At 41.3% G+C, this 248,940-nt stretch overlaps 2 protein-coding genes, 1 long non-coding RNA gene, 1 other non-coding gene and 1 pseudogene across 23 annotated transcripts; 2 read left to right on the top strand and 3 right to left on the bottom strand.

Moving 5' to 3' along the window:
* Window positions 1–30,801: 30,801 nt before the first annotated feature.
* On the bottom strand, window positions 30,802–32,831 carry Snrpc-ps2 (small nuclear ribonucleoprotein polypeptide C, pseudogene 2; annotated as a pseudogene).
* A 65,504-nt stretch (window positions 32,832–98,335) lies between these two features.
* Window positions 98,336–151,744, bottom strand: LOC102555751 (uncharacterized). 6 transcript variants are annotated; one of them, XR_005497840.2, is made up of 7 exons: window positions 151,297–151,721; window positions 135,849–135,919; window positions 134,194–134,272; window positions 133,663–133,798; window positions 133,436–133,532; window positions 133,067–133,327; window positions 98,336–132,864 (listed from the first exon to the last, which is right to left on the bottom strand). It is a non-coding gene; the product is annotated as an uncharacterized LOC102555751 (long non-coding RNA). The 6 variants fall into 6 exon arrangements; XR_005497841.2 differs by lacking the exons at window positions 98,336–132,864; window positions 151,297–151,721 and adding exons at window positions 139,377–139,944; window positions 140,235–141,969 and having other exon boundaries at window positions 133,058–133,327; XR_005497838.2 differs by lacking the exon at window positions 98,336–132,864 and having other exon boundaries at window positions 133,058–133,327; window positions 151,297–151,726.
* Trnap-agg35 (transfer RNA proline (anticodon AGG) 35) lies at window positions 116,084–116,165 on the top strand. The gene has a single exon. It is a non-coding gene; the product is annotated as a tRNA-Pro (tRNA).
* A 5,100-nt stretch (window positions 151,745–156,844) lies between the features above and the next one.
* LOC134483819 (GATOR2 complex protein MIOS-like) lies at window positions 156,845–237,464 on the bottom strand. 15 transcript variants are annotated; one of them, XR_010060873.1, is made up of 4 exons: window positions 237,198–237,464; window positions 236,970–237,094; window positions 187,656–187,733; window positions 156,845–158,176 (listed from the first exon to the last, which is right to left on the bottom strand). XR_010060873.1 is itself a non-coding variant. In XM_063279634.1 (4 exons), the coding sequence occupies exons 1-4, from the start codon at window positions 225,580–225,582 to the stop codon at window positions 158,148–158,150; spliced, it is 303 nt and encodes a 100-aa protein (XP_063135704.1). In that variant the 5' UTR covers window positions 225,583–225,678; the 3' UTR covers window positions 156,846–158,147. The 15 variants fall into 15 exon arrangements, 6 of the variants coding, with proteins under 6 accessions (XP_063135704.1, XP_063135706.1, XP_063135701.1 ...); XM_063279634.1 differs by lacking the exons at window positions 236,970–237,094; window positions 237,198–237,464 and adding exons at window positions 222,747–222,931; window positions 225,572–225,678 and having other exon boundaries at window positions 156,846–158,176; XM_063279636.1 differs by lacking the exons at window positions 156,845–158,176; window positions 236,970–237,094; window positions 237,198–237,464 and adding exons at window positions 174,368–175,030; window positions 222,747–222,931; window positions 225,572–225,678.
* On the top strand, window positions 223,725–224,969 carry LOC134483817 (large ribosomal subunit protein eL8-like). The gene has a single exon (XM_063279630.1). The coding sequence runs from the start codon at window positions 224,123–224,125 to the stop codon at window positions 224,921–224,923; it is 801 nt and encodes a 266-aa protein (XP_063135700.1). The 5' UTR covers window positions 223,725–224,122; the 3' UTR covers window positions 224,924–224,969.
* Window positions 237,465–248,940: the final 11,476 nt, after the last annotated feature.

The raw sequence follows: 248,940 nt of genomic DNA, 5'->3' as shown, positions 1-248,940 counted from the left end.
CTGTTGACATTTAGACATAAAATTGTTTCCTCTTTTCATTCTCTCTTTTTTCTCTCTGGTGGCAGCTTATTTAAGATGGCGTACCTGTTAAACTCATGGACTCAAGTGATTTCCCTGTCTCAGCCTCACTGTTTAGCTGGGACTATAGGTACATGTCACTACTATGCTCAGCCACTTGTCATATAAAACTTTTAAAAATTAAAAGTAAGGTATTATACTACACCTACATCTTTATAGGTGTCTAAAACATTTCAAGCTAATATCTTGCCTCATAAATCTTTATGACAAAGGTTGCTGTAAAAAAAAAAGAACTATTGTTATTCTCTAATGCCTATATGAAGTGCTAACTTCATATTCAGTAAAGATGAATGAATGAATGAATGATTCCCTTTATGACAGTCAGATATAGCTTTAGCAATATATGATATTGATTTACTCATTAGTATTTTTAAGCCCCTTGCAAACTTCACAAAATGAAGAAAACAGCCTTGGTCACCGCTCTCCACCACTTCAACTGTCTCTGAGATGGTGATGATGCAAGTTTCAAAGCCAGAATTCAGACCTAGACTGGACTGAATCCAAAAGCCCTCTGTCTCCTGTCATAGTACACTGCCTGTCAAACACACTGATCCTGAAGAAGAGGCTTCTGAAAGGACATCCCGCACACCATAAAGACTCACAGAAGACATGACGTCTTCTACATTCTACACTGAGTCTAGTCACTGCCCACCCCAGCGTGGCACTGCCCACCCCAACGTGGCAGGACAGCTGTTGCTGACCATCTGTGTGGCGCCTGCTTCACTGGTACCGTCAGGGCCATTGAAATGGCAGACACATTCACTGAGAGGAAAATCAGAATGGATTTTCTTTTCTTTTTCAAGAAAGCTTTTTACACTAATCCACTTAATCCCACGGCTGATCTACCATTGAACTCTGAAGCAAAGCATCTTTTATGGGGACTTTCCTACCTTAGAACAAAATTTAAATTAGCCAATGAGCTCTTTCTATTATCCCTTCTTCAGCCAAAAAAAGAATGTATGTGTGCACAGAGTGAAGGAGGGAGAGAGATACAGAGGGGCAGATGGGTATTACTTTACTGCAGAGGCAAAGTGTGTATTTCAAAGAAAACAAGGAAAAAACACAAAACTTGGATTATTTAGTAGCAATTAATTTAATTTTGAGTAGGATTTTTGGATACATGCCATGACGCATTTATTCAAAGCAAAACAATGCACAGCATAAAGGAAGACCGGGCTATGAGCTACAGTCTCTGTGACACTGAGGGCTCAATGGGGGTTTGTAGATGTAAACAAATGTAGCTCCTGGCAAGAAATCTTGATGCTAGAGGAGAAAGGGTGTATGGGAACTATATATTTCTTATTCAATTTTCCTATGTCTATTGGGGGAAAAAAAGGAGCTGTGGGTTTTTCCAAAGCAGAGGCAGCATGACAACACAAAAAAAATTTCTCTGTCTTCTGATAAAATAAAAGACGTTCCTTTAATTCAAGTGCAATAATTAGAATTGTGTGCTCGTGTGGGTGAAGTTTGAAGTTTATAGAGTTCAATAAAAAGAGACTCTAGTTTCACAGATGTCCTGAAGGACCTCAGAGGCTCCCAGTTCTGAGGTCAGTCCTGCGAGCTGCACTCTCATCTGGGGAAGAGTAGAAATGTGAACCCCCGGGATCACCTAGAATTATCACATTAGTTGCTCTTCAGTTGTTGTGCAAAAAAAAAAAAACCTGAAAAAAAGGCAGCTCAGGGTGCAGTCCACAGTGGTGGGAAAGTCCAGCCAGCAGGTAGGGGCAGCTGCCCACACCACATCCCATCAGCAGAGAGCCTAGAAGACTTGTGCACTGCTCATGGTCTTTGTTTTGTATGGGCCAATGTCTGAGGCCAAGAATAGTGTTGTCCACATGGGTGGATCTTCCCACCTCAATTAACTTCATCACAATGACCCACCACAAACAGTGCTAGAATCCCATGTTCTGTATGGTTCTATATCAAGCTAACAAGTGCAATTAACCAGTAAGCCAGAAATTCTTCAAACGGAGCCAAGTCATCTGAATTTTTTTCAGAAACCCTCAGGGTGGTTTCAGCACAGGTCAAGGTCTAAGATCACTGTTTCCAGTATAAAATTAGTGGGTGGTATAGCTGGGTCTTTCTTAACCTTAGGGGGAAGCTGCCTTGGGAGATTGGAAGAGTACATGCTTAACATGGAGAATCCAGAACATTTTTATCAATGCATGTTACTATTGAAAGCCAACCCTCTCATTTCACCAACGTGGATCCAAATTTCAGAAATCTCAGAGTTAAATCATCTGTAGAAACAATATTCACTTCCCAAGGTTGCTAAGCTAATACATGAGTCCACGTCCATAAAATGAGTTCACCCAGAGCCTGGCCTATAAATACTCAGTGAGCATTGACCATTATAATTATCATGTAGCTGGGATGTTCAAATAGTTTACAAATATAATTTATAAGGGATTTCTGGAGAAACTGAACTTTGAGTCTGCTAACTGCCCTTGGAGTCTTTATAGCAGAAAGTGTCCCTGTTGCATTATAGATCGCTTTCCATTCCAAGGACGGTCCCATACACAGATTCTTTTACTGACCAGTGCAATAAGCCATGAATAAAAATCCCTTCTCTGGAAGTGCATGGGGCAAGAGTGATGCTGATGTTGTACCAGACCCACTGCACAAGGTAAAGAGAACGATTGAGTGATGCTATAGTTGTTAGACAGACAGGACCTTACTGAGTAAGAGACGGATGACTGAAGCTAAGCCGAGAGAAACGTAAAGGCACACTGAAGAGATAAACTGAAGCTATATAGGCTGCATGCAGGATGTTTTCTACAGCTGAAGGAAGGTTTCAAAAGTGATGACGTAAGGTCAAGGGTGGCTGAATGACAGAATAAAAAAGTAAAATAATAAAAGGGTCTCCTAACATCCATACATTTTTAAAGGGAGAAAGTTAAGTAAGTTTCATTTGTGAAAAAAAAAAGTCTTATTCAGTTGATCAAAGCAACCATGCCAAACACTATGGACAGAATTGGATCTCAGAGAGTAAGCAATAATCCAACATAGAATAAGCATAGTGACCAGTGTACTTGCTTGAATGCTGTGTGTACATGTGTGTATCTGTGTGAATGCACACACATACACACATATGTGTGTTTATATATACACATACAAATTATGTATTATGTATGCATTATGGATGTGTTTTTGCATGTACATACATAAATATATACATATATGTGTTATGTGTGCATATATATATATGTATGTGTACATACATGCTGTGTGTGCCTTCAGTCTTTATCTGATAGCCAGCATAATTCCTACTAAATGGCCAGGAAAGAGAGTTAAGTCCTCCAGAAGATGCCAAGTCAATGAATATCTTAGCTTAATTGGCACCACCTCAAGTCTAACTTTAAATTACACCAGGGTTCTTAGAGCCATGCTCCCCAGGGGCAGTGGAAAACAGTAAAGCTCATTTGTAAATGACTGCTAGCCTACAAGGCATAAACAGAGCTGCCACTGAGTGCTCAGGAGCGTTTCAACTGGTGGCATCACAGTAACAACACAGAATCAATTTCCTAGCCATATAGTCTTATCAAATACAATAGGCATATAGATTAATGCCAGACAGAAACTATGGGAAACACTAGGGCCTTTGGTACAGATTTTTTTCTTCATTGAAAGAACCAACCAGAATCCTTTTTCTAACTATGAATCTGAAACAAGTCAAATATAATCAAATACTTGTTATCCAAGGGCACATACAAAATGTCAGATCAGAGTGTTATTGGGTGCCCTGTGGGTTCCCGTCTCTGATAAGCCTTACTTTCTATGAACTCCTGACCATCTGAATTCTATACCATTTCAAAATCAACAGAGTACCTAAAATGTATTAAGAACTCTGGTGTAATAGCTGCCACAGAAAACACAGATCTTGGAAAATCTCCTCCATGTTATTAAATTAAGATTATGCTCTTTGGACTAAAAATTTAAAGCCACAGTAGTTTTATCTTTCGTACTATTTCCCAGGGCAGAGTTACACATTAGTAAGCAGTTGGCTGCAGGCCTGACCCAGCCTTTCCATGCCTCCGGATGGCCTCCCTGCACTCAAGGAACTGCTGAGTCTTCTGGTGTGGCGGGGCTGATTAAAGACAGCACTGCAAACAGACTGCCATGAGTTATTTTTTCTGGAACAGAGTTAATTTTATGGACTGAGCTTGCTTCCTCTCTCAGTGGGATATGGCCCTTGGCAAACATTTAATATAAGCTGTGTGTACGTGGATCTAAGTGTCTGCTTGTGTTCAAAATAAGACGCTGAAATTATTTGCTGTCATTTCCTCCCCCCAAGCTTTTTTAAGAAGACGTCTTGCTGCCTAACAGGTAAGCAGAAACAGAGTAGAGGCTCTCCATACCGTTGTTGAACTTAGCCTTGGCAAATACCATCTGCTGTATGTCAAGGGTTGCTCTATAAAAACCTCGTGGAATACATGCTTGTGTCCACTAAGACATGATGGTTGGGTTTACTTTTCATAATGTTCTATTCTTGGGAGAAATTCCTGTCTGCCCTTGTTACAAGCAATGGTTTTTAATGTCTAATGAAAGGTTCTCTTCTCCTCCCCTCCCCTCCCTTCCCTCCCTTCCCCTCCCTCCCCTCCCCTCCTCTCTCTCTCTCTCTCTCTCTCTCTCTCTCTCTCTCTCTCTCTCTCTCTCTCTCCTGTAAGCTGTATAAGTGATCAAACACTTCCTCTTTCACACCGACGTACCAATTACTGCCAAATTCCCAGTCCCTTTGAAGCACCTTCATTAGCATCTGTGGATGGTTTGTATGTTCTCTTTTGTCCTTAGCTCTATGTAATACCCTACTTTAGCTTGCATATCATTTCCTCTCCTAACTACAATTTGTTATATCTTAGAAGAGATAAGAAAATATCCAGTTAAAAGATAATGGAGAGAAAACGATGAGGAGTCCTCAAAAGATGGCAGAAAGGGAAAAGAGAAGCAAGCAAGGAGGTGGACTAGGAGAGAGGGAGAGAGGAAGGGAGGAGCACAGGGAGGGAGAAAAGGAGGGAGGAAGGGGGAAGGAAGGAGGAGAAGGAAAAGCAGAGGCTTTATTCTATGTTAAGGAGCTAGACTAATAGTCTCAAAGAATTCAGTCAGAATTTTATAAAGAAAGAAACAGACCGTTGTGGACCAGAATTAATATAAAAATAACCTGAAAGTCAATAGACAGAGACTCTTCTCCAACTTTTTATTCATTATCTATTTATTGCTACACAATAAGGTCCACCTTGAAGTGCAGTGAGGTGTGAAATGAACCTTTCCCTTTTTGTTTTAGAAACATAGAAACATAACTAAAGCTTCAAACGGAAGAACGAAAGTTGACTCTTACAAAGTTGACCCAGTCTAAAAAGATCATCCTGTGGACACATCCCTACAAGACGTAGTCAAGGGTGTCCAAGCTCGTTCTTTGGCTAACAAGTCTAGTCACCAACACCGAGGTGAGGAAACAGACCATGCTGTGGGCATTTTCCATGACCACTAAGAGTAGGAATGGAAACGAGCTTGGCATTATTTTTCCTCTTCACCGTGCACTCCGTTTCTTATACACACACACACACACACACACACACACACACACACACAAACATACACATAGCATACACTCACAATGCACCACGCAACACACACCACACAGACAGTTCAGAGAGGGTAACAAGTTTGCACCACCACCCACTTGTGTGAAGGGATGGTGCTGTGGCCATCCTTGGAGGGGCCTCCAGAGGCCCCACTAACACACCAGGCCAAAGATGAACACTGGGATTCTGCCGCAAAGCGACAGCTGGATGCTGCAGGGTGAACTCCGGGGAAGTTTTGGTCCTTTTCCTGGGTGCGTAGGGAGAGGGGGTTGAAAATAGGAGAAGTCTAATTTTAAGCTTTAATTAAACTTCGCATAGTTTGAATACCCAGATGTAGCCACAGAAAACAACAGGATTTCTAGAGCCAGAATGGAAATCTTAGCAAATGTCTTTGTTTCATACCTAGCTTCTCGGCTCATTTTTCCCATAAATCATATACATTAGTTTGGAAATTTTGACTCAAAAATGGATGAGCACACATTCAAAACATTGCTTAAAACCAAACGAAACCAGCCCCAAAACCTTGTAAGGTATGTGCTTTTGTCCCAGAATGTGGGCATTTTTAATTGAATGGGAGTTTTAATTAAAACTAAATTGCTAAAGTCATGGCAGTAAAGCATTATTTTCCCTTCCTCAGATAAATAGCCGGTTTTCCTTCATGCCTTTCTCGTCTCCTTTTCCCAGATTCCCCTCATTTTTAATTTGCATTTCCCTAATTACTTTAATTGGAATAACTGGGGGAGGGGGGGAAGTGGGCAGATAAAAGCAGCATTTGTGAGTTTTGAAGAACGAGTTCAATTCTCGCCCTCTGTCATGTAGTGTAGGAATGTGCAGTCACACATTTCATGGGCAGTGAACTGGATTCTGAAGGTAACATGACACTACGTCTTGCTTGGAGGGAGACATGGGTCTTTAAGGACAGCAGGTTTGTACGGTGCGTGTACCCAGCAACTCTGACCGCCTCATCCTTAGTGGAGGCAGGAAGTCCCTTCTCACTGAGCTTCTTTCCCAGCCCGACCTCATTTGTTTTCTACAGGCAGCAGTGCCAAATGGTGTCCCATTTGGTTATCAAATTGCATACTCAGATATCCTAAATCATCTGCAAATTGCCTTCTTAACTGTACTCTAAATTGGACCTTAAATTTTTTTTTCTCCCCATAAAAATCAAGTTTTCAAAATGTATATAGCTTGTTTTCTTTCCCACTGACTGCTTTCAAAAACTCCAAACACGGGCTATTTCGGCTCACTGGAAACAGTGGCTGGAAGCGGAAAAACTGGGCCTCAGTCTCCAGTCCACGGGAACTCACTCCTTTTCAGAGCTGGTACCTTGGTGATCATATTTAATCTGAGTCCTACCCATTAATGGTTCAATTAGTCAAATGTATATAAAACCTAGAAGACAAAGTTAGATCAGTTGACCAGTAAATTAATTTTTATGGATTTCCACAGGCGAAGACTGTCAAACCTACAACTGTTTAGTGATTGTCTCTGAGGTATTTTTTGACTTTTCCACTTACATTTCATTCAAAATGGTCACCAAGTACAGAACCCTTTCTCCCCGTTCTATATTTCAGTTTTGAGATTATAATATAATTACATTTCTTTCTTTCCTTTCCTCTCCTCAAATCCTTCTGTATACCTATCCTAGTTGGGGGGGTTCTACTGCTGTGAAGAGACACCCCGACCACAGCAACACTTACAAAAGAGAGCATTTACTCAGGACTGGCCTACAGTCGTAGAGGCATTTGTCTATTATTGTCCTAGCAGGAAAACATGACAACATGCAAAAAGACAGTACTGGAGAAGGGGCTGAGAGTTTTACATGTTGATCCAGGTCCGGTAGAAACCGACTGCCACACGAGGTTCAGTTGAGCACAGGAGACCTCAAAGCCCACAGTGACACACTTCCTCCAACAAGGTTACACACATTCCAACAAGGCCACTTCTCGTGGGCCAACATTCAAATGCATGAGTCTATGGGGGACATTCCTAATTCAAACCACCATAATGCCTGTGATGTTTTGTATGTGCTTGGCTCAGGGAGTAGCACGGCCCTGTTGGAGTAGGTGTGGCATTGTTGGGTAGTTCTGTCACTGTGAGCATGGGCTAAAGCTCATCCTAGCTGCCCGGAAACCAGTCTTCCACAAGCAGCCTTCAAATGAAGATGTAGCACTCACAACTCTGCCTGTATCTTATCTGCCTACAGGCTGCCCTTGAGGTGGACAGACTGAACCTCTCAATCTGTAAGCCAGCCAATTAAAGGTTGTCCTTTAAAGACTTGCCCTGGTGTCTGCTCACAGTACTAAAACCCTAACTAAGATGATGCCCTCCCCCCTCTCTCCTTTACATTTATTGCCTCTTTTTAAAATAATTTTTATTGCATACACACATTTACATAATATATGTGATAATATATATGTAACAGCATATATATATATGAGATTTATTAAAACTACTTACAGTTTGTAGTTCAGCTAATCCAACAATGGCTAATTATTAACAGACAGTCCAAGAATTCAGTAGTTACTCAGGCCACAAGGCTGGATGCCTCAGCTTATCTTCAGTTCACCTCAGGATCCCAGAGAAATTACCTTTAATGCCAGTGAAGGAAAATATTTGCTACTGAGGCAGTAGCAAATGGGCACTGAACACAGAGCTTCTGCCTTCCATGTCCTTATACATGTTTCCAGCAGAAAGTGTGATGCAGATTAGACGTGGGTTGTCCAGGCTCAAAAGACTGGATTAAAGGTGTATTTACCTACCTCAAATATCCAGATTAGAAACAGATCTACCCACTTGAAATTGAGAGAAACTACCTCACTGGTGTGCCCCTTCATTTTTGAGTTTTAGTTAATTCCATATGTGGTCAAGTTGACAAAGAATAACTATCACATACATACGTATTTATATATTCCAAAATAGTGTGTGTGTGTGTGTGTGTGTGTGTGTGTGTGTGTGTGTGTGCAGTCCACATAATGTTACTCATATGTACATTTTTAAGGCTGAACATTTGGCACTGGATGACCAGTCACTGTGCTCTTTCCTAGAGAAGAGCATCTTTCCTACTCCCAGCTTTCTTCAGTCGCCTAGAGTTATTTGTGGATGGTTGAGACACCGTGCACTTTCCCCCTTCCAGTCTGTCGTGTCCATTGTTCCCATCCTTGTTCAGCTTACATTTGATCAGTGATGTTGGTGACATTTTACAAGTGTGGCTTCTGATGTTGCTAGGAGATATAATTTCACTGAAGGCTGCACACTTCTCTGGGTCTGACGATTTTTCTGGCCCTCTTCTGCAGTGTTCCTTGAGCCCTAGGTTTGGAAATGTTCTGTAAATGTCTCCATTTGGGAGTGGGCTCCACACGTCTGCATTTTGCTTGGTTATGGTTTCTCTGTTGCCAATGGAAGTTTCCCTGCTGAGGGAAAACGACAATTATCTGTGATTATAAGAACAAATGTTTATACATTGTCTTTAGCGAGTATGTTGGTTTAATATATTAGAGGTTGTAGATTCTCCTCCAATGACTTCACTAGCACCAAGTTTCCAGTTGATGAGTACCACCGAGGTCTGAGTGCCACCACCCTCAGAGAAGTGCCTTTTAATGACGTTTTCCCCCTTATTTGCCTGAACCTAAAATAAGTGTTTGCTGAGAAGCTATTACTTGGTACTCCTCAAGATACCACAGTTAGATAAGCACATTGGCCATGGTGAACTAAATGCCTCACTACATTGAGCGGCTGAGCTTGAAGCTGAAGTAGCGCCCACTCATGGGCTCTCCCGTTTGGTGGTCTTGCTAAAGCTATATATGATAAATGTTTTATTCCTAAAGATCAATCCAGGAGAAGCTGAAGGAAGTGGCATGGTGCGTTGATGAACTGCCCTCAGAAGATACAGGGGCTATTCATATTTTGCTGGTTTTGAGGAAAAGACATAGACCCTATCTTACTGCAGAAAGACAAAGAACCCAGGAACATGTGTCAAACTGTGACTCACTTGCTGTCATGAAACAATTCCTCTACCACTCAGCACATGAATTCTGACACAGTGAAGGAGTCTTCAGGAATAATGTCATTCTTTAAGACTCCAGAGTGAAGTATAGGTATTTATTTTATTTAGAAATATACAAGATTAAGTTATTTAATCTTGCTTAAAGCAAACTACTCTGGGTTATCAAAGGTGCTATCTAAAGATATTTTGAATATTTTCACCTAACTGGCATAAAAGCAAATTTTGAAGATTTTGGAGCTCAACATGTTCCACGGAGAGTGGAAGATTTCCATGAATAATTCAACTAATGAACTTGTGTCTAAGCTGCGCTGTAATTAGAATGCTGACACCACCCATTATACAAATCTCCCAAAAAGATTCTCATTCTATGAACTGCACAATAATGAACCCTTAAGCTCCTGAGGATGTAGGGTTATTTAAAGACATCTCCATCCTTTTTGCAACAGATAAAGTACTTGCATGTCATTTGATCTTGGGAGGTTAAGAGAAGAAACCAGCTAATCAAATCTTTGTCTCCATGTAGGGAAGACACCCAAGTTATTCTCAACAAGGTGGACATGATTTTTCCCTCACACCTGTGGGTTTTGCATCAGCAGATTCAACCATCGACTAAATGTGCTTGGAAACCAAAGACATCCATGTCTACTGAAAGTTCTCTTACAGTTATTTCCTAAATTATATTGTATAACAGCAATTTAAATAACTTATTTTGTTAGCTATTACAGATAACCTAAGATGTTCCAAAGTACACTGTCAGAGGAGGTGTTGAGGTTACCTGTAAAAACTATGCATTTTCTTAAGGAGACCTGAACTTCAACCATAGATGAGCTTCTGGGAACCAATCTCCCACAGATGCTCAGGGATGACTGAATAAAATGTTTTACTAGAGCTACTAATAGTTGGGTACTTCAGAACCTCTCTTCCATCCAGAATGAGCCTCACACCTCTCCTCCCGGCCCACTTATTCTTTGAGTAGCTCAAATAGTCCTATGCTGCAAACTTCTGGGTTTGCTCACCATCTGAATTCAAAATCCAACGGAAGAAAAAATGACACTTCTGCCTTCTTTCCATCTTTAAATACTAGATCCTACAAGACTCTCAATACACATTTGACTACACCATTCCTTGTCTTCATGAACACATTGTGTCTCGAGTCTAAGAAAATATATAAGCATGTGTTGCTCATTTAAAAGGATTTATTTAGCCCAGACCCTGTGAGAGAGAGACCCAACCGCCTGGTCAGATGGGCACTCCTGAGGCTGCAGAGCGGAAGAGACTACCAACACTGCTCACCCCTGCCCACATCCCTGGCCCAAGAGGAAACTGTATAAGGCCTCTGAGCTCCCGTGGGGGAGGGCCCAGGAGCGGCAGGACCCCTGCCTGAGACACCACCAGAACCTGAAGGAAACAGACCGTATAAACAGTTATCTGCACCCAAATCCCGTGGGAGGGAGAGCTAAACCTTCAGACAGGCAGACAAGCCTGGGAAACCAGAAGAGACTGCTCTCTGTACATACATCTCGGACGCCAGAGGAAAACACCAAAGGCCATCTGGAACCCTGGTGCACTGAAGCTCCCGGAAGGGGCGGCACAGATATTCCTGGTTGCTGCCGCTGCAGAGAGCCCCTGGGCAGCACCCCACGAGCGAACTTGAGCCTCGGGACCACAGCTAAGACCAACTTTTCTGCTGCAAGAAAGCTGCCTGGTGAACTCAAGACACAGGCCCACAGGAACAGCTGAAGACCTGTAGAGAGGAAAAACTACACGCCCGAAAGCAGAACACTCTGTCCCCATAACTGACTGAAAGAGAGGAAAACAGGTCTACAGCACTCCTGACACACAGGCTTATAGGACAGTCTAGCCACTGTCAGAAATAGCAGAACAAAGTAACACTACAGATAATCTGATGGCGAGAGGCAAGCACAGGAACCCAAGCAACAGAAACCAAGACTACTTGGCATCATCGGAGCCCAATTCTCCCACCAAAACAAACATGGAATATCCAAACACACCAGAAAAGCAAGATCTAGTTTCAAAATCATATTTGATCATGATGCTGGAGGACTTCAAGAAAGACGTGAAGAACTCCCTTAGGGAAACACAGGAAAACATTAATAAACAAGTAGAAGCCTAGAGAGAGGAATCGCAAAAATCCCTGAAAGAATTCCAGGAAAACACAATCAAACAGTTGAAGGAATTAAAAATGGAAATAGAAGCAATCAAGAAAGAACACATGGAAACAACCCTGGATATAGAAAACCAAAAGAAGAGACAAGGAGCTGTAGATACAAGCTTCACCAACAGAATACAAGAGATGGAAGAGAGAATTTCAGGAGCAGAAGATTCCATAGAAATCATTGACTCAACTGTCAAAGATAATGTAAAGCAGAAAAAGCAACTGGTCCAAAACATACAGGAAATCCAGGACTCAATGAGAAGATCAAACCTAAGGATAATAGGTATAGAAGAGAGTGAAGACTCCCAGCTCAAAGGACCAGTAAATATCTTCAACAAAATTATAGAAGAAAACTTCCCTAATCAAAAAAAAGAGATACCCATAGGCATACAAGAAGCCTACAGAACTCCAAATAGATTGGACCAGAAAAGAAACACCTCCCGTCACATAATAGTCAAAACACCAAACGCACAAAATAAAGAAAGAATATTAAAAGCAGTAAGGGAAAAAGGTCAAGTAACATATAAAGGCAGACCTATCAGAATCACACCAGACTTCTCGCCAGAAACTATGAAGGCCAGAAGATCCTGGACTGATGTCATACAGACCCTAAGAGAACACAAATGCCAGCCCAGGTTACTGTATCCTGCAAAACTCTCAATTAACATTGATGGAGAAACCAAGATATTCCATGACAAAACCAAATTTACACAATATCTTTCTACAAATCCAGCACTACAAAGGATAATAAATGGTAAAGCCCAACATAAGGAGGCAAGCTATAACCTAGAAGAAGCAAGAAACTAATGGTCTTGGCAACAAAACAAAGAGAATGAAAGCACACAAACATAACCTCACATCCAAATATGAATATAACGGGAAGCAATAATCACTATTCCTTAATATCTCTCAACATCAATGGCCTCAACTCCCCAATAAAAAGACATAGATTAACAAACTGGATACGCAACGAGGACCCTGCATTCTGCTCCCTACAGGAAACACACCTCAGAAACAAAGACAGACATTACCTCAGAGTGAAAGGCTGGAAAACAACTTTCCAAGCAAATGGTCAGAAGAAGCAAGCTGGAGTAGCCATTCTAATATCAAATAAAATCAATTTTCAATTAAAAGTCATCAAAAAAGATAAGGAAGGACACTTCATATTCATCAAAGGAAAAATCCACCAAGATGAAGTCTCAATCCTAAATATCTATGCCCCAAATACAAGGGCACCTACATATGTAAAAGAAACCTTACTAAAGCTCAAAACACACATTGCACCTCACACAATAATAGTGGGAGATTTCAACACCCCACTCTCATCAATGGACAGATCATGGAAACAGAAATTGAACAGAGATGTAGACAGACTAAGAGAAGTCATGAGCCAAATGGACTTAACGGATATTTATAGAACATTCTATCCTAAAGCAAAAGGATTTACCTTCTTCTCAGCTCCTCATGGAACTTTCTCCAAAATTGACCATATAATTGGTTAAAAAACGGGCCTCAACAGGTACAGAAAGATAGAAATAATCCCATGCGTGCTATCAGACCACCACGGCCTAAAACTGGTCTTCAATAACAATCAAGGAAGAATGCCCACATATAGGTGGAAATTGAACAATGCTCTACTCAATGATAACCTGGTCAAGGAAGAAACAAAGAAAGAAATTAAAAACTTTTTAGAATTTAATGAAAATGAAGGTACAACATACCCAAACTTATGGGACACAATGAAAGCTGTGCTAAGAGGAAAACTCATAGCGCTGAGTGCCTGCAGAAAGAAACAGGAAAGAGCGTATGTCAGCAGCTTGACAGCACACCTAAAAGCTCTAGAACAAAAAGAAGCAAATACACCCAGGAGGAGTAGAAGGCAGGAAATAATCAAACTCAGAGTGGAAATCAACCAAGTAGAAACAAAAAGGACCATAGAAAGAATCAACAGAACCAAAAGTTGGTTCTTTGAGAAAATCAACAAGATAGAAAAACCCTTAGCCAGACTAAGGAGAGGACACAGAGAGTGTGTCCAAATTAACAAAATCAGAAATGAAAAGGGAGACATAACAACAGATTCAGAGGAAATTCAAAAAATCATCAGATCTTTCTATAAAAACCTATATTCAACAAAACTTGAAAATCTTCAGGAAATGGACAATTTCCTAGACAGATACCAGGTACCGAAGTTAAATCAGGAACAGATAAACCAGTTAAACAACCCCATAACTCCTAAGGAAATAGAAGCAGTCATTAAAGGTCTCCCAACCAAAAAGAGCCCAGGTCCAGACGGGTTTAGTGCAGAATTCTACCAAACCTTCAGAGAAGACCTCATACCAATATTATCCAAACTATTCCACAAAATTGAAACAGATGGATCACTACCGAATACCTTCTACGAAGCCACAATTACTCTTATACCTAAACCACACAAAGACACAACAAAGAAAGAGAACTTCAGACCAATTTCCCTTATGAATATCGACGCAAAAATACTCAACAAAATTCTGGCAAACCGAATCCAAGAGCACATCAAAACAATCATCCACCATGACCAAGTAGGCTTCATCCCAGGCATGCAGGGATGATTTAATATACGGAAAACCATCAACGTGATCCATTATATAAACAAACTGAAAGAACAAAACCACATGATCATTTCATTAGATGCTGAGAAAGCATTTGACAAAATTCAACACCCCTTCATGATAAAAGTCCTGGAAAGAATAGGAATTCAAGGCCCATACCTGAACATAGTAAAAGCCATATACAGCAAACCAGTTGCTAACATTAAACTAAATGGAGAGAAACTTGAAGCAATCCCACTAAAATCAGGGACTAGACAAGGCTGCCCACTCTCTCCCTACTTATTCAATATAGTTCTTGAAGTTCTAGCCAGAGCAATCAGACAACAAAAGGAGATCAAGGGGATACAGATCGGAAAAGAAGAGGTCAAAATATCACTATTTGCAGATGACATGATAGTATATTTAAGTGATCCCAAAAGTTCCACCAGAGAACTACTAAAGCTGATAAACAACTTCAGCAAAGTGGCTGGGTATAAAATTAACTCAAATAAATCAGTAGCCTTCCTCTACACAAAAGAGAAACAAGCCAAAAAAGAAATTAGGGAAACGACACCCTTCATAATAGACCCAAATAATATAAAGTACCTCGGTGTGACTTTAACCAAGCAAGTAGAAGATCTGTACAATAAGAACTTCAAGACACTGAGGAAAGAAATTGAAGAAGACCTCAGAAGATGGAAAGATCTCCCATGCTCATGGATTGGCAGGATTAATATAGTAAAAATGGCCATTTTACCAAAACCAATCTACAGATTCAATTCAATCCCCATCAAAATACCAATCCAATTCTTCAAAGAGTTAGACAGAACAATTTGCAAATTCATCTGGAATAACAAAAAACCCAGGATAGCTAAAGCTATCCTCAACAATAAAAGGACTTCAGGGGGAATCACTCTCCCTGAACTCAAGCAGTATTACAGAGCAATAGTGATAAAAACTGCATGGTATTGGTACAGAGACAGACAGATATTCCAATGGAATAGAATTGAAGACCCAGAAATGAACCCACACACCTATGGTCACTTGATTTTTGACAAAGGAGCCAAAACCATCCAATGGAAAAAAGATAGCATTTTCAGCAAATGGTGCTGGTTCAACTGGAGGTCAACATGTAGAAGAATGCAGATCGATCCATGCTTATCACCCTGTACAAAGCTTAAGTCCAAGTGGATCAAGGACCTCCACATCAAACCAGACACACTCAAACTAATAGAAGAAAAACTAGGGAAGCATCTGGAACACATGGGCACTGGAAAAAATTTCCTAAACAAAACACCAATGGCTTTCGCTCTAAGATCAAGAATCGACAAATGGGATCTCATAAAACTGCAAAGCTTCTGTAAGGCAAAGGACACTGTGGTTAGGACAAAATGGCAACCAACAGATTGGGAAAAGATCTTTACCAATCCTACAACAGATAGAGGCCTTATATCCAAAATATACAAAGAACTCAAGAAGTTAGACCGCAGGGAGACAAATAACCCTATTAAAAATGGGGTTCAGAGCTAAACAAAGAATTCACAGCTGAGGAATGCCGAATGGCTGAGAAACACCTAAAGAAATGTTCAACATCTTTAGTCATAAGGGAAATGCAAATCAAAACAACCCTGAGATTTCACCTCACACCAGTGAGAATGGCTAAGATCAAAAACTCAGGGGACAACAGATGCTGGCGAGGATGTGGAGGAAGAGGAACACTCCTCCATTGTTGATGGGATTGCAGACTGGTAAAACCATTCTGGAAATCAGTCTGGAGGTTCCTCAGAAAGTTGGACATTGAACTGCCTGAGGATCCAGCTATACCTCTCTTGGGCATATACCCAAAAGATGCCCCAACATATAACAAAGACATATGCTCCACTATGTTCATAGAAGCCTTATTTATAATAGCCAGAAGCTGGAAAGAACCCAGATGCCCTTCAACAGAGGAATGGATACAGAAAATGTGGTACATCTACACAATGGAATATTACTCAGCTATCAAAAACAACGACTTTATGAAATTCGTAGGCAAATGGTTGGAACTGGAAAACATCATCCTGAGTGAGCATTCCAATCACAGAAAGACTTACATGGTATGCACTCATTGATAAGTGGCTATTAGCCCAAATGCTTGAATTACCCTAGATGCCTAGAACAAATGAAACTCAAGACGGATGATCAAAATGTGAATGCTTCACTCCTTCTTTAAAAGGGGAACAAGAATACCCTTGGCAGGGAAGAGAGAGGCAAAGTTTAAAACAGAGACTGAAGGAACACCCATTCAGAGTCTGCCCCACATGTGGCCCATACATATATAGCCACCCAATTAGACAAGATGGATGAATCAAAGAAGTGCAGACCGACAGGAGCCGGATGTAGATCGCTCCTGAGAGACACAGCCAGAATACAGCAAATACAGAGGCGAATGCCAGCAGCAAACCACTGAACTGAGAATAGGACCCCCGTTGAAGGAATCAGAGAAAGAACTGGAAGAGCTTGAAGGGGCTCGAGACCCCATATGTACAACAATGCCAAGCAACCAGAGCTTCCAGGGACTAAGCCACTACCCAAAGACTATACATGGAATGACCCTGGACTCTGACCTCATAGGTAGCAATGCATATCCTAGTAAGAGTACCAGTGGAAGGGGAAGCCCTGGGTCCTGCTAAGACTGAACCCCCAGTGAACTAGACTGGCGGGGGGAGGGCAGCAATGGGGGGAGGGTGGGGAGGGGAACACCCATAAGGAAGGGGAGGGGGGAGGGGGGATGTTTGCCCGGATACCGGGAAAGGGAATAACACTCGAAATGTATATAAGAAATACTCAAGTTAATAAAAAAAAAAAAGGATTTATTTACTTGGTATTTGGGGTATTTCTATGAATTACTATTGGAGTAAGCAAAACCAAAGGTTCTCCATGTCAAAAAATCTAATAAAACTCCAAGCCCTAACCTCATAAAATCTAATCTAGTTGCTCAAATATTCTTATTAAGAGCTTCTCATCTTGAAATAAATTTAGACCTTCAGACAAGCTACAGAAATGAACTTTTTTGGCATATTATTCACCCAGCTTCCACTAATGGTAACAGCTCACAAAACTACGTTTATCACAACACAAATTAACACTGGTACAGAACCAGAAATAGCATATGGCTCAAACTTTGCACTTCTCTAGTAATTCTAATTAATACTGAGGTTTGAAACACATTCATCGGTGGTCTGTGAGCATGAAGAATGATTCTCCTAGTTCTTCCTGCTAATACAGTGTCTCTAATCCTTTTGGTATATGTTATTAATAATGCTTAGTCCCATATTTCTATAAATGCCTCACTTCCAACAGAAGATACATCTCTCCCTGCCAAAGGTGAACGTGACCACATCTTGAAGTCTCGCCACTCACAACTGAGTCTAAGCGCAAACGTGTTACTGTTTATCTAGATTCCTTCACATCTACTAAAGTACATTTTATAGCAGCATGAACCTGAGTCCTGTAATCACCTCGAACATACTGTATCACTTCCCTTTTGGTAATTGCTAGCTTTCTACTCAGCTTAAGCCTTGGCTTATTTCTCTGTCACTGTCGCAATGATATTAATATCCTATTAATTTTTCACCAGGAATTTGGCATCGTTGTTCCTTTTATCTGGTCTTTATTGAACTGTATTTAACAGGTGTTCTATTCCCTCGCTACTTGTGGTACAGACAAAGACTAACATAGAATTGGCACAACCTTGATTCTTGATAATGGTGTAGAATCTTGGATACCCCAAATCTCCTGAAATAGACTGGAAATCATTACTTGATGTGGCTTGAATATGAAGTGTCCTCCGTGAGCTTGTGTGTTCGAATCCTTGGTCTCCAAATGCAGCATTGGTCTAAGAAGTTTTAGTGCATTAATGATGCTTTGTAAATTATACCCACCTCTGGTTTTCTGGTCAGCCACAGTCTGAGAAGCAGCAACCATGTTTTCATTGATGTAGACTATATGCCCCGGCCCCAACCATGCCCTCCCCTCCATGGTCTTCCTACCACACTTCCTCACCAAGGAAAAATGAAATCATAAACTAAAATAAACCCTTCCTTCCTTATGATGTAGCTTCTAACAGTTATTTTCTCACATTTAAAAAGAAAAGTAATTCAAAAGATTGGTATTCATGAAATGAAATTGTTGCCGGAATGGTAGAGTTTTAAGTCCAACTATATTTAATATAGGCAGCATGGCATTAATAGGAAAATGGGCAACTAAGTTAATGCAACAAGTAATATCCACATGCATATGGTCATTTCTTTTTTTAGTGAAGTTGCAAGGATGATTCTTTGGGAGAAAATGACAGCTTCAGGTTATCTTGGAACAAATAGATACCCATATGGAAAAAGATAAAGGTTGCCTCTTTCCCCTACAATTCAAAACAGATCACCCAGTCTAAACGTAAGAGCTTCTATCTAAAAACGGGGAAAAGTTTAAAGGCCTTGAGGTTTTTTCAAAAACAAAGACACAAAAAGTAATGATGATAAATTATTATATTTTACCAAAATTTATTCTCATTAAGACTCTATTAAGAAATCTCACTAGCTACAGAGAGAGAGAAACTACTTACAGGGCACTTATTTTACAAAAGATATCTATATAGAATTATATTTTTAAAAAACTTTTACTGTTCAAACAATAAAAAGACAAATGACTCAATTAAAAATTGAGTCGACTATTCCACAAATAATGAATAAGCACATAGAAATGTACTCAACATAATTAGTCATTAGACAAATGTAAGTAAAAACAGCAATGGAATATTATTCTGTATTTATTGGAAGTAGCAAATATGGGCCAGCAAGATGGCTCCAAGACATAAAAATGCAATTCTTATCCAAGCTTGACCACTGAAACCCAGATAACAACTGGCCACATTAGCACCTGTGTGAAAGCGCTCCTATAATATGATCCTCAGCAGAGACAGAAGACTCTTTCCAGACACTCACAGGCCAGTTACCCTGTAGTACACAGGGTAGAGTCAAACAGGAAAAGAAGCCCTACCTCAAACGAGGTGGGAGGTGAAGACCTACCCTGAGACACACATGTACTTCACACACAGATAGACTCACAAATATAAACGCAAATAAATATTTTTTCAAAGAAAGGACAAACATTAAAAAGATTCCTCTGAGGAGAGCAAAGTGACTCCATGGTTCAGAGCACTTGAACACGTGAGCATCAGATTTTAGATGCAGAGTACCCATTTAAAAATCTAGGCCTTTAGTTGTAGAAGCATACGCCTTTCATCCCAGCCACTTGGAAGGCAGAGAAAAGCAGATTTCAATGTGTTTGAGGCCACTCTGGTCTATACAGTGAGTTCCAGGGCCTTCTATTAGTATAGAACAAGACCCTATCTCCTAAATAAATAAATAAATAAATAAATAAATAAACAAACAAACAAACAAACAAAATCCTGACCTTATGTGACCCCTGTGACTAGAGAAATGATGGATCATATAGCTTGGGATTGCCACCACAGCACAGGGGAAAGCACTGAAGGATGCTGGGGGATGGCTAGTTTTTTTTTTTTTTTTGGTTTTTTTTTTTTATTAACTTGAGTATTTCTTATATACATTTCGAGTGTTATTCCCTTTCCCGGTATCCGGGCAAACATCCCCCCTCCCCCCTCCCCTTCCTTATGGGTGTTCCCCTCCCCACCCTCACTCTTTTTGCCACTCAATTCCTTTTTTCAGGGTATTTTGTCAGAGGAACTGCAAAGAAGAGAAAAAGCTATGGAGAATATCTGATATTCCCTTTTGTTCTCGGCAAATATGCTTGGGCAAGCGTGTGCACACACACACACACACACACACACATGCACACACACGTGTGCGCACAGACACACACAGACACACAAGACTACAAACTGTTGCCAAGGGTACACAGGAACTGGAATTCTTATTCAATGCGGATGAGAAGGTGAAAGGGTACAGCTACTTTACAAAATGTTTTATCAGATTCTTAAGCACGCTTTATAAATGATCTGCGCCTTCCACTCCTATACATTTACCAAAGAAGAATAAAAACATTCCAGACAAAGACCTGCACATGAATGCTTCCTATGCCTTTGTTTGTTATAGACAGGAATCTGGTGCCTACCAACAAATGCATTCCTCCACTGCAGGTTTTTAATAGAACAGATGCATTCCTTCGGGTTTTTTTTAAATAGAATACATTACTAAAAAATTCTTTTTAAGAGGTTGACACACATAATCTCTTTCTGTCTTAAGGAGCTAAACTGTATAGAGTGGGAATTGTATGAGTTGTATTTATTTATAGTTCTAACAGTAGCTGAAAAGTGGATAGATGAGGGATCCGTGGTAGATTGCTTGTTAAGCATAAGTGAAGCCTCAGGGTTCATCTCCAGCACTGGGAGGGAGGGAGGGAGGGAGGGAGAGAAGAAGGAAGAGGAGTAAGAAGAGGAGGAAGAGGAGGAAGAGGAGGAAGAGGAGGAGAAGACAAAGTGGAGGAGGAGGAGGAGGAGGAGAAGGAGAAGGAGGAGAAGGAGAAGAAGAAGAAGAAGAAGAAGAAGAAGAAGAAGAAGAAGAAGAAGAAGAAGAAGAAGAAGAAGAAGAAGAAGAAGAAGAAGAAGAAGAAGAAGAAGAAGAAGAAGAAGAAGAAGAAAAAGAAGAAGAAGAAGAAGAAGAAGAAGAAGAAGAAGAAGAAGAAGAAGAAGAAGAAGAAGAAGAAGATGATGATGATGATGATGATGATGATGGGTGGCTGCCTATGATGTCAGGCAAGCATGGAAAGAAAAAAACTAGAGAAGGGCACGAGAGGATATAGAGCTGTCCCCATTATTTTATTGTGATGATGTTTTCACAAGCACATACATCTTACTATTTTATTTCTTTGAAAAGACACCATGACCAAGGCAACTTATGAAAGAAAGCGTTTATTAGGGTTTGCTTACAATTTCAGAGAGTAAATCCACAACCATTACAGCAGGGGCGGCCCCAGAGCAGTGGCAGACAGTTTACATTTTTATCCACAAGTTGAAGTAGAGAGAACAAGTCAGAGTGTGGCATGGACTTTCAACCTCAAAGCCCACCCCAGTGGACACACCTCCTCTAATGGCTACACCTTGTAATCCTTCCCAAAACAGTTCCACCAACTAGAAACCAAGCATTCAAATATATTAGCCCATGGGGACCATTCTCCTGCTAAACACCACAATATCCATTTGTCAAAATGTTTATAGCCCAACATATTTTTAATTTCAGAAAAAAAAACAAAAACTAGAGCAAACACCCTTTATGCATCCATATTTAAAATGAACTATCTGGGCTGGCCAGTCAGCTCGTTGGACAATCTGAGTTCAAACCCCAGGACCCACATGATGAAATGATACAATGGGTCCCCAAAATTGTCCTGCCATCCCCACCTCCGTGCTGTGACATGCCTGTGCTTACACATAGAAGGAAAATAAATGGAATAGAGAAATTTAAATAAATAAATAATAACTGGATATTTGGATTTCTTTGCCCACATATTTAGGCTTAACCATTTTATAGCCGACACACCGAAGCTTTTATAAAGTGACACGATTTAGGAAGCGCTGCTCTGTTCAGATCTCTATACTAGAACCACAATGGGAGGCAGAAAAGAGAAACGTCACCTGAATTAATGTCCATAGAAGCCCAGAAATCATGCTGGAGCATACAAGATGGAAAAGCGCTTTCCTCACTTCCAGGAATGATCTAATTTTGATGGCTAATTGCTAAGTATCACCTTCGTAAGATAAAAAATAAACTGATGTTAAAAGCCTGCTGCCTCGGTCCCCAGCTCCGAAAAAAAGAAAAAAAAAAAAAAAAAAGAAGTCAGGAAAAGCCTGCTGCCGAGACATGCTTCAATGGGAATGCTAACAGCTAACACCGTGTAACCATAGCTGCGGTGCACGGAAGAAGCAAGGAAATGAAAACTTGAAGCTTTCTACAACAGCCTGCTTAAAGCGATGGATGGAAGGTTTGAGAAAAGGGTCAACACTCAGGGCAGGGAGGTAGGCTGTTCTCCAGACAACAGATGGGAAGCAAAGTCCACACTTCTGACCGTGGCTCTGGTGGGTGTTCTCTCTCAATACAGAGTCTTCACCTTCTTTTTGCTATTATTAAAGAATTTAATGAGGTCTTATTTTTAATACCCTTGTTTTATTATTCCTTCCTTGGAGAGAGAGAGAAAGAGAGACAGAGAGACACAGAGAGAGAGACAGAGACAGAGAGGCAGAGAGACAGAGACAAAGAGAGACAGAGAGACAGAGACAGAGATAGAGAGGCAGAGAGACAGAGACAGAGAGAGACAGAGACAGAGACAGAGAGAGACAGAGACAGAGACAGAGAGAGAGAGAGAAAGAGAGAGGTTTAAAGTTCTTTCTTATCAGCCATGCACATAGCTGTGTGGTTTTGTTTGAGTGTGTTGGTTTATTAACTGTAAGGACTTGTGGCTCCTTTTGATGTCCTTTTACTGTATGGCTGTTTACATTCTTTGCACCAACTACCAATTCTTAAAGGATGTGAGAAAATCAGTTCGCCCTGCTTGGCCTCAGCTGTTTGCTCCCGGCCTCTCATCAGCATGCAGCAGAATTCCTCTAGGAATTAGAAAAGATCCAGAAATTGTTGCTTTCAGCCAACTGTCCCTTCCTAACAGGAACTCACATCTGCCTGAATTCCATGGAAATACTTTGCGGTTACTAATAAATCTATCAGAGCCTGCTAAATACTTCAATGTCAGGGTATTTTAAAAACGCATACACCCAAGAGAGACATAGGAATGCTTCCAGATCCTGGTTGACCTTCAAGCCAATGTGAGAAAAGCTAAAGGAGAAAAAGACAAGATTTTTATGAAGAAAAATTTCATCATTGCTTGCTTATTAGAAATAGCAAAGGGGCAGTTTTGTTTCCGAATGTTTTATATTGATACTGAAACTTTTCTATAAAAGATGCCAGCCTCTTTATCCCAGGAATGATATCAAGTAGTTTAACTGGACATTATTTAATACTGGAAATACTGCAAATTAAAAAATAGAACACAATGTCTCCTAAATGTTTGTAACATTGGATCAGAAGTAGAATAAATAAAATCAAATTTTATTCTGTCTGTCATTAAACTATTTCGACTCACTATTTTTAATATCAAGAATTAACTAACAATTTAATTCAGAGACATAAATACAAAGAAATAAGTTTTAGATCATAAACAGATAATAACCAAGCCTTGATTTAAAAATTGGGCCCCTGTGGCAAGAAAGAGCTCAGTGAATACAGTGCTTTCACACAAAGGTCTATAGCTCAAATCCCCAGGACCCATGTAAATGCTAAACAATCATGGTGGCCACTTGTAATCCCAGCATCCAGGAGCCAAAGACAGGGGATTCCTGAAGCAAGCTATATAGCTAGGCTAGCTGGAATTAGAGAGACCCTGGTTCAAAAAGAGAGTCTGATTTAAAGTGGAGAGGGCTAGGGGAATACCCCTGATGTCAACTTGAGACCTCTAGACCTGCATACACATGCTCACACACACAAATGTGTACCAACACATAGGAGAGTACACATACCTGCACAGACAATCACTAGATACGCATGCACACACACAGAAAAACTTAGTCCTGTATTCTATGTTGATCATATTTATTAGAATACAAGCTAGAACAACCTTGTGTGCTTAGAATAAGAATGGCCCTATATATGAATACTTTGTCCCCAATTGGTGGAACTGTTTTGGGAAGGGAACTCTTTCTTCCTTGTCGGAGGAAGTATGCTGAAAGGGGTGGGTTTTGAGTTTCCAAAAGCCCACACCATTCCCAGTCTTTCTTTCTCTCTCTCTCTCTCTCTCTCTCTCTCTCTCTCTCTCTCTCTCTCTCTCTCTCTCTTGCTCCTGTTTGCAGATCAAGGTGTAAAATTCTCAGCTACTGCTCCAACTCCATGCATATCACCTTACATCTTGCCGTGATGATAATGCATTAAACTTCTCAAACTATCAGCAAACCCCCAATTAAATGTTTTTTTTTAATAAGAGTAGCCTTGATCATAGCATCTCTTCAGCAATAGAAAAATGACTAACAGAAACATCATAGCTCTAAGATGTGGTTTTGATTAAGTGAACCACAGAAAATGAAATAGGTATGGTTTATGAAGCAAGTCTGTTGACCAAAGGAAAATAGAAAGAATGTTTATGATCTGGATTGCAAATATAATAGACACAAGAATTGTGTGATTTGAAAAAAAAGGAGCATGACAGGGCAAGGAAGGAATTCACAGGGAGCATCCTATGTGGTAATATTGACAAGCAGGAGGAAGGTTCAACTATAGTGGTTAGCAAACTCAACCTGCATGGTCATGGTCATGATTAAAGTGTAATTTACATGACACAGGTGATTTATTATTTAAATAGAATTACTAAGGATAAAAGTGGCACAGTGAAAAACAAATGCATTAGAACAAGACGTAAACTAGCACTATCCCAGGGGAACCAAGATAATGACCCTATGAAGAATAGGGGCAGGGCGGATACGTTGGAAAAAAAGGCAGTAGTAAAAAGCTCTTTCAAAGCTGTTTAAATTTAGTGTGTTCTGTTATTGGAAGCTACTACAAAGTATTTCATTTCTTATGAAGTGAAACTGGTACCAGCTATATAAGCACAACTGATGAGGTTATGGTGGACTAAAGGCAAGATGCCTAAGGCTCTACACCTACATAGAGAAAAAGTGTCAGAGGCGAAGTGAAGACACACACAAGAGAAAGAATGGAAGACAAAATCCAGTCCAGTGGCTGTTCCTCCCGGTATACCTTGTGTTGATAGGACAAGTAGTAGAGAGAAGGGAGAGCATGAGAAAAGAAATCTGGGAGAATGTGGGAAAGGGAATGACGCTCAGGAAAAATAGGTGTGAGAAATGTACAAGTAAAAAGATAGAGAATGACAAGATGAAGAATCCAGAAAGTTAAGGGGAATTAGACGGAACTGTGAAGATGGCTAAAATCTTCCCATGGTGGACTGTGTAGCCAAGGTGGTCAGAGGTTAGAACTGTGTTTGAGACTAAGAAGGGGAGACTTAACTTGGCAGATGTCACCAGCATGTCTCAATAAGTAGAAAATGTTTAGTTCTAGAAATTCTGTGAGAACTAGTAAGAAGATATTAAAGGCATAGGTATGAAAAATGAGAGATGGAGGGGCATTCAGAAATACTGGAAAATTGAAAACATAATTGGAGAAGAGACATTGCATAAAAGTTTGGAGAAACATCTGTGAAAGTTCTCTTTTGTTCCCCCCTTTAATCCTTGCATTTAGTGTGCAGAACTCGTTCTTTTCACCCATTTAGGAACTTCTATCCTTGGCAAGTTTAAGCTTTCCTTGGTTTGTTGATTAGTAACTTCAAGGTCAATTTTTACTCAAAACTTCTGTTAACTGAGTTTCAGTGCAGCTAACTCTTATCAAGCTAGCTAAAATAATTTAAACTATTACTCCCTCTTTTAATAGATGTATTTCTTATTTTGACTTGGTTTGGGTTTCTGGAGTTGCACTTGTGAAATCTTAACAATATAGTCATACAAATAAAAACCTACAAAATGACAACACCGACTGGCATATCATCCCAATTCTCACAAGGCCCCACCTTAAATGAAGAATTATAATTAACAACCGCTAAAAAAAAAGCCCATCTCCTTAGACAAGTCCCCTGATAGGGCTTATCTCCTCTATACACATATACACATGAACAGTAACATATACACATGAACAATAAATTTATATAAATACGTACATCATATGTGTGTACACGCGCACAGACATATATATACATATATATATGTATGTATATATATAACAATTGAAAATGAGATCATGAAGTTTAGAGGGATTGGGAGAGACATGTGAAGATTTAGAATGGAGAGAATATATATGGAATGGAAATGATGTAAAAGCAGCCTTTATATATGAAATTCTAAAAAAAAAAAAAGTAAGATAAATGTCAAAAGCAATTCTTGTTGAGATAAAAAAGATGGGAGAAATGGGGGTGTCTCTTGGACAAGTTCTTCCAATATATTATAAAATGTAGAACCAGGCCAATGAATCTGTGAGCATTTCTTAACGACGAACTATTCTTGATTGATAACACATTACCATCTTGATACATAAAAGCCATTTAAAGAGAAAACATAAGTAAAACCTGCGATTACTGGAAGGACAACTTGGATATTGGGTTTACCCCTTGAGTTTTTTTCTGAGAGGTACCAGAGCCAGCTCTCTCTTTTCCTACCTAAGTTATAATAATCTCACTTACAGCTTGGCTTCTGCCCTACAAGGCGACATGCATCAGGGCCAAAATCATACCAGACCCAGGCAACTCTTATGCAATAAAAATAAAGATCACTATGTTCTATTTAGTAATGGCGTCTTGATGACACTGACCTTTTAAATAAGTTACGAACTATAAGGCTAAAACCTGATGTGCAGGTGAGACTATGAAGTCAATGATACATAAGTTGGTCTGAGAGCTAGGAGTTTTGACATGGTAGGCATGCTATTAGAAAATCTGGCCCCAAACTTGGTTTTACAGGTCAAATATAGTCATGTTCTCTTTGTTGGCTTCTGAGTGTGCACATAAATTTTAAAAAGTTTTTTTTTTGACACTGAGAGAAAGAGAATGAATGGTGAAGACTGGAATGGAAGATTGGACAGCAATGTCTACATGTAATTCACATGTACCGTGTTATGTTTGCCATCTAACCTATCACTTTATTTAAGAACCAAAGGGCCAGGAAGGTAGCTTAGTTGGTAAGGTGTTTAATATGCAAGCAAGAAGACCAGAGTTTGGTCCCTAGAACCCAAGTGAAAATATTAGATATGTTAGCCTGTGCTTGTGATCCCACTGTTGGACAGGCAGAGACAGGCAGATTCCTAAGGTTAATTGGCCAGCCTGCTTAGCCTTAATTTGTGAGCCCCAAGTTCTAGTGGAAGACCCTGTTTCAAGAAAACATAGTGAATGTCTCCTGAGGAACAGCATCAGAAGCTGACCTCTGGGTTTCACACACATAAACATGCGCGCACACACACACACACACACACACAAACACACACACACACACAATCAACATGCACACAGCTAAAACAAATAAAAATAAGGAGATAATGATTGATTACTTCAAGCCAATGAAGACATGGTCAGATCATTATTTGAATCACACAGAGTTTTCAGATTATCTGTCAACTTAACATGACTACTGCTAACATCCCGAATTTAGTCAGTGATTAGTAAGACAGTACTTATCCAGCACCCCTACCCCTGAGGCTTCTTATGGTTTTATTAGAACCTCCTAACACATCATGATGCTACACAGTCAGGAAACCTGTCATAAAATAGCTTAAGCCTCCAGCTTGCTAAGTCTGTACACATGTTCCCCAAGGCTTGGCTCCTCTTTGAAGTTAACAGACAAGAGTGCTTGATTAGATTGGCCTAAGCTTCTCTCCCATCGTCATCCCAGGTGGATTTCAAAGCCTTTTGTCAGATTTGTGCGGATGAGGTAGAGGAGTGAAGGGTACAGACAGAAGGGATCCGATTTGTGAAGATCCCTCCTTTCCGGAGGCAGGGTGCCCCTGCTATTAAAGCACCCAGCGCTCTAGCAGAAATCATAATGCCCTAACACCCTCTGCTTGCTGAAGGACTCCTTCACATGCTCAGTCCCTTTTAACTATGCAGGATCCTGCCTCTTTAGCAACGTAACAGATGATTAGAACCGTTCTGAGGACTCTTCTCCTAGTGAATAAGGATAAAAATTAAAAGAGTTCATGGAAGTTGAAAACAGTATGTTGAGTTCTGTTTGGCTGGACTTTTGGCTGCCTCTGCCAGACTTGGCTGAAGGTCTGCCATCTCTGTGCTATCCAAACTCTGAGATCCTGTCCTGAAGACGCTGAGTATTCTAGAAGCTCTGAGGGTCGTGGGAAGCAGTAGATTCCAGAATCAAATTGAATGGAAAGTCAAGTTGGACATCAGTTAAGAAACATGGCTTTCGTTCAAAATGAAGGTAATTATTCGAGCTTACCCATTTTTTCTTTCCGGTGGAAAAAATAACCCTTATTTGTTTCTGACATTTTTCCCTTGGTCTTTAGGGTGCACAGACCCTACCTAAAGTCTTCCTCTTAATCACTATCTCTCTGCCTGTGCCCTGTGCGAGCCCACATCTTAAGTGTTGATGAGTTTTCTGGCTTGTGTCTTACCACTAGAACACAGCTAAGAAGATGTGCTGTACACAGTTATGTGCCATGAAATTTTAAAGTCTTTTTTCTCAGAGATTCTTAGCTCTAGCGTATCTATAGTCATCTTTAGATAGACTAAAGGACAAACCACTGAGGGATGGCCCATAGCCAGCAAGAAGCTGAACCTCTCAGTCCGGCAATGCATGAGGAACCAAATCCTGTCATTTCCCACTGAAGTTTAGAATCAGACCCTTCCCTAGTCAAGCTTCTGATGAGTTCTAGTTAGCACCAATAGTGACCCTCTAAAATGTGCAAGAAGCCATGTTGGCTAAATTGAACTTCAGAACTTTACCCAAAGTGACTGTGAGCTACTATAATAAATGATACTCTTTTAAGCTGTTACCCAGCAACAGATAACTATTGGTAGATGTTTATCTAGCTATAATCCTCAATTGAACCTATGCTCCTCAGCCACTTAATTCTAAGACCAATTGACACTTGCTTGGAATGGACACTAATGAAACTGCAAAAACTCCTTCACATACTATAACAAAAGGTCCCACTAAATCATGGTAACTCTTAGCTGTCTTATAGGTTCGGAAAAGCATCTAGAAGAACAAGTCAGATCAGCAGTTAAAATGTTTGTAAAATGGACCTTGTCCTTTCAAATTGTGGACCAAGAAGATCACACACACACAATATACACTATTAACACAAATCCTTGTGACAGCCAGGAACTGGATGTTAGTTCACTACTGCTCTAGATGTTCCACACTTTGGTTGCAGGACCTAGAAGGATCAAATTGGAAGTAAGGTAGAAGCTTTGTCTTCTCTGGTTACCTTTCAGGGTTTTGAGTGGCACTATATAAACATCTAGGTAATAATTTTTGTCAATAATCCCGTTTGGCAATGGAGTGCATGCTATATACAAAATATTGGGCTGCAAATGCTCTTTAGTGTGATGCTGGTACAATTATATAGGTATGATCAGCCACTTTCCAATTGAATATAAAAGCTGTTCTACAGAAGAGAACCCATGTTTGGTACCCTACTAAGACATAAGCCTAGGGTAAGAGCAGCCATAGGTTTTCGTGGAGAAGCTATTGTTATTGTTTTGTTATTTAATGTGCTTGTCTATCAATTTTGCCCATGAACACTTGTATTTATACCAGTCTATTACTGCTACCAACTCTCTTGGTCCAGGAAACGTCTTTTTGCAGCAAGCTCTGTTACTGTGGAGACTTACAACTCATCAAACTACTAAGAATAAGTGGCTTTCGCAGACTGGTCTGATGTCCAACCATGAAAGGAAAAGTGTCTTATCATCCCTTCCAAAGCTCCGAGAGCATCACAGAGATAGAGAGAAGAGAACGGGAGAGGGGGTGATGTGTCGTCATTTCATACAGATTAAGGAGTAAAGGAAGAGGCTTAGGGGGCTCCCAAATCATAAGAAACTGACAAACTTAAGAGGATTGCTCAACTCCCAAGACTCCCATGCTCCCTGCTGGTAGTTACATAAGAAGTAAACAGTTATTGGAGGAGAGAAGGCTGTGGTGTAGCTGCCTGCTAGTTGCAGAAACACTGCAGATGCAGTTCTCACTCATGGTGGGGTGGGAAGATGTTCAGGGCCGCAGCTGCTGCTGAGTCACCCATGAGCCAGTAAATAATGCCACATCCATGCTCCCGTGAGTAGTGTAATAAACTCACCAGACCAGCAAGCAGACACGAATTAAATAACTTCTTTGACTTGACGCTGTCTAGTTTATATGAGGTGAATAAAAACGGTTTCTCCTAGAAAGGTCATGAAGCAAAAGCGAACTTGGGCCACACAGTGAGACTCTGTTGCAAAAACAGGAAGAAAAATAAAGGAGGTGAGGAAGGAAGGGAGAGAGGGAGGGAGGAAGGGAGGGAGGGAGGGAGGGAGGGAGGGAGGGAGGGAGGGAGGGAGGAAGGAAGGGGAAAGAGATAGGGGAGATGTGAGAGGGAGGTGCAAGAGGAAGAAAAGGGAAGAAAGGAAGTAGAAAATTACTTATTTTATTTTTTAATTTCATTGGTTGGTTTGTTTGCTCACTCGCCCCACCCCACCCCCCACCCCTTGGAAATAGGTACTTGCTTTCAAAATGGTTCTCACTAGAAAGCTTTTTAGAAGTCAAAGTAAACAAAATTTGTGGTTGGAAATAAACTTTAAAAAAAATAGTGATAATCGCTTATTTTAAAGGTTAACTAGATTTTAAATAACTCGTTCACAAATGCAAAAGATTCTTCAATATTCAATCCTTTAAAAGCTAAGCCTTATTAAATTGCTCATACTAAGGCATGCAATGAGGTGATTTGCAACTTCGGGGTGAGACTGGATGAAGCTGGAGTTTGCTTCCTCTGACCAGGCCTCTAAACTCCGTGACTGGTATGTGAGTGTAGGGCAGATAGTGTGGCCCATCCAGTGACAGTCTCACTCAGACAATGCACCGCAGTCCTGCTCTGAGATGCATAGACTATCCTTTAACAAAACGGAAGAGTAGGGGCTTTGTCTGTGTCTGTGGACTATGAAAATAGATATTGCTGGTTCCAAAGAGCAGTTGAAACCATACAGCCAAGTATGGAAAGACTCCAAGTCCACTATGAAAAGACTGCTACATAACCACTCATTCTCTTCCTCCTTAAGGGAAAATCAAATGAGCGTGACTCAGAGGAGTGTTGGCCATTCATTCCCAGCTGAGAAAGGAAAGGGTTTGCCAACCTTAGCAAATCAAGAGGAAAAAAAACCATAATAACCTATGTGTGCTTATGTGTGTGGTATATATCTTAAAGCTGATTATGATTAAAGCTGAAGTCCTCTTATTAAGACTCGATAAAATGAAGCATAAATATATATGTTGCTTTTTCCAACTAAAAATATCCTTTTCTTTGCTTGTTATGTGTATCAAAATGAGACTTTACAAGAAATTGAGTATGGTAAAAGTTAGTTTTTTTTTTAATTTTTTTTTATTTTTAACTAAAACAGCTCACAATTTTGTCTCCACCATTTATAACACAAGTGAAAACTGCACTTTTTAAATTTCATGTCCCCACTCCAAAACTATTCTCTCTGATCGGAAGTAGGGAAGCATCCCTTGCCCTGCAGCTAAAAAAATACTCAGACTCAGCACCAAGAACCCCTAGTAAAACAGAATAAGTAATACAAGACTGACAGAGAACCCTTCTGCTCTTGTCAGTCTGGCCCAGTGGAACTACCATAGACTGAACAGGAGGTCTCACCGTTGGAGGCCCAGGCATCATGGGCATGTGGTCTCCCATTGCTGACCTCTTTCCCGGAGCAGGTCTCATGGGCATCATCCCAGAAGGAGGACCCATCAATGACATCATGGGAAGGCTTCCCATGTGGGGTACAAGCATTACGTTAAAGCAAGGAGGAGTGGGAGCTGAGGAGAGCCAGAATCATGGCCCCTTTAAGAGGACCATGATTAAAGCTGAAGTCCTCTTTTCTTACTGAGACTCAAGTGTTGTTTTGTCAATCAGGCTTTGGGCCTGCTCTTCAGTCCGTTTCTGGTAGGAGTCTCTCACTTTGTGTTTCCTCTCACTGCAGCATTTCTGTCTTTCAGTTGGAGAATCAAGGGTAAGATACTTATCACAGTAGTCACAATAGAACTTAGGCATGTTGTTTCAGAGGCAGTCGGTTACCACGTTGTTACCATGCCTCTGGAGCAATCGAAGCTAAATGCTTAAAATCAAACGAGACTATGCAACCTGTATGGAAAGGAAAACATTTAAAACAGCTGTGAACTCAAAACGGTTGCATTGTTTTCCAGTCTCCTAGACTCCTAGAAGACTCCTCAAACTGCTGATGTCATGTCCTCAGTCACTCCTTTTGACCAGTAGTTAACCAGAGCAGTTTAAAAAGCTTCATCCCCCCGCCTCAGGAAGTTAAGATGATTTACCTATGGGAGTTCTTTCCTAAACATTTCACACTGGACACACGCTAGCTTCCATTACTTTGTCGGGCAAGAAATAAAGGGAAACCCCAACCTCTCCTGAATTACATGAAGAAGAACTCAGGTTGCTGAGAAGGAAATGGGAACCTTCCAAGTGCACCAAAGCCATCTTCCCAAGCATTGCCCTGGGGATCTGGGGCTCAGCCTTGGGTTCTTTGTTGACTGGCAAAGGACCCTGGGCAAAGTCCCTTGAGTGTTTGGTTTCCTCTTCCCAAGCTCTTCCTTAAAAAACAGGGGATTTTCACTTTCTCTATCGCCATAAGAATCTAAGTCAAGACTATTCGGGGGCAAGGACCAAAATGGATGTGAAGTGGGGAGATGCTGGGGTCAGGGGTGGGGGTGGTGAAGGGGGGTGTAAAAACAGTAACACACACACACACACACACACACACACACACACACACACCCTTCCCTCTCTTTAATGTCTCCATCTAACCAGTATATTCAACTCCGTGTTATCCAACTCCATGTTCTAGAGGAAATCGGCAAGCAAATGTTCTCTCTCTCTCTCTCTCTCTCTCTCTCTCTCTCTCTCTCTCTGTGTGTGTGTGTGTGTGTGTGTGTGTGTGTGTGTGTACATGTGCGTTGAATCTGTGTGTTTCCTGTGCCACTACTGATGATGACATCGAGTTATTCCTTCTGCGACCCCTGGCATTTTGCATTTTGTCAGTGTCAAAGCTACTCTTTACAATAATGGGTTAACAATCCCCCACCTCAGTATCAACAGAAAGATGCTTCTGGGTTTTGGGTTTTGATTTTTGATTTTTTTTTCCTTGTTCTGTTTTGCTTTGTTTTTATTGGCTCAGCATGCTGTCTAACTCCTGAATATCTCAGAGAACACCCAGGAGTCTTACCTTTATTACTAGGGAAGCAGAGAAAATTCCTATAGAGTGAATGGGCTAGAGTTGTGTTTACATCAACCAAAACACCAATGGGTTTTGAGATATCATAATAAAATGGCCAGTTTAGAGAATCTGAAGAGCCGAGTCCTAGAAAGAATGTGGTTTTTGGCTGTTAATAGAACTTGGGATACACTAATTCTCTGGCTTTTGGAGATAAGCCCAAACACATGTGGGCTGTCCATCATTCCTCTCTAAATCTTACTATGCAGAGGCAAATGTTTTCCAAAATTATTTCAGTATTTTTTGTCTGACTTTAGCTGAAATATGTTTATATACCACCTATTGATTTCCAAGTATGGAAATACTACATTTCCAGAGATAGAGTGATAGTTCATTGGTTAAAAGCACTGGTTGTTCTTCCAGAAAACCGGGATTTAATTCCCAGCACACGCGTGGTGGCTCACAACCGTCTGTAACACCAGTCCCAGGAAATCCAATTTGCTTTTCTCGCCTTCTCAGACAGTAGGGACACTGGAGCACAGACATACATGCAAGCAAACAAGCAGACACTATGTGTGTATCATTGAACCTTTGTGTGCCGTCCCTATTCGCTTCCCAATGCTGTAGTTTCTACTTACTTATAAATACTGATTTTCAGTATTTCATTGTTACTGTAGAGTCCGAATTCATGAATGCACAATAGGAATGTTTCCATTGCTGTAAAGCTTTCAACATTTCTTAAAGTTAATAAACAGAAAGTTTTCTTTTGCTTAAAATTCTAACTTTTCTTTGAAATTTCAGTATAATTCATATATGAGCCAAACCCCGTGGGAGAGAGACCTCACCGCCTGATCAGGTGGGCACTCCTGAGGCTGCAGAGCGGAGGAGACCACCAACACTGCCCACCCCTGCCCACATCCCTGGCCCAAGAGGCAACTGTATAAGGCCTCTGGGTTCCCGTAGGGGAGGGCCCGGGAGCCTCAGGACCCCTGCGCCTGAGACACCGCCGGAACCTGAAGGAAACAGACCGGATAAACGGTTCTCTGCACCCAAATCCCGTGGGAGGGAGAGCTGAACCTTCAGAGAGGCGGACACGCCTGGGAAACCAGAAGAGACTGCACTCTGTGCACATCCAGACGCCAGAGGAAAACACCAAACGCCATCTGGAACCCTGGTGCACGGAGGCTCCCGGAAAGAGCGGCGCAGATCTTCCCGGTTGCTGCCACAGCGGAGAGGACTTAGGCAGTACCCCACGAGCAAACTTGAGCCTTGGAAACGCAGGTAGGACCAACTTTTCCCCTGCAAGAAACCTGCCTGGTGAACTCAGGACACACAGAGGCAAAATTCCTCTAAGGCCGGGCACTTCCTGTGTTTACCGGAAGTCCCACACCGGCGGATCCCGGACCGCAGCAGCTCTCTGCTCCCAAACCCCGTGGGAGAGAGACCTCACCGCCTGATCAGGTGGGTACTCCTGAGGCTGCAGAGCGGAGGAGACCACCAACACTGCCCACCCCTGCCCACATCCCTGGCCCAAGAGGCAACTGTATAAGGCCTCTGGGTTCCCATAGGGGAGGGCCCGGGAGCGGCAGGACCCCTGCGCCTGAGACACTGCCGGAACCTGAAGGAAACAGACCGGATAAACAGTTCTCTGCACCCAAATCCCGTGGGAGGGAGAGCTGAACCTTCAGAGAGGCGAACACGCCTGGGAAACCAGAAGAGACTGCACTCTGTGCACATCCAGGCGCCAGAGGAAAACACCAAACGCCATCTGGAACCCTGGTGCACGGAGGCTCCTGGAAAGAGCGGCGCAGATCTTCCCGGTTGCTGCCACAGCGGAGAGGACTTAGGCAGTACCCCACGAGCAAACTTGAGCCTTGGAACCACAGGTAGGACCAATTTTTCCCCTGCAAGAAACCTGCCTGGTGAACTCAAGACACAGGCCCACAGGAACAGCTGAAGACCTGTAGACAGGAAAAACTACACGCCCGAAAGCAGAACACTCTGTCCCCATAACTGGCTGAAAGAAAACAGGAAAACAGGTCTACAGCACTCCTGACACACAGGTTATAGGACAGTCTAGCCACTGTCAGAAATAGCAGAACAAAGTAACACTAGAGATAATCTGATGGCGAGAGGCAAGCACAGGAAACCAAGCAAAAGAAACCAAGACTACATGGCATCATTGGAGCCCAATTCTCCCACCAAAGCAAACACGGAATATCCAAACACACCAGAAAAGCAAGACCTAGTTTCAAAATCATATTTGATCATGATGCTGGAGGACTTCAAGAAAGACACAAAGAACTCCCTTAGAGAACAAGTAGAAGCCTACAGAGAGGAATCGCAAAAATCCCTGAAAGAATTCCAGGAAAACACAATCAAACAGTTGAAGGAATTAAAAATGAAAATAGAAGCAATCAAGAAAGAACACATGGAAACAACGCTGGACATAGAAAATCAAAAGAAAAGACAAGGAGCTGTAGATACAAGCTTCACCAACAGAATTCAAGAGATGGAAGAGAGAATCTCGGGAGCAGAAGATTCCATAGAAATCATTGACTCAACTGTCAAAGATAATGTAAAGCGGAAAAAGCTACTGGTCCAAAACATACAGGAAATCCAGGACTCAATGAGAAGATCAAACCTAAGGATAATAGGTATAGAAGAGAGTGAAGACTCCCAGCTCAAAGGACCAGTAAATATCTTCAACAAAATCATAGAGGAAAACTTCCCTAACCTAAAAAAAGAGATACCCATAGGCATGCAAGAAGCCTACAGAACTCCAAATAGATTGGACCAGAAAAGAAATACCTCCCGTCACATAATTGTCAAAACACCAAACGCACAAAATAAAGAAAGAATATTAAAAGCAGTAAGGGAAAAAGGTCAAGTAACATATAAAGGCAGACCTATCAGAATCACACCAGACTTTTCGCCAGAAACTATGAGGGCCAGAAGATCCTGGACAGATGTCATACAGACCCTGGGAGAACACAAATGCCAGCCCAGGTTACTGTATCCTGCAAAGCTCTCAATTAACATAGATGGAGAAACCAAGATATTCCATGACAAAACCAAATTTACACAATATCTTTCTACAAGTCCAGCACTACAAAGGATAATAAAGGGTAAAGCCCAACATAAGGAGGTAAGCTATACCCTGGAAGCAGGAGGCTAGTCATCTTGGCAACAAAACAAAGAGAATGAAAGCACACAAACATAACCTCACTTCCAAATATGAATATAACGGGAAGCAATAATCACTATTCCTTAATATCTCTCAATATCAATGGTCTCAACTCCCCAATAAAAAGACATAGATTAACAAACTGGATACGCAACGAGGACCCTGCATTCTGCTGCCTACAGGAAACACACCTCAGAGACAAAGACAGACATTACCTCAGAGTGAAAGGCTGGAAAACAATTTTCCAAGCAAATGGTCAGAAGAAGCAAGCTGGAGTAGCCATTCTAATATCAAATAAAATCAATTTCCAACTAAAAGTCATCAAAAAAGATAAGGAAGGACACTTCATATTCATCAAAGGAAAAATCCACCAAGATGAAGTCTCAATACTAAATATCTCTGCCACAAATACAAGGGCACCTACATATGTAAAAGAAACCTTATTAAAGCTCAAAACACACATTGCACCTCACACAATAATAGTGGGAGATTTCAACACCCCACTCTCATCAATGGACAGATCATGGAAACAGAAATTAAACAGAGATGTAGACAGACTAAGAGAAGTCATGAGCCAAATGGACTTAACGGATATTTATAGAACATTCTATCCTAAAGCAAAAGGATATACCTTCTTCTCAGCTCCTCATGGTATTTTCTCCAAAATTGACCATATAATTGGTCAAAAAACGGGCCTCAACAGGTACAGAAAGATAGAAATAATCCCATGCGTGCTATCGGACCACCACGGCCTAAAACTGGTCTTCAATAACAATAAGGGAAGAATGCCCACATATACGTGGAAATTGAACAATGCTCTACTCAATGATAACCTGGTCAAGGAAGAAATAAAGAAAGAAATTAAAAACTTTTTAGAATTTAATGAAAATGAAGGTACAACATACCCAAACTTATGGGACACAATGAAAGCTGTGCTAAGAGGAAAACTCATAGCGCTGAGTGCCTGCAGAAAGAAACAGGAAAGAGCATATGTCAGCAGCTTGACAGCACACCTAAAAGCTCTAGAACAAAAAGAAGCAAATACACCCAGGAGGAGTAGAAGGCAGGAAATAATCAAACTCAGAGCTGAAATCAACCAAGTAGAAACAAAAAGGACCATAGAAAGAATCAACAGAACCAAAAGTTGGTTCTTTGAGAAAATCAACAAGATAGATAAACCCTTAGCCAGACTAACTAGAGGACACAGAGAGTGCGTCCAAATTAACAAAATCAGAAATGAAAAGGGAGACATAACTACAGATTCAGAGGAAATTCAAAAAATCATCAGATCTTACTATAAAAACCTATATTCAACAAAACTTGAAAATCTTCAGGAAATGGACAATTTCCTAGACAGATACCAGGTATCGAAGTTAAATCAGGAACAGATAAACCAGTTAAACAACCCCATAACTCCTAAGGAAATAGAAGCAGTCATTAAAGGTCTCCCAACCAAAAAGAGCCCAGGTCCAGACGGGTTTAGTGCAGAATTCTATCAAACCTTCATAGAAGACCTTATACCAATATTATCCAAACTATTCCACAAAATTGAAACAGATGGAGCCATACCGAATTCCTTCTATGAAGCCACAATTACTCTTATACCTAAACCACACAAAGACCCAACAAAGAAAGAGAACTTCAGACCAATTTCCCTTATGAATATCGACGCAAAAATACTCAATACAATTGTGGCAAACCGAATTCAAGAGCACATCAAAACAATCATCCACCATGATCAAGTAGGCTTCATCCCAGGCATGCAGGGATGGTTTAATATAAGGAAAACCATCAACGTGATCCATCATATAAACAAACTGAAAGAACAGAACCACATGATCATTTCATTAGATGCTGAGAAAGCATTTGACAAAATTCAACACCCCTTCATGATAAAAGTCCTGGAAAGAATAGGTATTCAAGGCCCATACCTAAACATAGTAAAAGCCATATACAGCAAACCAGTTGCTAACATTAAACTAAATGGAGAGAAACTTGAAGCAATCCCACTAAAATCAGGGACTAGACAAGGCTGCCCACTCTCTCCCTACTTATTCAGTATAGTTCTTTAAGTTCTAGCCAGAGCAATCAAACAACAAAAGGAGATCAAGGGGATACAGATCGGAAAAGAAGAGGTCAAAATATCACTATTTGCAGGCGACATGATAGCATATTTAAGTGATCCCAAAAGTTCCACCAGAGAACTACTAAAGCTGATAAACAACTTCAGCAAAGTGGCTGGGTATAAAATTAACTCAAATAAATCAGTTGCCTTCCTCTATACAAAAGAGAAACAAGCCGAGAAAGAAATTAGGGAAACGACACCCTTCATAATAGACCCAAATAATATAAAGTACCTCGGTGTGACTTTAACCAAGCAAGTAAAAGATCTGTACAATAAGAACTTCAAGACACTGAGGAAAGAAATTGAAGAAGACCTCAGAAGATGGAAAGATCTCCCATGCTCATGGATTGGCAGGATTAATATAGTAAAAATGGCCATTTTACCAAAAGCAATCTACAGATTCAATGCAATCCCCATCAAAATACCAATCCAATTCTTCAAAGAGTTAGACAGAACAATTTGCAAATTCATCTGGAATAACAAAAAACCCAGGATAGCTAAAGCTATCCACAACAATAAGAGGACTTCAGGGGGAATCACTATCCCTGAACTCAAGCAGTATTACAGAGCAATAGTGATAAAAACTGCATGGTATTGGTACAGAGACAGACAGATAGACCAATGGAATAGAATTGAAGACCCAGAAATGAACCCACACACCTATGGTCACTTGATTTTTGACAAAGGAGCCAAAACCATCCAATGGAAAAAAGATAGCATTTTCAGCAAATGGTGCTGGTTCAACTGGAGGGCAACATGTAGAAGAATGCAGATCGATCCATGCTTATCACCCTGTACAAAGCTTAAGTCCAAGTGGATCAAGGACCTCCACATCAAACCAGACACACTCAAACTAATAGAAGAAAAACTAGGGAAGCATCTGGAACACATGGGCACTGGAAAAAATTTCCTGAACAAAACACCAATGGCTTATGCTCTAAGATCAAGAATCGACAAATGGGATCTCATAAAACTGCAAAGCTTCTGTAAGGCAAAGGACACTGTGGTTAGGACAAAACGGCAACCAACAGATTGGGAAAAGATCTTTACCAATCCTATAACAGATAGAGGCCTTATATCCAAAATATACAAAGAACTCAAGAAGTTAGACCGCAGGGAAACAAATAACCCTATTAAAAAATGGGGTTCAGAGCTAAACAAAGAATTCACAGCTGAGGAATGCCGAATGGCTGAGAAACACCTAAAGAAATGTTCAACATCTTTAGTCATAAGGGAAATGCAAATCAAAACAACCCTGAGATTTCACCTCACACCAGTGAGAATGGCTAAGATCAAAAACTCAGGTGACAGCAGATGCTGGCGAGGATGTGGAGAAAGAGGAACACTCCTCCATTGTTGGTGGGATTGCAGACTGGTAAAACCATTCTGGAAATCAGTCTGGAGGTTCCTCAGAAAATTGGACATTGAACTGCCTGAGGATCCAGCCATACCTCTCTTGGGCATATACCCAAAAGATGCCTCAACATATAAAAGAGACACGTGCTCCACTATGTTCATCGCAGCCTTATTTATAATAGCCAGAAACTGGAAAGAACCCAGATGCCCTTCAACAGAGGAATGGATACAGAAAATGTGGTACATCTACACAATGGAATATTACTCAGCTATCAAAAACAACGAGTTTATGAAATTCGTAGGCAAATGGTTGGAACTGGAAAATATCATCCTGAGTGAGCTAACCCACTCACAGAAAGACATACATGGTATGCACTCATTGATAAGTGGCTATTAGCCCAAATGCTTGAATTACCCTAGATCCCTAGAACAAAGGAAACTCAAGACGGATGATCAAAATGTGAATGCTTCACTCCTTCTTTAAATGAGGAAAAAGAATACCCTTGGCAGGGAAGGGAGAGGCAAAGATTAAAACAGAGACTGAAGGAACACCCATTCAGAGCCTGCCCCACAGGTGGCCCATACATATACAGCCACCCAATTAGACAAGATGGATGAAGCAAAGAAGTGCAGACTGACAGGAGCCGGATGTAGATCGCTCCTGAGAGACACAGCCAGAATACAGCAAATACAGAGGCGAATGCCAGCAGCAAACCACTGAACTGAGAATAGGTCCCCCGTTGAAGGAATCAGAGAAAGAACTGGAAGAGCTTGAAGGTGCTCGAGACCCCAAAAGTACAACAATGTCAAGCAACCAGAGCTTCCAGGGACTAAGCCACTACCTAAAGACTATACATGGACTGACCCTGGACTCTGTCTCCATAGGTAGCAATGAATATCCTAGTAAGAGCACCAGTGGAAGGGGAAGCCCTGGGTCCTGCTAAGACTGAACCCCCAGTGAACTAGACTATGCGGGGAGGGTGGCAATGGGGGGAGGTTTGGGAGGGGAACACCCATAAGGAAGGGGAGGGGGGAGGGTGATGTTTGTCCGGAAACCGGGAAAGGGAATAACACTTGAAATGTATATAAGAAATACTCAAGTTAATAAAAAAAAAAATTCATATATGAAGTAGTTTGCTCTCTCTCGCTCATTCTCTCTCTCTCCCTCCTGTGTGTGTGTTTGTGTGTGTATGTTTTACAGGGAGATTGAACCGTGGACCACCATATGCATGTCCAGCAATTGTTTTGAGTGGTATCCATGGACTCACTACACTGCTGACCACCTGGCCAAATGCATCACTTAATTACAAACTTTATATTTTTTCTGTATCCTTCCTGGACACACACTCTCTCTCTCTCTCACTCTCTCTCTCTCTCTCTCTCTCTCTCTCTCTCTCTCTCTCTCACACACACACACACACACACACACACACACACAAAGAGCTTGCATACACACTCTAAGTATCTTTTCTTTCTGTCCTTTTGTGCTGTTATGTAAGTGTTGCAGGGAGAGGCCTCCCACCACATTCCTGATGACCTGCTCTTCTGTGTCTTCACACACTGTAAATTCCTTACTTTGAAAAAAAAAAAAGACCACCTCTCTGAATGGCTCTCCTTTCCATGACATGAACTTGTCAGGCATGTGTCTACTCTGACTTCCGTCTCCAGGTGCCTTATATCCAAGAAGGCACATGTGATTGGTTCTCTACAACAGGGATGTGAGAAGACCCGTTGCTGGGAGTAGCACGACACTCCTGAGATGTTAGCGCCGAGGAGGCTGAGGAGGGAGGACCAGGGAATCAAGGCCAGGCCAGGCTGAATATTAAAACCCTGAAAGAAGGGGTTGGGGATTTAGCGGTAGAGCGCTTGCCTAGCGAGCGCAAGGCCCTGGGTTCGGTCCCCAGCTCCAAAAAAAAAAAAAAAAAAAAACCCTGAAAGAAGGAAAGGAGAAGAGAGGAAAATCAATAGTCGACATCACACACCAGAGAAGCAGGTGGATGGTGGCCTCCTCTTTATGCCAACTGGATTTCCACACAGATCTACTTCAGAAGGCATGTATCGTACTTGCTGGAGTCTCTATCAGCCTGTGTCCTCTAATGACTCACAGTCCCAGATCCCTCCTCAGCCCTCTCTTGAATTGGGCAACTACATCAATAAGGAGTATAATTTCCAGGTGCCTTCAGCCACTGAAATAAGATTCCCGCCACTTTAATATGACTGATAATCCAAGTCAGAATGCCACAGTTAGAAATCTTCAAAATAAAAACACTGCCTTTGCCCTTTGCTTCTAATTACTATAAAAATTACCCCATTCCTCTTCACTTTTCTATTATTGTATTTTGTTTGCATGTTCATGCATAGTCTCTGGCTGACTGGCTGTCTCCTTTTGAGCTACTCTTTGCAGCCGAGGCAACTTGCAATAGCTTAGTAAGGGCGTGCACGTATGCCTTTGCTCTGGCTGGATAGCAAACCCTTGCCGTCCTCACTTTCAGGTGCTCTCTGTTTATCTCACCAATTCTTTGAAAAGACCTCCATGCCCTTTTCTTACTGTTTCCCGGAACTCTGGATGGGAACCGTTCTTGATTAATCACACCAATTCACGTGAGCCCATTACTTCCCTTGTCTTGGATTTCACCCTCTTGCCACAGAGTTCTATTCCAAACCTTATATTATTTTCTTGATCATATATTCAAAGTTGAAGTGTTATATCCAGGTCTCTAATTGCTAGTTTTCATCCGTCCCCACCTTTCACACACCTTTAATTGGAAAAAGTATTGTAGTTTATTTAAATTTTTCTTTTTGAATTCGTTACATTCCTACCTTGTAAAGCATAACCTGGGCAATATCCTCTCAGTGAGTCACTCTGCCTGTTTGCATGGCTCTATTTTCTGTTCCGTCTCTCTGTCCATCTCACAAACATCACAGGATGTAGGTATGAGTGGCTGTCATTTATAACTTATTCTCACGTCGTAAAAATATTTTTCTAAGATAGTTGTTCTCAACCTCCCTAATGTTGTGACCCGTTAATGGTTCATTATGTTGAACCCCAACCATAAAATGTTTTTTATTGTTACTTCGTACTTGTAATGTTATGACTGTAATGATTCATAACATAAATATCTGTATTTTCCAATGATCTTAGTCCACCCCTGTGTAAGGCTGAGAACAGCTGTTTTAAGCCATCATACCCAAGTATATCACAGACTGATTGAAGACTTGAAAGAATGATGTTTCACTGGATTTTGGAATGGATCTCCAAACTGTACTTATGATAAGCATGTTCTCCAGGGTGATTTCATTGTAAAGATTTATCAAGGGGAGGGCGGTAAAATTCTGACCAATAATAAGAACCATGGAATCTTAGCTATTAAGAGAAAGATATCATGTAGATTACATTTAAAATAGGAGGCAAAAGTAAGTGGCGGGTTTTTTTCTGGCCTGCTGTGTGCTGTCGAATGCTATCAAAAACAGTTTCTGTCCTTCTTACTCAAAAGTAACCTCTACTTTTGACTTACTGATTCCAAGCCTGATTTTTAAAATACTATTTCTCCGATGATAGAAACAGAATATGCTTACTGTAGACACATAGAAATGTGGAATTAGTCTTCCTGGTTGCTGCCGCTGCAGAGAGCCCGTGGGCAGCACCCCACGAGCGAACTTGAGCCTCGGGACCACAGGTAAGACCAACTTTTCTGCTGCAAGAAAGCTGCCTGGTGAGCTTGGGACACACAGAAGCAGAATTCCTCTAGGACCGGGCACGTTCTGTGTTTACCGGAAATCCCACACCCGCGGATCCCGGCCCGCAACAGCTCTCTGCTCCCAGACCCCGTGAGAGAGAGAGACCCAACCGCCTGGTCAGGTGGGCACTCCTGAGGCTGCAGAGCAGAAGAGACCAACAACACTGCTCACCCCTGCCCACATCCCTGGCCCAAGAGGAAACTGTATAAGGCCTCTGGGCTCCCGTGGGGAAGGGCCCAGGAGCGGCAGGAACCCTGCCTGAGACACCACCGGACCCTGAAGGAAACAGACCAGATAAACAGTTCTCTGCACCCAAATCCCGTGGGAGGGAGAGCTAAACCTTCAGAGAGGCAGACAAGCCTGGGAAACCAGAAGAGACTGCTCTCTGCACACACATCTCGGACGCCAGAGGAAAAAGCCAAACCATCTGGAACCCTGGTGCACTGAAGCTCCCGGAAGGGGCGGCACAGGTCTTCCTGGTTGCTGCCGCTGCAGAGAGCCCGTGGGCAGCACCCCACGAGCGAACTTGAGCCTCGGGACCACAGGTAAGACCAACTTTTCTGCTGCAAGAAAGCTGCCTGGTGAACTCAAGACACAGGGCCACAGGAACAGCTGAAGACCTGTAGAGAGGAAAAACTACACGCCCGAAAGCAGAACATTCTGTCCCCATAACTGACTGAAAGAGAGGAAAACAGGTCTACAGCACTCCTGACACACAGGCTTATAGGACAGTCTAGCCACTGTCAGAAATAGCAGAACAAAGTAACACTAGAGATAATCTGATGGCGATAGGCAAGCGCAGGAACTCAAGCAACAGAAACCAAGACTACATGGCACCATCGGAGCCCAATTCTCCCATCAAAACAAACATGGAATATCCAAACACACCAGAAAAGCAAGATCTAGTTCCAAAATCATTTTTGATCATGATGCTGGAGGACTTCAAGAAAGACGTGAAGAACTCCCTTAGAGAACAAGTAGAAGCCTACAGAGAGGAATCGAAAAAATGCCTGAAAGAATTCCAGGAAAACATAAATAAACAAGTAGAAGCCCATAGAGAGGAGACACAAAAATCCCTGAAAGAATTCCAGGAAAACATAAATAAACAAGTAGAAGCCCATAGAGAGGAGACACAAAAATCCCTGAAAGAATTCCAGGATAACACAATCAAACAGTTGAAGGAATTAAAAATGGAAATAGAAGCAATCAAGAAAGAACAAATGGAAACAACCCTGGATATAGAAAACCAAAAGAAGAGACAAGTAGCTGTAGATACAAGCTTCACCAACAGAATACAAGAGATGGAAGAGAGAATCTCAGGAGCAGAAGATTCCATAGAAATCATCAACTCAACTGTCAAAGATAATGTAAAGCAGAAAAAGCTACTGGTCCAAAACATACAGGAAATCCAGGACTCAATGAGAAGATCAAACCTAAGGATAATAGGTATAGAAGAGAGTGAAGACCCCAGCTCAAAGGACCAGTAAATATCTTCAACAAAATCATAGAAGAAAACTTCCCTAACCTAAAAAAAAGAGATACCCATAGACATACAAGAAGCCTACAGAACTCCAAATAGATTAGACCAGAAAAGAAACACCTCCCGTCACATAATTGTCAAAACACCAAACTCACAAAATAAAGAAAGAATATTAAAAGCAGTAAGGGAAAAAGGTCAAGTAACATATAAAGGCAGACCGATCAGAATCACACCAGACTTCTCGCCAGAAACTATGAAGGCCAGAAGATCCTGGACTGATGTCATACAGACCCTAAGAGAACACAAATGCCAGCCCAGGTTACTGTATCCAGCAAAACTCTCAATTAACATTGATGGAGAAACCAAGATATTCCATGACAAAACCAAATTTATACAATATCTTTCTACAAATCCAGCACTACAAAGGATAATAAATGGTGAAGCCCAACATAAGGAGGCAAGCTATACCCTAGAAGAAGCAAGAAACTAATCGTCTTGGCAACAAAACAAAGAGAATGAAAGCACACAAACATAACCTCACATCCAAATATGAATATAACGGGAAGCAATAATCACTATTCCTTAATATCTCTCAACATCAATGGCCTCAACTCCCCAATAAAAAGACATAGATTAACAAACTGGATACGCAACGAGGACCCTGCATTCTGCTGCCTACAGGAAACACACCTCAGAGACAAAGACAGACACTACCTCAGAGTGAAAGGCTGGAAAACAACTTTCCAAGCAAATGGTCAGAAGAAGCAAGCTGGAGTAGCCATTCTAATATCAAATAAAATCAATTTTCAACTAAAAGTCATCAAAAAAGATAAGGAAGGACACTTCATATTCATCAAAGGAAAAATCCACCAAGATGAAGTCTCAATCCTAAATATCTATGCCCCAAATACAAGGGCACCTACATATGTAAAAGAAACCTTACTAAAGCTCAAAACACACGTTGCACCTCACACAATAATAGTGGGAGATTTCAACAACCCACTCTCATCAATGGACAGATCATGGAAACAGAAATTAAACAGAGATGTAGACAGACTAAGAGAAGTCATGAGCCAAATGGACTTAACGGATATTTATAGAACATTCTATCCTAAAGCAAAAGGATATACCTTCTTCTCAGCTCCTCATGGTACTTTCTCCAAAATTGACCATATAATTGGTCAAAAAACGGGCCTCAACAGGTACAGAAAGATAGAAATAATCCCATGCGTGCTATCGGACCACCACGGCCTAAAACTGGTCTTCAATAACAATAAGGGAAGAATGCCCACATATACGTGGAAATTGAACAATGCTCTACTCAATGATAACCTGGTCAAGGAAGAAATAAAGAAAGAAATTAAAAACTTTTTAGAATTTAATGAAAATGAAGGTACAACATACCCAAACTTATGGGACACAATGAAAGCTGTGCTAAGAGGAAAACTCATAGCTCTGAGTGCCTGCAGAAAGAAACAGGAAAGAGCATATGTCAGCAGCTTGACAGCACACCTAAGAGCTCTAGAACAAAAAGAAGCAAATACACTCAGGAGGAGTAGAAGGCAGGAAATAATCAAACTCAGAGCTGAAATCAACCAAGTAGAAACAAAAAGGACCATAAAAAGAATCAACAGAACCAAAAGTTGGTTCTTTGAGAAAATCAACAAGATAGATAAACCCTTAGCCAGACTAACTAGAGGACACAGAGAGTGTGTCCAAATTAACAAAATCAGAAATGAAAAGGGAGACATAACTCCAGATTCAGAGGAAATTCAAAAAATCATCAGATCTTACTATAAAAACCTATATTCAACAAAACTTGAAAATCTTCAGGAAATGGACAATTTCCTAGACAGATACCAGGTATCGAAGTTAAATCAGGAACAGATAAACCAGTTAAACAACCCCATAACTCCTAAGGAAATAGAAGCAGTCATTAAAGGTCTCCCAACCAAAAAGAGCCCAGGTCCAGACGGGTTTAGTGCAGAATTCTATCAGACCTTCATAGAAGACCTCATACCAATATTATCCAAACTATTCCACAAAATTGAAACAGATGGAGCCCTACCGAATTCCTTCTATGAAGCCACAATTACTCTTATACCTAAACCACACAAAGACCCAACAAAGAAAGAGAACTTCAGACCAATTTCCCTTATGAATATCGACGCAAAAATACTCAATAAAATTCTGGCAAACCGAATCCAAGAGCACATCAAAACAATCATCCACCATGATCAAGTAGGCTTCATCCCAGGCATGCAGGGATGGTTTAATATACAGAAAACCATCAACGTGATTCATCATATAAACAAACTGAAAGAGGAAAACCACATGATCATTTCATTAGATGCTGAGAAAGCATTTGACAAAATTCAACACCCCTTCATGATAAAAGTCCTGGAAAGAATAGGAATTCAAGGCCCATACCTAAACATAGTAAAAGCCATATACAGCAAACCAGTTGCTAACATTAAACTAAATGGAGAGAAACTTGAAGCAATCCCACTAAAATCAGGGACTAGACAAGGCTGCCCACTCTCTCCCTACTTATTCAGTATAGTTCTTTAAGTTCTAGCCAGAGCAATCAGACAACAAAAGGAGATCAAGGGGATACAGATCGGAAAAGAAGAGGTCAAAATATCACTATTTGCAGGCGACATGATAGCATATTTAAGTGATCCCAAAAGTTCCACCAGAGAACTACTAAAGCTGATAAACAACTTCAGCAAAGTGGCTGGGTATAAAATTAACTCAAATAAATCAGTTGCCTTCCTCTATACAAAAGAGAAACAAGCCGAGAAAGAAATTAGGGAAACGACACCCTTCATAATAGACCCAAATAATATAAAGTACCTCGGTGTGACTTTAACCAAGCAAGTAAAAGATCTGTACAATAAGAACTTCAAGACACTGAGGAAAGAAATTGAAGAAGACCTCAGAAGATGGAAAGATCTCCCATGCTCATGGATTGGCAGGATTAATATAGTAAAAATGGCCATTTTACCAAAAGCAATCTACAGATTCAATGCAATCCCCATCAAAATACCAATCCAATTCTTCAAAGAGTTAGACAGAACAATTTGCAAATTCATCTGGAATAACAAAAAACCCAGGATAGCTAAAGCTATCCTCAACAATAAAAGGACTTCAGGGGGAATCACTATCCCTGAACTCAAGCAGTATTACAGAGCAATAGTGATAAAAACTGCATGGTATTGGTACAGAGACAGACAGATAGACCAATGGAACAGAATCGAAGACCCAGAAATGAACCCACACACCTATGGGCACTTGATTTTTGACAAAGGAGCCAAAACCATCAAATGGAAAAAAAGATAGCATTTTCAGCAAATGGTGCTGGTTCAACTGGAGGGCAACATGTAGAAGAATGCAGATCGATCCATTCTTATCACCCTGTACAAAGCTTAAGTCCAAGTGGATCAAGGACCTCCACATCAAACCAGACACACTCAAACTAATAGAAGAAAAACTAGGGAAGCATCTGGAACACATGGGCACTGGAAAAAATTTCCTGAACAAAACACCAATGGCTTATGCTCTAAGATCAAGAATCGACAAATGGGATCTCATAAAACTGCCAAGCTTCTATAAGGCAATGGACACTGTGGTTAGGACAAAATGGCAACCAACAGATTGGGAAAAGATCTTTACCAATCCTACAACAGATAGAGGCCTTATATCCAAAATATACAAAGAACTCAAGAAGTTAGACCGCAGGGAAACAAATAACCCTATTAAAAAATGGGGTTCAGAGCTAAACAAAGAATTCACAGCTGAGGAATGCCGAATGGCTGAGAAACACCTAAAGAAATGTTCAACATCTTTAGTCATAAGGGAAATGCAAATCAAAACAACCCTGAGATTTCACCTCACACCAGTGAGAATGGCTAAGATCAAAAACTCAGGTGACAGCAGATGCTGGCGAGGATGTGGAGAAAGAGGAACACTCCTCCATTGTTGGTGGGATTGCAGACTGGTAAAACCATTCTGGAAATCAGTTTGGAGGTTCCTCAGAAAATTGGACACTGAACTCCCTGAGGATCCAGCTATACCTCTCTTGGGCATATACCCAAAAGATGCCTCAACATATAAAAGAGACACGTGCTCCACTATGTTCATTGCAGCCTTATTTATAATAGCCAGAAACTGGAAAGAACCCAGATGCCCTTCAACAGAGGAATGGATACAGAAAATGTGGTACATCTACACAATGGAATATTACTCAGCTATCAAAAACAACGAGTTTATGAAATTCGTAGGCAAATGGTTGGAACTGGAAAATATCATCCTGAGTGAGCTAACCCACTCACAGAAAGACATACATGGTATGCACTCATTGATAAGTGGCTATTAGCCCAAATGCTTGAATTACCCTAGATCCCTAGAACAAAGGAAACTCAAGACGGATGATCAAAATGTGAATGCTTCACTCCTTCTTTAAATGAGGAAAAAGAATACCCTTGGCAGGGAAGGGAGAGGCAAAGATTAAAACAGAGACTGAAGGAACACCCATTCAGAGCCTGCCCCACATGTGGCCCATACATATACAGCCACCCTATTAGACAAGATGGATGAAGCAAAGAAGTGCAGACCGACAGGAGCCGGATGTAGATCGCTCCTGAGAGACACAGCCAGAATACAGCAAATACAGAGGCGAATGCCAGCAGCAAACCACTGAACTGAGAATAGGTCCCCCGTTGAAGGAATCAGAGAAAGAACTGGAAGAGCTTGAAGGTGCTCGAGACCCCAAAAGTACAACAATGTCAAGCAACCAGAGCTTCCAGGGACTAAGCCACTACCTAAAGACTATACATGGACTGACCCTGGACTCTGTCCCCATAGGTAGCAATGAATATCCTAGTAAGAGCACCAGTGGAAGGGGAAGCCCTGGGTCCTGCTAAGACTGAACCCCCAGTGAACTAGACTATGCGGGGAGGGTGGCAATGGGGGGAGGTTTGGGAGGGGAACACCCATAAGGAAGGGGAGGGGGGAGGGTGATGTTTGTCCGGAAACCGGGAAAGGGAATAACACTTGAAATGTATATAAGAAATACTCAAGTTAATAAAAAAAAAAAAAGAAATATATTCAAAGGCCCTTATATAATAATACCTAACACAGAGTAAGTTTATGCAAAATGAATTATGTACCTGTGTAAATTATCTAGCAATCATTTTAATTCAAAAGGAGTATCAGTGTTTTGAGGAGAGAAATTATTATATCAGTAAGAACATTTTTCAAATTTCAAATTAGGAGTAACTCGTTGAAGTTATACAATATGAAAATGCTAATTTTATGCATAGCATAGCAGGAAACATTATCAATAATGTTTCCTTGTTTATAGAACATGCATTTAATAGTTTCAACTGTTAATATTCATTAAACAATACATATTTGAAGATTAAAAAAAAAAGAAATACTCAAGTTAATAAAAAAAAAAAAGAAAGAAATGTGGAATTACAGAAAACCCCAAAGGAAGCAACAAAATTATTCGCAACTACCCTACTCAGGGAACCCCCTTCTTATTAGTTTGATTTATAGCCTTCTGACCCAGAGCCTGCAATAGACCTTTGAAAACTTAGAAGGCTATGAGAGCTGATTATTTTTATCAACAAATAGTACATATCTTTTATGCCATCAAAGCATTATTTTAAGGTAAAGTATCCAAGCGTATGAATGGATAGGATCTTCTTAATCTCCTGTTGCTCACCTTTAGCTGGTGCCAGTAATTTGCTGTCCTAACAGAGCTACAAAGATACCTAGCATATAAACCATTTGATACCTCACAGCTACTTCTCTGATGTGAAAGCCTTGGACCGGCCGCGAAGGGCATGGGTAACTTAATAGTTTCAAAACCTCCCCTATCATGTCATGCAAACTTCCAGCCAGAGCTGTCCAGTTTTACAGCACCAATAGCAATGTGCTAAAAAGCTTATTTGTCTGTAACTTTATTAAGACATTATTTTTTAAGGTTTTTTTTGTTTTTTTTTTTTTAATGAGTGTTCCACGTGAGCCACGATGTTCAGACATGAGGGATGCTTTGGTCTCTTCTTTCTTGGACAGAGTCTTGAGGATCTCCTCCTCCTTGGCCTGAAGTTGCTCCTCCCAGAACTTTCATGCATCCTTGATCTTAGACCTGCAAACCACAGCCTGTCAGCCAGGAACGTCTTACAGGCCTTTTCTGCCCTCAGTTTGTGGTTGTGCTCCATGAGAATCTGCTAGTTTTCGAATACATTTGGCCTTCAGATATAGGCTGTGATACCTACAGTAGTCTGTCTTCTTAGATTAAGAATATCTTCTGAGAAGTCATAGCGGGATTCATACCCTTCTCATCCAGATTACCTTCTCCGACATTCAGGCATTAGCAGTACCCTCTCCCTTCCCTATGCCGGATTACTACTCCTCAGCCAGAGTCTTTTCCATTATCATGCCCGGGAGTGGTCACTCACAAGCTCTGGGATGACCAGTCCATCTTTCATCAGCTTCCGTATCTGCTGACAGTTATTGGCATTGTCAATTTCATAAGTCTCGTAGAGATCCAATCAGACCTTCTTTCTATCACAGAAGAGGAGACTCTAGGCAAATCTCTCCTGAAACAGGAGCACACTCCTGGCTGTAGACTCATGAGCAGGAAAACTTCAGGGGTAAGGAAGCTTTGTTGCAGGGGCATCGTGATGGCAGACTCATAATTAAGAACCAGAGACATTGTCCCCTTCCCCAATCTCACTCCCCCCAAAGAAACAGTTCCGATAGGAAGCCATTGAAGAGAGTCCTTAAAATTTGTGATAAGAATGCAGAAGAGTAGCTCTTCATAACTCGTGGGCTTTTGAGATCTGGTCAGGGGTGTGGACAGACAAGGATAACCTGACTCTGTTATCTTTAAGGCGCTGGCCACTGGATGTTGGACCATGCCCCAGTGAGTACATGGGCAGCAAAAATTGGACATGGTGTATTTTTTCTTCTTTTTGTGGGGGAGAACACAGGGGTGGGAGGGTGGGCCTGGGAGGAGTGAGAAGAGAATATGATCAGGGTGTTTGGAAATCCCAAATAATCAATAAAAATATATTGGGGAAAAACACAGACTATATCATGTATACTTATTTAATCAGTTCACTTTTATCCAATCAATATTAAATAAGGAAGAGTTATGTAATAAAGCAATACACCGAAACCGGCGGATCCCTGCCCGCAGCAGCTCGCTGCTCCCAAACCCCATGGGAGAGAGACCTAACCGCCTGGACAGGTGGGCACTCCTGAGACTGCAGAGCGGGAGAGACCACCAACACTGCCCACCCCTGCCCACATCCCTGGCCCAAGAGGAAACTGTATACGGCCTCTGGGTTCCCTTGGATAAGGGCACAGCAGCAGCAGGTCCCCTGCATCTGAGATACCACTGGAACCTGAAGGGACCAACCAGATAAACAGTTCTCTGAACCCAAATCCCGTAGGAGGGAGAACTAAACCTTCAGAGAGGCAGACACACCTGGGAAACCAAAAGAAACTACATTCTGCACACATAACTGATTCCAGAGGAAAAACCAAACACCATCTAGAACCCTGGTGCACGGAAGCTCCCGGAAAGGGCAGCACAGATCTTCCTGGTTTCTGCGCCCACGGAGAGCTCATAAGCAACACTCCACGAGTAAACTTGAGCCTCGGGACCACAGGTAAGACTAACCTTCCTAATCCAAGAGACCTGCCTAGTGAACTCAGGACACAGGCCCACAGGAACAGCTGAAGACCTGTAGAGAGGAAAAACTACACGCCCAAAAGCAGAACACTCTGTTCTCATAACTGGCTGAAAGAAAACAGGAAAACAGGTCTACAGCATCCATGACACACAGGCTTATAGGACAGTCTAGCCACTGTCAGAAATAGAAGAACAAAGTAACACTAGAGATAATCTGATGGCGAGAGGCAAAAGTAGGAACCCAAGCAACAGAAACCAAGACTACATGGCATCATTGGAGCCCAATTCTCCCACGAAAGCAAACACGGAATATCCAAACACACCAGAAAAGCAAGATCTAGTTTCAAAATCATATTTGATCATGATGCTGGAGGACTTCAAGAAAGACGTGAAGAACTCCCTTAGACAAACACAGGAAAACATAAACAAGTAGAAGCCTACAGAGAGGAATCACAAAAATCCGTGAAAGAATTCTAGGAAAACACAATCAAACAGTGGAAGGTATTAAAAATGGAAATAGAAGCAATCAAGAAAGAACACATGGAAACAATCCTGGATATAGAAAACCAAAAGAAGAGACAAGGAGCCGTAGATACAAGCTTCACCAACAGAATACAAGAGATAGAAGAGAGAATCTCAGGAGCAGAAGATTCCATAGAAATCATCAACTCAACTGTCAAAGATAATGTAAAGCAGAAAAAGCTACTGGTCCAAAACATACAGGAAATCCAGGACTCAATGAGAAGATCAAACCTAAGGATAATAGGTATAGAAGAGAGTGAAGACTCCCAGCTCAAAGGACCAGTAAATATCTTCAACAAAATCATAGAGGAAAACTTCCCTAACCTAAAAAAAGAGATACCCATAGGCATACAAGAAGCCTACAGAACTCCAAATAGATTGGACCAGAAAAGAAACACCTCCCGTCACATAATAGTCAAAACACCAAACGCACAAAATAAAGAAAGAATATTAAAAGCAGTAAGGGAAAAAGGTCAAGTAACATATAAAGGCAGACCTATCAGAATCACACCAGACTTCTCGCCAAAAACTATGAAGGCCAGAAGATCCTGGACTGATGTCATACAGACCCTAAGAGAACACAAATGCCAGCCCAGGTTACTGTATCCTACAAAACTCTCAATTAACATAGATGGAGAAACCAAGATATTCCATGACAAAACCAAATTTACACAATATCTTTCTACAAATCCAGACCTACAAAGGATAATAAAGGGTAAAGCCCAACATAAGGAGGCAAGCTATACCCTAGAAGAAGCAAGAAACTAATCGTCTTGGCAACAAAACAAAGAGAATGAAAGCACACAAACATAACCTCACATCCAAATATGAATATAACGGGAAGCAATAATCACTATTCCTTAATATCTCTCAACATCAATGGCCTCAACTCCCCAATAAAAAGACATAGATTAACAAACTGGATACGCAACGAGGACCCTGCATTCTGCTGCCTACAGGAAACACACCTCAGAGACAAAGACAGACACTACCTCAGAGTGAAAGGCTGGAAAACAACTTTCCAAGCAAATGGTCGGAAGAAGCAAGCTGGAGTAGCCATTCTAATATAAAATAAAATCAATTTTCAATTAAAAGTCATCAAAAAAGATAAGGAAGGACACTTCATATTCATCAAAGGAAAAATCCACCAAGATGAACTCTCAATCCTAAATATCTATGCCCCAAATACAAGGGCACCTACATACGTAAAAGAAACCTTATTAAAGCTCAAAACACACATTGCACCTCACACAATAATAGTGGGAGATTTCAACACCCCACTCTCATCAATGGACAGATCATGGAAACAGAAATTGAACAGAGATGTAGACAGACTAAGAGAAGTCATGAGCCAAATGGACTTAACGGATATTTATAGAACATTCTATCCTAAAGCAAAAGGATATACCTTCTTCTCAGCTCCTCATGGTACTTTCTCCAAAATTGACCATATAATTGGTCAAAAAACGTGCCTCAACAGGTACAGAAAGATAGAAATAATCCCATGCGTGCTATCAGACCACCACGGCCTAAAACTGGTCTTCAATAACAATCAAGGAAGAATGCCCACATATACGTGGAAATTGAACAATGCTCTACTCAGTGATAACCTGGTCAAGGAAGAAACAAAGAAAGAAATTAAAAACTTTTTAGAATTTAATGAAAATGAAGGTACAACATACCCAAACTTATGGGACACAATGAAAGCTGTGCTAAGAGGAAAACTCATAGCTCTGAGTGCCTGCAGAAAGAAACAGGAAAGAGCATATGTCAGCAGCTTGACTGTACACCTAAAAGCTCTAGAACAAAAAGAAGCAAATACACCCAGGAGGAGTAGAAGGCAGGAAATAATCAAACTCAGAGCTGAAATCAACCAGGTCAAAAAGGACCATAGAAAGAATCAACAGAACCAAAAGTTGGTTCTTTGAGAAAATCAACAAGATAGATAAAACCTTAGCCAGACTAACGAGAGGACACAGAGAGTGTGTCCAAATTAACAAAATCAGAAATGAAAAGGGAGAAATAACTACAGATTCAGAGGAAATTCAAAAAATCATCAGATCTTACTATAAAAGCCTATTTCAACAAAACTTGAAAATCTGCAGGAAATGGACAATTTCCTAGACAGATACCAGGTACCGAAGTTAAATCAGGAACAGATAAACCAGTTAAACAACCCCATAACTCCTAAGGAAATAGAAGCAGTCATTAAAGGTCTCCCAACCAAAAAGAGCCCAGGTCCAGACGGGTTTAGTGCAGAATTCTATCAGACCTTCATAGAAGACCTCATACCAATATTATCCAAACTATTCCACAAAATTGAAACAGATGGAGCACTACCGAATTCCTTCTCTGAAGCCACAATTACTCTTATACCTAAACCACACAAAGACACAACAAAGAAAGAGAACTTCAGACCAATTTCCCTTATGAATATCGACGCAAAAATACTCAATAAAATTCTGGCAAACCGAATCCAAGAGCACATCTAAGCAATCATCCACCATGATCAAGTAGGCTTCATCCCAGGCATGCAGGGATGGTTTAACTTACGGAAAACCATCAACATGATCCATTATATAAACAAACTGAAAGAACAAAACCACATGATCATTTCATTAGATGCTGAGAAAGCATTTGACAAAATTCAACACCCCTTCATGATAAAAGTCCCGGAAATAATAGGAATTCAAGGCCCATACCTAAACATAGTAAAAGCCATATACAGCAAACCAGTTGCTAACATTAAACTAAATGGAGAGAAACTTGAAGCAATCCCACTAAAATCAGGGACTAGTCAAGGCTGCCCACTCTCTCCCTACTTATTCAATATAGTTCTTGAAGTTCTAGCCAGAGCAATCAGACAACAAAAGGAGGTCAAGGGGATACAGATTAGAAAATAAGAAGTCAAAATATCACTATTCACAGATGATATGATAGTATATATAAGTGATCCCAAAAGTTCCACCAGAGAACTACTAAAGCTGATAATCAACTTCAGCAAAGTGGCTGGGTATAAAATTAACTCAAATACATCAGTAGCCTTCCTCTACACAAAACAGAAACAAGCCGAGAAAGAAATTAGGGAAACGACACCCTTCATAATAGACCCAAATAATATAAAGTACCTCGGTGTGACTTTAACCAAGCAAGTAAAAGATATGTACAATAAGAACTTCAAGATTCTGAAGAAAGAAATTGAAGAAGACCTCAGAAGATGGAAAGATCTCCCATGCTCATGGATTGGCAGAATTAATATAGTAAAAATGGCCATTTTACCAAAAGCGATCTACAGATTCAATGCAATCCCCATCAAAATACCAATCCAATTCTTCAAAGAGTTAGACAGAACAATTTGCAAATTCATCTGGAATAACAAAAAAACCAGGATAGCTAAAACTATCCTCAACAATAAAAGGACTTCGGGGGAATCACTATCCCTGAACTCAAGCAGTATTACAGAGCAATAGTGATAAAAACTGCATGGTATTGGTACAGAGACAGACAGATAGACCAATGGAACAGAATCGAAGACCCAGAAATGAACCCACACACCTATGGGCACTTGATTTTTGACAAAGGAGCCAAAACCATCAAATGGAAAAAAAGATAGCATTTTCGGCAAATGGTGCTGGTTCAACTGGAGGGCAACATGTAGAAGAATGCAGATTGATCCAGGCTTATCACCCTGTACAAAGTTTAAGTCCAAGTGGATCAAGGACCTCCACATCATACCAGATACACTCAAACTAATAGAAGAAAAACTAGGGAAGCATCCCGAACACATGGGCACTGGAAAAAATTTCCTGAACAGAACACCAATGGCTTATGCTCTAAGATCAAGAATCGATAAATGGGATCTCATAAAACTGCAAAGCTACTGTAAGGCAAAGGACACTGTGGTTAAGACAAAATGGCAACCAACAGATTGGGAAAAGATCTTTACCAATCCTATAACAGACAGAGGCCTTATATCCAAAATATACAAAGAACTCAAGAAGTTAGACCACAGGGAGACAAATAACCCTATTAAAAAATGGGGTTCAGAACTAAACAAAGAATTCACAGCTGAGGAATGCTGAATGGCTGAGAAACACCTAAAGAAATGTTCAACATCTTTAGTCATAAGGGAAATGCAAATCAAAACAACCCTGAGATTTCACGTCAAACCAGTGAGAATGGCTAAGATCAAAAACTCAGGTGACAGCAAATGCTGGCGAGGATGCGGAGAAAGAGGAACACTCCTCCATTGTTGTAGATTGCAGACTGGTACAACCATTCTGGAAATCAGTCTGGAGGTTCCTCAGAAAATTGGACATTGAACTCCCTGAGGATCCAGCTATACCTCTCTTGGGCATATACCCAAAAGATTCCCAACATATAAAAAAGACACGTGCTCCACTATGTTCATTGCAGCCTTATTTATAATAGCCAGAAGCTGGAAAGAACCCTGATGCCCTTCAACAGAGGAATGGATACAGAAAATGTGGTACATCTACACAATGGAATATTACTCAGCTATCAAAAACAATGCCTTTGTGAAATTCATAGGCAAATGTTTGGAACTGAAAAATATCATCCTGAGTGAGGTAACCTAATCACAGAAAAAACACACATGGTATGCACTCATTGATAAGTGGCTATTAGCCCAAATGCTTGAATTACCCTAGATGCCTAGAACACATGAAACTCAAGACCGATGATCAAAATGTGAATGCTTCACTCCTTCTTTAAAAGGGGAACAAGAATACCCTTGGCAGGGAAGAGAGAGGCAAAGATTAAAACAGACACAGAAGGAACACCCATTCAGAGCCTGCCCCACATGTGGCCCATACATATACAGCCACCCAATTAGACAAGATGGACGAAGCAAAGAAGGCAGGCAGATAGGAGCCGGATATAGATCTCTCCTGAGAGACACAGACAGAATACACCAAATACAGAGGCGAATGCCAGCAGGAAACCACTGAACTGAGAACGGGACCCTCATTGAAGGAATCAGAGAAAGAACTGGAAAGCTTGAAGGGGCTCGAGACCCCATATGAACAACAATGCCAAGCAACCAGAGCTTCCAGTGACTAAGCCACTACCTAAAGACTATACATGGACTGACCCTGGACTCTGACCTCATAGGTAGCAATGAATATCCTAGTAAGAGCACCAGTGGAAGGGGAAGCCCTGGGTCCTGCTAAGACTGAACCCCCAGTGAACGTGATTGTTGGGGGGAGGGCGGCAATGGGGGTAGGACGGGGACGGGAACACCCATAAAGAAGGGGAGAGGGAGGGGCTGGGGGATGTTTGCCCGGAAACCGGGAAAGGGAATAACACTTGAAATGTAAATAAGAAATACTCAAGTTAATAAAAAAAAAAGCAATACACCATTAGAGTTTCAAAAGTATAGAATTCCTATAAGGACATGGTGGTTCACACTTATTATAATCCTAGGTCTGAGAGACTGAGGCAGAGAGGTCTGCCATGAACATAAGGCCAGCCTAAGCTAAATAGGGAGATTTTGTCTTTATATAAACAGACAGACTCCCAGTGTAGGGGAATGTGGGGGGGGGGGTGTGGGGAGGGGAAAAGCCTTATAGAAGAAGGGGACAGGAAGGGGATAGGGGTTCTTACGGATAGGAAACCAGGAAAGGGAATAACTTTTGAAATGTAAATAAAGAATATATCCAATAAATTTTGAAAAAGACTGAGATCATAAAATTCATGATTATTTTTGTCATTTTAAGGCAGCCCTATTACCATATTTTTTCAATAATGTCCTTATTGAGTAGAGTGAATTGGGCAGCTCCACTTAAATGTAACAGGCAAATAATGGAGACAAATGGAGCATGTTTTGGAAACATCACACGGTGGCTCTCCTTCTCTCCATTGCTTTAATTTGAGATATTTTTCGTGGATAGCGGCAGATATTTCTCGTTTCTCCATTTCCATTAACTTTTGTCAAATATGTAATTTCAAAAACATCCCCGGCTCGGCAGACGAGAAGAACAGTGGGAACCGACATGTGCGTGGACAAGCAGCACCAAACTGCCAGGGTTAAAAAGCGAATGCTCACTGAAGCACAGCTATGGCGGCTGTGACGTCACCGTGTTCTGTAAGAACTGAATTATTCCTCTCTGGATTCATGCAAGCCGCATCACCTCATTAATGTTCCTGCTCTCTAATTACCAGCAATGTTGAGCATGTTTCCTTAAGTGTTCTGATTGGTTGTTGTTTCTTAATTCCCAGCGTAGTATGCCTTTCATCTACATCGCAATGTGTGCAATTTAAAATTATAAATGCTATCTATGAATCGAGAGTATAAAAACTTGTCATAATTGATTTGAATAAAAATACTTAATTGAGCATAGTTAATGGCTGCATATGGTTTATGGTGTGTGTGTGCATCTGGTTGTTTTAGACCTACAAACGCTCTTAATTCTTATGTGTGCAATCAAACAGCCCAATGTTTCCTTGAAATTATTTGGTATATTACTTTAAAAGATTATTTGATTTGCCTTCCTTCTTTGCTCTTTTGTGAAGGATAGAGATAAGGTAGGCCTTTGTTTACATGTAAGTAAATCAGTCTACTTCTGCTATTCTGCTTGGTTTAAGTACGAGTCTATCTGTTTCTATTAAATGTTATAACCAATTAGTTGAACGAGTTTTCTTCTTTTTTGAAGGCCAGGCTGGCCTGACTTCTGGAGAATCTGCCAGTTAGCTCTACCTTTCTCATGTTCCTGTCAGCACGCAGCTGAAGAGCTCAGATCCCCCTCGGCACCCAGAGCATTTTGCTAGTTCCTTTTCCCACCTGAATTGACATGTAGTATGATTTATATACTATTTAGAGATACTTAAATTTTTAATCCAATTAAATCTTCATCAGAATTGCATTGGCATCAGTGATTAATTCAGGAAACTTTGCATATTTGAAACTGTTTATTCTAGCCACTTTTGTGCTGTTAAGTCATGCTCCATGAATTAGAACCTAGGATTGGTAGGATTGCTCAGTGGAGAGAGCACTTGCAGAGCAAGCATGGGAGCCTAAGTTTAAGGAGCCAGCAATGGAAGGTATCCCCTAACCTAAACATATGTGCATGTCACATATGTGTCGCCACACCCACACACACAATAGTAAAAAGTTAAAATGTAAAAAAAAAAGTGCGTTTATAATGCTCAGTAAAATTTTGTAGGTTTCCTCATAAGTTCCTGCATATTTTCTTTAATTTTTTATTGGATATGTTTTACTTACATTCCAGATGGGTACATTGGGTACATTGTGCCTTCATTTTCATTAAATTCTGAAATATTTTTAATTTCTTTTTTTCTTTCTTCCTTGACCAGGTTATCATTGAGTAAAACGCTGTTCAACTTCTACGTGTATATGGGCTATCTGTCATTTTTCTTGTTACTGAAAACCAGCCTTATTCCGTCATGTTCTAATAGGATGCATGGGATTATCTCAATCTCCTTATATCTGTTGAGACCTATTTTGTGACAAATTATATGGTCAATTTTGGAGAAGGTACCATGAGGTACAAAAAAGAAATTATATTTCTTTGTTTTAGGATGAAATGTTCTATAGATATCTGTTAAATCATTTGGCTCATAACTTCTGTTAGTTTCTTTATATTTGTTTAGTTCTGTCTCCATGACCTGTACATTGATGAGAGTGAGGTGTTGAAATCTCCTACTATTATTGTGTGAGATGCAGTGTATGCTTTGAACTTTAGTAAGATTTCTTTTATGAATGCAGGTGCCCTTGCTTTTGGAGCATAAATATTCAGGATTGAGAGTTCATCTTGGTGGATTTTTCCTTTGATGAATATGAACTGTCCTTCCTTTTTGATAACTTTTGGTTGAAAGTCGATTTTAATCAATATTACAATGGTTACTCCAGCTTGTTTCTTGGAACTGTTTGCTTGGAAAAATGTTTTCCAGTCTTTTACTGTGAGTTAGTGTCTGTCTTTGTCACTAAGGTGTGTTTCCTCTATGCAGCAAAATGCTGGGTCCTTTTCCTGTATCTAGTCTGTTAGTCTCTGTCTTTTTATTGCAAAATTGAGTCCATTGATATTAAGAGATGTTAAAGAATAGTGATTGTTGTTTCCTGTCATTTTTGTTGTTAGAGGTTGAATTATGTTTGTGTGGTTCTTTCTTTTTGGTTTTTTGCGAGGTTACTTTCTTGCTTTTTCTTGGGTGTAGTTTCCCTCCTTGTGTTGGAGTTTCCTTCTATTATCCTTTGTAGTGCTGGATTTGTAGAAAGATATTGTGTAAATTTGGTTTTGTCATGGAATATCTTGATTTCTCCATCTATGTTAATTGAGAGTTTTGCTGGATACAGTAACCTGGACTGGCATTTGTGTTCTCTTAGGGTCTGTATGACATCAGTCCAGGATCTTCTGGCTTTCATAGTCTCTGGTGAGAAGTCTGGTATAATTCTGATAGGTCTGCCTTTATATGTTACTTGACCTTTTTCTCTTACTGCTTTTAATGTTCTTTGTTTTGTGTATTGGTATTGTGACTATTATGTGATGGGAGGAATTTCTTTTCTGGTCCAATCTGTTTGGAATTCTGTTGGCTTCTTCTATGGGCATCTCTTTCTTTAGGTTAGAGAAGTTTTTCTATAATTTGTTGAAGATATTTAGTGGCCCTTTAAGTTAGGAATCTTTGCTCTCTTCCATACTTATTATCCTTAAATTTGACCTTTTCATTGTGTCCTGGATTTCCTGGATGTTTTGGGTTAGGAGCTTTTTGCATTTTACATTTTCTTTGATGGTTGTGTCAATGTTTTCTATGGTATCTTCTGCCCCTGAGGTTCTCTCTTATATCTCTTGTATTCTGTTGGTGATGCTTGTGTCTATGACTCCTGATCTCTTTCCTAGGTTTTCTATCTCCAGGGTTGTCTCCCTTTATGATTTCTTTATTGTTTCTATTTCCATGTTTAAATTCTGGATAGTTTTGTTCAATTCCTTCCCCTCCAGGTTGTGTTTTCCTGTAATTCTTTAAGAGATTTTTGTGTTTCCTCTTTAAGGGCTCTACCTGTGTTGTCCTGTATTTCTTTAAGGGATTTATTTATGTCCTTCTTAAAGTCCTCTATCCTCACCATGAGATGTGATTTTAAATCCAAATCTTGTTTTTTCTGATGTGTTGGGGTATCTAATATTTGCTTTGGTGGGAGAACTGGGCTCTGGTGATGTCAAATAGTCTTGGTTTCTGTTGCTTAGGTTCCTATGCTTGCCTCTCTCCATTAGGCTGTCTCTGGTGTTAGCTGGTCTTGTTGTCTTTGACAGTAGCTTGATCCTCCTGTAAGCCTATGTGTCAGCACTCCTGAAGACTGTCTTTCTCCCAGAGGGATCTTGGTACAGAGAGCTGTGAGACCAGGTCAGCTCCAGGTACAGGCAGAAACCAGAAGTGCATATTTTCCCTGACATATTTGTGATAGTATTATTGTGGCTTTCCTCCCAAACTTAAGTGAGCAGCTTTCCTTCTTTGCCCAGGGATATAAAAGTTTGTGAGGCATATTTCTGAGAGAGAAAAAACATCAAGAAGGCCCTGATAAACTGCAATAGTTGGCCACCCTATGTATGCCATACAAAAGACACAATGCCAATATTTGGATCTGTCTCATTTTAGCATGTTCAAATTGTTTCTCTAGCAGTCTGTTCTAAATGGACATCTCTCTTTTCTTTTCTTTTCTTTTTTTCTTTTTTTTTTTTTTGTTTTGTTTTGTTTTGTTTTGACCATGACATATAAAAAGAGAATTTGAAGCCGTGGGTAGTGTTTTCTGTCTTCACAGAGATTTAACTTTGCCTGAGCGTTGAAGCAAGAGTGTTGCATTCTCAAATGGCTGAGATGGCTCAAAGTTGGTGTGGTTTTCCCTGAGTGAACTAGTCTCTTTCTAGGAGGGTGTGAGTGAGGTTTTGGGAAACAGCCCAGTTGAAGATGAGAGTGTTTACCAGAGACACTCTTCTTCTGTTGCTTCCCTACTTTACTTTGAGCTGTTAGCACATCAAGACTGCCAAATGCTTCCTCCTCCCCTGCCTGCTCCAATGAGGACTTCTGAGAACTCTTTAGCTTTTTCCCTATCACAGTGTTTATAAGTGATGAGTAATTTAAAGCAGGAAAAGCTCGCTAGTGTAAAGCCTGCCTGTGGCGCCCTATTCTCTAAGAGCTGACCTGTGGTGCCTGCCCTATTCTCTAAGAGTCCTTGCCCCTCAGTAGCTCTCACACACCTTCACAGTGGACTGTTGCTGCTTCTGTTATCTAGGTCACTTAAGTTTTTCTCAGTGAACAAAGTTGGTTTGGAGAACATCACCTACATGGCCTTAAAGGGGGATTGCTCTTTTCTCTCGCTAATTAATTTCTGCTATTCTTCTTATTAGCTGCTTTCATCTACTTTCCTTTGGCTTGTTTTACAGACATTTCTTTTTGCCTTTTTGAGATGAATGTTTATGCCTTCATTCTTTCCTCACTCCAGACACTTTCTTGATGGAAGCTGATTTTGAGATTAGTGACTAATTTCTATGAGTAATAACTAACAATACCATAAGACCTAATGTAGCTCTACCCCCCCCCAAAAAAAACCTATTTGATAAGTAGTTGATGTTTTTGCTGTCTGATGTCTAGTATCCATGTTCTACCCTTAAGCAGTACTCAGATTTGATTCAAGTATCTGCTTGTCCTCCTCCAGCTAAACTACTTTGAGCAATTCTCGTTCTACTTCCCTCTCCAATTTTAGGCTTCAAAATGGTTTTGAATCAAATTATACCTTCTGTTCCTTCTGCTCCCGGAATTGGTTGAGGTCTACATATGTGATCTAATCAAAGTTAGTCTGAGTCATCTCCAGAATATTCCTTTGTATCCTAAGATAAGAATATTCCTTTTCTCCTCCACAGTAGAGACTGCAGCATTCTCTGGTTTTTCCTCATCTTCATTTTGCAACCATGAGAGAAGCCTGCCAGGGACTAGCATGGTACATGCCTGGAATTGGACGGAGCTGTAGGAGTCTGGGAGCAGTAGACCTGGAGCACTGATTATGCCACACTGGAAGCCACCCTCCAGCTGGCATTTCTCACTACTGAGCCAATAGATTTTATTATTTAAGCCACCTTGAATCTAATTGACATTTCTTTCACTCACAGCCAACTGCCTTCTAACTAATATGCTTGGGTATATTATACAAACATTTTGTAAGGATGATCGTTACAAAATAGTAAAACTAAAACAAAAATTAAAAAGCAAAGTAAAAATTGGATTTATGTTCACATCATATTCATTGGCCAATAAAATCAAAACACAAGCCACTCATTTTAAACATCAATAATCTTGTTTTTCTCCTTAGCACATTCCTAACGCCTAGTGTTTGAAATTTTTTAAAAGAAATGCTAAGTGCATGTTAAATAAGTTAATAGTTATGGTTATGTAGAACATTCTATCTAAAGCTATTGTCATGAACTTTCAAGTACTAGGAGTTAGCATTTTCTTGGTGTGTCAAACATCTCAACATCCATGTGTTCTCACTCAAATGAAATGATTTGGTCCTAAGATTACCAAGACTGAAAGGGTATATTATCAACAACTTATACATAAACTCCAAATGCTTCTAGCAATAAATGCTTGACATGTGTTTCAATTGAGTATCAATTTACTTGAATAGCAGCAACTTATAAAGAATATATAGCCAAGCTATGGGATGCCTCCAGTTCCACTATTTGTAAAATAAACGAATAACATTAAGTTACTTCTAACCAAAATACTACCATGAGTTTAGAATTCTTAAGCTATCCTCTATTCATTATGGTGATCAAAGCCATTCACATTTTCAGCCTATGTTCATGGTAGTCTTTGTGTATATTGGTTCTACTGGCTCTGTTTTGGTACTCAGACTGCAATAGCTTGATAGGCAAAGGTTTGCATGTCCAAAGACCAACAGCACTTCAGCAAGCACCGGAGCATAGCTGATTAAAGACAGCATGAGTCAACTCTCTTCTTTATTGAAGGGACAACACACACACACACACACACACACACACACACACACACACACACCTCTTCAGAAAGGAGTGGGGATAGGGAGCTTTGTGAACAATATGACTCTAACAGGATAGTATACCAAAAGAGGGCAAGGAATCACACTGAGGTGGTTTCCATAACATGAAGAGAGCTATGAAATGGGGAGAAAAAAAGGGAGATATGCTTGTACACTCAACTCAGCGTCAGGCATCACCAATATTCTTATATTTTGCTGATGGAGAAGAATTTGAATCTCTGCCAAACTGGTAATAGCAAATGCTTGGCTCTCCATGTGCTCCCCACCCCAACATCTGCCATTGGAGGAGAAGTAGCAGGCAGGAGAAGTCTGAAGGGACTCGAGTCCCACAGCCCTGGATGGTGGAGGAGTGACAAGAGTCCTCAGCACAACACAGGTGGCAGCCAAGTGGCAACTTGCATGCCAGATGGGAGAGTGTCACATGCTGCCCTCTGGCAAACACAAAGGCCATTGGAGGGATCTTAGAAGCCCTCTACTTCTCAAATAGACATATGGTGCCAAGAGGAAGATCCAGAAATTTACTCTAAAAAAAAATAGAGAACAAAACTGATATTTCTTATTTGGAAGGAAGCCACAAGCAAATGAGACTACCAGTTAGAATTTTCTGATAAACATAAAACTTCCGTGGTAATCTGCAGAATGAGAAAACTAACAAAATCAGTCCCATCAATAAAGGGCATTCTTCAAAGGAGGTACACCCAGCTTCCCTTTAACCACCCAATCCATTCTCTCCGCATTGAAGTGTTGTCTACCTTTGCTCTGTCTGCTCATCCCAGAGCTAAACTTTCTTCATGTTACCGACCGGTGGGGAGAACAATTCCTCTCCTCCAACATGCCCGTTGGCACGGAAATGGATTCCTTCAAATAGGAAATTGCTACTTTAAAAAAAATCACAGGACGCTTTGAACTCAAGAGAGCTGAGAAGATGTCGCTGTGAATTAGCTCAGCAGACTGACAGGATCTGGAATGAGTTCCTTCCACATTATTTGGATGTGAAGAAGGACGTAGGTCAGAAAATTATGACCCCTGCATATTTAGCCCAATATGCATCCTCATTCCAGGGAGCTAATTGTGGGCTATTGAAAATGAAAGTTTAAAGAGAAGAGCATGAAAAAGACATTCTCATAGCTTCTCCTCTGAAGAGCCCAGAAATAGCTTAGAAGTCGTCTCCAGGGGACCTTTGCAACAGCTTGTGGGCGGGTGGCTGTAATTAAGGGCAGCCAGATGAAATGTAATCTATTTAAACACTGCCACCATTTCTTTTTTTTCTTAAAATTATGATTTTCTTGAGTTTCTTGGCTTTAGAGACATATTTCGTTGCCCTCCTCATCGTCCTCAGATATCAAAAAACAAAACAAAACAAAACAAAACAAAACAAACAAAAAAGATGCAACCCAGATAGCAAAACATTTCTGTAAGTGCATAAAATCTTTCAAACTGGGAAAGCACGTAAAGTGACTAAAAGCATTATATCCTCAATTTCTGTATTTACTACCTGTGTATGAGAGCAGGAGATATGTGATCATTATAATAATAGGTTTGTGCTTTCCCCTACTGAATGGAAAAATGTACAATCGTGAATCTGAAAAGGGTTGGGAGTGTTTAGATGGGAGAAACATCTATGCTTCTTTAAGGAGCTCGAATGCTGGAAAATTTATTTAAACTTTTGTGAAAGTATACAGAATAAAGTAATAATTTTCAAGGACAGTCTGTCAATATATTTCCTAAAGGAAGGAATATGTACAAACGCTATTTTACCCTGTGGATTAACTGGTGCCAGTACTGAGCCATTAACTATTACCTTTTCTTTCTTTTCTGCCACATAATATCTTTGCAGAGTGAAGGCTCATAAATACACCTGGCTAACTAGCGCCCTAATTCTATGTATACACTTGGGTAGCAATGTGCTTTGAAATGGTTCCCATGGTGACCATTCAACTAATAAATTTAGGTTCAGAAAGTAAGTAGGTTTTTAAGCCATGGTGACCTTTTGCAGAACGTTCAATTCAAGGAGGTCAAGGAAAGTTTCAGTCTGACTCAGTCTTGCGCCAGATTGAGTCTTAAATGTCACACCCTAGGTGCCTCTGTCTGCTCACCCAAACACTAGGCCTCCCTCTCATAAACCTGAGTGGCTCATGAAATACTATGACAGAGCACTATTTTATAATTGGTGTGCATAGTTATTTTTATAAGTCTCATCAATACCAAATTAAGGCATTAACTCTACCTAAAATGTGCAGGTCAATTGCATTTAAACGATTTTCGTTTGTTCATTTGAGATACGGTCTCTCTATGTAACCTAGATTCTCTTTGGCTCACTAGTCAGGCCAGGCTGGCCTCAAACTCACAACTCACGGAGATCTGCCTGCCTCCAAAGTACTAGGATTGAACAGGTATGCCACTATGTCTGACTCGACTCAAAAGTATCAATTTTCAGGCTGTGGTGGCAAGCTCCTTTAACCTTAGCTTTCTAGAGGCAGAGGCAGATAGATCTCTGAGCTTAAGACCAGCCAGGTCAACATACAAGTTCCAGGACAGCCAAGGCTACATAGTTTCAAATAAAAAGTTTTTAAAGAAGTATACATTTCCAGCTTGAGCCACCACAGAGCAACGAGTTCAGTCTCTGAAAGAATGCCACAGAACTGTAAACAAGTCTGCCCTAACTTCCACACACTGCAGATAGAGCTTCCAGCTGATTAGAAAACTGCCTTGAATACTTGAAAATTCTGTGCTCCTGTCTGCCATCTTTATGGGGCCCCGAAGCTCGCCTGCCACTCTCCTAAACCCTACCTTCAGAGAATTTAGTGTCTGGATGAGACCAGACATGGCAGCTACTGAGAACTTGCTGATCCCATTGTGATGGTTTACCTCTTGGATTCCAGATGCCATTTGCAAATACCCCTGCCTGTGGGCCTTAGGTTTGTCAGCAATAACTGTGTTCCTACTCAGGCTAAAAGACAGGCTCCTCGGGGCTGGGGATTTAGCTCAGTGGTAGAGCGCTTACCTCGGTCCCCAGCTCCGAAAAAAGAACCAAAAAAAAAAAAAAAAAAAAAAAAAGACAGGCACCTCCTTCAGAGTGGAATTGGGTTAGCAGCTGAAAGAAATAATACAGTTTCCAACCTGAAAATCCCAGCCCAGCATCAGTAAACAGATTTACTCTCATTAGCCCATAATTAATACATACAAGGTCGGGTCTCTTTTTCTCCCATGTGGAACTTCATTGTGTTTGTTTGTTTTCTTCTGTTGTTATTTGTTTCTTTTTATTTATTTATTTATTTATTTAGTGCTGGAGATTCTGGAAGATAAGAGTTATCTATTAAATATAGCCCCTTGGCTGCTGCTGTTAATTCGTTTTAGCTATAGGATGCATTCTCCCAACAAAATATTATTTTATTAAAGCTGCCTTTTTGATCCCAGTAAATTTTAAATATCCACTGAACACATTTTGGAGAAATTTTTATTTTTTGGCGAAAAAGGAGATCACATAGTTACATTGGTATTTCTCATATAAAACTGATTTTTTTTAAAAATGCGCTGAGAATACATTTTGCTTTTTAAACGCGCAAACATCTCAGCAGCTGTTATGTGTTTAATTAAATGGGTTGCACATGTGTTTATAATGCACAGCACTGTGGTCTGAGAAAAGCATCCCTGGGGTGTATGGTCAGCCTTTTGCCTCTCTGAACTCTCCTCCGGAGGTCATGGGAAAGGGGGTACACGTTTGGGTTTCCTCTTCTCCAGGCCACATGTCCCCCGCCAACTACTAGTGGATAAACAAACCCATCTTGCAAAGGCGACACCACGGCTGACCTGAACCATTCTGAAGTGCCAGCCCAGCATGCAGGTCCGGTCCCACTTCCCCAGGGCAGCAGAAGCCTCACTGGGGATTTGCTTCTTGCTCTCTGCTTTCCTTGGGCGTCCAGATCCCAGATCCCAACACCCACTAGGTTGCAAGGAAGACACCGGTTCTTCCTCAATGAGCTGAAGTTCTCCAGATGGCAGCAAGCGCCCGCCATGCAAATTCCTGGCAGCAGGGAGCTGTCAAGTGGCCACTGCTGCTTATTGTTAGGGCCACTCCCCACCCCCCTCGCACACAGGCAGAAGAAAGACCATCTGTCGCCATGGGGCAGAGAGGGACTTTGCAAGTGGCACTCTGTGCAGTTTAGCAGCCCCGCGACAGCCTTGAGCTCAGCCATGTCCTAAGCCATGTCTAACTCACCCCGCCCTGTCTGGATCCCCTTGCAGCTCCAGGAAAGGAGATGCAATTTGCTAGTAGATTTCTTTTATATTTATGCAACACGGATAGAAAGGCCGGTTGTTTTCCTGTTTTAGTTCTGGGAAAGGAACTGACTTAACACAACATCTCCATCACTAGTGAGAAATGACAGCGGATAGCTCGCTGAAGAGGGCACCCGGAAGAGAAATGTTTAACCCGAAGTTCAAAGGACTCCGAGGTTATGAGTGTGATTTCCGTTTGCTTCCCCAGCTGGACCAAAAGCCCTATCTTCCAGCTAAGGGCAAGGCTCCCGTTAAACTCTGATTTTTCTAAACAGAGAACGAACCATTGCTCTAAAGACTCTAGGCATTAGAATGTCCCCAAATACCTTGTCCATATTGGAAGTCTGACCCTATTGCTGCAATTTTTTTCTTGTTGTCTGCTGTTTCTGGTCATATATATATATATATATATATATATATATATATATATATATATATATAAACATTGCTGTACCGTGGTTTCTACATTGTTGTAGCTTTCTTGGTAAGGGCAGGGGTTATCCACTGACATCACTTCAAATCACAGTGTTTCCTGTGTCTGTGTAAATCTCTTTTATATAAAAAAAATCAATAAATAAAACTAAGTCTCCATGGACCTAACTAATCTCACAATCCATGTAGTGGATTCCTCAATTCCTCAGTGTATATCTTTTTAAAAAATTCCTAGTATTCAATTGTTTGCTGTGTATAGCTTTTGATTTGCATTTGACAGTAAACTATACATGATATTTTCTCATTTTTTCCACCACCAGATGCCACCTTCCTCTGAAGAGCCTTTTCCTACGTGCTTTTCGTTCTGATTCTGAGAGAGTCTGTGGCTCTCCAGAACCTTGCCGTGACTAATGAGCATAGCATTTGGACAGTCCATCCTCGATTTCGTTTTTTGTTTTGGGGGTTTGGGATTGGTTGGTTGGTGGTCACGGTGGTGGTGGTGGTGGTGGTGGTGGTTGTCGTGGTGGTCGTGGTCGTGGTGGTAGTGGTGTTTTTTGACACAGGATTTCTCTGTGCAACAGCCCTGGCCTTGAACTCACAGAGATCCACCTGTCTTTGCCTCTCAGAGTGCTGGGATTAAAGGTGTGGGCCACCAATGCCTAGCAACTTTCTTTTTTCTTATTCCTCAATTTTCTCCAAATCCAAGCATGGTAGAAGATATATTTGATTTTTATTGAGAGCCTCTCAGAAGACTATGGCTTGAATGAACCCAGGTCTCATGGCATACACCCCTCTATAGATGAAAACATATAGTTGTCTCTAACCCTGGGATAAGAAGCAGCACTGAAGTATGTAAACAAGTGTAGACAGTTTGTAGCTGCTCTTTACTACCTTGTGCACTCTTCTTTTTCCCATCCTTTATTCCACCCACCCTCCATTCCCCCCCCCATCACTAGATAAGAGAAAAAGGGGATAGGGGTCAAGAGAGATAAAGACCCCTAAATCTAATTTCTTTCCTTCTTGTTTCTTCTTTGAGTATGATTACTAATAAGCGATAACCAAACCCCCTAAATGACCAACAATCACCCCTCAATCATCTCAGGGGCTGATTTATTACCCTCTGAAAAGTTCCCATAATTCCAAACATCACACCAGAAACTATCTGTAGTTGGCAAAACCATGCCTCCGGTAAAGCACATGCCCAATCATAGTCACCCGCTGCAACTCATATTCACACACCTGGGATTAGAATGAAAACATATTCTTATAACATTTTTCTTATGTTTTTTTAAAACATAAACTAAACTAAAACTGCAAAATTTTAAACTAAAACTGTAAAATTTTCACTATAATAAACAGGCCTTCCAACAACGGGAAACACTTCTCTGGGCACCTACCAGGAGTGGGGTTGTTGGAGCATAGCATTTTTCTGGGGTACATACTACATGGGGTAGTTGAATCATAGATTTTTCTCTGGGATGCATACAAGGAGAGGAGGTAATAGATTATCATATTTCTCTTGCTGTATACCAGGAGAAGGGTGATTGGATCATAGTTCCCTGATGTTTAATTTTACTAAATACTGCCAAATTACCACTCAAAGAGAGGTAATCAACCTGTATCCTGCAGTTTTGAGGATCTGATGCTCTAACTTTGAATGACTGTTGGGAAACATCTGTTCGTATTTGTATTCTTCATTTGCTTCTTACCCCTGTGCTTTTGTAAACTTCCATTTCTATATTCCCTTTGTGTTGTATTGGGTTCATAGATTTTCCGACTCATTTGCTTGATAGCACCATATTGATGGATTTGTCCAGCGTGTATCCACTGTAATTATCACCTGTTGGTTTTCACATTATAAAGGTTTTCCATTGTACATCCGCCTACTCATTGCTTGTGGAGTTCTTTGTTAAGTATAAAGTTGATATTTGGATATTGACAGCTAGATTAACTTTTCTTCTTCTCCTTTGTATTTTCAGGCACTGCTGGGGTCTCCCGAAATGAAATCTCAAAGACAAATTCGTCTATTTTCTTCCATAAAAGCTTTAGAGTTTTCCCTTTCAAACTTAAACCATTAGTCAATTGAAGACTGGGGTTGTTTTTCTTTTCCCCTTTAAATACAGTGTAAAGTGCCATGCCAAATTATTTTCTTTCATGTGTAAGCTAATTTTCCTCTCCCTTATGTTAAGAATGTTATCTCAAACATTTGTATTTTTCCCTTTGTCAAGTTTATCCTGTCCCATTGTCTACCTATCTATGTGTTTCCTGACCAGTGTTATTTTTTTAAGCAATATTTTTATAATACTTATTTTTACTTGGTCTTGACTCTTTTTTTTTCCTATTCACAGTCCTTTACCTTCGTATATCAATTATAGGACTAAGTTTTTAAGTTACTCTGGGTTATTTATGGGTTCTGTTTAGATCTTGACTGAAGCTGATAGAATTCAAAGATCAAGTTTTGGATGTTTAATGTGTGTAAGGTGAAGTTTGTTGTTCCTTTCAAATCCTTATTGTGCTAATAACATATTTTGTCTGTACATAAACAAAGGTCTTTTACCTTCATCGTATCAGTTGCAATTTCTTTTACTTATCTTAATGTGCTAGAAGGTGCCATATCCCCATATCTTGTGAATCGCCCTTGACTGTGACATCCTTACCTATAAAGTGTCCTTACCTAGAAGATGTCCAGAGCACTCTGTTAAGGACTCACCGGCACCTTCTTTAGCTTTTTATCCCATAGTTTTACCCTTTGCTGTGAATTAAAATAGACCAAATCATGTTTTAAACTGAAAAAGCATAAAATCTTTCATTTGCAAGTGGCCATTGCAATAAGATCTCAGAAAATAATGAAGCAAAATATGATTTCAAACAATTATTAATTTTTCAGAAGTTAATCCATCTTTTAGGTTTAGGTAGGGTCTCAGACAATACAAGATAGCCTCAAAGTAACTGTGTCTCCAAAGATGATCCTGAACTTTATATCCTCCTGCCTCTACCTCTCAAGGGTTGGACTAGAAATGTACTCCCATCCCTCATTTACACAGCATAGGGGACTGAAGCCAGCATTTTATGAATTCCAGGCACTCTATTTACTAAGCTAAGTACCCAACCTCAGCCATCTTTTTGATTGTCCGTTCCATCTATTGTTTTTATTTGCTAATCAAAAGATATCTCCTCCCCTCTGATGTTATCCTGAAAGACCTAGCAATCCTAACCTCAGGCACTTCCTTCCTTTTTTTCTTGTTTTAGTTTTTCAAGATAATGTTAATCTGTGTAGCCCTGGCTGCCCTATTCTGTAGGCCAGGCTGGCCTCGAACTCAGAGATCCGTCTGCCACCTCCTCACAAGGGATAGGATTAAAGGCATGTGCCACCACACCAAGCACCTCAGCCATTTTCTCACAAAGCAATTTCTTATCCTATAGTCTAGCTTCAGCACTAACCTTGACTATAATCTCCACGTTCCTGTATGTGGTGATTTGAATGAGCATAGTCCCTGCAGATGCTAATATTTAAGTGTTTGATGCCCAGTTGATAGAACTGTTTGGGAAGGATTAGACAGTGTGGCCCAGTTCAGAAAGTGAGTAAGCTTTGAGGTTTTAAAAGTCCAAACCCTTCCCCTTCTCTCTCTCTCTCTCTCTCTCTCTCTCTCTCTCTCTCTCTCTCTCTCTCCCTCCCTCCCTCCCTCCCTCCCTCTCCCTCCCTCCCTCTCTCTCTCTCTCTCTCTCTCTCTCTCTCTCTCTCTCTCTCTCTCTCTCTCTCTCTTATCTTTCTCTCTCTCTCCTGCCTACTGCCATGCTCCCTGCACCTTCTGAAACGATAAGTAAGCCCCCAATAAGCTCTTTCTTGAATTAGTTGCATTGGTTGTGGTGTCTCATCACAGCAGTAGAGAGGTAACTTAACTAAGACTATATATGTTCCTCTCGTGGTTTGCATACACAATGTTCCCTATAGACTCACATGATAAAACCGGTCCCGAGGTGGTGGCACTGTTCTGGGAGGCTGTGGGACCTTTAGAAGGAAGGCACTAAGTGAAGGAAATGAATTCCTGGACTTATCATTGAGAGATTTCAGTCTAGTCCAGTTTCCATTCTGCCTCCTGATCTGCCGAGGTGAGAGCAAGCAGCTGAGTCTTTCTCCACACAGTCACTCGCTAGTATGCCTTACCCCTACAATGGACCACATCACTTCAGATGCAAGCGAAATCAATCTTTCACCCCTTGTGTTGTTTCTTATTAGGTATTTAGTTATGGCAATGAGAAAAGTAACTAATTCAGTCACCTGACCTGCAGCTCTTCCCAGAGACTGTACCATTTTTATTTTTACATTCATTGATGTTTTGCGTACATGTGTGTCTATATAAGGGGCCATATCCTGTGAAGCTGGAGTTACAGACAGTTGTGAGCTACCATGTGGTTTCTAGGAATTGAACCTGCTGTCTCTGGAAGAGCAGCCAGTGTTCTTAACCACTGAGCCATCTTTCCAGACTGTATCAATTTTAAATATCCTTTTCCCAAGTCCCATTTTCATTGTTCATCTTTAGTTTTCTAATTGGATAAAAAAAATCCAAAATGAAAGTTTTTAGTTTGTATATTCCCTTATTGAGAGCCTCTTTATACAGCAAATATTTTTATTCAATTCTTTGACATAACTTCTTCTTCTTCGTAGAGTTCCTACTGTTTCCAAAGACTTTATAGGTCAGCCGTAGACTATTTACCTCACACGTGAAAGGCACGGAGATCAAAATCTGATACTACAATTAATTTGATTGGTTAAATTTTAAAAGCATAGCATAAAAGAACATATCATAAAGATATAATTTGATTAAAACTTAGGTCTCAAGGGGTTGGGGATTTAGCTCAGTGGTAGAGCGCTTGCCTAGCAAGCGCAAGGCCCTGGGTTCAGTCCCCAGCTCCGAAAAAAAAAAAAAAAAAAAAAAAAAAAAAAAACCTTAGGTCTCTAAATAAGTCAAATGGTTATGTTTTATATACTTACCTATATTCTACTACACAGACTGAGGTGTCTGATTGGATTTATTAATTTTAAGTTACATCCAATTTGTCTCCAAAGCAAAACACAATAAAAAGGAAGACTTTCTTTTCTTTGCCCAAAAATATTAGTATCAGACAGGAAATTCTCAAGAATCACAATGGCATGTCAATCTAGGAATGGCCATAGAGTTTAGGGTTAATTTGTTCTGGGAGCTAGGCTGTTTCCCATATAAAGTACTCAGAAACTTGCCCTTTAATTTGTTATGTAATATTTTATCAACAAGAAAACAAAATACTATGACTTTATGATGTCTATATTAGAAATTTAAAACTCATACCTAACAAAACGTCATTTGGTTTCATTTAGTTTAGCTGAAAACCGTAAATTTGAAAAATAAAATTACACAGACTGAAATTTTTCCCTTACATTAACTTTATCACTTTTTAAGAGATCTGTTCTTATGATTTTTTTTTTCTGTCTTCTCTCCAATCAGCTTACACAAGTCTTTGTCATACTCAGTTCTGCTTTGTCATACTCAGTTCTGCGACTGGTCTAGATCTGACCAAAGATCTTACATCCTCACAGAGAAATTGGCAGCATATGGGGAATGAACTCCTTATAAGGAAATCCTGTTCAGTGCTGAAAGCAGGCCCGGCTCTCTCACAAGAGCCATTGTTTTTAAAAAGTCTTGGCAATTAAACTTCCATTAACACCCTTGTAGTGTTTCTAAATGGAGATAGAACTTTTCGTTGTTCATGCTCACTAATTCTTTGTTCCCTACTCAATTGTGTAGATGGTTCTGTCTTTTTTCTTTTGAATAATGCTATCTATTTTATATTTCTATAGTTGAGCCTTCTATAATTTGGTCCTTGGTTTGCCTATTTTGTTAGCAACTTACCCTGTGGTTCCAGAATCTTTCCGGAGTGATTTTGAGATGGAAAGTCTATTTAATTGAATATATCATAAAGGACATAGGCCTTTGAAATAGGTAAATTATAATCCAAATTGTGTCACTTACCTCTGTGACAATGTTAGACCATTCACTTAATTCTTTGAAGCCACAGTCTCTACCACTTAAAAGTTTATTAAAAATCAGCAAGTATATGAAATACATCTGAGATACAAGTTTCCAAATGCAAAGTATAAACAAGTTACATGAAAGCATTACTCTTGAAAGAGAAATTTTAAGAAATTTTAAATTTGCCTAATACGCAAAATTAATTCGAAAGTTTGGAAACAACATTCGTACCAAAAAACCTATGCATTGTAACTGTCAAGTTCACAGGGTGCTTGTAAGCAGTGCACAGGCAGATTGGAGTTCAGAACTGGCTGTGGGAAACAATTCGTGGGATGGGTCCCCGAGGCACCATAACTGCCAGGCACTCCACTAAGCATTTTGCACAAAATCCATAAAACATTAATTTAGGGTAGATTCCTTGGCCTCTTTCTGTAAGGTCTGTGTTCCATTACAATGTCACGCTGTGAAAAGAGCTGACTTTTACTCCTGGCAGAAGGGGGCTTTTTGGTATTTCATCAAATCTGGGATATCATTCCTTGTAAAACACATCATTATTTTACATACCACTCAGAAAGATTCAAAGGCTACCAATTAAATTACGGCATTCTTTGCTATCTCTTAGAATTTTCTATTGCAAACATACTAAGGAAACCCATTCAGATTTACTTGGGGTCATATATCATACATATGCCTCTATAAAAGAAGAAAAACATAAACAAAATAAGTAGGTGAAGGCATTTGAAGAGCTTTTCCACATTTCCAGCTGAGGCATCCTAAATCATGGAGAAGAATCTTTGATGTGTATGTTTCCCCACAGCAACAGCATATGTGCCCTTGGGGGTGCTGACGATACAGAATTTCTCAGTGAGGGCAGCCCTGTGGATGGCGGCACTTTTCTCTAAGCCAGTGACACAACTTTGCAAGGTCTTGTGCATATGCACAAATGGGAACAGCCATACTGAACTGACACCTGACCAACAAAACCAGTTACAAAACACGTAACTTGGAAGTTCGAAAACTGGGAAGGCCTACACACTTGGAAATCACGTTCAGTGCACGGACTGTGTGACCCAGGCAGAATCTCTGATACTTCCTAAAAGGTGAAACTGTCATAGACTATGTTTTAGGTTATGCAATCCTTTTCTTCTGATGTTCCCTTTGTTTTATATTTGGTTGGTGGGGGAAGGGGGTGTCTCTAATGTTATTCTTTAGGGATCTGTGTCTCATTTATCACTTGCTTAAATTTCACAAAACAAAAATATCAGTGTCCAACAAGGGCCCCTACTCATATAAGAGGGTCTTGAAGTGGGAGAACTCCAGCAAATGTTAAGTACCAATTTAATTAAGAGCCTAAGTGAAGGGATTTCCTAGACCATATTGGCCTGTGTGTCCTCTGTGGGGAATTATCTTGACTGTCAATTGATGTAGGAAGGACCATACCACTGTGCATGGTACCTTGCTTAGGTAGGTTATCTTCAACTGTATAAGCTAGCCAGATAGCATGCAGCGTTCCTTGATTCCTGCTATACCTTTTGGGCAGCAAATGAGATCCTTGGTTGAAGGTAAGGCTGTGTGGAATAGCAAGCCAGCCTGCCTTCAAACCCTGCCCTGTGTTCCTGCCTTGGCTGCTCACAATGAGGGCCTGTGATGGAGGATTACAAAAGGTGCAACTGTGAGCTGAAAGAATTCCGCTCCCATAAACTCATTGTAGTTCAAGTAATTTGTCACAGCAACACGAGTGAAAATTGAACAAGCTTATTCTCTCAAGAAGGGGAAGATGGATTGAAGAAAGAATAAGAGGAGGAAGAGAAAAAGGAGGAAGGAGGAGAAGACGATGAAGGAGAAGCAGGAAGAGGAGACAAACTCTAGGGGCCATTGTGATGCCTCTGTGGATAAGGGATCTTGCTACCAAGCCTGAGGACCTGAGTTCGATACTCATAATCCACATGATGGAGTAAAAGCCAACTCCACAAATAAACCTTTAATGTCCACAAGCACACCATGAAACAAGTGCACCTACAATACACACATGTGCGTGTTTGCATACATACACATACAAAATACTTGGGTTTTCTTTTAGGTATTAAAGCTTTCTATTATTAATCATTGGCCTGAGGGTTCTTTATCTCTACCTGGGTTGAAATGATGAATAAACAAAGGGTAGTTCCCTTAATGTTAGCTTTCCAAGCTTGAAATACAAAGGTTCTATGGGCTGGACTACCAGACCAATGGGCTAATGTCACTGGGTTCTGAGAACCAGAGACTTATGGCCCCAGGCTCTGCAGACAGAACACCTATAGCTGTAGATGCTCAGGTCACAGGCTTATTAGTCTTGACTTGGTTCTTAGTGGCCTCATATGACTATTAGAGACCCGTGACTTGTAGCAAACAGAAGGTGGTGCATGGGGCTTCCAGGCTCTCTTCTATGTGGAGATTCTCAGCCTCTAATACTGGCTAGAGTTACAAGTCTTGAGCCTGGAGGTCTACTTACAAGTAGATCATGACTACATCATTCAGCTCTTTGGCCTTCTGCTACCTTCTCTATTTTTTCTACCATCTTTCTTTTTTTTTTTCCACACAGCGTAGATATATAGCTAGAAAGGGTGTGTGATATGTAAATATGGTGCGTCTAATTCATACTAATCACAACACAACTTCCTTTTTTTCAAAACCAATTATAGGCAAGTATAGATAGACACCACCATTCCATCGGCCAGTTACAAGCTTTTAGCTCAATAACTAAAGTTCTTCCTTCTTTAGACCTGATTAAGTTGATTTCTGCACAGTTGTGTTTCCAGGGTCCATTCTTCTCTGCAGACGAAGATATCTGAAGTTAGTACAAGCTTGTCTTGCTTGCAATCAAGGTCTCTAGCACTGGTAATGGCTATGACTGGAACAAGGTCTCCTGAAACAGGAATCATGTCTTCTTCAAAACCCCTGGTTAAAATGTCCCTTGTAGCTAGAGTACAGTTTTCTCTGGTAAGTCCCTTATTCAAAACTGACAGGTATGGGGGAAGGTCTGTCAAAAGGCACATTCGAAAGCTTCATTTATTTGTTGGTTCACAGAAAAATGCCAAAGGATGCTGTATGAAAAAAGATAACACAGGCTTAACTAACATATTCAACCATATTTACTCCATTACCCTAAGAGTAAGTAAGGAGTATTGATTCATCTTATATATGATGCCACTCTCTGGTTCCAATAGTTTAAAAATATTTGATAGCATCATTGCCAAATGATAACGGAGGACAAAGGTTTCATATTACCCTCAAGGCTCATTGGCTACAGCATCTCCAAGAATTAAACCGAGCTCTTGGAGCTGCTGTCAAGCCGCTAACTTGTCTTCACAGAAAGTCTTGTCTTTAGACTAAAAATAAATGTAAGATAAAAATTCATGGGAAGAATTAAAGGAATAGCAAGATAGTTTCCTAATCCTGAACAAGGTTTTATATAATCCATTTAATGGAGTTCAATGACTATGTGTGTGGTGGATGAATAAGCATTTTTATCAACTTTCAAAAGATGAATTTGGGATTTTTTCTATGAAAACAATATAGTAATAACCGCTTATATAAGAATAGCATTTTGCCCAAAATGCCTTCTGCCACATTCCAACTTCAGCATCCAAAGGTTATCTTATGAAAGGTGTTTATTTACATATTAATGACAAGCAAGTATTACCATCATGCTTAGTAGCATTTGAGTTCAAACTTGCGTTTTGATGTTCTACCTAACAAGCTTTCCTCCCGGCGTCATCTATACATAACCTCAGAGACTGCTATTTGTAGGAAGTTCTCTGAGCTTCACAACTCTTTGTTATTTCTTATATGAACACTTGCCTTTACTAAGAGCCAGAGATGGCGCAACCAGTGAGGTTTTTACTGAGCAAGCATGAAGGGCTGGGTGCACATCCCCAGCACTCCATAACAAAAGTCAGGAATGGCGGAATCCGCTTACAATCTCAGCACTAGGGGAGTGGACACACAAACGTTGCCGGTCTTATGGACAGCCAGTCTAGCTGAACCAGTGAGCCCACAGTCTGTTAAGAAACTCTGTCCGGAAAATAAAATGGACAACAATTGAGGAGGACAATGGATGTGAAACTCTAACCTCCATATGTACGCACAGGGTGCCCACAGCCACATACTGTGACACACGTACAGTGACACGCATGACCGTGCACACACAGAGATGTTTATGCTATTGTAAATTATGAGTTGCCTGCTCTATTTTTTCTAGTTGCAATTATTTGATGCTCTGTGTCCTGTTTCAATAAAGTGTGTTGAAAAGTAGAATGTTGTGACCCCCTTCTTCTCTCCGCTCCTCTAAGAAAACCTTTATCTCTGCTCCCACAGAACTATTTAGTCTTAGTCAAGAATTATTATTTGGGCTAACTCTCGTACTTGTGCTAATTTTTTAAATTTTTAATAGCAAATCACCAGTACTAAACTCTATCATATACTCTAGGCTCCAAATCCCCCCTTTTCTATTTCACAATTACTGATTAGATTTTATAGAATTACAACAATACATCCCTATAATTTCCATTCTTCTAGGGCTGCGGTTCTCCTGAGTTTTTTTTATGATGTTAGCTTGTAGAATCTGTTACTTTAACTCCCCTTAGATCCTAAGTCAATAGGAATTAAGGAAAGTGTCGTAAGGTACCTTGGATCCCTGCCTGCCAGCAGAGTATATCGGCAAGCAAAATCAGAGCTTGCTGAGGGGGTAAATAATTCTACTTATCCTTTTAGGAGTTTCCCGAATGTACATCTTCATTCGAGGCATTCCACAGAGTGCTTTCTTCAGATTCATGCACCCAGACATCTGAAATGGGCCCGCATGGCAAACCTGAAGATATCTAGATTGGTGGGCCTTGAAGTGTGTCTCCATTTGTGATGTAGTCTTAGAAGAGCATGAAGATGAGTCCCATCAGGAGCCTGGCACACCTTGCTGGTGGAAATGCAAGTCACTAAGATTCAAGAAAATGTCTATCATGCTACAGCATGATATAGGACAGTAATGGCGCCTGCAAAGTGTAGGACTGTGTTGTGGGGGGAAGGGAGTGTTGATTTGTTGTTCTTTGTTTGTCTCTCTTTTTAAGGTTCCTCACTTTGTCCCCCCTATTGCATTACAATCATCGGAGGGTTTTAAAACTTTCACCACTGCCTCCTGTCAAAACAAAGCCTATGCTTCTCATTTAAGTATTCTGTGTTTGCTGCATGGTCATAGGAGCTGTGAGATTAAATTATTCATTCCCAGAATTCAATTTCTCTGGATATTTGTGAAAAAACTTCATTGTAATAGATTTTTTTAAAAAAAAGATATTTGGCATAAAATACAAAATTATTGTTCAGGTTTTGAATGTCACTGGAGAATTCAAAGGCAATCAATGCTTAAATCACAGGTTTTGGTCATAACCTGAGGTCCTCAAGTGTGTGGGAAACTTAGTGGAATATCCTGAGAATACCTATTCAAAATAGTAACTGAGCCTAGCCTATATGCCATCTGAGTTTCCTTTCTTAAAACTGCAAAATATAGATGTATAACAGATAAAACATGCCAATGTTTAATAACCATACTAATAGTACACTGAAATATCATTTTGTAAGTATACTTTTTAGATACAAAGTCTCACTGTGTCACCCTTGCTGACCTCAGATTTACTATGTAGACTTGGCTGGCCTTGAACTCAAAATGGTCTATCTGCCTCTAACTCCCAAGTGCTGGGATTAAAGGCATTGCCATCATGCCTTTATATATGCATATATGTTTGTCCGCTTCTTATCTATTGTGAATTTGTGTCTACCATTCTGCTTGTTCTCTGTTTGCTTGCCATTTTAAATGCCGTGTTACATAGCACAAGCTGACAGATAGAAGTTTTGTCTATTATGCATATGTATTTTATAGTTTTAAGAAAGGTAATTCTAGTGCCATGAAGACTGGTCTCAGTTACGGTTTTGAATAGGTTTTGTCAGGATATTCCATCAGGCTGCATTCTCTTGAGTTTCTATAAATTGCTACCCCAATGAATCAAAGACTACAATGGACAAAAATTAATTCTCTTCCCAAAAATTAATTCAAGTTCTAAAAGTCCCATGTGTAGCTGGCTAAGTGGCCACCATTGGACTATATTTACCATAAGGTGTCTTGCAAGTAAGACTTCTCTCCTAGATCTGAGCATGCAGTGATAAGAACAACTCCCAGGTCTTACTTTGTGACATGGCCATCTATACTGAGCTTTTCCCCCTTTCCCTCTTGTACAAGAAAGTAGGTATGACGTAGCTCCCTTCTATCTTTGCAGGATAGAAAAGTACTCAAGGCATTGTTATTGTTCATAGTACCACTCGGTTACTTTGGACTGTTACATGCAAGTGAGCTTACACCAGTATAGCAATCTTGTCTGTACCTTTCCAAGTATTAATTGTTTGGATTGTCTATTTTATCTATTGATGTCAAATGTATTTGCTAGTTGTATAGTTTTTCAAAATACTGTCTAGTCCAGTGGAATACAGCCATAAAATAAAAGGAAACTTTTGCTTCCATGAAAACTAATACTCTGGAGCAATTTTACTAAAGGCAAGTCACAAAATAAGGAAAATACAGCAGCTAAGAATGGTATGGGGCAAGTGTCTTAGTTCTATTTCTATTTCTATTGCTATGAAGAGGCAGCATGGCCAAGGCAACTCTTATAAAGGCAAACATTTAATTGGGGCTGGCCTACAGTTTCAGAGGCCTAGTCATCATGGCAGAAAGCATGGCACCAGGCAGGTAGACTTGGTACTAGATGGATAACAAGAGTTATCCATCTGGATCTGAAGGCAGCCAGAAGGGGACTGGCTTCTAGGCAACCAGGAGGAGGCTCTCTCTTCCACACTGGGCTGAGCTCCAGCAGTAGGAGCCATTAAAGCCTGCCTACACAGTGATGTGTTTCCTCCAAGAAGGCCACACCTATTTCCACAAGACCACACCTCCTAATAGTGCCACTTACCATGGGTGAAGCATATTTAGACCACCACAGCAAACGAAAGATATATATTGAATTTAAAGAAAACATAGTCCTTTCTCTAAGTACCTATTTAAAGAAAAGACTGACTGGGAGGAGATGATAAGTGTAGTTAATGAAAATAGATTTAAATCCTTTTAGATAGTATAAGATGTGCATAGGACTCCTTTTTGGCAATGTCCTTACTGGATTTTTTAAAATTTTTTATTAGATATATTTCTTTCCTTACATTTCAAAGGTCATTCCCCTTCCCGGTTTCCTGTCCATAAGCCCCCATTTCCTCCCTTCCCCCCCATATTCCCCTGCACTGGGGGTCCAACCTTGGTAAGACCAAGAGTTTTCCCTTCCACTGGTGCCCCAACAAGGCTATTCTCTGCTACATATGCAGTTGGAGCCCAGGGGCAGTCCATGTATAGTCTTTCGGTGGATTTTTTTTTAATGATCCAAACTAATGCTGAGTCAATGACCACAGCCAAGAAGGCACCTAACTACAGCCTCCCCATCCATGAACTGATCAGAATGTCTAGAGGGACATAAAGAACAAAACGAAAGTAAAAATGAAAGGGATTATATCAAGTGAAGGTCAACCCCTCCTCCCAAAGGGCCATGTCATTCCACACAACCACTGCCTTCTGGAATGCTGACAAATTATATCGGATTTTCATTTTCTCTTCTCTTTTCTTCAATATAATTTTTATTCATTCATTATGAATGTCACATCTACACCCCACTCACACTGACTTCTCAGTCCTTCTGTGATCATCTATCCCACCCTTGTGACACACCCCTCCAACAGCAACAACAAACAAGTCCAATGTGTATTATTTCCTCACTGGGGCATGGTCAAACTCTAAGTGGACTGCCTCTTAAATAGAACTGAGCCCTTCCCCTCCCACACCGCTGCCAGAAGCCATCAATTATGGAGAGCTACACTTCAGAATCCATATCATACTTTTAAAGAGTTCTTGCCAATGGTTTCCTGCTTAGGTTGTTCTTTGGGGAGGCTGGTGAAAGTAGAGGTTTTCACAGAAGCATTCCATGTCTCTCGTTTTCAACTGTGTGTCTGCAGTGATATCACTGCTTCCTTGTTCTTTATAGTCAGCAGGAGCATGATGTATGGGCTTCCACATGCTTTCTGGTTACAGCACAGCCCTGGACATGTCTGCAGTAGGACCACGGAACAGAGCTAGATAAGGCCCTCAGAGGTAAATACCAACATGGCCTCATGTGGCAGCACAGACCACTCACATCAGCAGCATAGCCCTCAGATATCAATATGGCCTCAGGCAGCAGCACAAGCCACAGACATCTGGTTGACCTTCAGTGGTAACAGGGACCATGAACATCAACACAGACCCTGCCTACAGTAGGACCATGGACTCTGACATGGCCACGGAGGCATCACGGGCCTGGACATCACCATGGCCTCAGGTGGCAATGCAGGCCACTCAGATTTGTAGAGCCCCCATCCGTAAAAGTGGTAAATGGAAGGGAGGCATGAAATGTGTTGATTTTTAAGTGTCCACAACTGCTGCAGAGACTGACAACCGATCAACTGTTTTCTCTTTGGCTCCTAAGCAATCTACACTTCCCAAGCTTCTGTGCTTTGGGGGTCACATGACTGGTGTCCAGTTGATGTCAAGAAATGATTGATGTGTTCTACTTTGGGGACCAGAATACAAAAGCACTTGTAGACTTTCTGTTTGCACTGCCTTTGGCATTGATAACCATCTCTACTGGCACAAGTTGAAAAGACTTGTGTTACCTTCAACTTGAATACTCTTGGCACTCTACACTCTGGACTGGAACTCAGAACCATCAGTCTTCTCTGAGTGAGAGAAAAGTAAGCTACAGTTAAGTTTTTGTGCTTCCACTGGTGAGGCTAGTTTTTTTTTTTTTTTTTTTTTTTTGTTCTTTTTTTCGGAGCTGGGGACCGAACCCAGGGCCTTGCGCTTCCTAGGTAAGCGCTCTACCACTGAGCTAAATCCCCAACCCCGTGAGGCTAGTTTAATGGGTGGTAACAATACATTTACCAAATGTATTTACCAAATGATTGGTTTACGTCATCAACCAAAAAGAAATGATGCAGGATTTAGACCTCAGAGGCCCATTTTGAAATCTTCCATAAAGATTTTTGTTTTAAATTTACCTGTTGCAATTCAGAAAAATGGGATGTTTCTTCATTTTCTTTCATATCAAATCTCTTAGCTTGTGTTCTGAAGAGAAATATAAGCTAGTAGCTGTTTCTTTCATTACATTCTCCCCCACTCTATTTATATTTCTTCTTTTGTCTTCCCCTAGTCCTTAGCTTTTCTTTTTTGTGTTTTTTAACTGACTTTTCTTGCCTATATAAAGGGCCATGTGTATATGTCCATGTCCATATGTATATGATCATTAATAGAGTCATATTCCTGCTGATTTAATTTTCTTGAGTTCTTTGTCCTCATCAATTTTTTCATGATTTATACTAGACATAACTGTGATCTCCAATAGAAATTTTACTAAATGAATTCTAACAAGAAGATTTGCTGTCACAAGGATTCTGTCACAAGATGTTTGTACAGAGGCTAAAGGAGGAACAAGGTACCTGGTCTCTCTTCCCTTTTTCTCTCTCTTCTTTAACCCAGATTCCTCATAGTTTCATTTCCAGTGGTGGAGAGTTCTTCCTGTAACAAAGGACCAAAATGTGATGATAATCTTCAGTAGAATTCTCAACCTAAGTCTTTACAGAGCTCCAACTACCAGTGGAGGACCAAGTATCACAGCACTGTGAGCACTTTCCATGGACAGAAGCCTTGGCAAGAGCTCCCCTTGTCTGAGTCACTTGTACGAGCTACTAAACAACAGCACAGTGTCTGTGCAGCAACTGTTGTCCCATTTAGCAAACAAAGAAATGTATGATGTTCCTGGAGTTCTGGAAGTCCAAAAATGAATGATCGGAGTCAGGATTCTGAGGCCGACAGTTTGACTCCAGTCTAATTCTAGAGCCCTTTCTCAAAAGCATTGAATAAGAGAAGGGACTTTTCCAGTGCCCCACAGCTCCTGGGTGACAACCAAGGTTTTCTGAGTCATAATACAAGGCTCTCTCTCCATAGATCCAACGACGACTATCAACTTTTTCTTCTTCTCTCCCTCTTTCCAGGCCTTTCTTCCCTTTTTCCTTCTTTTTTAAAATTCTCGTGAAGTGATTCTTTGTTAGTTTTGTGTCTGGGCATTCATGAAGATATGCACGTGCCTCAGTTTATGCGCAGAGGTCAGAGAGAAGTCAGTTCTCTCCCTTGTTAAGGCAGAATCTCTCGTTTCTGCTCTCCAAGATCCAGGCTAGCTGGCTCCCTGAGCTTCCAGGAGACTCTCCTGTGTCCACTTCCCATCTTGCTAAGCTAGCAGCTGTTTTTTTCATTACATTCTCCCCCACTCTATTTATATTTCTTCTTTTATCTTCCCCTAGCCCTTAGCTTTTCATTTTAATGTTTTTAACTGACTTGATTACAGACATGCACCATAATATCTGCATTTCTACACAAAAGCCACGAATCAAATGCAGATCATTGCTTGCATGGTAAATATTTTACCCACTGAACCATCTCCCTGGCTCCCTTTTGTTTTTCACAATATCTCATAATGGAGCCCAGATTGGCCTGATTCCGTGATCCTCCTGCCTCAGCCCCCCATGTTAGGATTGGAGGTGTTTTTCAGGATACTTTGTTCATCTGGTGCCTAGTTTGGGGGGCAAAACATACCGTATGTGTCCAATTAGAATCATGTTGAGCCTCACTTACTGTGAATCCCAACCACTCTCCCTGTTGAATGTTTAAAGCAAAATGTTGACACTAAGTTTATCATTCTGATGGTTTAGCTATAATACAACTTCCATGTTGAATATCTCATGTTGAATAATCTACGCGTGTAACATCTAAGTATTTGACTGTGTTTGTCATTTTCATCAAGAAGTTTAACCATCATGTAGATAAGGTTACTTGTATTCATAGGCTTCCATTTATCTGAGTGCTTTATACAAACATTATAAATGGCAATTTTGTTGTTGTTGTTCTTGTCATTCTTAGGTTGGAGTAGTATGCTAAAATTCTTGAAACAGAGATCACTATCTCAAAACTCTCCCATGGAGAGCATGCCGTAGCTTAGTCTCTGGGAACTGTATAGAGGACTAGTCACCTTTGTTATGAAACATCCCTTACCTTATGAAGTTTATACCACGCCCCTGACTAATAGGTTACTGTAAGCACTAAAAAAGGATATGATGACATCGTAAGGTTATTAGACTTTTGAAGCATATGAAAGAACTATTTGAAACTGAAGTTAGGCTAGCTCATCCTTCCTCATAGTACCCCCCATACAGGTTATATGTATACATGAACTCAAGGAAGAATTGAGTCAATGATCTGGATAATTTTAAGCTATGGGTCACTTTTGCTAACAATAGTCCAATAATTTTGGTCCCTTTTGAGTAAACTAAAATTATTTAGGCAGCTGTACTGTAGTAAATATTATCTGGGGTATTTTTACCCCACCTTAGATCACCTAGTTCCCAAATAAAAAGACATAAACCTTTATATTTATGATAAGCCTTAAAAGCACTAGAGTTGGGCAGATATCAACCCTCTATGCTATTTTATCTACTACCCTGTCAATGACCCCCAGATATCACTTGCCACGATCCACCTCCAGTGCTCCTCCTCCAGGAGGCTGGCTCTCATGGCCGGTGCTCATGATTCTACTACCCCATGGCATCTTCATTCCTCTCTCCTCTCTCTCTCTCACATGGTTCCTACCTGAGACCCCAAACCCAGAAGACCCCATACGGTAGAGTCCTGCCTACCTCTCTCTGCCCAGCCTAGAACGTAGGGCATCTTTATTAACCAATTATGGATAACTTGGTAGATAAGGTTTATACAACAAAATACATAAGAATCTGCTAGTCTTGGAACAACCAGATCTTGGGGTATGGAATTTAGCATTTGAATAAAAGCAGCACCAGACCAACCTCCCACATAGCTGCTTCAGTATCCTTATTCATTTTCTACCTATATCAATAATCTACCATAAAAGGGAAACCCATAATTGGAATTTTGATTGGATACTTTGATATCTTACTCAGAGCATGAATTCTGGTGGCCTGGAGAAGTCAATTCAATGGAGAGACCATTCTAAAACACCAAGACCAAGCTCCATTCAGTTCCTGGTAAAAGCAAACAGATGAGTTGAATCCTAATAATTACAATGCTCTGGTTCTATACAATAGCACAAAGTTTAGCAAAAAATAAATAAATAAATAAATAAATAAATAAATAAATAAATAACAATAATTTAATGAGTGTCTACCATGCCAGGGCCTGTTACAGCATGTTAGCTATGATTATGTTAACTCAGCCTTTTTGAAAAAGCCTTCTATATGGCAGATAATATTCTACCTGTTTCACAGATAAATGAAGCAAAGGCAAGAATTTAAAAAAATAATATTTTTTCAATATAATATCATTAATACTTGAAGCAATGGGGAAAATTCTTTGCTATCAAGTCCAGTGTTCTGTCAACTTTAGAGATGTATAAAATAAAACATTTCTGATCAATGAACTGAAATCCAGCACTTTTTGGTAGTAGTTTAGTGTCTTAAAACTATTCTCAGGAATATAATTTCATAATATTAAATTTTCTGATGTTCTATTCCTCAATATTTTGTGAACAAATTACAAATTTTAATTATTTCAGAAAGTCAATGAATTCAACTCAATAAATCCAAACGGATGGAAAAAACAGTCTAATAAAATCATATTTGACAATCAATTTCCCCAATATATAATTGTTGCTGTTCCTGTCAGCTACTAAATCAAGGAAATAACAGTGTCATGAAGTTGTATGTAATGTTATCTACAAACCAAGTATTATGTTTTTTTTTTAATCAACTTGCTACAAATTAAAATCACCAAAGCAGGGAGCCTCAATTGACCAACTATCTGATTGTGTTGATTGATTGTGGAAAGACCCGTTCCTAGTGTAGGTAGTACCTTCTGGTAGCAGCCCAGGGAAAAAGGAGGAAGTTCATCTCTCACTTTTGAGAGCTTGGCCTTCCCTCTTGCCTCTGAGGGAAGATTTACACTGATTTTCACTGTTGCTACCACCGCTGGGTCCTTCATCACATCAGAAGTGGCATTTCCAGGTATTCATTATGGGCTGAAAACCAAAGACTCTCTCAGAAACTTTCAGGCTCCTGCACCAGACTAGGACTTCAGAGGCAGCCCACATTGTAGGCTGAGTAATTGTCTCACAGATACACAGTGAGACACAGACTATCTGACTACTGAGGCATTCAGCCTTAAGGACTAAGTATCCAGTTCTCACATTCTCAAACGTAGTTTAGCTGTTTGTATAGAAATTTCTGGGGTGTGTGTGTGTGTGTGTGTGTGTGTGTGTGTGTGTGTGTTCATCCCCTTCTTTCTTTTTCTCTAGAGAACCCTGACTAAAACAACAAACCTAGCTCCTGGGAGTTGAAGCAGAAAGATCATGAGTCTGAGGTACCTAGCAAGACTATATTACAAATGAAACAAACAAACAAAAAAACTCAAAAAACAAATAAACAAAAAACAAAACAACACAAAACAAAAGAACAGAAAAAGAAAGAGTGTGATCATGTAATAGAAAGAGTATAATTTCTAATTTATTCCTTGGATTAGTAAATGAATAAAGACTTGATCCTAACTTAGGAGTTTACAGTAGGCTCCTATTGTCTATTGTTTTGGATAAGTACTGGGAGCTTACTTTCTTTTCATTTATTGTACAGCCAACCATCTGTTCACAAGTTCACCTACACACAAGGAAGACATACAATTTTCTTGGTAGACATGCCTCTTGTCTTGTCTTCATTGACTGGCAAACCATTTGGACCTTCATAATACAGGAGACCTTTGCACTCTCTTCTCCTTGAAGAATATAAGCCCGGGTTTTTTTTTCTTACAAAGATTTTTCTATTCAAATAAAGATAATACTCATAGGTGATCAGTTGAAAAGATGTACAGTTCCTCTGATGCATACCCGTGACAAGGTTTATTTTGGATGAAGCCAGAGCACCTGAGGAGACCTCTTTGTACTGTCCTCTTTGAACCCTTGCAGGGTTTCTCTTCCTGGGTGGCACTTTTAGCTTGTTTTGACTGTGAAAAATCAACAATTCTCTCTGGTCGGTTCAAGTCTGGAAGAACAGAGTAACAGTGGAGCGGGGCTCCAGAGGCGGTCGCTATGGCTGTCAGTTCTTGTGGTTCACACTGTCCTACTCCTACCTTGCAGCAGGATCATACCCCCACCTCCCTAACTCACTCAACCCTCAACCCCCACCCCACACTTCCCCAATCTCCCACCTCTGCCTGCTGCTGTTGTTTTGGTGATTTTTTTTTTTTGAGACAGAATCTTGCATACAGCCCAGGCTAGCCCAAAAGTCATGATACACCTGCTTCAACTTCCCAGGGACTGAAGAGTACAAGCAAGTGCCACATCTGGCGGAGGAGAAATCATTCCATCCTTGGCTCTATGCATTCTTTTTCTTTTGTCCTGGGGACCTTTTGGCCATTGCAAGGTGACTTTTCCCTCTCTGGCCTTCAGGTTCTGCTCACACTTCCAAGTACTTGCCTCCTTCTGTGTACCTCTTGTATTTAAACATCCTAAAAAGCTCATCTGATAGTGTCCCCTAGACTTCAGGTATCTTTTCTAAGGCAAGTTTTTCAAATCAGATGGTGTTGCCCACCACTAGCCAGTCTGTAAACAGTGGTTACTCTTGAGACATTTGTCCCTCCTTTCCCCAAACCAATTAGTCGTGGCCTTTAATGTTGGCAACTGTATGTGAGGGTATGTGGTGGGTGTGCTTTCAACAGGGAGAGGACACCAAGCACAGCTGTTGGAGGCAAGCCAAGTATGACTGTTCCCTTTCCTTAGAGAAGGTCCCTGGTCAGGGATGAGGACTTGTCATCAGCTGTCTTAGTTTGCCATGGGAAAAAAATATATAAGGCATTTATTGAAGACTTGAGGTTGTATTTGTTTTAAGAATGTGTCGGTTGTGTCCCCATGTACCCGTTCACAGATCTGGGGAGGATGTGGGGAGGAGGGGGTGCTCAGGGCTTCTCTTGTTGTTTAAAACAAGTCAGGGAAGCTTTGCTCATCATAGGCTTCATGTTACTTTTGCTCTTGTGTACCCCCAAACTTTGGGGAAAATGCACTTGCAGAATGTTTGTCATCCAGCATCGTAATGAGGTCGGATGAAGTGTGCCTAAATTTGCCTATTCCCTACATTGATCATGATTTCTTTCCCTGTTTTGAATGGATTTTATCTAACCAGATCTCTTTCCTTCATGCTTGTTCATTCGTTCGTTTGTTTGTTTTGATCTCTCATCCCATGTGGTTTTTTAAACCTCAAGTCTTAATTTCAGAAGCAATCAGACACTAAAAAATGACTAAAGCTAAAATTCTTTACCAACACAATTATCCATATATTCTAAGCTACATTTCCATGAGGACCAGTCATATCATATACTGGCCAAGTCCTAGTCTACAAAAGCACTTCCAAAACTTTTGATGAATAGATAAATTATTCAATGTGATTGCCAAAATATCAGAAGAAGTCAAATTGTGCCCAGCAAATACCAAGCAAAATATGCATTTGAAAACAAGATCATTTTAGAGGACACTATTTATAATATAATATTGGTAAAAATGTTGTCAGATCTCAAATTGGGATTCCTGGTAGCCACACTATCTCTGTTCTTTCCACCCCGCCACAGTTATGAATAGCATGAAAGTGGGACTAAGTTCATAAAGCTTATGAGAAAAACAAAAACCACATGAATTACATTTTATAACCACTGAAAGGAAGGCAAAGCCAGTACTTTGAAAGCAAATTGGGCATTCTTTCTGTACTCATTGCAGCCTTGCTATTCATCATTGTAACCTGACATTGAATGAAGTTGTATTTTCATGTTAGTGTCTTTTGAAACATGCAATTCCATAAGCATTCCATTGTGATAATAAAAAAAAAGCCCTTGTGTCCATCCAAACAGAGAAAACACTGTATCACAGCTACTGGTGGCTGTTTATCACAGTTCTGGCAACTATTTAAAGGAGACAAAGAGGGAGAGAGACAGAGAGAGAGAGAGAGAGAGAGAGAGAGAGAGAGAGAGAGAGAGAGAGAAGAATTCAATATAATTCAATCAAAGACTGAGGAATACACATGAGAGAAAACAAGGCAGGATAGAAAATTGGTAAAGTCAGCATTATTACTGAATGTAATGCTTTATAGTAGTTGAGAAAGGGCTAGAAAGAGTGTGTTGTGCTGCCATGATACAACAGCTAATTCATATGTATAAACCACTGAAGTTCACATGAAGACTTAGCAGTGCTTAACACTACCAGACTCTGATGTGAGGAAGTCACCTCATGTTTCTGGAAGGAGAGCTAGGCAGCCAGGAATTCTTTTCATCGGTCAAGGAAGGCAAGGAATGGAATGCCACCAGTGTCCGCTGTGTCCTCTGACCTGCTCTTGTCTGTGTCCTGTACCGTTTCAACAGTCATCAGGGACAATAGTGTTCAAAGGATGCATGTGAGAGAGAGTGCAGCCGTTCCCACTGTGGTTTCTCTTAGTCGACCAGCTTTAAAAGCCTTCTTGTACTAAAAGATAAAAGCCCTTGACCTTTTAACTCAAAACTGAAATGTCTGATGCTGAGAACCGATAGTCTAGTGTATCCCCTGGATAGACTCCATTGCAGGTCCCAGTGGGAGCAGTGATTTGAAGCATCCTCTTGGTTTCAGGTTCTTATTCACCACCTTTTAAAGGGGAAGCATCGTTGAGGGTGAAATTTGGACTCATAAAACTCTGCATTAATTACATACCGACTCTGCACTGTAAAGACAAAGTTCTTTGAGGCCTGGCCATCAGATATCTTTCAGAGGAGAGGGTCTGGGCTGTTATTCTTACTAGCCCCTGAAAGAGCCCCATCCTCTCTCCTGCAGCCCCTTTTGTCCCCAGCCCTTCTTTTTGTCAATGGTTGCCATGGAATCAACCATTAACATATGAAAAGCCATACAGAACAGTTTTCCCTTTACCCCTTCATCCCCCACAACCAAATGCCTGTTGATAAAGCCTCAGTCCTTAATATTCATGTAAAGGAGGGTGGGGTGTGAGAACAGAAATAAAATTCTGAGTGAAAACACAAAGACCTGTTCGACTTGCATCCTCTGGGGGCAAAATGGTCCATTCTTTTTTAAAGAGATAGAAGTTTCTTAATTTCTGTCTTCTTACTGAGGCGTCGCCAGAGTGTGATAGCCATAGTCCCCCACTATAACTGAACTTGTTCACCAGAACATATTGAATTCCTTCATGAGTCAGAGGACAGACATGCGCACTTCTTAACATGCTATGGCAATAGCGTTTGCTTCATTGGGGAGCTAATATCAATAATCAATTCTCACCTTTAAAAATAATTTTTCAATTTATTTGAAAATTTGTCTTTGGTCTTGTCAACTCATAAAACAATCTTCCATCATAAAAAGAATAAAAGCTAGTTCCTTCTGGATCCATTTTTAGTGACCAGGGCCCAGAAACACAGCTTAAGATACCCCAAATTTCATGTTCTAATATGGAAGCCATTATATGAAGTTTTCTAGTTTTTCAGAACAATGAAAGTCATAAATCAGGGAAGGTTTAAAATACATTGGTGGGTATATCTGAGATGTGGTTACACCAAGATTGAGGAAGCTTATTTTATAGGCCAAAGATGTTATCTCCTAATGCTCTTATCTTTGGGTTTGGTAGAAGGTAGTGGATCTGCTAAATTAATAATTTCCAAAGGCTTTTATCTGGTAGTCACAGAATGTTGGTTCTGACACAGTGGCAGGCAAGGACAGCTGTTGAGGGGTGGGGATGAAGTTAACTGAAGATGAGGTAATTAGCCTCTGGACCTGTAACATTCAAATCTCTCCATAGTACTGATGTTCTAATCAGTTGATTGGTCTCTGCAGACACAACTTTCTAGGAGTTCTCCTTTGAAATCCAGAAGAGACTCAGAATTCTACATTGCAGAAAATTATTTCATTTATTATTCAGACTACAGTCCCTAAAACTGTATAGGCTAAAGTTATGTCTTGGTGTCAGGTAGGCTATTTTGATAAGATACACATTTCTGTCCTTGTATATGTTGTCAAATTAATACTATATTGTTTTCCAGCCTCCACACTGTACATCTTTGTAACTGACTCTACAAGGATGAACTCACTAAAAAGTTGAGGGCATGAGTGCTGGGAAGAGGGAGTTGTGCTTAAAGTTCTTGCCTGTAAGCGTGAAGACCTGAGTTTGACCCCAAGTGTCCATGTAGGAGTTTGTTTGGAAATTTGCTCTTTGTGGTGGTTTGTATATGCTTGGCCGATGGAGTTACTTTATTAGGAGGTATGGCAATGTTGGAGTAGATTTGGCTTTGTTTGGAAGATGGGTGTCACTGGGGGGGGATGGGGAGGTTTGAGGTCTTATGCTCGAGCTCTGACCAGTATGGAAAAGAGAGCCTGGTCCTGGTTACCTTCAAAACACAGTCTCCACATGGTTGCCTATGGACAAAGATGTAGAACTTTAAGCTCCTACAGCAACATGTCTGATGGCAGTCTACCATACTTCCTGCCAGGATGATAATGGACTGAGCCTCTGAAACTGTAAGCCAACCCCAACTAAATGTTTTGTGTTTTTTTGTTTGTTTGTTTTTTTGGGTTTTTTTTTTGTTTTTGTTTTTTCTTTTCTTTTAATAAGACTTGCCTTGGTCATGGTGTCTCTTCACAGCAATGGAAACTCTAAGACACCCGTATTATATTGCAGAGAATTGAGGTGGGACAGAATGATCCCTGGGAGTGGCCTAGCCCCAAGCTCAGTGAGGGATCCTGTGTAAAAAGATAAATGTGAACAGAGGACAAGGAAGATGACTAATGACTCTGACATCTGCTCTCTGAATCAATACACATGTATACCACAGACAGACAGACAGACAGACAGACACATACACACAGAAAAAAAGGTGATATTTATTAAAGTAACAAATATCTCATAAAGCAACATTATACTTCATATAGTACAGTCATATAGAATAGTCTGAAATTACCACCTACATAATATTCTGACCCAGAATATAGACAGTATTTTCTGACTTCTGAAAGTTTTATTTTCAACCTTGTCCATAGCTGCTCATGCTTATGCTTCTTTAATCTAGCAAGTGGGGCCTTATGGGAAGAGATTTATTAATAGTGGAAGCAAGCAAAGCTCTTAAGGTAGAAGATTTCCCATGTGGGGCCTACAGTAGTTATCTGTGTAAGTTCTTCCAAGGAGAGAAATTCTAGTGAACATCCTTCTGTCCAAGATTGACCACATTGATTTGGAAATACACAAGTATTCTACAGATGGAGTTCATCAGAACTCATCTAGTTGTTAATAGAAGCAACCAATTTAAACAAATGAGCAAGGAAACAAAGGGAGAGGAGAATTATTAACTCTTGGAATTGAGAGACATTGGAGACAATGGATTTAGGCTTTACTGAATTAGTAGGTCAATGGATACCCAGGACATACCATCTGTCTTCTTCCTCCTTTCTACTTCCCTGCCTGCCTTCATTGTCTATCCTGTTTCTCAGGATAGGGCCACCTTCTCCTCTAACAATGAAGACTCTCTTTGAGTATCTCAGGAAAGTACCTAAAGAAATTCCAGATGCACATGTACTCTGTTTAGTCACCCTCTGAAAGAAGTCACCATCTTCTTTTGGTTCCCCTGTTCTACCATCAAGAAAGGATAGTCACCAGCCTGGCTTGGCCAAATGCCCATTTTTAAGTTTATCTCTTCAGTCAGGGGTAGCTACTCAGGTTTTATTTTTATTCCCCACCTTCTTCTATGTCTCAAGGTTCAATGGTTATTACACAATGAGACAAGAAAACTGCCAAAGGTGTCTACAAAGAAGAGTTACCCATAGTGCATAGAGGCTTCTATTCTTCCATGCCTGAAGTTAAGCAAAGTTCATGTTAAACTAGCATTTCTAATAACCAACTTCCTTAATTATCTATACTAGTCAAGGTAATAGTGTTTATCAATTATCAGGAAAGAGTGTAATATTTAAATGTGCCTCATATGAAATTATATCTTGTTCTTATGCAACTTGTATCCTGGAGAAATTGGAACATGAAATGATGCTCAGACAGAGAAGAGGCCACTTGTATGGAAACCCAGAGTTTTAAAAATAAGCATCAATCAGTCAAGATATATTTATTTATTTCCCATGTGATCCAATTGTGCCTTTACGTCCTGGGAGGAGAGAGAGACACACAGAGAAACTAGATGACAGAGGCAACAGCCAATGATTACATAGCAGAGTCTGGGAATAGATGAGACATAGAATTGATTCTTGTCCACCCATACAGTCAGTAAGACATTGATAAAGCCATGCACCCCCGCCTCCCAAATAATGGAAGCCCTGAGCCTCAGGGATACCTTTCCCTTCCTACCCACTAACATCCCTAGATCCTGTGATAACCTGCACACCCCGTGGTATTATATGTAAGATGTTGGGTTCAGGCTTCAAAGGGATTGGCATAAGGCACCTTGAAATCCAAGGCTTGCTTTTGCTGTCATGTTAGCATTCAAGTTGAAACAGCTCAAGTGTTGCTGTGATTTTTTTAGACCATCAGGAATTCCCTGAAGCCTCTAGTTCTCATGCCTATGAGTTTCATCGGGGCATCAAGCATCTGGGCAGATTGAAGGGAGCTTATCTCCAGTTTGTGACACTCTGGAAACCCCCCAGTCACCACACAAAGGGAACGGAAAACACGAACATGAAAAAAATCTAAAACCTCCCCAGGATGAATCCATAAGCAATTTAATTTACACAAAAGGTCTGTGCAGCCACCGAGAGTTGTTGCAACTAGAACCATCATTGTGCCCTAAAGCACGTCTGTAGTCTTCTCAGCAATCACTTTCCTTTCAGGGTGTTTTGGCTAAGTAAACAAAACATAAGGAAGAGTGACCCACTGACAATCGAACACTGCTTCATTTACTTTTAAAGCACAGTGCTGGCTTCGAAACTCTGGCCTAAGGCCACTCAACGAGCCTCAAGACATCGCTGTTCTTTCCAGATTAAATTTCACTAATGCTGGTTATCATAAACTCATCCTTCTCTTGATAAATTAAAAGCATCGCTGCACAATGCTCTGTAATGTGTTAAGGAAAGTCTCCTTTATAACCAGATACCCTTCTATTTTTCTTCTTCAAACACCATTCTAGAGCCAAGGAGATGGCTCAGCAGGAAAGGTACCTGCCTCCAAGTCAGATGAGGTGAATTCAATCCCTGAGCCTTATATAGTGGAAGGAGAGAACTGACTCCCACCAGTTGTCCTTTGACCACCATATTTGTACTATAACATGCAAGCCCACACTCAAATACATTCTTGAAAATGTAACTTAAACTCTTACATTGACTTTTAGTGCATTTCTACCAGAAGCTATCTCTTTTTAAGACTATCCTACCTTGATCTAGCTGTAACTTTAAACTTTATCAATATTTGGGTGAAATCAGTAGATAATCCACAATCAATTGAGCATCTATTACTTGCTTAGCTACAATGAAAATATTGAAAATATTGAGGAAAAAGAAATGAAAAGTGGAAGAGAGATAATTTGTCTCTTGAAATATAGTCTTTCCAAAGGCACAATACTTCTATAGGTAAAATAGTTTTCAATCAGAGAAAGGACTGGAAGAGCTTGAAGGGGCTCGAGACCCCATATGAACAACAATGCCAAGCAACCAGAGCTTCCAGGGACTAAGCCACTACCCAAAGACTATACATGGACTGACCCTGGGCTCCAACATCATAGGTAGCAATGAATAGCCTAGTAAGAGCACCAGTGGAAGGGGAAGCCCTTGGTCCTGCCAAGACTGAACCCCCAGTGAACGTGATTGTTGGGGGGAGGGCAGTAATGGGGGGAGGATGGGGAGGGGAACACCAATATAGAGGGGGAAGGGGAGGGATTGGGGGCTGTTGGCCCGGAAACCAGGAAAGGGAATAACAATCGAAATGTAAATAAGAAATACTCAAGTTAATAAAGATAATAAAAAAATAAAACCATGATATTTGCAGGAAAAAATATTTTTCAAAAGCATACTAAAAGGTAGACTTGCTAACATGTGGCTCAGATAAAAGTTGAGCCTTCACTTTGAGTTATCATTATAGAAAATTCAGTGTGTATGATATAGTTAGGTTCTGGAGACACTAGAGAGATTAAAATCTCCTTACGTGGTTCAATATGCCACAGTCAATGAATAAAGCAGGCCCAGTAAGTCACAAGCGTAGATACTGAGGATGTGGCTCCAGGAGCACAGAACCAAGTTGCTACATCACATAAGAGTAAGGCTTCTCAGCCTCAGCACCACTTACAATTTAGATGGTGTGACTTATTTGATGCTGTGACTACCCTGTGCACTGAGGGGTATTTTTCTCTGCCTACCACATTCAGGTTAGCACCACCACCACCACCACACACACAAACTATGCAAATCCACAATTTCAACAGGTGTTACCCAACATTCCTGGGGACTCAACTGTGTCCCAGTGGAGAAACATTGCTTCAAAAGGTGCCAGAACAGTGTTAAAGGACAAACAGAGATGGTCACACTGCAGGTGTGGTTAGGGTTAAGGACTGAGGAGCAGGCGGGGTCGAATGGATGAGAATTAAAGGATGTGAGAGATGCACCAATCAAATCAGTTCCTTCTATGTTGCAGAAATGCAGAGGGCGATAGATAATAACCATTTATATTTCTGAGGAATGGGAGCATAGGGGAAAGACTCTAAGCATGTTGCAATCCACTGGGCTTGGTATAGTTTCCTAGGTAAGATGGGATGCCAGCCTGTAACCACTAGTATATCTGGAAACTATCCTCATGAGATCTTAGCAAAGAAGATCTGAAATCTCTAAGACCCCAACCACTATTATGATTTATTTCCTCATTCTAAATACACATTCCATTTGAAACTACATTTGTAGTCTTCATCACAAAGAGAATCTTCTATTTGTTCAACTCTACTTCCCAGAACCTAAGCCTTTTCTGCTGGGAAAAGATCCTCAATAAATCACTTTGCTATGTCAAGGTCACCCTTAACCTAGGCTTTGAATAGAAGCCTCTTCTGCTGAGAGAAGAAATTGTGTTCTAAGTGTGGGAGTTTTGTCTCTCAAACAACTCACTTGTAGATGTACCCAGAAACAGGCTTTGAAAAAATGGGTATGCCTTGGGATTGTCTGATTTCACATCGTTGAACTCCTAGAGGACACAGTCCACACATGAGATTTTAAGTTTCCCCTGTATTTACCAGGCCTGGAGTAAGTGCAATGAGTCAGTGATTTGAGTCTTAGATTTACACTCTTTCATGCAAGTCAACTGATAGGGTCTAACACAATGTTAGACTTAAGGGGTTTCTGGAAGTTATGCCGAGGTCAGTGGGTAGGTAGAGTAGATAAGCATCCAGGGGCTAGTGTTTGTTTGCATGGCATTTGTAAGGGGTTCTAAAAGCTAACCACTTTGACTTTCATCCTACATAGAGCCTAAAGGAGAAGCCAGTCAAGAGTCCTATCTCCCACTGTCACCATCTTACTGACTGCTCCAACCAACCACAGATGCTTTTGTTAGCTATAGTCCACTAGCACAGCCGCTCTCCGCCTATAAGACTTTCCTGGGTTACCTCAGCTTTGAATTCTACACACACACACACACATACACACACACACACACACACACACACACACACACACACACACCCCACTGGAAGAAGCCATTGTTCTCTGTTGTCCTGACTGAGACAGCATCATTGGTAGACTATCATGAGAGGATATATGTCTGGTTCCCAGGCTGTGTGTATATGTGCAGAGTTGGGAAGTGGTTGCCCAAGGGAAGGCACAAGGATTCCAAGTGGCTGTTCCTATTGTGCCTTCATCTGCAGGCACTGTGGCAAGTGTCCACGCTTTGTGTTCCTTACAAAGGATCCATATCCATCCAGAAATCTAGGCCAGGGAACCTTGTGGCCTTTCTCTGACAAGCCTCCATGGGCATTCTTGCATGATGCCATCTCTTTCTTACTGGGGGTCAAAAGGGATGAATTAGTCTCTGGCTCACTCCTAGATGGATTCTGGGTAATAAGGATTCTGTTTTTCATTTCTCAACCATTTGGGCACATCTTCCAAGACCTTACGAGACCCTTTTTCCTAGGTCAGTCCACCTATGATAGTACAAAGTGGACATATTTTCCCACCTCTAGTCATATGAGACCTAGGGATAGTGGTTACAGGAGCTGGGAGTGTGTTGTATAACAAAATGTCCCATGTGCATGTGTAGTCCCAAATATGGCAGGAGGGAGACAGGCTGTTAGAAGAGGCCACACCTAGAACCAAAGGCCAAGAAAGGAGAGGCCAGATCTCCCTAGACAACTCCCAGAATGGAACTCCAAAGCATCAGGAAATAATATATGACCCAGTCTGTAGACTACTGATAAAAATACATTTGTTGTGAAGGAAGGGCATTTCTCTTCATCTAAGGATTTTCAATGTTGCATCACAGCTCTTCGGTGTTCAAGCTTACAGCGTGTGGCCCCCCCATTTCACACCCTGCCTTGGGCCCCCATATGCATTCAGTGAGGGCCTCGAGCACATGCTTTTGCCTCATGTTCCTCTGGGATATTTTCTTACTTGAAATCAACAGCCATGGATGGTTTCCAAGACTTTTTGAATGCCCCGAGAATGTGCTCCAGTCAAAAATACTGTCTGCTTTTATTTTACAGGAAGGGTTGTTAACTCTGGCACCCCAGCCAGATTCCTCTAGGCTTCCATTGTGCCCTTGTCTTTCCCAGCCAGCTTCTAATGGGGTAATGAGTCTGTGCCCATGCAATAAGAGGGAGGGGCTGAGGGAAGTGTAATCAACCAAATCAGGAAGGGCAGAGCCTCAGGACAGAGGTTTCTGCTCCTTGTATTCATTTTTGCCGTGCTTGATTTCAGAGGGCATTTTTGGGTTTTTTTGCAACAAGAAATAAGAGGAATGGTCTCTGTTTTAATCTCGTGAACCATGGATTATGATAACGACCCTGGTCTCATGGGAACACTGTAAGCAGTATATCGGAGACCAGGGTCTGTTTTTAGCACACATATGAATGTGCATAAGAAATTGTGACTTCTCTCTGACTCATTAATCTTACAAGATTTATTGGGATTTTAGACAGGACACATGAGTGTGTTTTAGAAGATAAAGAGAAAAGTGGTGAGTGCTGGACAGTGAAAGCCCATGAAAGGACTGAATTCATACTTTATAAGTGTGGCAGCAGTGACAGAGTTACTTCATGATCCAGCCAGAATCAGACAATAAGAAACTTAAAGCCAAACAAGAGTTATTTCCAAGCAGTGAATTTCCCAGCAAATTAAACAGACACATTCACAAGAATGCTCTGGAATCTGGGCAAAAACCATGAGGACCACCAAAAAGGTCTCCAGAGTCACCAATGGCAGCTATTGTCCCAAGAATGCCAATGGAACTTACTTTCCCATAAGAGGAGACAAGCGACCCTAAGACCAGCTTACTATGGAATATCCTGAAGGTCCCTGCCCAATCAGGGGCCTCATCCAGAGCAGAGACAGCTGATGCAATCTCTGTCACATCACCGAGAGCAGGCAGGCAACATAGAAGGCCGGCTTGCATTATGAAATGGAAGGTTTGGGTTTCCTCAGCATAGAGAAGAAGGGTCATCCTTTCACTCTTGCAGCCTTTGCTGTGGGTTCACAGTACGTACTATGCTAATCACCTTCCCAGGTGTCCCTTTCAGAATGGGGAATTATAGACTCAGATTGGGCCAAAACCCCAGTGAGTGGGGCTTAGGAGTCTTTCTGTCCATCATTGTGTGGTGAGTAATGGACCAGGTGCCAAATGGGTCATCCCACACACAGACTCTCCTCAAGGCAATGCATTTCCTACAGATGCACCCCTACTTAACAGTTACTGATAAGAGAACAATGACAAATGTAGCATGGACCAGCTTACAGTGCCCTGGGATTGGGAAAGGGATTAAATAGCATACATTCTCTACCACATAGGCCTATCCAGAGTATCCTAATGGGGTACGCAAAGATGATGCTGTATTTACATCCAAATTTGGAATTACTAACCTACTGAATGGTTCTGCCATTTCCCCACCACCCAAAGAGTCCTGATCCAAGAGATACTTTACACACTGCAAAGAACAAGACAGAAAAGACTTTCCCTTTGCAGACCGGTTCTTCCACTTGCTAGCCATGTGGTCATGGCTAAGATATTTAATCACTATGCATCTCGGTTTCCTCATATATAGAATAGAGCTAATAATAGCCACACCACAGAACCACTATGCAGATGAAATTAAATAACTCCTGAGAGTTGTCCAGTATGAGAAAGCTTCCATGGATGGACAGAGAATGTACTGTTTGGAGGAGCCCACCCTTCCTTGCCCCATGCTAAGTCCCTGGCTCGGCAGGAATACCTGTGATGGATTCTGCTTCTGAGCCCTGTTACTGCTTCCTCCCCTCCCAGTGAAGTAGCCTAGTCGTTCCCATAGCAAATACTAATGTCAGGAGATAAGTTTAGAGAAAGTGACTTCAAAGAGCAGTCTGAGAAGCTCCTCCCCTCCCCCTTCCCACCGTCTCTCATGCCTGCCATACATGGTAAGAAACAGACTCAGGAAATACTGTTTGGGAAAAGAAGAGTACAGTTTATATGGGTAGTGACTGGCAATGAAAATGAAATATTTCAAAGGACATCAGAGGACATTTAATGACTCCTCCCCCCATTATCTCCTCTGAAGCTGAATGGCTGGATGTGGCCAAGGTTCTTCTCAGACCAGGGCCCTAGCTGACTGCAAGGCTACTCTGAACTCAGGACCTCTACTTTTAAATGCCACGCACTCTTCTCTGTTGAGTGTGTGGAGAACAGGAGCTGTACTCCAATCCTTTTCCATCTATGCTCATACCTCACCTAGAGTGTAGCCTAGATCTGTGATGCCACCTAATGCTTGTTATTATCACAGGGCCCAATTATCACTGTCATTATGCAATGGTGTTTTTAAATTTCTTGATGCTCTAATGACTGATAGCATACCTTGGCACACTGTTCAGCCTGACCTCATCCAGAACTTCTCAGACCCCACAAATGAAGTCTGTGAATAATGTGAATGGCATTTGGTGTGGCATGCACACCTCTTGCATAATGGAGGTAAGTGGACAGGGAGGGAGAGTGAAGGAAAGACCTTTGACAGAGAGTCAGGAGCATTGCAATGAGATATGGGTGGCACAGAATTGTGCCATCAGCCCCATTTCCTCACAGGAACATGAAAGTCTCCACTATTCTTTCTTTGATCTAGCTTGTGGATCTTCCAAAATGACTGGAGAGTGACTGAAGACAAACCTCATCCTTCTTTGCTGGTGTTGAGTATCATTTTGCAAGGAACAAAGGTTTGTTGCTGACAGGAAGATTGGTCAATGGATGCAACCTCCACAGGTGTCACTGAACAAAGCAAGACATCAGAGGAGTTGGAACAGAGTAGAGGGTAGACCAGAAGGCTCCTGTGCTTTTGCCCCAGGAAGAGGTTGCCATTATGCAGATGAAAGACCTGCTTTGTTATAGCTTTGTCTGGCATGCACAGACACCATCTAAATCCTTAATCCAGTTTCTGAGAGCAACTAGAGCATTCACCATCACTATTTAAAACAAACAGAAACTAAAACCAGCAAATGACTATTAATCCCTTCTGTCTTTGTGCATTATACTTGCCTAGGGAATAAAATAAGCATCCCAAGCAATGATTCACAGAAAACTACAGCAGCATTAGTCAAATATAAGACCAGAGGGAGAACTGGAGTCTAATACCACAATGTTCAGGCTTCTTCAAGACACCCCAACCACCCTGTCCTATACCTGTGATGACTCTAGCATAGCACTTGAACAAGTCTAATTATTTACAATATGGCCATATGGCCCACAAAGCCATACTAATCAAGGAGCTCACAATTTGGCATATGTCACTCTTCTATAAAGTCCACTCAAATGTCATGGGAATCAAGGTACTTCAAACCCAGTGCCCCTTTTGAGAGAGATGACTTCTTACTAGGACCAAACCAGTACAGCTGAATTCCACTGGAAATAGCAGTGGCCATCAACAGAAGATCACAATCCCAGACAATGAAAAGTGTTCCACACAGTACTCCTTTTAGTAGTACTTTCTGCAATTATCTACCATTTGCCAATTACAGAACCTATAACAAATGAAGGCTTTGGAATCTTGCAGAAGAAAGTAGCCAAGAAGAACAGGAAGGCATTTTTGTCAACAGAACATACTTAATGGGTACTGAAAGTGAATAGTTAGAAACTGGTTTATATGTAAAGTTTTATGGAGATGAATGTTGGATTAATGATTTTTTTTTAAACTGCCTGTTTGGAGGTTTATCAAATAATCTTTGTACCACCACCCCTTCCCTTTATATCTTAGCCATTGCTGGAGGAATTTATCTTAGAAAAAAATACATTTCTCTTCTAGGATAAATAACAAGGTCTACAAAACTTGTTCATGGGCCTAATGTAGTAGACTTACTGCCCTAGAGACAGCGAAACACATTTCCTTCAGAGATGTCTAGTTGAAAACAGCAAATAGAAGACCTGAACAGAGGCCAGTTTCCCCCAAAGTCTTAATTACTGAATCAGTATAATTATATGATCAATTAAATTGACTGTGGATCAGCTTAAGTGGTTCAAAAAATAACCTCATTGATTCTTTATTCTAAGTAGGATTACATATGAAGCAATATGGCCTTTTCTGAGTATTTAACACTTTTTAACACTCTTAACTTTTTCCACAATTGAACATCTTTAACACAAATACTATTTTGTACCTAAATATTAAGTTTTTAGTGACCCTCAAGCTTACTTTAAAATTTGTCCAAAGTCATTTCCATATTTGATACTTGGTATCCCCCTTAAAACTTCATTTTCTACTCCACATCCATTACCGCAATCACAGATCTTCTAACTGACCCCCTCTTCACCTCTTTGAACCCATCTCATGGTACTTTTGAGCCTGAGAACACACTAGCTCCTATTGCCAAAATACTAGACACATAGCTGCCTGGGGGTCTTTGTACTTGCCTTTCATGCCTAGAGAGATCTCATCCTGAGATTTGGTCTATCACATACCATCACATCATTCTGATTTCTGCTATTAAATGGCCTGAGACCACAAAGGTGTTTCTCTATTAAAAAAAAACAAAACATACTCTTTTACACCTCTAACTCTTCCCTATTTCCTTGCTTGCTTTCCTTCACGTAGCCATTGATCCATTGTATGTGTCCCATTCTGGATGACACACATTGGGCAACTATCTCTTGCTTTATGGGAATATTATGGGAAAATAGAGGAAAAGAAAAAGAAAAATGCCTTTTCCCCCAATGTATTTAAATCTTGCCAAAGAGAAAATATTTACATGTGTGGATTATTTCAAAGCAAGATGATATTTGATGTACTACAGTTCAGATGAGAGTAGAAGGTTCTAAACTTACAATGCACACTAAAAATGTCACCTACTAAGGGATGAACTGAGTTACAGTCTGAAGATGCTACTATGTCAAGTCTTTGTTCTCTATGTTGCCATATTCCCTACACTAGCAACAGGTAAACATTTATTCAGAGAATCATCATTAGTCAGTGTTTCCATGTGACAGATGAATTTTCTCCCCCCAAATGCTGATTGGTTTCCAGGATTCTTGTGAATGAATTGGTTTTGATGCCAGGTGACACACTGACTTCATGGCGTTCAGCAAGATTAATCTACAACAGATTCTCGCCCAGTCCAGATAGAGATTCTTCACTGTCTAGCCTCAGCATTCCCAGGCAGAGTTTCTGACCATAACACAGCCTTTGCCATTTTCCTCTGATTTAGTAATAGATTTTTTTTTTACTATAATATCTCTAAAAAGATCTTTTCCCAGGCTGGGTATGATGCCACATTCCAGCAGCCTCAGTACAGCATGTAAAAGGTAGGAAAGGAGGATCTGGAGCTCCAGGTATCTTCAGCTAGTTAGCAACATTAAAGCTTTCTTAGGCAAAATGGGAACATGGGACTCCAGCTCAGAAAACACAAGTGTTATCTGTCTCGGCATAAGTTGAAGTATTTCCAAGTCTTTCCAAGCAGTGATTTTCCCGGGAGTGTCTTGCATCGCAGTGTTCCCATGTGTCTTCAGGACAAAGTATGTACCCCAAGCAAGCTCGGAAACTCACATGAAGCTAACTCATTTTGTATTTGAACAAAAACAGTGTGGGCTTTGTACAGGACGCCTGGTCAAGATGTAGGACAGTTCCTATGCTGTCAAACATGATTAGCCATCCCAAAGGGGAGGTTCATTGCACAACTCTCCATAAAGTGAGGAGAGGAAAGCAGTAGCTAGTTATGGGAAATGGGAGAAAGGCTGTTCTCTTGGCTCTGGGGAGTGTCAGTGTTTGATACGGAAGATTACACTGGAACAAAGATTGCATTGCAGGCTTAGGCCATTTGTGCTCCACTTGTAGAACATTATTATAGAGCAGTGCTATTGTCTTGGTGGACAATGGAAGGTTTTATTTCAGCATTGTGTATAACAGAATGCCTGTATGGTCTCTTTCTTCTCTCTTCCAGATGCGGGGAGATATTCCGTATCAAGTTTCTAAAAGAAGAGGTGTGAGCGCAACCCTCCCCCCGCCTCTCAGGAACTCTCAAGGCCAGTAATTCCTGTTGTTTGCAATGCAAGAGACCACATTAAAGTACAGCGATCATGGACAACTCTACACAAACAAGAATGAATACTAGCATAGCTCTCAAAGACATGACTTCGGGGTCAGATGCATGACGAGCAAGCCTGATCCAGGTAATTTAAGACGGTAGACCATATTAAATCTAAATTCACCAAATATTCTGCTTTTAGATAAAATCCTTTACTTTTCTGTCCTTCTCCATGTTCTGATTCCACACCTACACATGAATACTAAGAAGTTCTATCCACACAGAGAGACACAAATATACAAGGCATGGCCGGTGCATTCACAATAATTGTTTTAATATAAGAACCAATTACCACATCATCCACTGTGACCTTTGTTTTGCAGCATTGCCACAATTCATAGTCACCTGAACTCTTGTGTTCTAGCCAGCATCTTGTCCTCTTCCGAGCATTGAATCAGGGATTATCCTTATCAAATAGAAAGTCCCTTACAATTAGAGTCAGAATTCACTCAACACAAAGTTAAGAATAAAGAAGACTTTTCTTAATTTGAAAAAAAAAAGACAAAAATATTCCAGGTAATCCATGACCACAATTTAATGTCACTGTCCTAAACATCCTAAACTATCTGTACCAGCTTTAGCAATTAAGGGCCATGCTAATCTTCCTTCCATGATAGCTTAGCCTTAATTATTTCCAATTAGCCTGTTTGTCACATTTTTGCCCTGATTAAACCACTTCACTGAGACAATGCTTGTGTGTGTGTGTGTGTGTGTGTGTGTGTTGGGGGAGGAAGTAGTATTGATTCGGCTACATGAGACTCTGCCTGAAGAACAATATATATTTTTTAAAAATCACATAAGATGTATTTTAAGAAGAAAACATATCTGAGAAAAGTAATATTTTTAAGAGCAAAGTAAAATGAATGTTATCTATTGTGGTAGTTATTTTTCTACTGCTATGGCAAAACTTCATAACCAAGGTGACTTACAAAAGAGTTTATTGGGGCTCACAATTTCAAAGGGTAAGTTCACAGCCATCATGGCACAGAGCACGGCAGCAGGCAGGTAGGCAAGCATGGCGCTGGAGATAGGAGCTCACATCTTGGTTCACAAACACAAGGCAGAGAGTGCTCTCTGGGAATAGCATGGGCCCTTGAAACCCTCAAAGCACACCTCCAATGACACACCTATTCCAACATCCTGTAACCCTTCCCTTTCACACTGGGAATGAAGCACTCAAATATCTGGACCTGTGGGGACATCCTCATTCACTTCACGACATCCATCAGTAAGATAACAATCTAGCATATGAGTAATACATGAAACAAGCCAACAAACACAACTTTTATAATTAGGTTTTCGTAAACTTGACACTAGCCTGGATCATCTAGGAAGAGGACACATCAAATGAGAAAATGTTTCCACCAGACTGGCCTATAGGCAAGACTGAGGGGTCATTTTCTTGCTTGATTTTTGATGTACAAAGTCCTGGCCCAATGAGGAAAGTGTCAGTACTAGAGTGGTTTTGTGTCACACAAGAAAGCACTCTGAGCAACTCGCAAGCAGCATCCTTCCATGGCCTCTCCTTCAGTTCTTGTTTCTAGGCTCCTGCCCTGGGTTTCTGCTGTGGCTTCCCTTCATGATAGACATGATCAGGACAAGTACACTGCATAAACTCTTTCCTCGCCAGGCTGCTGTTGGCCATGATGTTTTACACAGCAATAGAAACTGTATGGCAACTTTTTGACGGGAAGGGGAGACACAAACATACTCACATGAATCCTGTCTGCACAAATACTAAATATTCTTACCTGGGCCTCATGACGCAGGTCTGTCATCTCAACTATTTGGAGCCTGAGATTGAAATATCACAAGTTCAAGGCCTTTCTAGGCTACAAAGTGACTTCAAGACCACCCCAAGCAACTCTGTGAGACCCTGTCTCAAAAGGCTAAAGAGTAAAAAGATACCTAGGAATATAGCTCGGTGATAAAGAGCTCAAGGCCCTAGGGTTAATTTCTAACAGCAAGAAAAATGTAAAATTTCTCAGGCTACCTCAACACTTTTGCAGGTCAAGACGTGTGATTCTTTCCCGTCAGAGGATGTGTTGGTATTTCTGAAACCAGCTGGTCATTTGCATCACGAACTGCCTTGTAGTTCTAAGCCTCGGCACAATTATGATCAAATCACAAAGATGATTCAATCCACAAGACAGTGCATGTCTAGGTAATGAACTCCATTAAAGCTGTGCAGAAGTTCAGATCCGGAACTATGAAACCCTTCCCAGAGAGTATGTGTACACTAGTCACCGAGCATCTTGGCAGAGCAAACCACAAAAGTCAGTAAGTAAATGGTGATTTAAAAGTGGGAAGGAGACACTATCCCATTTATCAGAAGGGTCTTGGATAATCTGATAAAACAACATGGTCTCTATTTTTGAAATGAAGAGATATTTAGTTCTATTTTATAAATTTATTTTTATTTTATGAATTTAGTATTAGGGGATAATAAATTCTTTGGTTTTTTAATATCATGATCCATTCATTTTTCATCACACAATAAAAATTAATTATCATACAACTAGATTGCCATTGAACAACTCAATTAAGGAAGTGGCCTAACTGTGGCCTAAATGCATTGCCTTGTCTATCAAAAGGCCTAGCATTGAAAAGACTGGCCGTGTTTCTTGTCTTCCAAATAAGGAACGGTAGAATGTGGGTTTTCTTCCTTTTCTATTGATTTACATTTGTTCATTGACAAGTTCATACATGTCTACCATGCATTCTGGCACCTTTCACTACCACTTTTGCATCCCCCCTTTTCTTCTCAGGCAGGGTATTTTGTTTTTTTATGGTGATCTACTTTGACTAGGGCCATTGGTATGACCACCATTAGGAACCCTGTGTGATTTTTTAAGGGTGTGTCCCAGAAATTCAACCAAAAGTTCTTAACTTTATCATGCAATTCCTCTTATCTTTTAAAAAATTTAAAGAACTATTTAAAAAAAACAAAGGAAAGAAAAATAGAGAGACCAAAACCCTGAACTTTAAAGCTCCTGTTGATCATTTGTATGCTGGAGCCTGTATAGGATTGGAGAGCGTGATTGTGTTTCCTTGGGAAAGTAAACAGTAGAGCACGACCAACCTATTGATGTAGAGACAGAGGAAGACGAGGCTAGAGGGGAGCAGGGAACTGTGGAGAGCAGAGTACAGAAAATTACTCCGGAGAGAACAAGACAGCAATCTGAGCCTTTCTTCTTTCCCACTTTGGGTGGTGATATCCTCAAGTCACTCCTACAATCGATCAAATCTACCTTGATCATCCTTATGAATGCCATAGAGTTTCTGCCAGGAGGTGGTAGCTGCTGCTTCCAAAGCAGAGCCAACTCTCTGAGAAAACTGCACCACACACAGGAAACTGAACTGCAGATACCAAGGGAGACGGCTCATGATAAGGAAGTCGTGTGATTTATCACTGAAACGAAGACGCAAGAGGAACACTATGGATAACTCATCCAGGAAGACAGGAGACAAGGTGAGAGTGTATAGTTCTCCAGATGATGGTTTCATTTTTTGGTCATGAAAAACTTGATCTATTGTTTTGTTACATTTTCACACTCAACCGTTTTTGAGAAGGATGTCATCTTTATTTCATGTTCGATACATCTCAATGTTCATTGTTTTTTAAATACTGATGGATTGACCGCAAGATAGTACACATTTAGATAACCTAATAGACCATTCACTGACAGTGGGCCCTGGGATGAAAAATAGCAGGCACACAGCTGAAAAGAGAGCTAGAAGCTTCTCCAAAAGGAAGGCAGTCTTTTGACACAAGCTAGAGATTGGTTCTAGGTGACCGGGAGACACGGACACTGGGCTTAAGGCAGCAGTAGGAAGAAGAAAATCGTTTCAGTAGCTGGATTTAAGGAGGGGAGCGTTGCTGCTGTGCTATTGTTTTCCTTGTACACCTCCCTAAATTGCCTTGTGCTGCTTTTCCTAGACTGTTGCTGATTTTCCCATTCCCCTCCTTCAGAGTAGATGTACCTGGCCTATGTGGCATGCTCAAGGCTTACCTGGTACCCTGGCTGCTTTCAGTTGCTGTAATAAAACACCAAGACCAAAAGCAACTCAGGGATGAAAGGGTTTGTTTAGCTCACATGTACTTGATCATATTGATCATAGTCTGTCGCTGAGGGAACTTGGGGTGGGAACGGAAACAGGCTAAGGAGGAACATTGCTTGCTGCCTTACTCTTGATGGCTTGCCCAGCTCCTTACTCTTGTGCCTTACTCTTGTGGCACTGCCCACAGTGGGTAAGGTCCTCTCACAAATCAAGAAAATGTCCCTACAGAGTCCTGTAGACCAGTCTGACGAATGCATTTTCCTAAATGAGGCTTCTTCTTCCCAAGTAACCCTACCTTATCCGAGTTGACAAAAAAAAAAAAGGAAAAAAAAAAAAACCACCCTACCTAGCACACCTAAGTTACAAAGTGAACCCTGTTCCTAAGGTAAACAAACAAAACTCACATGTTAATCTATTACACCTGAGTAAATATTCTCTGGCCCAGGCCTAAGCTACAGTCTTGTTAATAAGCCCTGAGCCATTCTTTAGCCTGATGGGACTCCCTTTCCTGTGCACAAAACAGAAAAAGTGCAGGAGGTTCTAAGATTTACCTTCCTGAACTAACTCAACAAAAAAGGGATGCCAAGCTCTGTATACGGCGTTCAGTAGAAAGGCCTGCAAATGCCATCACTTCTGGGCTGTGTTTTTCATCAGACAAGCAGAGGTTACATTTTAATGTGATCACATGCACATACCAGGGCCTGATTTCCCTAAATTGCTCTCCCTAAATGGAATTCCTTTACCAAAGCACAGACCCACCCACCCCCCAAGAGGCACACTATCGTAGTACTCCAATGAAACTCAGTTCTACACACATTAACTCCAAGCCAAGGCTGTAATAAATCCACTTTAAACCCTTCCATTTACTTATTGTGAAATTATTGGATTCTCTATTTTCTGTTTTAAAAGATCAGAATACGTGTAGCCGTGGGAGATATCCCCTTATCTGTTCAACCTGTACATTCTCTTTTAGAGAATGACTACTTCATTTTGGTTGCATGTGTCTTTATCATGATGCCACTGGAGGAGGAAAACAAAACAGGCCTCATTTTGCTGATAGTGTAGAACTCGGAAAACGCTAACATTCGCTTGTTCTCATCTGTCTTCCCCAGCTCTTCCAACGCTGTCAAAGGGTGTCTGTTTTAGTTGGATTTTCAAGATGTGTGTTTTAAAAACTCCGAGTAAACTTCATTGGGGGAATCTTGAAAATGCTGACGGTGAGCATTTCCCTGCACACAGCCTTTAGTGGAGCAGCACAGATTGTCATGGTGAAATGGGTCAGCCCCGTTTGCCAGGCAATCCATGGAACTGCAAGCAGGCTGTTGGTACAGAGCTAGCCACACCAGGCAGCAGTCTGTAATCTATAACTGAATCTAGGCCATTGGGATTCGTTGATGCTGCAGCCATCCCTGTGGTACTCCCATCCCCACCGGTGTCCACAAATGGCCCATGCACACTGGGGATCCCTTGTAGCTGCAAACAATGCCATTTTAGATCCTCTCCTTCTGCGTGATACGCGCTACTCTTTGCATTCAATTAAGGACTCTCAAGCATTTAAGCTGGAAAACATTACATGTGTTTGCTGGCCTCCCATGTGTCATTCATGTGCATTTATGTACACAAAACTTGACATAGAAATATCATACTGGAGCCTGCATTTCTCTCATGTAAATGCATATTTCAGCAAAGTGAGCTGAATATAAAGTCACATTGCTCTGTTCATGTAAACATTAGCCAGCAGCAAAGCTTGGCAGCTCATAAAAATGAAGAGTGCTCAGGCTTTTTCCGTCTAGAGCATGTGCAGTTTTCTCCCTACGTACATAGCTTCACTGTGTCTGTGGTGGATCTCAAAGGGTAGGAGTGCCGTGGTGCAGGCACTTTGTGAAAGACCAGAGCAGAGAGAGCTCAGTAGTTTTCCCCACTCAGCTGCTGCTGACTGGACTCTGTTGCAGGGCTGTAAATGACTTGTCTATCTGTGCCCATGTATGTGCTGTGGCCTTATTTATTGATTTGGGCTTTCTGAGACAGGGCCTCTCTGCATAGTCCTGATAGTCCTGTTATGTAGACCAGGCTGGCCTCAAACTCACAGAAATCTTCTGGTCTATGCCTGTCAAGAACTGGGATTAAAGGCATGAACTACCATGCTTCGCCACCATAGACTCTCAAAGAAAGCAATGGAAGTGACCGTTATTTTTTTCTGTTCTGTTTTAAAGCAATGTCAGGTGTGGTGGTATATACCTGTAATCCCAGCACTCTAGAAGCTAAGGTGGGAGGATTGTATGTTCAAGGTTAGCCTATGCTATGTAGTAAGACCCTATGGTGGTTTGAATGAGAATGTCCCCATAGGCTTGTATGTTTGAATGTTTGATTCCTGGTTGGTAGACTGTTTGGGAAGGATTAGGAGGTGTGGCCTTGGAAGAAATGATGTGTCACTGGAGGTAGGCTTTGATGTGTCAAAAGCCCACTTCAGATTCATTCTCATTCTCTCTCTCTCTCTCTCTCTCTCTCTCTCTCTCTCTCTCTCTCTCTCTCTGTGTCTCTCTCTCTGTCTCTCTCTGTCTCTCTGTCTCTCTCTGTCTCTCTCTCTGTCTCTCTCTCTCTGTCTCTCTGTCTCTGTCTCTCTCTCTCTCTCTCTCTCTCTCTCTCTCTCTCTCTCTCTCTCTCTTGGATTAGGTATAAGCACTCTCCTACTGTTCCAGTGCCTGCCTGCCGTCTCCCTACTGTGACCGTAAGCAAACTCCCAATTAAATACTTTTTTTTGATAAGTTGCCTTAGCCATGTTGTCTCTTCGCAGCAATTGTAACCTAAAGACAGATTATATCAATGAATCAATCAATCAATAAACAAATAAATCAATTGATAAGGACATGAACCGTATTTTGAAATAATAGCATTGTCATATTCATGATCCTTTTGTTCCCATTTGGGTTGGCTTTCCCATTTGGAGTATATTACTTAATAGTGAGGAGCAATCTATTTTTACTTAATATTTTATTATTTAGTATTTATTATTTAGTATTTTACTTAATATTGAAGAGCAATCTATTCTTTAATAGATTGCACCACTTGAGTTAACATTTGCAGCTTCTCAGGCTACAGACTATGTATACGCACATCCTAGCAAGTCCCTGGCTCCTACCAGCCTAGCACTGTGAGTCTTTTCTTAATTTTAAGTACACTGGGAAAAGCAAAGCCTTTCATCTCTACAGTATTAAGACTCCGGCATAGGAAGATTTATTTCATAGGAAAGGTGGAAGGAATGGGAGCCAAAGGAAGGACTAACCTTGCTATGAAGACATAAGAGAAAGCAAGGACGATTACAGACAAAAACAGTTTTTGAGGCCAATAAGAAGCAGCGTGAATTGCCTTCTCCAGACATGTACCCCATTACTGATGACTGCAATGAGGATGATACATTAGCACTTCCTGCTGTTGCTAAGTCTTCCCTGCAGGCCTGGGTGATCAACAGCTCCGTTGCATCCATTTCAGACATCGCAATGGGTATTGTGCACATGTGTGTATAAGAGTCTGTAATGTGTATGTGTGTGTGTGTGTGTGTGTGTGTGTGTATGTGTGTGTGTCTGTGATTACTTCAACAGCCAGTATCTCAAAGATGGTCATTGATGTTTGGGTGTTCAATTGTGCATTAGGCACGCTATCTCCAGACCACAGGTTCAGCTAAACAGATCGGACAACTCTCCAGCCATATGCCTTCCATGGCTCCTTCCAGAAATGAATATAAAGTTTTACCCCATCACATCTTTCCTGTCAGGAAATATACCCTCTTCCTGACTTGAATTCTTCCATTCAATTAAAGTGCAAGTACCCACTCACACTTTCAGTGCCCTGTGAATCCTGTTGCATGAATTTCTGTGCATTCATATGGCGCTACCTGTGTGCTGTCAGCAATTATCTTGAATGCTCTATCTGAGCATACATCCTGTCCCATATCTAAAGACAATGCTTCCTGAGGGCAGGATTTACATATGTCTTCCTCTTCAACATCTACCATGGGTCTAGCACAGCCAAGCACTTTAGAACCAAGATTTGACTTCAGTGTAGTCACTAAAAGTAAATATGAAATCTATGCAAATGCCACAGCCATAAACTGGGAGGATGTTTTCATCTGTGATCTGTCTTGTCCCTTGAAGGCGAGGAGGGAATGGTGGTGCTCAAGGGTGATTATACAAAGAAAACTCAAGCAAGTGAAGAAGCCCAAGAGTCCTGAATGTGTCATAGTCCTTCTTCACATTCTGTGTCAGCATTCACCAGTTCCTCATCTAGACAGTTCGCTCTACAGAAAACGAAGAGATTAAGAGCTAGACACTTAGAAACTAAAGAACCTTTAGCATATTATATAATCTCTTTGAAGTGAAGTTTTACTTGCTAAGGGAAGATAATATTTCTTATCTCAGAATTCCTCCTGTACTCTCATGGGGATATAGCAGAGATGAAATGAAATCGTGTATGCAAGTTCCTGGCAGGCACACAGGGGATACCGTTTTTTTTTAATTTTTATAAGATACAGTTTATTACATGTATTTATTTGTTCACTGGGATAGAGCGCATGCTAAATTGCATGTGTGGAGGTCAGAGGATAAAGGTCAAGAGTTGAATCTCTTTTTCTACCACCTATGTCCTGGAGATTGAACTCAGGTTGACAATTTTGACAACAGAAATCCTTATGAGCCATCTTAACAGCCCTAGTTTACCTATTTTATGTCAATGTACCACTTTCCCATATTCTTCTGAGCCAAATTAAAAATTAAAAAACTTTATTTGCATAACTATTAAAAATGTTTCAGGGGGTTGGGGATTTGGCTCAGTGGTAGAGCGCTTGCCTAGGAAGCACAAGGTCCTGGGTTCAATCCCCAGCCCCGGAAAAAAAAAAAACGTTTCAGGGACTATAGATGTGGAATATATCTGCAAGTGGGTGCCAGTGAAGGATGAGGACCTGGGTTTAGATCCACAACATACTGACATACACAGCACACGCAAAAGCCACATATGATGGAACATGCTTGTAATCCTAGCTCCCGACAGGCAGAAACAAGATCTTAGTGGTCTTCTATCCAACTAGTCTTGCCCAATAAGCAAGTTTCAAGTTTCCTGAGAAACTGTCTCAAAAATTAAGGTGGAGGGTGGCAGAGAAAGACATCCAATATCAAGTCCTGACCTCTTCATGCACACATACATACAGTGTCACACACACACACACACACACACACACACACACATACACACAAACACACACACATATCACACACACAAAACTACGTACAAACACACACATACACACAAACACACACATAAACACACACACATCACACACACACAACTACACACACATACGTACACACATACGCACACACACATATATACGCAAACACACATACTCACACACACATACACACAAACACACACACATATCACACACACAAAACTACGTACAAACACACACATACACACAAACACACACATAAACACACACACATCACACACACACAACTACACACACATACGTACACACATACGCACACACACATATATACGCAAACACACATACACACACACACACACACACACACACACACACACACACACACCAGACTTCAGCCTTATCCACATTTAACATTTGGCTAAAAGTTTGCTATTTCCAAGCAGCATTTAATCATCCGACAAGTTCCATAAAGCAATCAAAGAAGGAATTGATAATATACCAGTTTTAGAAGAGGAAAAACTTTCTTTAGGTGCCCTATCAGACAACTTAGACAACCAAACTTACTCAACTACTTGACTGAGCACAGAACTGATACTAAAATCCAGAGAACCAAGATCTACCTACTTGTGTGACTATGGTAAAAAATCGCACATTCAATTGCGTGGTCCAGACCACATCTCCAGGGCATCTGCCTCTTTCTCTTCTATCATCCAGACTCTGTATCCTTCCAGGACTATTTTCTTTCCACTTGTGAACAGTATGGGACTACAGAATCCCTTGCAGTTCCAGGAGGTCAGGCATAGTCAGAGAGGAGGAAGCATTGTGCACAAGGCACAGCTTAATTCAAAAGATTTCAGATCTGGATGCCTTGTTTTTGTCAGAGACTCAATTTTGCTGGGGGTGGAGGTAAGTGATAATTCACGAAGATGGTAGTAAGACAATGTTCTGTGTTTGTGAGCATATTCTATAATCTCAATATAATAATCATAATTTATCTTCTGAAGACAAGCTTGAAAGTTGGTTTGTAGCCTTGAACTCTCAGAATTTTCCCTGTCTCTCTCTTTTGAATTACAGATCTGCCTTTATGTCTGGAAACATAAAATGTCAAAAGAATACTTGTACAATGTTCTCAAAAGACCTAAAACCCTAGGTATAAATTTAATAAAAGTCATCCAAAGCCTTCATACATAAAACTATGGCATTGCTAGGACATTTTTTGAGAAATGAGGTATAAATCACACACCTGGCAGGCCATTTTTTAAAAGAAAGCAACAAGCAGATTCTAAAAAGCATACAGGAACATGGGGACTCCTATTTATAAAGACAATTTCCAGGACTTGACTGAAAACCTTCTATGCCATTAAAGCCATCAGAATGGTGGGACAGAAAGTTCAGAAATATTCTGTATCATGTGGTAGGCAAGTGTTTATTAAATGAAGGCAGAAAAAAGAATTAAAGATAGCATTTAAAAATTAAATCTTTTTACTAGCTTAAAGCATGATGAAGAAGTATATCTAGAATGCATAAAGTACTTTTCAAATCCATACAATGGCCACTATAACGTATCAAAGGGGGAAAGACTTTTATAGACTTCTGTTTTGTTTTTAGCTTGTCTCTCTTTGGAGACTAGGTCTAGTCTTATAGCTCAGGATGGTCTTGAACTTGCTATCTCCCTGTGCTGGCACATAACCTGCAGGGACTTCAATAAACATTTCAGAATATATAGTCTCGTGATGTTTGTTGTTTGGAAAATGTAAATTAAAATTATGCTGCAATCTTCTTTTGTACCCAGTACAGTGGCTGAAGTTTAGAAGCTGGCTAAATTAAATATACCATGCCTAATTTATTAATCTGTATCTTCTTGCACTGTACGACATGGTACAAATAGCTAGTTTTCCCCTCTGGTAATCTAGACCCAGTCTTTCACATCCTTTCCCATAATTTGTAATTAATGATCTCTTATTTCTGTCTGTTTTTTTCCAACTGCATTCTAAATGCTACTTGTCACAGTACTAGTCCACACCAATGCAGGGATTAATAAAGAATAAGTACTTAGGGGGTTGGGGATTTAGCTCAGTGGTAGAGCGCTTGCCAAGCAAGCACAAGGCCCTGGGTTCAGTCCCCAGCTCCGAAAAAAAGAACCAAAAAAAAAAAAAGAATAAGTACTTAGTTCTATGAATTATCTAAACAGATCATTGGCTACAACTCCAGGAATTAACATTTATCTACACTTGGTGATGCTCTGTGTAATTACTGAGAATGACTTGATACCATTCATTCTGAATGTTCTAAAGTTGTCCTCATAGAAGCCATCCAGTAGATGTGCTTTTGTTAGAGCCATAGAAGAAGCATAAGAAAAACTATATTCTCAGGTCTGTAGCTTTTAGACCAAAAGGCTCTTCAGCTAACATTTTTGTCAAACAGATAACAGATCGGAAAACGTCTAATGTTACAGATTTATGAAATACAAACGGTCATATCCTATGATCTTTGTCTAGAAAAATAGTCAAGTAACTTGAGTCAGAATTTAATCTCCTATTTTATCAGACAGAACAAGTCTCTTTTACACTGTGCAAGTGTATGGCGTTCTGTAAACTATTTATTCAACAGATATTTATTTCACATCTGTGATATACCCTGACCCCTTCTAGATAGTTGCAGATATAAGGAGAACATAGCAACAAAGCTCACACTCTTACCAAGTGTCAGCTTGCAGTAGTGTATCCTCCTGACTTAATTATGAGATCATGGCGACACAGAAAGGAAATTTTTTTAACAATTTTCAATAAAAGCAGGATATGCATTTCTTTGTTTAATATGTAATATGAAAGCTACAACAGGGTCAGTTCACCATCTTCTAAACACGCAAAAGTTAGCCCTCTCAGAACACCAAGTTGCTATCTGCCAGATTGTCAGAACAGTTGACCCTAGGAATTTCCCTTCTATTGACTCATCAATGTGGAACGTGGCTGCAAAATCCCAGGCCTTTATCACAACCCTGGAATGACAGTAGAGTTAGAGCAAGAAACTCAGTGGAATCCAGAGCATTCTGCATGCCCAGTACCCCTTTGAGTTTCATATGATTCAGAGACACAAAGATTCAACCAAGTCATATTTTGAAAGAAAGAAAGAAAGAAAGAAAGAAAGAAAGAAAGAAAGGAAGGAAGGAAGGAAGGAAGGAAGGACAAAAGAAAGAAAGAAAGAAAGAAAGAAAGAAGGAAAGAAGGAAAGAAAGAAAGAGAAAAAAGAAAAAGCACCCCCACCCCACTTTCTTCAAGGAGCTATACAAATATTTCCATTTTCCTGTCTCTTGTCAGTGTCCTAAGGTACTTTTGGGTCAGTATGTATGGCATATTGACACATTCTCAGATGCTGTGTACAAAGTCAGGGACAAGTTCAAAGGAACAAAGTGAAGAGAAAAGAAGTAGGCCTGGAGAGGAAAGTTCAAGAAACGGGGCAGATGCAACAGTTTCTCCGTCTCCTCACCATGATGTCACTGAGTACCACATTCAAGAGAGCATTCCTCACTTCCTGATAACATTCTTTCCAGTCTGAATACTCGTTTGGCTTTCTCCTGGCATCTCTGGGCCTCTGACAAGACTCGCTGCATCACTTGGAGACTGTGACTGCACAAATACCCACTTCAGAGGACAACATAGAGTGTAACACCGGCCCAAAGAGGCTGGGATATCTTCAACAGTCAGAAATGGAAACTGTAGTAATCTTATTTTCTCCCTCCTCGAAGAGAAAGCAGCATGCTCTGCATTTAAAAAAAAAAAATTGTAAAATAATGCAAATTTCTTATTTTAACAGCTCAGATCTCAGTTGCCAAGTAACAAACCCCACAAGTTCTCTGTGCTTTCGGTGAGCTTTCAACATTATTCTCTGGCTTACTTCAGGGCAAGTTACTAAATATAATGCATGCTCTTCCTGCAAGAAGTTAGAGGCTTTCTCAGGAGAAGCCAGTGAGTTAAACCGTGGTTGAAAACTCTCTCTAGCCTTCCCTCTGAGCTGTTGAATCTGTTGCTAATTCAGGACAAATACTCATTGTTCCTGCTCAGAATGAGACTGATTTGAAGAGCCAGGAGCAGTTTTGAAAAGACAGGATTATCCTGCTGAATTCAGAAAAGCATGTGGTAGAGAGTGAGACCAAGAGTCTATCTTAAGAGTAGCTTTCTAACACTCCTGATCCTGAAAAATTCTAGCACAAGGGACTCGATCCCAGGTAGTTTCCTAAGCTTTCTGTTGCACAGTGTCAATGAAAATCTGCCTCCGGCTCCCCTAACCTCTTGTAGACCTGACTTTCTGTGTCAGCTTTTGGCCCTTTTCAATGTGTTTTGTCAGTTCCTGAACTGGATTACTAAGGTCCAGAATTACTAGGGTCGGTTTCTAAACTGGATTACCAGGGTCCAGATAGGCAGAATCCACTTCTTATATACCCTCCATGGACCGTATTCAATTCATAGATTACAAATGAAGTAGGTAGTCCATGTATGTCTACGACAGAAGACAAAGAATAATGTCTACCTCAATTTTCTCTTTTCTTTGCTAAATCCCAAACAAAACACACACACACACACACACACACACACACACACACACACACACACACACACACATCCTATAATGGACATTACAAGGAAAGCCTGTATAACTCCATTAATTGCTAATTTTCCTCGACTCATCCTGACTACTCACAGTAGATATATTTTAAAAAATGGGTCCATGCTTAATTTCACGGTGGTTTTTTTGGATTTTACCATTCCGTAGAGTCATTACTATCTGGTGTTTTCTCCATATCTCTTTTCCTACAGTCTCCACAAGTTCTAGCCTGTGGTCTACGTGATGGTAGTTGGCACTCTTCTGCCTGTACCCAGGTATTTCTCTTACCTGAGGCAAGATTTCTCATTACCATCAGTACCCTGGTAACTACCAACTTTCAGTATTCATATTTAATACCTGTGGTATTTGAATGAGAAGGTCTCCCATGTATTCATCTTTTTGATGCTTAGTCACCACAGGGTAGAACTGTTTGGGAAGCATTAGGAAGTATGGTCTTCTTGAAATAGGTCTATCACTGGGAGTGGACTTTGAGGCTTCAAAAAATCCATGCCAGTCTCTCTTTGTCTCTCTCTCTGTCTCTGTCTCTCTCTGCCTCTCTCTGTCTCTCTCTCTGTCACTCTCTCTGTCTCTCTTTGTCTCTCTCTGTCTCTCTCTGTCTCTCTCTCTGTCTCTCTCTGTCTCTCTCTCTCTCCCCCCACCCCCTCTGCCTGCTGCCCGAAGATCAGGATGGAAAGCTCCTAACTACTGCTATAGCACCATGCCTGCTTCTGTCCATAACGACAATGGACTAACCCTCTAAAACTGTAAACAAGCCCCCTCATTAAATGCTTTATGAATTGGTTTGACCCAAGTGCTCACAGAAATTGAACAGTAACTTAGCTACCTTCTCTTCTCAGTGTTAAACTCCATATTGTCTACTGAGCATTTGCATGTGATATCTCGGAACCATCTCGAACCCTATGTGACTCAAGCCAGAATCATCATTTTCTCTCTTCCTCCTATTTCTGGTTTCTAAAGCTAGTCTCCACATCTTACCCTTGACCTTGCTACTCACCAACTAACGAGTGCTACCTTCATCGCTTCCATATCTCTTGTCTCTATGTTTACAAGACTAATTCAGACACCAGCACCTCAGCACATCACTGACATCTACAGATACCTGGTTTCTACACCTCCAGCCAAACCCTGAAACATGCGCTGTTAACTCATATTCAATCTATTCAAGTTTACCCAGAGCTTAAAGGTTCTGATTCCAGCAATGTGCTATCATCAAACATGTATAAAATTCAAATCAGAAGAACAAAATCCAAGCTTATTATCAACTTAGACATATGAACTTGAACATGTGGTTGATTATGGTGAAGGTATGAAGCATGCCGTCTAAGAGGTTTCTCCGACAGTTGATGGGTTTATGAGTTGAATTATGAGACTTCTAACTCATCAATGGACTTATCTATTGATGGAGTTACATTTCAATGGCATTATTGAGAGATGGTGAAAACTAGGTATGTGGTCTACTTGGAGAATGTTTATCGCTGGATGGTTGAAGAATCTATCTCATCTCTGGCTCCTTCTGCTGTATGATACTGTTACTTGGAGACGTGAACAAGTGTCTATTCACTCCACATAGGGAAACAATGACAGATCAAAGTAAGGATATCATCAGAGTACCGATAAGTTTATTGAAGTACTGACAGGATTACGGGCTGAGGGGTTACTTACAGGAACAGAGCTGACTCAATGACAGCTCCATCACCAAATGCCTACTCCCAACATGAGTAACAGCTACTCCTTGCAGATAGCTCAACACGTTGGATAGTTTTTCTTCTAGGATCAAATAGTCTAAGCCTCTTCTAAGCAGCATAGCTGTTCTGAGAATGTCTCTCAATAGTCCTTAGTGCTTATATAAGTTTGGGGAGGGACAAATCTAGAGAATTTTGTCTGTTTCAAGGACTTCCTAAAGCTTTTCAGCCACTTATTCCCTGAGTTTTTCCTTTAGAGGATGGGTCTTAACAAACTTCCCTTCAAAATGGGAGGAAACGGCACATAATATTTTCTCTGTCAGGCTCTCTCTGCTCTCTGACCATGAAATGAGTAACTTTTGCTGTCGTGCCCTTTTATTGTGTGTGCTGGCTACCTTTATGTCAGCTTGACCCAGGCTAGAGTCACCTGAGAGGAGGGAACCCCAATTCAGAAAATATCTCCACAAGATCTGACTCTAGGCAAGCTTGTAGAACATTTTCTTAATTAGTAATTGATATGCAGGGGTCTAACTCATTGTGAGTAGGGCTATCCCTGGACAGGAAGTCCTGGATTCTTTTAAATAGCAGGCTGAGAAAACCATGACAGGCAAGCCATTAAGCAGAACCCTTCCATAGCCTTTACATCAGCTCCTGCCTACTGATTCTTACCCTGTTTGACTTCCTGTCCTAACTTCCTTAATTGGTGATCAGTGATACAGAAGGATAAGCCAAATAAACCTTTTCCTCTCCAAGTTTCCTTTAGTCATGGTTGTTTCATTGAAGCAATAGAAACCCTGACTAAGACACTGCAATGAACCATAGATATTTAAGACATGAGTCCTGGTCTAGAGACTGTGTTCTGGGGAATAGAATACACTGTTCAAGAAACCTTCATCAGTGGAGGCAAGCCTCACTGAACTTTAAAGGACCTCACTTGCAGCCATGCCAAACATCTGGCTTCTTGATGAGACATCTTCAATCTGATCCAAATAAAAATAGAACGCTTTCTTAGTGCTCAGCAAAACACTTGCGGTCGACAGGTATGGCCATACACCTATGATTATACTTCCCCCAAACTGAAAGTTGTGCTGTTATTGGTGTTAATTACAAGCACCATGTTTGTGTGGTACACACAAGCAAACACTCCCTTCCGATTAGTGTTCTCAGTTTCTGAGTCAGCCAAAAGACACTCTCCAACAAGGACAACATGTTGCACTATCAGGCCAAAAAACTAGGTCTTCCCTGAATGGATGGCCTGTTCTGATCTACTTGTGATCTCTGTCACGGATGTAGAAGGTTAGCAGTAGCATGGCAAGGAGGCAGTGCTGATGGCTACCAACGTAAGCAGAGACTGCTGCCTGATGAATGTGGGTGAAGATTTCAGAGTGGCCTGGAGCAGAAACTGAGTAGAGCTGGGACAGACAGGGGCAGGAGTAGGAAAGGGAGAGAAGTTAAGAGGAAGTAGAGCCCCATGACTGTGGAAGGTCACAATCTTGTTAACTAAAGTATGAGAAACTTTGGGCCCTGGAAGATGAAGGATTCTAGGGAGCCAATTCCCTAAGGATTAGAATACTGGTAGTCAAGGGCCGAGGTCTATAATGTTAGCTGCTAGTAGGAGCTCAAAGTCCGCACACTCAGACTTGAGAGCTTTATCACTAGTCACCACGAGTACAGACCAATGTTAGCTATAGTTATAGATGAGCAGTAGAGGCATGAACCAGGGACAGCTGTGTGTGCAACCACTGATAGTTAAGGACCAAAGCAACAAGCCTCTGACCTAAGTTTTACAACTTTAAGTTCTGGATTGGACTTAGAGCCATAAGCCTTTGGTTCTCAGGCCTCAGATTCTAGAAAGGCTTGAAACTGAAGTGCCAACATGGAGGAAGCCACCCTTTGCCTACTCAGGGTTTCCATTCTGAATTATGGACATACAAACAAGAACATTGGACAGTTCATTGGCAACAGAAGCAGTGGTAAAGGAGGCACAAGCTGTATTCATGGCCAGAAATTCAACCTCACTGTGCACCAGGAACACATGCCCAGACCCTCAGCCTCAGTCTATACCAGAAACATACACACCTGAACCCTCAACCTCACCTCACAGAAGGAGCACACACACCCAAACCCTTAGCCTCACTCCACACCAGAAACACACACCTAAGCCCTACTCTAGGCGCGCGCGCACACACACACACACACACACACACACACACACACACCCCTAGACCCTCAGTCATTTCACTTCACACCAGGACCACCACATCCATACCCCAAGCTTCACTCCACATGAAGAACACATATAGCCAGATCATCTACCTTCTTTCCACACCAGGAATAAACATGACCAGACCCTAGGTCTTCTGGATGTACTCATATGAACCTCAAGACAGTTGGGATGGGTCCTTCTTACCCATTAATGTGATTTGAATAAAATAATGTGTGAGATAAACTTATATTCTCCCTAACATATTAGCATCATTTTATAAAACACAGTTCAGAGCACACATAGAGATCCACACCTGCAACTGAAGCACTCAGGGGCCAGTAGCAGAAGAATCCTGAATTGAAGGCCAGTATGGGCAATACAGTGAAACTTTGCTTAAATTAAAAACAAACAAACAAACAAACAAACAAACCAAAACCCTCAAGTGTCCATTGCTGCCACCCTGAGTTCAGGTAACTGTTGGAATCAGGGTTTGTGGTGGTTTGAATAGGTATGGCCCCCATAGATCCAGGCTTCTAAATGTTTGACCATAGGGAGTGGCACTTTAAGAGGTATAGCCTAGTTGGAGTGGGTGTGGCCTTGCTGAAGGAAGTGTGTCACATTGGGGGTGGGCTTTGAGGTCTCCTACTGCTTAAGCTCTGCCCAGTGTGGAGTCAGAGTCTGCTACTGGCTGCTTGTGGATCAAGATGTAGAACCCTTGGCTTCTCTAACACCATGTTTGCCGGCAGGCTGCTATGCTTCCTGCTGTGATAATAATGGACTTAATCTCTGAAACTGTAAACTAGCCCTGGATAAATGTTTTCCTTTATAAGAGTTACCTTGGGGATAGAGAGATGGCTCAGTGGTTAAGAGCACTGTCTACTCTTCCAGAGGTCCTGAATTCAATTCCCAGCAACCACATGGTGGCTCACAACCATCTGTAATGGAGTTTGATGCCCTCTTCTGGTGTCTCTGAAGATAGCTACAGTGCACTCACATACATAAAATAAATAAATCTTAAAGAAGAGTTACTTTGATCATGGTGTCTCTTCACTGCAATGAAACCCTAAAACAAGGGGCATCTGGATTCTAAGCCTGGAGCTTACTTACCAGGAGGATGACACATTCTCATGAAAACTGACAGCTGGCTGACTTCCCGAGTAGGGCCATAAGGGATTCAGATCTCAGCATCCAACCCCGCCGCCACCCCACACCTGCCCCCAGAGTCGTGTGTTATCTCCAGACTTAGATAAACTACCTTCTCAAAACATTCACCACACTGTCCTCAATTCTCTGGAAGATCAGCTGCTGTCCAGAAGATGTTGCAAGATAGTGAGGTGCTCAGATAAAACGTCAAAGTATCAGCATCTCCTATAACAAAGAACTCTGTAACAAAGGTTCCTGTGCTAGTGGACCCTGTACCAGCTACCCCTTGGGCCTTCTCATCTCCTGTCCTAAAAGCCTACCAGGATAGTTATGGCCCCTCTTGTACTCAGGGTCACACAGAGTGGTAATATATTGCCCCATGGTCTCTCACTGACCCGTTGCTTGCTGATTAAGTTACAGTGACTATAGAGCGAGCAATTCCCAGGAATCTGCCTGTCTCTGCCTTCCAGTGCAAAAATTACACATGGGGGCCACCACACCTGACTTTCTCACAGAAGTGTTGGGGATTGAAATCAAGTTCACACTAACACAGCCTGCACTCATGCTGTTTCCTCATCCACAAGACTAAATAATTTTCAGCCAGCTCCCTCTGAGATATGTGTATTAATATTTTTTAAGCTGAGACAGCAGCCACCATCAGATAAAATTCTCCATTAGACTCTCTTGGACTCTCTTCCAAGCCCTCCCTTCATCTAGTGGGCTGAAAAAAATTCCTTCCAGACTTTTCAGGGACCTCTGGACACAGCTCATGGATTAGAGATCCCACATAGTCTGTGTCTAACTTCTCTCCAAGAAAAGGTCATCAAGGGCAGCATTCCAGATCAGGTAGCCTCCTTGCAAAGGGTTAACACCCACTTCACATTTTTTTCTGAGTTGCTTTTAGTAGCAAGCTGAAAAAATTCTTTCATGTATGCCCAATTACACTGGAAAGTGTCGAGCCTGTGAATTTAGAAATTTGCTGTCAACACTTTGCTACAAGTAGATATTAATTGATTTAACTCACCATGGAACGCCGACAGAAATGCAGTAGACACCAAAGGCTTTCTGACTGAGAAAGGTAAGTACAATGGAATAAATGGGTAGCATTTTCCATTTCGTTACTAATGTTGTTACATGCACGCTTAACTCAGGAGTACTTGGACTCTCACTTTCTTTAATTAGCCAGCTCGGATCCATTTGCCTAGCCCACCATGAGTGGTTTTTAAGCTATTTCAAATCAAAAAAAATTCAGTATTCAAAATGAACTCATAGGCTAATGATGTTTTCCTCAACTTCACCTATTTGATCAAAACACGGAGAGAATGTAGTATTCATAAGCATTGTTAGGGAGGAGGGGGCTCGTGAGTGTCAAAACGTACTACATATTTCAAGGACATATATTAATTCTGAAGTTATTTATTTCTCTACCTTATCAGTTTGGGGTCATAGACAAGATAGTTGTGGTGTTTACCAGTGTCCTTCCTAGCTTTCCTTTGAGATGAGATGTATTCCTGTGTCATCATCTTGCAATTGGGTTTATGGTGGGTGTAACTACCTTTAGTCAGTGATGTATGAGTATCATTCTGGACATACATACTCAATTGCTGATGTGATACTCTCTCAGCATCCTTCTCACCTGTCTTGGCTGCCATGGAAACACATGTTAATGTGGAGATACAACGTGGAGTCATCCCAAATTCTGCTATCTTTCAGAATTACAGTTACTCACCAGACTGCAGATGTCCAAGAAAAGAACAGGGCTTGCCATGTAAGGATAAGGAAGCAAGACTGGATCCCTGGCATTCACATAAAAATCAGGTCTAGTTAAGTGTACTTGTACCCCCCAGCAATGGGAGTAACCCTGAGATTTCTGGGAAAGTCAGACTCTAGTTACCGTGCTTGTCAATATTCGGTGTTGAGCTCATTTTGTTCCTACTGAAGGTTCAGCTACCTTATCTAGGAAAAAAGCATTGAGAGGAAGAGAGGCAAGGACAGATATAAACCCCTTGTGCAGTACCAGCATAGCATCACCAGAACAATGCTGTTTGTTTCTTTCATGGAATGCACCAAAGCTTTGCTCCACTTAGGTTCTCTCCTTGAAGTAGATGATACAAGGCCCCAAAGTTCCCATCCCCACCATCAATTAGTTCACACTAGAGAGCTCTCTTTGAGCTGGGGATCCCTCAAATGTTACGCTATGGGAGAGTAACTCTGAAGTTCTGTAAACTCCTGAAGTTGTGAGCAGACCTGGGCCGTGTTCTGTAGTCCTCAGAGCAGTCCTCTACACGCATAAGGTCAACCCGCTCAACAGACCAATAGGGGGTCTGTGTAGTGGTCATCCTTGGGATTTTCAGACTCACATTCCTCTTCTGGTAGAACACATTCTTTCTCTTGGAAAGGTCCCATTTGCTCCTCTCATTTGGACGCAGGGTTGTCTCACCAGCTGGCTCCAAGGGGAAGCCCTTGACTCAAGCTGGGCCAATTGGGTTTTTTTTTTTTTAAAGCATATGCTTTCCATCTGGTCCTTCGCAAGTTAACAGAATTGAAGCCACCAGCTGCAGATGGTCATCTTTACCACTATGTGAGCAAGTCTGTCTAAAAATAGAAGCCAGGGGGAAATGCTAAAATAGAAACATGGAGGGCAAAATCGTAAGAAACATTATTAGACATCTTCATTTCAGCCAAAATCAGCCTGGCATTTTCAGTTGCATGAACAATAAATTTCAGGGGTTTTTTTTGGGGGGGGGGATCATTAGAATTGTGTTTCTCAACAAACAATAAATGCTGGCCAGGATGTGGCAAAAGCGGAACCATATGTCCTGCTGGGGGAAGGAGATGGTATGCAACTGCTATGGAACTCAGTAATGGAGGAGGTTCCTCAAACAAAAGTAAAAATAGAGGTTCTGAATGACCCAGATGAACACCCAGATGACCCTAACTCAGCACACCACGAACATCCTTACACATGCATGCTTATTGCTACGCCATTCACTGCGGTCAAAATACAAAGCCAAATTTGATGTCCATCAACCCATGAACGTACAAAGAAATGTCACGTATGTGAACAATGAGATCTTATTCAGTTGGGCAGAAAAGTAAAATGATGACATTTACAAAACTTGAGTAGACCCTGGGAACGTTGTATTAAATACAATAAATCAGACTAGGAAAACCACTGCTGAATGCTCTCTCCCATGTGAAAGAGTTAGATTTAAATGTACATATATGTACAAATATGTGATGTATTATATTATATATATGCAAGAGTATGTGTGTCCAGTGTGAAGGTAGAAAGGGACTATGAGAAGACAAGAAGAGGTCTAAAGGGAGGGAGAACAGGATAGGCTAATGAAATCTATGTGTCAATAAAAGAGGAGTGAACTGTTTAGGGAAGAAAGAAAAGCAGGAATGTTCAGATAGGAATAAAATTTGATACACACACACACTCACACACACACACGCATGAAATTTTACAATGAACTGATTTCTTTATGCACTAAGCCAAAAAACAAAACTAAATAAATAAATCAATTTTCCTTTTCAGAGAATAATGCATATAATTCACTATAAAACACACACACACACACACACACACACACACTAAATGAACTAAAATTAGGGATGGGATAAGCTTGGTGGTGGATTTGGATTGGGTTAGGGGATAGGTAAAGTAACAGGCACCAAGAATGATAGAGATTTGTTGAATCAATGGGCAGGGAGAATGTTACATAACATCTAGAGGCATCAAACAAGTGATTATGTAGGGTAGGGTAAGTGTGTGTGTGTGTGTGTGTGTGTGTGTGTGTGTGTGTGTGTACATGCATGCAAGCCCATGAGTTTAATTACAGTTTTCACATGGATAAATGGAAAGTATCTCTCACCCCCAACCATTAACCTTGGTCCTCAGGGGGAAGTGGAGCTATCTGAGTCCCTCAATCTTTCTCCTTTGTCCCCTACCCAATAATGCAGACAATTGGCTCTGCTCTTGCTTGCCCATGAGAACGATAGAGAAGACCTTGTTGATGAAGATACCATAAGCTTGGTCAAAAGACAGAGCGATGAAGCTGTAATTTAGCTGGAAGCTCCCTACTGCTGGCTAGCTTGTGCTGTCCAAGCCAATGAGGGAGAACTGCTTTTAAGTCTTTCTTACTTTGAACCTTGTGGTAGTACCTCTGACCAGGTAAGATGTCCTCTTGGTTCAATAATGGAAAGTCTGTGATGGCTATAACAAACCACATTCTGACTGGACGTGAGACCTACTCAACAAAAGGAAATTGACATCTGGTACTATAAACCCAGTAAAAGCCCATGACTTGGGGAAGGGCTATTGATGCTGGGAGAGAAATTACTGTTATTATTTTGCTAAATACGGTATGCCTGTTAAATTGCTTTCTAATGAATTGTGTTTATGCCCATAAAATAGTGCTACTATTAATTCTGGCCAGAGAAGCTTTTTCTTGTAGTGGTCAGAAGTGACTACAAAGACTCCTAATTGGTCAAAGCGCTGAGCATAAGATGAATATTGAATGTTCATCAAGAAATGAAGCATTTACAATATTCCCTTCTAGTTTCAGTGAACATGGTGGAAGATGAGACAGAGGAAACCCAAGACCAAGAGGAAGGGGGATAGGGACTATGAAGGACTATAATACTCCTGAAGTCACCACAGCTTGATAACTCAGACATGATTTCCACAAGAAGGGGCCAGTTAACATGCAGGGTGGGGAATCATGGGATTCTACTCCTCCCTCAGGATTTATACAAAAATATTAGTTAACATGAGAAAGGAGAGACATTTTCTTCAGTAGCCACTTGCGAGGTGCACAGAGTCCTGGAAACAGCCCCTCCTGTAAATAGCCCTAATGAAACTTATTGGGCCACACACAAATACACACACACACACACACACACACACACACACACACACAGAAGCACATACATATATGTACACATATATCCAAATACATGTATGCACACACATACACCTGCACACATACATATATACACATGCATACACACACATACATACACACATATACATACCACTGTGCAAGCATTCAGCAGCTGAGCTGCAGCTCAGGTCCTGTTTCCTCCTTTTCACCTTTGCAATATTTAATGTTACTCAATGTCCTTCCAAAGCACTTAACACAAAGTTGTATTTTTTAATGTGCTACAGATGGGTCAATTGTACTATGACAGACCCTCAGGATGGAAATCCCCTGCTGACAAAATATGAAAAAAAGAGAGAGACAAACACATACAAATGTACACACACAGAGCCACACAAATATACAAACACACACATACACACAAACACACACACAGACATGACTTATAAATACCACACACATAAGTACACACATACACACATATACATCCATATATACTCGATACAGGCATGCAGATACAAAACTATGAACATACATCTAAGTATACACATAAGTACACCCATACACACCCATGTATACATGCCACACACACCTACATACTACATACACATAAAGGTACAGGCATGCACAAACATACATATATATGCATATATGTGTGTATACTACACATATACACCACACATGCATAAATATATGCACACTTCCATATACACACTATACAAACACACAGGGATATACATACACAAACATAAACATACCACACACTCATACACACACATAAATACATACTGCATACATATAAACCTGTGCACATACAGCACATAAACACATATAACATTTATACATACATGTGTACCACATACATATTTACATATATATACCACAAATCCACAAATATAGACACATGTCACATATATACACAGATATACCCATACATATATGTATATTACGTAAACCCATATACACATCTATATATGCACACACACAGACATACACCTACCACATATGTGCAAACACACGAACAATATACTCAGAGACACATCCACACAAGCACTTATATAAGCACAGAAATGCAGACATACATACTATAATTAAATAAATAAACACTTAATTAAATTGACTATTTTATTGTGATAGACACATGGCATTTAAATTATAGAAAATGTAAATTTAAATTACAAAAAAATGCTGCAAAAATGAATGGATGTACACACACACACACACACACACACACACACATACACACACACAGACACACACACATATTTTTGTAGCTGAGACTTTGAAGAGTCCGCCTATGTGGCAACTCCATCCTGGGTGAGGGAGCGTGCTGGGGTGCTGGGCAAGCAATCTGCTTTAGGAATCCCCTGGGATCTATAGAGGAAGTGAGCACATTAAATGTACAGCCCCAGAGTCCTGTAAGAACCACAGAACCCTCTAAATTTCCACTGGTGGGGGAGGAGGGTGAAAAGCAAAGCACAAAATCGGGGAAAGTCAGACAAAGTCATCTGAAGGGGATGCTGGAAGGAGCCAGGGCCAGAAGCAGACCTGGGGGACAGTCCCTGGCCACCACCACCCTTTGCCCTATCAGTGGCCTGGGAGCCACAGCTGAGAGGGTCAGCTATCTGGAAGAGAGCTGTAAACTCCAGAAAGGAAGGCAATACTTCTCCATGGGACTTCCCTGGCGGGGGTTTCAGATCTTTCTCTGTAGCAACCTCAGGGCTTGTGACAGGGCTTCAGGGAAATGAGACAACTCAGATGCAAATGTCACAGGAAATTCAGCGCTGAGCCTTGCAGAGCAGGAGAAAGCACTCTGGCCTAAAGAACAGAAATGGGTGAAAGGAAGCCTCAGAGAACCAGGGAGCACTTTACCAGGTCATCTGTAATGATTAAAGTTATTACTGACCACCTACTGTGTGCTTAAACTATGAGCACCTTCCCACCCATTCTTACAACACATATTAGGAAACAGACATGATTTCCCCCATTCTCCTCTGTCCAAACAAAGAAATGCTCTCACCAGAAAGTTTTATGGTTATGTGTTTCCTTGTGACATAGCACAGATAAGCTTCGATCTATTTATCATCCACAAAGTTACAGAAAATCACAGCCTAAAACTAGCAGATCCCTGCCCAAATCTGTATGCTACTGAGCGGTTGTGTAGAAACAGGAAATCTTGTAGGCTCTTGGGGTCTCGGATCTCTCAGTCATAGAATGGGCTACAGTGGGGTCTCTCCAGCCTTTGGCCTCTCCAGCTCACAGGAAGTCACTTCGCACCAAACTAAGAAAGAAAATTACAAAATCGCCATCAAATATTTTTAAAGGCAAACGACACATTGGGCTTATCATGTTCTTGTTCCCCACGGATAACACACTTCAGGGGGTTTACCGTAGCAAATTAAAATTTTTTTAAAGTTGTTTTGTTTTTGCTCTTTTGGGACGACCATGGAAATGGAGACAAAGTTAGCTCTCTGTCAGCAGAAATGCTGCACAGAAAAAAAAAAAAGAGAGAGAGAGAGAAAAAATCAAGTCAACATTCTTCCTCTCCCCCAACCCCCACCGCACCCCTCCTCCCAGGAGTAACCCATCACTCACTGTGGGAAAATGATTACTTACAGGAAGTAGGGCTGATGAATCATCACACCGTTCTTCTGGGACTCTCTCAAGTGAAGTAGTAAGAAATTAGCGAAAAGATTGAAAAGTGGGGGTGTGGACTGCGATTTGCCAACAGCTCCATTCTGGGCACTGCAGGCTGAGGAAAAGTAAGCAAGCTTTGGGGATTTTGAGTCACGAGGCACTAAATCACCGTCCTGTGCTAGACTGTGGAATCCAGGGCAGAGCCACACAACTCATCTTCCCAGAGTCACTCCTTGAGCCTGAGTTCTTAGAGCTCCAAAGACTCATTGATCAGCAAACAGCAAGTAATGCCACCTCTGGGCTTGTCCTGACAGGCGACCTGCTAAGCCCTGCCTGTGTAAGAGGCATCCCTCCTTATAGAAAGGATCAACAAGTATCAAAGGAAGGCTTCAGTCACTTAACACTGCCCTCTCCTTCTACAATACAAGGACGCATGGACACCACAATCACACTTCCTATTGTGGTCTTAGCAAATAGTACTGTACTTACACTTTCTCCTCTATGACTAACCTGCTCCAAATGCTTTTTCCACCGTCGTTTTCTACTTGCCCTTTTTTGCCCTTAGAAAGTGTCTGAACAAGAAGCTGTTCTGTAATCAGAGACATAGAAATGCACAAGAAATTTTAGGACAAATTACCTACTGCATTTGCAAACTCTCGGGAGCCTATATCATGAGATCAGAACACTGATGTTTTAATGACTTGGTATTCTCTATTTCTTTTGTGTCTTGAAGGCAGTGAAAGGAAAAGTTCAGTCAGATGTTTCAAATTCTCACAGGCCAGGACCCGCTACAGGAACAGGTTTTGTTATAGCACCTGGACTGAACAGGACTCAATGGCTGAGGTCACCAGTTCCAGGGTCATTTGCCTTATTTAAGTCTACCTCCTTACCAAGTTAAAATAAAAAATAATCACAGACTCTAATGTGTCCATTTTTTACTGGTGAACTATGTAATTGTGCTACAAATAAATTATAGGCAATACAAAGCATTCAGAGAATTATTTTTTAAAAGATGGCATTTAAGATATATTTGCGTCTATTAATTTTTCCTCTCCTGTATCTCACTGAGCCCTGGGGCTCGTGTACCTCCCCCTGGGCACTAAGGTTCTCATGTCATGATAGGATTCATGTGTTAAATGAGCTCAAAGGATGTCCCATGTCCAATGAAATCTTGCTAAAACCCTAAACAGTCAAGGTTGATCTTAAGGCAGCATGAAAACCACAGGTGGGTGAGCTCGGACCATCCTCTGGCTGCTCAGAAAGGTATTTCCTCTGATGCCCTGGGCTCTTTGCTCCTTAGATTAATTCTTTGAAATATGATACATGTATACATCTTTTAATCACATCCACCTCCATTTTGCTCTCCCAACACCCCCCAGACCCGATTCCAACCCATTCTCCTCTGCAATAGGTCCCCCTCTCAACGTCATGTCCTTTCTCTGTCTGTCTATCTATCTATCTATCTATCTATCTATCTATCTATCTATCTATCTATTTATCTACTATCTATCATCTATCTATTCATGTCCTTTCTCTATTTATCTATCTATCTATCTATCTATCTATCTATCTATCTATCTATCTACCATCTATCCATCTATCTATCTACCATCTATCTACCTATCTACCATCTATCCATCTACCATCTATCTACCTACCTATCTTTCTTTCTTTCTATCTATCTACCTATCTATCTACCTACCAGAATGTCCTTTATCTATCTATCATCTATCTATCTATCTATCTATCTATCTATCAATCTATCTATCTATAATGGGCCTAATTAGTGCTGCTCATATATGCAGGAATATGGAATTATTTATCAGGGCATGGGTCTATGCCCTCAAACGCCCCCCCAATTCTTAGCCCCACTCTCATCCTCATATACATCATTAACTACTATAAAATTTTCATTTAGGGGTGGTGTGTCATGAGCCCCTCCCACATCATGTTGTAATGTGTTAACTGGCTTAATCTTGCACAGATCTGCAGGTATCCATGGTTATTCTGAATTCATGGGTGCATGGTCATGTCTTGGGCAAAAGACAGCATTTCACAGCGCTCTGCTCCACCATTAGGCGTTATACTCTCGGGACACGTCCTGAGTGCAGGGATGAAGTGTTGACATAGATGTCTCATTTAGGGCTGGGCATTCAGTCACTTACCCACGGCACATAGCCCAGTTATGAGCCTCTGTGTTGACTGCTTCTCTAGCCAAGACTGAGATAACCGAGATCTATGGGTTCAAACACAAATATTCAGGAGTTTGACAGCATGTCCACTCAGCAAAATAATGAGAGTAGATTCCCCACCCTCCTAGGACCTATAACCTCTCCAGCTGTGGTTTTGTGGGAACAGCTGAAGACACCTCTTGGTGATGTCATCCTCCTTCCAGTAAAACTAATCTTTCGAGACCCATTTCTACAGAACACCAACGTCATGTGAAAGGTAGAGGATGTGTTTCACTCTGGTGGCCACACCCTGGGTGATGACTGTGCAGGGTTGTCTACAGTGACAGGGCTGATGGCAGGTGATCTCTCTCTTGCCATGGAGAGAACGATGAAGTGTTTCTCGTGCCCAGTAAAGGAAATATAGGTCCGTGTTCAGGATGCTGAGAGAAACTAGAAAATCTCAGCTCCACACTTACTCTTTACTAAGCTGTGCCTAAAATCCCCATGCTCTCTACTCATTTTCCACTTAAAAGGTGTGTGTTTATTTTATAAAGACATCTCAGCAGGGAAACCTACTAAACCACCACTCACATTGTGGCGTGACTTTTGGAAAGGAGTTTCCTGGGCTCATAAAAGTGCAAGGCCTATCAAATGTTGAGGGGCTGAGGCACAGAGGTGGAGAAGGAAAGATGAAAGGTTAAAACCCATTTGGAAGACCCACTAATTTGAATGGGGGAACTTCAGGTGGAAACAGTAAAAGAAACCTGCCGAAGACAGGACACTTTGCTCAGAGGCCGTTCCGGCCAGTCACAGAACTAAAATAGCTTACCTCAAGATTAATACATGAAACACACCGGCTTGCAGAGGAAGACAAGAAGTCCTTCCTTACCTCAGATCAGAGCATGTGGGAAACAAAGCTCGGGAAATGTGAAGGGTGTTGAGGAGGGTGACTCTAAGGATAATACACCCAGGGCGTGGGGGCTTCGGGTGCTCTTTCCCCAGCTCAGCAGCCCCCTTCCACCCTTTAGCAAGCTCTTCCCCTGCTTCTACCCATGACACTCCTCCTGGTGGCTGCCAGGAATTTCTTGTAATCGTTGCTGTCTTCTATCTTTCACTCTAGTAAATCATCCTTGAGCTTCCTTTTGAGTCCATTTCTGAGTTTCCGTATAAATGAGAGTAAGACACCCCCCCCGCCCCCCGCAAATCTCTACTCGAACCATTGGGGAGATGGAGAGAAGGAAGAAGGATTTAAGGCAACACAGCGAGTTCTAGGTCAGCCTGAGCTACATGAAACCAAGTCTCCAAAGCAAAAAACAAAAAAGAAAGCGAAGCAAAGAAAATGAAATCATTCTACTGGAATCCACTCTAAATCTTGGTTATGTGGGGCATCCGTTCTAAGATCACTTAAACAAGGAAATAAACCTAGCACTTTTATGGCCTCAGAGTTGACAAGAAGTTACCAAAATTCCCAGTGGGCATATACTAGACTTTCACACTCCAGCAAGGGAAACCAGGGACATTCCATTGATGAATCACATCTAGAAGACAAGGGACACTATACAACGCTTTCCCAGACAAAATGAATCTTAACAAAGTTGGGGAGAATGAAATCAACTTAAGAGATTTGGAAGCCATGGGCATATTTCCCAGAAAACATGACAAAGCATGAAGTAAGAAATGCTTGAAAACAAACACTGGGCCAGGAATTAAGCTTGATAAGAGAGAACTCAGTGGGAACATAGAACTGATGCTCAGGCAGATAACATTGGGGAGGACCTTGGGACAGAGTGAGCCAGGTGCAAGGATATGCTACCATTTCCTGGAAGTGTTAGAGGCAAGTTCAAGGGCTTTTTTCATTTTTCTGTTGTAACTGATTATCTGAGGCCAGATCATTTACAATGAACAGAGGATTGGTGGGCCAGTTCCCTTTCTATGGTTCTGATGAAGAGTAACTTAGGGGAGGAAAAGAGTTTTTTTTTTTTTAGCTTACAATTCCAGATCACATCCCATCACTGAAGGAAGTCATGACCAGAACTAGAGGCAGGCCTGTTTACTATACCAGACAGAACTTGGTCTACACCCATGAAGTAGAGCAGGACACAATGGATGATGCTTACTACCTAGCTTGCAGGTAAGTTTATACTCTGCTAACTTTCTTACAGTTCAGAACCACCTGCCAATGGATGATAGCCCTCACACAGTGGCTTGGGGGAGATGACTAAAATATGGATGAGAATCCCTCAGAAAGGTTTTTCTTTTGAACAAAAAAAAAAAAAAACTTTTGTAAAGGCTCTGGCATCAAATCTGGCATGACACATAGAAACTCAAAGTGACAAATATGTGATGCTATCTATCTTAAGTGTATATAAGTAGCTTGGAACACATAGACTGCCAGTGGGAAGGTTCTAATCATATCTTGACACTCGAATATTCGACTATATATGATGTCAAAAGTTTCTGAATGAAAAGAGACCAAAAGAGTCAACATTTTTCCCTGGAAAGACCAAACATCTGGTTATTTTGAATTACTAAACACGTATTTCATTAAAAAACACAGAATAAAATCTTATATATCACTTCCTATGACCTTGGGTGTAGATGTAATTATTTTCCATGGTTTTATGTAAACATAGCAAAAATAGTATGGGTTCCAAAACCAATAGCTGAGCCCAATGATACTAATCCACTTGTAGCCCTTGTTTGGCTTCCAAATCACTGAATGTGCATGCAAGCTCGATGCCCATTGTATCGTCAGGGTTCTCAACCTGTGGTTTGCAACCCCTTTGGGTTGCATATTACATACTTACATTATGGTTCATAACATAGCAAAGTTAGATTTATGAAGTAGCAATGAAATAATTTTATAGCTGGGGTCATCGCAACATGAGGAACTATACAAAGGGTTGTAGCATTTGGAAGGTTGAGAACCACTACTCTAGTGAAACAGAGTAGACAAAATGAATATATATATATTCATTTATAAATAATTTGCCAGAGTGGCTTACAGGCTATAGTCCAACAATGGTCATCTATGAATGGAAAGCCTAGAAATCCAGTAGTTGTTCCACCATGAGACCGGATATCTCAGCTGGTCTTCAGTGTATGTTGGAATCCCAAAGAAGTAGACTCCAATGCCAGTGAAGGAGAGAATTTGCCAGCGAAAGCTGGAGCAAACAGGAAAAGAGAAAGAGTTTCCTTCTTCCATCTGTCCTTTACACAGGCTAACAGAAGAAGATGTGGCCCAGATTAAAGGTAGATCTTCCCATCTCCAAAGATCTGAATTAGGAGTGGGTCTTCCCACTTCAGATGATTTAAACAAGAAAACGTCTCTCACTGGTGTACCCAGCCACTTGGGTTTTAGTTAATTTCATATGTAATCAAGTTAACAACCAAGAATAGCCTCACAACCATACTTTTATGTGCCCACACTAGCTCATCCTGTCACTAAAAACAAGATTTAGAATTGCATTCATCTTCTTGTAGAACCCTTGTTCTCCTATATCTGGTAAAAACACCATTTACCTTGGATTTGAATGAGAATATTTCATTAATCAAGAAGCATTTCTGTTGTGATTTTTCATCTCAAGGTATCCCACTAAGTCAATAGCGTCCAGTCACGTGGTATGCAGCAAATGCTCACCCAGAGCTCTTCAAAGGAAACTAGATCTAACTCGCCAAAATAGAGCTGTGTTGTCCTTTTGGAGCACAGAGAACAGGTTAGCTCATTTGCTTCTTCTTTTTTTCTTTTTTTCTTTTTTTTTTTTCTTTTTTTCGGAGCTGGGGACCAAACCCAGGGCCTTGAGCTTGCTAGGCAAGTGCTCTACCACTGAGCTAAATCCCCAACCCCTGCTCGTTTGCTTCTTAACGAACACCAAATCTTCTTCACCTCTTCACAAAGAAGCTTTGTCCACAGTTTTGATGTCGTTGGTTACTTCAGTTTGAAAAACCTGGCACTCATGGATATGGCTTTAGACTGTGTTTGTCATCAAGCTTAATGGGACTTTCTCTTTTGGGTCTTCTTTTGGTGATTCCTTGTCAACTTTCCACACTTCCTTCTTACCTCTAACCCTTTGATGGCCTCTGGACAAACCTAGTCAGTCGTATTTGGTTAGAGACAAACATTCCGGGACATAGGAAGAAAAACAAGCATGATCATAAGGATGGGGCTTCTCCTTTTAGTTCACAAATAAGTTGAAGACAGCTTAAAACTATTTTGTTTCTTCTCTGACCCGGCACATTGCATACCCCAGACAAGTAGGTACTCGTTTTTAATGTGCTGATTCTGGAATTTTCAAATATTCAAAACAAGTTTCTGGGGATATTGTTAGATATTTATTTGTTATTCAAAGTCATAATGTAGTTAAAATCTATCACACGTACCAGGAAGAGAGAAGTGATCTTCTTGGCTCCCTCGTTGCAGGACCAGACTGGAACAGGCTGTGGACTTGTACTTCAACCTAAATAGCACCCACTTTCTTTAAATTCCTTGGTTCTCTTATAGAGAATGGTCTCCATCTACCCATGGCAACCATTGGTGTGAATGGCTAATTCTGCCCCGTCTACAGGGAATGAAAGTAAAGCTTTTTCTTTTCTAATTTTGTATAGTTTCAGTTTCAGTCATGCAAGCATGTAGATTAGAGTCAAACGAGACCAGACTCTGTACTCCCAAACCATTACCTCGATGTCAGTTCTGACGTGTTCCTCCCTAATGGGTATGTTTCAGTCTCATGTCTACATGCTAAGGCAAAATGCTCTATGTCATTTCCAACTTCTTTCCACCATCCTGCTCCCCACCAATCAAAATTAATTCTTACAGAAGAAAACTCCATCCTGAAATATGAGTCTTTCAAAATTGAGTTGACTCTGATTCAGGTCCTACATCAGAAGCACTGTCTGAGCTACCTCCTAGCTGGAAGTTCAGCACCTCTGGTCTATATAACCAGCATGGACTACGGTGTGGTGGCGTTCACCCATAATCTGAGCACTCAGTAGGCTAAAGCAGGAGGCCTGGGTGTTCAAAGCTACCCTAGCAGAAATTCTGTTCCCAAAAGGCAAGGAAAAAAAAGCTAGAATTTACTGCCTCATTACAAGAACTAAATGAGATTTATATACACATATATACATGTATATGTGTATATATGTATATATATGCGTGTGTGTTACATATATAAACATATACATAACATAGTCATATATGTAAAATACATGCACACATGGTGATATAGTATGTCATTATGCAATACATATTATCATCCATATGACATTCTTGAATGCACGTGCATACCCACAAAGTCACACATACTCATAATCTGTCTAGTGTTGAACTTAACAGAAGCCATTGCTTCAGCATGTATTAAGCCTTAGGCAAAGAACAATATTCAAGAGTGGTACAATATTACTCACTCCTTGCAAAGCTTAAGATGTGGTTTAAAACTAGAATAAGATTCCTGAACTATAGCACATAATTAGAAACTATATTGCATAAATTTACTATGTACTTTATAGCCATTATTAAAACTATCCATAAAGCTGGGTTACCTTTTTTAAATGTCACAAACACACAAACCTAATTTGGATGTAAATGTGGAGTTATCTAATGGAACTGTATCTAAATAGTGCGAATGGGATAGCCATGTGGTATACAATTAGGCCCTGGGGACAATGTATCCCCAACAGTGAGAGCTCCTATCATTTCCTTTCCTTGACATTCAATGGCATCTAACTAGCCTCAAAGGCTCATCAGACAAGAGCTGTGAGTCTTAAAGCCTTATCCTAGTAGGAAGCTACTGAACAGATGTCAATGTTATATCTTTATCCTAGAATTTAGGACTTTGTACACGATAATCTATGTGTTTCTTTACATATGTATTTTATCTTGGAGATATTAAATGTTTATGAGGGTCATTAAAAAAAAGACAATTCATAGCCTGGGTGGGGTGGTTTACACCTTTAATCCCAGCCCTTTGGATGCAGAGGCAGGTGGCTGGATCTCTGTGAGTTCCAGGCCAGCCTGGTCTACATAGTGAGTTCTAGGGAAACCAGAGCTACATAATAGAAACCCTGAGTCACACACACACACACACACACACACACACACACACACACACAGACACAAACACACACACACCACACAAAAACACACAGACACAAACACACAGACACACACACACACTCAGCCACAGTCACACACACACACAGAGTCACACACACACACCACACACACACACTCAGTCACAGTCACACATACACACAGTCACACACACACACACACACACAATACACACATACACACGCACACACAATTTATGAACCTAGTATGATATCACATGCCTGTATTCCCAGCCTTCAAGGGATGGAGATAGGGGGATCAGGAGTTAAAGATCAACCTCAGCTACATAGCAAGTTATAAGCTATCCTGGCTTACAGGGGATCATGCCTTAAATTGAAAAACAAAAAACATACAATACTCAAGTAATGAAAACAGGAGCAAATACCACTGGGAGAACACGTGCATTTGTTCTATTTGGTAAGCAGGAAATATCCGGTTATCATTCATGAATTAGACTAGAAAATGACGCAACACTAAGTAAGTAATCAAGTAGGAAAAGCAAAAAGAACAAAAAGAGAAAGAAAGAAAGAGAGTAGGATGCCCGGGAATCTCCTAAACCCTGGGGCAGTGAGAGATGGCTATTCAACATGATGTTTTCTTTGGATTATTCATCTATCCACCATGCTATAGAGACTATCTTTATGCAGGTAATTATCACAATGTTATAAGTACTACAAATGGCTCTTTGGGAGGCACATGATTTTAGAAGACATGTTAAACTTGGTAAATGGCAGAAAGGACCATGGCAAGGGCTGTGACTGCACTGTTTGACAACCAAATCCTAGTAGAGGCCCTAAAGCTATCTGCCTGGGTTCTTCCCTTGGCAACCAGCACTTGTATTTTGGGTAGTAAGCCCAACACCCGTGTCCTTCTGGAAAATGGAGCTTGGGAACCATTTCTGAGGGCAATGAAGCCATAGAAATGAGTTCCTGGTTGTTGTGGATGCCAGATTTCTATACAGATCTATATACACATGACCTCAAAACTGCTTCCTTGCATATTGGACTCTTCTACTAACGCTTAAAATTAACTGGCTGAGGAAGAACTAGATGCCAATGGAGAGAAGAAACAAAGAAAAGATTTACGCATCCCATTTTCATTCTGCTCTCAGGAGTTGTTCTGAAATTTTGAAAAAAAAGAAAAGAAATATTGAAGCCTGTTATGATTTATTTTTGTTATTTTTTACTCTTTAATTAGGAGGGAGAAGGTACATATAATGTTCTTGAAGCTAGAGCTGAAGCTCCCACAACCCAGAAATGGCAGTTTCTGATATGTGAGCTGACTGATATGTGATCTAGGACCCAACCTGGGTCCTCTGAAAAACACTGCCCAGTCTTAACAGCTGCAATGCTTAAACATAAACACTTCATGCAAAGATGCCCTTAAATCTCTCTAGGCCTATTGAAGGTTTAAAAAAAATGTTCATGGTGTTTTAATAGGTAGAAAACGTCTTTCGAATAAAAGAACATAGTGTCACATAAGAACCGAGAAAATATTATTATAGAGCTTATGTCCTCAGCAATAATAAACGAGGACATAGGATATGTGCCCACCCATGTCACTAACGTGTCAAGACTGGGTCATCCATTCAAATGCCCCATTTCTCCAGGCTTCCGGCCAGCCTTTGTCTTCCAGCAAATCCTTTGTGCTTATGACTCAGTCCTGTGCATTCATACTCTGAATCTCGGGGTTTGTTTGTTCAACGTTCTGTTCTCTCTTGGCTTTCTACTCACTGTGCATCTGCCTCTGCAGATGTCCCTGAAAATCCAAGTACAGAAGAGCCTTGGTCACATCTTCTGGTGTCTTTGCGATCACTGTTTTTGATACTAGAAGAACTTCTTTTCTTCTTGCGTGTTCCAAGAAGGTGTTTTTCACCGTGTTAAACAAAACAAGCTGTGCACAGAAAGGTAGTGCTTGATCTCTCTCCTACAGGAAACCTAAGAGCTGATCTCATTCAAGTTGAGAGTCTAGGTTACTAGAGGTTAGGTAGACTACGAGGAAGAAAGATGGCAGGAGGCATTGATTAATTTGTTCAAAACCACAAGCAGACGAGAGAAACCATGTAGTCACTAGAGATAATAATGGATGTCTATTTTTAAAGTGGAAGAAAGCGTTTTTAAAAATTGGCAAAGAGATTATAAGCATTTGAGAATCTGTGTATGTTGTGATTTAAGCATTAGATAGTGTGTTCCTGTATAGACTACCTCATGATGCCCCCTTTAATGTGCATATTCACATGTACCAGGGAAAATTAATTATAAAAACTCAGAGAGAACTGGGTGTGTTGGCACAGCCTGTAGTCCTAACACTTTGGACACTGAGGCAGGAGGAAGCTGAGAGATATGAGGTGAGGAAAGAGAGACAGAAAGATTACTTAAAACTTAAAAGCGTTTGTCACGGGGCTAAGAACACCTCAAATGCAGCAAAAGAGAACGTAAAAGTACGGAGGCTGGGCAGGATGATTATCAGTCTGAGACTGGAAAAATCCTGTCTCAAAAGACAAACAATGAAACAAAAGCCAACATCCCACAATAGAACTAAATAACAAACAAGCAGGGAAGAAAGAGCCTCTCCAGAGGACAGAGGGCAGCTCTCAGCTGCCTGTCCAGCTGGGATTCCCCAGAGTTTGCTAGGCTCTCTCACTGGCCTCTGAGCAGAGACCTGGGACCCATGCATTTCTAGTGGTCTTTTCCATTTCCTAACCCCTGTAGTCACAGGACTTTGCTAAAGCCATTGCCCTAGTGCCAGTCAAACTTGTCATCCTTACAAAATAACAAATAAAATCCACAAATATTTTGATAAGGTCTATTTAAATAAATGAAACCCGCTATCATTTTGACAGAGCACTTTCTACCAAGGGTGACGGTGTTTACAGGAGTTTAAGCAAATATTTGCATGAGGGGCCCTCGCCTGTTACAACAGTAGGATGGAGTCCAAAGTGCAGCACCTATCCGGGCTTTCCAAGGGCTTCCACGAAGTCTCTGGGAGTGGCTTTCCTGGCCTAGTGCCCATGTCTTTGAAATGGGCATATCAGCTTTAGCCCAGCACCTTATCAAAAACTGTGTCCATTACTGGGCCAAATAAATTAAGGGCTCATTTGAAATCCCTAGCAGTCCTTCCTGGTTCAGACCCAGAAAACAGTCATTTTATATGACAACCTGAATCTCCTCATGGGAGGAGATGGGGCGAGGGGGGCGGGGAGAAAGAGAGAAGGAAAGAGGAAGCTGATGGACCTTGTCCTGACCCTAAGCACCACTCTCCTTCCCAGAATATGACCTGAAGGTGAGGGTGGTGTGGTACTGACTTTTCACCAGGAACGAACGTCGTCAATACAGCTGTCTCTTTTCCCTCGGATCATTAGAAAGCAGAGCGCAACAGGAAGTCAAAGGTTTCAGCAGAATGAAATCAGTTCAGGACATTGAAGAAAGAGAATGGACAGAAATGTCCTCTGTTCCATCACACTTCCATATACCTACAATCACCAATGGAGTCCCCTTTTTATAATATGATGTAAATATTGTATGTCATTCCTGGGGAAGGCAACTCAAACAGAAATGGGCAGTAGGTGCCCAACATCTATGGGAGCACTGGAAAACAAGACACAAGGACACAGACAGACAGACAGCAATCGCAACTCCAGAGTACACAGACTTTTCTGATCTCTCACTTCCGTGCTTGAGTAGAAAACAGTAAGTGTTGTATGTCCAGACATCCCGTCTTTTATTTCTGTTTAAAATAGCCATGACTTTTCTCCACTTCCTGCTCCCACAGCACTGGCTCTGTTAATTGCCCTTTTTTGTCTCTTACACGAGATGGGCTTCATTTTGTCTCCTAGGCTGGCCTGGAATACTTGGAGTAAGAAATCCCATTGTCTCCGGCTCCTGGAGAGCCGGAAGAAATGGAATGCACTTCCCTCTAGAATGAAAGCTCTGAGCTCACTTCCGGGTTGGTTTAAAAAATCCAACAAACCTCACTAATCTCTGGGCACTCCCCAAGCTCAGGACTTGACATCCTACAAATCCCCACCCCGGAAAACTCCGCCTCCAAAAAGTTCCACTATAATATATAAGCCTGTCTTTTGCTCAGTTCCCTGCCGCTTCTAACGCAGGCAGAGGCAGCCACCTCTTGTGTCTTTCCCAATAAATCTGTTGTGTGAGGTTGGTGTGCTCTATGACTTTGTGGTATTACTTGGCTCCCGATTTCCAGGATACCTTCTCCCTCAGAGCTATCACACTTCCACTGGGGAAATGGAAGGGTCAAAGTTAACCCACAAGCCCCAAGGACAGATAACCTCCTGAAATGCTGGGCTATGGTTCTTCGGAAGTAGCAAGCCACACATCTTTGCTCCCCTAAAAAAAATTATTTGCACCAGATGTGCATGATTGGATGTGGGCAGGAAGTACAAAGGGAGGAAATATGTATGCTTGCTCCTGATTGGAGCGGATGGGAAATCAGGATATATGCTTGCCCCTGATTGGAGCTGATGGGAAATACGGTATCCCTACAGTTTTGCTCTTTTAAGCCTCTGTAAAATGTGACTCTTTGCCATTTCCTGGAAATCCAGGAATGGACCTGGCCTGAGTCCATCATCCTGGCAGATATTTAATAAAAGCTTGCTTCAGATTTGGCTCAAAATTGTGGAACTGGCTTTTCTCTCATGAATCTTGAATTTAGTAGAAGCCTTCCTGCTCAGAGCTGTAACACTTATAGCCACCAGTGCACTCAACTTAGTGTTTTGTCTTTCTGCCAATTAACATTTATTGCTTTTATTATCTTTTTCGGTACTAGGAGGCAACCCCGGGCTTCAAGCGTGTCAAGCATGCGCTGTACTGTAAAACTATAACCCAGCCCACAACCCACTTCAATTGGCCTAGTGGTTTCAGCTGGACCGTCTTTGGGTGGAGCTCAGCTAGTGAAAGGCCAGAGGGTGTCTATTCATGAGCCAGAAGCAGGTAAAAATCTTTGTGAAGCTGCTATGCTATAGCTTGTGGCACCTGCCTATAATCCCAGCGTTGGGCTGATGGGGAAGTCTTGGTTATAGAGCAAGACCTGGGCGAGAGAGAGAGAGAGAGAGAGAGAGAGAGAGAGAGAGAGAGAGAGAGAGAGAGAGAGAGAGGGAGGGAGGGAGGGAGGGAGGGAGGGAGGGGAGGGAGAGAGAGAGAGAGAGAGAGAGAGAGAGAGAGAGAGAGAGAACGAGCAACCTTGAGCAACCTTCTTCTCACCAATCCCCACCCCCCAACCCCCCAACCCCCACCCCCGTTTCCTGCCTCCAATTCTCAAGCAAAAGAAATGCAGACGCTCAGAGGAACACAAGCATAGAGTTTACACCCTACAGGGAAACTTCTCTCACAGAATTGCTGTGAATGGCTGTGGGTTTAGTTCCTTTATGACTAAAGGTAATGGTTACTCTGTTTACTATTTCACTTCTTTTTAAGGCCCAAGTGGCCATATGATAGTGTCGTAAGGTTTCCTTGTTTGGGTTTTGGTTTTAACCAATGCTCTGGTTCTTTTAGAGACATTGGCCAGGATCTGGGTGTGGTTGTTCACGCTTCAATCTCAGCGCATCGAAAGCTGAAGCCAAGGCAGGAAAACTACTTCACCTATCTGTCTGGCCCACAGACTGGGAAGAAAGCTGAGGGAAGAGGAGAGAAAGCAGGGGAAAGGGAAAGACAAAAGTAGGCAAGGAAAAGAAGGAGGAAACTGGAGGCAGACAGGCTACCTGGGAGAACACAGGAAGTCTAACTTGTTCATCCACCTCCTCCCTCAAGGGGAGCTAATTTCTCAGCAATAAAAGGTCAGTGGTGCTTAGGTTCTTATCTACCTGGACTTCTTCCCATGAGCAGTGAAGAGGAGCAGGAAGCCCAAAACTGTTTTGCATACCCACAGGCCTATGGTAACCTTGTAGCCTTGGGGAACAACAACGAGGCACATCCGGCTGACCAGCTGGCTTAGTAACACTAGTGACTCTGTTTCCTTGCTAAAAATATGCACCTCCTGGACTTGCATTTCCTGAGTCAGGTAGGTAGGTAGGGGTGTGTGTGTGTGTGTGTGTGTGTGTGTGTGTGTGTGTGCGCGAGCGCGCGCGCGTGCTCGCTCGCTCGAGTGTGGATGTCTGTGTGTCCGTGTGTGCGTGTGTGTGCAATTTACATTACAGAATTTGAATTACAGAATGCACTGGACATGTGTGGGCACAGTGGTCTAGTCTAGGAACCAAGTTTCTGTTTCACAAGAAATATCCTGACTCTGTGGTGACCTTAATACTCTTTTCTTTTATTTAATTTTGGGCTGATGTTAGAGCAATTCATTTTCTGTCATGCCCTAAGCCCAGAATATCTGCATAGAAGCTTATCATGCTACATTGGTCTACATGGTCGGTCCTGCTTTCAAGAGCTCTTTTGGTCTAGAAGCTCGTGATCTTCATTTCCGGAAAGTAGTATTTGTGAATATCAGTGAAGCAGAGAACTATTCACCTTGATGTCTACTCTCAGGGCCTTCTGTCCAGCCTCAGTGGTGTTTGAAGATCTGTACCCTCAGTGATCCCAGTTTCTTAAAGAGACACAACGTACAGACCTCATGACTATAGCATTAATATACACACACCAGTTTATACAAAGGTCCTCTGCTTCCTCCCAGAACTGTGTCTGAATCTGCTGAAATTCTCGTTGCAGGTGGATATGTGGAGTCAAGTAGCTTAATCTGCTAAAAGCCAAGCTTTCTCAAGCCTTCTCCCTGCCAGCTGCCCCATGGTTGGTTTTGAGAAACGACCTGATATCCTAGGAATTGCTTTGGCAAACCTTGGTTGAAGTATGGAGATTCTAACAGTTTGGTTATGGGTCTTTGCTTCAGGATCTTTCAATCACTACCTCGCTAAAGACCATTTCTTATAAGTGAGTGTCATATACCCCATACTGGCACGTCTGTGGAGCAGTATCTCCCAAACCCTCTAGTAGGACATTTTGGATTCTATTACGTGCAGAATTAAAATTGGGAAAGATCCTTCTAGAAACACATTTCTGACCTACTTTAAAATTATATGACTTTATAAAAAGTCACAGGACCAATGAGAACTTGCCACATAAGTCTGCTGACCCAAACACAATCCATAAAACTCATGACAGAAGGAAAGAACGATCTTCCAAAAACTGTCCTTTGAGCTCCATACACAGGTACCATGGTACTCCCTTGGACACACACACACACACACACACACACACACACACACACACACACACTTAATAAACAAATTTTTAAAACAAAATTTAAAAAGTGGTGCAGAACCAAGTGTGAGTGGTGCAAAATTGTAAAACCACCCCCAGCCACAGGAAATGGATGCTTGAGACAGGAGGATCACTACAAGTTCAAAGCCAGTTCTATGAATTATAGGCCAGCCTAGACCGTATACTGAGATGCTGTCTCAAAAGAATGCAATGCAGAGTTTCACACATTTAATGGAGATAAAAGTTTTCACCGATGATCCCTTTGCATCAATAAAGGCTTTATGTCACCAGACTAAGCAGAAAGGCATTTATTATCTTGGTACTTTTTGGAAAGCAAAGAACTCATCTTAAATCTCGGCAAGGAGAAGCAAGCAGAAAGGCTCAGGCCAGGAGCTGTTGTGCAAAACAGAACCTTCACTCCACTTCAATGCTTACTGCTTAGTTCCCACAGGCCTAGGAGAGAGAAGTGAAACTCCATGTATTTCACCCAGAGACAGTGCATGGTGACAGGTGGTTTCCCTGTGTATAGGCAATACCCCACTTCAATTCACTTCTGCCTCTGAGCAGTCTGCTGTGGGAGGCCACATTTGTGCCCCACGTACTACCTCGTCTTGAGTATGAGCCGAACATGTGATTTTGATGGAATGACGTCTCGTGAGCACATCCTATTAAGCCTTTAAAAAGGATTGTATCAATGTAAATAAGGTCTCTAGTCAGATGAGTGTAAGAGAAATAAGAATGAAGTTATCTTGGATGAGCCTGGCCTAATCAGATGAGGGGTGTGTGTGTGTGTGTGTGTGTGTGTGTGTGTGTTTTGAAACAGGGTCTCATGTTGCCCAGACTGTTGCCATGTAGTCAGTTATACCTCTCTGGTGTGTATGTGATACCTCTGGTGTGTGTGTGTGTGTGTGTGTGTGTGTGTGTGTGTGTGTGTGTGTGTGTGTGTTTTGAAACAGGGTTTCATGGTTGCTCAGACTGTGAATCCCTATGTAGTCAATGCTACCTCTGAATTGATCTTTCAGTGCCTAACTCACCATGCTTGCTTCAAACCCTGATGGCCCAAAATCACCAAACCTGTGACACAGAATGATCCTTATCTCTTTATGAGTCATTCACCTCCCGTGTTTGTCATAGTAACGTAAAACAACACAAGCAACCACAAGAATGTCATGTGCAGAAAGCACGGGGTTCTCCCAGAACTCAAGCTGCAAGGCTTTGAGAGAATCTCATCTCTTAAATCCAGTCTGGGGGCTGGGGCCTGGGGTGCACACCTTTAATCCTAGTACTGGGGAAGCAGGAGCAGGAGATTTCTGGGAGTTCAAGATTAGCCTGGTCTACAGAATGAGTTCCATAGAGACCCTGTCTCATCCCATTCTGCCCCCTCTGCCCCCCAATAAACTCCATCCAACTACTTAAATGTTAGCTAGCATCCAGCCAAACTTTAGTATTGGTTATCCCTTCCTTAGAAGATTTCTTCCCAAGACATATTTGGGCAAGTTAGGAAAGTCTCTGATTGGTTTTATTTGTTTCAGAGTTGGTAGTTTCGACATGGCCAAGGTCAGCCAGTCTGTTTGAGAACTCATGAAAAGGAATCAGTGTTTCTGAAGGGAATCCCCAAGATGAATCAAGGGTTTCAACTCATGCAGCAATGCTTCCTTCTAAAAAGGGCTTTCTCCCTAAGGCTCTGCAGGGAGATGACTGCTACTCCAGGAACGGTCTCTACCAGTACAACGTTCACATGGAGATTTAAGGACCTTCCTTTGGTTTTGTTTGCTTGCTTGCCTTTGAGCTGTCATCTCGCCCTTTAGAATTCACCGTGCAGCACAGGGCAGCCTCACTCTCAGGACAAGCCTCCTGCCTCAGCCCGCTGAGTACTGGAATGACAGGTGGGCCGCACAACACCAGCTCAGCTTCTCCGACCTCCTGCGCATGCTGCGTTGTGTTCCCATGTTCCAGTCAATAGTGATATATGCCCATAGTGATGATATTCCCAGCTGCTTTCTTACCGAAAATCAAACAACCCATTCACAAACCAGTGACACAAAGATGTCATTATTTTACAAAAGATTCTTCCTGAAGAAAAGCACTAAAATGATTGGTTTTGAGTTTATCTTACCACATACTGGTCCTTCTCCAGGCAGTGGAAGAGTATGGGGATGCACAGGATCCCAGGAAAATAGTTTTGTGAATACATTTGTTCATCAATGCGTAATCCCCATAGCCAAATTCCCAGGATGCTCTACTTGCCACTCTGATATGCTTCTGTTCTCACCTCAAGTGTGCTTTAATAAAGCCTGACTAATACCTCCAGACCCAACTTCCTCTCGCTGCAGAACAGCACTGCTGAGGAGTGGTAAACGTTGAGAATGAAATTTAAGCAACTGTGGTCTCCAGGAGCAAAACAGAAAACATTACTTGCTAGACCTTGTGTTGTAATTTCCCACATCGCTACCTCAAGGACTGGCAAGAAGTCAGGCACTGTCTCCTCGGGACGCTTAGCAACTTCTTACAAAACTATACTTTGTGGGTTTCCCAGGTGCCTGTCACTTCCTGAGCAGCACACAGGAATGAAACAGTTCCTTAACTTTTACAGTGGTAAGCGACTGGGACACACTCTCTGAAGCTAAGTGTTTACTGCTTATAAATAAGGAACTTACCTCTAGACTCATGCAACTAGCTCACGCTCTAACTTGGAGCTGAGATTAAAACCCAAGTTTGGGGTTGGGCTGCTGGTTTTGTTATTTATGTCATTTTGAAGCCAGGGCCTGGTACGTGCTGCCCCTGTACTCCATCCCTGAGTGACATTCCCTCCTCTGCTACCTCTGACTCCTGTCCCTGTAGCAAAGCCATCAGTGGATATGCATAAAGAAATATTCACCAGGCAATATTCCACGAGTAAGGCCCACTAAACTATTATCCCACATTCATGACATGAGCACATTGGTGTAGTGGCTTGAATATGGTTGGCTCAGAGAGTGGCACTACTTGGAGGTGGAAGCCTTGCGGTAGGTGTGTCACTATGGGCGTGGGCTTTAAGACCCTCTCCCTAGCTGCCTGAAAGCCAGTCTTTTCCTGTGTGCCTTTGGATGAAGATGTAGAACTCTCAGCTCCTCCTGCACCATGCCTGCCTAGATGCTGCCATGCTCCTGCGTGGACTGAACCTCTGAACCTGTAAGCCAGGCCCCCAATTAAATGTTTTTTATAAGAGTCGCCTTGGTATCTGTTCATAAAAGTAAAATCCAAATTAAGACAATTGGGGTGAGCCAGTGCCTTGAGTATCAGTCTAGATCCTGCCTACCTTGGAGGTCTTAGCCTTTATCCCCTGTAACAGGCACATGCATACGTCCATACAGAGGGCAGAGAACAACTTGGTGTATTGATTCTCAGGCCTTGTGATGGGTATATTTTTTGTTGTTTTGATTTTTTTTTTTTGAGATAGGGTCTCTGACACAGCTAAAACTTGCCAAGTAGGCTGGGCTTGCGTACCAGGGAAGCCCAGCTATGCCAGCTTCCTGAGAACTGTGATAAAAAGCATGCCACCATGCCCAACGTTTTATTCTATTGTGGATACTGGTGATTCAACTCAGGCCCTGGAGATGCAGGACAAGAACTTTACTGGCTGAGCCATCTTTCTGGCCCCAGAAACATCGGTCTCTTAAGTCTGTTACTGATCCTTCCCTGTCAGTCTGAACTTGGTGAGGCTCCCTTTTTTGTCTAAGTTGGCGTTGTCCCCTGGAGACTCTGTTAGTCTTTACCTAGGCTTTCTGTAACAAATCTGTCTCGTAGGCCATTGTTAAGGCTCTGACTAATATGTGCAGGGTCTCTTTAATGTCCTGCTCTCTTGCGTTCACTGTATTTAATACACAGCTATGAGCACTAGCACTGAAATGTTTGTAGAATTGGGATTTCCAAAAGATACATTTCTATTGGCTAGTCAGCTTTAGGAGTGTGGCTTCCTAGCCCAACTTGCTCAGTAGAGACAGGGTACAGGGATCAATCAAAAGAATTCTTCCTGACAAATTTTGGCTGAGCTAGACTGGATTTAAGAGTGGAGAGTCAGGGGATCACGTCAATGATCTTAGGAAAAATCCTTGGAAAGGCCCTAGATTTCAAGGTCTCCTTACCCCATGCAATTCTCCCTTTCAAAGGATCTGCCACAGGGAGGAGAGACATACATTTTAATCCACTGAGGCCTTCAGAGTAGGTCCTCCTTCCTCTGGGTTACACCTAGACAGACAATCACAGTGTACTTACTGTGAGCGACAGGACTGGGCTGCTCCTGCTGCCTGATGCTCCGTCCTCTAGCGACAGATCACTATGTCAGACTCAAGGACACCAGAGTCCTGATAAACATGTTCTCAGAACTGCAGTGTGACTCCTGCAGCCACATCCAACATAGTCTTCCATCTGCTCAGACCAAAGGCAGCAGGCTGCACTTCCTGTGCCTGCAGTGTTCTTTCTACTTTCTTCTCCACATGTGTCCTCCTGCACACCAAACCCCCAAGTATAAGTCAACTAGCAGAATGCTGACATGATTGCCATTCAGGAGACCCAGAACCCCACAAACCTAACACGGGGGTACACACCTGCAACATCAACACCCAGGAGGTAAAAGCAGAAGAAGATGACGTCCAAGATTATCCTTAGATGACGTCTAAGATTATATCTTTAGATATAAAGAGTTTGAGACCAGTCTAGGATATAAGGCCCTGTCTCTAAACAAGCAAGCAAACAGTCAAAGGACCTAAACTGATAAAAACAGATGGAGGTAGGTTTTAAGATTGTCATGTAAAGACATGCACCGTGTCAAGTTCCTGACATTTCCTACCTCAAGAGCGTGAAGGAGGACCACCACATGTTATGGGGCCTGGCTACCTAAGACAAACAGGCCATTGCAATGAACCACTTCAGCCATGGCTTCATTCTGCTTTTAGGATCACGCACTGCTCCCCAGTCAGTCTCCACAGTGTCACTAACTTCTTCCTTCCTTCTCCTGCCAACATGAGGCACTTCGGCACCCATACCAAGTGTGACAGATAGAAATCCCTTGAAACCATAAGCTATTCCTCCCTTTACTTGCTTTTGTCAAGTGTTTTGTCTCAGGCACGAGAAAAGTAACTGGTATACATGCATCTCACTCTGCTTCCCAACCTCAAGACCATTTAGTTTCAGTTTGGTTTTTTTTTTTTCCCTTCGGAGCTGGGGACCGAACCCAGGGCCTTGCTCTTGCTAGGCAAGCGCTCTACCACTGAGCTAAATCCCCAACCCTCAAGACCATTTAGTAAGGCCGAGTAAACTTTCAAAGCTTCAGTCGTCAAAAGAAGATTCTAGTGTATTGTGGTGCTCCGTCCTGAATATTGAAACTTGCTGGTCTGGGTCTAGCATTCTTATTTTATAGATTAAAAAATATTGAGGTCATAAATTATATGATCTGCCTAAAACTATAAATTGGTTTTTTTAAAACTTCTGAAATTTGTACATCAGATATTATATGGATTTACCTTGACCAATTTGAAAAGATATCCCAAAGGTTTTAAGAAACAAGGAATATACAATCAAAATGCAATTTCTCTCCACAAATGGGAAAAGTGATGTTACCTTTGCTATGGGACCATTTCCTTCTCTCTGTGGCAAAGGATGGGGCATAGTTTCTCTCTCTAAAAGGCCTAACAGACCACTAAAGTGACATCACCTGATGAAGTTTGCTTTTTTTTTTAATTATTTTATTGACTTACACTGCAAGTCTTGTCCCTTTTCCCAGTGCCCCTCCATGGGTTTAACGATGGGGAAAGCAGAGTGATCCTTTAGGGCAGAGGAACCAAAGCCACTGCTGAGGAGAACTCCCCAGAACTGTGCACACTGAGGCAAGATGCTGGCTGTAACTACTTCATCTGCGTAAGCCAGTGCCCCACACTAGCATGCACTTCCTGTTCACTGTTACCCATTCTCGCACTTTTGTGTAACAGTTTCCTTATACAACATCACAACCAAACAGTTCTTAGAACCTTGAGGATAACCTTCAGGATTATCCTCGAGACTTTCATTTGCTCAAAGGTCTTCCTCCTCCGTTCAATGTATTAAACTGCATGATACAAGAGAGAACACGCTCATTTCTCTTATCTTGAAGATTTCTCTTATCTTCCTTCACCACCTCTTCTATCTTATTTATGAAAGTTTAACTCCTTTTGTGTGCTGTGTAAATAAAATTACATCGATGGAGGCATGTCTTGGTGGTCAAGCCTCTTACCGAGCATGTAAGAGGCCCTGGGTCTCCCCAGAACCTGAAACCAATTAAACTTTAGAGCCAGGCATGGTAATACTCACTGGTAGTCTGAGAATTTAGGATGGGGAAGGTGGAGGATCAATTCAAGGTCACCCTTAGATACATAGCCAGTTTGAGACCAGCCTGAGTCATAGTAGACCCTGTTTCCAAAAACAAAACAAAAATAATAAAATATAAAAAATATTCTATGCATAGAAATCTTATCATTGAAAAACAAGCTCATTAACTAAAATTTCACACCAGATGGGAGACTGGGCTGTTTTGCTCACAGTGTGGAGTAAGAGTTGAAGGATTTTTGGGCTAGGCTCTCATGTTTGCAGTTTGGTCACCCTCTACTTCCTTCCCACCTCCTTCCGCTGGCTTAAGCATTGGCTTGGGTGAGCAATGTGCCAACACAACCCTTTGCTCAGAATACAAGAATCATGCCACCCACAGACTGGTGGCTGGAGGCCAGAACCCTGGCAGCAGTGCAGGCGGGAGCCAGGCCATGGCTAGAGCAGGAATTTCTAGTCATGGTTTCTTCCCGGGAGTCATTTGCTGTCACCACCACCAGCCGAAGGAAGGCAAGAATGAGAAAGGAGTCAGGGAGCTGCCTCCCACCTGCGCATGCTCTACATGAGAGACCGCTCACATCCCTCTCCATTGGTTCTGTCTACTTGAAAGAGCTACTATGGCAAGAATGTAAACCAAACCAGAAAGGTTTAGGCTGCAGGTCTGTTGGTGAAGGAAGGCAGGCAGTCTCATATGTCCTTAGTCAGAGAACAGATAACAAGGCTCCCTGGAGAACAATTTGACAGCAATTATCAGGCTTCCAAATGCCCAGACCTGTGGCCTAGTGGCCCATCTTCTGGAAACTTAGCCTCGGGGTATAATTAAGAAAGCGCAGAAAGACTGTGTAAAAGGGTGTTTATCAAGGAGCTGTTTGCAACAGAAAAATATCAGAAACAACTACATGTCCAGTAAGAGACTTAAACAGTGGTTATTTTAAAATGTGAACATCTTGAAAGGCTACTGATATGGGAAGATGTATAAAATGTAATTATCAAGCATAAAGCAATTCATAAATTTGTTGATAAGGGTAGCACATACATGTGCACAGAAAGGGGTGTAGGAAAATGCGCTCCCAACCTATCCAATGTGATAGTTTTGTTTTACTTTTTAATCAACTTATATTTCCTTAATTTTAAATTTCACCATATTGTGTGTGTGTGTGTGTGTGTGTGTGTGTGTGTGTGTATGTTGTAATGAGAAAAAATAACTTTGCACTTAAGTTAGATAAAAGGAGCTGAAGTGTGTAGGTCAACGATAGAGTACATGTGTAGCATTCATAATTCTGGTACTCTATGCCTAGTACCTCTTCCCAACCCCCCCCCACACACACACACATACATATACACACACAAATATACAAAAACATGCAAAAGTGGTTTTATAAGCATGGCTATCTCATGGCTGCTATCAAATGTTACTCTTACAGCAGATACAGAAGAATGTCAAGATGGCCTATATCCAACATTGCTCAATACTTAAAACTCTAACTTCTATTGTTGTTTCCTTAGGGTGAGCATTTGTACTACATTTCAGCACGGTGTCCCCGAAGGAAATGGTGGCACCCCTGCATACATCACTGCAAACAGGGAAAGTCTACCCATTTGGTTTTGTATAAAAGTCTGTCAGTTTTGATCCATGAGATATGTCACGCTGTGATCTACTGCAATGACTTCATTTGCAAATGGGAACCTCCAGTTCTGAGGCCAGCTCCTTCAAAAGGTTCCTGCGGAACCCCAGGCCTGCACAGCCTGCCCGTGCTCGATTCAGCACCACTACGGAATGAAGGTCATGTTGTCAGAGCCTTTGAGTGAAATCCAGCTTATGAACATAAAACTCTTACGAGCCTCCTAAGAATGAAGGAGGAGCCTTTGGAAACAGAAGAAACGGAAGTAGGATGACTCACAGGAGAACCCAGGGCTGTTTCTCGATGAGATGCTACAAAATTCCTTTAATGGGCCAATTCCAGAGCTCTTACGACAACCAAGTCTTCAGCCCCTGGTTGAATCTGTACTGTCAACATTCACGCCCAACTCATAAACACAATTATTTTTATTTGGTTCAAAGTTTTAAGGGAAGTTCTTAGCCAACATTAATTGAGAAGCTGTTTTTTTAAAGCAGTATATATACGTTTAAAGTAAAACTATTTAAAGTACATAGCAGTCACTTTCTAAAATGAAGCCAAATACTGAATCAGATTCTATTGAATTATCAATACACATAAATACATGGAAATACGGATGATAAAAAGAAATCAACATCTGGGACCACTGTGTCATATTTGTCTCTTTCATATAAAAACAACAATAGCAACAACAAGTCATCCTATCCATTCGGCAGCATGAAAGTTCATCGTTAATGTTGAAACAACTGAGTCTACTTGAAAAATAGTTCACTATTCACTGTGTTAAGGCTTATTAGTTATTTCGGAAATCAAGGTCAATATTTCTCAGGTTTTATCCCCTTAATCATGTACCATAAGTTTATGTAAGATAATAGTTAGTGCTGTGGTTTCACAATGTCCTAGTGTAAATCCAAGCCAGATGTGTTGCACACTTTAATCCCAGTACTCGGGCAGTCCGAGGCAGGTAGATCTGTATGAGCCTTGTCTTCATAGCATCATAGCAAGTTCGAGGTCAGTCACAGTTACACAGAAAGATCCGGTCTACAAACAAACAAACAAACAAACAAACAAAACTAAGTAATGAAATTTCAGTGGAATAGTGTTGAAAAGTAGAAGTTTTCAGAAGTGGTTAGCATATTAGCTTTTTGGGGGGGTCAGTGTCCATAGTTTTCAGAAGACCTTCCCTGTTCAATTCTGAGCTTTATTAGTTTTAATGATATCCACGTCTTTTTGTTTCCTGTAGAAATAAAAACAAATCCATCCCAAACACAACATATTCACTGACTTCCATTCTGATGTTAACACACCCTCATAGTATACAGGCTGATTTAATTCCTTGGGTTTTTCGTCTATAATCTAGTCTCTTAGTCACTCTGATCCCTTTTTGTTAATGTTCAGAAAATTTAAATTTAACAGAGCACTAGTCTATCCCTGGGGGTCCTTAGTCTTCCTTTTTTGTTCTATAAGTATTTCTTTTATGATACCTATAGCTCTTTTTACAACTGTTTTGTCCTGTAGACTTGTGTGTTATACCTACAATATGCCTTATATTATAATTTGCAAAGAATTGCTTTGCCTTACTGGAGGTCTGCAAGGGCATTGTCAATCTCAATTTGTACATGTATCCCCATAATAGCATTAATACCAGCAAATGTGTATTTAAAGAATCAGCCTTTTCAGAACTAAAAGCAGTTGCCCATTAAGGCCCTGATTATGTATCAGTGGTATGGTACAAAAGGAAACACATCCATCTGCTAGAATTCATTTCTTTGGTACATGTAGAGTCACTTCCAGTGGGTCACAGAGTTTAGTTATACAAAGAACAAGTAGACTCCACTCAAGCTTTGAGTATTATACAATAGCAGGACAAATGGTCCAAGGCAGATGGAAGTCACAGTTATTTTCCTGGGTTGCCTAACTCAGTCTATTATCTATCTATATTTTCAGATCCACAGTCAACCAAGACTTTATGCTTACCATGCCCAGCCCGCTCTGAGAGTGCTAAGAAAACTATAAAATTGAGCCATTAAAAACTGAACATGGAGCAAGCCATCTGCACACCCATAGCTAGCGTGAGTGTCCGGGTCCTATCACTAGCTCCAGTCTTCTGCTCGTTCTGTCACCAACAGCTCCTTCCTGTCCTTTCTACTGAATCATCTCACTTGACTTCGTCTCTGCACATTCTGACTCTTCTCACCAAACTGTATCCAGATTTCCCTGCCATAGAATTCCCCCATAGCATCTACCTGGCAGAACTCGGTGTCAACCCAGTGCTGACCTTTTGCATATAGCAGATTTGGTTTTCCTTCACATGGTTGAGTACAGAAGAAATAACTGGGCATTTTGGTGGCCCAAATCGGTGAGTACCAATCTTAGATATGTTCTTCAGGCTGACTGTACCTTTCCTATAATCCCCTAGCTTGTTCCCACTTCCAAAGCTCTCTCCCATCAAGTCTGCCAGCTACCCTTTGCCTCACTCCTCACCACATAACCTTCCATCCCATTCTACTGAGCTCATGAAAGCCACCCCAGGGCAATTTCTCTACTCCAACTACCTAGTCATCATATCTGATTATATTGACAACACTACTTCTCTTCATATACTGAAAGGTCTTTATCATTGATTTGGAGCCTGTCCTTCAGGGTGTACTATGAATCTTCCCCAAATTTTCAAGTGCTAATGTGAAATTAACCCCACTTACATATATGTGTATACAAGTTCAACTTTTTAAAAAAGTTCCTCATCAGCATTTGAACAAGCTTGGCTCTCATAGCAGAGAAAGAGGCACCCACCTCCTTCAAAATCTCTTCTCTCTGGCAGCCTGTATCACTTCTATTCTTCATTGTCAAGGTTTTTTGGGAAGCTTTATCATACTCAGAGTGCTCTCATTCACCAAGTCTATTTCTCAGTTCCTGCCATCTAATTTGCCTTAACCTTATTCTACCATAAGTGCTCTTGAAAAATTATTAAAGTGCTGCGCATGTGACCAAATGCAGTAAATAACTAGCTATCTCTCTATGTCTCTGTGTGTCTTTCTGCCTCTCTGTCTCCCTGTCTCTCTGCCTCCCTCTCCCTCTCCCCCCACCCCCCAGTGGCCTGCTATGAAACCCAGTCAGGTTGACCTGTAACTTGCAGCAAATCTTTTGCCTTGGCCTCCCCACTTCTGGCCATGGGAGGTTGGGTAAATAATTTTCTAATTGTTATTTCTTTAGCATTTGATAGTATCTCACTGTCATGAGAACACCATCTGAGGGAATCAGAACTGGGTTTCCAGTTGAGGCCCTTACATGTTCTAGGGATGAATTTCCCCACGGAGCTCACGCTCTTCAAATGCTCTTCTCTTCATAGTTCCCAGGGCTCCTCACTCTGCTATTTAAAATCCCTGTGCCCTGTTCCGACTCCTCTTTACATGGCTCCTGCTCACTAGTCCTGAGACAGTATTTCCCTTTCATGAGTTGTCTACTTACTCTGGGCTATCATTCTTGGGAGTCTAAAATCCCCAAATGACCACATACTTGAGTGAATTCCAAGCTATAGAAGCAAGATATGTTTTTTCAAATGCCCTACATCTTTAATCTCAGTCTTTTCTACCAACTTCAGATTACATGCTAGCCTATTTGCTGAATATCCTCAAATGCTTATACACAGGCTTGCTGAGCTCAACACAGAGCCCCAAATGGAAACTCCTACCTTCAAGTCACTTTGCACTGTTTCACACATCAGCAAAAAGTGTCACTGCTCACCTAGCTACCCACCCATTTCACTTTCAAACACACATACCCAATACATACCAGAGTCCTATTAATCTGCTCCTGGTTCCTGCAAGCCTTTTATCACTCAGCTCAATTTATGATTCTCATACAGCTGTCTTTGTGAGTCACGCATATATCTACAATGTCTGTAAGGAGGGATATGGTGCTGGCTTTCTCTTCCAAAAGCTTTCCTTTTTTTCTCCTTATCACCTTAAAAGGCAGTGTCAGTAAGAAGATGTCCCAGGTCTTGTCAGAAAAATCTTCTATTTATACACATTGCCAGTGCTTGATCATGCTGACAGAACAACAAGGAAGGAGTTTCTTTCTACAAAGAGACTTAGAAAGCTCTGGTTATCATGGTGTAGATGTGTGTATCATCTGTGTGTCAGCGACAGGCCCAGCTAAAACAATCCAACTAAAACAAGCAACTCACATAGGAACAAAGTACTAACCCAAATGTCACACAGAATCTAATGCCATTCCTCTACTATTTACAAATTCAACAACAGTCTTCCTCAGCCTGTGTCAATAGTCCTACCATGAATTTCCAATTTGAAACCTGCTACCTTTACCTATGAAAACTTCCAGAGGCTGATCTCAATTATTTTCTAAATTCATCAGAAACTGTGAAGAAAAAAATATAGTAGAAAGTTATTGGTAGTTTGAGTGTGCAGGGAATTATCTATAACCTTAACCTTACTACTCAGGAGATAAAGAATAATCAGGAGTCAAAGGCTTTCACTGCTCCAAAGTGAATTTGAAGACAGCCTGGACTATGTCAGACCCTTCTCACAAAATCAAACCAAACCAAAGCCCCTCAGGTCACACCTGCTCTAGTAGTAGAGAACAAGAAAGTGGCATCCATTAGTTCTAAGTCCTGCTTGAGATACAGAACTAAATCAGTTCTTATGTTTTAGTATAACTGTGGTTGTTTGTTAAGATGGGGTCTTGTCAGTAACCTCCACTGACCTGAAATTCTCAATCCCCATACCTCAGACACCCAACTGTTGAGATTCAGACATGTGCAACCAATGTCTGACTCATTATTTAGTTTTCAGTCCAATTTACTCGAGGAAATAGTGTTAACTGCAAAAAGCTCCCAAGTGGGAGCTACAATGTGCCGCTTTCTTCCATCATCAGTAGGTACTCTCCTGCAGTGAGCCCTTCCTATCGCCCTTGTCCTCCCAGCCACTTGAGCAGCTTTTGATTGCTAAACTGCAATGTCCTCTAACTTTTAGCTTCCATTTCTCTACATGCTCTCTTCCCAAAACTAGCTGAACTGATCCTTTCAAAATGTGATCCAGATTATGTCAACTCCCCTGATTAAATCCTCCAGGAAATTTTGCCTATAGAGAAAGCGTAAACTTGCCGTCACATGATTCGCATTCTGTGACCTGGATCCTGGTTTCCCGTAGTTACCTTGCTGTCCTTTGCATCCATGGCCCCACTTGTCCCTCTGAGATCTCACCATGATCTCTTGTTCAGTAGTGCCATCTGTAGCTGCACTCTCTGATTAGAACCTTGTTTCTACATGCTGCGTGTCTGACACCTTGTCATTTAATGTTCAAGAGCTATAGAGGCCAGTCCCACTTCTATAGCTCTTACCCATTTAGTCACATTACCCATTTCATTTTCAAAGGTTTGAAATTATCTTATTCACTTACACTCTCTCCCTCCCCCCCCTCTCTCTCTCTCTCTCTGTGTGTGTGTGTGTGTGTGTGTGTGTGTGTGTGTGTGTGTGTGTGTGTGTGTGTTTCCCCATTAGATTATGTCTTAGGGTTTCTATTGCTGTCAAGAAACCACAGTAATTCTTATAAAGGAAATCATTTAATTGGGAAAGGTTTATAGTTCAAAGGTTTACTCCATTATCATCATGACAACATGCAGGCAGACATGGTATTAAAGAAAAGCTGAAAGTTCTACATCCAGATCTGCAAGCAGCAGGAAGAGAGAGTGACACTGGGCCTGGCTTGGGCTTCTGAAACCCAAAGCCCACCCCCAGTGACACACTTCCTCCAACAAGGTCACACTTCCTAATCTCTCTCAAGTATCACCCCTAATGGTCATACATTCAGATATATGAGTCTATGGGGCCATTCATATTCAAACCACCACAGACTGCAATTCTGTGTGATTCTTTCTCTGTATTTGGCTCATTTCTAAATTCCCAGTGTTTATAGCTAGGGATAATCAAACTGAATAAAAGTAAATCTTTTTTTTTTTTTCTGGAGCTGGAGACTGAACCCAGGGCCTTGCGCTTGCTAGGCAAGAGTTCTACCACTGAGCTAAATACTCAACCCCTTTAAAAATTTATTTATTTATTATATATAAGTACACTATAGCTGTCTTCAGACACACCAGAAGAGGGCATCAGATCTCTTTACAGATGGTTGTGAGCCACCATGTGGTTGCTGGGAATTGAACTCAGGACCTCTGGAAGAGCAGTTGGGGCTCTTAACCACTGAGCCATCTCTCCAGCCCAAAGTAAATCTCATTAATTTAGAAGTCACTCAATATTATACTGAATAATTTTTTTAGCAAGAAATCAGCAAGTGTAAGTACACAGAATGAGTATATCTTGGGCCATTAAATCTTTACTTACAGCTGTGTGTAGTGGCTCAGGCCTGTCTTTCTAGTACATGGAAGTCAGACATGGTAGCACACACCTTTAAACCCAGTACATGGAAAGAATATACAGGATAATCAGGAGTTCAAGGCCAACCTCGACTACATATCAAGAGATCTTAGCCCCCACAAATAAGTATTTAATCAAAAACACTGAAATTTGAGTTTTATTTTTAACTATTGCCTTGTTTTGTCATTTGGGAGTGTGTGTGTGTGTGTGTGTGTGTGTGTGTGTGTGTGTGTACACATGTACATGTGACAGTATGGTGTGATTATCTGTGTGGATACGTGTGAAGGCCAGAAGTTGAACCTAGGATGTTACTGAATCTGAAACTCATTATTTCGGCTAGACTGGCTGGCCAATGAATCCCCAGGATCCATCCGTCTCCACCACTAAAGGGCTGGGACTACAGGTAGTCATATCTGGTCCTTTTGTGGGCACTGCGGTACTGAGGATCCAACCTCAGGTCCTCATTCTCGTACAGCAAGCACTTGACCCACAGAATCATCTTTTTTACCCTATTTTGTTGGTGGTGGTGGTAGTGGCTTTGTTTTTAAAATGTGGTCTCATCTTGTAGCCTAGGCTAGCATATAACTTATTACATAGCTAGAGTGACTTCCTCTCCTGCCTTACCCTCCTTATACTAGGATTACAGTATAAAGCTCCATGTCTTATTTGTTTCTGAGACAAAGCTCTCATTGCATGGTCCATTACCCTGAAAAAAAATTTACAATCTTCCTGCTTTAGTCATCCAGCACCTGAATTTAAAGGCCTAGGCCACTGTGCCTCAGTATTTGTTTTTGGTGTTCTTGAGACAAGTTTAGCCCCAGCTGGCCTCAACCTCATTATATGATGGAGAATGGCCTTGAACTCCTGATCCTCATATGCTTACCTCTCAAATGTGAGGACTGCAGGCATGAGGCACCATGCCCAATCTAAAATTGTAACTTTCACAAAAACAACCTTTCTTTCTTCTTTCTTTCTTTCTTTCTTTCTTTCTTTCTTTCTTTCTTTCTTCCTTCCTTCCTTCCTTTCCTTTCCTTCCTTCCTTGCTTCCTCCTCCTTTTTCTTCTACATATGAAAGTGTACAAAGTCGGCAACTAGCTAGAGATGGGCTCTGCAGCCATCGTTTGTCTGTCTGTGGCCTGGGATGTTTAGGAGGACTTCAGTGATGATTCTTTAACTGTAGGAAGAAAAGGAAACAGAAAAGAAGGGAGGAGGGAAGGGAATGAAGGGGCAGAAGAAAATGGATTTCACTTGTGCATAACAAATCTGCCTGCTTGTGCCAAGAGTTGACATGATTATGTGTCTTACAGCTTTAGTCTTCAAAGTGGGTTATGTGTTTGGCTGTTCATGGTGATCTAAATTGATACCCTCAGTAACCCCAATCTGTAGAATAAGAATAGAGGCAATCTTTCATTTACCTTGGCTGTAAAAGGCAAGTAACTGGATTAGGCTCTGAATTCATGAACAGACCATATATTTGAATTCTACAATGTTATTATAATGAAAATACTTAAGAATATATTGCTCTTAAAATATATATCCTGGGTTTAGGAGATGGCTCAGAGGATAAAACACTTGCCACAAAAGCATAAGGACCAAAGCTTGGATCACATACTAAAAGGCAGGCAGGCATGGTAGCCTCCTTTATGCCAAGTACTGGGGCTACAGAGGAAGAGGATCCTGGAGCACAGTAACTAGCTAAACTAGCCAGATCCAGCCAGCCCAAGGTTCAGTGTGAGTTCATGCCTCAATAAACAATGTGGGGATCGTTTATTCACCCTCAAGCTAACATACTTACACATACACACACAGATATACGTAATGTATGCCAACCCCTAACACATATACACACAGATGTGCTATATATCTTCCCTTTAATATTCATATGTGAGTAAAATCTTCATAATTGTTATAGATAAAATATTTTCATCTTTTCTCTGAGTTCCCACTTTGAATGATTGGGGGACATATGCTTTTCCCTAAGATAATTTGCTAAGGAAAGCAAAATTTTAGGAGTGTCAGATTAGAAGTTTGAAATGTGTCCTTTACTCTTAGGTATGTTTCTCTGTGGACAGCCATTGTTTATATGTGAAATCCAGCTCTCCCCCATTTAACTACATCTATTCCTCAAAATATTTGAATCAGTGGAAGCCTTTCATCTCTAAATTAAAACAAGAAGAAATGTTAATCTAAGTAAAGAGACAGGACAATAAGCTCAAAACTTGTCTTTTGTTTGTGCGTTTGTTTGTTGTTTTTTAGACACGGTTTCTCAGTGTAGCCCTGGCTGTCCTAGAACTCACTCTGTAGACCAGGCTGGTCTCTAACTCACAGAGATCCCTCTACTTGCCTCTGCTTCTGGAGTACGGGGATTAAAGGTGTATACAACCCCGCCCAGGTCAAAACCCAGTTTCAATGAAAGAGAAACTAAGAAATCTTTCTAATAAATCAGATTAAATCTCTTATCAGAGGTGAATTTTAGCTCAAAGCTTTGAAAAGCAGAGCCAGCATCCATTTTCCAGATGCCCAATGGATGTGTTTGCAGAGAACAAGGGGCTTTGCTGGAAATAAGTACCAGAGACTGTGGCTGACCTGGAGACAGTCAGACTCCTCTGCTTCTTAACTGCCACTTCCAAATGTGAGTCAGAGAGCAGACACCTTTTCAGTGATTCCTTAGGCTCACCCTAAGATGCATTTCGTATTTACAGTTTACAGACTTATTCTGATTAATAAAATACATAAAGAAGTGAGGAAGGCCAGAAGATTGTATTCATTTTTGTAGGCCTTTCTAGGAAAGCTAGGAGAGAAGAAGAAAGGAAGAGAGGAAAGGAAGGGTCTTTTGTGGCAAGTGCTTTATACTCTGAGCCATCTCCCAAGCCCAGGATACATATTTTAAGAGTAATATATTCTTAAACACTTTTATTATAGCAACCACATTTCGGAATTCTAATATATGTTTTGATCTTGAATTCAGAATTTACTCCAGCCGCAATAAACAAAAACCTCTTTGCCATCCTTTTTTTGACGTGTGAGATGGGACTGTCAATAGTCTTGTTGTTTGAGTGCACCTCAACTTCCCAAGCTTGAGTTTCTCAGAACTTCTTTAAGGCTTGCTTAGCTTTTGTTTGTTTGGGCTTGGTTGGGTCAGTTTAGACAGTGCCTCATGTAGCCCAGGCTAGCTTTGAACTTGCTATGTTGTTGTGTCTATCCTTGATCTCTTGATACTCCTGCCTATCTGGGATTAGAACCATCAGCTGCCACACACATCATAAGGCTTGCTTGGCTTTTGTTGAACCCAGCACTTGAGGATCTGTCTGAAAGCCAAGCACTAAAAAATCCTGAGGCAATATTGATGGTTCTGGATGAGAACTGCATGGTCTTCAGAACCAAACCTGGCATATTTGCCTGGATTATGTATTCAATGGCACATTCAGGGTGGAAGGACGAAGGCAGTTTCACAATTCATGGTACAGCTCGAAACTGGATCCAACAAACACCTGGTTTTATCTATCCACCTGCAAGCCAGAGACTTTTCTCACACACACTAGAGAGTCAGAAACCACCCTCTGCCAGAGCACCACCACATCACCTCAGTGTGTTCACCATCCTGTACTCATGTGTCCATCATGCTTTGCTTTCACTAGGAGACACTGCATGAACTCTGCACACATATACCCTCTCATGTGTGGGCATTTCCTGCACAAAACAACTATTGTCATGTGAACTACGAGATGGGTGATCATGACCTCCTGGGATAAAAGCCAATGGCGGCCTCTGAAATCAAAGTGGACAGTGCCTCCTCTGAAAGGAAGCGTATCTCTCCTTCAAACCAACATGTCCATGTGCTGCCCAGTTCATGATGAAAGATAGGGAAAGCGGCCCTATTTGTAATGTGTGGTCTTACAAGAAAATAAGACAAAGCTGAGACTCTGACCCATCAACTTTCCTAGCTCTTAGTCAGCCTAATACAAATACAGATGGTAACGAAGGTGGAAGGGTCGAATAGTAGGAAGGACTCCAAGTGGGGAATAAGAACTTCTCTGAGTAAGCTAAGACAGGTTATCAAAGATTTGGATCAAGAGCAACACCTTGATAAGAACAGGCTCAACGAAATTCTGGTCAATTTGAGTCAGTGTTCCTAAGATCAGAAACTGACATTTTAATAGCAGCATAATTAGAATTCTCTCTAACATTTTTTGAGAAGATTCTAGAAGACACTGATGAGAAACCCTAGTTGTTGGGGAAGGAGGGATCATGGAATATCAAAGAAAGTAGAATTTATCCAAACCCTTAGTTTACAAATGGGAAAATTGAAATTAAGAGAACTTAAATGGCACCAAAGTTCACTTAGAAAATTAATGTCTATAGTACTACCTGAGGACTCAGCTATACCACTTCTGAGCATACACCCAAAAGATGCCCCAACATATAGCAAGGACACATGTCCCACTATGTTCATAGCAGCCTTATTTATAATAGCCAGAAGCTGGAAAGAACCCAGGTGTTCTTCCACAGAGGAATGGATACAGAAAATGTGGTACATCTACACAGTGGAGTACTACTCAGCTATTAAAAACAATGACTTCATGAAATTCTTATGCAAAATTAATGGACCTAGAAAATATCATGCTGAGTGAGCTAATCCAATCACAAAAACAAAACAAAACAAAAACACACCTGGTATGCACTCAGTGATAAGTGGATATTAGCCCAAAAGTTTGAATTACCACATGAAGTTCAAGAAGAAGGAAGACCAAAATGTGGATGCTTCAGTCCTTCTTAGAAGGGGTAACAAAAATATTCATAGGAGGAAATATGGAGACAAAGTTTGGAGCAGCCCAAACTTTCAACGGGAGGAAAAGCTGTTGGTCCTGCCAAGGTTCGATGCCCTAGTGTAGGGGAATGTCAGGGCGGGGAGGTGGGAATGGGTGGTTTTGGTAGGGAGACACCCTCATAGAAGCAGGGTGAGGGAGAATGGGATAGGGGTTTATGGACAGGATACCAGGAAAGGGGATAACATTTGAAATGTAAATAAAAAATATCTAATAAAAGAAAAGGAAAAAAAAGAAAATTAGTGTTTGCAGGTCCGACTAAAGGATAACAAGATTTTCTGCTCATAATAAGGACAGTTTAGGTGTTCGAGGCAAGCAGAAAATGCACAAACACTATTTGTATAATAGTCAGGTTAGACATTGGGAATACACATTATGTAAATATTTCTGAAAATTCAAATTCCATAAATCCAATCCTCAGTGTTATTATAAGCGAAACACAAGGAAGGATAAAAATAGCAGCTCAAGAACTCTGAATAACTCGTTGTGAGGGGTACCTAAGATCTACTTACTAAGGCTGTGGGGTATAGTGGTGTGACTCTATTGGCCCCCACCTTTTGAGGAAGTGGACCATATCTATGCATCTATGCATGTTTCCAATAAAAAATAATAATGTGGCATTTACCTTCCTATTTTATGTTTGCTAGAATTGTCTGTTTAACGTGGACAGAGTGCATCGGCAAAATATGATCACTGCAATCATCGTCATCAATAACAAACACTTTGCAATATCTATATGCAAAAACAGGTGAGGTCAGACTATCCAAATACAGCCATTGCCTCCATGAAGCTCTATACCACTACCATATATAATTTTCAAATTCCTAGAATAATCTGTATTGCTTTTTTAAAAATCTCACACACATACACACAAACTCAAAAAAGAAATTTAAGCACATGCTAAAGCCAATTTTCACAACTTCCCTAAGCAAAGAAAAATAAACGACTCATAGGAGATGGCTCAGTCTGTAAAATATGCCTGTCAGGCAAGCAGAAGTACCTGAGTTCAAATCACACAGAAAAGCCCAATGTGGTCATGCATAGTCATGCTATGAAGAAGATGAGTAAGACAGGTGTGTCTCCGGGGCTAACAGGCCAGCCCACCTAGCCAATCAAAGAGCTCAAACCTTAATGTAGTGATAGATCAGGTAAATGAGGAGGAGGAGGAGGAGGAGGAGGAGGAGGAGGAGGAGGAGGAGGAGGAGCAGGAGCAGGAGCAGGAGCAGGAGCAGGAGCAGGAGCAGGAGCAGGAGCAGGAGCAGGAGCAGGAGCAGGAGCAGGAGCAGGAGCAGGAGCAGGAGCAGGAGCAGGAGCAGGAGCAGGAGGGGAAATGGTGGCTCAGGTCCTTTAACATATTAACCAGAGTAGGGAGAATCTCAATTTCCATTGATTCTCACTTTTGCTTCCCAGACTCACTACTTCCAAGGCTGCTGTGCCAAGAGTCAAGGAACCCCGCCTGATGAGATGTATTTTAGGACAGTCTGGGCTACATAATGAGTTCAAGTCTGTAGTAAGCTATATAGGGAGATGTTGTCTCAATTTAAGAAGACAGATGTAGATACAGAGTTTGGAATAGGATTGAACAAGATGAAGAGGCCTGGAGAAGAAGAGGTTCTGAAAGGTTCTGAGATGAAGCAGCTTCCTGTGTGGGATTAGCTGCTCAAGAACAACTCAATGACTCGCTCCAAGAAGTACTTAAGATACTATTTACTAAAGTTACCGAGTAAAGTGGTGTGACTCTCTTAGGCCCCACCTTTCGAGGGAATGGATCATATCTCTGTGTCTTCCCAGTGAAAATAATATGGCGTCATTTATCTTGACTTCCATCGAAGTTTCTTATTCTCATTTCTTTGCTGAAACATGTCAAACTGATGAGGAGGAAAGAGGTGTGTCTCTTATGAGTAAACTTAGACTTTCCCCAGACTATCTCCTAACTCACGACAATCCCTCTGCCTCAGTCACAGGATGGTTGGAATTTTAATAGTGAGCCATCCCTCTTGAGCCTCCCTTCTGTCTTGATTATGTTGATTTATTCAAGTAATTCTTAACCCATTTTTCTCAACAAAGCTTATATGCACTTAGCTCTTTAACTTATAAAGCTTTCCACAGGAAGGATTAACACCTCCGATGCCAACCATGGGAACTGCTAGGGAGCAAAGACAATGAGAGAAAGTGTCCGCTCCTCACAGCTGTAACCACAGGCCTTTTCTCAGTTGATCTGCAATCTCTGTAGAGTAAACATCTGAGAATACAAAGAGAAAGACATCTGAGAAGTGTGCAGGTTGACTAGTGCAAAGTAACCAACCTCAAAATAAACACGAAGGCTACAGAAATGTAGTTGTTTCCAAAACCAAGAACCGGGAGTTGTCTGAAGAGCTATGCTCCTACTGACTACAAACTGGAAAACCCTAGCAAAAATCCCCTAACACATTTTTTCCCAGCCCCTGCAATACCTGGTGTCCTGGTGTCACTGTTCTACTTCTGTAAATAATCACAGTGACAAAGAAGACAATGTGTGTGTGTGTGTGTGTGTGTGTGTGTGTGTGTGTGTGTGTGCATGTGTGTGTGTGTGTATGCATTTAATTGGGAACTTAAAGTTTGAGAGGATTAGTCCAGAACCAGCATGGTGGTAAGGATGGCTGGCAGGCAAGCATATCTCAGGTTCAAAAGCTGAAAGCTTTATATCTTACTCCACAGATACAAAGCAGATATATAGAGAATGACTAGATCTAGGTTGGCCTTTCAAAACCTCAGTCTTATCTTCAGTGACACACCTGCTTCAACAAGGCCACACCTCCTAAGCCTTCCTAAACAGATCCACTAACTGGGAACCAGACAGTCAAATCTAAGAGGCTACGGGGGCTCTTCTCATTCAAACAACCACACCTGGTTTCCTTCACTTGTGTGTCTCCAGCAGTCTTCGTCTCACCAGGGACAACTGGGAGGGAGCGGGGCCTTTTCAAGGTAACATGTCAACAAGAAATGATGTTTTGGCCCTTCATCTCTGAATGATACTTCAAATGTGTAGGGTTGGGTTTTCTGGCTTTTGTTTATCACCACCTTCCCTCTTGTTGTTTTTGTTTGTTTGTTTGTTTGTTTGTTTGTTTGTTTAGGCAGCTTCTGGCTTTTTAACACCAGCTGATTCTGCTCCTTCAGTCTCCTAGTGCTAGGGTGGAGTCGTGTGCTCCCATGTCTCGCTCTGGCACTTCGTTTTGGAATTCTCCACATCCTCTGGAGATGGGCTCTCATTAGGACTATGTGAGAGGGTAAGAAGCTAGCAGATAGGCATTTGCTCTTCAGCCTGGCAGGGAGCATGAGCAGACCCTGAAGACGAAACAAATTTTCCTTCAAAATAACTTAAGCATATCAGAATAGTAAGTAATAATTTAGTAAGTAGTAATTTAGTAATAACTTAAGCATAGCATAAAACCAACAGCAGACATCAGATGAGGAACTCAGAAGTTAAAACTTCTACTATCTGGGTCGTACCTTCATTAAACTCTATGTCTATCTGAAATAATTAAAATAAATGTATGTCAGTTATCTACCATTCACATACAGCCGGATAGTTTCGTTTCTTTCAAATTTTGGTTTCAAATCAATAGTATCTACCCAAATCATTTATGAATTTCAAATTTGGGAACTATTATTCACTGAAGATGGGAACACTTTGTTTTCTTTACTATCAATTATATCTAGTCTGAAAGTGAGAAAGTGTGATTTACTAGCAAGAGCCACTGTTGAGATTAAAGACAATTTTTAAGAACATCTGCCTCCTATCAAGGGTTGCTGAGGGACAGCAAGTATCCAAATAAATTTACCTTGTAAACATAAGGCTTATGGAGCATGGATCCACCCCAGCCAGCCATGCCCTTCCGTCTCCTGTACTGGTTTCTGGTTTCTTCCTTTCATGTACTATAATATATGAATGACGCTGTACCTGGTATGACTCTTTACAATATTCTGGGGATGCATTATGAAAATAAAATGTAGTTCCAAAAAGCTTTGAAAATCAAATAACATGGCATAGTTAGCCATCCAGCTCTATGGAAAAACATAGTTCTGCGGTTTGCAAAGGAAAACCCTAGTGTCAGGTGTGGGATACCACCCCTCCATTTGCTGGTGAGAGGTGTTCTAGAACCTCCTGAACAATACAGGCCAGCTCCATGAACTGAATGCTAAGACCCTACTTATTGTTAAAGACACCAAATACACCCATCACAGAAAATGGAGAACTGAAGTGTACTGAGAAAGCTTCCTCCCTCACTGATAATACATTTTGTAGGTGTTATTAACTCAGGCTCCTGGGAGAAAAAAAAAAAGTTATCACCCAGCTGTGAACCCTGAGAGCCACACTGATGACAAGGTATGTCCATGGGTAAAATAGTAGCAGGAATGTTATAAAGACAGCCAGTTGCTTTCTGATTGGATTTAAGCCTTAGTCTACTGAAGGCAACTCGTGATACAGAAACTCTGGACCAGAATGCATGGTTGGGTAGCCCAAAGGCTCCAGTGGTAAAGCTCCTACTACTGTTATTCTGCTAAATAGATATAGTATCAAGCTGCCCTCTCAATGTCTACCTCTCTTCTCTTGGGGTCTTAGAACTTATCATAGAAATTTCTTTGTAAGGTAGGCAGTGGTTAACACAGAAACTCACAACAGATCATGGAGGATGGGTGGAAGGGGTGGTGGTCAGGTTTCATTTACACTTACATTCTTACCGTTCTGTTCACCCGATATTCCAGCCCTAACTAAAGAGCTCCAGCTCAAAGATGGGGACATTAAGAAACCTTAGTAGGACAGACAGGACTTTGGTGGTGAGGTGTTCTGTTTCCCAACATTGTTTGACTTTCTCTATAAGGAAGCATGTCTACATCATATTACTGTAAATAAAGAATGCCTTGAGACCCAGAGAGATAGCCCATCTGGTAAGGTGTTTGCCACCAACCTTGACATCTTACCTGCCCCTCCCCCCATACACAGAAAGAGAGAAAGAGGGGGGAGGGAGGGAGAGAAAGAGAGAGAGAGAGAGAGAGAGAGAGAGAGAGAGAGAGAGAGAGAGAGAAATGGCTTGATAATATTTACTTATCAGTTTATAATTCCAAACTCATAAAAATGGGTTATATATTGTAATTTGCTTAACCACTATTCCAATCTTAGTGGTCTAATAACAGTATTTTATCCACTTTTAAGGAAAGAAAAAAATTATATCCAGTGTCAAGAAAATGCTCAAAACATGAAAATACCAGTTCAATTCACCAAAGTAAATTCCTGATTAAATTACAATAATTACAGTAAGGGGTAGAAAGTCCAGGGTTTGTCCTCAAGCCCTAGTTGACACACTTGTATCTTGTTTTTGTTATTCTATCATGATTTCCCTTAAGCATAATCATTACAACGGCATTCTTTTTCAAGAAGAGCTTCAGCAGCTGATTCTGGGCACCCACTGTCTTCAACAGCTGGTCACTGGGTACCCACTGCATTCAGCGATATTAGCACCAAGATAGAGTCCAAGGCTAAAGAGTCACCTTTGTCCCTGTTCCCTTTCTACCACTAGGGAAAAAGGGGGCTAGAACAAACTTAATCCTCTGACATTGGTCCTCAAACTTCTTTACCACACAAGCTCCCACACCTGTTCTGCTAGCAGGGCCACAAAGTTCTCTGAATATAAACAACAGTGGGAGGGTTATCTTTTCCCACATCCCATTTTTTAAATTAAGTTAATGGATAGAATTTTCTCCAGTCTCCCTTTTCCTTCAAAGTTTGGCACCTGTTTCTACATGTCTGGTGACAAGCGCTAGCAGATGACAGCATGAATTAACACGTCGCATATTAACATTAACAGAGAAGTAAAGACAGAGCCGATCCCGTGAGCTTGGTAGCTTGGAGTTATTTTTGTGCTGCTGGTGTTCACAGTTGGGATTTCACAGTATGGGTATATATAATTTAAGTAGGCATGCTTTCGGTTTGTAAGAGCCAGCCTAGCCCTTGTGGCGAAATATAATCTATCGGCATTCCATGGTGTTCAATGGCATCAACAGCCTCCACTCTCCGCACATTTAGGGATTCCTGGACTGCATCTCCCTTACTTGGGCCCCACACGTTCCCACCCTCCCAAGAGCACCAGAGGAATTTCTCTTTAGCAGACTGAGTTCTCAGAAGGCTGGAATTGCTTTGTGTCTATGTCTCTCCTGTGGCACCAATGGTCGTATTAGGTGTCCTGTAAGCTTCTTTGAATTTATGTTGCTCCCAGAGTTTGTCAGTGACCTAGGTTTTAACTTGTCTCCTCTCCTGTTAAAAGCATCCATCCACAGATGGTGACTCTTGGCCAAGTTAGAACGCAGTCAATTTTCAAGCTGCTACTTTAAATCTTAAAACCAGCAACAAAATGCTAAGACAAAGACCACCCCCTTTAAAAACTTAATTTTTTAACCCAGTGAGAATATAATTTCACACTAATGATGAAATCCAGTGATCTTCTAACATTTAGCATTTCTAAATATAGACGTAATCTCTTGAAGTAAACCCATTAGAATTAAAATTCTACCAGGACTCAAAAATAAGAATTTCTTACCTGCTGAGCCTTTCAGTAGAACACTCACTAAAGTGAAGTCAAACTACAAGTGGATTTTCAATATCCCAAATGATAATTTCCAGAAGTATTCTCTTAGCTCAGCCATCTGTAACACAGTTCTTTATGTCTGATTCTAGGTGATAGAAGCTGTGGTATCTTTACTGTCAGAGCAAAATGCAGTAAACTCCCCACCAAAACATCGCTTCAGTCAACATATATAGGAGTTAGATGACAAAGGTTCTCTGCCCCCTCATATATTCTTTTTAACTGGGATTGTATTGCTAATAGAAACTTAAGGGGCAAACAACAAAACAGTTCAATTTCTAACAAAAGATCTAGAGGGAAAGTCCCTTCAAACAGCAATTTCCCTGCTGAATTCCAAATATAATTTATCTTACAGGAGAATGATATTCAAACTGAGTAGAAATCTATTCGAAGAGACACACCCAGCTGGGTTGTTTCTTGTGCCTAGGGATCCTGTTAACTTCTCCAATGGTACACTTGCCACTAAGGAGCAGAACATATTTTGAAATATTCTACCCCAGTAATTTTTTTTTGTGGAGCTGAGATATTTTGCTTTTTCTTTGCATTTAGTTTGGACCGTACCTCAGTTCAAACAACTGCCCATAGAACAGTAGGCACAGGAAGAGGAATGGAGTTGGAGTAACTGAGTCTCTTGCCATGACTCCTCAGCCTGGTATAGCCACACAGCTTCTGGCTTCAGTCCACAGTCAAGAATGACCCTCAGAGTCTGAGCACTGCCAGCTTTGGGAATCACAGATTGTGTTTGTTGGTAAGTAGAGACACTGTTGCTTATCAACTAAGCAATCTTTTTTCAAGTGCTGAAAATTCCCGTATGGTGTGCAAAATTCTGCATTGGAAATATCCCCAAAGAGTTTTAAGCGGGATTTCCCATAGAGCTCAGCTATCATCTGTTTAACTGTCCATTGACACTGGCAAGAAATGACTCCTTGTTACTGTTCTCCACATACACAACAAATCTGGCAGTCTGGTTGAAGATAGAAGATCCAAGTTCAAACACGGAAGTAAGAATGAGAATGTCCCTCTCAGGGATGTCTAAACTAGCTGAAATTAAAACCATAGCTTCTTAAAACTCCTCTGGAGTTTCTGCTTCAGTAAATATACTCTGGAAATTGGCATTTTAAGTGTGTGTCTGTGTGTGTATGTGTCTTAGTCACTATTCCATTGCTGTGATACCAAGACCGAAGCAACTATTATAAAAGAAAGCATTTCTTTTCTAACGGGGCTTTCTAACAGTTTTAGAGATTTAATACATTATTATCATGGCATACAATATGGCAGTATGCGGGCAGAAATTGGTACTGGAAAAGTAGTTGAGGGCTACATTTTAATCCACAGGCCACAAGGAAGACAAAGAGATTGGGCTTCTGTGAAACTTCCAGTGTCACACTTTCTCCAACAAGGCCACACCTCCTAATCCTTTTAATCTTTTCAAATAGTGCCACTTCATGGTGACTAAGCATTCAAGCATATGAGACTATAGGGGCCATTCTTACTCAAACCATTATTCTCTATGTGTGTGTGTGTGTGTGAGAGAGAGAGAGAGAGAGAGAGAGAGAGAGACAGAGAGACAGAGAGAGACAGAGAGAGACAGAGAGATACAGAGACAGAGACAGAGACAGAGACAGAGAGAGAGAGACTCATTATTGAATGTATGGCTCTTAAATAAGCTAGAGGAGTACACTATCTCTTAGTTACATCCCCAGCTGTATTAGTTTCTTTTCTATCTCTATGATGAAGCACTATGACCAAGGCCAATGAACTTTAACTGAGCTTACGATTTCAAAGAGTTAGAGTCTATGATGGCAGAGAAAAGGTATGGAGACAGTCAGCTGACACAGAAACTGAGAGCTCACATCTTGACCTTCAAGCAGGAGGCAGAGAACACACTGGGAATATCGTATGCATCTTTTGAGACACTTCCTAATCTTTCCTAAACCATTCGGCCAAGTGAGGATCAAACAATCAAACATTTAGACCTATGGGGGCCACTCTCATTCTAACCACTGCATCAGTACTAGAAACGTAAAAGCCTTTGAGAGTCACTGTTCTAAAAAAAAAAAAATCAGCTGACATGATGTGTAAGGAAGTTGACTTCAATATATCATGCTATATACTCCTAAACTCTGACACCATAATAAAGGGTGGGTGGTTCTCAGTCCAGGAAAGGGGAGAGAATAACAGTTCCCACTTTGCCTGTAAGATGGCCTTGGAGGTGCCACGTTAAGCTATTCTTCCTTGTAGGAACAGTTCTGCCTTGGGGCTCTGAAGTAATGGAAACAATCAGGCTGGAAAATGGAGTGCTGGGAAGTTTTCATGGTTCCCATGGAAAATGAGGTGCTGATTTCTTAACCACATGCAATGAAGCATTCCCCCCAAACTCTATCATTGCAAATCCATTGTAATCTTACATCTCTGACATTTGTACATTAGTTCTAACTCCTGGAACAAAGCTGCACTTTAACATTTGGTGGTTTGTATAGGAATGCCCCCCCCACCCCCAGGCTCATACACTTGGAGGCTTAGCACCAGGGAACTGTTTGAAAGGAATAGAAGGATTAGGAGGTGCGTCCTTGTTGGAGTAGGTGTGGTTGGGAGAAGAGTGACGCTGGAGATGGGATTTGAGGTTTCAAAAGCCCCTGTCAAGCCCAGTCTCCCTCCTCTCTCTTCCTCTTGGCCTCTAGCTTAGGATGTTGCTCTCAGCTATTTCTCCAGCACCATATCTGCCTGTGTGCTGTTGTGCTCCCTGCCATAGTCGAGTAGATTAGAGCTCTGAAACTCTAAGCAAACCCCAACTAAATGCTACGAGTTGCTTTGGTCATGCTATGTCTTCACAGCACTAAGACAGTGACTAAGTCAGTGGTTTTGTTTATATCTTAAGGCAGGCTCTTGGGTTGTAAATAATTTAGGAGACAATATGTTGATGGAAGGGAAAACATCTAGTTGCAAAATGAAATTTGTTTAGTAGCTCTATGCTTCAAAACAATATTTTCCACAGTGTCCTTTTGAATAGTGGAAGAAGAGATTGTCAACTCCAAAACTGTTATGTAGGTAGTATATGATCTACAGATCTACAAATGTGCACTATTGCACCTATAAGCCTGTGTGACATTAAATACTCATTCAATATTCCCCAGGTCAAAGTCCTTTGTCACCATCCATCATTCACAAAGCCAATACTACACACATGAATTCTTCCACACTTCAATATTCCTGGGTTAATACAAAGTTCTCCCTATTGATTTTCTTTCAGGGGGCAGTGGTTGAGTGAGACAGGATCTCATTAACTCATGATCCTCCTGCCAAAGAATCCAAAATGCTGGGATTATAGGCATGTTCCACCCACCAAACCAAGTAGGGGTATCCTTTTATTATCTGTGTACCTGTGTGTGTATAGATTTAGATATATATGTGTGTATACAGAGATAGAAATATGTGTGTGTGTATATTTTATGTGTGTGGAGAGAGAGATACAGATATGTGTGTATAGATATGTGTGTCTATATATACATGTATGTATGTATATGTCTGTGTGTTTATACATACATATATGTGTGTGTATATCGATAAATAGATGTGTGTCAGTGTGATATATTTTCATGTGAGGGCATATGTAGATATATGTGCACATGTGTATATATATGCCTGTGTGTGTGTATATATATGTGTGTGTGTGTGTGTGTATATATGTGTGTGTGTATACATGTATGTGTGAGTATGTATAGACATATATATGTAACATAAACATATCATTTTAACCATCAAGTATAGAAACTGGCCTTTCGAGTTCCCATTCTTCTGATACTGCCTCCTAAGTCCTGGTACTACCGGCAAGCACAGCCATGCCCAGACTTAAGGCAAGACTTTTCTATCATGTCAATAACTATCTTGCTCAAAAGCCTAGTGATCACTCACTGCCCACAGGGCTCAGGCCAAAGAAGGCTTATTCTTCTGCCTGACTCAGTCACATACTCAATTACTCCCTCAACTAACATGTAACCACAGCACAGTAGCCACACCTAAGTCACTTATTAGACAATTCTCTTCTTGTGTGTGGAGGAGTAAGAGACTCTAGTTAGGGGAGGGTGGGAGGGGAACACCCATAAGGAAGGGGAGGGGGGAGGGGGATGTTTGCCCGGAAACCGGGAAAGGGAATAACACTTGAAATGTATATAAGAAATACTCAAGTTAATAAAAAAAAAGAAATGTAAATAAATAAAATATCCAATAAAAAAGAAAAATAAATAAATAAATAATATATATATAAAAAAAAGAGACTCTAGTTAGAGCAGCACCTATTGTTTACCTAGTGAGTCTTAGCAAATGCTCTAATCAAAATGTTTGAAGGAAGATTATTCATTTATCCACCTAGAGAAAGAGAGGACAAGGTGCCTGGCTCTTCATTCTACCATGGACAACAGTGCTTCAGCTTGACAAAAATACTTCTCAACCCCAAAGAGAACTAAGTTCCCCCATGGAAAGATTTCTCTGGAAATTGTGCACACACACACACACACACACACACACACACACACACCCCAAGCACTTTTTCTTTTTCACACACATTCATATCTACACGCACACAGTCACATTTAACATCAAACAAAACTCAGACAAATATATGCACCCCTTCGGTTGACTTCTAGGAATTTAGGAATTAAGCATCCATGCTTGGCTTCCTCTGTCTTCCACTTGCTTTTTAATCAAGAGGCCGCTAGCTCATGCCTAATTCCTAGCAATAATGGAAAAATCAGAACCCAGCCTTGAGTCTCATCACAAACTCATCTCATCTTATACCCAGAATCATCACCACCAAATAAAGCTCGAGTTCTCACAGCAAAAGCGCCTCTCATGTGGTACAGTCCATTCAGAGAGAAGACGCTGCAAACTCCGCCCTGTTTTCATCTGGGACCTCTTAAAGGTTCACCCTAGGCCTGGAGGCCACAGAATTAACAGAGCTCAAGTGACTTGCATGATCAGGGACTTAGGAGCCAGACAGCACTTTGGCGAGGATTAAATAATATAATGTGTTAAGTGTCAAGGGCTAAGGGACCAGACAGTGAAACTGTGCTAAGCCAGTATTGGTTACTCTGCACCTCCTCCACCTAGAGACAGCTTCTCCACCCCTCCTCCTCTTCCTGCATTTCCTCCTCCACTTTCGTTTCTTTATTCAGCCTTCTTTTGCTTTATACTCTGTGATCTTGAAAAATCTGCTCTTACATCCCTTGACCAAAGTCAAATGACTGATTGATGACTTAAGATATACTTCCCTTCAAGACGTTAATACATTCCCTGGCGTTAATCAGACTTCTGGCAGTGACACTGACAGCTGTTTATCTGTGATGCTCTGGTTTGTGGGCCCCAGAATCAGGCCACTTCTACCCAGATTTTCCATTGTCCATTCAACTGCTGTGTGTCAGGGGCAAAGGACTTAGAACTTCTGCATTTACAATTCATCTACAGAAATAAAAGCCCTCTCCTGGGGCTGAGTATTTGCATAAGTAAGTCCTTAGGTTAAACGCCCAAACCCCAAAACCAAATCAAATGGAAAAAAGAAAAAGAATCATCCTAGCATTGTGGTAAACACTAAAAACACAAATAAAACAAACAAACAAACAATCCAAGAGGGTGCTCCCAGAAGGCTCTACATACTGGAATTCAAGATTGATGCAGCTATAGGCTGTTTGCCAGGTTCGTGGCTGTTCTTTGCAACTTTGATCAGAGCCCAGTACAAAGTGGGACCTCTAATGCTTGTTGCATGAGTAAGCACATAAAGTATGTGTAGATATTAAGGAGCTTATTAATCTTTCATATAAACACATACAAATGAAGAAAATGTTCTCCAAACACTATTCCAAACCAAAGAGAATGCTACAATATAAATATTATACACAGCAGTGAGGGAGATTTACCCCTAGAGTGAGAAGATGGTTCGACACACACAAAGTAATAAATGTGGTACATCACATTTATAGAACAAAGGACAAAAAAATGATCACCTCTACAGACCTTAAAACATAAGGCTGTCCTCTTACTTATCACAATATATACAAACCTAGAAGACATTTTGCTTAGTCTGTATCCTCATTAATTTATTGCCAACTTGATACAAGCTAAAATCATCTGGGAAGAGGGAAGAATCATCAATGGTGAAAATGTCTCAAACAAATTCCTATCGCCAAGTCTGTGGTCTGTAAGACATTCTCTTGATTAATGATCTCTGTGTCCACCCCACTGCAGGCCGTTCCACCCATGGTCAGGCGCCACTGGGTAATATAAGAATACACGCTGAGCAAAACATGGGAAGCAAGCCAGCAAGCAGCACTCCAATGCAGTCTCTGCGTCAGTTCCTGCCTTGAGGTTCCTGCCTTGAGTTCCTGTACTGTCTTCTTTAATGAAGGATTTTGACCTTTGGATTGACAAAAACAAGAGGTAAATTTTTTTTTCTACAAAGGAAAAATACTATATTTCTTGCCAGAGAAATGAAAATATATTGCTCATATACCATAGTCAGAGACCACCTTAGTTGAGGACAAGGAGACCACAGAGCAAGAGCCAGTCTCAAAAGCAAAGTAGAGGAGGAAGCAGAGAAGGCAAATACCAAGATATTACCATTTTAAAAGTTGCTTCAGCTTCTTCAAGCACAATAATAAAGCTCTACATAAGGCCCAGAACACAAGGTGGTAATGTATTAGTAATGTCTTTTATGGATACAATCACATGCCATTGCTAGTACTAGACCAGAGTCTGCTTTGTTAAATAAATGATGAAATCGTTCTGACTCCTGATTCATTTTGTGATATATCTAGACTGTCTTTATGATCATGGCGTGGCATTAGGCAAGGTTCATGAGAGGAACAGGAGCAGAATTGATAAGATACAAATGTATATTATAAAAAGGAATTTCCTGAAGTAACTTAGACCCTAAAGGAGGAGTCCCACAACTTCCATTTGCTTACTGGAGAAGCTGAGAATCTCATAGATACCTCAGTCCATGAAGTTGAGAACCTAGAAGATTCCTGGAGAGTTGCTGCTGATCTTCAATAAACATTGGAAGGCTGAAGAAGCTGGAGTCTGATGTCAGTGAAGGGTACCCGCTACAAGAACTCCAAACAACAGCAGCAGAGACAGATACACACATCGGCAAGAAGCAGAGGCAGAGAGGTAAGCACCACTGCCTATTTTTTTTGGATCTCTTTATATCCTGGCCAGCCCCTGGTAGGTGTGGCTCACTTGGGAGTGTGCCCCTTCAGTTAACCCTCTCCAGAAATTTCAGACTGTATCAAGTTCACAATCAAGATTAACCACCACTATCACCAAACAGGACTTGATTCCCCATCAGTTGAGGGAAATGCAGCTCAGAGAGCCAAGGAAATAGAGACTGGCTTTAGAGATGTAACTGAGAACCCCAGGAAAAGTCATGACTGTTTTCTGTCCTTTAGTCAGGAAAGAGTGTCTGTTCTCAGCATGATAAACCAACAACTTTATCAACAGTTTTAAGCTTCGTTAGACTGTCTTGGTGTCTTTCCCAATTGTGCCAACTAATATGGTGGATACCTGGGAACACATGACCATTCACACGAGTCATTCCTGACCAGAGTAGTCTCTGTAGGCTACACAGGCCACCATAGACAGAGAACTCTATCTGAGCAACTGAGCCAGAGTGAGGAAGATTCTCCCAAGAGCAATGAGCATTTGACATACAGAAGAAAGGAGAATGTATAGGCCACACAAACAAGAGGCCACACAAACAAGAGCCTTGCAGCCCAGGGTCCGTTTGACTTAGAAAGGGAAGGAAGCAGTGTAGGGAATACATTGGTCTGACCTAGGCTTGATTGTCTCACCCAATTTAGAGCAAAGAGCCAAAACAATGGGAGATCAGAAGCACTGCACCATGAAGTGTTTTGGAAAAATTAAAGCCAACTCTCCTTTGTTTGAAAAGAGGAAGTTGCTGTCATTCAAGTGCCCAGAAATAGAGTATATTTATCTCTGAGTATCCACTGCTCTGTATATACTAAAGATTAGTATAGATTGAAAGACAGTAAAGACAAAGACACATCAATCTTGTGTTGAAAGAAAGATATGAAATTTGATTTAAAATTATGTAGTAAATTTAAACTTTCAAGTTCACATGTATACTGGCAGTAGTGATTTGGCCAAGGTAAGTAAATGCATTCATGTTATCTGGGAGTAAGGAACAGGGTAGACAAGATACTAATTTTATTGCTATGTTGTCTTATTGTCTTAGCACATGCTATGAAAATGTTTAATTCCAAATGACACAAGCCCAACAAGATGTATATATGGTGCTTGTCTGTAGTCTTAGACCTTAGGAGGTCAAAGCAAAAGGATTAGGAGTTAAAAACCCAACCTCTGCTGTACAGTAAGTTTGAAGTCCACCAGAGGTCTGTTGTGAGACAGTCTCAAACAATAACAAAAGACTCCCTTTCTTATTTTACCCTCATGTCTATATGTCTGCAGAGTTTTCAGAGGATGGTAAAACCAGGACATGTTAATTTATCTGTTCTCACAGCTCTTTGGCCTCATGATTCATATGTCTGAACTATAAATTGGAAATGTGAGCAGAAGTCTATATGGTAGGCTTTTATGACTAATCATTGCCAGAGAAATAATCTGTGGATACTGTTTTGAGTCCTGACACTGAAGTCCAAGCTGCCCTTAAGTTTATAGTCATCCTCCTGCCTTAGCTTCTCAAGAGTTAGTATTAGAATAAAGAGACTTGGTGAGAAATAATTTCTTAAATAATATCGTGGACTTCTAAAACAGGTTTAACTGGTTGGGGAGGTTGTACATGCAGGCAATGCTGGACTCTTGAGGCTAAGAGAGGCTGATCATGTATTTAAGACCAGCTACATAGTGAGTTTCAGGCAAGCCTGGCTATATAAGACCCTGTGTTTACAGCTTTGTACTGATGGAGGGATATTTGCAGTGAAAGACACTGATTTCTCAGATCTCCCCATGAGAAATCAGGAAACTGGTACCACTACACATAGTCATGGGACACTACACAAACCCTTGAACATTCAACTGGGCCATTCTCTCAATTCAAAATGGTTTTTAATGATCACTGATGGGTAAAGAACAGGTTCTGTCTTCATACTCGAGAAGTTCAAGGCCTGCCTGAGCTGCAGGATGAATTCAAGGCTACCCTGGGAAATTTAGTGAGTTACCCTCACAATAAAATGGCTAAAGAGTACCCAGATCATAGCTCCAGGGTAGAGTGTTTGCCTAGCATGTACAAAATGGCCCTATGTTCAATCCTTAGGACACTCTATGCATACAAAGTAAGAATAAGGCTTCTGAAGGCTGGTGGCTCAGGAGTGGAGTTTTTCCTTACCATATGCAAGGACCTGGGTTAATACCCAATACTACAAAGAATAAGAGAAACAGTATGTTAGATCATGTGTGGCATTTCATTCCAGTCTTTAACAAACTTTTCCCTTAGACATGAAAAGCTGATTTCAGTTGCAGGCCTGTAATCCCAACTACTCAGGACACTGAAGCAAGAGGATTAAAACTTCAAAGGCAGCCTTGGCTACAGACTCAGTGCAAGATGAGTTGGACAGCTTAGTGGGACCCTGTCTGAAAATAGAGAGGGGTACCTGGCTAACATCTATGAAGCCTTGGATCAGTGCCTGATGGCCTAGTAAAGGAAAAGAAGGAAAGTGGATGACAGAGAGACTGGGGGTGGGGTAAGGAGGATAGAGGAGTACAGGGGAGGGAAGGGATGAAAGGGAGGGAACAAAGAGATCTTCTTCTTATATACACATCAGTCTTTTACCAAAAAGTTTCTCTTTCAACCTTCATAAAAAAATTTCAGGAATTTTTTTCCTAATGGGAACAAAGCGACTTAATTCTATAAGCATATATACAGATCAAGATGTATAGTGCTATAATAACAATAATTTCAACCAATAATTCATTTCATCCAATAATTCTCTTTAAAGCTTGTTTTAATAGAGGGACGTTTTGTGCCAGGATCAGAGGAAGACTTTGGGAGAGTTAGTTCCTTCCATTCCCCATGTTGTGAAGCTCAGGTTATCTTTTATCTTGTGGATGACCTGTGTCCTTTAGGGTAGCTGACTCTTGGCCGAGCCTGGGCCATAGGAGTTTTTGCCATAAGAGTTCTTAGATTGCAGTTGTGTAGCCCATGTTCAGCATTTTACTTGGGTCCAGGGACCAGAGCAGAAGGCCCTGTACTCATTGAGCCATTACTCCAGGTGCTTCATAAACCTCTTTACCCACTACTTTGCTGCTGTTTTCTGGATTAGATTTTAACTATACCTATCCAGGTTCTCAAGACGACCCCACTACAGAAAAGTTCCCAGCTATGACCTCCCACTTCTAGAAGGCTGCTTTGGTGGCCATGGGAGTAACTTCCTGGTAGGCTTTGCCAAGGGCCCTGTGTTCAGTCATTATTTACAAATCACCTCCTTTGTTTTTCCTCTGCAAATAAAACAATGAAGAGACAGTGTCATAGTGAGGGTGCTGAGATAGTGTGCCAGTATGACACAGCGCCCTGAGATGAACCGGATACCGTAAACTTAGTTTTAACTAAGTATGATGGAATGTCCCTTCTTGTAACTGTGGAAGCAAAGGCCTTTCTTTGGATTGTCATCAATTACCACATGGGTGACACAGCTTTGATTACATTTTTCTATTGTCATCTTTGCCTTCTCAGTCGCTGTTACTGGAGCATAACAGGCATTCACACAGATAATGGAAATTTTTCCTGCTATCATTCATACCTTGCCTTCTATTGAGTCTATACACTGTGCTATTATACCATGCTATTAGCAAAGATAAGAGTCTACAAAGAGGAGTCAAGGAAGTAAATTTGGTTCAATTCAAGTTGGTTCAATCCATTGGCATGTTGAAAGAAATTTTAATTCTTTCATTCTCTGCTCGATTCTGTGTGTGTGTGTGTGTGTGTGTGTGTGAGAGAGAGAGAGAGAGAGAGAGAGAGAGAGAGAGAGAGAGAGAGAGAGGCATCTGTGGACGACACATGGTTGTTTTCATCTATTGCCTTATCCTTTTGAGACGGAGTTCCTCGCTGAATTTGAAACTTAACAGCTGGCTTGGGTGGCTGATTCTTAAGCCCCAGAAACCCTCCAGTTCCCATCTCTCAGGGCTGGCATTGTGCTCCATTCACCCCACACAGCAGAGCTCCATCTTGCTTTTTCTGCTCCCTTCCTCTTAAAGTTAACTCTGGTGTATGCTGGGTTTCTTTTGGTTTTAATATTTATTTGTTTTTACTTCTCGGTAGAAGTGACTTTGTCTGTGTGTATGCATATGCACCTCATGTATAACTAGTACCTTCAGAAGCTAGAAAGGGTTGTTGGATGCCTTGGAACTAGAGCCATCATCTGAGAACTGGGAATCAAACCTGGGGCTTCTGAAAGTATTCATAACCACAGAGCCATCTTTCCAGCCCTACATACAGGATTTAAGGACTACACATGTCCCTCAACCTACCTGTATTAGTTTTATGTTGCTGCCATGACAACCAATCGCAAACCGAAACAACACAAATACATGTGTCCATTGAGAGAGATCAAAAGTCTGACAAGCCTTTTGTTCCTCCTGGAGTTTCAAAGTACAGTTTTGTGCCTTTTCTAGAGTTTCCCACAGTTTTGTTCATGCTCTCTTCCTGTACATTTGAAGCCAATCTCTTCCTCACTGTCACACTTTTCTCTCAACTGACCAGAAAAGTGTATCTAGGGTTCAAAGATAGCATGATTACTCTGTTTCCACTTACATAATCTGGAGGGATCACCCCACCTCAATGTCTGACTTGTGATCACATTTTTAAAACACATATAAGGTAACAAACTCACGCAAGGTACTGGAAATTAGGGTATGAATACTAGGATGGGGTCATTGCTGTACCCGCCATGCTGACTGCCTTTCGCTTTCCTCACCTGAGAGGACTTTCAGGGTACTGTCAGAAGAGCAGTTGACACATAGAAAGGGTCTAAAACCACACGTAGCACACATCCTTGTAAGCAGCAGGCACCACAGTGCAGAGAATGATACAACTGATACAGGTAGATGATTGTCAAATGGGGTGTGGCTCTGAGGGAAGAAATCACATCCAAGGATCAGCAGCCTGCAAGCCACTTGGAAATATTCAGTAAATTCTGAAGTCCAAAGGTGAGTGTGGGATATTTCTATTTGACGAGAGATGATGGGTGATCTTACCTTAATTTTCTTTCTGCAATTATAGTAAAATTGATTATATTATATGATATATGATATAATATTATATATGATATATTATATATGATTAATGTATGATATGTTTCTTATATGATACATGATATATGATATATGATATATGGTATGTGATATATTGTGTATCATGTATTACATATTATATTACATTAATTATATATTATTAAACATATAAATATGAATAAACATGGTACCGAAATGTAAAGGATGCTTTTTGTAAATTCAGGCTCTAGTTTAAGAAAGGCTCTGTCTTAGAAGGCAGCTGAGCCGGGTACAAGAGAGAAAGAAAACAAGAAGAATGCTGGAACAGTTAACAGGGCCCGTGTACATCAGGTCTGATGGCTTGAGTCTGTTATTACGGGGCTCAGTTCAGAGCCCAACCTGGAGAAAATAGCAAGATATTGCTTCAAAAAGAAAATAACATCTGTCCTCACCTCTCATCCTACAGAGAATACAGTTCCAAGAACTCAATGGCTTTCCAACTGACAGTGACCTGGATGTAGCCACACAACCTAAAGGGGGACAAAACAAAGAAATGGGTTATTTTCCAATAAGTTTTATTTAAATATTTTAATGATCTATTCACTTTATTTTATGCACATTGGTATTTTGTCTGCATGTATGTCTAGGTGAGGGTTTCAGGACCCCTGGAGTTACAGAAACCTGTGAGCTGCTTTCAAGGTACTGGGACTTGAACCCAGGTTCTCTGCGAAGGCAGCGAATGCTCTCAACCCCTGAGCCATGTCTCCAGCCCCAACTTTCTAAGAACATAGTGTATGACTTCTCTTCTGTTATTTTACTTTGTGCTAAAGTATATTTGTTCAGTACATTTGAAGTCTAATCAATTTCTGTCTGCCCAGCATGTCTTATTTGAATCTCAGTTCAATACCAAAACATTTCAAGGAATTTTCTGTCGTTAATCTGTTCTTAATTTAAACCACAATTTGAGTACCTAACTGTTAGAAGAGTTTTCACAGTGAAAGTTAAAGGCCCCAAAGACGTATGTAAAGGAATCCATGTACTCCCTGACATGAACCTTGCAGTACAAGTGAAGTCTCTCTGGATGAAGATTCATGGAGAAACCAGCTTACCCTTAATCTGGCTAACCATTGTGTCAACTCCAGAACTTAGTTCTACATCAAATATTAAGCAAACTGTGGAGAGAGAATCATTTTCTAATATATTGATCCTCTACAATTTACCTATCTGGGTTCATATATGGAAGTTCTACAGAAATTTGTCCTCAAAACTGTTGGATAGCTATGGTCACATCAGTCAAACTGTTACAGTGAATAGCACTCAGGTAAAACTGACCTGAGTGGCTCCAAACCAGAGTACTTGTTTGGCTTTGTTTTTATTCACTGCTGAAGAGTATGAACGTAGGTGGGCATATGCAAAAAGCCCACATGCCATTTGTGTCTTTCAACACTGGGTTTGTGTGTGCTGTTTCACAGATTTCTTTGATACAGAGAGCAGGAAAGCAATCATGCCTTAGCTAGAAGGTGCTGGCTCCTTATTACCAAATGACTGATATCCAACTGCCACAGCTATGACAAGTGGGCACCCAGATACACATTCCACAGACCCTGCTGAAGGTAGCATATAGAACCCTTGTAAACATGGCATGAAGTGACACATCTATAACCTCAGTTCTTCGGAGTTGGATGTAAGAGGATTGAGATATCAGGGTCCTATTAACGACACAGCAAGTTGAGGCCAGCATAGGGATGCTTTAGACACTATGAGAGAGATGGGATAGGGTGATAACTCCTGAACAGGCTGGTTAAAGGGAAACTTATACTGTTGATTAACCAAAATCATAGAGGCTGAAATGAATCGTTTTCTGACTTAAGAAACTGATAAACTGTTCCCCAAGGAGACTGGAAGTTTTCTTGACTAAAAAACTCAGTCTAAACTGAGCAGCTTCTATAAAAACAACTTTATTAAACATATTAAAATTTTTAAGAAATATAAGTGTTGACGTAAAAAAAAAAACAAAAAACGATATAATGTTGGAAAATCAACAGTGCAAGGAAACTTGTGTCTGTGAGAAGACCCAGCAGAAAGAGTCCAATGGAGTCATTTAAAACATCACTTGGTGATTCAAACGAGATCAGTTCCAGAGGGAAAGCAGGTGGGAAAGTATGCTGTCCCTACATGCCAAACAATGATAGCCGAATAACAAAGCAAACCATGGAACAATCTAGCTATTTCAATGACTGAAACATCTAGATCATTCCATCCACAGAGCTGTCCAAATGATGTCATAGTGCCTGCTTCCAGCTGGCTTCAAAACCTCTGTCTAAACAAAAGAGCTTCAACTAACATTGACTCAGATAGTGGATTTGTAGCTTTTGATAAGGACAAACCAACTATGAATGTCATTGATGGGGTGTTAGTTACAGACTTTCATGTTTGAACTGACAAAGACTGGATTTATAAAAGTCACATTCAGCATAGTATCACTAGATAGCTAGAAAATCATTAATGTATTAATAATTTTATACCAATTATATATTTTAATTTGCCAAATTAATAAATATCAAGCACCTATTATGTTCTCACAGTGCTTGCTCAAACAATCAATCTCACTTTTCTATTGCTGTGATAAGACACCATGATCAAGACAACTTATAAAAAAAAGTATTTATTTGGGGCTTAAATTTTCAGAGAGTTATAGTCCATGTTTGACATGGTGAGAAGCATGAAGCATGATAGTAGTTAGGAAAACATGGCACTGTAGCTGAAACACTAGCTGAGAGCTTACAATTGATTCACAGACAAAAAGGAGAGATATCTAACTGGAAATAGAAACCTCAAAGCCCACTCCAGAGAAATACCTCCTCCAATGAGGCCATACCTCCTAATCCTTCCCAAACAGTTCTACTAATTGATGACCACGTATTTAAATATAGGAGTCTACAGGTTATATTTTCATTCAAAAACAACACATGATCCTTGCTTAGAGAGAACCTACATCATTTCTAAAAATCATAGAAAATAATCTGAGACCATTATAAGATAATATTACACAGATAAAGCACACAGAAAACAGAGCAATAATTCAGAGAAGGTTGACACGGTGTGACCAGATGATATTTAGGGAATCACACAGAGGGGTGAAATCTGGGAGTGAATTAAATAGGAAATTTTTTGAGATTCATGAACAGGGTAGAAGGTGGAGTTTAAAGAGATATTCAGGAAGAAAGAAAATTGGTCCGGCCAAAATATCCCAGTCTTTAGTTAGAGCCAGGTGAAGACCCGGCTCTCTCTTCCTCAGCATCATCTTATCACAAAATGCTGTAATATCAGATTCTCAGGACCAACCCATCCTCTGAAAAGCCTCTGAGAACTAGCATGCAGGCAGCAGGGATTCGGAATGACTTGTTTCACTGAAAGAATGAAAGTGAACAAAAGCAATGGAAGACTTTCCCCTAACGGAAAGACTTTTATCAAATTTCATAGTTGTCATATGGGATGATTATATGTGAAAATGCTCTTTTGATTAAGAAACACAAGCCAAGATGGACAAAGATGAAAGGTTCCAGATACTTCAATAAAACCATGTGTAAATAATATGCCATTAGTAATGATTGACAACTAACTAATATCAATTCATGTCTACAAAAACCTATCAGTAACAAGCTCACTGAGAGGAAAATTATCCAATCACAATAGTTCAAAAGCAATCTACGAGTAACATTAAAAGACTTCAACCATAAAAATACTGAAACAATGAAGAAAGCAATTGAAGAAGACAGCAGAGAGCAGAATGACCTCCCATGCTCATGGAGAAGATGAATTAACATTGTAAAAATGACTATCATATAGAAAGTGATCTACAAATTCAATGCACTCCTCTGAAAGTCTCAATAACACTCGTCGCAGAACATGAAAATCCTAAATATGTAAATGGAATCCAAAAGGTAATCAAACAACTGAAACAATTTTTAGCCAAAATAAATCAATGCTGTAGCTATTACAATATCCAGTCTAAAATTATGTCACAGTGCAATAGTAACAAAAAGCACAAGACACCAGCATAAAAACAGGCATGTAGGAAGTAAAATAGAATAAATAATTCTACAGTTATAGCCACCTAAATTTTTCAAACATGACAAAAACATAAATTGGATTAAAATGAAATAAAGAAGCACCGTCTAACAAAGAGTGCTAGGGAATCTGACTTCCACATGTGAAAGAACCAAATGAGAACTATGCCTCTCATCTTGCACAAAAATTAATTTGAAACAAGTCAAAGATACCTCATGATACCTCATGCCTTTAATCCCAGCACTCAAGGAGGCTAAGGCATGGAGATCTATGTGAGTTTGAGGCTAGCCTGGTTTACACAGTGAATTCCAGGACAACCAAGGATATATTATGTCCTAGATAAATAGGTAGGTAGGTAGGTAGGTAGATAGAGAGATAGATAGATGGATGGATGGATAGATAGATAGATAGATAGATAGATAGATAGATAGATGAACATACAAACAAAATGGACAAAAGACCTTAATACAGATCTATACCCCAATTTTTAAGATGGGATTAGAGAGATGGTTCAGTGGTTACTATCGCTTGCTGTTCTTGCAGAGGACCTGGATTTAATTCCCAACATGCCTGGTCTACCTAGTGAGTTCCAAGATAGCCAGACCCATGTAATAGACTTTGTCTTAAACAAAACAGCAGGAGAACCTTAAAGGGAAGACGTCCTGCTTGAAGGAAGAGGTCACACAACAGATATGCATATGGAATTGGTTTATATATGTCACATTTGTACCACCATAAAGACAACATAAGAACTCAATGTTTCTGGGTCTTGGTAGTGTACACTTTTAATCCCAGCAATCAGGAGGCAGAGGGAAGTGTATCTCTGAGTCCAAGGCCAGCCTGGTCTACAAAGTGAGTTCCAGGACAGCCAGGGCTACGAAGAGAAACCCTGTCTCAAACAAACATACAAACAAACAAAGAACTCAATGTCTACCAGGCACAAAGAGGACTAGCATGGACCTGATGTAAACATAGGTAGAAATAAGCAAATGTACTTCTTTACATTTTATGCAATGAGAAGTATTTCATGTCTTCATTGAATTCTGGAAGCTGTAATTTTAGAAGTTATAAGAAGAAAATACAGAATACAGTCTGTGTCGTAGCTGCTACTGAGTTCAAGGGTTATGCTGGAGGTTTCCGATCATTAACTTTATTGTCAATTTCCCTAAAAGCTAGCCCTTCATGCCCTTCTCTGTAGGTAAGAAAAAATGAAAAATCAAAGGTTTGAAAAAAGTTGCAAAAATCTATAAAGGAAAACCTGAGTTCAAACCAAGGTTTCATTGGCTTTCATGTGCATGCTCTTCCTCTCCGTGTATCTGCCTCTCAAACTCTAAATGGCTGATAGACAAGATGAATTCTTTTTTTTTTTTTGTTTCTTTTTTTTTTTTTCGGAGCTGGGGACCGAACCCAGGGCCTTGTGCTTCCTAGGCAAGTGCTCTACCACTGAGCTAAATCCCCAGCCCAAAATGTTAAGTAGAGCATCTTACTCTTTTTTTTTTTTTTTTTTTTTTTTGGTTCTGTTTTTCGGAGCTGGGGACCGAACCCAGGGCCTTGCGCTTCCTAGGTAAGTGCTCTACCACTGAGCTAAATCCCCAATCCCAAGATGAATTCTTATGTTTGTGGCTTTCTACAGAGTTTGAAGCAGAAAGGGCCTAGAAGGATTCACTTCTTCTGAAGACCATATGTCAAGAGAAACTGCCACTAAGACCATAGAAGGCATATAGAAAATAAAGTTTAAGAATTATGCTGAAGAAAGTCATTATGTAATTACTACATAATAATATCTAACATTAGACTTGAGTAGTACATAACACAGAGTTTCCTCTTTGCATCCAAAAGTATGTTCAGTCTAATCTTAGTTACAAAGCCTGACAATTGAGCTCAAATAGTACTGTTCAGAATGGAGAAAGAATGCAAAAGCAATTCAGGTATTCCAAGCACTGAGTAATCTGTAAACAAAATCAGAAGTCAGTCCATTAGGGAAATTTGTACCATGTAAATTAGTATCATGTGCTAGAGTCAGTGAAAAGGTGACCTAAGAAATCAAGGCTACATATCAAACTGGGCCTGCAAATGCCTTTATTTCTAGGCTCAGTTCCTACCAGCAGTATATCCCTGCTAGGCCTTCAGGCTATCTGCTATCCCCACTCTGGAGCACAAGGGACCTTGTGTGAGGCAGAAACAGTTTATCTACAGAGCCTGCCTACCTCAGGACTTCTGGTGTTTGTAACAATGAAACTGGCTTTTTTAATATTTATTTTTACTCTTTTCAGTGTCTATATCTGCATGGTGTGTGTGTGTGTGTGTGTGTGTGTGTGTGTCTGTCTGTCTGTCTGTCTGTCTGTCTGTCTGCGTATACATGTGCTAATGCTCATAGAACATGAATGGAACAGAAATAGCTGTTGGTGTTGGAGTCCCTGGAACTAAAGATATAAGGAGTTGTGAGCTGCCATGGTCTGTGGTTCCTGAACACATGTGCTATATATACATACACACAGGTACATACACATACACATAAAGCTAAGTATCTTTTTCTTTTATGATAATATGGAGTTCTTTCATTCCGTCAATAAATATTGAGCAGATGGCCATTCGAAGTCTATTCTTATGCGAAACATATAAATAAATATTATTGACATGACTTTCAAAGCCAAAGTCCCTTCATAATGAGCGAAGGGAAAAGGTGATTTTTCATCACAATCTGAAGAGGAAAAAGCCCAAAAACCAAAAGTGAGCCATGTCAGCTGCTAGAGTGTTGTTGTTGCTGCTGTTGTTGTCGTCATTGTAAGTGTAACCATATTGCACTAGTTGACCTGGAACTCACTATGTAAACCAGGCTGGACTTGAACTCACAAAGATCCTTCTGCCTCTGTCTCTGTAGTGTTAGGATTAAAAGAGTGTACCCCCACACATCGCTTCTCATTGCATCTTAACCGCAGATTATGAAAGAAAATATATAGGGTTAAATGCGCAATCGTTGTAGGCATTCAGTACAGAGGATTGCATGGTCCTTTTCTGAAAACTTTCATTCAGCTCCCTTCTCCCACATCCCTAATGCCATCCTCAAATGGAACTGGGCAAACACATTTTAATAACCACTTTAGAATTTAGGAAGGTAAGGCACAGGAGGGTTAGCAGTTAGTGTGTTTTCTTTCCTTTATGTCCCATACTAGTGATGGGGAAAATAGCAAGACTCCATATCCCCGGGCCCTAGGAACTCCTGCATTGACTGTGAGCCCTTGGAGGCTTATTTAAGAAGTCAGCACAGAGGTACACAAGTAGTTGAATTTATTTCTATATGCCTTTGACGGTGGGTATGATGTCACCAGATATCTCAAGCTTCTGCCATTTGTCATTTCCCTGCAATGGTTGACTGTAGCCTACAGTTGTAAGCCATAGGAACCTCTCTCCTATAAGCTGCTTTTCGTCAGGATGTTTCTATCAAGTAATGGTAATAATGTTGACACTGAAAATGGTACCGAGAAAACAAGTCAGCACAGGTTCCATACCGGCCATGACTCACGAGTCTTTTCCAAGGAAAACGCAGCTGTGCAAATCCAACCAGTGGTTTATTCACAATAAGTGGGTTTTTTTTTCCCCCTCTGATTCTTTGTTCAGTCTTTAGTAGGTTCTAATTCCTGTTGTTGGCGGATATGTTTTATCCTGGAGCAGTTTTATGGAGTTCATTGAACTTACAGGCAAACATCTGTGTTCTCCTTGGGATTCTTTGTTATTCCCAGTGTCATGCATTGCTCTTTCTTTATGAATGTTTGTCTAGGTTCCCAGGTCATTAAAGACCTCTCCATCCACTAATATAGAAAGTAAAGCCAAATCTACATGGGATACAGTAGACTTATTTCCTCCAGAGTGGGCTGCCAACCTGGTCTGCATCCATCCAGTTTGGCATCTTTATGAGGCGGTTGCTGCATGCCTGACACAGAATTAGTAAAAGAGACCTAAGTTTAACCTTGGTCCCTAACAAGTTCACTGAAGAGCAAAGAAGCCTTTACATGAACACAATCACCTTGGGGGGCACAAAACCAATCAAACAAACAAAAGCCTTCTTCAACACTCTTGGCTGTGGACCTGCTACATACTTGCTGAATTATATTCCCAGCACTCAGCAGCTGAAGGCCACCATGGGCTACCTTGTGAGACCTAGTCAGAGAGAGAGAGAGACAGTCAGAGACAGAGACAGAGAGAGTGCATAGAAACCATCTCTGTACTCAAGAAGGACAAAGGAGACCTTAGCTCTTTGTGAGTTGAACTTGAAGCAATTCAGATTAGTCAAGGCATCTCACGCAGTCCTTTAATCGTTGTGAATCTCAACATTCCATTTCTCAGATATGAAAGCTGAGTCCATTTCTCAATACTACAGGCTGAACAGGCAAGTCTCAGACACAAATCTTCACACCCTAAGACTCAGGACTCTCCATGATAGGGTTAAAGAGGATTCCAAGAATGATTGGGGACTAGTAGTGTTTTCTATTTGTAAGTAGAAAAGCAATATTGTTGACTTAGATGGCATTTCATGCCGGGAAGACAAAAATGCCTGACTTCTATTGTATGTTCAGGCACATGAAGGTAGAGGAGAATGGAATGGGGGTCGGGCTCAGAGCATTCAAAACTGCGTGCCTAAGGAAAGGGGAGTGAGTTGTTTGTCCTGCCTCCTGTAGTTTTCTTGAGAAAAGCATAAACCAAGAGAACCTGGCTGAGTTTTGGTCATTAACCATTCTCATCTCGTTGTGTCTCTCACTTGAAACCATAGTTCCCCAAAACCATAGTCCCCCAGCTTGTGTTCTGGTGGGTACCCCTAGAAATATAAAAAGAAGCAATTTTGGTACCTTAAGAATCAGATAGTTGACTTATTAATATCTATTTCTTCAAGGCAGTAAGTCATTTGTCTTGTACGCAAAACCTACACATATGCAGTAGGGTTTCCTCTTGGTCACCAATTTTCTTTTGATCCTTTCCAGTATGTACTTAGATGAGCAGTATAGTAGTAATTCAGGCATCAAGGCCCTGAAAAGTCCACAATTAAACTAAAGCAAACTGGAATCATTCCCAAATCAATGACAGCTGAACCTCACAGCACCATGCTACCTTAGATGAGTATTGTCTTTTGCCCAAAGTACTGAGATGTTCAAGCTTTGAGAATGCTTTGATTAAAGACTCAGCAGACAGCACAGTTGTTTCTCTGCACAAAATGAATCAGAGCAAAGCAAACTGCACGGTTTCTTTAAAATATCTTAGGCCAGCTTGGGGTTCTCCATCAGGAAGTAGACACCAGTATTCTGAAAGCAGAGGTATGTATTAGGGCAATATATGCCCCAGTATCCCACCTTTATCATTCTTCAGACTCAGATTAGAGACAAAGAGCCTATCAGAGACTAAAGCCAGCCAGCTCCAGTCAGGATGAGTCTTCCCTTGGAGAAAAGGAACAAGAAGATACTCTAAATGTCTGAACTCTTTTCATCTTAAACATCAATGCAATTTTCCTCTCTGTCTCCTTCATCCAAACCTGGAACAAATGGCTTGCCTGGAGACCTTGAAGTGAAAACCCTGCTCTCAGCTAAGATCACTTTAGGGCTTAAGAATTTCAACTGTCTTTCTTTTCCACAAGCCCAGGTATGAGGGAGTAGCTACTCCCTCCTTCCTCAGTCTCCCCTAGAAAGCTATCATGAAGTCTAAAGCCTTTGAGTTGATATCTCAGCTCAACTATTCACTTCAATTTCTGCATTTAGCTCTCTTCTGAATATTACACCTTCTTTCCACTTAAGCTTCAGTCCTGGACCCAATTCACTCTCCTGGGATCCCAAGCTACTGAGGCATCTATGAAAAAGTTTAGACGTAACTATGCTGGCATCTTCTTCCTTCCCAGCCTCTGCTTCAAACATTACAATCAAAGACTTGCATCAGCAAAGAGGCAGAGAGAGAAGTCGGGGAAAGAAGAAATCAAAAAAGCATGAAATCTGAAATGTCAACCGTAGTCTCACTGTAAGTAGATCCTGGGAGACTCGCCATCAGTGGCGCTGGGTCAGATCTGAACACCTGCCCACACAATATACACTAGGGAAACTAGAAAACAAACAAAATGTTCAGAGCTGATTACATAGTTGAGCTTCAGAAACATTTGGCCTACAAATAATGGGAGCCATTTATTTATTGCTTAATACATACAGAGTTTGGGTGTGGCATATCCTATGTTTTTTTTTTTTTATTCACTGAAAAGGGAGGGGTTGGAGTGTTGTTTCATTTTACAGATGGTAAAATACAGTGAGAGGAATTCCATGTTAACAGAGCAAGCACCTAAACTAGGAGTAAAACCTGGAAGTCCTAACTTGAAAGGTCACATTCTTAACTACGGTGACACTCCCCGCCAACCTGTTCTACAAAGTTAAAACATTTCAACCAAAATGCTTGTCTGGGTTTTAAAATAATTATCTTCAATGCACTTGATACGGACACAAAGCGTTGTAGTCTCTTTTCAAATGTTACCTAATTGATCTGCTCAGGGTATTATCATTCCAAGTCAATGATTACAAGAATTACATCATTTGTGATTAAGGCAGCTCACTCACAACCGCTCAATATTTATCCAACAAACATTTGAGTAACAGGCCTCACTTATGCTTGGCTCCGAGAATCTGCTTGTTCCCAGGAAGCACTAGAGCTAGTAAAGAAGGAAGATTTGCAAAAGACATCTATGTGAGCTGTCTAAAGTACAAAACTGTGCAAAAACCAGAATTGCTCCCTGGGGGAAAGGGTGGTGGGGCAAAGAGAAAAAATTTCCCTAGGGGAAGCTAAGGTTTATAATTTATTTCTTTTTTGTATACATTGGTGTTTTGCTTGCATGTGACTGTGTGAGGGTGTTAGATCTCCTGGAACTGACTGGAGTTAGACAATTTTGAGCTCTCATGGGGGTACTGAGAATTGAACTCAGAACCTCTGTAAGAGCAGCCATGTGCTTATCTGCTGAGCTATCTCTCCAGACCCAGAGTGGAGGGAGGGCTCAGGGAGCAGGGAGAGAGAGGAGTGGTCCACTCTAGGCTTTCGGGAGGACCAAGGCTGTAGATGGGAGAAAGCTGCAGGGTTTTTGTGACCCTTGTCTCAGGCTCTGTAGCATTTTAGCATCTGCTGTCTAGCACCACAGCAAGCATGGCTGCAGCTACATAAAGCAAAGATTTCCAACGGCACTGTGTTCCTTGGCTCAGAGTATTGTTCCCATCTGTTTTATTTGTCTAGAGTACACAAAGGATGTGAAAGATATGGTGGGAACTTGTCCAGGTGAGGCCATTAACTACCCAAAGACAGCCTAGAAGACAGTCTAGAATTCTCCTTTAAATAAAATAATAGAAAAGGAAATTTGAAGTGAATATTAAATGAAAGAAAACAGAAAGAAAAAGTTATTTCTCCACTAAGAAATAATATCAATGAAAATACAATAGTCATTTATCTTAATACATTTGGATTTTTATCCTGTTGTCAATTTTGGCTCTTTTGTCTCCCTTTTCCTCCTCCTTACTTTTTCCAGATAAGTTCTTGTTCTATAATCCTAGTTAGCCTGGAACTCACTATGTAGATCACGCTGACCTCGAACTTGCAACTATCCTCGTACTTCTGACTCCCAAGGACTGGGAAAAGAGGCATGTACCACAGCTGGATAACCATAGTCTTTGGAAACCACTGTCTGAGAAATAGTAACATATGCCTCATTTACATTGTGTCTAACCAAAGTCTATAAACCAACAAAGCTTTTAATGTGTATAGGTATGTTGCCTATGTATGTCTGGATACTACATGTATGCAATGCCCAAGCAGGACAGAAGAAGGTGTTGGATACCCTGGATCTGAAGTCATATACAGTGACTGTGATCCACCATGTGATGCTGGGAGTTAAACCTGAGTCTTCTGGAAGCATCAAGTGTTCTTTAACTGCTAAGCTTTCTCTCCAACCCCTTTTTCTCTTCTTTTCTTTTCTTTTCTTTTCTTTTCTTCTCTGTTTAGATAATTCACACACACACACACACACACATACACACACACACACACACACACACACACACACACAAAAGGCAATGGGGTTGGGGAGAGAGTCATATTGGCTAGCTATGCTAAAGTATAACAGTATCCAAATGTCTATTGAAAATTGCATATGTCAGTTAACAGATTACAAAAAAATAGAGAAATATGGTTTAATTATACTTTTTTCCCACAAAGGGTCATATCCTAGAAGGTTGAATCCCCAAAATAAAGCATTGAGATGTGGTGGATGAAGAGAGGCTTAGCAGGAGGTAATTGTGTAATAAAGACGCCATTTCAAGAAGAATTGATTCTCATCTAATGAAAGTGGGTTAGGCCTCTCAGACTGGGAAGCTGAGATCAGTCCATAGTTGATGTTTTTCCTCCACACAATGCTTGGCACTCCTGCACACATTCCTACCAGGTACCTTCTGCTGCCATAGAGAAGATGTCTCTCACCAGAGGCTGAATGCATAGTCCTGCCTGGTCCTTACCCTTTGACCCTCCCAAACTGTGAGCTACGTGAAAAAGCTGCCTTAGGGACTAATTGCTGTGAGGAGACACCATGACCAAAAGTGTCTTAGGGAAGAAAAAGGTTTATTTTGCTTACACTTCCGTAGCACAAGTCTGTCGTGAAGGAAGTCAGGGTAGGAACCCAACGACAGGACCTGATGCAGAGATCACTGAGCAATCTATAAAAATGTTTTAAAACTATCGCTGGAGTGTTCCCCATGGTTTACTCGGTCTACTTTCTTTTGAAACCCAGGACTACCATCCCAGAGATGTCCTCATGCACATTGTTTAGGCCCATCCATCAGTCACTAATTAAGGAAGTGCCCTGAGGCTTGCCTACAACCTGACCTGACTGAGGCATTTTCTCAATAGAGCTTACCTTCTCTCATGTGATTCTAGCTTGTGTCAAGTTGACATCAAAACTAGCCATCACATGTTTCTTCCTTTCTTTCCTTTTAGAAGCGTGAGAGAAAAGCCACTTACATGTGACCAGATATGACAATGACTCTTCTTTATATGAAAGAAAAAGTTAACAAATCTGAAAATTACATCCGATCTGTTTTTACCACAGGAGATTTGCAAATACCTTCTGAAAAAAGATAAATTTTGACATTCACTGGCTTCCAGGTTTGAAGACATTTTGGGAGCCTACAAAATATTTACAGGAATACTCTTTAAACAAAGCATACATCTGGCAAGATGGCTTAGCAGAGCTAAATCTGAGGTCAATCTCCGAAACCCACAGAGTGGGAACAGAGAAGTCACTTCTGAAAGCTGGTCTCATACCGGAGCTGTGGCACGCATATGCACACACGTGCATGCATGCACATAGTGTGTACGCAAGCACCCCAAATAAATAAATGGTTTTAAACTTTTTAAAAAGAAAACATATATCTAGAAGCAAAAAAATAAAATTGTTAAATGCTCATGGCAAATATTATATGCTGTTAGAAGTGCAATACCAACCGTAATTAAAAAGATTCGTTTGCAATGGCAATTCACAGTAACTAAAAGTCTACCTGAAACAGATCCTACTGGAATATCAGAAATACATTGCATTCTTTCAAGAACACAAGTCCATGTAAATCAAAGGAGAAACACCTGGTGCTTGATTTAATTTGAAAACATACTAATCATTAAGTTCCAAATGATTCCTTTCCCCCAAACTTCCAGTTACGTTATCTTCAGTTACGTTTTCTCCTCTGGTGTGATTGTCCCTGAGACAGGGTCTCACCAGGAACCAACATCCAGCTGGTCGTCCTGTGTCAGCATCCCATGAAGCAGGCTCTCCAAAGCAGCCAATTCCATCCCAAACTTAAAGGTTATTTCGTAAGATAAAATTATAAAATATTAGTTAATAATTATTCTTTAAGGTTGGGTTACTGATTAAATCAATGTCTTTTTAGTATATCTCCTTAAATGTTAGTATATTACTAATGTATATTAATGGTTAATTCTCTAGATAGAATTTCAACCAAGTTCTGATTTTTTTTTATTCCATTCAAGTACATAAGACATTTTTACTGTTCTCTGACATTTTTTTTACAAGGGTCAGTTTTCTAAATGGCAGATGCTTTTGTTTCTAGGATACAAAAACTTGCTATGTAGCCCAGGCTAGCTTAAATGGTTTAATCCTTCTGTCTCTGCTTCAAAATTGCTAGAATTGCCTATTACATTTATTTACCTTAACCTTTCCCAGACTGCCAGCTTCAGGATGGTGGGGAAGGGGGTAGGGGGGATTCTTAACCTGGACACTTAGAGTCAGTCCCTCACAGCAAGACCACACTGTAGAACTTCTCAATCCAACAATGGCCATGATGCCACACTTACAGGAAGAGTCCAGCTCTAGACTCTAGAGAGAAGTGACACCCTAACCCTAACCCTAACCCTAACCCTAACCCTCCCGGACCTCACTGTGTACTCTGTGGGAGCCACTGGTGGACTTAAACCAGGCTTAGTTAATACCAGATTTGCATCTTCAAAACTGTGTTGATGCTGGACTTGGGGAGCTGGTTTCCCTAGATCAGAAAAACTAGTAACAGCCCATTCAATACGTGATAAGGTCGGGACCGTGGGTCAGACATAATACATTTTTAAAACTCTGAACAATTGACCCAAAGGTTTTATTAATCAGAGTTTTTTTGAGTCACAAAACTTATAGATGAATATGTATGTATGTATGTATGTATGTATGTATGTATGTATGTATATATGCGTGTGTGTGTATGTGTATGTGTGTATGTATGTATGTGTATGTGTGTGTAGGTATATGTGTATGTATATATATGGATGGATATGTAATTTATTGGAATAACTTACAGGTTGTAGTCCAACTAACCCAACAATGGCCAGTGATGAATGGGAAGTACAAGAATCTAGTATTTGCTCAGTCCCATGATGTTGTGTGTTTCAGCTGGTCTTATGTATAAGCTGGAACCCTGAAGAAGCAGGATCCAGCAGATGTGGTCGTAAGCAAGTACAAGCAAGTGAAGAAAAACCAACCCTTCCATTTCCCACTGTCCTTCTGTAGGCTTCTAGCAGAAGGTATGACCCAGATTAAAGGTGTGTACCACTGTGCTTAGACCTAGGCTCCTCTTTACTTGGAACTTGCTCTGTCCGAGGCTGGCCTTGAACTCAGAGATCTGCTTGCCTCTGTCTCCTGGGATTACAGGCATGTATCTCTTGGCATAATCCTAAGCTTTTCATGAACACTCTACCTCAAGATCAGGAGCAAAATCTTGTGTCGTCTCACTTCAAGATCCAGATCAAAAACCTGTGTCTTCCAGCTTCAAGATCTAGATCACAAGTGTGTCCTCCATTTCTGGATTGTAGTTCATTACAGATAGAGTCCAGTTGACAACTGGGAATAACCATCACAAAGGCATTCTGTGAAATTCAGTGAGTTTTGTCATAAAGGGGAGAAAAAGCCTAGGATGATTGCAAGCTCAAGCTGAAGAAATTAGGGGGAAAAATAAGACTACAAAACTCAGAATATTTTCCAACTACCATGCAATGTAGTCAATTCATATGCCCATAAACTAATTTAATCTTCATAACGATGTCATGACATAGTTAGGCAGAGTTTTAGTTTGTTTACTTATTACATTTATTTACCTATTTATGTAAATTTACGTAGGTGTGCTATGACATGTATACAGAGGTCAGAATATAGCTAACAGAAGTCAGTTCTCTTACTCTTCTACAATGTAGGTCCCAGGGACCCAACTCAACTTGTCAGATTCAGCACTAAGCACCCCTATCCACTGTGCCATCTCGCTGGCCCTAAGGCAGCAAATCAGAATAAAAAGTAGATTTTGGCACAGGCATATAATCACAGCACTGGGGAGCGGGTTGAGAGGGGCTAAGTTTCTGGCTACACGATGAGACTTTGTCTTGAAAAATGTGCAAACAAACAATAGCAATGACCAAATTAGACAAGCTTTGAGAAAGGTTAAAAAGACAGTGGAACACACAGAGGGTAAGAGGTTAGCAAACTCTGAATTCAAACACAGAAGCCAAGGGCAGAGTGATCAATAGTACTATTGACAGCTGAACAGACAAGATACTAGCAAATGTTGGTTTTGTTTGGTAACGGGAATATTGATGGTATGCAATGGCTAAAAGAGTAACTACTGGAACCAACGTTGTACTATAAAAAAAGCAACTTGATGTTCACCACTGTGCCTGTGTGCACTCTTACACAAAAAATAGAATGTAAATTTAAAAACTATTCTTCGTGACGCATCTTTAAAATCCAGTGTATTGGAGGTTTTGTTCTCTCTGTCTCTCTGTCTCTGTCTCTGTCTCTGTCTCTCTCTCTCTCTCTCTCTCTCTCTCTCTCTCTCTCTCTCTGTGTGTGTGTGTGTGTATGTGTGTTACTACTCTATGTGGAGATCAGAGGACAACATTTGGTAGTCAGTTCTCTCTTTCTATCATGGTTTCCAGGCATGGGACTCAGACTGTCAGGCTTATGTGACAAGCGCTGTACCCACTAAGCAATCTTATCAACCCTTATTTGCTCTTTGTTTGAGATAGTCTCACTATGTGGTCCAGGCTAGCTTGAAACCCCAGTCCTTATAGCTCAGCCTCCCAAGTGTTTGAATTACAGGTATGCACTACTAAACACGTCTAAAGAGTTCCCAATTTTGATCACGTTGATTAGATAACTTGAGGTAAGTGGCTTTTCTCTTAACCCAAATGGTCAAACTTGAGAATTTTAGATGACAATTGCTCCACTTCAAGGACACAATGTAAAACTAATGCCTTGGTCGTCCACTCTGTAGAAAATAACTTCTAGGCAACCCATGAAGCCCAGCTGTTTGGGAGCTGAGGGTGACAGCTGAGGAAGCAGGAGAACCGGGCACTGGCCTTAAAGTTCAGATCCAGCTTTTTTAATCAGCTTCTGATTATTAGAGCTGGGGCTCTATAGTGATGCCTGTCACAACAAATAACTAAAACCAACAGGAAATGGAAAGCTCAAAACAGTTGACATGACAAAAGTAACCCTAATTACAAGGAAAACTGTCCTACTTTGTGACAAATTTGATGTTCCTCCAATTACCTATGTCACCGAGTCCAAAGCATTGAGAAATGCTAATCCTACGTAACATTTCAAAGTCTCAAGGACTTGCTTTTGCCCTGTTGGGGACCAAACCTGGGGCTCTACATGTGCTAGTCAAGCACTAAGCTCTGTGCCCAACTCATCAAGATTTTCAAAGGAATGATAATATATATTCTTCCCAAAGGACCCTCAGCCTTTTTCAAAGTGACAAAAAATAAACAAATAAAAACAAACCCAGTAGGATTCATATGAAGCCAACCAACAGGCAAGAGACTAAATCTAGGTTTCTGTTATCTTTAATCCCTACTTAACTTTAGCACTAAAATATACTCATCCTGTTGTTCAAGATACGCAAGCTCACTTCTCACCCTTTACAGGACAATCCAAAACTTTGTTTTCCCATGGCACTCTGGGCATGCTGGGTTTTAAGTTCTCTTATTACACTTCACTTGAAATGTGTCCTAAAGCCCCCATGCGGTGGCATCCTGGAGATTTGCCAAACTCTCTTGAATCTCATCTCACCCTATCACTTCGGAATGCTTGTAGGATGGCAGAACAACACTGTCACTCCTGGTTTTGCATCTTTATGACCTCTTGTACCCTGTGTTCCTCAGGAGACAGACCTCTGCAGAAGCTATGAATACCCTCCCATCAAGGTCACTAACTTGTCTACTGCCTGAGCAGCCCAGGTGACACCCCTCACACACACACACACATATGCATACAGCCTACCGCTCCATTCCTTTAGCGTGACCCCTCCAGGGGAGACTGTCGCTCAGGCAAACATACCACTCAGCTCTGCCTTGGCACCAGAGCTTGGATCTGGCTGCTCTTTTATCCCAGGCTCCTTTGGGTGATGGGGATTTCACAGGGAGCCACATTTCACCCAGCAGCTCCCAAGGGTGGCCCAGCCACAGCCTAAAGGCAGTAATCACAAAGTGGGTTCCCAGAAGCCACTGATCCCATGAGCAACACTATTGACAGGACTTACATCTTCTCATAAACAGTATTGTGTTTAAATTTTCTTGACTCTTTAGTCTTCTAAATTTTTCTCCTCAATTGTGTTATTTTTTGTGACATGGTGTAGGGGGATGTATTGAGACAGGGATTCTCTATATATCCCTGACTGCCTTAGAACTCATCAATAGACCAGGCTGGCCCCGAACTCACAGAGACCTACCTGCTTCTGCCTCCAGAGTGTTAGGCTTAAAGATTTTTGTCACCATAGTCCAAACCTCTGTAACTTTTTTGTTTATTTATCTAGAGATAGGGTTTTGCTACATAGCTTAGCCTGGCCTTAAACTCATTCTGCCTTAGCTAGCCAAGTGCTGGGGTTACAGGTGTGTACACTCTACTTGATTTATTTGCTTATTTATTTATTTACTTCTTTATTGAGGAGGAATATAGTGATCTTCTTTGGATATTTATAAATATCAGACCCCAGATACGTTCTAAGGCTTTTGGCAGATCTGCAGATAACATAATAGAGCCTGTGAGAAAGTACCCAGAAGAACCCTCTCCATTCTTGCTTCTAATTTGTCACTCCCACTCTCAAACAAGACATGGCAAGGACCTCTGAAACAGTAGAGAGCCACAAAATAGTTCATTCAAAGCCAAGAGCAATGCAAGCAGCTTCCATGCAGGGCCATGTATCAGTCTCTCTCTCTCTCTCTCTCTCTCTCTCTCTCTCTCTCTCTCTCTCCTCTCTTCTCTCTTCTCTCTTCTCTCTTCCTCCCTCTCTTTTCCCTCCCTCCCTTCTTTTTTCCTTTGGGACAGGGTCTCTCTATATATCCCTAGCTTTCCTGGAACTCACCATGTAGACCAGGCTGGCCTCAAACTCACAGAGATCCAACTGCCTCTACCTCCCCAGTGCTTGGATTAAAGGTGTGACCCATCACTCCCACCATGCCTCATGTTTTTCAAACCTCTGTTGACACTCCCAAACCAAGGAAGAGATTATCTTGTGCAGGCTTCAGCAAATCTGAGATTAGCTCCAAATGACTGGCTGCTTTTCTAGTTCATGTGTGTGGTACATCTCTGATAATACAGCTCTTTCCCAGGGCTGGAGTTGGCCTGGGACTCATCATTGGCCTTCATTGGTAGTCCCATGTAGGAGGCTTGGGGTTGTTTGATTCTCCTTTAAACTGACTTCCACATTCCCTCAGTTTATATATGATGCTTCCTTAACTCCCTCTATGTGAAATGTGTACACCCTGCCCTTCCTAGAGAGTCAAGGGTGTATACCCTCCCTAAAGAATGTGACCTACAATGCACCATGGCTGACTTCAGACTCAGAACCAGATCTCACCAGTTTGTATACTCCCTGGAACCTCTCAGTCTGGTCAGGAATACATGACAAATGTAAATCATTGTCCCAAGGAGCTTAGAATATGTATCAGATGAAGGCCAGGGAGGCCACGAAGCCACATAGCTCTACAGGCCCCAGGTGGAGTAACTCACATGGGAAAGCTGCTGGATGCGTGACTGTCAAGCTATCTTCTCTATGAAACATAATAAAGTAAAACAAGAAAATTGTCGTTGAATATAACAACGACACGTGCCCCACCATGTTCATCGCAGCCTTATTTATAATAGCCAGAAGCTGGAAAGAACCTAGATGCCCTTCAACAGAGGAATGGATACAGAAAATGTGGTACATCTACACAATGGAATATTACTCAGCATCAAAAAAAAATGACTTTATGAAATTCATAGGCAAATGGTTGGAACTGGAAAATATCATCCTGAGTGAGCTAACCCAATCACAGAAAAACACACATGGTATGCACTCATTGATAAGTGGCTATTAGCCCAAATGCTTGAATTACCCTAGATGCCTAGAACAAATGAAACTCAAGACGGATGATCAAAATGTGAATGCTTCACTCCTTCTTTAAAAGGGGAACAAGAATATCCTTGGAAGGGAATAGGGAAGCAAAGTTTAGAACACAGGCAGAAGGAACACCCATTCAGAGCCTGCCCCACATGTGGCCCATACATATACAGTCACCCAATTAGATAAGATGGATGAAGCAAAGAAGAGCAGGCAGACAGGAACCGGCCTGAATACAGCAAATACATAGATGAATACCAGCAGCAAACCACTGAACTGAGAACGGAACCCCCGTTAAAGGATCAGAGAAAGAACTGGAAGAGCTTGAAGGGGCTCGAGACCCCATATGAACAACAATGCCAACCAACCAGAGCTTCCAGGGATAGAGCAACTACCTACAGACTATACATGGACTGACCCTGGGCTCCAACCTCATAGGTAGCAGTGAATATCCTAGTAAGAGCACCAGTGGAAAAGGAAGCCCTTGGTCCTGCCAAGACTGAACCCCCAGTGAACGTGATTGTTGGGGGAAGGGAGGTAATGGGGGGAGGATGGGGAGGGGAACACCCATATAGAAGGAGAGGGGAAAGGGAATAACAATCGAAATGTAAATAAGAAATACTCAAGTTAATAAAGATAAAAAAATGAAAAAAAATGTCGTTGAAAAAAGAGAAAACGTTTCCTAAGCCAACAGCAGTATAAAAACAAGCTAATAAAAGGTAGATCAACCTGCGGATCCCGGCCCGCAGCAGCTCTCTGCTCCCAAACCCCGTGGGAGAGAGACCTCACCGCCTGGTCAGGTGGGCACTCCTGAGGCTGCAGAGCGGAGGAGACCACCAACACTGCCCACCCCTGCCCACATCCCTGGACCAAGAGGAAACTGTATAAGGCCTATGGGTCCCCGTAGGGGAGGGCCCAGGAGCGGCAGGACCCCTGCGCCTGAGACACCGCCGGAACCTGAAGGAAACAGACCGGATAAACAGTTCTCTGCACCCAAATCCCGTGGGAGGGAGAGCTAAACCTACAGAGAGGCAGACACGCCTGGGAAACCAGAAGAGACTGCACTCTGCGCACATCCAGACGCCAGAGGAAAACACCAAACGCCATCTGGAACCCTGGAGCACGGAGGCTCCCGGAAAGAGCAGCGCAGATCTCCTCGGTTGCTGCCGCCGCAGAGAGGACTTAGGCAGTACCCCACGAGCACACTTGATCCTTGGAACCTCAGGTAGGACCAACTTTTCCCCTGCAAGTGACCTGCCTGGTGAACTCAAGACACAGGCCCACAGGAACAGCTAAAGACCTGTAGAGAGGAAAAACTACAAGCCCGAAAGCAGAACACTCTGTCCCCATAACTGGATGAAAGAAAACAGGAAAACAGGTCTACAGCACTCCTGACACACAGGCTTATAGGACAGTCTAGCTACTGTCAGAAATAGCAGAACAAAGTAACACTAGAGATAATCTGATGGCAGGAGGCAAGCGCAGGAACCCAAGCAACAGAAACCAAGACTACATGGCATCATCGGAGCCCAATTCTCCCACCAAAATAAACATGGAATATCCAAACACACCAGAAAAGCAAGATCTAGTTTCAAAATCATATTTGATCATGATGCTGGAGGACTTCAAGAAAGACGTGAAGAACTCCTTTAGAGAACAAGTAGAAGCCTACAGAGAAGAATCGCAAAAATGGCTGAAAGAATTCCAGGAAAACACAATCAAACAGTTGAAGGAATTAAAAATGGAAATAGAAGCAATCAAGAAAGAACACATGGAAACAACCCTGGATATAGAAAATCAAAAGAAGAGACAAGGAGCTGTAGATAGAAGCCTCACCAACAGAATACAAGGGATGGAAGAGAGAATCTCAGGAGCAGAAGATTCCCTAGAAATCATTGACTCAACTGTCAAAGATAATGTAAAGCAGAAAAAGCTACTGGTCCAAAACATACAGGAAATCCAGGACTCAATGAGAAGATCAAACCTAAGGATAATAGGTATAGAAGAGAGTGAAGACTCCCAGCTCAAAGGACCAGTAAATATCTTCAACAAAATCATAGAAGAAAACTTCCCTAACCTAAAAAAAGAGATACCCATAGGCATACAAAAAGCCTACAGAACTCCAAATAGATTGGACCAGAAAAGAAACACCTCCCGTCACATAATAGTCAAAACACCAAACGCAAAAAATAAAGAAAGAATATTAAAAGCAGTAAGGGAAAAAGGTCAAGTAACATATAAAGGCAGACCTATCAGAATCACACCAGACTTTTCGCCAGAAACTATGAAGGCCAGAAGATCCTGGACAGATGTCATACAGACCCTAAGAGAACACAAATGCCAGCCCAGGTTACTGTATCCTGCAAAACTCTCAATTAACATAGAAGGAGAAACCAAGATATTCCATGACAAAACCAAATTTACACAATATCTTTCTACAAATCCAGCACTACAAAGGATAATAAAGGGTAAAGCCCAACATAAGGAGGCAAGCTATACCCTAGAAGAAGCAAGAAACTAATCGTCTTGGCAACAAAACAAAGAGAATGAAAGCACACAAACATAACCTCACATCCAAATATAAATATAACAGGAAGCAATAATCACTATTCCTTAATATCTCTCAACATCAATGGCCTCAACTCCCCAATAAAAAGACATAGATTAACAAACTGGATACGCAACGAGGACCCTGCATTCTGCTGCCTACAGGAAACACACCTCAGAGACAAAGACAGACACTACCTCAGGGTGAAAGGCTGGAAAACAACTTTCCAAGCAAATGGTCAGAAGAAGCAAGCTGGAGTAGCCATTCTAATATCAAATAAAATCAATTTCCAACTAAAAGTCATCAAAAAAGATAAGGAAGGACACTTCATATTCATCAAAGGAAAAACCGACCAAGATGAACTCTCAATACTAAATATCTATGCCCCAAATACAAGGGCACCTACATACGTAAAAGAAACCTTACTAAAGCTCAAAACACACATTGCACCTCACAAAAGAACAGTGGGAGATTTCAACACCCCACTCTCATCAATGGACAGATCATGGAAACAGAAATTACACAGAGACGTAGACAGACTAAGAGAAGTCATGAGCCAAATGGACTTAACGGATATTTATAGAACATTTTATCATAAAGCAAAAGGATATACCTTCTTCTCAGCTCCTCATGGTACTTTCTCCAAAATTGACCATATAGTTGGTCAAAAAACGGGCCTCAACAGGTACAGAAAGATAGAAATAATCCCATGTGTGCTATCAGACCACCACGGCCTAAAACTGGTCTTCAATAACAATAAGGGTAGAATGCCCACATATACGTGGAAATTGAACAATGCTCTACTCAATGATAACCTGGTCAAGGAAGAAATAAAGAAAGAAATTAAAAACTTTTTAGAATTTAATGAAAATGAAGGTACAACATACCCAAACTTATGGGACACAATGAAAGCTGTGCTAAGAGGAAAACTCATAGCGCTGAGTGCCTGCAGAAAAAAACAGGAAAGAGCATATGTCAGCAGCTTGACAGCACACCTAAAAGCTCTAGAGCAAAAAGAAGCAAATACACCCAGGAGGAGTAGAAGGCAGGAAATAATCAAACTCAGAGCTGAAATCAACCAAGTAGAAACAAAAAGGACCATAGAAAGAATCAACAGAACCAAAAGTTGGTTCTTTGAGAAAATCAACAAGATAGATAAACCCTTAGCCAGACTAACGAGAGGACCCAGAGAGTGTGTCCAAATTAACAAAATCAGAAATGAAAAGGGAGACATAACTACAGATTCAGAGGAAATTCAAAAAATCATCAGATCTTACTATGAAAGCCTATATTCAACAAAACTTGAAAATCTTCAGGAAATGGACAATTTCCTAGACAAATATCAGGTACCGAAGTTAAATCAGGAACAGATAAACCAGTTAAACAACCCCATAACTCCTAAGGAAATAGAAGCAGTCATTAAAAGTCTCCCAACCAAAAAGAGCCCAGGTCCAGACGGGTTTAGTGCAGAATTCCATCAAACCTTCATAGAAGACCTCATACCAATATTATCCAAACTATTCCACAAAATTGAAACAGATGGATCACTCCCGAATTCCTTCTATGAAGCCACAATTACTCTTATACCTAAACCACACAAAGACACAACAAAGAAAGAGAACTTCAGACCAATTTCCCTTATGAATATCGACGCAAAAATACTCAATAAAATTCTGGCAAACCGAATCCAAGAGCACATCAAAACAATCATCCACCATGATCAAGTAGGCTTCATCCCAGGCATGCAGGGATGGTTTAATATACGGAAAACCATCAACGTGATCCATCATATAAACAAACTGAAAGAACAAAACCACATGATCATTTCATTAGATGCTGAGAAAGCATTTGACAAAATTCAACACCCCTTCATGATAAAAGTCCTGGAAAGAATAGGAATTCAAGGCCCATACCTAAACATAGTAAAAGCCATATACAGCAAACCAGTTGCTAACATTAAACTAAATGGAGAGAAACTTGAAGCAATCCCACTAAAATCAGGGACTAGACAAGGCTGCCCACTCTCTCCCTACTTATTCAATATAGTTCTTGAATTTCTAGCCAGAGCAATCAGACAACAAAAGGAGGTCAAGGGGATACAGATCGGAAAAGAAGAAGTCAAAATCTCACTATTTGCAGATGATATGATAGTTTTTTAAGTGATCCCAAAAGTTCCACCAGAGAACTACTAAAGCTGATAAACAACTTCAGCAAAGTGGCTGGGTATAAAATTAACTCAAATACATCAGTAGCCTTCCTCTACACAAAAGAGAAACAAGCCGATAAAGAAATTAGGGAAACGACACCCTTCATAATAGACCCAAATAATATAAAGTACCTCGGTGTGACTTTAACCAAGCAAGTAAAAGATCTGTACAATAAGAACTTCAAGACACTGAAGAAAGAAACTGAAGAAGACCTCAGAAGATGGAAAGATCTCCCATGCTCATGGATTGGCAGGATTAATATAGTAAAAATGGCCATTTTACCAAAAGCGATCTACAGATTCAATGCAATCCCCATCAAAATACCAATCCAGTTCTTCAAAGAGTTAGACAGAACAATTTGCAAATTCATCTGGAATAACAAAAAACCCAGGATAGCTAAAACTATCCTCAACAATGAAAGGACTTCAGGGGGAATCACTATCCCTTAACTCAAGCAGTATTACAGAGCAATAGTGATAAAAACTGCATGGTATTGGTACAGAGACAGACAGATAGACCAATGGAATAGAATTGAAGACCCAGAAATGAACCCAGACACCTATGGTCACTTGATTTTTGACAAAGGAGCCAAAACCATCCAATGGAAAAAAGATAGCATTTTCAGCAAATGGTGCTGGTTCAACTGGAGGTCAACATGTAGAAGAATGCAGATTGATCCATGCTTATCACCCTGTACAAAGCTTAAGTCCAAGTGGATCAAGGACCTCCACATCAAACCTGATACACTCAAACTAATAGAAGAAAAACTAGGGAAGCATCTGGAACACATGGGCACTGGAAAAAATTTCCTGAACAAAACACCAATGGCTTACGCTCTAAGATCAAGAATCGACAAATGGGATCTCATAAAACTGCAAAGCTTCTGTAAGGCAAAGGACACTGTGGTTAGGACAAATCGGCAACCAACAGGTTGAGAAAAGATCTTTACCAATCCTACAACAGATAGAGGCCTTATATCCAAAATATACAAAGAACTCAAGAAGTTAGACCGCAGGGAGACAAATAACCCTATTAAAAAATGGGGTTCAGAGCTGAACAAAGAATTCACAGCTGAGGAATGCCGAATGGCTGAGAAACACCTAAAGAAATGTTCAACATCTTTAGTCATAAGGGAAATGCAAATCAAAAGAACCCTGAGATTTCACCTCACACCAGTGAGAATGGCTAAGATCAAAAACTCAGGGGACAACAGATGCTGGCGAGGATGCGGAGAAAGAGGAACACTCCTCCATTGTTGGTGGGATTGCAAACTGGTACAACCATTCTGGAAATCAATCTGGAGGTTCCTCAGAAAATTGGACATTGAACTGCCTGAGGATCCAGCTATACCTCTCTTGGGCATATACCCAAAAGATGCCCCAACATATAAAAAAGACACGTGCTCCACTATGTTCATTGCAGCCTTATTTATAATAGCCAGAAGCTGGAAAGAACCCAGATGCCCTTCAACAGAGGAATGGATACAGAAAATGTGGTACATCTACACAATGGAATATTACTCAGCTATCAAAAACAACGGCTTTATGAAATTCGTAGGCAAATGGTTGGAACTGGAAAATATCCTGAGTGAGCTAACCCAAACACAGAAAGACATACATGGTATGCACTCACTGATAAGTGGCTATTAGCCCAAATGCTTGAATTACCCTAGATGCCTAGAACAAATGAAACTCAAGATGGATGATCAAAATGTGAATGCTTCACTCCTTCTCTAAAAGGGGAACAAGAATACCCTTGGCAGGGAAGAGAGAGGCAAAGATTAAAACAGAGACTGAAGGAACACCCATTCAGAGCCTGCCCCACATGTGGCCCATACATATACAGCCACCCAATTAGACAAGATGGATGAAGCAAAGAAGTGCAGACCGACAGGAGCCGGATGTAGATCGCTCCTGAGAGACACAGCCAGAATACAGCAAATACAGAGGCGAATGCCAGCAGCAAACCACTAAACTGAGAATAGGATCCCCGTTGAAGGAATCAGAGAAAGAACTGGAAGAGCTTGAAGGGGCTCGAGACCCCATATGTACAACAATGCCAAGCAACCAGAGCTTCCAGGGACTAAGCCACTACCTAAAGACTATGCATGGACTGACCCTGGACTCTGACCTCATAGGTAGCAATGAATATCCTAGTAAGAGCACCAGTGGAAGGGGAAGCCCTGGGTCCTGCTAAGACTGAACCCCCAGTGAACTAGACTGTTGGGGGGAGGGCGGCAATGGGGGGATGGTTGGGAGGGGAACACCCATAAGGAAGGGGAAGGGGGAGGAAGATGTTTGCCTGGAAACCAAAGAATCATTATTACGTATTAAATAAATTAAAAAAAAAAAGAAAAGAAAAGCAAAAAAAAAAAAAAAAAAAAAAAGGTAGATCAAGCCAAATCAGAATCTAATGACTAAATTTAAGTCAGAGGTTGAAGTAAGTTGGGAGAGGGTAGGAGATGAGCTCAGTTTAGGGTAGAGATGAGCTCCTTTTGTACAGTGCTTACCTGTCACTCACAAACACGGTCCCACCCTCACTTCACCTTGACCCCAACCAAGGCATGGCGGCTCACCTATAAACTCAGCATAAGGGATGGAAGCAAGAGAATCAGAACTTCAAGACCAGCTTTGGCTACATTAGTAAGTTCAAGGCTAACCTAGGATATAGGAGACTCTGTCTTTAAAAGGGGAGTTGGGGGGAGGAGTGCTAAATAAGAATAACATGATCTTGTGGAGGGAAAGTAGGGTGTTATGTTAGGCCCTAATTTTTAAGCAGATTTTTATATGACCTCTTAAAAATTGAAAGTGTACAAGCCAAACAGCTTTACATTTTCTGCTTCCCTTTTTAATTATAATTGCATGTTTAACTGTTTTCATTCATTTATGATGGTGCAGATACAAGATGCAGCGATGAACAGGGAAATAATGATAATAAAGCCATCAAACTGGTTTTCGTGGCACACTCCTACAATCCAAGCACTTGTGAAGGCTAAAGAGAAAAGGTCAGGAGTTCCCTGTCATCAGCTAGGAAGCAAGCTGAAGGCCAGTCTGGGCTGCCTAAGACCCTGTTTCTAAGAAGAAGAACAAAAAGAGCCATCAAATTTTAGAGTTGACTGTGGACAACTCCTTGGTAATTAAAAGGCATTCCCTGATTGATTGATTGATTGATTGATTGATTGATTGATTGTTCGTTCGTTCTTTGTTTGAAGAAGCACTAGAGAATTCATTCACCAACACCAGAGAGAGCATGTTTTAGATGGGATGAGAATTTCAGACTTTAACTTGGCTCCTTTTGTCTTGATCCTTTTTTTTTCTAATTTCAATTATCCCCACTGAAGCTGGAAGGAAAAGCCAGCAGATCCTTTATAAACACAAATAACGTGCCAGTGCCGTAGAGTAAATAACACCCTGTGAGCACCCGGCAATTGAACTGCTGAGATGCAGCGTGGGCATGTCAGGGAGCAGTGGACTCCACAGCTAGCAGTTGCTTGGCTCTGTGTGTTGAAGGTGGGGTAGAAAGGGCAAGTGTCTGTTGAGACAGGCCTGTCCCCTGCCCAGAATAAGAAACTGCACCTAGCCTTCAGCCCCTCCCTTCCTCCTGCAGTCTCCACCAACCCTGATGGATTTGTCACAATGAAGACTGCTCGACTTGAGTCCTGGCAACTGCTCGTTCCTGCTCTCCGTGATTTCTCCCAGGAGGAAGGCCATGACCACCCTCTAGCCTTTTCTAAGAAGAAAAGTGTGTTTCAGATAAGATTTCTGTGGCCCTTCTAACAAACTGCCTTGAGGACTGCCCTTTCAGTGTCTTGGAAGTAATAAATAGCTAGACTATTCTCTTTTGGGAAAATCTAGAATTTACGATGATACCTCAGACAATTTGAATGTTTGCCTAAGCAGATCTAATACAAAGAAATGCCTGAAGATCCCTGTTCAGAACTGAATCATATTCCCTCCCCCAAAGCCAACCCAACGTCATCCACTCCCTTCGGAATGTTTGAAGATAGTTTTTATATCGATTATCAGATTAAAGTAAGGTTATTTATGTAAGCTTTACCCCACTGTGACTGGTATCCTTGCAATAAGGACATTTTGAGCCCAGATATGAATAGAGAATGAAGAGAAGATGGTCAACTATAAGCCAGGACAGAAGCCTAGAACAAATCTTGCCCTGGAGGCAAAGGAAAGAACCAAACCTGTTGAACAACACCTTCACTGGGACTTCAGCTCCCAGAACTTTAAAGCTATTGACTAAGCTGCCCACACTCTGGCACTTAATTATGGCAGACCTAGGAGATAAACACAACAACTGAGTGTAAGAATCAGAGCTGGCCATGACAGCACATGCCTGTGATCCCAGCACTCAGAAGGTAGAAGTAGGAGGAGTCATGGGATCAGGTCGCCCAGCTACATAGGGGATTCAAGGCCAACCTTGATGCAGAAAAGGACATCAACTCAAAAACAATCACCTGCTCTAACTCTCTTGATCTTAGTGAAAGGTCCAGGGCTGAGAGACAACAAGGAGCTCATCTCATCATGGTCCCTGTAGGTGTTCAAACTGGGCCATTTCCTGATAGAGCCTGCATCACCCTTAGTGTACATTGACCCTGCTCCCATCAGGAAGTCATGGAGAATGGCAACATGAGGGGTCACTAAGCTTTCTTTTATTGTAGGTGCCAAGGGCACTTTGAAGACTTTGAAGACCCAAGGCTCCACCAGCAGGACTGTGGTAGTTTGACCAGGGATGGCCCCCATAGGTTCATGGATTTGAATGCTTGGTCACCAGCATTAGGATATGGGGCCTTGTTGGTGTGGGTGTAGACTCATTAGAGAAAGTATGTCACTTTGAGGTTTCAAATGCTTAAGCCAGGCCCAATATTTCACTCTCTCTTCCTGCTGCCTGTGGATTCAGATGAAGAACTCTCAGCTACCCTCCAGTACCTTGTCTGCCTGCATGACGCCATACTTACAACCATGACGACACTAGACTAAACCTCTGAGCTATAAGCCAGCCTCAATTAAATGTTTTCTTTTGTAAGAGTTCCTGTGGTCATGGCGTTTCTTCACACCAATAGAACTTTGACTAAGAAAGTGACCCATCCTAGGGCCTCTCAGTACCTCGTTTACCTTTTCTAGTTGATACAACCACTTCCGGGAGCCCTCAGGGGAAGGGTTTAAAGAGAAAGACAGCCAAGTTTCATTTTCATGCAACTAGCTTTGGGGGTTTTCTATTCATAGGGCTAAGAAATAAGTTTTTACCAACTTAACGTAAACAACCTTCTCTCTTTCTTCCACTCAGCGTGAGAAGGCAGGCGCTAACTGGTGTCATGACCTGGAATCATGACAAATTGTCCAAGAACAGCTGTCTGGGAGTTCTCCCTATCTCCCTTCCTCCACCTGTCTTTAACATTTCTAAGACTAGAGGGCAAAGGTCTCAAGAAGTCAGGCACCCAATGTAATTGCAGAGCAAATACACGGAGCATTTCCATGGCTCTGATGCCATGCGGTGAATTATGGTTACTACATTATTTTTCTCTGGCACTGTGAGAAATTTCTTAGGAGGGGCCTATCAGAACCGAGAAATAACAAATGTTTCTGTGTGACTACTCCATCTACCTCCTTCTTAACTGAAATCAGTGGGTGTGTTTGACGCATGCCTGTGATCTCAGTTCATACTGAGGGAAGAGGAGGCTTAAGGCAGAAAGATCGAGAGTTCAAAGACAGCCTCGTCCACACTGTGACACTTGGTCTTAGAAATAACCACAGTGATGCCAATGACAGCAGAGGTAGTAGCAGTGGATGGCAATTTTAAAATGGCAACATTAAACTGGGATTTGAACTCCAGTGGGGAGTCAATTCAAGATGAGAATCCAGGGAACTGAAGTGAGGGCCAGGCACTGCGGAGCACACCTGTATTCTCAGTACTTTGGGGGCTAGGGAGAGGGGGTGGGCGTAGAGGGAATCTTTTGGGCAATGTTTGGAAGGTTCATAAACTGAGGTAGGATTAGAAAGTGGGACATCTGGCAGAGAAAGAGAGAAGTTTTGCCCAGAGAGAGGAAGGCGGTCACATGAGACTGAGGACCTGGTGACCAGTCACATGGTTACCTTAGAATAGGGTAGGCTAACCTAGAAAAGAAGAGAAGGGAAGGGAAGGGAAGGGAAGGGAAGGGAAGGGAAGGGAAGGGAAGGGAAGGGAAGGGAAGGGAAGGGAAGAGAACAGAAGAAAACAGAAGAGAACAGAAGAGAACAGAAGAATGGGATGATTGAGTTATAACCTTTGGCCTAGCATTTATTTATATATAAGAAGTCTCAGAGTCACTATTTCAGGAAAAAAGAGGACGGGTGGAAAACCACAAGGTTACGGATGCCACCAAACTGCAGTTCAGGACTACAAGTTTATCCTCAGCTACATATCAAATTCAAAGCCAGCCTGGGCTACATGAGACCCTGCCTCAGAAAAGGAAAAGGAAAGGAAGACAGTGAAGGACATGTGAAAGAGGAAGAGAGTAAACAAAACACACACTGGTGGAGGAAGCAGAGTTTTCAGTCTCTAACAATGAGCAGTTCCTTCCGTGTAGGCGACAGAGTGGCATTAGCAACACCAATAATCATAACAGACACCATAACCAAAACTTAACCACATTCATCGTATAAGTCAATGGCCTATCTTGTATGCCATTGGACTTACTCATAATTACTATTTAATGCGTTAATTAAACAGTAGCTAGAATGTGGCACTCTTTGACGATCACATTTCAAATGGTTCAGTTCTTTCTTAATCTTTTATGGGTTTCTGTGCTTACATTTTTATATTTTGAGGGGTAAGCTCACCGTCTTGCTCAAGCTATTTCAAGTGGCCCGCCTGTCTCAGTGTCCTGAGTAACTAGGACATACGCTTCCAAGCCTGGTTTATTCTGCACTTATGAACATTATGTGGTCAACAACCCACGAAATCATCATATCCCTGTGGTGTGTGTCTATGTAGCCTGATAGTCTTTGAACTTACAACATAGACCAGGTCTGCTGCCGTGAGCGTGAGATCTTCCTGCCTCAGTTTCCTGAGTGCTGGAATGATTTTGTTGTTGATGTTGCTGCTGCTGCTGCTGCTGCTGCTGCTGCTGCTGCTGCTGCTGCTGCTGCTGCTGTTTTGTTTTGAGACAGAGTTTCTTAGTAGCCATGGCTGTCCTTATTCTTATTCTTATTATTCTTGCAGACCAGGCTGGCCTAAAAGTCAGAGATCTGCCTACTTCGCCCTCCTAAGTATTTGCCTCAAAGGTGTGTGCTGCCACCCAGCTGGAATGATTATTTATTTGTTTAAGAGATTTTGAAGCCAGGGACTTTGAGACACACTGATGTGCTTTTCCGCCTTAACTATTGCAGGTTAATCAAATAAATCAGTTGCCTTCCTCTATACAAAAGAGAAACAAGCCGAGAAAGAAATTAGGGAAACGACACCCTTCATAATAGACCCAAATAATATAAAGTACCTCGGAGTGACTTTAACAAAGCAAGTAAAAGATCTGTACAATAAGAACTTCAAGACACTGAAGAAGGAAATTGAAGAATACCTCAGAAGATGGAAAGATCTCCCATGCTCATGGATTGGCAGGATTAATATAGTAAAAATGGCCATTTTACCAAAAGCAATCTACAGATTCAATGCAATCCCCATCAAAATACCAATCCAATTCTTCAAAGAGTTAGACAGAACAATTTGCAAATTCATCTGGAATAACAAAAAACCCAGGATAGCTAAAGCTATCCTCAACAATGAAAGGACTTCAGGGGGAATCACTATCCCTGAACTCAAGCAGTATTACAGAGCAATAGTGATAAAAACTGCATGGTATTGGTACAGAGACAGACAGATAGACCAATGGAATAGAATTGAAGACCCAGAAATGAACCCACACACATATGGTCACTTGATTTTTGACAAAGGAGCCAAAACCATCCAATGGAAAAAAGATAGCATTTTCAGCAAATGGTGCTGGTTCAACTGGAGGTCAACATGTAGAAGACTGCAGATCGATCCATGCTTATCACCCTGTACAAAGCTTAAGTCCAAGTGGATCAAGGACCTCCACATCAAAGCAGACACACTCAAACTAATAGAAGAAAAACTAGGGAAGCATCTGGAACACATGGGCACTGGAAAAAATTTCCTGAACAAAACACCAATGGCTTACGCTCTAAGATCAAGAATTGACAAATGGGATCTCATAAAACTGCAAAGCTTCTGTAAGGCAAAGGACACTGTGGTTAGGACAAAACGGCAACCAACAGATTGGGAAAAGATCTTTACCAATCCTACAACAGATAGAGGCCTTATATCCAAAATATACAAAGAACTCAAGAAGTTAGACCACAGGGAAACAAATAACCCTATTAAAAAATGGGGCTCAGAGCTAAACAAAGAATTCACAGCTGAGGAATGCCGAATGGCTGAGAAACACCTAAAGAAATGTTCAACATCTTTAGTCATAAGGGAAATGCAAATCAAAACAACCCTGAGATTTCACCTCACACCAGTGCGATTGGCTAAGATCAAAAACTCAGGTGACAGCAGATGCTGGCGAGGATGTGGAGAAAGAGGAACACTCCTCCATTGTTGGTGGGATTGCAAACTGGTACAACCATTCTGGAAATCAGTCTGGAGGATCCTCAGAAAATTGGACATTGAACTGCCTGAGGATCCAGCTATACCTCTCTTGGGCATATACCCAAAAGATGCCCCAACATATAAAAAAGACACGTGTTCCACTATGTTCATTGCAGCCTTATTTATAATAGCCAGAAGCTGGAAAGAACCCAGATGCCCTTCAACAGAGGAATGGATACAGAAAATGTGGTACATCTACACAATGGAATATTACTCAGCTATCAAAAACAACGACTTTATGAAATTCGTAGGCAAATGGCTGGAACTGGAAAATATCATCCTGAGTGAGCTAACCCAAACACAGAAAGACATACATGGTATGCACTCACTGATAAGTGGCTATTAGCCCAAATGCTTGAATTACCCTAAATGCCTAGAACAAATGAAACTCAAGACAGATGATCAAAATGTGAATGCTTCACTCCTTCTTTAAAAGGGGAACAAGAATACCCTTGGCAGGGAAGAGAGAGGCAAAGATTAAAACAGAGACGGAAGGAACACCCATTCAGAGTCTGCCCCACATGTGGCCCATGCATATACAGCCATCCAATTAGACAAGATGGATGAAGCAAAGAAGTGGAGGCCGACAGGAGCGGGATGTAGATCGCTCCCGAGAGACACAGCCAGAATACAGCAAACACAGAGGCGAATACCAGCAGCAAACCACTGAACTGAGAATAGGACCCCCGTTGAAGGAATCAGAGAAAGAACTGGAAGAGCTTGAAGGGGCTCGAGACCCCATATGAACAACAATGCCAAGCAACCAGAGCTTCCAGGGACTAAGCCCCTACCCAAAGACTAAACATGGACTGACCCTGGACTCTGACCTCATAGGTAGCAATGAATATCCTAGTAAGAGCACCAGTGGAAGGGGAAGCCCTTGGTCCTGCTAAGACTGAACCCCCAGTGAACGTGATTGCTGGGGGGAGGGCGGCAATGGGGGGAGGGCTGGGGGGAACACCCATAAGGAAGGGGAGGGGGGAGGGGGATGTTTGCCCGGAAACTGGGAAAGGGAATAACACTCGAAATGTATATAAGAAATACTCAAGTTAATAATAAAAAAAAAATAAAAATAAAAATAAAAAAACTATTGCAGGTTAATACTTCCTGAAGGGCTTCCGAGCTGCACAGCAAGCTTGGCTCTGACGGGCCTTGCCTTCGCCAGAATTCTCTCTGCACTGCTTAAAACAAAAAAACAAAAACAAAATAAAAAGCCACCACCACCACCAACAACAACAACAAAAGACATTAGGTTACATGCCTAAAGCTAGGTCTATTCCCTTATTTGGTCCCTTCCTCCTCCTGAGGCAGACTACCAAGGTCCAGCTATCAAAGTATTGGAATCCAGCAATCAAAGCCCTCTTCGGTTCACTTAATTAACATATCCAATCAAAATATACCACCACATCCTAGCCCTTTCAAACACAGCCGTTGCCTTATTCTTAATACTTCTATCTACAAGGTCATTTCGAAGGCAGCTACTTGAACTTTTCACCACTGCCCCTTAATACAGGATCTCTCTGTGTTTAGATGTGGTCTGTGCCTAATCCTAGGTCCAAGAGAGAACTCCCAATGTGCAGAGTCTCCTAACATTTCCTATCCTAAATTAATTATTTTCCCATTTCTGGCTGAATAATTCAACATTAAATACCACTTAAAATTTTATTTAACTTTTATTAGCAAAAAGAAAAAGGAAGTTTTTAATTTCTTTCATTTATTGCAACAGGACTTCACTGTGTATTCCAGGGTCTCTCTTTCCTCAATAGCATTCATTGCTCTAGCTCTCTCTACTCCCTGACCACCATGAACTGAGCAGTTTCTTCAGGCAAATTCTCCACCATGGACCCATCTGACTCACTCTACAGCCAAAGCAATGGAGCCAACAGATCATGGACTGATACCTCAGAGACTGTGGGCTCAAACAAACCTTTCTGCTTTTTAAGCTTATTCTGCTTCCAGTACTTTGTCATAGTAACAGTAAAAGAAAAAAACAAACACAATGACCTTAAGCATTTCTATCTGCTTGTGCTGAGAATCCTCAGTTTTTTCTTCTTTTGGGTATTTATGAAAAATGTAACAAACCGTAAACTATCTGTGCACTGCTGTCCTTAGGACTTGAGCACTTACTCTTTCCATCCAGATGTGTCCACGCGGACTGAAAGACACAGGAACAGAGGCTGTAATGGCGGACACAGTACAAACTCACAGGGCTGAAGCTCATAGGGGGTTCACTTGCTTTTGAAGTTTTCCTTTGCAAATACCTAGCCTTGAGGCAGGTGATTCTTGTTGCATTCACACGGGATTGCTGCTTGCTGTTTTGCCAAGAAATTGATACAATTTACAAAGCTGTAATTGACCTTTTTCCTAGAGAGCTACATAGGCTTAGGTGTAACAGGTTTTCCTTAGCAGTCCTGTAAACTTCAGCTTCAAGTGTTCGGAGTAAACAGAGTAATTACAGACTTGCGGAGGACTCTGGTGTTTGTTCTAGAGTTGGGGTGGGTGCTGGGCAGGCTCTGCTTTTCCAAGCCACAACAGACTCCTGGAGGGCCTGCTGGCTCTGCTCACCTAGGCTGAGGTACTAGAAATTCTACAACAGTTCCTTAGAATGGCTATGTTTTGCTTATGTGAATGGATAGATGATAGATAGGAGATAGATAAAAGTATAAGTATATATGTATATATAATGTATATGTATATATTATCTATATCCATTTGCAGTTTTTCTCTGTGTATTGTGTACATGCATATGTGTTTGGCAGTACATTTGCATGTTAATGGACGTACAGGGCCAAAAATCAATGTCCAGTGCCTTCCCTCGTCACTCCCTAGATATTTATCCATGAGTACACATGTGCTGTGCTGTGCAGGTGAAGGTCAGAGGACAATCGGCAGGAGTCAGTTCTCTTTCCACCAAGTGGGTCCAGGTTGCTTTTGTTGTCTAAAGTCAGCAAGGTCGTACTAAGGGTGCCAGGGAGTTAACGCTCCCAAGACACAGCTCTATTTAAAAAGATTAGTTCATTAGCTCAAAGGAATGAATGTCTTGGAGAGCAGATCTACTCAAGGCAACTCTGGTTAGAGGGGCCTTTCCGTTGCAGGTGTAGGACAGTGAACTATGTCTGTACCTAAGGCATCGCGTCTCCCGTCCTCGGTGTACAGTCCTTCTGTGAGCCACTAAGACGGATGTGACATCAGCTTCCTCTTCAAACTCGGCTGTTACCTTCCTGTCTTCTCGTCTTTGACGTGAAGACAGGAATTATGCAGCTCCCCAAATCCCTCTCAGACCTGTGACTTTCGGGATTTTATTGCAGGCAGACTTTCACCAGGATAGGGACAAATTACTCAACAACAGTCACAAAAAGGACTAAAAAGGACTCAGGGTCATTCTGATATTTTGTTTGTTGGTTTGTTTTCCCCCTTCGACCTGTAGTTTCACGGTCAACTATATTCTGCTAATATTTATCATGTAAGAGCACATCTTAGGCTCTCTCCTCCAGCCGAGCAAGATGCCCAAAGGAAAGAAGGCCAAGGGGAAGAAGGTGGCCCCGGCCCCCGCCGTGGTCAAGAAACAAGAGGCCAAAAAGGTGGTCAATCCTTTGTTTGAGAAAAGGCCTAAGAACTTCGGCATTGGGCAGGACATTCAGCCCAGAAGAGATCTCACGTGCTTCGTCAAATGGCCCCGCTACATCAGGCTGCAGCAGCAAAGAGCCATCCTCTATAAGCGGCTCAAAGTACCTCCTGCCATCAACCAGTTCCCCCAGGCCCTGGACAGGCAAACAGCGACTCAGCTGCTTAAGCTCGCCCACAAGTACAGACCAGAGACAAAGCAGGAGAAGAAGCAGGGGCTGCTGGCCCGCGCTGAGAAGAAAGCTGCTGGCAAAGGGGACATCCCAACTAAGAGACCGCCTGTCCTCCTAGCAGGGGTCAATACAGTCACCACTTTGGTGGAGAACAAGAGGGCTCAGCTGGTGGTGACTGCCCATGATGTAGACCCCATTGAGCTGGTGGTTTTCCTGCCTGCCCTGTGTCGAAAGATGGGGGTGCCCTACTGCATCATCAAGGGAAAGGCCAGGCTGGGGCGCCTGGTGCACAGGAAGCTATGCACCACTGTTGCCTTCACACAGGTGAACTCGGAAGACAAGGGTGCTCTGGCTAAGCTGGTGGAAGCTATTAGGACCAATTATAATGACAGATATGATGAGATCCGCCGCCACTGGGGAGGCAACATCCTGGGTCCTAAGTCTGTGGCTCCCATTGCCAAGCTGGAAAAGGCAAAGGCTAAAGAACTCGCCACTAAGCTGGGTTAAATGTACACTTAAGTTTTCTGTACATAAATATAATTACAAAGTTACAAAAAAAAAGAGCACATCTTAGGTTCTATGATCATGGTAGGAAAATAGCCACTAAATGATCCTAGCTTGATGTAAAATGATGATGTCGTGATACCAGTGGCCTATTTGGAATGCTTCTGCAGTAGGAATCACCCTCTGGCTTGGCTGGAAGTGGGGATTATGGACAGCTTCCTTCTCATCTAGGACACAGCCAGTAGCCTCTTCGAAGGCGCCAGTGGCGTGAAGAACTTAAAACTGCGATCTTCACTCGCTGCTTCTTTTTTTTTTTTTTTTTTTTGGTTCTTTTTTTCGGAGCTGGGGACCGAACCCAGGGCCTTGCGCTTCCTAGGTAAGCGCTCTACCACTGAGCTAAATCCCCAGCCCCTCGCTGCTTCTTGTGTTGCTGTTAGAGCAGTTCTGGGTCTACACCCAGTGCTTGGCACATGGGAAGAAACCTGGCTCCCACTGGGCCGTACCCTCTGGTCTGGTTCTTTCTGCTTAAAGAAGTACATGCACTGTTAATTCAGCCTGCTCTAGCTCTATTTCAAGCTAGGATCCTTACTTGAAACAGTCCTGTTCACTGGATCCCCACCTGCCCATCCCCACTCATCTGCATCTGCTGACCGGCATCTCATCCGTCATGTGTCCTTCGGGGGCTTCCATAACCTGTGCAGATCACGCAGCGCACTGCCTCTGTGCTTTTCCATGTAAGGTAGTTTCTAGGCTTACCCCCGTTTTACAAAGAGGAAGCAGAGTCACAGGGAAACTGGCATAGACAGGAGTCAAGATTTAGAGAGAGGAAGAGGATGCAACTGTGACGAGCAAACTAAGAACTACAGAAGGAAACCAATCCAGAAGGCAAAGGCAGGTGCAGAAACTTCTCTCTTGCTTCTGCACAAGGCGTATTTTGCTCCGAGACTAGAAACTTCGAATCTTAAGATGATTAGTTAGTTAGTTGTTCTTGCTATAAACTGCTGACTGTTATTCTGATATGAGTAAACATCTCCTGTGTTGATTAGTTCTGTTTAGGCTTTCCATGATATATATATACAGATGTGTGTGTGTGTGTGTGTGCATTCTAGAATATATATATGATAAACATACAATTTTGTTAATTTTTAAATTTTACCTAATTTTTGAAAATAAGAAGACATTATCAGAAGTCAGCCATGAAGCCACACACCTATTATCACTCAAGAGGCAAAGACAGGAAGATCACAGCAACTCACCAGCCTGGTATATAAAGTGAGTTCCAGGCCAATAAGACCATATCTCAAGGACAAAGAAGCAAACAAGAAATCATAGGAGGAAAGTTCCCTATGTTGCACAGCCCATCTTGAAATGAGCCTCCCCCAGCAAGTTGCTGCTGAGTCTGAACTGTTTTTCACTATCACAGAGTTTAAGATGTTGCCCTTGGCACATTTGTCACAACAGACAGAGCCGTGTGCTGCTCTGTTTACTGGCTTCTGCTGTAGGTATTTCCTGCAGATAGGAGGATATAATGTCACAACATAGAGATATGCAATACCATAAAGAGAAAAAGGACCTTGTATATAAAATTAATGACATACCAAGTCCATAATCTTTAATAAATAACAAATATAGTGCCCTTCTTTGAAAACCTGGGATGAAAGAATTGAAAAAACAATTAGATTTTCCTTCATTTTTACACTTTGGTTGAGAACTGATTCTGCCATGTTTAACATGGTAGCCAGGTGTTCTGGACCTCAGCTTTTATACACATATGTATATGTACATTCAAATACACACACATGCACATACATATACATGCACATACATATACATGCACATTCACACATATAATGGTAATAATAATATAGTTTCTGATAAATTACACTAAATTCTTTCTAAGTATTTACATTGGTATTATGTCATTTATAAAGATTCATCATTTATTATCTTCCCAGTCCTGGAACTTTGTTAAGCCTACACAGAGAAAACTATTTTCCTTTTAAATCCTCCAAGTCACTTGAACATTTTTCTCACATGACATAGATACAGAACAACACTATTCATAACAGGAATTAGAAGTTGATAAGACAGATAAGACTAAGAAGGTCCAAATGTGGAGGTAGCTTGGCCACATGCTTGCAATGGGTGGGCCACCTTTCTGCTCTGGAGAACTGAAGCCAACAGGAAACTGCAAAGTGGAACAAGACAAAATTTCCGACCTCAGAGAGCCCAGAGTCTCCTTGAGGAAACAGATGTGTAAACAAACAATTACAGGGTAAAGTGACAAATGCAAAAGTTCTCCAGCTCGGAGGAAGTGCTGTCTTCCAATCTCTTACATGATGGAGAGAGCTGTGAGGAACAGAGACAGAGCAGCCGTGCAAAGATCTGGCACCTCGGAAGGTATCATCAGTTTAGAAAATGAAATGAAGTGCTGTGGGGATTTCATGGAGGGGATGAGCAGGATGAGTGGATGCTCTATGATTATTTTTCAATGAAATTATGAAGACATGCATGTTTAGTGCTGTAAGACAGTAAGAATGATACCGTGGCATCATTAGAATAAAATCTATATTACCAAAGAACAGGGGGCACACAAAGTACCTCTGTTTGCTTGGCCCTTCTTAGAAACATGGTTGGAAGAAGGTTCTGTACTTTAAGTACAAATGCTAAGCAAGTCACTACTGTCTTAATACAGCATCTGCAAAAGTTATTAAGTGAACTTTAGGAGCCATGGTCGTGTTCCTGTAATTCCAGCCCTTGGGGGGCAAGAGCTCAGTTCCGGGATTCAAAACCATCTTCTGAGTCAAGATTTGAGATTGTCTCAAAAAAAAAACTACAAGTAATTAGGTAAACAATCCAGATGATACCCAACAAGCTACATATTTTATACATGTACAATTATTCAGTGGTTGTGTACTTGACAAAAAAGTAGGCTAGGCATGGTGGCCGAGGAGGATAGAAGTTCAGGGTGATCCTCGGATACTGAACAAGTCTGAGGCTATCTTGTGCTAACTGAGGCACTGTATCAAAAAAAGTCAATCAAAAACAGTGAGAAAGAAAAGAAATGGGGGCTGAAGAGATGGCTCAGTGGTTAAGAGAACTGACTGCTCTTCCAGAGGTCCTGAGTTCAAATCCCAGCAACCACATAGTGGCTCACAACCATCTGTAATGGGATCTGATGCTCTCTTCTGGTGTGTCTGAGGACAGCTACAGTGTACTCATATATATATAATGAATAAATAGAACTTCCTTTAAAAAAAAAAAAAAGAAAGGGGTTGGGGATTTGGCTCAGTGGTAGAGTACTTGTCTAGCAAGCGCAAGGCCCTGGGTTCGGTCCCCAGCTCCAGAAAAAAAAAGAAAGAAAGAAAGAAAGAAAGAAAGAAAGAAAGAAAGAAAGAAAGAAAGAAAAGAGAAGAAATGGGGGAGGGAGGACAGGAGGGATTTATAGCTACATTTACTAACATTTCAGCTTGTGTAAAGTTGTCCTCACATTGCAAGGTGTTCTGTACAAGAAAAACTCATTGTAACAGTGAATTACTATTTCTCAGCAGAACCTTTTTGACCTTATTCTTTAGTTTCTGTTCATTTAAGCTGTTCTCCTAGTAAACTTACATCGTTGAGCCTGATGGCATCTTCTTTCCATGGTAAATCCTAGGACATCATTGTGGGCCGTGACCCCCTTGGCCTTCAATTAAGTGGCTTCTGATCTCTGCACATCTGATGCATTTAGGAAGATGAAGACAATAGCTCTATGAGTCTGTTCAAGTCAAGCAGAGGCAAAGAATTGTTCTCTTAGCACTCTCTTTTGGAAGTCCTATTTCCACTCTGTGTTTGTATTGATTGTGGTGTGTCTTTCCCTCTGCTGTCTTCACTATAAATGGGGCATGCATGTAGTCTCAGCACAGGAGTCAGAGGTGAAGGAGTCTACAGTTGCGGGGCTAGGCTGGGTTACAAAGAAAGTAAGGCCAATGTGAGCTAGACAGACTCTGTCTCAAAATAAACCAAATGTCAAGAGCTAGGAATGTACTCAGTGGTAGAGGACTTGCTTAGCATGTGCAAGGCCCTAGTTTGACCCTTATCACCAAGAAGAACAAGAGGAGGAAGAGAAGGAGAAGGTACTTTTCAAAGCTCACAGGATTTTCTGGATGCGAATGACTTTTACACACCACCTTCTGTAACCCAGCCTGCGATTTGGACCTTAATGCATTCTCCGCTAGTCTCAGAGCTTGCTTCTCACCCGGGATACAGGTCACACAGAAAGCCTCGATGGCCACAGACTCGTTCATCTTCATAATGCCATCGTGATCACCATATCTGGAGAAGCTAATCAAGAACAACCTGATTGTTCAGTGATAAAGATTGGGGCAGCACAGCATGTATGGACTCCGGAGCTAAACAACTGCTGGTTTCCTTCACTGTGCTGATCAGACCTTTTAAATATAATTTTCTCTCCCCCCAGAACAGCGACCCACTGCCTGGTCACTGCCTCAAGTGTGTCAGGATATGATGGGCATGCTGGATGTAACCAAGGTTAGGCTTGAACTGTAGATCTTCCAGCTTATATCTCTGGATTGCTGCTGGCATCACAGGTGTGCCATCACAATCAGCTTTATGTCATACATGACATAGGGGTGGTATTCAAAACTCGAGCACTAGTAAGCAAATAAACAAATATTTAATTTATTTGCTGTTATCATTGTTATCTTCGTAGCTCTAAAACACAAGGAGCTGGGGGTAGTGGTTTGATCCCAGTGGTTGGCAGGCTGAAACAAGAAGATTGTCTGGGCTCCACAGTAAGATCAAATAACTAAGTAAATAAATAAATAATAGTAAATAATAGTTTAAAAGCATATAAAGGTTATTGCCAGTATAAAGTTACGCACACACACACACAAAGTCAAGAAGCAGACTTAAGGTTCTGACAATTAGCATAGTACCCTAAGTGGTAGGGTGCCCCCATTTCTCTACTAGCTTTTGTCATGCATACTGTCCCCATTGCACAAAGAGTACAGTCACTCTGCACACTTCTCCCTTATTCCACTAGAATATCAATGGCCTATTATGAAAAGTAGAAAGCTGAATTACTCTGGTAATTCAGCTCTATTCTACCACAAGCCAAATAGCTTGCCTCCCAGATCTCAGTAATCTCATCTATAAATTGGAATCAGATATAATTGCTTTATTATCTGGATGATTACAAGCATTTGGCACAACTATAAATGAGAGAGTCCACTGAGATGTCCTTTGCAAAGTGTCTGGAGTAAAGGGGTACCAGAGTGTTTGCTCCCCTACTCTGCATCCCAACAGTGTAATTACTTAACTAGATTCACTATAATAATAAAATATATGTATTTGTTGTACTTTTTAGGTTTTTATTTTAATTTTATTTTTTAATTAATATGAGTATATGACATGTGCATATGATAGCAGGTGCTGGAAGCCAGAGGACAATTTCAGAAATTTCCTTCCACAATATGTTCCAGGGGTTGGAGGCCAAGCATGTTTACTTACAAAGCCATCTCTTCAACTGTGTTTTTAGTTTTTGTCTTGAATGAATCTAAGATGCAACTGTCTTCTCTTGTCCTACAGAGAGGTCTCCGATAACCGGTACTTCTCCACAGGGACCAAGTTCAACTTCAAAGAGATTTACCTGAGATAAGTGAGGTAGGCTGATGGGAAAGTCATTGTTGCATTTTCTCCAGTCTTCAGGATTGGTCCTGCTTGTCCTATCTCCAAAAACATTTGGCGCTAAAATCATTATGGCAACTGAAGGCTAAAAGGGTCTGAGAACTATTTGGAAACTGGCCATTGGAGAGGACAAGCATGGGTTGACCTAGCATGCTCTGCCCAGGTCATCAAAGCCCTGAAGGAACCTCCAAAACACAGAAACAGGAAAGCATTAAGACACAGATACATACTTGCTAAGAATTCCTCCATGGCTGATGAGACTGTGGCCTCTAGAAGCCTTAGTGGGCCAGGTAAGCTCTGGTCTATGACCTGCAACGTGGGCAGCCTCCACCACCCTGACAATGAAGACTATCATAGAGTGAGGTATCCAGCTAAGAGTATTTACAAATGATTATCACATAACAGAAACCCAACACAGCCAGAACTTACACAATTCAAGGAGCCGAACTATGTGAGAGACACTCTCCTTTGACCATTCTTAGCCCTCCATTTATTGCTAGGAGTGGAAGAGGGTACTGCCTTTGGGAAGGCTTAAGGGTCAGGGTCTATCTCATACCAAACATTCTCCTCACTTTCCTATAGCCTACATTTTCTCATTTCCGCCTGAAACCAATCCAAATTCATTCGATTTTTAAGACTTACAATTCCAATATGTTATTTCTTGTGTCAGAAACAATTTATTCTTGCCTGAAAATAATTTTTATAGCTACAATTATAGTTATAAAAATTGAAGACTCAGCCTCTACCCCTATATAATTCAGGAGTACACTATAGCCATTATTTAACATAGGTAATTATACTGATTTCTCTCCTCTGAAATGATAGTCAGGAACTTACATACTACTGTGTCCCTGGGCTAGGGACTCTGATACTTATCTTTCATCACAACCTCCACTAGACAACAGGACACTCACACACCACACACACAAACGCAAATGTCTATTGGACTATACTAGTCTAGTTGTTAATTCTGTCATCTAAATGGGATGTTTTCTTATTCTGCCATACCAGGTCTAAGCAAAGATCTTCAGTGCCCGTGTTATATCTAATATGTCATATACTTGCTGATTTATTAGTTAGATCTCTTCCTTTCTAGGAAATAAAATGATCTGCGTACAATGCCAGAGACTGTTAACTCATAAAGTATAAAATAACTGAAAATCATTGTAGTACAAATGAAGTTACACCTATTATGAAAAATTCCTAGTGGGAAGGCCACTCTAGCCCTTCCTTTTGAGAAATTATGTCTGGCATGTGAATGAAAGACATGATACTAAATGAAATGTGTCAAGAGGTTGATCACTGTTAGTCTTTGGGAAAACTGCCACTACCACACGTATGTAAGAAAGCTTTGAACAACTTCATAGATATGTTCAGATTGGGTTTATGGCTTTTTCCGTTGTTCTCTTCCTTTTTTCTGCTTCTTACTTTTTGAAACAGGGCGTCACTCTTTAGACCAGACTGTAGTCAAACTAGCAGCAGTCTTCCTGCCTCAGTCACCTGAACATGACTTACAGACACAGGCATACTTCAACTGATGCTGATCTTCTGTTTAGGGTCATTCAGTGTCTCCACTGCACATGCTCAGTGCCAAAGCTTTAATGGCTTATTTCCCCGTGCCCCAAGTAATTGGACCTCAATTCCTCCTAATGCTTGGCCCTTGCCCCATGATGTTTTTAAGGCAATGGTTCTCAACCTGTGGGATGCAACTCCTTTGGGAGTGGAACAACGCTTTCATGGTGGTCATGTGTCAGAGAGCTTGCATATCAGGTATTTACATTAGGATTCATAACAGTAACAAAATTACAATTATAAAGTAGCAACAAAAATAATTTTATAGATGGAGGTTGCTACAGTCCGAAGAACTGTATTAAAGTGTCGCAGCATTAGGAAGGTTGAGGACCCCTGGTCTAAGGTCTTACTGACGCATCATTTGTACACTAGTCCAGTGGGCATCGTTCGTTACTTGAACCGTGTGGTTCTCTGATAGTGGAGATTCAATGCCTTTGTTGAGGTTTCTCTAGTGCTTAGACGCTGTGTGTGGCACCAGTCCCAGTGAATACTTGTTGAAAATATACGTAAGGGAAAGATCTCACAGTTTGTATGTGGTTTGTGACACTTGAGATAAGGGCTTTCTATGTAACTCTGTCTAGCCTGGAACTGGCATGTGGATTTAGCTCCCCAGAAATTCAGGGCAATCCTCCTGTCTCTGTCTCCTGAGTACTAGGATTACAGGAAAGCTCTTAAAATAACTCCAAACTTCACATTTGGCGCATTCATATCTATAGTGGCAATGCACTAAGGTTTCTCCTGGAGTTTAGGAAACAAATTGCTTTCCCCTTTATCAATGAGCTTGTAAATTAGTCCATACAAAATCATCCCTTGCAATAGGGTTGGAAACAGCTCATAACCTTTGGAAATTATCTCTACATACATGTGTGTGTCACACAGGTACATACACCACAACACATGTGCAGCCGAGTCAGCTCTCCTGTGATTGAACTCAGCTTGGGGGCAAGCCCTCTTACCCGCAGAACTCTTTTGTTGCTCATATCCCCTCTAATTTGGAGACAGAGTCTCCATATGTACCCCTGCCTCACCTAGAACTCACTACATTGACCAGGCTGGCCTCAAACTTGAAGCTATCCTCCTGCCTCTGCCTCAGGAGTGCTGACATTACAGCATATTACCATCACACCTGGATCAGATTTTAATTCTAAAGCAAAATAGGAGAAAACCCGGATCTTTGAAGGGTCTGCCAAGGTTTCATTTGTCCACATTCCTCTGCTCGTGAAGAATGATGCATTCTTTAAAAAGTACCTTCCCAAGCTTTGATCTCAGCATTTGGGAGGCAAAGGCCAGGCTGGCCTGTTCTACAAGCAAGGTCCAGGACAGCCAGGGCGGTGGAGAGACCTTGTCTCAAAAAGCAAAAGTAAACAAGGAAAAGTCCCTTCCCCAAAAGCACTTTAGCTTAAGAGAAAGTAAATCAAACCAATCAAAAGGGTTCCTGGCCAACTTTATCTTCTTATCTCTCATGCAGTTCTAAATTCTTTCCCTTGCCACTGGGACATGAAATAACCTTCAGGGAAGGCACGTTACTAACCTAACCACACAAAGTCTTCATAGACAGGATTTTTTAATTTGTTCTTTCTTTGAATAAACGCTCACAGCGTACACTGAGGGTCTTCAGCTTCGCTGGAGTCAACTTACTGGGTCATAATGAATCTAATTGTTAGGCTGGCTTCCATGTCAGCAAAATAACAGATGTACCGTAGAATAGAGGAGAGGAAAAAAAAAAAAAAACGTGACTGTTGGATTGTTCGAGCAGGTGCTACATGAAAAAACATCACATGGAACTTTCTCAAGTGCATTTGGAAACAGCTGGAAGGTAGCCAGGAGGAGAGCCCTGACTCAAACCCCAGGACATCCAGTTGTGAGCTGGGATTAGACCGGGGACAGCTGAGTTGAGAAGCATACTGACACCTTCAGCGTTTTATTCTTCCCTTGCCCTCCAACAGAGGCACCACGGATCACAGTCCCTGAGGAGACACACTCTTACACAGAGTCCAGCTGCCTGTGTGGTTTGCAGAGAGCACCAGATAACACTTGCCATTCGAATGGTCAGAGGGGGAAGGCAAGTTACCATGGTTCTCTGGCTATTATTGTGTCCAGCCCATAGGGGGATGGAAATAAGTGCACATGTTCAAAAAGGCCCTTTGGGAAAGATCAGGGGCCTTCCCTGGGACACAATGGCAGGCTTTGTTGCAGAGAAAGGCTTTAGTCTGGCAAGTAACAGCAGTCCCGCTGGACACTGGACACTAGGCAAACTGTATGCAGGGCTCGCATCCTTAGAAACAGCAGGCATTTGTTGTAATTAAAAGGCTGGAGATATGGCTCAGTCAGAAAATTGTGTGCTTTGCAAACATGCAGACCTGAGTTCCAACTATAGAACCCACATACAATTATTATTATTATTATTATTATTATTATTATTATTATAGCTGTGCTAGAGACAGCAGGTAAAACCTGCTGGTTTGTAGTTGTTCATATAATCTTCCCAATGTTCCTGCTCATGCCCATAGTGGTATAAGGTGAACCCAGAAACATAACTCACTCCAGTTGGGGTGGCCCAGGGCGTATACAATAAAAGCACAAGAAAGAGGAGGGCAGAAAGATATGAGAAAGTGAGAAAGAAATGAAAATTAAGCAGCCACCATCTTTAATTTGCTGAAGAAACCCTGTCCTTCCCTGCTCCGCTCGGAGCCCAGCAAGCTCACATCTAGAATATGGCTCCCCTCGGACCTGCATCCTGCCTCGATATATAAATTATTCGGAGGAAAAAATTCTTAGAGTCAAGGTTAACAGAAAACAGCTGGGAAATAAGCCCTGAGCCGTGTCCTAGATCCCTCCAAGTATGCGGAGTCTCCTCTCTGTTTTGAAGAGTCAGCACATCCAGAAGGGGCGGGCAGAGTTAGAACTTGGCAAGGTCCCTGGAATGCGAGATGAGCTCAAGACTGTGGGGCTCCATCAGACAGGAAAGAGAGAGGAAGCAACCAAAGACATCCTGTCTAAAATGTTGCTTCTCTCTTGAATGTTTCCACCTCACTCATCAGTACAGTAGTTCTGTGTCTCTCAATCCCTCTCTGCCTCTGCCTCCGCCTCTTGCACTCATTCGCGCATGCGCGACAGAGAGAGAGAGAGAGAGAGAGAGAGAGAGAGAGAGAGAGAGAGAGAGAGAGAGAGAGAGAGAGAGAGAGAGCGAGCCAAGTAGATCTGGAAGAGCATAGTCAAAGATGACTACACTGGACTCCTGATCCTCCTGCCTCCACCTCTCACAGGCTGGAATTACAGGCACATGGCACCACAACGAAGTTAAGCAGTACTAGGAATTAACAGGAGACTTTCAATATGCTTAGCAAGTACTCTACCGAGAGGACTGCATCACCAGCTCTACTCTCTGCCTTTCCTTCGTGTAGTAGCTTCCAGAGGGGGGAAGGTTCTCCTATCTTAGAAAGCACTTAAAAACAGTATATTACACCGTATAGCTTTGGCTGGCTTAGAAATCACTATGTAGCCCAGTCTGGTCTGGAATTTCTGGTAACCTTCCTGCCCCATTCTCTTGAATGCTGGATTGCAAACATGTGCTATTATGCCTCTTTAAAGGATAGTTTAATTTGGAATTTATGAACTATCAACTATATTCTATAAATTGATATCTGTACCATATACAAAACGTGACTGTCCTCATAGTTAAAAAATAGAAATAGACTGGTAGCCTTGCTCACTAAATTATATTATTTTAAAAATATATTTTTGTTCATGGATATTTTCATTATTTTGCAAAATTTTACTCTAGTCAATGTCTTGCGTCCTGGTAGTATATGGGACGTTCTGCGTTAGGGACCTTTAATTATGCTAGCGTCTTCACAGAAGTCAATTTTCGACACTATCTTTCTCTTTCCCTTTTCCTCTCCCATCCCAATCTTTATCTCTCACCCCTCCCCTACCTCTGCTTCTCTGTACTGTGGCTAATTTGGAACTGGCCAGTGTTACTTGTGTCAGGACATGTCCGCTATGTCATATTTTCTCTCAGTTAGAGAAGTAAGAGCTACACGTTGGTGAGGTGATGAGGAAGCCTAGGGAAACCAACAGAGAAGGCAACGGAACCCTGAGGCGACAGAGTCTATGGGCTGGAGAGGGAGAAAGAGAGAAACCGTGGCTGCCAAATTGAAACAGACACCCTGGGGCTGGGGTGGTGGCTCAGTGGTAGAGTGCAAGCTTAGTATGAATTTGGGATTGCATCCCAGAAGTACACATCACATCACATCACACACACACACACACACACACACACACACACACACACACATACCTGCCAGATGCTCCAATGTATTAACTACTCACAAAGACATTAAACTATTAACTGTTTTCAAAGTGCACCTACTGCCCTGTTACATGAAGCTTATTCTCCCTCTCAGTCTACGAGTACTGTTCCACATGCCTGCCCAGTGGCCTACCATGCAGACTTTCCCACCATCCCCATTTTAAAAACGGGAAAACACACAATCAGAGTCATTGAGTGCCTCCCCAAAGAGCACACACAGAAGGAATTCTGAAGGTGCTGGGTCTTAACACTGAGGGGATTGGTTCCAGGACCCATAGTTTAACATAGTTCTCAGCTGCCAACACATTCCATGCCTTCAGGTAACATGTAAAGAATTCTTCCTCATCCTTAACCTCTCCTGTAACTTTAATTTTCTCAAACCTTATTTTTAATGATGGTTCTTAAATGCTTTAACCTCCCTGTTAGCCCACCACCCACCAGAGACAGTGGAAAAGAAAGGATACGGCGGCAGTGGACCTGCTTAGAAAGACTCTTTGGAGCAACTCCCATCTGTGTTCTCTGAAAAACAGTAGTTCAATTTACAGGTCCGCAGGCAGACGTAGCTATCCACTTGCAAACACCTCGAGGACACACCAGCAGCCCTGTTTGGTAGAGGAGGGTTTAGCAACAGCAGTGACATGACCTAGCAGAGACAGCCAGGCCTCAGCCTCGGCTCAAGTCAGCAGGAGGGACCTGGAGGGATACCTGGAGAAGTTCTCAGCTGTTCTCTCAGGAAAGAAAAGATCAGTGAAGTCAGGAGACCCACAAGAGTTGCACAGCTAGCTCTGCCAGCAAGTCAGGCCCTGTCTCTGTCACTCCTTGGAGTCCTATTTATACCCTCCAAACATCACGTGCCTTCCACATGTCTTGCCTTAGCGCATGCCTTGCATCAGCACGTGCATCCAATCAGTCCAAATACAAGAAACTGACAAAAAAAAAATCTATAGCGCTCCACCAGAATTTTTTCAGTGCGTTTCTCTCTATGGAGTCCGGAAAAATGTAGTTCAACTGCACATGTAAGACAGACCAATACATGCGTGTTGTTAGCAAAGAATCCTTCATCAGGTGTTCTTTCATGTGTTTGCTTTAGCAAAACATCCTCCCTCCTGTGTCTGCCTCACTGAGAAGTTCCTTCACGAGTCTGCCTTAGACTTTTACACTGGTGTCCACTTTAATGAAATGTTCCTTCACATGTTTGACCCAGCAAAACACCATTTAACCAACTTTCTAAAGAATCCTTAAGTTTCCATTTCACTCTCTCTTTGCTTCTATGATATATTCTTTACACCTGAAGTGAGTTAAGTCTTAGCATGTGTCCATTTTTTGCTTTCTAATTCATTATCTTTATACATCCATCCATTTATGGACATTTGTGCATATATATAGAAATATACAAAGATAGTGTGTATATATAAATTTGTGTGCAACTTGTGTCTGTCTTTATTCATATGTAACAACAAGAAGGAAAGTACCAAGCTAGTGGCTTTTCAAGCATTTGTGTACTTTAAGGAAACAGAAAGTGTAAATGCTTGGCATGGCTAAGGAGTGACTTCAGATTAGCACAGGGTTTATTTGTGGGGGAGGAGTGATGAAATATCTTAAATTGGTTATTTGTGATGGTTGCACAACTCTGTAAACATACTAAAATCCATAAAATTGTGTAATTTAAAAGATATCAATTTTGTTGGCATGATGGTGTATATCTTTAATCTCAACATTTGAAAGATAAAAGGTTCAGGAGTTCAAGGATGGCCTTAGTTACACAGAGAATTCAAGGCCAGGGCTATATGAGACCCCCTCCCCTCCAAAAAATAGAAAAGTACAAAAGAAAAAAAGGTGTAAATTTTTTGTTTATAAATTAAAATGGTTTGAAATGATTTTTTTACAAAAACAATCATATTGTTAATACATGTTTTCTGTGAGTGTCACTTCCTACTTGTACTATTGGAAGTCACATCAAAGGGCTGGAAAATACCCCAAAGATCATTCACTTGCCTGCAAGCGACTAACTGCCCAATCCCTGGCAGAATTCCAAAGTCCTATCACCTTCTAAAAGAACATCAAAAATAATAGCTTTTAACCTAGTCATTCTTTTTACGGAGGGTGGGGGTTTCAAGTCAGGGTTTCTCTGTGTAGCCTTGGCTGTCCTGGAACTAGCTCTGTAGACCAGCTGGCCGTAAAGTCACAGAGATCCACCTACCTCTTCCTTCCTAAAAGTGTGCAGCAACCTTCTCATTATTTAATGAAATGTTCAACAAATATAAACTCCATATTTGTACAAGAAGAAAAAAGTGATTTTAGTCAAGTTGCCCGGAAATTCTTAGTAGAGTTACAGCATATAGATTTCAGCGGTAATATTCATACCCATTTTTAAAAGTTAAACAGCATTCCTTACTTTTTCTGTTGCTGTGATAAAAACACTAAAACAAAATGGAACTTAAGGAAGAACGGGTTTATTACAGCTAATGGTTGCAAGGGGAGAGAACCCTCAGTGCAGAGAATGCCTGGCAAAACAGAAGCAGGAAGCTGACTGATCACGCTTTTATCCCACACAGGAAACAGAGTAGAGGAAAAGGAAGTGGGGTGAGGTCATAAGTCTTTAAAACTCACTCCCAGTGATAGGCTTCCCTCAGCAAATCTCCACCTCCTAAGGGGTTCCATAACCTCTCCCAAACAGCACCACCACCAAGAGACCAAATGTTCTAATACGTGATTCTACAGGAAACATTTCTCATTCAAGCCATCACATTAATGATCAAATAAGTATAAATGTGTAGTGACAATTTTGCAATTTTGGTTTCTTCTAAAAACACAGAAATGGTATAAGAATATGTTTTTACTTTAATCCCAGGTGTGGGAATATGGAGCTGCTTCCCATTGTCCACAGCAGCTGACTGTGATTTGCCCCATGCTCTAGCAGAGGCATGATTTTGCCAGTTCCAAATAGTTTCTACAGTTGTGTGACTTTGGAATTCTGGAAACTTTTGAGAGTATATACGGAGGCTAGTTCCCAAGAGGTGGGTTCTTGGCTGTTGTTTGGTTGATGTTGGTTGTAGTTTATTAAGTAGCCATGCAAAAAGGAGAGACAAGATATCCTGACAGCAAAGATCAAACTTACCTGGAGGAATTCAATGCCCCCAATCAGCAGTAAGTAGTCCAATGATAGGGTCACTCCCTTTCTTTTCTGTCCTTTTCTTTTCTTTCCTATCTAGTGCTAGGGGATTGAAAGGGTGAAGGGAGGAAGTTAAAGACTGAAGAACACACAACGTAGCAGAGGACAGCTACATAAAGGTGCTGAGCATTGTTTCCACCTCTATAGTATAGAGCAACCAGCAGTAAGCTGTAAAGGTATCTTAGACTGTGCTCCCAGTTGGGAGTGAGCTAATGTTAGCTGGTGCCACCCGCCACTAAACTTTCCCCTCATCAGGGAGAGAGATGCTGGAAGTGCAGATGTGCACCACCTGTCCAGCTTTTACACATGTGTTCCAAGGACTGAGCTCAGGTCATCAGACTGTTATCCACTGAGCCATCTCCTCGGCTCCTGCTTTGTTTTCTTAACAAAAGAAGTCACAATTCTTTGGCCTAATAATCTATGGCTATCCTCGCCTTTTCATTCTATTGAATCACCATGAACTTACTGGTTTCATTTCCTTCCGTTTGAATATTCCGTTTCAGTGTTTGTTTCATTTTGTTTTAGCCCTTAAGACTGTACCTAAAACTTTGTGTACTTTATAACCACTGAGCTATAACACCAACATTAATTAATTTATTTGTTTGTTTGTTTAATTTTTTCACTTGCTTGTCTGTTTATTTATTTATGCTTTTTTTGGGACAGGGTATCTTCCTGCCTGGTGTGCTGATTAATTTTTTTTTGTTTGTCAACTTGACACAAACTAGAGTCCTCTGAGAAAAAGAAGAAATCTCCATTAAGAAAACAATTTCTGTGAGATCAACCTGTAAGAAAATCTATGGGACACTTTATTGACTAATTTTATTGATTCGTGCATGACATGGGAGCACCTAGACACTATAGGAGGGGCCACCATGGGCAAGTGGTCCTGGGTAATATAAGAAAGCAAGCTGAGTAAGCCAAGGGGAGCAAGCCAGGAAGCAGCATACCTCTGCTTCAGTCCCTGCTTCCAGTTTCCTGCTCTGACTTCCCTTCACGGTGGATTCTAGGATGTAAATTAAATATGTTGTTCCACAAGTTGCCTCTGGTTGTGGCAACAGAAAACAAATTAAGACACCCTGGTTGGACTCAAACTCGCTATATGGCCGAGAGTATCTTGATCTTCTAACCCTTCTGCCTCTATCTTCCAAATGAGGAGATTACAAGTATGCCTGACACCTGGCTTCCAATTGATTTTTGATAGACTATAAATGACATAAGAACACTCTAACGCATCTAGTCATTTTAGGATGGACCTATGATATGGGAATGGCTGGGCCAAGGGAAAGAACATTTTCATGCTGACTCAGTCTATCATTGCTTTCCAAACAACCACACATATTTATTGTTCCTCTATAGAAAAAAGTAAAGAGAAGTCTATATGCCTCTAAGAGTTTATGAGAACCAGGTAGCATTGTATAATTTTTTTTCTTTTAAAAAATGTAAAACTTACATTTATTGATGGGGCCGATGGTATATGTTTGTCACTCAAGTTTGTGGGATTTGTTTTTCCGTCCAGCATGGGTCCAGGGGATCACATTACACCATCAGGCTTGGCAGCAAGCCTCCTAATCTTGGCGAACTGTCTTGACAGCCCCATGTGACACTTTTTCCATAGTGGTATTTAGACCCCACGTTATACTTTTTAGATTAAATATGACCAAAGACATATAATTTAGCAGAATGGAGATTGTCAAAATTTTATTTTGCAACAAAACTGAAATGTTCCTGAAGACAAAGGTAAGTATCCTGGAAAATTTACCACAAATGACATTTTGGATTCATGACTGACTATTTGTGAAAAACAAAATTTCATGAACTCTGCTGGGATTCTTAATGAAGTTACTAAATCATTTAAAGAGGGAGGAAATGAAGACCTACACCCACAGTTGACACATTCATTCATTAACAAAAGTCATCCAATATACATTTATTTTAAAACCTTGTTATGGTATGACTGAGTAGCACCACAATTCATCCGATAAGATTTGATCGCCAGTGTGATTATACTAAGAAGCAAGACCTAAGGCTGGCGATATGGTTTAGTCATTAAGTCTTCTGGAGAACCAGAGTTTGAGTCCCAGCATCCTCATCACAAACACTGAAACATAGATCCTGGAGGATCTGACACCTCTTGCTTCTATGGGCACCGATACCCATGAGCATGTGCCACGCATATAACAAACACAAACACATATTTGAGTTTGTTGTTTTCAATCTTTAAAAGAAGACCTCGTCTCAAACATACCCAAGATTCATGCTCAGAGTATCACACTAAATTACAATAATCAAGAACTTATAAAGGCAAAGTCTGCAAGGCTGCAGAATTCCTGCCTTTGTTCAATCAGGGGCAAGCATGCATCCTAATGTACTTCTTGCTTACACACATCCCACCTACGTGTGATCAATCATACATCTTGTGGTATTTGGGGAAACTAACCTAGTTTACCAAAGAGAAAGCAAGTGGTCTGTTATTTTACATGAACAACAGCTCCCTGAATTTCAAGACGTTATCTGTCCTTGGGCAAGTAGGGCTCGCACGTTAGAGGCAATTTTGCTTTATAGGTCTCCTAAGCACAGTAATTTAAGCTTACAACGTAATGTTAGGCTTCACATCAAGACCATTTGTGTCAAAGAATCCAACAAACCTGGATTCTAGTCCAAACTACAAAACCACATGTGGTGACTCGTGCTTGTAATCCCAGTAGTCAAGAAGCTGAGGGGGGAGGATTGTTAAGAATCTAAGTCAACCTAGGACACATACTGAGTTCCAGGTCGGCCTGAGATACGGATTGAGGCTGTGTCTCAAAATCTAAAAGAACAACTACATCATTCACCTTCTAAGTATAATGAGACTATTTCATTAACTATAACCAGATATATTTTCAATCCACTGTATCTTAGTCCTTATAGGAATAGAGATCAAAAGTAAACTTCTTTTTTTTTTTTTTTTGGTTCTTTTTTTTCGGAGCTGGGGACCGAACCCAGGGCCTTGCGCTTCCTAGGTAAGCGCTCTACCACTGAGCTAAATCCCCAGCCCAAAAGTAAACTTCTATGTGTAGGGTATCTGCCTGTAATCGATAGGTTGAGGTACTAGGCTCTTGAGTTTGAGGCCATCCTGGGCTATATAGATAAACCTAAAAGACAGACAGATAGATACATACACACAAACACAAGGTAGGGATGGAGCTGCTTCAGGGTAAGTGCAGTTGGGAGTGACCATTTGGCCATTCCTGCATCCCATGACAGGATCCACGTGAGTACCTCCTACCACCATGGACTGTGCAGGGCCTCTTCCCAGAGGCCATCTCTCTCCTATTGACAGTGGGCTTAGCTGTGTGCTCTGTTTGTTGCTGGCAGGAACAGCTTTGCATTTCCTGAAGCGTTCATAGGAGACACGTGCTTGGCCCTCTCCCTTCTTTTCACTCTACCTTAGGCTGAGGGAGCAATAGCTTCTTCCTCATGGAATAAGAAGGACACTCAGACAGACAGAGAGACTGACAGACAGGTTCATCCTCTCCTAGACCATTGCTTGTTATGAGCCATACTGATTTTACAGTCTCATTACTAGACCAAGTTTAAGGGACAAAAACAATAGTGTTTGCCCAAGCTCACATACTCAAACTGGGCAGCAGAACCAGAACCAGCTATGAATTCTTCTGTCATGGAAAGCAATTGTCTAATATTTTCAGAGCCCCTTGAATAATCTAACACACATCTATACAAAGTGTGTTGTTGTGATTTTTTTTAACAATCCCCCAAAGAGATTTTCTCCATGAATAAAACTTTTTTCAATACAGTTTTCTTAACTGGTCACATGATAGGGCAGCTTAAGGCTCTAAGTCATCCATGTGTCTGCCCTCAGGTGGTGATCACCAATCACAATGACCAAGAGTGCATCTTCCAGTGTCAATGGGTGGGAGGAGTTGGGAATTGTAAGTTCACCCTTTCTCTTCTGCTCTTCTTGGTCTGGCCATTTCCAAGAGTCTGTTATCTCCAGTGAGATAGGGGATTCTAGTAAAGCTGTCCAGGAGAGTCTTATCTTCGGGACATGTGAACTCGTTCCTACTTGGTTTCCCTAAGTGGCCCTTTAAAAGTGATGGCGAATCCTGTCAGCATCTCATGTTGGCCCTCTCTAGGGGAAAAAACCATCCTCTCTAGGGGAAAAAAAATGTAGGGTTTCAAGAAAGCATTCTGAACCTGGCTATGGTGATGGACACCTGCATTCCCAGAAATTGGAGAGGCTGAGACAGGAAATTGTAGTGAGTTCAAAGCTAATTTGGCTTGCATCATGAGTGCTAGGCCCAACCTCAGATACATAGAAGTATCTTGTCTTAAAAACACCAAATTCAGGCTAGGGAGATGGCTCAGTGGTTAAAGTGCTTGCCATGCAGGCATGAGGAACTGAGTTCGTATCCCCAGAACCCATGTGCAGCCAGACACAGTGGCTGTAGCACTGTGTCTCTAATCCCAGTGACGTGAGAGACGGAGACAGGACAAAGTCTGGAAGCCTATGGGCTAGCTATCCTAACGTATGCAATGGCCGTGAGCCCAACAGCCATGATGGGCTGAAACTTTTGAAAGTGACCTAAAATAACCCACCATCAAGTAATTCAGATATGTTACTACAGCAGTCATAAACAGTATACAATTAGTGTGAGAATTGTTCTTCAACTGGCTATCAAGAGAAAATATTGGGAATGGGGGTCCGGGCCTGTAATCCTGACACTAGGAAGTGGAAAAGGGAAAGTTAGGAGTTCGAAGTCATCATAGGTATTACAGGAAACTAAAGGGCAGCCTAGGCTACTGGAGACCCTGTTTCAAAGCACCAAGAAAGGAAGAGATAGAGGGAAAGAAGAAGAGAGGGTGGGGTCAGCTTACTGATATTCAGATGAGCACCAGACACAAAGCTAAAGGGACTTTATCTACATGTCTGGGAGACTGAATCCACTAGACACAAACAGGTCTCTTCCTGTCTCTCTGTCTCTTCCACAGTAGTGTCCTCTCTCAGCAACACTTGGTACTTACAAAAAGTAAAATTTGGTGAGCCAACAAATACAAAAATGCTAGAGACTTTTCCAAGGCAAATTCATGTTTTCACAAGTATGAATAGAAGAGTTATAACATGTCCCAGGGCAGAACAGCTAAAGCAGGAGCCAAGAGAAGACCATGCAGGCCGGAAACAGCAAGGCAAAGTCCAACTTCCCCAGCCTGTTGTTAAACATCAGTCGTTTGGTTTCAGGTTGTCCTTTTTTAAATTGTAAATTGAAACATAGAATGTTACATATGCATCCTTGGTTGCTTTATAGCTTAAGTGGGCATTTCATAAATACTCATGACCATGAAATTCTTCTCTAATGTATATTCAGTTAAGAACATAAAGAAATGTGACTTCCTATGTAGAGCAGACAGCAGGGGAAAACTCTAATCAGAACAAAATTTTCAGGTAGAATATTATGATGACAATGACCTAAACTAGAGAAAGAGAATGATTTGTGTCTCATTATTGAATATATATGCATCTGTGTTTTGGTGTGTGTGTGTGTGTGTGTGTGTGTGTGTGTGTGTGTGTGTGTGTGTGTGAAAGCACATTATAGAGACTACCTTCAGAAGTCTCTTTTCAAGTTATAGCTTTATATGGGTTCCCTAGATCAGGCTAAGGTTGTGGGGCTTAGACCGCAATCTCCCTACATGCCGAGCCATCTCTACTGACCCTCTTACGCTGGTAGTTTAGATGCTTTCTCTCTATACTAAACATTTCTGAGTGCCTCTGTAGGAAGCTGAGGCTTGATGAATCCTTCCGCAGAGAAATTCTTCTGCAGTTACCAACTTCCTCCAGAGAGCTCATTCCTTTACTTCTCTTTCACTCTTGTCTCTCTGCCATCACTCTGACAGCCTCTCCCCCTGTCCTCTCCCCCCGGGGTCATTAGGAATTTTCTAACTAAACTTTTACATTTTTGAGCAATCGCTTCATTATGTGGACTCTGATTCTAGACCCTGTTCAGAGGTAACATTGTGTTTGCCAGCAAAGCTTACCACAGCTCAACATATGTTTGACATTACTCTAAAAGGGCTTTACTCTCCGGTGACTTACAGAAAAATTGTAAGACTGCAAATCTCTGAGCCAGCAGCCAAAAAAACACACAACCACAACATGTGCTTGCTGCTTTCTGGCAACACGAAGCTTCGCTTTGTTTGTTTTATTGTTTGTTCTTTTGTTTGAACACAGAGTCTCCTGTATCCTAGGTCAACCTCAAACTCCCTAAGTACCCAAGAATGACCTTGAGAGCTTTTCATCCTCCTGCCTCAACCTCCAGAGTGCCAGACTTACATGCATGAGCCACCACACTCAGAGTATTCCACTAGTTATCCTCCTAATTTTGGTTAAGTAAAAATAAATAAGAAAAGAGATACATTACCATCTCCAGCAACACTCTTGAGGCATGAACTTTCTGGGGGCTCTGCTCTTCATCAAGGCAGACATCAAAAAAGGTCCTCTTGTAGAAAGATTAGAGAGAGACATCACAGAGAGCATCCAAGCTTAATCTGAAGGCTATTTGGGGCGGGGGGGGGGAGTTTTGACAATAACAACTATGTGACATAGAATCCAGTTTAAGATGGGCCTGAATATATTTTCTCTTGCTAAAGTATTTTATTCTTAGACTTGACAAAATGGCTCAAAGAGTAAAGTCACTTGTCCACTAACTCCTACAAGTTCCCCTACCCCTCTCTCATTCTCTCTCTCTCTCTCTCTCTCTCTCTCTCTCTCTCTCTCTCCCTCTCTCCACATACACACACACACACAAACACACACACACACACGCGCACACAGACACCTACACACACACACATCTTCAGACACATCCTCTCGCACACTAAACACATGCAAGTAAAAATCTGGCTTTATTTTTGAATACTTAATACATGTTTTCACTTCAGCCAAAGGGGTAAATTACTTCTTAATCTCTCTCTCTCTCTCTCTCTCCTCTCTCTCTCTCTCTCTCTCTCTCTCTCTCTCTCTCTCTCTCCTCTCTCTCTCTCTCTCTCTCTCTCTCTCTCTCTCTCTCTCTGGGTGTGTGTGTGTGTGTTTTAATTGTACATAGCTACCTCAAAGTGTTTCTGGAAGGATTTGTAAGTAAGTTAAGTGCTTTGAAGATGAAAAGCAATATATAAACACTCAAATGTTACTATAAAAGCTTAGAACATGAGCTCATAGCACATGATCTCAATGGAATGCATGCGAAGACACAATTTGCACATAGTCAACAACAGAAGAAGCTTCGGTTTAGACTCAACCATGTGACACCAATCCTTTAGCATCATCAGATGCTTGCAAAGCTCTCAGAAGCACTGAGTGCTTGCTCCCTTACTGTGGGAGGAAATAAGATTCACAGTGCTAGTCTGGAGCTGACAGATGAGTAGAGACAGACTCAGACAAGAAATAAGAGCCTAGATCTCCTTACTGCGAGCCATCCTTCTCATAGATATCCCACTCAGCTTCATCTGTACGGTGAAATTGTAAGCATAAATACAGTATGTAGGATTGGAAGGTCAGTCTTTGTGCCCATCCATGCAGATTAGAAGTCATGCTCATTGAAGATTGAATTTCTTTTCATTCAGAACACCTGCTCCTGTACATCTCCTGTTTGTCTTTGAGACAAGGATGACCTTGAACATTTGATCCTCCAGCTACCACCTTCAGAGTACTGAATCACAGTCACATGACACCATGCTCAGTTTGACAGTGATCTGGATATGAACCCAGGGCTTTTTGACTTCTAGGCAAGCCCTCTACCAACCGAGCTACATACTCAGCCCTTTCGGTTGTCTTAGGAGGATATGTTGGGCCATTGAGATTGCTCACTATGAAAGGCCACTTGCCACCAAGCCTGAGGACCTGAGTTCAATACATATGACCCACTCAGTAGAGGAGACCTGGTTCCCAAAAATTCCCCATCCATACTCCCAGAGTGGTACCTGCACCTATACACTGTATACATACATATTCTCTCTCTCTCTCTCTCTCTCTCTCTCTCTCTCACACACACACACACACACACACACACACACACACACACACCACAGTTCGCAACACAGCCAAAGATAACTCAGTACATATATGTCAGTTTAATAAGCCATCTTAAATTCTCAAGTAAGTTAGTGGCTCTCAGTGGCCAGCTGAATGTTGCTCATTACAATTCAGTAGCTCTGATTTTTGGTACTGTTTCCTGGGTTTCAGGTTCAGGATAGCTGAGGCTGGGTCAGATAATTTGCATTTCTAACAAGCTCCCAGAGATCCCCTACTTTTTAATTTGTCTGTCGGTTTTTGAGGTGCTTCAAAATCAAATGTAGAGCTTTGGACATGCTAGGCAAACACTCACTACCACAGAGCTCTGGCCCCAGCCCACAAGCTGCTGATGATTGACAACTAAACTTTGAGAACCTTGGTGGTACAAAATAAAAACCACACACACACATAGAGCTGACAACAATGTTGGCTCTGATCTGTTTAGCTACCTGGATAGAGACGTGAACAGAGTGCACTGGGTGATGAATCTAGTTAAATTAGTTAAACTTGGGGACTGGAATTCATAATTAGCAAGGTCAAATCTGCCCTACACAGTTTTTGTCTTACTTGAGGAGTGTCACTTCTTAAAATTAGAATTGTTGTTGACATTTAGAATTCATGATATTTTATATAAAAATCTAAGCTATGGCTCCTCCCAGCCAATCAGTTGGCCCACAGTGTGTCTTAGATGTTCTCTGTAACAGGGAGTCACAACAGGAACCAGTCTCTGACAGAATTTCAGAATGTTTTCCTCTGTGTTTCTGGGTAGTTTCTAATGAACCGGAAATCACCAAATAAAAACTTCCTCAGGTTATCTTTCTTCCAACCCATCGCTTTATTAAATGAAATAGGCATGCGATGTGGCTGTATCCTGTTTGAAAGCAGTCTGCATGTATAAAAATGAAAATCGAATCTGGTCTCCATAGAACTGGCCCAGCAAGGTGCCATTTTGACTTCATTTTAAAGTAACTAAATGTCATATTCCTTAAGTCGCAAAGTAATTGAGAAATGAAGGCCTAAAAATAATATTTGCACTATAGACTCAACAGTCTGTTGAACTCCCACAAGTACCAAAATGTACAGATGTTCAGTTAGGCACCGGACAGGAAGAGGCCTGGTACGTACATCACATGGTCCGGTGTACTTTGAATCCCATCAAACCATTTTAACCCACCCGTGATTGAATCAAAGGATACAAACTGTATGCCCCA

The sequence above is a fragment of the Rattus norvegicus genome, chromosome 20, assembly GCF_036323735.1.
Source record: "Rattus norvegicus strain BN/NHsdMcwi chromosome 20, GRCr8, whole genome shotgun sequence".
Lineage (NCBI taxonomy): Eukaryota > Metazoa > Chordata > Mammalia > Rodentia > Muridae > Rattus > Rattus norvegicus.
This window is presented reverse-complemented; position numbering and strand designations above follow the sequence as displayed.

Bases quoted from the DNA above. Each gene is read 5' to 3' on its own strand.
- LOC134483819 (XM_063279631.1), bottom strand. The intron at 187,734-222,746 runs GTAAGTGCTCAA...GTCCCCCTTTAG, and splicing joins GACACATCTGGATGGAAAGA to GTTGTGTGGCTACATCCAGG. The intron at 181,376-187,655 runs GTGAGGACAGAT...GTCAATCCAAAG, and splicing joins TATTCTCTGTAGGATGAGAG to GTCAAAATCCTTCATTAAAG.
- LOC134483817 (XM_063279630.1), top strand. From the start codon at position 224,123: ATGCCCAAAGGAAAGAAGGCCAAGGGGAAGAAGGTGGCCCCGGCCCCC.